This window comes from Panthera onca, chromosome D2, assembly GCF_046562875.1.
Source record: "Panthera onca isolate mPanOnc1 chromosome D2, mPanOnc1 haplotype 2, whole genome shotgun sequence".
In the NCBI taxonomy this organism is placed as follows: Eukaryota; Metazoa; Chordata; class Mammalia; order Carnivora; family Felidae; genus Panthera; species Panthera onca.
This window is the reverse complement of record NC_138349.1, coordinates 42612274-42824133: the sequence shown is the minus strand read 5'-3', so window position 1 is coordinate 42824133 and position 211860 is coordinate 42612274. Positions and strand designations below refer to the sequence as shown.

Sequence of the window (211860 nt, the reverse complement as noted above, 5' to 3'; positions counted from 1 at the left end):
GCATTACTTAAAAAGAAAGAAAATTTTCATAATTTCTTTGATTTTCTTTAGCACCTCAATCAGATTTTAAAAGAGCTGTGCAATTGCAAGTAGAAATAAAATTTTATTATAGTACTTTTTAAAGCTATAGCACTTTATTTATTTATTTATTTATTTATTTATTTATTATTTAAAGTAGCCTCCATGCTCAATATGGGGCTTAAACTCATGACCCTGGGATCAAGAGTAGGATGTTTAGCAATTTAGATGGAGGGGAAAAAAAAAAAAAAAAAGCTCACAGAGTCATAGAATGTAAAGTTGGAAGGAACCTAAGAAATCCCGTGGGCATTTTTCAGATGTGGGAACCAAGAAAGGGGCAATGGTTTCCCAGCACATGGTCAGCTGGAGAGACAGCCCAGGGCCATGGAATGAACATGGACTTTGACAAAGTGAGACCAAGGCTTAGATCAAGGCTGATCTAATACCTCCAGAGTGGCATTGGGAGAGTGTCTCTCAGCCTCCCTGTCCACCTGAAAATGAAGGTAATGACACGTGCCTCCCAGGTGTTTTGAGAGCCAAATGCAATAACTTTTGGAAGAAATTCCAACACAAATGTTAGTTACCATCATCACCAGTAGAGTGGGGTCAGAACCCAAGGCCCTCACTCTTCCTTCATTTTCTTAAATCCTTCAATGTGTCCATTCAGGAAGAAATGCTTCAGGAAAACAGCAGCAAGAATAAATATTACACAAATAGCCCAGAAATATAAACCACATGGATCAGAATGTATAATTACCTTGTACTAAAATTTCTGCCCTTTACACAGAGGACTTTCTGGACAGAACAAGAATTGTTTTTATTCATTTGCTCATTCATTCATTCTTTCCACAAATATTTATTGAGCACCTGCTGCTATATGCCAGGCACTGCTATGGACATTGAGAACACGATAGAGAATAAAACAGACAAAAACCACTATTGTCATGGAAGTTGGATTCTAGTGGTTTGAGATCAGCAAAATAAGATAACTAAATTATGTTGGATTAGTTCTGAGGAAAAATATTTGACTATTTAAAGCTGCTCTACAGGGTAACCACTGGCATTCATCTGGACTTAGGCTCATTCGTGATAAAGACATGGCATGAAGAATGGGTTCTGGATCAAATCTTAGGAAGTAACTACATATGCTATTCACCCCAGAGAGTCACAGTACACATGTGAGCTGTGTAAGTACTCAGTCTCTCAATAAAGAAACCCGCTTAATTTTATTTAAACACAGAATATGGAACTTCAGTTTGGGAAACACTGCCTAACGTTTTGGCTTAGGCTTTCCTGATTCAAGCTTTCCCAGGCCAGTCCTGATGTCAAGTAATTTTTCTCAACGTTCTACTCACACACTTAAACCATTTCAACAACTTGGGCCACGTACTTTTTTTTTTCTTAAATATGTTCCTTTTCTCAAGTTTTAGGTTCACAGCAAAATTAAGCAGAAGGGACACCAATTTCCCATATATTCCTTGCTCCAGCTCATATATAGCCTTCCCCATACCAACGTCCTCCGGCAGAGTGGTACATTTATTACAATCGCCGAACCTATACTGATGCATCATTATCACCCAGAGTCCACAGTTTACATCAGGCTTCACTCTTAGTGGGTTTGATACATTCACATTCTATGGGTTTGAACAAATGTATTAGGACATTCCAATATCATACAGAGTTGCAGTAAGAATCCTCAGTACTCCACCTATTCATCCCTCCTTCCCCCTTGGCCCCTTGACAATCACTGATCTTTTCACTGTTTCCATAGTTTTGTCTTTTCCAGAATGTCATATAGTTGGAATCATATGGCAGGTAGCCTTTTCAGATTGGCTTCTTTCACTTAGCAACATGCATTTAAGTTCCCTCCATGTCTTCTCATGGCTTGACAGCTCATTCCTTTTTAGTGCTGAATGATATTTCATCAGTGTATCATTTCATTCCACAACATTCAGAGAGTGGCTAGGCTCTGTTGTAGGGACGGGGGATGACAATTCAGACAAGGTCCCTGCTCTCACAGAGCTTACACTTTAAGGGAAGAGACAGGCAATAAGCAAGTAATACATAATCACTATAATTTGAGACAGTGAGTGCTATGGGGGAATAAAATGGCGCGTTGTGTCGGGGGTGGAGTAAGCTACTTTGGGTTGGGTCGTCAGAGAAGACCTTACTGAGGAGGAAACATCTGGGCTGAGGTCTGAATGATGAGAAGAAATCAACCATACCAAAGTATGAGGTAGAGTGTTCCGGACAGAGGGGAAAATAAACGTGGAGGCCTTAAGGGACCAATCTTGGCACATGAGGCACAGGGCTCGAGAGCACAAGTGAAGAAAGAGTAGTAGGAAAGGGGTTGAGGAGCACCAACGACCTTGTAGGCCTCATTAAGACACGCCAGATGACGCCTTCAAATGCCTGCCAGGTGAAAGGAGATAAAATAAATATTTGATTCCAGGAACTTCATTTTTGATAGAAGACTACATTTTACTTTTCCTATAATACTTTTCACTTGAAAAAAAAATTCAAAGCTGTTCGTCAAGCAGTTCTGGATGAATATGGCAAAATTGGTTCTATGCAGTTGTGTGAAGTCTGGAAGACAGTCCCGTGTAGATATGGCATGGCATTGTTTTCTGCAATCTGGGGAACAGACCCATGCTTGTACACACGCCCACACAAATTGCACACACACATTATGTTTTACTTAATTGGAATCATATTACACATACTGTTCTGAGATTTGCTTTCTTTTAAAAATAAAATATGTTTTAAGTATGAATTTCACTGATCATTAAAAAAATTTTTTTAATGTTTATTTATTTTTGAGAGAGAGAGAGAGGAAGGGGCAGAGAGAGGGGGAGACACAGAATCTAAAGCAGACTCCAGGCTCTGAGCTGTCAGCACAGAGCCTGATGTGGGGCTCGAACCCACAAACCATGATGAAATCATGACCTGAGGTGAAGTCAGACACTTAACCAACTGAGCCACCGAGGCACCCCTCAATGTTTGATCCTATTTAAACCTCTATAGGGATGCCTGGCTAGCTCAGTCAGAAGAGCCTGTGGCTCTTGATCTCACAGTTGTGAGTCTGAGCCCCAAAATGGGTATAGAAGCTATTTTAAGAAATAAATAAACTTTAAAAAATCAAATAAACCTCTATAAAGTACATATTAAGTGTTATCTGAATAATAGTGATCTCAAGTGAATCTATTTATGGAGCGTGTGGAGTAAATACTGCCATTAAATTTGTCAAGGTGATCAACTACTTTTCTGAACCATTAGACATCTACATCTTCCATGTACTGCTCTCCTCTGATCCTCCGGTTGACATATCCAGATTTTTGTTTTGTTTTATTTAATTTTATTTATTTATTTTAAGAGAGAGAGTGTGTGAGAGAGGGAGTGGTGGAGGGGCAGAGAGAGAGAGGGAGAGAGCTCATGACCCGAGCTGAAGTCAAGAGTTGGAAGCTTAACCAACGGAGCCACCCAAGTGTCCCCAGAGTGCTTATTTTTGTAAACATAGATTCGAGACCAATCCCATAGCCCTGCTGCCCTGCACCTCTTCTATGTAGGAATTCTGGACCTGCCACTGGCTGAATTTACCACCCTATCATCCAACCTGCTTCTTCTCTTGTATTCTTTCTTTCAGCGAGTGCAGGTATCAGCCAGTCATCGAAACTAGAAATCTGGGAGTCACCCTGTGTCTGTCTTCTCTTGCAACTTCTTCTTCTGACAACCAATAATTACCACAGACTTCCAAATTATTTTCTGATCTGTCTTGGATCTATTCCCTCCTCTCCATCCTCAGGACCCTTCCTACCTCCAAACGTCTCTCTTCCAGCTTCCTGACCTTGTCTCCATTTTGTCCCCCATCTACCACTAACCCATCCCTCACACCACAGGTAGAGAGATCTCTTCAAAAATAAATTTGGCCACGGAATGGTCCTGTGTAACACTCATAAATGGCTTCCCATTATCCCTCAATAGAGCCCAAACTAATCTGCATACAAGACCCTACGCCCAGCCCTGTTGATTTCTCTAGCTTCTTAACCTGTCATGGATTTACCTTCACATCCTGGCCTCTCTGTGGGCCAGCATTCCCTCCTTGGTGTTTCCACAACACTCTTGCATTTTCCCATTACTCAATAATTGACCATTTATGTATATCTTTCTCACCTGTTTACACAAGCAGTGGCTATAAGCAATGACTCTTTGGAGCACGTTTTTAGCCAAACTGAAAACTCTGAATGCTTTTCCACAGCAGTGCATGCACTGGATTATTTTTCCCCATCTATAGCTAGACAGTAAACTGGAGAGATTCCTTAGAACTTAAATGACAAAAGGATGCCAACGTTATCATTGGCTAGCTGGGAACTGAGTTCCTTTTCTCACAAACATATCCTATTGAAAAATCAGAGCATTTGGGGAGCCTGGATGGTTCAGCCAGTTAAGCATCTGACTTAGGCACAGGTCATGATCTCATGGTTCGTGAGTTCCAGCCCTGCGTTGGGCTCTGTACTGACAGCTCGGAGTCTGTAGTCTGCTTCAGATTCTGTGTCTCCCTCTCTCTTTCTCTGCCCTTCCCCTGCTCGTGCTCTCTCTCTCAAAAATAAATATATGGTAAAGAAAAAAAAGCCAGGGCATTTCATTAAGTAAATTCTTCAGGCTGCATTTCCATTTGCAAATCAGCTATCCCCTTATCTAAACCTAACTCAAAGTCTCATTGATGCATAAAAGTAGGCATATAGACGGGTGGCTCAGTTGGTTAAGCGTCAGACTCTTGATTTCAGCTCAGGTCATGATCTCAAAGTTTGTGAGATCAAGCCCTGCATCAAGCACTGGGCTGACAGCATGGAGCCTGCTTGGAATCTTGCTCTTCCTCTCTCTCTACTCCTCCCCAGCTTGCTCCCTCTCTCTCTCTCTTTCTCAAAAAATAAATAAATATTAAAGAAAAAAAGTAAGCATAAAGAGACTATTTCAAAATTGTTTTCAGATTCGGGGGAGAAGCCAGCTCATAGAGGTCTTATCTTTTACTTCTAAGGAAGCACTTCCAGCGTGAGAGGGTCCTAGCATTTGTAGAATTGGTGTAAGACATCCAACGTGTGCCTGCAGTTCAAGATAGAAAGCAAATAGTGAGGGTGATTCCGTCCTCCATGTAGTCATCACTACAGAGACCCCTGCAGAGTCTCCTTCCGTACTTGTGATGTTTTGGTGGACAGTAGGATGGGGAAGCACTGAAGAAAAAGTAGGCAAAGATTGGATAAGAACCTGTTCTAGCGTGGTATCCAGGTTTTGTGGGGCCATCTTTAAGGAAAAGAATACAATAAAATTTTAAACACCAAATTGATTATAAAACCAAGCAGTCATTTATTTATTTAAATTTTTCTTAAGTTTATTTATTTTTGAGAGATAGAGACAGAGTGTGAGCAGGGGAGGAGCAGAAAGAGAGAGGGAGACACAGAACTCAAAACAGGCTCCAGGCTCTAAGCTGTCAGCACAGAGCCCGATGCGGGGCTGGAACTCATGAACTGAGATCGTGACCTGAGCTGAAGTCGAAGGCTCAATTGACTGAGCCACCCAGGTGGCCCTCAAGCAGTCATTTAAAACAGGGAAAAAGAATCAGAAGAAATGATTGGAATCGTGGATCTCTAGGTCTCTTTCTTCTGAAATCTCTTTAGGTAAGTATCAGAAAAGTTACAAAGGAATGCTCCTGGATTGCAATCTGACTTCCCTGTCTCAATTTAGAACATTCCAGTGACTCTTAGCTTTCACAGGGGCCTGTGAAAGTGAGGGACCCTGAAGCTTAAACTTTGTTAGTTTCCTGATAAAACTGCCCTGGATTCAGGCCAATAGAATGAAGGACACAGCCATTTGGGGAGCCTGATTCCCTAGCGCAGGCTCTGTTAGGAATTGGCAACATTTGTCCAGGGCTGTCTCCAGAACCAAGACCAGGCTATGCCCCAAAGTTGTGAGAGTGAACCAGATTAGTGAGGGAGGCAAGGGTTGAAATGGACCCTGACTCTGCAGCCTAGACCTCCTAACAGGTGGCTGTGTCTCTCCACCTTCTTCTTAAATTATTCCCATCTTACAAGCCCAGGTTTCATGTGAAGGTAACTGAGACAGTAAATAAGCTGTGGGATAGTATGGTAATATTACGTTAGAGGTTTAGGAGGAAGAACCAAAGTGTTGCAGAAGAAGCCCCAGCTGCTGGCTCAGCCTGAGTCATGGATATCAGGACCTTTTGGAGTTGCTTAGAATTATTACAAAGGTAAGAATCATTTCTTAGCTTGTAGATTAATAATCAGAATATGACTTTAGAGGAAAGTTAAGTCATGCACCTTCTCTTATTTATTTGTTTTTGAGAGACAGAGAGAGAGAGAGAGAGTGAATGAGGGAGAGGGGCAGAGGGAAGAGACAGAGAATTTTGAGCAGGCTCCACACTCAGCACAGAGCCCAACGTGGGGCTCCATCCCACGACCCTGTGATCATGACCTGAGCTGAAATCAAGAGTCGGACGCTCAACCGAGCCACCCAGATGCCCCTTCATGTGCCTTCTGTGTGTCAAGCACAATGCCTGGCACTTAATAAAAAATTCTCATTGAATTTTCCCAACCCTGGCAGGTTGGGAAGCCCAAGGTCAGATATACCTTTCCCAAAAAGGACAGATAGAATTGTACTCTTTCCAGTAGGCACTCAGTGTGAAGTCCCATCAGTTATACACTTTCAAAGTTCCTGTCTTGAGTAGAAATGCTCTATTCTCCTCAAAGTACTTGGAGAAGAGAGTTGAGTTCAGGTCCACATTCATGAAGCCTCTACCTGGAGCCTGGCCTCATGCTAAGTACCTATGTATTGCGATTTCAGAGGTGAATGAGGCACAACCCCTGCCCTCACAGAGCTCACAGTCTGGTGGAAGAAACTGACAAGTTACCATGTCATTTCACTGTCATATGGCAATAAGTGTTTCTCCAACTTTTCTGCAAGGCAGATCTAAAAGCAAAGGACCATAAACACAAAAAACAACACTCTAGGGAACCCTCTGCAATTGTGAAATTTCTTTTATAACTTAATATTTTAGCTAAAAAAAAAAAAGCATGCCCTTTGCTTTAAGTCATTTATTATCTAAAGTCATTATTTATCTAATGATAAAACTGATGCCGTGGAAAAGATGCTGTATAACCTCACGAATTCCATGCCCAATGCTGGGTACTCTGGTTTGAGAAGCAGAATGCAAGGTAAATGATAGGACAGAAATAAACTTAAGGTGCCATGAGACTAATCAGGAGGGACACTAATTCAGCCTGGGAGTGGGCAGCGAAGGCTTTCTAGAGAAGGAAATTCCTGAGCTAAGGCCGGAACGAAGAACTGGAGACCAGCCCAAGCTGAAGCAGAACTTAACATGCTAATTACTGAACTGCACTGGGCTGTATTTGAAGTAAGGCTCATTAAGACTTTTACAGTTTGTTTTCTTTTCCCTTCAACATAAACACAGATGGACCAATCACTTTCTAGAAGGAAAAGGAAAGGTAACGACAATTAATTGAGTGTTGACTCTATGCCAACCGTTTTCCACATATTCTCAGTTAATTTTCACATCTGTCTCATTAGATTGGTATTATTTATCCTTATTTTATAGATGAAGAGACTGGGATTTAGAGAGGTTGACAAACTCACACAAGGTCAAAAATTAGGAAGTTCAGCCAGAATTCTGGCTGCAAAGTTGACGTTCTCCCCACCATATCGTATTGCTTAGCCTGTTTCTGAAGTGTCTCTCTACTGGGGTGGGGGGTGCAATAGCAATCAAGCAAATAGCAGACTGGCTTCAAGTTTTAAGGATAAAAGGAAAGAAAAACAGACATTTTCCATGAGCTATTCAGCCATCTCCTTTCATCATGGAAAGTTCTGGAAAGGGATTTCTGGGAGACTCCTCTGGCTGACATGGCAGCACCCTACCTCACCAAGCCAGATCTGCTGAATCTGGACTTGGAGAAGTAAGGGTTCATGGGACATCCTTTGGGCGTGTCCACTGAGGTCTGCTTTATACAGTTTATAATTTGCTGTAAACAGCTTGCTGTTCCTAATTAAACCTGTATGATCATGCCTGAACTTTTAGGAAACGAGGACTTCTTTTTATGGTTCTCTTCTCAGTGGTAAAATCAGAGCCCTCTTCAGCTCCACAAGTCTCCTTAACCTGTAGGGCCTTGATCCTAAGACTCTGCTCTACAGTCTAGAAATGCAAAGTGCTTGACAAACGCTTGGGGGAGGGGATTGCTAGTAATCACGAGCCATTTCTTCCAGAGTGATGTTCTGTGATTCCATTTAGCAGGGCTCTAGAGCACCCCAAATGCAGGTTCTTGGACACTTTTCATGCTAGGATCAGAGGGAATACAGATCTCTCAACTAAAAGCTGCTGGCTGAGAGTCATCTTTAAAGAAACAGTTGCTTAAAAGGACTACTTTTTCTGTTAGACACGGGGACTGGATAAAGCCACCTTAATTTGAAATTGGTGATAAAAGAAATGAATGGGTTTAAGGATCTTAAATGTAATTTTTTAATTAAGAAAGCAATATATACTTAATAAATTCCAAAAAACACAAATAAATAGGAGGAAGAAAAAAGTAATCATGATCCTACTACATGGAGACAACCACTATTAGTATTTTGGCCTATTTTCTACTATTTTATTTTTATTTTCTACTATTTAAAAAAAACTAGTTTACTGTGGTATGAACACTTCTTACATAACTAATTTTTATAGCTGTTGAACAGCAACCCTCTATTTCTGGGTCTTTACACGTTCACAAAAATTTCTCTAGTTGCAACCCATAAAAATGATCCCTGAAAGTAGTCTACCTTTTTTTTTTAAGTTTATTTATTTATTTTGAGAGAGACAGACACAGTATGAGTGGGGGCGAAGGTGAGAGAGAGGGAGAGAGAGAATCCCAAGCAGGCTCTGTGCTGTTAGCATGTAGCCCGATGTGGGGCTGGAACCCATGAAGCCATGAGATCATGACCTGAGCTGAAACCTAGAGTTGGACACTTAACCGACTGAGCCACCCACGCACCCCTCTACCACTTGTTCTGAATGGTGAAAAACAGAAACAGAGGAACAGAAGCAGTTCAGCAGATGGGCTCGGATACTGTTCACAAGACCTGAACTGAGCAGGTCACAGTCTATACCAACCCTGCCCTACAGAACTTTCTGTGCAGACGGAAATATCTGCGCTCTTCCAAGACAGTCACCACTAACCTCATGTGACTACTGAGCACTAGTGGGCCTAGACTGAGAAGCTGAATTTAATTCTATTTATTTTAACTAATTTAAAATTTACATAGTCATGGATGGCAAATGACTATTGTGTTGGACCGTGCAGGTCTACACAGAAGATTTATAAATGGGTTACTTGCTGGTCTTCAAAGAGTACGAGGGCCAGGGATTGAGAGTTGGCATTAAAATGCTGCATCTGTCATTTCAAATAATGACGTAGCTCAGAATATTTCTCAGCAATGAGAAAGGCGGCTCCAAGAAAAAATATGGAGACAGGCTCACAATTAGTCTCCGAAAAGGAAGTCAGTCATTAGCTACATTCTGACATCCTAGCAATTAACCAGTCTTGGGAGAAGAGCAGGTATCTCCAGAGAGGTGCCAAATAAATAGGAGATAAGAGACTATAAAAATGAAAAGCCTTTCAGTCTTTCATCACAGGATAATCCAATGCATGTGAATTAATGGCAAAAGGCTCACTAATAGCCTTTGTGAGGAAATAGAAGCAGTGTAGCAGGATATCCTTTTTCCGCACTAAAGCACCCAATTCTTTCAATTTTATATACAGCGGAAGCAATTAATTGTACTAGAAAGAAATCCACAGCTGGCTTTTCCTGATGGCCCCATAAGCAACAAGCTCTATTGTTCAGCTTCCGGGATAGATGTAAAGTCATTCTTACTGCGCTGGTGAGATTTTTCTGATTGTTTAGTTTGAGTTTTCCAAAGACGAAAACCTGTGGAACACTCACGTTTCAATTCTTCTGGTCATCATATGATTTCACTATCAGCAACTGTGAAAAAGCTAATTTTTTATTTGCAATATAATCCATGCACGTGACTCGATGCTAGTGTTTCTTCTAAACTTAGTGACTGCATCCTAAGTCATTCACTTTTGTTTGTTTAACATGTTTATATGCAGTTGAACTGTACTGTTTCTGCTTTCGTGGTTAACATTCATAGGGTGGCTATCCGAGGATTGTGCATAGCAAACAAATAAGATTATATGTCAAAAACCTAGAAACTCAACATTTCAATCCATTGGGCCTGTATGGTGTTGTTTTTCCTTTAGGATGCATTAAAACACATTGTATTTCATCAATTCTTAGATGCACAGTTGTGGACATTTTATCATCTTTGAAATGAGGATGTCTTACAATTGATAATGTGTCACAGTTTAATTGGTAGTGTTTTCCTTCCCTAGTTGTGCATGAAATAATGATGCTTCTTATAATTAATACCATGTTAGTTTTGATGAAATACGGTGTACATATGGTTAAAATTGGACTAGAGTGGTGTATTATTGTAAATATAACAGTGGAACAACATTTGTCATGAAAACATCCACCTTGATCAAATAAAATTTTTGATTAATTACACATCTTACATAGGATTAAAAAAATTTTTTTAAATGTTTATTCTTGAAGGGGGGGGAGAGTGGGGAAGGGGCAGACAGAGGCACAGAATCTGAAGCAGCCTCCAGGCTCCAAGCTGTCAGCACAGAGCCCGGTGCGGGGCTCAAATCCACGAACAGGGAGATCGTGACCTGAGCCGAAGTCTGACACTCAACCGACTGGGTCACTCAGGCACCCCCACATCTTACATGGGATTCTAATCGACTTAATTCTGACAAATACGCATCCTGCCACTTTCATTTCCCCCAAATGCCCTGAAAGTATAGATTGTTATACATGAAGTATAATATAATAATGTTATATATATAGATATATAATGCTAAACAATAAAAATGCTGGTTCTTCAAGCAAGCCAGTGACAAGGCTCCCTGCCTGCAATTGGACTGGTACTTATCTGGTGTTCAGGAGGACCAGGGGCAGGTATTACACTTCACACCTCCAGGGAGCACCTTTCACACAGAGCAGGACACAAACGGTGCCCCTATGGTCCTGCGGTGTAACCACCGTGATGCTCAGTGCAGTGACTACAGCCAACTGTGGTAAGAATCCGGGCAGGGGAGGGCAGAAAGGAGGGAGGAATGCCCTCTTTGACTTTGAGAGACAAAGCGGGACAGCAGATGCATTGAGGAGTTTGTGACACCCTCCTCCCCCCCACTCCAGGTGGACCTTGAAAACAAATGGCTAGCAGAGGCAAAGGTTTTGATAATTACAATGGTAGACCCCAGTTTGGGGCTGCTATTTTGATCCTTGTGTATTTTGATACTCCCTAAACTGTCCTTCCCTAGGCTGGGAAGCTCAGAAGCCCCTATTCACATGTAAGTGAATAAAGGTATGAAATCTTACTCAGGAGAAAGACATAGGAACTGTGAAACTATGCGAAGAAGTCAATGATATAGAGGGAAAAGCCTAAGGAATTTAGGATGGAGCAGAGACTACTTCCTGTAAGAGGTGGTATTTGGGCATTGAGGGAGGGAGAATGGCATCAAAAGAATGAATGTGGCCCATTTTGCAGGACTTAGACCAGTTGAACAGAACGTTGCCAATCATCAGTGGCTCCCAGATTTTGAACACAGTGGCGTTCCATTAAGAGAAATCTGGAAAAACTGAGCAAGATCAGTTAAAGAGGGAATGACCAATTAGAAGGATAGCTAGTCCAATTCAGGTAGACAGTGAGGAAGACATGTGTTAAAATGTGTTACTAAATGTAAAAGAATCTAGATTTTTGCCTAGGTGGCTGAGTCGGTTAAGCACACGACTTCGGCTCAGGTCACGATCTCATGGTTTGTGAGTTCAAGTCCTGTGTCAGGTTCTGTGCAGGCAGCTCAGAGACTGGAGCCTACTTCGAAGTCTGTGCTTCCCTCTCTCTCTCCGCCCCTCCCCTGCTCATGCTTTGTCTCTCTCTCTCTCAAAAATAAATAAACATTTAAAAAATAACAAAATTAAAATAATCTACATTTTTAAAAAACACTGACAGGTATTGGTTCCTAGTTGAATATATGTGATTATGCTTCCCCATGAAAGAAGGACGTTGTTTTAAAGAGCATATAGAACTCTAGAACTCAAGCATTATTTGTTGAAAACCAGTGGTCAGAATTTAAAGTCAATGATACAACCCTGCCTTTGTTGATAAAAATAAATAAGTGAAATGAAATGTCAACTATCTTAAGGGCAATACATCATGACTTGGAAACAAATATCAAATGAAGGAATTATTGGCATGTCTTATTTTCTTACTAGATTTTAAGCTTTTAGAGGACAGGAGTCCACTATACTGCCTAGTACATTCAGTCATTCATTCAATTAAGTATTTACTGACCACCCTCAGGGGTGCCTGGCAGTATGCTAGGTACCAGGGATATAATGGAGTGAAAATAAGACAGTTTCTATCCTCTAGAACTTTGTGTCGAGTACAAGGAAAGGTACCCCCAACATATGTGGTATCGGATAAACTAGTATGCCTGGTCACATTGGTGGCACCACCCCGCACCTAGAAATACATCTGGATTACCATGTAGACCATGGACAGTAGGTACAATATGACTGTTAATGACTCAGCATTCCTGATCCAGGATTGCTTTCTTCCCCAGTTATCTCAACCTGAATTTTTATCACGACACCTTGTCTTCCTTTGACTAGTCATGCACAAGGTAATCATACTTCGCTCTAGATGCGGAATTTCTGGACTACTGGTCCCAAAGGAATTCTTGAGGGGAATCAGTGTTTAGGAGTAGTTAAGTAGAATCAGGTATGGGTTTATATATATTTATACGTACACACACACACACACACACACACACACCTGTTATACTTTGATTAATCTTTAACCAGATAAAAGAAAATATACACATATATGCATAAAAATATAGTTGTTTTCTGTTTTTATCTGGTTAACAGATAATCAAAGTATAGTAAGTCACAAACCCACTGCTCTCAGGAAAGGGAAAGGCAGGGTGGTGGATTGCTATCAGATGGAGAAGGACAAGATTTACCATGGGCTGGGGTGGGGAGGCCCCAGCTCCAGGTGTTGGGTGGGAGGAACCCCAGCCCTCCAGGCAGCACCTAATAGCCAGAGCCATGAGCAAACAACAGGTGGTAGGTAGTCCAGGACTGCAGCAGGCATCAGGATGTCCAACCTGAGGCAATGGGAAAAGGAGGACTGACAGAGGGACAGAATATGGACAGAGAATCTAGAACAAAGAGCTGGAGGTCAAGTAAGTGTTGCCACTAGGGGTAACGATTAGTGCACCAGGGGTAACCATCTGTTGCAGGGCTGGGGCAGACTCTAGAGAGCAGAGTCCAGAAAATAGGCAGAGAAAATCAAGTTCCACACAGGTTAACAGGCCAGGGCTTCAAGCACAAGAAAAGGACTGTGAGTCAGTCCTTAGACAGGGGCCAAGGTTGGGGCTTCCCAAGTGAGTAGCAAAGGCAGCGGGAGGCTGGGTTCTGGCTTGGGACCGGAGCTCTGAGAATTCTTCCTGCCACAGGGCCAGGGAAGGATTAGGTTCTGTGGTAAGGGGTGTGTTGATAGCAGGGAGAGGAAGACTATAGTGACCATGGGCCATAGCACTAAGTGGTGGCTACTTTGCAGCAAGTGGCTCTGTAAATGATCTTTTAATCACAGTAAACAAGTGATATGATGCAAGAAGAAATGGAAATGGAAAAAGGAGAGACTGAGAAGCAAAAGTAGAAGTAAAAACAAAATCCATTACAAAGAAAAGAACAAATTTGGATTTTTAAACTTTATTTTGTACACTGATTTATAGATAGATCTTTTTTTTAATATTTATTTATTTTTGGGAGACAGAGAGACAGAGTGCAAGCAGGGGAAGGGCAGAGAGAGAGAGAGACACACACACACACACAGAATCTGAAGCAGGCTCCAGGCTCCGAGCTGTGAGCACAGAGCCTGACGCGGGACCCAAACCCACGAAATGCGGGACCACAATCTAGGCTGAAGTCAGACGCTTAACCGACTGAGCCACCCAGGCGCCCCTAGATAGCTCTTTTTCTTAAACACAATTTCTGTTTCGGCTTGTTTCTTCTAAACCATGACAGGGTATTATTTTTATTAGCTTTTCTTAAAGTTTATTTATTTTGAGACAGCGTGCATGTGCACAAGTGGGGGAGGGGAAAAGAGAGGGAATTTTATATATATGAGAGAATCCCAAGCAGGCTCCACACGGTCAGCGCAGAGCCCGATGTGGGGCTTGGACTCACAAACTGCGAGATCATGACCTAAACCAAAATCAAGAGTCAGATGCTTAACCACCTGAGCCACCCAGGCGCCCCCATGACAGGGTATTATTAACCAAGAGGATAATGTATTAGTGTCCATGCTGAAAAATACGGCTGTTTCCTCTACTCTTTACAATGTTTCTGTCCGTTTAACACTGAGTATTAAACTAAACTAAAGCCTGCCAAGGGAGTTCCTTCACTAGTCCCTCCTTACTGAGCTCTAACTTATCTCCCTATCCACAAGCCTTAATGCTGCCTTTGCCTCACAAAATCTTTACAACAGGAAAATGACTGTGAATGGATTAACTTGGATCTATCTAGAACAACTGCCTTCTCTAAAGATGGCATAACCCAGTTTTCCTGACCCGCTCGTATCCTTTTCAACATAGTCCATGCCACCCTCTAAAACTAGGTCTTGATGCCAAGGTTCAGAAATGCCTAGAGGAAATTCTACCCTTATCTCACTCATTCGTTCAACAGATATGAGCACTTGTGTGGCAGGAGCTAAGCATTGAGGAAAGAGCTGTAAACAAGATGGGACAAAGTCTTTGCTCTCATGGAGTTTACATTCTAGTGACGCAGAGAAACTCAGACTATAAACCAGTAACTGAACAAACAAGGTAATTTAAATTAGTAAAAAGTGGTATAAAGAAAACAAAATTGGCTAGGTTGGGTGCTAATTTAAGTCAGATGATCAGGGAAGGTCTTTGAGGATCTGAGAACCTTCCAAACTAAGGCTATGTGATTTGAGTACACAACTACCACTCTTGGGGGCCTACACCTCAAACTGTACAGAGAAAAAAAAGCTCACTTCCAGCCCATTCTATTAATCTACTTAAAGGAAAACCATCACATTATAGAGAATGTTAAATTTGGACTTTGAGGTATTGTCTGAGTTTGGGGGCCAGACAATACGTGTCCAGATGTTTCCTTGGGCTTCCTGGCTGCTCTGTTCATTTAGTGGGCAAACTGGAGAAACAGGCTGGCATGCATACACATGCCAGGAACCAAAGAGAACACCATGCCCTGCTCTGTTGTAGGTAGGTAGGTTGCCTGCTATGAAAAGGCTAAGGATTTAAGCTTGGGCACTAGGCGGGCTTTACCTAAGGGAGAGCAAAAGGATGTCAAGTAAAGTCCCAAAGACTTGAAAAGGAGATCCTTTCGTAGAGATGCAAAGAATCATGACTTAAAATGTCATTGCCTCTATTTTGCTACCATTTCTACAGTGGCATATAACAAAACCCAGGTAATGCCAAGTTGTACATTTCAGGACCTTGATGTACTAAAGTTTTAAACTGAGATTCTTGTCTATTTTATGGTCTGATTCATATGCCTAAAAATTGGACTAGGCTTCAGAGGGTATATTAACACACCTGTCATGATTTTATCTGCCATGACACATTACTCAGCATACATCATTAATTTCTTTGGTCAATGAATCTTAATCTCCTTAAGCAAAAGGTCGACCCTTGCCCCTAAAATTAAAGCCGTGTAGTATGTAGAAAACTTGAAAAAGTGGCAAGTTTTAGTTGATGTAAGGAAACTCATAGTTGATGCCAGGAAATTCATATACCATACATTCCCCCTGTAAAGCAAGATACAACCACCTGTGACTCAAATCTGAGACAGCTCAAGAGTTCATTAAAAAACTTCAGAGAATAACCAGAATTGAAAAATAATTTGGAATCACAGAAGATATATAAGGCATCAAAAGTGGTTTGCAAAAGGAGGAGAGAAAAAAACCTCTTTAAACAAGAATGTAAAAGAATTTCGACATTTAAACAAGATTATTAGGGAATACTCTGGAATCCAAACATCTCTTTAGGGAGAATGTGTATAACAACAAATGCCAGTGCCTGGCACATTCTTTTTCTTCCCTCTTTCTTTTTACCTAGTTGAAAAAGTGATTTTATGAAAGGACCTTAAAAAGAGTTATCTTTTAGAGATTCATAAATATGCACAACAAACTGAGGGTTATGGGAGGGGGTGTGGGAGGGGGGATGGGCTAAATGGGTAAGGGGAACTAAGGAATCTACTCCTGAAGTCATTGTTGCACTATATGCTAATTTGGATGTAAATTTAAAAAAATAAAAAATAAAACAAGTTAATAAAAAAAAAAAGTTATCTTTTGTAGAGACTTAACACCATACACACTGTTGCAACACTTACCAAAATGATTAAGGTCACATTTGGTTGTTAAAAGGGAGCCTACGTTCTTTCTTCACATGCAGGACACTGAATACGTTTACCAGCATTTTCCCCAAATGAAGGGAAATGGAAGAAAAGGAGTAGTGACAATTATTTGCATTTTCCAAAAGGAGGGAACGGGACTCCGGAGGGCACGCAAGGTCCTAAGAGTGAGCCAAAGTAGAGGAGGGAGCAATATTTATAGTCCGCGGACTTCAGCGGGCCCGGGGTAACGCCGCCGCTCCTCTTCTGCTTTGGGAGTTCACCGGCTCGTAGGTCACAGGGCCCGGGACAGCCGGGGCTCGGAGCTGCGGGGGTCCACGCGGAGAGGCCTCTTCCCCCAGCCGCTCCCTCGGAGCCCGCCCACCTGCGCCTGCCTACCTAGGCCTCGGCACCCTGGCAGAGAGCCCAGACCAAGAAGCCGGGGAGCGGTGGGTGGATAATGGGAGCGGTGTGGCCACATTTCCCTTTCTTTGTCGCCACGACCACTACCACGACCCGGCAATTCCCCGCCGTGGCGTGTGAGTGCTGGCGCCCACGTGGAGCATTAGAGCGTGTCGCAGAGGGGGTCCACGCGAAGGGACGCGGGAGGGCCCAGACCGCGTCCGCGGTGTCCGCGCTCCTCCACCGCGCTCCGTCATCATGTGCGTCCCGCACGCGGCGTCGGTGGGTCGCGGCTCCCGGAGACCAGCCGGCCCTGCCACGGCGGCGGTAGGGCTGCCTGGTGGGGAGGGGCCGGTGGGGCCGCGCGGAGGAGAAGTCCCCCCACCGCAGCCCGGCGCCCCCTTGCCGGCTGCGGGCCCTCTTCCCCGGCAGCGGGGCGCCGGACCTCGCGGACCCTTCGGGCGCTTCCGCCGCGCGCTCGGCTCCTTTCGTGTCCGGGGCGGGGCGGGCGTCTTCCCAGTGCGCGCGCGCGGCGCCGAGTCCCGCGGAGGCCCGCCCCTCCCCCAGGCCCCCGCGCCCGCGCCGCCCCCCCACCCCTGCGAGTGTCGGCGGCGGCGGCAGCGGCGGCGGCGGCGGCGGCTGCCGAGATTGGAATCCGCCTGCTGGCTCTCGGCGAAGGAGGAGGGAGGAGGGCGGGGAGAAAGGGCAGGAAGGCTCGGGCTCCGGCGCGTCCGTCCGCGCGAGACGAGGATCGCACGGCCGCTCGAGGGGCGACCGGGCCGGGGCCGCTGCACGCCGAGGGCGGAGGCCGAGTCGGGCCCCCGCCGCGCCCCGGCGGCTCGCCGCGCCCACCCCGCTCCGCGCCGAGGGCTGGACGATGAGTTCCCCGGGGTCCGGGTGAGTTGGCTCGTCCGAGAGTGCGTGTGTGCGCCGGGAGAGGCCGGCGGCTGCGGGGAGGCCGGCGCGGGCTCCGGGAGAAGTTTCGGGGGGAGCGGGGCGCGCGCGGGAGGCCTGAGCTGGGGGCGGCCCGGTCCGGCCGCCTCACGGGGTCCCCGCCGCCTCGGCTCTGTCAGGCCGCGGCCCGTTGGGCCCCGCCGTCCGGCGCCCCCACCCCGGGCCCGACCCCGCCGGAGACCCCGGCCCCCCGGACTCCCGACGTCGGCTCCTTGCAGCTCCCCGCTGCGGCCCCGCCGCCCGGCCCCTCTTTTGTTCCCCACCCCCTGGGTTTCAGGCCGAGTTTGGGGAGGCGATGTGGGCGAAAGCCGCCTCCAAGGACGCTTCTTGAATCCTTAAATGGGAAAGGCGCTCACCTCTCTCTCCCAGGAGCTGCGAGGTTGCTGTTCGCGTTATGTCTCTCTACGCTGCTGCGAAGGAGAAAAAAAATGTCTGTTTCGTGGGGTGGTAGAGTCGGGGGGAGTTGCAAGCCCTCCCTGAAAACTTGCCCGCGGGAAGGTGCCAGGTTTCTCGGAGGTTCACCTGTTGTCCTGCGCGGCCTCCGCTGCCATGTCTGTTGTGATTCTGCGCTTCAGTTTCTGAAAACTTTCTGCCGGAGTGAATGTAACCTTCCCCCCCCCCCCCCCCTTTCTTTCCAGACTCCTAGTGGAAAGATTTGGCAAGAAAAGAAAATAGCTTGAGTCAGGAAAGAAAAATAATGTGCTATGTGTTAGAGTCTGGCGTTTTGTGACTTGTATACTCTTTCATGCTCTCGGATGTTTTAATTTGGTCAAAGCGCTGCAGTTTTTCTCTTTCAAACGGTTAGCAAACTCTTTTGAGTACACAGTGCGAACTTGGCACATTTACCTGTGTGACGTCATTTAATCCTTGTGATAACCCTGGTTATGGTGTTCATTTTTTAGACGAGGAAACCGAGACGCAAAGAGGTTAAGTAACTTGTCTAAGTGTGCTGGGATTTGAACTCTGAATTTTCTCTGCTAATCAGGAACTGTCAAAGTGAGATGTACTAGGAGTTTGAAAACAGCAAAACCTCTTTCTGCAAACAGGTTTATGGTTAGGAGCATTTTCAATTACTCATACTTGAAATGATCGCTGTTTGTTGCTTGAGTTGAAAACAACTCCTTTATTGTATTTACTTAGGAGTTCACGTCTGAATTAAAACTGTGAATTACGATGTAACTTTAATGCTTATCACTGTTTTCAATTCTTGAAACGAAAAGTGTGTGGGCCAGAATTATTTAAATATTTAAAATTAAAGTTAAAATACTGGCAGTTCTGAGCTAGAAAGGGGTTGAATTTACAAAGGGTGATTGAAATTTAGAAGACACTTTTCAGAGAACCAGTATTCCACTCACGGTTGTTGGGTTCCCCATCCGATTCATATTATTCGTGGAACTCATTTCAAACTTTTTTCTGCTTGCTTCACTTCTTCACACCCTTTACTGAAAAGCTTGAGGCATTCAGTGGGAGGGAGCTCTTGCCAGAATGTACTGAGTTACTTCTATCATGTGCTTTCTTTCCTTCCATTTCAGTGGAACATTTTTTGTCCTTCCTACCAGTTTAACACCTTGTTTCATTTTTCTCCTCTCTCCTGCTTAATGGAATAGGAGTTACTCCCTTTTGTCTTAGAGATGTTAGAAGTACAGATGTGCTAAAGGTTTTTTTTCAGTTTACAAAAACCTTCCCTTGGGCGTGCTACTCCCTCAAGATGTCATGTTGCTGCTTTTCCTTTTCAAATCATATTAACGCTAAAAAAAAAAAAAAAAAAAAAAAAAAAAAAAACCCAAAAAATAAAAAACGTTGTTTCCTTGTAAAAGTAGTACACGTTCATTAAAAAATGGTAAATTGGAGCAAAATTGAAGTAAAATTAAAATTCATACCTTCGTAATCCCATCTCTGGAGATTGTCAAGAGTAGTTTATTTTTCCTGCATTTACTTCCTGGCCGGGCATTCAGTTCTTAACTCCTTGTTACCTGGATTTCACCCTCACAAGGTTCACCTATAAGCTAAGTGGCACATTTATTAATGTGTTCTAAATCAACTCCTTGAGCTTTCTGTGATACTTAACATCAACTTCTCATTCTTGAAATGCCTTTCCTTGGCTTTTGTTCATTTATCCATTGTATTCAACGAATACTTCCACTGCAAGGCTATAGGATGCTACAACAGACAATGCCCTTGCCTTCATGGAGCATCAAGAATATTGGAGGAAACATAGATTGAAGAATTAATTCTATAACCATAATTGTGATTACGATTAAAGTACCCAGTGTTAGAAGACCTGACCTGGTGCTGGGAGAATGGGGGAAGGCCTTAAAAATGTCACTTTGCAAAGGCCTTCGGTGACACACTGACTTTGTTCCTATTTGCCCCTTTCTTTTCTTCTTGCTTAATATGTGTTCTCCAGGTTTTACTGGTCAGTTCATTTTTCTGTATGTCACTAGTCCCTTGGCATTATTATTGTTCAGACACTTCTGTCTGAATACTTCTCAGACCTCTATTCTTTATTTCTCCTCTGCACGTGAATCCTTGTTTTTTCCCAGTTGCTTTATGCATACCTCTACCTGGTTGTTCTAGTTGAAACTAAACTCCTTTCTTACCAAACTTGTTTCCCTGGTGTTCCTTATTTCTGTTGATGTCATACCAAATCCAGACCTTTCTCCATTCTGTCACATCGTATCTGTAGCCAGCGCCTACTGCTTCTGCTTTTCATGGTATTGTCCCTCTTTATTCCTGCTGACTCAGGTACAGCTCTTGATACATGGTGGTATGAAGGTTATAATAGACTCATAAAATGAATTGGGCACCTTTCCTTTTCCTCTTTTCAGGAGTGGTTTAGACTGGAAGGATCTTTCTTGCGAGTTCTGCAGACCTCACCTATAACACCATTCAGGCTTAGATTTTCTTTTCTTTTTTCTTCTTTCTTCTTTCTTTCTTTCTTTCTTTTCTGTAGAGGACTTTGAATACCATTTCAGTTTATTTAATAACTGTTGGTCTGTTTAGGTTTTCTATTTCTTGTGTGAACTTTAGTGTTTAATATTTTCTCCAGAAATTTATTCATTGAGTTTTCAAATCTGTTATTTGGTTTTAACACAGTTCTTTTTCTTAAAAGAAAAATTTTGTTTTAATGTTTATTCATTTTAGAGAGACAGAGAACCAGTAGGGGAGGGGGCAGAGAGAGAGGGACACACAGACTCTGAAGCAGGCTCCGGGCTCTGAGCTGTCAGCACAGAGCCTGATGCGGTGCTTGAACTCATGAACCAGGAGATCAAGACCTGAGCCAAGTCGGATGCTTAACTGACTGAGCCACACAGGGGCCCCTAAATTTCTTTGATTGAATATATATTTGTATGCAGTGTTACAGATTGTGTATGTATTAGTATAGTTGATAATTTTCCTTTTTCCTTTTTTTTTTTCCTTGCCTACTGAATCAGGTTCTCATCCCACTTGGGCTAATGCTGCGCTCTTCTTCACTTCCACTGTTATATGGGTTATCTTATGCAGTTCTGCTGAAGTTAATCTTGAAGCCCAGTTTGTGTCACTTCTCTACTCACAAGTTTCCAGTGTCTTCTGTGAAATGAAGTCGTTTCATGAGGATTTACCCAGATTTCCCTCATTCTCATCTCCCATTATTTTTGTTTCCTGCACATGCGCTTTGTCCCCTTTCTGAAATCTTTCCCATTTTCTTCTGAGTGGAATCCCTTCTGAAGGAAGGGATATTTTTTTTCATTAAAAAAAAATTTTTTTTTTTTAGTGTTTGTTTATTTTTGAGAGAGAGAGAGAGAGACAGAGTGCGAGCAGGGGAAGGGCGGGGAGACACAGAATCCAAAACAGGCTCCAGGCTCTGAGCTGTCAGCACAGAGCCTGACACGGGGCTCGAACCCATGGACTGCAAGATCATGACCTGAGTGCAAGTAGGACACTTAACTGACTGAGCCACCCAGATGCTCCTGAAGGAAGGGATTTTTTAAAGGCAAAATTTTTATCTAATATTTTCTTCCTGCACTTACTGGTTTTTTCTTTTTAAAAATGTATTTATTTATTATGAGGGGGGAGGGGCAGACCGAGAGAGAGAGAGAGAGAGAGAGAGAGAGAGAGAAAGAATGAATATGATTTGCAAGCAGGCCCCGCACTCACCGCGTGGGGCTCCATGCAGGGTTCGAACCCACAGACCATGAGATCATGACCTGAGCCCAAATCGAGAGTCAGATGCTTAACTGACTGAGCCACCCAGGCACCCCTATTGATTTGTCTTTTAAAAAATTCAGCTTTTATTGGGGCGCTCAGTCAGTGGAGCATGTGGCTCTTGATCTAGGGCTCGTGAGGTCAAGCCTCATGTTGGATGTAGAGATTATTCAAAAATAAAATCTCTAAAAAAAAAATCAACTTTATTGAAGTGTCATTTATATACAGTGATATGCACGTGTTAAGTATGCAGTTCCGTGAGTCATTTGGTCTTTTATAGCGATTTGTATACAAATACTGGTTCAGCTACTAAACTGCAGACTGGGTGTGTAACTGACTTTGTTGCATATTAAAATGAATAATTGGAGGAGAAAGACCTTCTCATTTTTGGATTTTGGGAGCAGAGAGCCATGGAGAGAAAGGAAAATGGGTTTCCTCTTAGGCTAAAGTTTAAACCAGAAAGTCTTTCCTTCTTCCCTCTTCCACCTTTTATTAGTGTTTATGCTTTTAAAATGCTTTTTAAATATCTTAGGTCCAAATGACCAGGTCAGTCCAACTCTTTAATGCTTACAAGATTAAATGCTGAGTTGTATGGAGTTAGATCTTACAAGGTGCACCATACTTTTTTGAGCCGTTCATAAAGAAAATATGCTTCTAGTTAATTTTAAGAAGCCATTGATTGTAAGGTCTAATTTCAGAGATACTGAAATATGAAAAATATATGTGCCATAGAATTGAATATGGTTTTTCTCCGTTAACCAAAGCTACCATTCCTTTAGTGTAGATATTGGAAAGAAGAATTTAAGCCAGACTTATTAGTTGTGTTGTTTACTATGAAAAGTTTTCTTTAAAAGGAGGGTGTTTGTTAAACCTTTTTAAAGAGTAAAGCATTTCAGGCGGTATAGAGAAATATTTATTTTTGGATGGGGTCTCCCACAACTCGATATGCCAGTCTGATTGTGAGGCGCTTTGAGAGTTTTTATAGTTAATATTTTAAAGGCTGTCAGTTTTTAAAAAATAGAAACAAAATGATATGTCTGGAGAGCCCCAGTAGTGTTGTGGTTTTTGAAAACAGCACTAGGTTAGAGTAGGGCTTTAGATCAGATGATGGTGGGCCCAGTGGATTCCCAAGCCAAGTTCTTACAGACCTTGACTAGTTAAGGACATTATTTTTGAGTATCTTTTATTAAAAACAGGTGAATATGAGCTACTCCGATGCCATGGATGTTCTTTTTTTATACTTCTGTGTTTCTGATGAACTTTTTTTATGGTGTACATTTGTTATACCACTAATAACGTGCAACAGTGGAGCTTGGCTATTGCTCTAGTCATATGTAATTGGCTACTACTGATTTAAGGAGGATGGGGGTATGTCAGGAGTAGGGATAAAATAATCAGATTTGCAGTTTGGGGAGAGGAGTTAGTGGGGAATCATTTTGAAGGAAGGAAGACACAGGACACTGAAACTTGTAGGGGACACTGAAACCTGTTCCATCTTGGCCCGGACTAGGATGGTGGCAGATAATTAGGGTCTAGAATGGACAGGACTTGGTAGTTAGCTATGGATGAGAGAAGGAATGGGATTGGCAAGAATGACTGGCGGGTTTCTAGTTCGGAAACCTGATAGGGTAAATGTGTGTTGGTCGAGATGAAAAATGAGACCAGGTTTGTGGAGGACAGTAGTTTGGTTTTGATAATACAGAGTTCTGAAATACCAAGTAGAGATTTCCACTTAGCAGTTGCATGTATGGGGCTGGAGTTTGATAGAGGTTTGGACTGCACATAGATCTTTGGGAGCGATTGCCATGTAGGTTGTAAATTCTATCAGTGGAAATTGGGTGGCTTTCTCAAGTGACTTTTGCTTAAAAGTGACAAATTCAACTCTTAGCTTAAAGGTGAAAAGGGGTCATTACCCCCTCTCCCCCCTTCATGTTTTTAAAAAGACTGCAAATACTCATGTTTGGATAGAAGTGCTCAGATGATGTAATCAAGGGTCTGTCTGCTCTCTACTCTTTGGGCTTGATTTTCAGACAGATACTTTTCATTTGGCAGAGGATGGACAGTGTCAACTCCAGGCTTATGTGGCCCATATGGATTCAAGATGTAAAAAGGGCACCTCTTTCCCAGATGCATATATTCTGTCCCAAGGAGAGATTCTTACTGGGACCGTCTGGAGTCTGGGGTGCCGACACCTGCCAGGCCTAGCTTACATGCCCCGGAGCAGTCAGCCAGTTAAACACTGGCACTCATAACCTTCCTAGAACCATGAGAGATGCGAAAGTGGTTGTTCCCCCAAAGAAAGGATGGCTTTGGGCAGTGAACAACACAAATCCACTGTCTTTTGGTTGTTAACGTTTTTTAAGATCTTTTTTTTTTTGAGTATCTGAAGAAAAATACACAAACATAGCAATTTTGTGTATAATTTCATGGTTATGTTATGGATTTCATATCAGGAACTCTTGCTGTACACAGTAAAGAGCCTAGAAACCCTGAGAAACACCAGTTTAAGACCTAAATAGAGAAGATAGACGTTAAATAATTTCAGAAATAATTGTCTACTTGTATTTATATTAAGATCTACAGAAGGGAAGTACAGGAGCTCATAAGTGTGTAATAAGGGAATGGGTCTATTTAGGTTACAGGTGCTTGGGAAGGCTTTCCTGAAAAAATGGTCTGTAGAGTGACACTGTAGATCAGAAAGAAGAGGGAGGATGTTTCTGGAAGTATTCAGTAGTTTTTGAAGCAAACACTTTTCTGCTTTTTAAAAGTTACGAAAGGAGGGGCACCTAGGTGGCTCAGTTGGTTAGGCATCCGACTTTGGATCAGGTCATGATCTCATGGTTTGTGAGTTTGAGACCCGCATTGGGTTCTCTGCCGTCAGCATAGAGCCTGCTTCAGATCCTCTGTCCCCCCAACCCTCCCCCCCCCCGACACCTCTCTCCCTCTTGTGCGCTCTCTCTCTCTCTCTCTCAAAAATAAATATTTTTTAAAAAAGTATTTATAAAAAAAAGTTCTGAAAGGAATGCATCTAATGTGAATAACTTGAGAAATAATGAAAAATTATAAAGCAGCAGTAGAACACTTAAGTTTTGGCTTCTGAGTTTTTCTTTTTTTAGATTGTTTTAATGTTTATTTACTTTTGAGATAGAGATAGAGTGTGAGCAGGGGAGGCGCAGAGAGAAGAGAGGGAGACAGAGAATCCAAAGCAGGCTCCCCGGCTCTGCGCTGTCAGCACAGAGCCCGGCGCAGGGCTCGAACTCATGAACTGTGAGATCATGACCTGAGCTGAATGAAGTCAGACGCTCAACTGACCAAGCCACGCAGGAACCCCTGAGTTTTTATAAATTAAAATCTAGTACTGGTTTTACCACTAAGTTAGCTGTGCAGTTTTGAATACTACACTAAACCTGTCTGGATCTCTGTTTCCTTATCTTAAAAACTGAAGGGGACTTGGCGAAAAGAAAAAAGAAAATTCCATGGCTTTAATGCAGAGCAGTTAGTTGCTGAAATTGCAGGTCATGTAATGCTTTTGGTCATGATGACATCACTGGGTTTCTGACTCTTGGCTGCAGAGTCCCTCTTCCTGCCTTGGCAGTCATTGTAAGTAACGAATGGAATGGCCTGTGGCCAGTGGTGTTCTTTCATGCCCTGCTTTCTTATCTCATTTCTTGAGCATTAAATTTTTTTTTTTTCTTTAGCCTTTAGGTAGATTATCTGAAATGTTAGAGGCTCTCAGTTTTGAAGTTGAGAAATCTGGAGGAAACTTGCATGGTTGTGATACTGTTTTCTGTAAGGTAAAATTCGTGGGTAGTTTTCCTACTAGCAGTTACCATTTTTTGTGATGTAGTCCATCAGTTTAACATCTTGAGTGTCTGAATTTTGCATTTAATTAAGAATAATTTAGATTTCTAACTAAAGGGAGCTGTTGATAGGGAGTGTTAAAGTAAAGGCCATTAAACTTTGGTAAAGTTCTTACCAACGTATTTTTCAAAAAATTGTTTAAAGGTACCATGAAATAGGGGCGCCTGGGTGGCTCAGTCGGTTAAGCGTCCGACTTTGTCTCAGGTCATGATCTCACGGTTCGTGAGTTCGAGCCCCGCGTCGGGCTCTGGGCTGATGGCTCGGAGCCTGGAGCCTGCTTCTGATTCTGTGTCTCCCTCTCTCTCTGACCCTCCCCCGTTCATGCTCTGTCTCTCTCTGTCTCAAAAATAAATAAACGTTAAAAAAAATTAAAAAATAAAGGTACCATGAAATAAAAATATTTCAACAGTAGCTATTCAGAAGCATCTTAAATCAACAAAATGTAGTCGCTTGATGACAGATACTGTTTTACGTCTCCATTTTAGTACTCTTTCACAGAATAAAAGTGTTGGGGAAGAAAACTGCATGTTGAATTTATGTATGATCTGATTAAAGAAAAAGAAGTTAATCTTCCTGAAATAGTGCCTTAGTCATCATTCCTACTCGATAAATATTTTCCACTGGTTTCTTATTTGCTTACAATATAAAATTCAGATTCTCTCAGACTGGCCTCTTGCTCTGGCCTAGTCTGCCTTTTTGCCTTATTCACTTCATACTACTATTTTATTAGCTTAAGTCACTGAAATATCCAGTTCTGAGTTTCCGTTCAGAGTCCTTAGACTTCTGCTGTCCACTCCAGTAGCCAGTACCGCACGTGGCTGTTGAACATTTGAGATGTGGCTGTTCTGAATTGCGTACCACATTTTGAAGATAGTACAAAAAAAGGAATGCAAAGTATCTCATTATGCTTTTAAAATACTGATTACATATTGAAATGATACTGTTTTGAATATGTTGGGTTAAGTAATAGTAAAATTAACTTTCAAAGAAAAAGGATCAGATTTTCTCTTTTGAAAGATGGCTAGAAAAAACTTAAAATTGTACATTAAATTGTACGGTGTTGCCTTCGACTTTCCTTCCCCCTATGCTTATCAAAATGCTTCAAAATCTTACTTCTGTGAAGCCTTCCTCAGTGGTCCACACTTAAAAGAGCTCTTCTGTGTCATTATTTAAAAAAAATTTTTTTAATGTTTATTTATTTTTGAGAGAGAGACAGAGACAGAGTGTGAGCAGGGGTGGGGCAGAGACAGAGGGAGACACAGAATTGGAAGCAGGCTCCAGGCTCTGAGCTGCCAACACAGAGCCCAATGCGCGTCTCGAACTCACGAACTGTGAGATCGTGACCTGTGAGATCATGACCTGAGCCGAAGTCAGTTGCCTAACCAACTGAGCCACCCAGGCGCCCCTCTTTCATTGATTTCTACTTTTTTTTTTTATTTTTTTAAAAAAATTTTAAATGTTTATTTTTGAGAGAGAGAGAGAGAGAGAGAGAGAGGAGGGGCAGAGAGAAAGGGAGACACAGAATCTGAAGCAGGCTCTAGGCTCTGAGCTGTCAGCACAGAGCCCACAGGGGGCTCGAACTCATGAGCTATGCGATCATGACCTGAGCCAAAGTTGGACACTCAACCGACTGAGCCACCCAGGCACCCCTTCTGTGTCATTATTTGAAGGCAGTATTTTGGTGTTTCTTGTACCATCTATTAACATATTAGATTTCTTTACTACAAGCCTTCTCCGCTTTTAGTCTTGTAAAACCCCAATATAGTCTCCCTAACTGTATTGCCATAGCACCTTCCTTTGTTTCTTCTGTTTACAGAAGTTACACGTATTTGGTTGAAACTTCAGGCATAAAGTGAGTCTTCCTGCCCCCACGTCCCCCCTGGATTACAGTGTTAAGAGTATAGAGATAAATGTAATCTTTCTCTTCCACTGTCTTCATTTCTTTTTCTTTTTCTCTCCCCATTTCCAAAAAATGAGGTGATACTATGCATCCTTTTCTTTAACTCTGTCTTCACTGAATATAGAGTACTCTTTTTATGTCATTAGGTGTTGATTTACTCATTCTTTTTAGTAGCCATGTAATATTCCCTTTTATGAATATACCGTCATTTTATTTACCAGCCCCCTATCGATGATTAGATTGTTTCCAATTTGTTGCAAGGTATTTTTCTTTTTTCTTTTTCTTTTTCCTTTTTTTTGCATTGTAAACAGTGCTGTGGTGCTTGTACATATCCTCTGAGACTATTTTTATTTTATAGGATGAATTCTTAGACATGTGTTTGCTGTACATAAGAGAAGCCATGTATAATGCCTATAGTGCCAAACTGCTCTGCACAATCCTTGTAACAATTCACATTCCAGCCAACAGTGTTTGAGAGTATTTCCCCTAACCCCTCACCAACACATCATAGTATCAGTCTATTTTAATCTTTGCCAGGCTGCCAGCTGAAAAAACAGTATTGTAGTTTTAATTTGTATTTCTTTGATTGACTAAGGTTGAGGAGAATTTTATAGTTTGTTGGTTCCTTGCATTTATCTCTCCTTTGTTTTTCTAATCTTTTTTTGTTACTCATTTTGCAGAAACTCTTTTTTGGGGTATGGATATTAACTCTTGGTATAATGCATTTTTTTTTTGTCATTTGTTTTTTTATTTTTGTTCATAATATATAAAAATTCTTTTGCTGTTGTAAGAGTATTTAGAAACAAAAAAATAAAAAGTTTAAGTTGTCTCATACTCTCAATTTATTTTATAAGCTCCTTGGTGACTGAATTTTGTCTTAAAATATTTTGTTTTGCCATCAGTACTAATTCAGTGCCTTGTACACAGTAAGCGTTCAGATATTTGTGTTGGTGGTGAAGGGGTACAGAATACATCACTGTGGCATAAAAATTATTTTGCGCTGAAGGTATTTGAGAATAGGCTTTTCTGGGGAACTTCCTGATCTGCCTAAAAACAGAGACTCACAGAGAAAACTCAGTTATCACAAAGCTGCTCCCCAGAGTTTTGAAACCAGGGAAGATTGACTTTTATCACTAGAGAGCAGAGAGAAAAAGTGGCACCACATCTAAACTGACATTGTCACACACCGTATCATATATCCATTTTCCTAGGGGCCCATGTATCTTTCTTAAAAGTCATTTGTTTCCTGTAAGTGTCCTCCTCCCCTCTCCCCATATTAACACAGGAGCCCCAAATTCTAACTGCCTCTTTTAGTCACACTTGTATGTAAATGGTGGTGAATGAATAAAAATCTTTTTTTTTTTTTTTTTGCTAATCTGACTTCTGTCAGTGTAATTTGCAGGCCCCCAAATTCAGAACGTAAGAGGGTAGAAGAAAAGTTTTTCCTCCTTAGCAATGGCAGGTTGTTTCTGACTGCTGGGGCAAGGGATAATAAGCAAGTGAAGTTTCACTATCTAAAAACAAAGTTAAGTATTTTAAATATAAAGAGCATAAGTCAAATTTCTTTAAGCTACAGTTTTCAAAATGTATTCTTCAAAACTAAAAATTTGTTAAATGAGGTTGAATGTACAATTAGAGAGACATCCCCCTCTTCCTGAATATATTCCTACAATTATAATGCTATTTCTTAATCAAGTGGCATAATTACTCTAATTGTGTTGACTAAGCCTGTTCTTTCTAAAGTTATTCACTGTTTCCTGTTCTTTCTTAGCATCTTATCAATTTGCGTAGAAGATGGTTTGTGACAGGTTCCACTGGTCACAATCAGAAGAAACAACAAAAAAGGTCATTCAGTTAAGATTAAGTAAGTAAAATATACAAAGAAGCCTCTAATTTCTTAAACCGGTAAAGGGCTCTTGAGATGATTACAGTGACTTCCCGTTTACCTGTATTCCAGATAACTTGAAATGTTTATTAAACCTTGAATTATTGACATGTTATCTAGCTTCACATTTATTGTGTTCCATAACTTACTACTCTGTTTACTAGGTTCGTGACCTTGCACCAAAGTGGTTAATCTAAGCTTTATTTCCTTGTATGTCAAATGAGGGTAATAATCGTTTTCTCACAGAGTTACTGCGAAGACTGAGTGAGTGAGTGCAGTGAAGCACTAAACACTATTTTTGCCACATAGTAATGCTTAGTAAGTGTAAGCGAAGATGAATTATTTGTGTGGGGGAAGATGAGGTCAGTTCTGTCTTCAAAAGCAATTTGAATGGCTGTATATATAGGGTCCTTGAAGATGAAATCTAATCCTGATACCTTCTGAAAGTGTTATTTTGTTAGCATTATTAACACTTGAATTTGCAAAGTACTTTTGTGTACTGGCAGTACTTACTGGTAAGTTGATACTGGGAAGTTTTGTGGCTTTTCTGGTTGTATATGTTAAGAATCTGAGGCTAATGAGGGTTAATTGCCCCAACAAGGTCAGAGAGGTAAGAGTAAGAAGTAAGTAGAATCAGACTTTCCTAGTTAGCTCGGAACGGGGACTAGGTCCTTAGGGTTAAGGATAAGTCAGTGATTCTACAGTCTAAAGAAAGCCCCCAAGCATTTAGTGGCCTGAATCCTTTCTAGAGCTTATTAGGGTGTGACAGAAACCTGTCAGAGAATGGAGGGGAAGGAAATTGTTCACAGCAGTCACCTCGGTGGCTAGTTTGCCTAGGTGGGGAGCATTGTACACTTTTTGCTCCGTTCCTCTTCCCTTGGGGTGGCCTTTCCTAGAAGCTTAGTGCGGGGAGGTCTAAGAGAGCCACTCGTGAGGTTAGGAGTGCTAGCAAAAAGTAGAGCAGCACATCTCATTTCCTAGCCGGTAGTCATGATGCAGCTGATTGGTTGATCTGTGCCTCCTTGAGCAAAGGGTAAAAAAAAAGTGCAGAGAAATCTCCTTGTGGACTGAGGGTAGCAGTAGAACACCCTGTACTTGTTTCAAATTTCTGTTCACATGGGGAAAGCAGAAGGTAACTAGGCTTTAGGCATCTTGACAGGGCTGGCTCTCCTGGAGAGGGGGGCAAAAGTAGGAGAGGTTGAGCTGAAGCAGGTCTTTGGGAAGGGAAATGTGCAGTTGGGTTTGAGCCCCTCACCTCTCGGTCACCAGAGCGCTCCAGCCTGTCCCCAGAGGAGAAGCCATCATTTGGCTGCCTGTATCATGGTCCGTATTAGCCAGGTGGTGGCAGCCACCCCAGAGGACTGCAGGAGTGCTCAGATGTTGAGACGTTTATTCTGTTCTCCCTCATCCCCCTCTCCTCCCAAAACAGGTCAGACCACACCCCTTCCCCAGTTGAACTTTTCATGGACCATGGACCCAGCCTGGGTTTGGAAGGGAAAGAGATGATTGCAAGATTGAAGATTAAAGTTTTAGGGGCGCGTGGGTGGCTCAGTTGGTTAAGTGTCTGACTTCGGCTCAGGTCATGATCTCACGGTCCGTGAGTTCGAGCCCTGCGTCGGGTTCTGTGCTGACAGCTCAGAGCCTGGAGCCTGCTTTGTATTCTGTGTTTCTTCCTCTCTCTGCCCCTCCCGTGCTTATGCTCTGTCTCTCTCTGTCTCTCAATAATAAATAAATGTTAAAAAAATTTTTTTTGAAGATTAAAGTTTTAAACAGCAGTCAACTGGACTGGACATTTTTATAACTGAAAACTACTGGAAAGCTGTAGGAATTGTTCCAGATGTCATTAAGGGGAGGTGGTGTGTGAAAGGGAAATTGGACCAACCATAGTTGGAGGTGGAAGCTGGAGAAGAATAAAACCTTTTCTCATGTTTGTACCAATTTCAGATCCCTTATTAAAGTCATAGAAGTATCAGCTTAAGTTCCTACTAAAGCCCCTCTGACACCAGCCCCCATTCTTTTTTCTGTACAAAGCTTTTAGAGTTGTACATGATCCTTTGATCATCTTAATGGTTCTGTTTCCAAGTGCATTCCAGTTCTGCGCAATATAATTTTAACATTAAACATATTTTATTTAATTCTAACTAGTGCATTTCAAATTTATAAACTGTATATGTTAACCTTAATTGCAACATTAAGTAAAATATGGTATTCCTTAGTTTTTATGGAGTTGTAAGAGTTTATCAAGCCTCAGAAACGTTAAAGTAAAAAGTACTCAGTAAAAAGCATTAGTGTAATATATTTTACTCAGTATAGGAGATTTTGAATTCATGAAGTTTTAAATTAACTTTCAGCTGTTCATGTTGAAAAGGTGAGTGGGTTTTAGTTTAAATGCTGTAGAACAATAAAATAATGAGGGACTAGGTAATACCTATTTTCCTTACATTTGCCTAGCCCTATTTTAAGTGCTGTTCTATGATAGGTACGGTTATGAGAGGAGAATGAGGCCACAGAGGTGGAATAACTTGTCAAGGGTTGTGCAGCTAGTAAGTGGCAAAGCTAAGGACTCAAACCCAGGTAGTCTGACTGCAGAGACCGTGTTCTTAACCACAGAATTATGTTCATTTTCAAAGGGAGTAGGACAATTTTAAGATAAGGATGTGTACTCTACACATGCACACGTTTTACTTGATTTTCACCTGCTGCTTCTCGTGCCTGTTCACATACAGTAGATGGATTTGCCTGTTTGCTGGTGTGTTAAGTTAACTGAGGTACCTGGTAAAACGTTCTCTCCTCTCATGGTCTAAATCTACGTATTTGATGGGTTAAACTTGACTTTTGACAATTAACACCTACTTCTCTTTTTTTTAATTTTATTTTTTTTTAATGTTTTTATTTTTGAGACAGAGAGAGACAGAGCATGAACAGGGGAGGGGCAGAGAGAGAGGGAGACACAGAATCTGAAGGGGGCTCCAGGCTCCGAGCTGTCAGCACAGAGCCTGGTGCGGGGCTTAACTCACAGACTGTGAGATCATGAGCTGAAGTCCGACGCTTAGCCAACTGAGCCACTCAGGCGCCCCCCTACTTCTCTTTTTAATACTAAAATTTGTCAGAAACTTTTCATAGGTATTTTTAAATTAATTAATTAATTAGTTAATTAATTTTTTTGCTTCCCTGATGTTTTGCATCGTGGAGAAAACAGTATTCAAAGTCCAATGGAGCAGTTGCTTTTATAGCATTTATCCAGAATGCTTCCCATAAACAGTTTTTAAAAATTAGTGCTGTATCATTTATCTCATTTCTGAGATACAGACACGTTTAATTGTTAGCGATCACACAGCTAGGCCTTTTTTCACTGCTTTACCTTGACTGTTACTCGTAAAGTAGCTGAAACTGGACAGAGTTTTGCTTAACATAATCATGTTATTTGTATTGTTTCTTAGAATACATTGAAAATCTGCCCTGTGAGAGAACAGGAAGGAAAAAAGATAAAAAATAACTGCCACATCAGTTGAAAATAGAAAATGAGTAAGTCCATCTGTGGGGCCGTTTTGGGAGTCAGATAGGCTGAGGAATGAAACCTGATTTTTACCCATTAATGATGCCGATATTGTCCTCTGGAATATTATTAATTTGCTTGTGTTCCACAGAAATTATTAAAACACAATTTGTTAGACATGTAGACATTTAAAAATAATCTCTTTCCTTGCAAGTTTTTGTTCAAAAGTCTTTTTGCATCTTGATTACGAAAGTAATGCTCACTGGACAAATTTAAAACCTAGAGAAGCTCTGAGGAAAAAAAGTAAAAATCCCTCATATTCATATTATGCAAGAACACTAGTAAACCTTTTGGTATATGCAGTATCAGTTAAAACAAAAACTTTATTGCTTAACGATTCTCCCATAACTTAAAGAGTTTGAGGAAATCAGGTGAGTAAAACTGGAATTCTCTGCTTGTGTGAAAGCCAAGTGTCCGAACCTGAAATAGAAGAAACAAGGTGGCATGGAGTGGGGCTATTGAGATAGAAGTTTTGGGGTGCCTGGGTGGCTCAGTTGGTTGAGCGTCTGACTCTTGGTTTTGGCGCAGGTTTGGAAATTTGGCTGTCTTGTTTTAGTTACCTGATTATCTTTTTGTCTGTATATTCTCCCTTTCTTTTTCAGCTTTGCAACTTTTAAGCTTTAAAACAAAGTTAAGATGTTTCAAATTTGATGTGTTTTCTGTAATAATGGACTAAAATAGAATAAGATGTGGGGAGGTAGAACCCAAACTGAGGGAGGTCAGAAAACCATATGGAAATAGAACATCCAAAACCTCTAGCAGAATGAAACTAGAAAGAATGGAATCTGAACACTGAAATTATACATCTGCTAGGCAGCTGTGCATTCTTTATTCATAGGTTCCGTGCAGAAATAGCAAAGGAAACTTTGAAAGGAAAACCTATCCTCAGTGGATTGAGCATGTATTCTTATCACTAATTGTGATGTGTACATTTTTTGTTATATAATGTATATTTAATTCATCTTTAAATGAATTATTCCTTTTTTTTATGAGTTATAAAAATTCTTTTCTGGAAATAACATCACTTTTTGGGGTTAAATTTAGAGTTCCTATTTGTATCTTCAGCACCGAATCAACATTTTATTAAATTACAGATCAGGGTATTTTCAGTGGTACTGAGAGAGTGTAATGCTTTTGTAAATTTGTCATTGTTTTCCTTTTTGTCAGTGTTCAAGGATATGTGGCACTTTAATGTTCTGCCTTTCAAAAACCAACTCTTCTGAATTTGTTTAAACAAAATATTTGTGTTTTCAAAGTTAGATACTTTAAATTAGCAGCTGAAATTTAAAAGGGGAAAGACATGAAAAAGCTTTTATTTAGTCCTAGGATGCTTTGTAATTATTAACATTTATATATTACGTAGTTTACAGAGCACTTTTATATCCATTATCTCCTGTGATTTTCATGGTCTTGCTAACGTTGTCTCTTTTCACTTGAGAATTAACACAACATTGTCAGTTCAGTTAGGGACTGTAGTAGGCTCTTGTGTTCTTCACTCTAAGGGTGATACATAGTATTTAGAAGTCATGGGATAGGAGAACAAAGAGCATAAGACTCGTCAACATCTCATAATAACTGTGGATCTTATTTCATATAATTCTTTTTAGTTTCTTTTCCTGTTCTTATTTTTTACATAGTTTGCCCTGATACTGAGGATGCAATAGTTATTAAGTACTTTCAAATTCACATTGTTAAGTACTTCTGATAAAAAATTGTTCTTAACTATTTTTGGGGGCTCTGTTGCAGTAGAATCTTTCTCTACTTGAGGGAAAACATTTTATCATAGGATCATTATCTTTGTGTGTATCTATAACATATATAAAATATATATACAAAGATATATATCCATGCTCTTAACCACTCTATATGCATATATATATTAAAGCCTATATTATATATGTGTGTTTATATTGTGTGTGTGTGTATGTGTGTATATAATTTAATATTATATAATTAGTGGTTAACAGCATGGACTCCATTTGGGTTTAAATCCCAACTCTTCTTGGGTTTAAATCCCAGATCTGCTTCTTCCTAGCTGTGCAACCAGCACTTTGGGCAGATTGGTTTGACAAACATCTCTGTGTCGGTTTCCTCATCTGTAAATTGGTAATAATGCTCCTTACCTCATGGAGTGGTTTTAAGTTTATATATATATGTGCGTGTGTGTGTGTGTGTGTGTGTATGTGTGTATATGTATATATGTGTGTATATATATATATGTGTATATATATATGTGTGTGTATATATATATGACCTATACATATGTTTTATATTTTAGAGCCATACCCGACCCATAGTGAGCGGTGTATAAGTTACCTAAAATTTTAGATCAGGGCCCATAATCAATCACTGACTACTGATTTAACTAGCAGACAGAAAATTAGTAAGGAGATAGAAAGCCAGAGAACACTAAAAAAATGTAATAGAGAACACAACACCCAGTGAAGATAGAATATGATCCATTTGTTGGTCTTAAAGCAAGCCTCAACAGATATCAAAAGATTGAAATCATTCACAGTGTCCTCTGACCATAGTGGAATTAAGTTAGAAATCAATTACAAAAGATAGTGAGAAAATCTTTGAAATTAAGCAGTGCACTTCTAATTCTAAACCCGTGAGTTAAATAAAAAGTTATAGAGGAATTAGAAATCAATAGGATTCAATCATAATGAAAATACACTCATAGCAAAATTTGGGATACACTTGATTCTATACTTAGAGGAAATGTTACAGCTTAAAAAATATGTATTAGAAAAGTAGAAAGGCTAAAGATCAGTGATTTAAGTGTCCATCTCAAGAAATGAAAATGATTGGCAATTCCTCTTATTTTTGATTGGATTGAGGGAAAATTTTAGTTTTATATTTTACATCAGATTCCTTTTTTTTTTTTTAATTTAAAAAGAAAATTTTTTTATTCTTAGAGAGAGAGAGAGAGAGAGAGAGAGCATGAACAGGGGAGGGGCAGATCGAGAGAGGGACACAGAATCTGAAACAGGCTCCAGGCTCTGAGCTATCGGCACAGAGTCCGATGTGGGGGCCCGAACTCACAAGCCGTGAGATCATAACCTGAGCTGAAGTCAGACATTTAACCGACTGAGCTACCCAGGCGCCCCTCCCTTTTTTTTTCTTTTTTTTTGGAAAGAAAGGGGGAAAGATATGGTTGAAATAACTGAGCCACCAGGTGTCCCTACTTTTTTGGGGGGGGGGGCTCTATTGCAGTAGAAATTTTCTCTGCTTGAGGGAAAACATTTTATCATAGGATCATTATTTTCATGTGTATCTATAACATATACCCCTTATGAAAACCTCCCATTTTCTTGGCCCTTTCATAGAACCCTTAACTTTTCTAAGGAGAACAGGCTTTCTGAAGAAACACATAAGAACTCTGAGATGATCAGTTTTAGTCTTGGTAATTATTTCTAAGTTTTTAAGACTTGGAAAGTATACTTCAATTTGGTAAGTATATAATGAGCACCTGTGATAGACCAGAAACTGTCCAGACTTGGTTATATAATAGTGAATAAAATAGCCCTGAGTTCTGCTTTCATGGAGCTTATGTTCTAGTTGGGGAGACCAGCATCAATAAAACCACAAACCTACTCAGGTATACAATTACAGTGTGATGTTGGTGCTAGGAAAGACAAGTTTAGAGGACTAGAAGAGTGGTAATAGGAGACCTAAACTTATTTATGTTGAGAATGTGGTGAGATAATGTACAAAACTGATTAGGATAAAGTGGGGAAATAGACCCATGGAGATTCATAGGAAGTCTGTTTTTAAAAAATGAGAGAATACATCTTTTTATTTTATTTTTATTTTTTCATTTAAAAAAATTTAAAGAATTTTTAATGTTCATTTATTTTTGAGAGAGAGCAAGAGAGCACGAGGGGAGGGGAAGTGGGGAGGGGGAGTGAGCATGGGAGAGGGGCAGAGGGGGAGGGAGACACACAATCTGAAGCAGGCTCCAAGCTGTCAGCACAGAGCCCAACGTGGGGCTTGAACTCCTGAACTGTGAGATCATGACCTGAGCCGAAGTTGTATGCTTACCTGACTGAGCCACTCAGGTGCCCTGAGAGAATAAATCTTAAAGTGTGTTATGTTGACTGACTTAAATTTGGCAATCCAGAGGCCTGAGTAATTATCCTTCATCCAGTACCGACTAGTTGGATAGTCCTCAGTACATGCTTCATGTCTCTGTTCTGAATGAAAGTGGTCAGGACTAGACTAGCTGATGGCTAAAGTGTGTAGTTCCAAAGTGCTAAGTCCATTGAAACTTTCATGAGCACTTTAAAGAGTATTTTTCTTATGATTATGAAAACCATATATATTATTTTTAGAAAAAATTGTAGAGACTACAGGAGAGAAAGACCCTCTCTCCCAAATTTCATTTGTACTAGAGATGTCAATTTTATTATAAATAGGGAATATATCAGAGAACTTGACTTCCCCGCAGCTCTGGAAGGTATTGGTTAACAGGACTATATTAATCAGGATAGGTTAAATTATGCCTCATTAATGAACAAAGTCCTCAAATTTCATTGGCTGGACAGAGCAAAAAGTTTATTTATCGTCCCATGTTCAGCTCGAGGGAAGTAGGCAGTTGAGATAAAGCCTGTCAGGTTTTACCCTCTTGCAGCTGTACCTTTGGAACACATGGCTTTCTTGGTTGCTGTGGAAGGGAAGAAAACATTGGAGGGTCTTGCAACCAGCAATTATGTAACTTCTCCAGTCAAAACTAGTCATTTGGCTTACCTAACAGCAAGGGGATGGAGGAGTGGACCCCATGCTCCTGGAAGTAGAGGAGGCCTGGCTGTGGGTGAGCTTTATAAGGTCTTTACAACAATGACCTTGCTGTTCCTGGCTGTAGTTGGGTAGAGTGAGGATGGAATCCAGATCCAAGTGGGGCCAGTTGGATTGTTAGGCCTAGGAGTTTGCTTTGGGTACTGGAGACTGATGGGACTTAACACTGGAGTGCTCAGGTCATTAGACACAGATTCAGGGGTGGGATTCAAGTAGCTGAGTGATCAGAAGTTGATCTATAGAGAGAACAGTGAATCAGATGCATTGCAGAAATAAGGTATTGTGGAACTTTGGGGAGAAAGAAATAACTATTGGTATTCAGTGGGTTTACAGTTCTCAGTTCTAGATCATTAATGAAGACTGGCTGTAGTTCCTGCAGAGATTTCTTAAGAATATGTATGCTTTCTTTCCCAACACGGGGAGTCACAAAAAGTGAGCCTGTTTTGTGCTGCAAAGAAAATCAGATTTTCAGAAAGCAAAACTTAAGTAGGTTATATTTATATTTTCTGACCATAGTGCAATAGAAATTAACAGCAATAGGATGCCCCCCCCCCCATATAAAATCATACAGAACAAACAAAAACATAAATCCAAAACAAAAACATCTACCTTCTTTGGGAGCAAGGGAAGAGACATACCTTTTAAACAGCTTAAAGGGATGATCGTAACTGAAGTGACACAATTTAGACATTAATTATAGAGAGAAGCACTACATATCAATGTTGCAAATGTGAAACTTTCTGGAAAATTCATAGCAATTAAATATGAATTAATAAACAGGAAAGATTAAAGCTGAATGGACAAGATATTCAGTTTAAACTGATTAAAAACAAAATAAACCAAATGATGTAAAACAAAGCAATTAATAAATGTAAAAGTATAAGTTAATGAAAAGTAAAACAACTTTTTTTTTTTTAAGATTTGATTTTTAAGTAATCTGTACACCCACTGTGGCACTAGAGCTCATAACCCTGAGATCAAGAGTCACACTCTTCACCAACTGAGCCATCCAGGCGCCCCCAGAATAAACCCTCTCTTGACAGTAAAATCAGAGCTGGCAGACTCTTGGCAAGTCTGGTTAAGAAGAAAACAAGCTGGAGGCAGACACCACAAGCCGTGGACACCTCTATAAGTGCCGAGATGAGAGCCTCAGAAGGGGACGCTGTGCAGAACTTCATGCCAGTCAGCCTAGAAATTAATGAAACCGATTATTTCCTAGGAAAGTATAAATTACTGAAATTTTCAGAAGGAATAGAAAAGCTTGATAGTCCAGTAGCTGATGAAGAAGTAGACAGAATTGTTCAAGATACAGCCTTTAAAAGGGCCAGATATTTTTACAGGACTTTAAAGTAATCGATGATCCCTGTGTTACACAGATTTCCAGAGGAAAGAAGAGAAATGTAATAGAGAAGATGCCCTTTGAAGCTAGCATAGCACAGGAAGAGAAAACAATAGGCTATTTTCCTTTATCACATAGTTGTAAGATCCAAAATAAGATACTAGGAAACTGAATCTAACAGTGTGTTAAAACTATATAGGGAAAAACTCTCCCTGGGAATCAAGGATGATTTGACCTTAGGAAATCTTTCAGTGTCGTTTACACTATATTAGTAAATCAAAGAAGGAAAACAGTACGATCATTTCAATTGATGACAAAAGATACCAGATAAAATTCAGTAACCATTTCTGATAGACTAGGTTTAGGAAAAGAAGGCAACTTCCTTAACTTGAGAGGGGGTAAAACTACTTAAAGAATGTAGTAAACCCAACTGGTAAAAATTTTTTTATGAAAAAAAGAATAATACTAAGCTCATTAAAAAAAAAAATTTTTTTTTAACGTTTATTTGTTTTTGAGACAGAGACATAGCATGAACAGGGGAGGGTCAGAGAGAGAGGGAGACACAGAATCTGAAACAGGCTCCAGACTCTGAGCTGTCAGCACAGAGCCCGATGTGGGGCTTGAGCTCACGGAGCGCGAGATCATGACCTGAGCCACCCAGGTGCCCCTTTACTAAGCTCATTTTTAATGCTTCTGTTAAGCATTTAACTAGAGGCCCCAGCCAATGGAGTAAGAGAGGACAAAGGAAAAAAAAAAACATATAAATACTTGAAAGGGAAAGTCAAAATTTCAACTCCTTGCATATGCTCTAGAAAAACCAGGAGAATCCATTGACAAACTTGGGAACCTAATAAATGAGTTCAGTAAGATGGCATATACATGGTGAACTAAAAAATAACTGGGTTCCCTATACATCAGCAGTAGCTGTTCAACTTGAGAGAAGTACTATCATGTTTGCTACATTTGATAAGTGTCTATTAAGCATGGACTGCTTTGCAGTTTTCTGTCCCAGACATGTTTTGATCATGAAGAGAAAGCTCCAGGAGATGAAGCTTCCAATTTCCTACTTGTCTTAATACAGAAGTCAAATGTTCGAGGGCCTAACGCAAGGCAGATTGCTTCATGACAGCCCCACATAGCTAAAACTATTCTCTATGATGCCCATCTCCCCCTGGTATATAAAAAAAATCGTTTTTAGACAACATTTCTGTGAAAGAATGCATCACTGAGTTCCCTGGAGAACCCAGAGGCCTAGCCCTTAGTGTCCTGCAAGAATACAGAAGAAAAATATACTAAGGAAAAGAAGATTTCTCTACAAAGTAAGTTTAAATTTTTTTTTTAATGTTTATTTTTGAGAGAGCAAGCGAGCATGCAAGCAGGCAAGGGGCAGAGACAGAGGGAGAGACAGAATCTGAAGCAGCCTCCAGGCTCTGAGCTGTCAGCACAGAGCCCAATGTGGGGCTTGAACTCACGAACTGAGAGGTCATGACCTGGGCTGAAGTTGGATGCTTAACTGACTGAGCCACCCAGATGCCCCTTGTTTTTTTGTTTTTGTTTTTTTAATGTAATACATACTTGCAGCAAACTGTTCAAATCATACAGAAAAGCGAGCTTTCCATTTTCCTCCTCTCTTTAAAAAAAATTTTTTAAGTTTATTCATTCACTTCAAGAGAGACAGAGTGAGCGGGGGAGGGGCAGAGAGAGGAAGAGAAGGCTCCGAGCCTGATGCAGGGCTTGAATTCATGACCCGACCCAAAACCAAGAGTCAGACAAGAGTCAGACACTTAACCGACTGAGCCACCCAGGTGTCCCTCCCCATTCCTCCTCTCTTGCTGCTCTCTCCTGAGTTTTCTTCTCATTCTAAACCACGGCTGCCACTTTATATATCCTCCTCAAATTTTCCTTTACAAAAGTTTATTTCTGTTTTGTGTGTGTGTGTGTGTGTGTGTGTGTGTGTGTGTGTGTGTGTGTGTTTTATACCAATGGCTTCATGCATTCTGTGTCTCAGCTTGCCTTTTTCACAGAACATTTTCTACATCTCCCTCATTCTGTTTAACTTCACATTGAATTTATGGGGACATAAAGCTGTGTTTAATCTCTTTAGCAGACCCTTTTCTTCCACTGCCCTCCAATCCCTGGAGCCTTTCTGTTTGCCTCATTTCTGACCATTCTATTCACCTTCTTGCTCTCAGGCATTCTGAAGTTTTGGGGGCAGTCTGTCCCCCTTTTCAGACTAATGTTTGTAAATGTATAAAATAAAACACACTGGATTACTAAGGAAACCAATTATATTGAAATGTAGCTATTAAAGTAAACTTTTTTTTAGATATAGTTAATACAGATGTTCTTTTATTAACTTATTAAATAACCCAATGGCAGGTTTTAACAACTACCCTAATTTTTTTTACAACTACCCTAATTTTTAAATAATGGTGAGGCATAAATAATACTTTAAATTATTTGCAACAATGTAATTTGATCAGAATATCCCATTTCTTTTTGGTTACAAAGTTGTAGGTACTGCTAATACTACTGTGGGTTTTGCCTACTCTCCTACTTAAATAATTTAAGTTAGAGGTTAATGAAACTAAAGATGTAATTTTTTCCCATCTAGACATCAAGTTCATGGACGTCCTAAAACTTGAGTCACACTGGAAAACCCTGATTCTTTGCAGCCCACTTAAGTTGTGATTTTTCTTTGGAAAAAGAAAAATCTTTTCTCCTTTGGACCTAAACATGAATCTGTTTGCCCTTCTTCGCTACTCTAACACCACTCTCCCTCTCACTTTACTTAACATCAAACAGAAAACATGATTTTTCAGTCTCCTCATCAGATAATACTGTCTACTGCTATTGCTCCTCCCAGTTTTCCATGGAACCTGGGCTTACTCTGTCCTCTTCCCAGCCTCCTTTATTCTGTGAAGGTTTTATTTTATATGGCGCACTGTCTCCGATAGCAATTTATTTTAATTCTTGATGATCTATCTCAACATCCACGTGGCTCATTCTTCCACAACCTTCCTGGCCTCTTGTCTCTTGACCTCTGCCAGTGTCTTCCACTCTATCTCAGCCACCTCATCATACCTCAGATCTGTTATACGATAATAATGTGCTCATAATTATAGTAACTGTAACCTCCTCCATAATTTCAGTTTCAAGAACCCTACTCTCTGATCATCCATCACTTCTGATCTTTCCAGCCCATGCCTTCTAGAACAAACAATCCTTTTCCCTGAGATCTACAGAACCCATTGACCCTATTACCTTTTTAGTGTTTCTCACTACACTGCCCCTTATGTTCTCATTCTTCTCCTTTCTCAGTTTCAATTCTGTGGCCAGTCATAAATGTTCAGCTGCAAATATTCTCAACACCCTTGTCCTCGCTTGCTACATTGCTTAGTTGAGAAACTCCAGTATTGGATAAATCCAAATCTACCTATTCTGTACTTTGTAGTTTGTGGTAAGAAACTTATAATTTTACCCTCTTAATGATTTTTAAGTGTTCAGTATGGTATTGTTAATTATGTGCACATTGTCATACAACAGATCTCTAGAACTGTTTTCATCTTCCCATTTCTCTCTCTCTCTAGCCCCTGGCAGTTTGCTGCCCTTCTGCTTTCTGTTTCTGTGGATTTAATTACTTTAGGTACTGCAGGTGTAAGTGAAATCATGCAGTATATGGCTTTTTGTGATTGACTTTTTTTACTTAGCATAATGTCCTCAAGGTTCATCCATGTTTGTAGCATGACAACATTTCCTTGTTTTTTAAGGTTGAATAATACTCCATTGCATGTGTATACCACATTTTCTTTATCTGTGTATCTCTTGATGGACATTTACATTGCTTTCACTTCTCGGTTTGTGAATAATGCTGCGATGAACATAGGTGTGCAAATCTGTCTTTGAGATCCTGTTTTCAATTCTTTTGAATATATACCCAGAAATGGAATTGCTGGATTATATACTTCTATTTTTAATTTTTTAAGAGCTTCCATACTGTTTTTCCATAGTGACTGCACCATTTTATTTATTTATTTTTATTAAAAGTTTTTTTTATGTTTGTTTATTTTTGAGAGAGAGAGAGCGCGTGCACGGGTGTGCACATGAGTGGGGGAGGGGAGAGAGGGAGACACAAGAATCCACAGAATCCGAAGCAGGTTCCAGGCTCTGAGCTGTCAGCACAGAGCCTAACGCAGGGCTTGAACTCATGAACTGTGAGATCGTTACCTGAGGAAAAGTTGGACACTTAACTGACTAAGCCATCCAGGTTCCCCTATTTATTTTTAAATAGATTATACCCTTTTTCTTTTTTAAATATTTGTTTATTTTTCAGAGAGAGTGCACACTCAAGTGGGGGAGGGGCAGAGAAAGAGGGAGACACAGAATCTGAAGCAGGTTCCAGGCTCTGAGCTGTCAGTGCAGAGCCCAGTGCAGGGCTCGAACCCACAACCGTGAGATCATGATCTAAGCCAAGGTCGGATGCTCAAGTGACTGAGCCATCCAGGCGCTGCAGCTGCACCATTTTATTTTTTTTCAACCTTTTTTTTTTTTTTTTTAATTTATTTTTTATTTATTTTTGGGACAGAGAGAGACAGAGCATGAACGGGGGAGGGGCAGAGAGAGAGGGAGACACAGAATCGGAAACAGGCTCCAGGCTCCGAGCCATCAGCCCAGAGCCTGACGCGGGGCTCGAACTCACGGACCGCGAGATGGTGACCTGGCTGAAGTCGGACGCTTAACCGACTGCGCCACCCAGGTGCCCCTGGCTGCACCATTTTATACAGCCACCAGCAGTGCACAAGGATTCTAATTTCTCCACATCTTGCAACACTTGTTATTTTCTATTGTTTTGATAAGGGCCATTCCAATGGGTATTAGGTGGTATCTCATTGTGGTTTGGATTTGAATTTCACCAGTGACCAGTGATGTAAGTATCTTTCAGATGCTTGTTGGCCATTTGTGTATCTTCTTTGGAGAAGTGTCCATTCAAGTGAGTCCTTTGTCCATTTTTTAATTAGGTTACTATAATTTTTGTTACCAAATTGTAGGAATTCTTTGTATATTCTGAATATTAATAACTTATCCATTATATGGTTTGCAAATATTTCTGCCATGCTGCTGGTTGCCTTTTAATCTGGTTGATTGCTTCCTTTGCTGCAAAAGTTTTTAAGTTTTGACGCAGTCCCATTTGTCTGTTTTTGTTGTTGTTGCCTGTGCTTTTGACGTCATATTCAAGAAATCATTGTTCATTCCAGTGTCGTGAAGCTTTTTCCCTATATTTTCTTCTAAGAGTTTTATAGTTTCAGATCTTATGCTTAAGTCTTTAATCCATTTTGAATTAAGTATAATTAATTAAATGAATTATGGTGGAAGGTAAGGAAGGACCTGTCTTCATTCTGTTGTATGAGCATATCCAGTTTCCCCAGCACGACTTGTTGGAGAGACTAGCCTTCCCCCACTGTGTAGTCTTAGCACCTTTATTGAAGATAATTTGACCATATATGTGAGGGTTTATTTCTGGAGCTCTTTTCTCTTCTCTTGCTCTACATGTCTATATTTATGCCTATACCATACTTTTTGATTACTGTAGCTTTTAATATGTTTTGAAATCAGGAAGTGTGAGACCTCCGGCTTTGTTCTTCTGAATTCTTGAGATTGTTTTGGCTATTTGGGGTCCTTTGAGATTCTGTATGAATTTTAAGATAGTTTTTTCTGTTTATGCAAAATATGCCATTAGGATTTTCACAAGGATTGCATTGAATCTGTAAATAGCTTTGGGCAGTGTGGACATTGTCTTTGTGTTTATTTGTGTCATCTTTAATTTGTGTCACAGTTCATTTACTTCCTTGGTTAACTATTATTCCTAAGTATTTTCTTTCTTTCTTTTCTTAAAGATTTTATTTTTTTAAGTAGTCTCTACGAGTGTGGGGCTAGAACTCACAGCCCCAAGATCAAGAGTTGCATGCTCTACCCACTGAGCCACCCAGGAGTCCCCTTTCCTTTTTTTTTTTTTTTTTTTTTTTTTTTTAATTTATTTATTTTGAGAGAGAGCATGAGCAGGGGAGGGCAGAGAGAGAGACAGAGAGAATGCCAAGCAGGCTCCGTGCTGGGTTCAAACCCATGAACCATGACATCATGACCTGAGCCAAAATCAAGAGTCAGACACTTAACTGACTGAACCACCCAGGTGCCCCACCTTTCCAGTTTTTAAAAAAATAGGCTATTATGTTTTAATATAATCTGCTTCATGTCAATTTATTATTACAAAGCATTGAAATGATTGTAAACTGAAAACATTCTTTATATTGGTGAATTTGTAAATATACATCTTTCAAAACAAAAATTATTTCAGCATTTTTCTTTTTCTCTTCCATTTTATTTGTTTTTTAATATTTATTTTTGTATTGAAATATAGGTAACACACAAAGTTACATTAGTTTCAGGGGTATGGTATACTGATTTGGCAAGTTTTAATATATTCTGCTGTGCTCACCACAAGTGAGCATCTGTCTCCATACAGTGTTACTACAATACCACTGACTATTCCCTATGCTGTGTCTTTTATTCTTGTGATCTACTTATTCCATAACTGGAAACCTGTTTCTCCCACTCCTCTTCCCCCATTTTGCCCATCCCTCCCCCCATTGTAAACAAGGTTGTTTTCTAGCCCCCTCCCCCCCTTTTTAAATCGGGTTATTTTCTTAATTTCCTTTCTGGATTATTTATTGTTAGTATACAGAAACACCACTAGTTTTTGAATGTAGATTATATATCATATATCTTATAAGTTTGCTAAATTCATTTATTCTAACAGTTTTTTTTTTTTCTGTATTGAATCTTTATGGATTTCTACATATAATATGTCAGCTGTGAACAGGGATAATTTTATTTCTTCCTTTCTGATCTGAATGCCTTTTTTCCCCCTTTGCTTAATTGCTGTGGCTAGGGCTTTCAATACTATGTTGAATAGAAGTGGTGAGAACAATCACCCTTTTCTTGTTACTGATCTTACAGGAAAAGCTTTCAGTTTCCATCATTGAGTGTGATGTTGGGCTTTTCATACATGACCTTTGTTATGTTAAAGTAATTACTTTCTATTTCTAGTTTGTTGAGTGTTTTTTATATGGAAGGTTGTTGCATTCTGTCAAATGATTTTTCTGCACCAGTTGAGATGATCATGTGATTTTTGTTCTTCATTGTGTTAATGTGGTATATTACATTTATTGATTTTTTTTTTTTTTTTTTTTTTTTTTTTTTTTTTACACTGAACTATCCTTGCACCTCAAGGGTAAATCCCACTTGGTCATGGTGTGTAGTACTTTAAATGTGCTGTTCATCTTGGTTTGCTGGTATTTTGTTGAGGAATTTTGCATCTATATTCATCAGCGATATTGGTCTGTAGTTTTCTAATACTATCTTTGTCTGGCTCTGGTATCAGAGGTTGTAAAATGAGTTTGGAAGTATTCCTTCCTTTTTAGTTTTTTGGAAGACTTTGAAAAGGATTGACATAAATTCTTCCTTAAGTGTTATATAGAATTCTCCAGTGGAACTGCTTGGTCTTGGGCTTCTTTGTTGGAAGATTTTTGATTAGTGATTCAATTTCCATACTGGTTACAGGTCTGTTTAGGTTTTCATTTCCTTCATGATTCAGTCTTGGTGGGTTGTATGTTTCTAGGAATGTATTCATTTCTTCTAGGCAATCCAAATTGGTGATGTATAATTAATCATCATAGTCTCTTAAATCTTTCTTTATTTCTGTGACATCAGTTGTAGTGTCTCCTCTTTCATTTCTGATTTTAGTTATTTGAGCCTTCTCTCTTCTTAGGCCTCGTTAGGTTTGTCAGTTTCTTTGATCTTTTCAAAAAATAAACTCATTAATTTTTTCTATTCTTCTGTCCTCTGTTTTATTACTAGTGGAATCTTTATTGGTTGCTTCTGTACAACTTTGAGTTTAGTTTGTTTTTCTTTTTCTAGTTCTCAAAGGTATGAAGCTAGATTATTGATTTGAGACCCTCTCTTTTTTAATTGTAGGGATTTACCACCACAAACATTCGTTGTAGACCTACTTCTGCTGCATCCCATGTTTTGGTATGTTGTGTTTTTGTTTTCATTTGTCTCAATTTCCCTTAGTTCTTTAAGCCATTAGTTGTTTAAGAGTGTGTTGTTTAATTTTCACATCTTTGTGAATTTTCCAGTTTTCCTTCACTTGATTTCTAGCTTCATTCCATTGTGGTTGGAAAAGATACTTGGTATGATTTCAGTATTCTTAACTTTGTCAAGACTTGTTTTGTGGTATAACATGTGATCTATCCTAGAGAATGTTCCATGTGTGCTTAACAATGTGTGTTTGGCTGCTGTTGGGTGGAGTGTTCTGTGTATGTTCTGTGTAGGCCCAGTGGTCCAAAGTGTTGTTCAAATTCTGTTTTCTTATTGGTCTTCTGTCTGGTTCTATCCATCATTAAAAGTGGGATATTGAAATCTACTGTTGTTGTTTTACTATTTATTTCTGCCTTCGATTTTGTCATTGTTTGCTTATATTTGGGTGCTTTGATTATACACTTGCACTTTTGCTGCTGCAAGTGGCTGGAGAATTTCTTTGCTGATTGGTTTACTTCCAGTTAATGACTACTGAGGTCAGATGAGCCCTTCGTGTTGGTCAACAATTGCTCTTAGTCCTTTTACTCTCCTGGTCTGACCTAGCTGGTCATTTAAACTTCCTCCTCTTCAGACCTCTGACATTACCTTTTGTATTCTTTACTCTCCATACACAATTTTGCCCTTCATTTGACTGAGAAAATAGGTGCCTTAAGAAGATAGATACCCCGTGTATCCTGCCTTCCTTCTGTCGTAATGGAAAGAACTGACCATGCTTCTAGCAAGGGCCACAGCCTGCACTGTGCTTCATCTAATTCCATCTCCTCTCTTACGTGATGCAGGATCATTCTCATAGGCACACCAACATACTCTTCTCTCATCTTAAACAACAGTAAAACCTCTCTCTCTCTCTCTCTCTTTCTCGCTCTCTTTTTTTTAAGATTCTGTTTTTTTTTAAAGTAATCTCCATACCCAATGTGGGGTGCAAACCTACAACCCTGAAATGAAGAGTCACATGCTCTACTGACTGAGCCAGCCAGGTTCTCCGACAAAACCTCTCTTAACTCCACTTTCCCTTTTAACTGTTGCTCCCCCCTCCCACCTCTTTTTTCCAAAAGATGTGTCTGTACTTTGTTTTCAGGGTTTTTTCTCCCAATATCTTATGAGTCTGCCCCCTCTCATTAGGTTTTCCCTCCCAGCACCCTGCCTAAACCGCTCTTACAAACCTTACCCATGACTCTTCCTTTCTCATTCTCCAGTTATTTGTCCCGTTAACAGTATTTGACACAGGTGGTCACTTACTCTCTCCTCGTGAGGACACTTTCTTCACTTGGTCTTCAGGATGAGTACCCCTTCTTTGTTTCCATCTCAGTCTTTTTTTCTCAGGGAGCACCTCAAGGGGCCGGTTCTTACACCTTTCTGTACTCTTTCCCTTGATCTGATCTGACCTCAAGGCTTTGCAGCTCTCTCTGGATGATGTCCAACTTTTAATCTCCAGTTCTGAATGCCTCCTGAGTAATACGGATTTATACTTTGCTTGGATGTCTAATTGGCAACTGAAATGTCACTTTTCCTGAAAGGAACTTACCATTCTTTCCCTCAGTAACTTAATGTGTCATGCTTAGAATGGCCTCCCCTTGTTGGAGAATATTAAATAATGAGAACAAAACTATTTTCTTCTACTTTAAATATCTTTTTAATCTACAATTTACTTTTGGTTTAAGGAATGAGATAGGGCTCTTTGTTTGTTTGTTTGTTTGTTTAATTTATTTATTTTGAGCCAGACAGCCAGTTTCTCAACACACTTTATTGGATATTAAGGTTTTACTTGGTTGACATATCATCTTTATCATTCTGTGAGTGATGTCAGAGTTAAAAGTTACAAATAACAATACCACCTAATGTTTGCATTATGGATTTCACATTCTTTTAAAACATGTTGTCTCAGTTCAGACCACAACCATCTGAAGTAGAATAACTGATAATAGATTTAAAAATTGCATTAATTAAATAAATTGTATAAGAGTACAGAAACAGGTTTTAAATTTAGCACCAGGAACAACACACCTGTGGAGAAAAGGGCCAGTAATTAATGCTTGGATACTTGGATTTTAATTTGAAAAATAAGTAACTTTTGTACAGTAAAACCAATAAAATTATAGTGGAAGGCAACAGTGGGGTATGAGATATATAACCAACAGGTGGAAGCTTTTAATGCAAAATAAAATATTCAGATTTGTTGAATAAGTATTTAGGGTTAGAGGTTGGTGAACAGTTAGTGGACATGGGCAGAAATACTTAGTAAATTATCATGTGTGAAAATGCTGTCTGTGCTTAATTCCAATTAAAGGCATAGGAAATGAAATAACCGCAAAGTCACACTACAAACCTATTAAACTGTCAGAGTTACGTGATAAGAGGAAATAGATAGCCTATCTGTTTTGCCAGTGTCACAAATTGGACTGATCTCAGGGGAAAAGAATTCGACTAAACATACATTTTAGAGGAAAGGGAAGTGGTGTATCATGGGGACAAGGGTTTGACCTAAAAATTTCTATTCACCGATGCCGTACTATGTCCCTAGCCTAGGAGGATTTGTTTCAAGGGAGCCTAGGCATAAAGTGAGTAAACTAGTAGACTCAAAGTAGACTTTCTTAGTGCTTTTTTTGTTGTTATTACTCTCGCATCAATAAAATAAGATTTAAAAGAGAATTCCATTCCCTTAATGCATGCATTGAACCAAATACATTTCATGTAAAACAGGGAATAGAAGTGAACTTTTCTATTTGGCTGAGTGGTATATATAGGGTGAAACCCCTCTAGACTTCCTCTTATCACTAGATTCATCCTAAGCTCCGTCTCATTTTATTACTTACACAATTGAAATATAAAAATACTGTTCACAAATGATCCCCCACCCCCACCCCCAGAGTTGAGGCAGTAGTATAGGGCAGCATTCAAACATTGGTCTTGAACTTTGAGTGGAGACACAAACTCCTGGTGGTACACAAGCACATGGATAGTTTTAAGTGAATCAATTTCCAGACCTTAAACTTCTACATGTGCTCTTTTTTTTTTTTTGAAGTTTATTTATTTATTTATTTTGAGAGAGAGAGAGAGAGAATGCAAGCAGTGGAGGGGCAGAGAGAGAGAGAGAGAGAGAGGTGGGGGAGAGAGAGAGAATCCCAAGCATGCTCCACACTGTCAGGGCAGAGCTGGACCCAGGGCTTGAACTCACGAACTATGAGATCATGACCTGAGTCGAAATCAAGAGTTGGATGTTTAACTGACTGAGCCACCCAGGGGCCCCTACATGTGTTCTTTCTTAAAATTGATCTTTCTGTGAACTGGTCTTTCAGGCAATTCCTTCTTTCCCCTAATCCTCTCCACTGTTGTCCTTCTTCATTTTATGACATTTATGACGTAACACTTCCCCTGTTCTTACTCTTATCATGATGCATTTGCCCTCTGGTGGAAGTACTTCTGTGGAAAAAAAGGATATCAAGGTAATTCTGAGACAACAATTGCAAAAGAATGAAGTTGGATCCCTACCTCATATCATATGCAGGAGTTAACTCAAAATAAATCAAAGACCTAAACTTAAGAGCTGAACTATGAAACTCTTAGAAGAATACTTCAATGTAAATCTCTGTGGTGTTGGATTAGGCAGTTGTTTCTAAGATAGGACATCAGAAACACAAGCAATCAAAAGGAAAATGTAGATAAGTTGGACTTCTTCAAAATGAAAAACCTGCATACATCATAGGATACTATCAAGAGAGTGAGCAGACAACCCACAGAATAGGTGAAAATATTTGTAAATCATATGTCTGATAAGTGACTTGTGTCCAGAATACATAGGAACACTTAAAACAAACAAAAAAATACCCTGAATTTTATTTTATTTATTTATTTAAAAAAAAATTAAAAAAAAAAATTTTTTTTTTTAATCTTTATTTTTGAGAGAGAGACAGCATGTGAGCAGAGGAGCAGAGAGAGAGGGAGACACAATGCGAAGCAGGATCCAGGCTCCGAGCTGTCAGCACAGAGCCCGACGCGGGACTTGAACTCACTGACAGAGTCGGATGCTTAACCGACTGAGCCACCTAGGTGCCCCCAAGATACCCTGAATTTTTAAATGGGGAAAGGATTTGAATAGATGTTTTTCCAAAGAAGATGTACAAGTGGCCAGTAAGATAGATGGAAAGATGCTTAATATCATTAGTCATCAGAGTCATCAGAGAAACCACAGTGAGATACCACTTCACATCCATTAGGATGAGGAGAATAAAAAAAGATAGGTAATAACAAGTGTTGGTAAGGATGCGGATACATGGGAACCCTCATACTGTTTGTGGGGCTGTGAAATGCTGCTGCTGCTTTGGGAAATAGATCAGCTGTTTCTCAAAAGGTTAGACATAGAGTTAGTATGTGATCCAGCAGTTCCACTCCTAGGTATATGCCATAGAGAATTAGAAATATATGTTGACACAAACACTTGCATATGAAAGTTCTTGGCAGCATTATTCTTTAATAGCTAAGAAGTGGATTCAAGCCGATGTCCGTCAGCTGATAAATAGATAAAATGTGCTCTATCTATGTAATGGATGCTCACCCATGAAGGAAAATACTGTCTCATGCTACAACATGGGTTAACTTGAAAGTATTATGGTAGGTGAAAGAAGCCAGTCACACAGGACCAAATATTGTGTGTTTCCGTTTATACGAAATGTCCAGAATAGGGAAATTCATAGAGACCAAAAATGGCTTAGTGGACTAGATGGAGTGGGCGGGGGTGGGGGGGGGGGTTGTATGTGCTTGTTAATGGTTGTTAATGGTTTTTTAGGGTAATGAAAGTGTTCTGGAATTAGGTAGTGGTGATGGTTGTACAAGTTTGTGAATATGCTGATAGCCACTGAATTGAACACTTTAAAAGAGTGAATTTTATGGTATGTTAATATATTTCCAAAAACTAAACAAAACCTCAGGGACCCCTAAAAGTGGTAATTCCAAATGTTGGTGTTAGTATTGAGAAAGTAATTAGCTCTAATTTCTGGGGAATAAATCTGTTAATGGCTTCCAATTTTTTTTGCCAATGACATTGAAAGATTTCTCAATTCCAGTATTCAGAAATAATCAGCTGCTAAATCATTAAAAATATTTTTGATGGTAAATCAGTATGGGATTTTTCAACAAATAACTCAGAAGGAATTTTGAAAATTATGTGACTGCTGACAAAATACCTTTCATTCCCATCCCATTCACCTATTTATATGAACAAAATTTCTCAGTGCTTTCTTTGACAAAAATTAATAACAATATGCTGAACTGTCAGCAGATGAATGATCTAATTGAAAACAGAAAGCCCCATCCATTAACAGATACATTTCCAGTAAAATTTTTACCTTTAATGTTGTTAATTTCTTATCAAATCTGTAATATGCTTGTCATTTAAATCCATTGTGTATGCTAATAGTAATGATAATTGAGTCCCAAGTAATTTTTAAACAGAGGCTTATTGATGGTCAAAGGAAAATTTCTAAAAATTTCCATTTAAACTGCAGACATGTATGACTGAATGATTTGTAATAGACTTTATAGAAATAACATTGGGCCAGAATATCATTAGCAGCAAAACCATATCCAGTTGTGTAGTGACAGATGCCTATGTTTTTATTTCATCTATACACAGGGCAGGATTTCTGATTACACATGTGCTCACTGACCGACTGTTTTTAATATCGTAAGATTTTAAAATACAGAATAGTCTATTGTCTTAGTCTGTCCAGGCTACTAGTACAAGATACCATAAACTGAGTGGCTTATAAGAACAGAAACTTATTTCTTACCATCTGGAGGCTGAGAGGCCTACGATCAAGGTGCTGGCATTTGGTGTCTAGTGAGAACCTACTTCCTGGTTCATAGATGCCATCTTTTCTCTGTATCCATCCTCACATGGCAGGAGGAACAGGGGAGCTCTCTGGGTTCCCTTTTATAAGGACTCCAGTCCCTTCTTGAGCTCTCTACCCTTGGGACCTAATTACCTCCCAAACGCTCTGCTCCACCGGCAGATACCATCACCTTGGGCATTAGGATTTAACATGTGTTTTGGAGGATACAAACATTCAGTCTATAGCAGTCAGATAGTACAATTGGTATATTAGTTTTCTGTTGCTGCTGTAATACTTACCACAAACTTAGTGCTTTAAAGAGGACAGATTCATTATATTACAGTTGTACAGCTTAGAAGTCCAACACCGGTCTCACCAGGCTAAAATCAAGGTGTCCACAGGACTGTGTTCCTTTCCGGAGGCTCCTAGTGGGGAATCTGATTCTTTGCCCATTGCAGCTTTTCCAGCTTCTAGAGGCCGACCACAGCCCTTGGCTCACGGCCTCCTGCCTCCTCATCTTCTAAGCCAAACGATCTCATCTTTCTGACCCTTTGTCATCTCTGTTTCTCCCTAACCACAGCTGGGAAAGGTTCTCTGCTTTTAAGGACTCATGATTAGACTGAGGCCAACAGGATAATCTCTCTCAGAGTCCATGCCCTTAATCACATCTGCAGAATCACCATGATTCTACCACAGTTGGCTTTTTTGTCAGTTACATAGCATTAAACTGTTGGTTTTATATATTTATTTTCATAGGTGTAAGGACTACAGTTCATGTGTCAGCATTGTGATTTTAGGCAAGTTATTTACTTCTGACCCTGTTTCTTCTCTGGTAAAAAGGGGATAATAATACTTACTAGTATGTACTGAAATAGAAATAGTTTAGGCCTGTAGACTGGAGTCTAGAGACTTCGACCAACCTTTTTGTGACTCTCAACTAAGCAAATTTGTGATCACCTAACTCACAAGGTTTTTGTGAGGATCAGATTACATCATGAATGTAGGACTGCTTTGAAATGTATAAAAGTCATATAAAATTTTGGTGGTTTGAGAATACCTTTAAACATTTTTGACAGGGATGAGAATGTTCAGTACATCTTTGATACCTGGCTAGCAAATTTTTTTTTCAGGTTTTTATTGTTCCTTTCTAGATTTTCAGATTGACTTGTCTTCTTTATTAAATTAGGATAAATGAAAAGATAATACAAAAATTTAAAGTATTTATAACTTGCATGATTCATTTAGACATTTCAAATTTATCTAGATTATTTGTATTCTTAATTATTTTTTCTTCTGAAAACTTCTTAGGAGCTAATTACTCCCTTTTTTGTAGAAGCAAAATAAATACTAAGTCCACCTTGTATTAATAAGACCAATTATTCTTAAAACCTGAGCTGTATTTTTTAATCTTGTGTTGTGGACCTTCAAATAGCAAAAATAAAGGCTTCATTTATAATTGGCTTGTCTATATACTCAATGTTTTGACATAAAAAATATCACTATAAAGCAAGAACCATTTTTAAAAATGATTTGATTTCGTATTTTTTCCCTTATGCTGTAATAGTGAATAGATGTTTTTCCCCTAAGCAGCACAAAGATGCCATTTTGAGAGGTTAAATTACTTTCTAAATGTTGCTGTGAAGGAGGAGAGAAGGAAAAGAGATCAAGTTACACATTCTTTGTTCCAGAGCCTACCACTGCACTTCAAGTTTAGAGCCACACTGGTGAGGCTAGAATCGCTTTTGCCACAATATCTTCAACCCTGCCCCCACTTGGGGAGCAAGAGACTTCGGTATCTTCTCTGAGAGGGCTCTAGAAGAGAGTCATTTTAACTTAAATATTTGTAAAAGTCACTATTTTTTCTATTAAAGCCTATACCTTCATGTAGTTTAGGTTCCAAGTAAGCCTGAAGATTATGTCTTGGTATATTTATTCAGAGGTATTTAAAAAAAGATACTTTCTTTGAAAGGCCTGCAAGTTATATATTTTAATGTTGAAGTTAAACATAAATTCAACTTAAATTGAGTTAAAATTAGCGTATTTTAAATTGTATTTTGAGGGGAAAAATAGCTTTCTTGGCACAGAATGGCATGAATTGGACTGTTTGTGTGTTTTTTTTTTTTTTTTTTTAATTTTTTTTTTAACGTTTTTTATTTATTTTTGGGACAGAGAGAGACAGAGCATGAACAGGGGAGGGGCAGAGAGAGAGGGAGACACAGAATCGGAAACAGGCTCCAGGCTCCGAGCCATCAGCCCAGAGCCTGATGCGGGGCTCGAACTCACGGACCGCGAGATCGTGACCTGGCTGAAGTCGGAGGCTTAACCGACTGCGCCACCCAGGCGCCCCTGTTTGTGTGTTTTTGAAACGCACTTGCTGCTCTTAGATAAATGAAGACTTTAAAAAGATTTTTCACATAAAACCTCCTAAAAATCCTAGTGCCATATTCTGAATGTCAATTGGACTTATGTTGTAATTTTTCCCACTTTAGTTTTAAGTAAGAATATAAACTTTTTTTTTAACCTTTAAGGAATCATTAAAAAATGGTTATTAAAATTTAAGTATGTATGTTTCCCCTGCTGTCTGAAAGTGGATTGTTACAAACACTATGAGACCTTTCCTGGTAAAAACCAAAATGGCATGAAGTGAAGAAGCAGTTACAATAATTTATATGGAAATTTTTTTGAGCGTTCCCAGACCCCCAAAATAACTTCTCTTAGGCTTTTTTTGATACTTTAAGACACATCTTGCTAACATGCACAAAACAAGTCGAGGTACAGCACAAATGCATACGGACCCGGTTCCAAGCACGGCAGCTTGCTGCCGAGATGCTGAGTGTAGTTCCTGGAGAAGGAGCCTGGTGGCGCCACTCTAGTTGCTGGGGTGCGTACTGCTTCTAGAATGGCTCGCTGGGAAACAAACACTGAACGCTAATTTTTGCCTTTTGCCTTTTTCATAAAAGCGAAAATCCTCCTTGGATTTCTTTTGGTTAGCGAAAACAGGTGCTAATACAGGTCTTTCATAAAAGCAAAGTGGCCTAGTTTGAACTTTCAAAGAGCAGGGGATACTTACATTTCATAAATATGTTTATGTGTAACCCCGTTTCTGAGGGGTTAAGAAGCTTATATACCTCTGTTAAACATTATCAGCCCATTAAAAAGTACTGCGTTTTCCCCCTCATTTTAGGTCATTTTAAGTATTAGTAATGTTCATCAGTTTGCTTAATAGTCTTCTAAAGAAGGTCACTATAATCAGTAGTCAGATCATATTGTAGAAATACGTAGTCACATTTGTATCAGTCTTTTTGGTATTTTGAGAGTAGGTGTTGTATTTGCTAAACAGACTTGTCTTAATCCACTTTTTCTCAAAGAGAAAAGACACCTGTGGTAAAAATTTGTGATTGGGTATTGGGACTTGATGTTCTGTTTTGCCCTGTTCATATAGGTTTTACTGTCTCTAGCTCATGATTTAGTTCTAATTTATTTACTTTTTTTTTTTTTCTTACTAATAACGATACTGGATTTGGCTTTCTATGTTGTGGCCCTAATTCTGTACTCTTACGGCTGTAATTCTGTAGTCTTATCTCCGCTTCTCTGTGAATCCTTCTTCCCTTCTTGTCTGCTAAGTCCCAGACTTCTCGACAGGCAGAGCCTGTCTCTTACCTTCTCCGTGAAACTTTAATTTCAGCTGGGCTCCTGGGCAATTCTTCCTTTTCTGTGCTTCTTTGGGGCTTCTTATGCCTGTTTGTACTGTTCATTTTCTTCCTGAGTATTTGTTTCCTGTCTCTAATTTGATTTAAAATAATTATACTGGCTACCACTTGGGTACTTACAGAATGCCAAATACAGTGCCATTGTGGAGGATCTTTAAAATAGTCTGTAAAGTAGGTATTAGCTTACACACGAAGAAAGTGAAAGGCAGCCACACTATGCTGGAAGTTTGGTTATGTGTCTTTCTGTCTGGCCCCAATCACATCACATGTACTGAGTACCTTAAATGTATTAGATTTTTAATAAATATGGGATGTTAAGATGACTTCTGTTTTTTGGTTCACTTGTCCTTTTTAATTTTTTTTAATGTTTTTATTTATTTTTGAGACAGAGACAGAGCATGAGCTCGGCAGGGGCAGAGAGAAAGGGAAACACAGAATCCGAATCAGGCTCCAGGCTCCAAGCTGTCAGCACAGACCCCGATGTGGGGCTCAAACTCACAGACTGTGAGATCATGACCTGAGCTGAAGTCGGACGTTCAACCGACTGAGCCACCCAGGCGCCCCTCACTTGTCCTTTTAAAGGTGGTTTTTGGAAGGGGCAAGAAAAGCTGTGTTTGTTAGGATTTGTGAATTTTTCATTCTTTAAGTTACATGGGGCTTTGTCAGGACCACTTAGGACTTTTTTCTGAACTTCATGTGTCTAGGTATGGACCTTGTTCCAAACAGATTGACATGTGGTTCCCTATATTGTTAACAAATCTATGACTCCATGAAGCAGGGAAAATGTTTAAAAGCGACTAGTGAGAATAGAGTATGCTGATGTAGGATGTTATTTAAACCAGTAATATATAAATATATATATATATTTAAAAATTAGATGTAGTAAACCTTGGAGAAAATAGGAAAATGGAGATAAATCTCATGAGAGATCTTTATTGCATTTATGTTTATATGTTCTTATTATATTTGAACAGTTTATACATTTGTTATTTATATAAAATCACTAATTGATTTGAGACACATTTTGGACACATTTTCTGTTTTTCTTAAAAAATTTTTTTTGGTGTTTATTTTTAGGAGAGAGAGAGAGCACACACATGTGGGGGGAGGGGCAAAGAGGGAGAGGGTTAAGAAAGTCACTTAACCTGAACCACCCATGTGCCCCTTGGACACGTTTTCTTAAGCATACTTTAAAAATTTTTGTATTTATTCCTTATGTTAAGTGTCTGTTTTTTTACTCGAAGACCATGACCAGTTTTAGTGCTTTGTTGCTTTTGTACCTTCCTGACCCCTTGTTATTTTTATGTTTTTGCGAAAGCCAAGTAATTGACCCATTTATCAGTTTCCATACTTAAAAAATTAACATTAAATTTTTCTACATGGCATCAATAAAAGTTGCATTTTAACATTATTTGATAAATGTTATTGGTTTTGTTTTTTTTTGTTTTTATAAATATATAACATGCTTTAATTATTTAAATATTTGTTGAGCCTTGGACTTAAATGCTGATAAGTGTTCTGCTTTTTAAAATATTGAGGTTTGGGGAGCCTGGGTGGCTCAGTCGGTTAAGCATCTGACTTCAGCTCAGGTCATGATCTTATGTATTGTGGGTTCAAGCCGCACATTGGGCTCTGTGCTGACAGCTCAGAGCCTGGAGCCTGCTTCGGATTCTGTGTCTCCCTCTCTCTCTGCCCCTCCACCACTTGTGCTCTTTCTCTCAAAAATAAACATTAAAAAATTTAAAAAAATAAAATATTGAGGTTTATTATTTGTGTGTGTGAGTGTGTGTCTTGTAGGGAAGTGAGTAGCTTTGAAGATGTTAAAATGAAGACTTAAACTTATGCTAGGATATATAAAATATAAGTAGAATTGGTTATTTATAGAAGTTTAATGTAATCCTTGAGACTAATATTCTTAAAGGATCCACTTGACTGGAACAGAGCAGTTTGTCTTTTTTACCTCCCTGGTTAGACTGAGATTTTGCCCAGTTTTTACTTACACTTACACAGCTTTATCAAAGCTATCTATTATAGCACCCCATTTTTAATTTCATTGGTGGCACTTATTATGACTGTAATTAAATTGTAATTTGTATGAACATTTCTTTAAGATCTGTTTCCATTCCTACAAACTGTGAGGTCCACGTAAGTAGGGAATCCTCCTTGGTTGTGTGTTACTGGGCCTAACACATGGCCTCACCTCCACACTTGCCTGCTGCTGCCTTAGTGGCAGCAGCCCATGTTCTTTTTGTGGTCCTCTTTAATTAATGAAAAGCTTCGGTTTTTGTAAAATGGCCAGTGTTTTTTGAGGCCCTAGAAAAGAAACATTAACCAAAAAGAAGAGCTGACTTCAATTTTAGTTATCTTGAAAATAACTATGACTCTTTCAGTGATTGGAAGATCAACAGAACTAAGGAATTCAAGGAGTTGAAATTAAGGTTTAGCTGTTTTTTCAAAGGATATCATCCTTCAATACTTTTACTTTGCATTTTTGTTACTGTGATTTAAGACGGTTGTAATTATTCTTGATTGATGATACCTGTCAAAAAAGCAAGCCTAACCAACCACTTTGCTGGCTTCTGAGGGCAGAGAAACAAAACTGAGAACTTTGTGAACTATTGCAAGTCGTCTGTAAAATGAGTTAATAAAATCTACTTTACAAGGTAATTTAGGCTTTAATGAAATACCAAAGTGTGAAACTGCTTCGTAATGTGCCTGGCACACTGTAGGTGCTCTGTAAATGCTAATTGTCATACTTCTGTAGATATATGAAAACTTCTCAAGAACAAGTGTAAATTTAAAGGTGAATCTCATTCCCATCCCAAACCAGTTATCGACATGCAAGTAATGGTATAATACTTTCAAAGAGAGAAGTGTTTAATGGCACTTGGTAATGTTGGTAGGTCATTTAACCTCACTTTGAATCTCTGAATGAGTACCTTAAAGGCTTGTGAAATCCCTGCTTGGAAGGAAGAATTACCTAAAATCAAGAAAAAAAGTGAAAGAGAAATAGGCAGGCCCACTATGATTCCTTCCCTAGAGGTTGGAAACCAATGGCCTTTTGGCTTGATTTAGCCTGCAGGCATCTTATGTTTGGCCTATACTGTTTTTTTGTTTTTAATTAGTTGCAAACAATTAAAAATTGGGAGATTTCATAAAAAGAAAATCCAGATTTTTGGCTCATCTGGAAAAACTGGGTGACAGGGGCGCCTGGGTGGCTCAGTCAGTTAAGCATCCGATTTCAGCTCAGGTCATAATCTCACGGTCCGTGAGTTCAAGCCCCGCGTCGGGCTTTGTGCTGACAGCTCGGAGCCTGTAGCCTGCTTCGGATTCTGTGTCTCCCTCTCTCTCTGACCCTCCCCCGTTCATGCTCTGTCTCTCCCTGTCTCAAAAATAAATAAACATTAAAAAAAAAAATTAAAAAAAAAAAACCGGGTGATAGACAGCACAGGTCCTTTGTTCCCCAGTTACAACAATCAACGGAACTAAGGGTAGGATGCCGTCATCTCTGGCACTCCCCTGGTGTCTCCCTAGTACTGAACTGACAGTGCCAATGTCTCTGTCAAAAGAGAGAAACCTCAGACAGAGCTGTTTGTGTTTCAGGAAAAATAGGAGAGCGTATAATTCTTTATGGAAGATAAAGAACATTTTTACATGTTCCAAAGACCACAGGTTAGGATCTAAGAAACAAGTTTTGGTAAGAGCTGTGATTAGCGTGATATGTGGAAAAGATGTGTGATGAAAAGCTTTGCCTACAACAAGAACTCGAACATCAACGGAGATTCTTTTAAAAAAAGAAAACGAAAGAAAGTTAGTGATGCTGCTGTGAGAATAAAAGTCATATACAGATTATTTAAGTCGCTCCAGTCATTATTCTAACTGCCCCCCACCATTAATGTCTCAGAACCCATTCTTGTCGGTATCACTGATGGACTCCATGGTGCCACATTTTTTGTCCTCATCTTCCACATCTCAGTGGTGTTGGCCACAGCTGACTCCTCTGCATGAAACTCACCTGCTGTGCTAGGACTCTACAGCCTTGCACATCTTTCAGCTAAGTCCAAGTGGTGACTGAGGGACATACTGAGTTGGGGCTGAGGATGGACTCTTGCTGGTTCAAGCCCTTATACTTAGGCCTTTAAACCCTGTGTGCATTCAGTATCATCACTGAGGTTTTATGCCTTATATGCTGCATTTTGGGCTAATTTATGAAAGGACAGAAGAGGATTTGGAAAGTTAAAAATAATGACGTTAAGCCTGAACTACATTAGGAATACTTCTTGGAATACTAGGAATACTACTGCAGGCACAATGCTTGAGTGACTATGACAGAAGGGAAAGGGAATCTAAAAAAAAAAAAAAAAATGGGGTGCTTGGGTGGCTCCAGTCGGTTGAATGTCTGACCCTTGATTTTGGCTCAGGTCATGGTCTCAGGGTTGTGGGCCCCCATGTCAGACTCCACACTGAGCATGGAGCCTGCTTGGGATTCTCTTTCTCTCTTCCTCTGCCCCTCTCCCCTACTCACACTGTCTCAGAAAGGAAAGGAAGAAAAAGGGAGAAGAATCTAGGTATGTGACATGGGATATCACATTTAAATAAGGGCTTTTCTTTTCCTTTTCCTGAAGAGTAAACATTATCTTATTTTTTTTTTTAATGTTTATTCATTTTTGAGAGAGACGGAGCTTGGGTGGGGGAGGAGCAGAGAGAGGGGGAGACAGCAGGCTCCAGGCTCTGAGCTGTTAGCACAGAGCCCGACATGGGGCTCAAACCCATGGGCCATGAGATCATGACCTGAGCCAAAGGCAGACGCTCAACCGACTGAGCCACCCAGGTTCCCTGCAGACATTGGCTTATAATGCAAGTGATTTAACCCAGTCACGGTGCAAGTGACACTCGGATCCAGTGGTACTAGCTTGAGGGAGAAAAAACGTTTTTGTAGGTAATTCTTATTTCTCTACCTAAAATATTAATTTTAAAATTTGATGTTTATTCTAATAACTCAGTACCAACTTACAGGAAGTTACCTGAATTTTAGATAATTTTTCATTCCAACTGAAGATAGCAATTACAGAAATGTGGAAAAAAAGGTGTTAAAGACTTTTTATTATTCAATAACCTCCTAACCATTACAGGAAAAGCCAGTTGTCAAATCAAAGTGGAAGATTGTTCTCTATGAAATGAAGTCAAATAGGTAGAATACAGTACTCTGATCTTACTGCCCTAGTCACTACTCTGAAAACACAACATAACTGTAATAATGTTATAGGCTTATTAAGACTGATCCATAAAACAGAAAAAAATTGTATTCAGTGTTACCTTCAATAACAGTTTACATCAGCCTTTCCTTACCTCTGATGTCAAACTTAGAAATTCCTTCCTCATTGCAGTATTATTTTCAAGTTCTTTTATAGCTTCACATTTTACATTTTTAACCTTTTATTTATCTGGAATTAATTTTGTTGCGTGAGGTAAGGATCCAACTTAAGTTTTTTCCCGAATGGTTAGCAAGTTCTCTCAACACCTTTTATTGATTTGAGATGCTTTTTTATTATATTCTTCTATTTCTGGATCTACTCTTGATCTTGTCTTATTTTTTTAAAATATTTATTTGCTTAGAGAGCTAGGGCAGGGGAAGGACGGGGAGAGAGGGGGAGAGAGAGAATCCCAAGTAGGCTCCGTGCTGTCCGTGCAGAACCTGACATGGGGCTTGATCCCACGACTGAGATTGTGACCTGAACCAAAATCAAGAGTCAGGTGCTTAACCAACTGAGCCACCCAGGTGCCCCTTGATCTTCTCTTGTAATCTATCTGTCTTGTGATAGTAGGGTCACACTCTTTATATTGACGTAGGTTTCACTGTATTTTATTTATTATTTATTTATTTATTTTTGAGAGATGGAGAGACAGAGTGTGAGTAGCAAAGGGGCAGAGAAAGGGGGAGACACAGAATCCAAAGCAGGCTCCAGGCTCTGAGCTGTCAGCACAGAGCCCAATGCGGGGCTTGAACTCGCGAACTGCAAGATCATGACCTGAGCTGAAGTCTGGTGCTTAACCGACTGAGCCACCCAGGCACGCAACTTTCACTGTATTTTATTTTTTTTTTTATTTTTTTTAAATTTTTTTTTTTTTTTTCAACGTTTATTTATTTTTGGGACAGAGAGAGACAGAGCATGAACGGGGGAGGGACAGAGAGAGAGGGAGACACAGAATCGGAAACAGGCTCCAGGCTCTGAGCCATCAGCCCAGAGCCGGACGTGGGGCTCGAACTCACGGACCGTGAGATCGTGACCTGGCTGAAGTCGGACGCTTAACCGACTGCGCCACCCAGGCGCCCCCACTGTATTTTAATAATTGGTGAGGCAAATGGTGTTTTTCTAAAAAGGTAGGATATTCCAATGTTTATTTTTTCAAATGTCTTCAGACTCCTTTTGTCTGATTCCATTTAAAAGCCTGTTAACACTTATTGATAGATTTGGAGAGAACTGACATTTTTACAGTGTATGTAGTTTTCTAACTCCTAAAATGGCATAGCTTCTTTTATTAGTCTTCTTTGACATTCAGTAAAGTTTTGTAGTATTATTTTTAAGTGCCATTTTGAGATTGTTTTTCCATTATATTTTATAAACTGTTAATATACAACTTACCAATTGTGTATTTAAGCCATTCAACATATTTAACTTTTTTTTTTTTAGTTTTGATACTTTTTCCATTGATCCAAAGTGAGGATTTAAAATGTATATATAATATGATCTTTAAATAATGATAACTTTGCTAAACCAATTTTAATGTATTCTCAGTTTGGGATTTAGTTTGTGTTAAAAGTGCTTATTTTAGGGATAGTGCATTGAATTTGGTTAATCTTTTTACATCACAGTTTTATGTTGCAAGGTTGGTGTTTGATGATTTCTTCCATTTTTGGTGAACAACAGTGAATACAAATATTTGTGTTTTTAAAAATTGTAATTTGGTGAAAGTATATCTCATATATCTGTGAAAAGCATTTTATTTTAGCATAATACCCTAAAGGTAGTTTTTTTGCTAGTCTAATTCTTTTGTTTTTTGTTTTTGCTTAGAATAGCAGAAAATTATTTTCTCCCACTTCTGGAGGCTAACATCCAAAATCAAGTTGTTGCCTGGGCTGTACTGTCTCTGAAGGTGCAGGGGAAGGTTCTGTTCCAGACCTCTTACCTTCACTTCTCATAGCTTCAAGCATTCATGGGATTGTGGATGGCTGTTTGCTCTCTCTCTCTCTTTTGGACACATCTGTGTCAAATTTCCCCTTTTGACACCAATCACATTGGATTAGGACCCACTCTGATGACATCATTTTAATTTGATGACTTCTGCAAAGACATTGTCTCCAAATAAGGTCACATTCTGAGGTACTGGGGCTTAGGGCTACAACATACGAACTTAATTCATTTTTGTGTTTTTTTAAAAATTTATTTTATTATTTATTTTGAGAGAGAGAGAGAGAGAGAGTGTGTGTGTGTTTTGTGTGTGTGTTGGGGAGGGACAGAGAGGGAGAGAGAGAATCCCAAGCGCTGTCAGTGCAGAGCCCAACATGGGGCTCAATCCCACGAATGTGAGATCATGACCTGAGCTGAAATCAAGAGTCTGACGCTAAACTGACTGAGCCACCCAGGTGACCATAATTCATTTTTGGTTTTATTTTGTTTTTATTTTGTTTTATTTATATAGAAAAGATGCAAGAATTGCACAGTGAACTCCGTATATTTTTACCTACATTCAGCAGTTTTTGACAGTTTTCCACTTTTGTGTCATTCTCTGGTTCTCTCCCTCTTTCCTTCACCCACCTACACACATGCAAATTATTTTTGATGAACTGTTTGAAAGAGTAATGTTGTATATATTATGTCCTTTTACCCTTAATGTCTCAGTTTCTGTTTTCCAAGAACAAGGATATTCTCACATGTAATCCCACTTAGGTTATCAAATTCAGGGAACTTAACATTGAGACAGTACTTTAGTCTACAGTCTCTCTTCCTGTGTTGTCTCTTGTCTCAACTAAGCAGTCAAAAAAGGTTTTTGACTTTTTTCCTCCAGAGAGGATTAAGCATGGCATCACATATGATATTTAGTTCTCCTGTTTCTTTAATTTGGAGCAGGTCCTTAGTTGTTTTTTATTTTGCATGACATTAACATTTTTGAAGAATATAAGTCAGTTATTTTATGCCATATTCCACCATTTGGAGTTATCTGACATTTTCTCATTATTGGATTTAGATGATGCATCTCTGGCCAGAATTTTACATAAATGAGGATGTGTCCTTTCTTAGGGTATCGTATTCAGAGGCTTAATATGTTTGTCGTACGTTGGTAATGTGAATTGCTAATATTAATTTTGATTGCCTGGTCAAGATGTCCTCCTTTTTCTCCATCGTAGAGTTACTCCTTTCCCCTTTACAACTAATAAGCAATTTATGGGGAGATACTTGAAGACCAGGCAGATTTCTTAGTTCTCATAAAATTTCTCCATAAAATTCCATATATTCTCTTATAAAATACCCATAGGATGTCAGAATGTGACCTTTTTGGAGATAATGTCTTTGCAAACACCATCAAATTAAAATGATGCTGTTAAAGTGGGCCCTAATCCAATGTGATCTGTGTCCTTATAGAAAAGGGAAAATTGAAACACAGCCATGTGAAGAGACAGGGAGAAAGTGGTCATCTCTAGTTAACTCACTCCTAGAGTTAATGGAAACAATACATAGGAACCAGGATATAGCCATTATAGGTGTTTTTATTGGTACTGGCTGTCATTGCTTTTAGTCCCTTTCAGTGAACATATTTAGGAAATAGATGTTTTTATTATTTTTTCAAAAATAATTTTAGTTTGTACAAATACCTTCAACTGTAATCCAACCACTATATATATATGATATATATATATATGATATATATATGTGTATATATATATCATATATATACACACACACACATATATAAAGTGAAATGCACAGGGCTTATGTGTACAGTCCAGTTAGTTTCGAAAAATGCACAGATCTCTGGAACCCACATCCCTGTCATAATACTAATCTATAATTTTTTTAATGTTTATTTATTTTGAGAGAGAGGGGATGACCGAGGGAGGGGCAGAGAGTGAGGGAGAGAGAGAATCCCAAGCAGGCTCCATGCTGTTGGTGCAGAGCCCGATGTGGGGCTCGATCCCATGAACTTGTGAGGTATGACCTGAGCCGAAATTGAGTCAGATGCTTAACCAACTGAGCCACCCAGGCACCCCATGATCTATAATTTGTTAAAGAGTGTTTTCATTGTGCATAATATTTATTAACTTTTAGATATTCTTGAATGTGCTCATTCACGAATTCATGTGCACTGAAGTTGAACAGGCAGAGGCATAAGTAATTTTACTGGTATTGCTCTAGGAAAACAGACAAACAAAAAAGGGTCATATTCTGTGGCTTCATGCAGAAATAATGATTTCTCACCTGTCATTTGCATTTTATTTTGTTAGAAATGGGCTGCAGAAATGTTGACTTTTCTTTAAGGATTGTTATCACTACATTTTTCTAAATTCCAGATTGCGATGGTGAAGAAAACAAAGTGTGCATTTCCTTATGAGTGGGTGAAGTACATTGTGGTTTCTGGAGTTTTACCATGTGTTTCTTAGAACCCTCCTATCAGTTGGTGGCATTGTCCACAGAAATTTATAACTTTCAATAGCATCCTTTTTTTTTTTTTTTTTTTTAACTGGTAGAACAGGAATGGACAGAGTTGACTAATTTTCAGTGAGTTTGATTTTAAAAGGGTATTTTAGAGTGGAGAATCTGTCTGAGCTTTTAAATTAATTTTACAGCTTACTCCGTAAAGCCAGATGGGTAAGATTTTGCAGGGCTGGAGAAATGACCAGAAGTGGGTGGGGAGAAAGAATTGGCAAAAATGTAATAATTATGGTCGAAGGACCAGTAGTGAATAAAAAGCCAGCCTTTTTCCTGTAGGATTCCAAAAACAAACTATCCATTCATTAAATACTAAAAAAAATAACTTTAATAACTTTACAAATCTGATGGAATGTGTTAGAATGGATGAGTTTCCAAAGCATGCTTAGCATAAGAGATGAGGGCAGCTCTTAATGCATCTAAGGGTTGTGCATGTGATGATTCTTACATCTGAGTGACTGAGCATCTGAATGAAGAAATTCTGTTTAGGTTAGGGAGAAAAATGTAGCACCGTGAGTGATACATAAATAGAGGTGATTAATCATAGTAAGTAATACTAAAGTTGAGGATTTTGAACATATTAATCCACCGATGAATTAATTAGAAATCAGTCTGCTGCTAGTGGAAAACTCATATTTATTACATTTTACAAGGTTTGTATATGAAAAAACATTTGGCGGTTAGTACTAGCAAACTCATCTAATTCTTTCTGAAGTTAAGTTATATATTCTGGAATGTGTTTCATCAACCCTATAGCACATATATCTGTATAATCTGCAGGTATTGATAATACTGTTATTCTAACCATTAAGAAAAAAAATGATACCTTTTAAATACTATATTGATTTTAGGATGTTCCTGATTTTACACTTGTTAAAATGTGAAAAGATGTGTGTCTTAGAATTGATGAATTACATTATATTAATAAAATGTAAGAAAAATACACCATAAAGACAGACACACACAAACACACACACACACTTGAAATAGATTTTATTTTTTAGAGAAGTTTCACGTTCACAGCAAAATTGAGCAGAATGTAAAGAGATTTCCCATATACCTACTGTCTGCACCTCCATAGCCTCCCCCATTATCAACAACCCCCACCAGGGTGGTACATTTGTTATAGTTCATGAACCTACATTGACACATCATCACCCATAGTCCTTAGTTTACATTAGGGTTCACTCTTGGTGTTATACATTCTATGTATTTTGACAAATGTATAATAACATGAATCCACCCCAGTAGTATACAGAATAGCTTTTCTGCCCTAAGATTCTTCTGTGTTCTGCCTGTGCATCCCTCCCTACCAACTAACCCTGGCAACCTCTGATCTTTTTACTGACACCATAGTGTTGCCTTTTCCAGAATGCCATATAATTGGAATTATACGGTATATAGCCTTTTCAGATTTACTTAGTAATATTCGTTTAAGTTTTCTCCATGTCTTTTCATGGCTTGATAGCTCATTTCTTTCTAGTGCTCAGTAATAATCCATTGTTTGGATGTACCACAGCTTATTTATCCATTCACGTACTGAAGGACATCTTGGTTGCTTCCATGTTTCAGCAATTATGGATAAAGCTGCTATAAATATCCTTGTGTAGGTTTTTGTGTGGACGTAAGCTTTTAACTCACTTGCAGTACCAAAGAGCATGATTTCTAGATTTTTGCTACTAGTACTTTTAGTTTTGTAAGAAAGTGTCACACTATTACAATGTGGCTGTATCATTTTGCATTCCCGCCAGTAATAAATGAGAGTCCTTATTCCATATCCTTATTGGTGTTTAGTGTTGTCAGTGTTTTGTTGACTACTCTAAGTGTGTAGTGACATCTGTCTGTTGCTTTGATTTGCAAATCCTTAATGATATAAGATATTGAACATCTTTTCATATGCTTATATGCCATCTGTACATCTTTATTGGTAAAGTTCTGTTTGAGTCTTTTGCTTATTTTTACATTGGGTTGTTTCTTTTCTTACTGGTAACGGTTGTTTGTATATTTTGGAAAACAGTCCTCAGATATATCTTTTGCAAGTATTTTTTCTTAGTCTGTGGCTTGTCTTCTCATTCCCTTGGCATTGTATTTTATAGAGCAGAAGTGTTTAATTTTAATGAAGCCCAGCTTATCAGTTGTTTCTTTAATGGATTACGCCTTTGGTGTTACATCTCAGAATTCATTGCCAAACCCCAGGTCATCTAAGTTTTCTCTTACACTGTTTCCTAAGAGTCTTGCATTTTACATTTAGGTCTGTGAACCATTTTGAGTTAATTTTTGTGAAGGATGAAAAGTCTATGTTTAGGCACTCCCCCCCCTCCCCCCCCCCCCCCCCCCCCCGCCCCAGCTTTAAAAAAATGTGGATATTCAATTGTTTTAGCACCATTTACTGAAAAGACTTTGCTCCATTGTTATGGCCATTGCTCCTTTGTCAAGTGTGAGTTGAGTATATTTATGTGGGTCTATTTCTGGGCTCTGCATTCTTTTTCATTGATCTATTTGTCCGTTCTATTGCCAGTACCACCCTGTCTTGATTACTGTAGCTTTACTGTGAATCTTGAAGTTGGTACCATCAGTCCTCCAACTTTATTCGTCTCCTATGATATTGTGTTGATTAGCCTAGTTTGTGTGTGTGTGTTGTTTTTTTTTTTTTTAATCTCTGTATCAACTTTAGAATCAGTTTGTCAAGATTCACAAAATAATTTGCTGCGCTTTTGACCGGGATTTTACTGACTCTGTAGATCAGGTAGGGAAGAACTGGCATCTTGACGGTATTGAGTCTTCTTATCCGTGAACATGGGTCATCTTTCCATTTATTTAGTTCTTTGATTTTTTTTTTTTTATCAGAGTTTTGTAGTTTTCCTCATACAGATCCTGTACATATTTTGTTAGATTTGTATAAACCTAAGTATTTCATTTTGGGGGGATTCTAATATAAGTGATAGCTTTTACATTTCAGATTCCACTTGTTCATTGCTGGTATATAGGAAAGCAGTTGACTTTTATATTGTAACCCTGTATCCTGAAGCCTTGCTGGAGTCACTATTCTAGGAGTTTGTTGTTGTTGCTGTTGATTCTTCTGAATTTTCTACATAGATAGTCATGTCATCTATGAGCAAAGACAGTTGTATTTCTTCTTTTCCAATTTGTAGACCTTTTATTTCTTTTTCTTTTATTCCCTTGGTTAGGACTTACAGTGTGAAAAGGAGTGGTGAGAGAGAGTATTGTTCCCTTGTTCCTGATTTTAGTGGGAAAGCTTTGAGTGTCTCACCCTTAAGTATGATATTAAGTAGTTGTAGGTTTTTGTAAATTTTTTTTTAAATCAAATTGAGAAAGTTCCTTTCTATTCCTAGTTTTCTGAGAATTTTTATCATGAATGGATGTTGAATATTGTCAAATACTTTTTCTGCATCTAATGATAGGATCATGTGATTTTTCTTTAGTCTGTGGATATAATGGGTTGCATTAATTGATTTTTCAAATGTTGATCCAGCCTTGCATACATAGGATAAATCCCACTTGGCTATGGTATGTAACTCTTTATATATATTTTTTGGATAATATTCTGTTCAGGACTTTTGTATATATGTTTATGAGAGATGTTAATCTGTAGTTTTCTTGTAATGTGTTTGTCTTTTTGGTATTGGAGTATATAGCATGAAATAGGAGGTATTGCTTTAGCTTCTATCTTCTGGATAAGATTGTAGAGAATTGGTATAATATCTTCGTGTTTGCTAGAATTCACTAGAGAACTCATCAGAACCTGGTGCTTTCTGCCTTGGAAGCTTATTAATTATGATTCAATTTCTCTAGTAGAGACAAGCCTGTTTAGATTGTCTGTTTCTTCATTTCTTCATTTGTGTGTTTTGGCACATTGACTTTCATTTGTTTCAAATTTTTATTTAAATTCTAGGTAATATGCAGTGTAATATTGGTTTGAGAAGTAGAATTTAGTGATTCATTCACTATATATAACACCCAGTAGTCATCATAACAAGTGCCCTCCTTAATATTCATTATCCTTGTAGCTCATCCCCCACCTACCTCCCTCCTTCAACTCTGTTTGTTCTTTATAGTTAAGAGTCTTATGGTTTGCTCTTCTCCCTCTCACTCTATTATTTTTCCTTCCCATATATTCATCTGTTTTGTTTCTTAAATTTTACATATGAGTGTGAAACCATACGGTATTTGTCTTTCTCTGACTGACTTACTTTGCTTAACATAATATATTCTAGCTTCATCCACATTGTTGCAGATGTCAAGATTTCATTCTTTTTGATGGCTGCATAATATTCTGTTGTAAATATATACCACATTTTCTTTACCCACTCATCGGTCAGTGGATATTTGGGCTCTTTCCGTAGTTTGACTATTGTTGCTAATGCTGCTAAAAACATCAGGGTGTACATACCCCTTCGAATCTGTATTTTTGTATCCTTTGGGTAAATACCTGGTAGTGTAATTGCTGGGTCATGGGTCATAGGTTAGTTCTATTTTTAACTTTTCGAGGAACATCTATACTGTTTTCCGGAGTGACTGCACCAGTTTGCCTTCCTACCAATAGTGTTAAAGTGTTTCCTTTTTCCACATCCTTGTCAACATAACATCTATTGTTTCCTGTGTTTGTGATTTTGATTTGTGTTTCTCTGATGATGAATGATGTTAAGCATCTTGTCAGGCACATTGTACCTTTCAAGGAATTGGTCCATTTCATCTGTGGGCATAATGAGGTTCATGGTATACTGTGATTATTCTTGTAGTGACCGTGTGATCTGTAGTGATAATTCCCTCTTTCGTTTCTTATGCTGTTTTAGTACTTTGTATCATTTCTCTTTTTATCAATTTTATTGATCTTTTCAAAGAACCAGCTTTTGGTTTCATTGATTTTTTTTTTTTTCCTGCTTCAGTTTCATTGTTTTCTGCTCTAATTTTTATTGTTTATTTTCATTTGCTTACTTTGAATTTAATTTGCTTTTCTTGTTAGTTTTTTAGGTGACAACTTATGTTATTGATTTTAGATCTTTCTTCTTTTCTAATATATGCATTCAGTGCTCTCATTTCCCCTCTAAGCACTGCTTTCATTGCATCCTACAAACTTTGAAAAGTTGTATTTACATTTTCATTTAGTTCAAATTATTTCTAAATTTCTCTTGAGGTTTCTTCTTTGGCCTTTTTTAAAATTTAGAAATAAATTATTTAATCTCCATGTATTGGAGATTTTCCAGCTATCTTTCAGGTTTTGTTTCTACTTTAATTTCATTGTGGTCTCAGAAGAGACATTAGATGAATTTGGATCTTTTAAATTTGTTAAGGTATATATGGCCCAGAATTGTGGTCTGTATTGGTGAATGTTCCATATGAGCTTGAGAATCATATATATTCTGCCATTTTTGGATGAAGTAGTTGATAAATACAAATTATATCCAGCTTATTGATGGTGCTGTTGAGTTCAACTATAATCTTATTTTTATTTTCTGCCTGCTGTATCTGTCCCTTTCTGATAGAGGGGTGTTGAAGTCATCAATGTAATAGTGGATTCGTCTGTTTTTCCTTGCAATTCTATCAGCTTTTGTCTCTTGTATTTCGATGCCTCCTGGTTAGGTGCATATATACACATTAAGGATTGTGTCTTCAAAAAAAAAAAAAGAATAGTGTCTTGAGGTGCCTGGGTGGCTCAGTTGGTTAAGTGTCCAACTCTTGTTTCCAGATCAGGTATATCTCATGGTTCTCTGTGTTGAGAGCACAAAACCTGGTTGGGATTCTTTCCCTCTCTGCCTCTTCCATGTTCATTCCCTCTCTCTCCGTCTCAAATATAAATAAATAAACATCAAAAGAAAAAAGAATTGTCTTCTTGAAGAATTGACCCCTTTATGATTATGTAATTCTTTTGTTTATTTCTGATAACTTTCCTTGCTCTGAAGTCTACTCTGTCTGAAATTAATACAGCTACTCCCACTTTCTTTGATTAGTGTTAGTGTGGTGAATCTTTCTGCATCCATTTACTTTTATTTAATAACATGTCTTTATATTTAAAGTGGGTTTCTTACAGACCACATATATCACAGACCACTTGTTTTTTGATTTATTCGGACAATCCCTGTCTTTTTGTGTGTGTAGACTCTTGACGTTACAGTGATTATTGATGTAATTTACCATATTGCCCATGTTCTTTGTTCCCCCTTTTGTCCCACTCTTTTTCTTTATTCTTTTGTGTGTGTGTGTGTGTGTGTGTGTGTGTGTTTTAATTATTGAAGTATAGTTGGCATACAGTGTTATATTCGTTTCAGTTGTACAACATAAGAATTCTACAATTCTGTACATTCCTCATTGCTTCCCATGGTAAGTATAAACACCACTTGTCACCATACAGCATTATTATAATATTGATTATCTTCCCTATGCTGTACTTCTAATCTCCATGACTTACTTATTTTATAACTGGAAGTTTGTACCTCTTAATCCCCTTCACCTATTTTACCCGTTCCCCCTCCTCCCGACCTTCTGGAAACCATGTTTGTTCTCTGTATTTATGAGTCTCTTTCTGGTTTTTGTTTGTTTGTTTTGTTTTTAAGATTCCACATTTAAGAGAAGTCAGAGTATTTCTCTTTTTGTGACTTGTTACACTTAGCACAATACCCTCTAGATCCATGCATGTTTTCACAAATGGCAAGAACTCATTCTTTTTTATGGCTGAGTAGTATTCCATTGTATATACATATACACCACATCTTCTGTATCCATTCATCCATTGATGGACACTTGGCTTGCTTCCATCCCTTGGATGTTGTAAATAATGCTGCAATAAGCATAGGGGTGCATATATCTTTCAGTGTTATTCCTTTCTTTATTTTGATCTGTGTTTCTGAACTATATCATTTTCCTTCTCTCTAAAGAACTTCTTTTCAGTGTTATCTGCAAGGCAGGTCTACTGGCAATGGATTGCCTCAATTTTGTACACCTGGTAAAATCTCCATTTCTGCTCCACTTTTGAAGAATAATTTACAGGGTATGGAATTCAAGGTTGGTGGTTTGGTTTTGTTTTGTTTTTGAAAAGTTTTGACACTTTATTTTATTTTTTAAGTTTATTTATTTATTTTGAGAGAGAGAGAAAGTACAAGCTAAGGAGGGGCAGAGAGAGAGGTGGAAAGATCCTAAGCAGGCTTTGCATTGTCAGTGCAGAGCCTGATATGGAGCTTGAACCCAGGAACTGTGAGATCGTGATTTGAGCCAAAGTTGGATGCATAACTGACTGAGCCACCCAGGCGCCCCTATTTTGACACTTTCAGTGTTTCATTCCATTCTTTTCTTGTCTGCATGGTTTCTGAGAAATTGGATGTAATTCATATCTTTGCTCCTGTATAGGTAAAGTGGTTTTTTTGTGTGTGTTCTTCTTTCAAGTTTATTTCTTTCTAGTTATTTCTTTATCTTTGGTTTTCTGTAGTTTGAAAATGAGCTGTATAGACATAGTTTTTTTGGCCATTTACCCTGCTTGGTGTTCTCTGAACTTTCAGGATCTGTGGCTTGGTGTTTGACATTAATTTGGAAAATTTTTCAGTCATTAGTGTTTCAGATATTTTTTTTCTGTTCCTTTCTCTTTTTCTTTTCCTTTTCCTGCTGCTTTTTCTTTTGATACTCATATTATATGTGTTATACTTTTTGTAGTTGTCCCACAGTTCTTTGATGTTCTGTTCTTTTAAAAAATCTTTTTCAGTCTCTTGATTTGCTTTTAAGTTTTGGGGATTTTTTACAGTGATATCCTCAAGCTCAGAGATTCTTTCCTTAGTCATGACTAGTCTACTAATAAACCCATCAAAGACATTCTTCCATTTTTGTTATGCATTCTATCTCTCTGCTTTTGTTATGTATCTGTTCTTGCATACTGGCTACTTTGCCCAGCAGAGTCCACAGCATAGTGATTGTAGTTGTTTTAAATTCCCAGTCTGATCATTCTGTTATCTCTACCATATCAGAGTCTGGTTCTGATGCTTGCTCTGTCTCTTCAAACTGGTGTTTGCCTTTTAGTATGCCTTGTGATTTTTTTCTTGCTGGCTGTACATGATGTACAAGGTAAAAAGAAACTGCTGTAAATAGGCCTTTAGTAATGTGGTATTAAGGTACTGGGGGGAGAGGAAGTGTTCTGTAGTCTTATGATGAGGTCTCATTTTTTTGTTTTTAATTTATTTTGAGAGAGAGTGTGTGGGCGGAGGAGGGGCAGAGAGAGGGGGGGAGAGAGAGAGAATCTCAAGCAGACTCTGCACTGTCAGCTCAGAACCCAATGTGGGGCTTGAACTCAGGAACTGCAAGATCATGACCTGAACCGAAATCAAGAGTCACTCGCTTAGTGGACAGAGCCACCCAGGTGCGCTGATGAAGTCTCATTTTTTTAGTGAGCTGGTGTCTCTGGACCTTGAACTTCATAAGTGCTTCTTAGTTGTGTTCCTCCTTCCCGCACATGGACGGCTAGCCTGGGCTAGAGTTGGGTGTTTCCCTTGTCCTAGGCTTTTTAGGCTTTGGCAAATAACAAACAAAAAAACATAATTTAGGCTCTGGTAAAATAGTTTTTCTTGAAAAGGCAGGCCTTACGAATGATAGAATGCTGTGATGTATTTCAAAATGGTATTTTCCCCCCTCTTTCTGACAGAATCTCAAGGGGATTTTTCTTTGATACTCACTGTGATGACCTAGTAGAACTCCCGAAGGTTAAACTCATAAAGCGTGGGGGTCCCCCATCAGTGGGTTGGTCCCTCATAACAGTTTTTAAAATGTTAAAATGGCTCCATATCTTCTCTGAAGGTGATTGGTTTTCTTTCCTCCTTTCCTCCCTTCCTTCCACCCCACCTTCTCCTCCCCCTCCTCTATCAACCTCCCTCCTCTGCGGCTTCATCCATCGTGGATTTAAACACATTTGATGAGATTCAATCTGTTCCAATTCTTATATACTTGCTAAAGCCCAAAGCATCCCATCTTTGGCCCATTAGGAGTCTCTTCAGGTTGGTTCCTGAGTCCTTTGACATCACTCAAATAGTTGTTGGTTAGCTTCTTTACTACCTTATAAAACAAGACATTCCAAGAACATCTTGAAACAATTCTGCCTCAAACATGAAACATTTCTATGAATCCTGGTTTCTTTCATTGGCAAGTAGTATTTCAAAACCATGATCTGGACTCTCAGGATGCTCATTGCTACTGTTTTGTCTTCGTTTGTAGGTCTTTTAGGTGAATAGTACTAGGAAATAGATATTGGGAATCCTGGTTTTCAAGGATATAGGGGCAATAGAATATTCTACCCTCATTTATTTTATCGTATTATATCTCTTATAGTTTCACAATAACAGAACTAATACATCCACCACCAATATTATTGAAGAGAGTTAATACTTTTTTCATATGCTCTTTATTTCTTGGTAGTTATACCCTCTATATTATCAGGTCATATAGCCATTATGTGCTATAACTTTCCTCCTTTTCACTGTATTTAGTGAGTCTGTAAGTTGCTATTTATTTATTTATTTATATTATTTTTTTTAATCTTTATTTTTGAGAGAGAGAGAGACAGAATGTGAGCAGGGGAGGGGCAGAGAGAGAGGGAAACACAGAATCTGAAGCAGGCTCCAGGCTCTGAGCTGTCAGCACAGAGCCCGAAGAAGGGCTTGAACTCACAGACCGTGAGATCATGACCTGAGCCGAAGTCGGACGCTCAACCGACTGAGCCACCCATGCGCCCCAGTTGCTATTTAATGCTCACTTCTAGTCCTTATGTCCGTATTCCTTTAATCATATTGGCTCTCTGAAGCTTATTCTCTAGGAGATTTCTCTAGAAACACTCGTGAGAACATTATTCCCTGAATTTTTGCATGATGATAATGTGTATCATTTATACTGGAAAATTAGTTTTGCCAGCTATAAAATTGTTGGCTCTCATTTTGTTTCTTGAGTATTTTAACTTTTTTTCTGTCATAAACTGTTGCTTTTGGAAAAACCTGCCGATAATGTAATTCTCTCTTCCTTATTAGTTATTTGACATTTTGGCCTAGATGCTCACATAGGTTTTGTTTATTCTTATAAAAGTTCTGTGATTTTACTGTAATATGTTTTGGTTTTATTTTGTGTCGGTATTCTCAAGTGTATGCATTGTATGCCATAAACATGTAGTTTTAAATCTTATTTTAGGAAAATTTTCTTGAATTAGCTTTTAGTGTTTAGTTCCCTTTCTTGGGTTTTCTTCAGTGATTACTTTTTTTTTTTTTTTTTAACGTTTATTTATTTTTGAGACAGAGATAGAACATGAACGGGGTGGGTCAGAGAGAGAGGGAGACACAGAATCTGAAATAGGCTCCAGGCTCTGAGCTGTCAGCACAGAGCCTGATGTGGGGCTCGAACTCACGGACTGCGAGATCGTGACCTGAGCCGAAGTCAGACGCTTACCCTGCCACCCAGGCACCCCAGTGATTACTATTTTGAACAAAAGTTAGAACAATATTTTTCACTTTTCCTAGAATCTAGAATTCTTTTTATTTCTTCATACAAAAAAAAATTTAGTTTTAATTTTTAGGGATAGACTCCTTTTCACATTACCTGTTGTGTTTATCTACTCTTATGCTCTTTTGTTTTTAGTCTTTATATCTAAAATAAAATTTTTAAAATTCTGATTCTATTTTGAGTCATGTTCTCACATTTCTGAGGTTCTCCATCTGATGTTGTTTTTTCCATGCCTTATATAGTTTTCTTAACACTTTTAGCTTCTTAGTAGGTTACAGTTTTTATCAGTTTTGTGTTGCTGCTCTTCCGGTTTGCTTTAATTGCATAAAAGGATGTTATTTAACCTTATAGTAACTTGTATGAGATTTGATTCTGGAAACTTCTTCATGGGACATTTTGAAATTAGTTTTCCTGGGTTTTTAGAAGGAAATATAGTGATTCAGGATAGCATTTTTAACTTCACAGAATTGGGGTTTTTTTCTTTTTTTTTTGTTAAAAAAATTTTTTTTAATATTTATTTTTGAGACAGAGAGTGTGAGCGGGGAGGGGCAGAGAGAGAGAGAGACAGACAGACAGAATCTGAAGCAGGCTCCAGGCTCCGCGCTGTCAGCACAGAGCCCAATGCGGGGCTCGAACTCACAGACTACGAGATCATGACCTCAGCTGAAGTTGGACACTTAACCGACTGAGCCACCTAGGCACCCCCAGAATTGTTTTCAATTACGTTTCAGAAGTTGGCTGATCACCTTCAAGGATCCCCTGATTCTATCACTGTCCTTTACTTCTCCATGAGCTTTCTTTTTCCATTGCCTCAGCTATACCTTTTCTGTTCAATTTTGTTTTTCTTCCTAGCAGTTTATTCTCCAGTGAAAGGCTCTGTGCTGGAAGGGAGGCCTGGTTGGGTATTTTCTAAATTCAGAGGTTGGACTACTACGTCAACTTCAGACCATTTGCTATTAGGCTCTTTGACATTATCTGCAGTTAGATTCATCAACTCTTGCACCCTCCCTAGTTTTACTTATATTTTCAAAGTCACCTGCTGTTCTCTCCAGTGTGTTTAGCTTCTAGAGGTATGTGCTCACAAGCAAACTGGATTTTACCCCTGTAAGTGTCCCAGAATTGCAGGCATCAGTTTTATGGAACAGGGTTAAGAATTCAGGCTAAAAACTGGTTTAAAAATCTGTAAGAAACAGTTATACCCTGGAACCTAGGGCTTAGATCTTCGTCTCACACTTGCCACATAGCCAGGTGCATGCCTGTGCTAATGACTTCTTAGTGCTCTTTTACATCCAGTTCTTTCATTTCAAGCAAATGGGAACATTTAATCCCTTTGTTTCCTTCAGCTAAAGAGGTATCATGTGACTGATCTGGCCAGTGGGCTTTGAGGGGAAGTGCATGTTGCTTCTGGGTTGACACGGTGAAAGGTCCATGAAGATTCTTTGGTCTTTACTTAGGAAGTACCTAGCCATGTGCTTCATTTGGTACAGGAACAAGATGGTCAGCCTGGGTCTGTGGATGACTGTGAAGTGGACTCTGCCTGCCCATGTTGGACATTTTACATGAGACAGAAGTAAATTTTTCGTTATGTTGAGCCATTGACATTTTGGAGTCCTGTGTTACCCTAGCATAACTTAGACTGTACTATTTCATATGGTAGCCACTAGCCAGCCACATGTAATTGTTGAGCATTTAACATGTGGCTAGTCCTAATTGAGGTTGTGCTAAATCTCAAGTATAAATGTAAATGCAAAGTACACATCAGATTTGGAAGTCTAAGTATGTAAAAAGGGTGGAAAATGTCTTAATAATTTTTATATTTTTTGCATTGAAGTACTATTTTGGGTCTCTTGAGTTAAATAAAATACATTCAAATTAATTTCTGTTCTTTTTCTTTTTTCATGAGGGTACTAGAAAATGTAAAGTTATATGTGTGGTTGCACTTGTAGTATTATATTTATCTTGGATGGTGCTGGACCCATCCTGGTCTAATTCAGTATCCCAGCAGAAATTGGGAATTTGGCTGTCTAGAGAAACTACACCAGTGAGGCTCCAGATTTGGAGTATACAGAAAAGTACACTGTAAATGGGGATTAAGCAGAGGTCTGTACACTACACATCAGGTGATGTGTCCTTTCTGTTCTTTGTCCCTTTCTTCACCTATTTGTAGAACACTGGCAGTCAGAAGTGTATACCCTAAATCTAGGAGACTCTTTTTTTTTTTAATGTTGTATTTATTTTCAAGAGACAGAGACAAAGTGCGAGTGGGGGAGGGGCAGAGAGAGAGGGAGACACAGAATTTGAAGCAGGCTCCAGGCTCTGAGCTGTCAGCACAGAGCCCGATGAGGGGCTTGAACCCACAAACCATGAGATCATGACCTGAGCTGGAGTCGGATGCTTAACCGACTGAGCCACCCAGGTGCCCTTGGAGAACTCTTTTTTCTAAGAAACTCAGTGACTCCAGAGAAGAGAGCAACAGAACTGGACATTTGAGGGTCTCCATATCTACACCAGCAGGTGACTGCCCAGTTACCCTGTGGTGAAGCCCACTCGTTAACAAGCCCATCCTGTACCTACAGTGTTGTCCAGTCAGGGTCCCTGTCCTTATGTGAACAGCACCCTGTTGCTACTTACTTTTTTTTAGAGCTGCTTTAGAAAGGTATTCGTACTAAAAAAAAAAAAAGAAAAGTGTACTAAAAACACCATGTTTCAGAACAATCTACCTGTTTGGGGAAAACTTTTCAATTATACAAAGTTTATACATACATAAAAAATACATGCTAAGATCTTTGCAACTTGATTTTTCCTAGAAAACGATCTTCTTTTTGTCAATTTTGAAATTTATGCTTCAACTCTGGTGCTTCCTTAGATGATTCACGTCATCTCCTAAAAATGATAGCACTTTGTAACATCAGCTTCATAGACTATTATGTGGTTGTTACCCTAGGAATTACTAATAGAGTAATAGTCTTCAGGCACCCATGGATTCTCCTGTGTTTGTGTGGTGCAGCTTCATGTGCACGCTAACTGTGGGGAAGAAGCGATTTTCCCAGCTTCCTCCAGTACTTTCTGTTATGTCATGAGATCGTTAGGTGGCTACTGCTAGTTCTGGCCAATTAGTGAATCCAGTTGCTTTCCGGCATTTTTGCCACTACTCCATACCTCTCTGCCTGTGCCTAATCTCCACCCTTTCGGTTTTGGAAGATGACTTCACTTTATATTTTCTAGAAAAGTTTGAAGGTACCAGATGGAAGTTCTGGTTTTTCTCCATCTCAAAGATCTCTTTTTATGAGTTTTTTTCTTCTCTCTTCTGTTTCACAAGTAGTTTCCCTTTTTCTAAGACGGAGTTCTTATATTCTGAGACCTCCCTTTCCTTGTCTGTCTTTCCATCCTTGACAGACTATTTCCGGTTCAATTATAACCCTGATCAAATTCCCTTCAGATTAAAAACAAACCAGCAAAACCTTTCCTTGACACTGCTATTACTGAAGCTATGTGCCATTCTTATAGCCTCCAAACCTCTCAGAATGTTAGTGTGTACCTGAATAGTGCCTTACAAAATTTTTTTTTTTTAATTTTATTTTAGAGAGAGCGCATGAGTGGGGAAGAGGGGCAGAGGGAAAGGGGGAGAGAGAATCCCAAGCAGGCTCCACACTCAGTGCGGAGTCCCAAAGCAGGGCTTGATCCCATGACCCTGGGGTCATGACCTGAGCCAAAGTCAAGAGTTGGACACTCAACTGACTGAGTCATCCAGGCACCCTCCCCCCCTTTTTTACATCTTCCCTGCCATTGTCATTTATGCCTTCTACCACTTACCTTGAATTTGTCAGTGACCCATTTAGCAAATTTAGCAGCTTCTTCCATGTTTTGTTACTTGTCCTTTCTGCAGTATGTAAATTTGTCACTATCTTTTTACTTTTTTTTTTTAAAGAACTTCACTTAAAAAAAATTGCCTTGCAATATAAAATGTGGAAAATACAGAAAAGTATAAAGAAGATAATTATCCATTGTAATACTACCTCTCGGAGATACCCAATGTTAAATTTGGGGCCATGTCTGTTCCATCTGTTTTTTTAACGTGTATTAAACAAAAGCAGGCTCATACTTTATCTGTTGTTTCTCTGATCTCTGGTTTTTTTTCTATTTTAATATATTGTGAGTATATTTTCAAGCACTTACTCTTCTGCAGTATGAATTACTATTCACACAAACTAGCAGTGTTGAGACTGCCCAGGTTGGAATCCTGGCTCCAGGTACTCAGTAGCTGTGTGACCATAAGCAGGATATTCCTCTGTGTTTCTGTTTCCTCCTCTGGAAAATGAAGATAACATTCTTTTCTCACACCTAGGGTTGTTGTAATAAATAAGATAATACATAAAAAAAAATTCTTGGAGCTTAATAAACGTTAGCTATTGTTACTATAGAATATGAACTTTATTTAGATTATTTTTGTTTTGTTTTGCTATCAAGAATGTTGTAAGACCATTGATATAGCTAAATGCACATCATGATTCTTTTGATAGATTTTTATTGGTGAAATAGAAAAATCTCTCTTAGTGAATTTAAATTGCACTTGTCTTGAAGTTCACCCATTTAAAACGTATATTTCAGGGACCCCTGGGTGGCTCAATCGGTTAAGCGTCCAACACTTGATTTCATCTTAGGCCATGATCTCATGGTTCATGAGATCGAGTCTCGTATGGGGCTCTGTGCTGACAGTGCAGAACATGCTTGGGATTCTGTCTCTGCCCACCGCCCCTCCTCTGCTCGTGCTTGCTCGCTCTCTTTCTCTGAAAATAAGTAAACTTAAAAAAAAATAAAGTGTACACTTCAGTGGCTTTTTATATATTCACAAATGTGTGCAACCATCACTGCAGTCTGTTTTAGAACATTTTCATCACCTCAGAATGAAAGCTCATACCCTTTAGCTGTCACCTCCCTTTCCATAACTTGATTATTTTAATATAGTATTTTATATTTATCCTATTGTTATACATGACCAGTTGTCCAGGGTTTGTCACAGTTTTACTTTTTGTGATTTCAGTTACCTATGGTTAACTGGGGTTGGGAAGCAGATGTCCAGTCAGTAGTAGCCTAATGGTGTCACAACGCCTGCATCATCCACATCACTTCATCTCATCACATAGGCGTTTTATCATCTCACATCACCACAGGAAGGGTAAGACAGAACAAGAAGATACTTTGAGAGAGACCATATTCACGTAACTGTTTTACAGTATATTATTATTGTTCTATTTTATTATTAGTTAACTTGTGTATGTTAAACTTCATCATAGGAATACACGTCTAAGAAAAAGCATAGTATATAGTGGGTTTGATACTGCCCGTGGTTTCAGGCGTCTACTGGGGGTCTTGGAACACCTTCCCTGCAGAGAAGAAGAAAGGGACTACTGCAGGGTATAGGATTAGAAGTGCACCCTCTGGAGGATGCCTGCCCTGGGTTCAAATTCCATCTCTATTATCTATTACCCGTGTGACTTTGGATGGGTTACTTAACCACTCAGCATCAGTTTCTTATATGTAATGTGGAATTAGTAGAAGTACTTGCCTCATAAGTTTACTTTGAGGATTAAGCTAGATAATAAATGTGTAGAATTTAGCACAGTAATTGGCACCTAGAAGATGTTCAGTAAACCAGAGTTCAGTGAATTTAGAGAACGATGTATTTGTTCCAGTACTTTTGTTCTTAAGTCAACTAGCAAGTGTTTGATGCTATTAGGCGTTGTTATTGAATATTGAAAGGTGTTTCTGTCAGTGATTCAAATGTTTTGTGTACTTTGCAACGTTTTTATGCATTTTATATTATTACCCCTCATTTAAAATTCTAATTACTTTGAGAGTACATTTGATTTTTTTATTTGATAGAAAATAATAACAGTCACTTACACTTAGGAAGTACTTCTGTTTCCATGGCACTGTTCTAAGTGCCATACCTACAGTAACTCCTTCGATCGTCGTCTTTCAGATACATGCAGTCATTGTCCCTATTTTACACATTAGGTACAAATGAGGTTAAGCAACTTTGGATCAAAGTATCATAATGGATAGTGGTGGAGCCAGGATTCTAACCTTGCTACTCAGGCTGGCTGCAGAGGCCATGCTGTTAACCCTGTATTCTCTTTATCTTCTCCTTCTAGAAGAATGGTAGGTAATTTCAAACATTTTGACATCTTGGCTGTTCTGTATTTAGGAGGACTGTGAAGTCTTCAGTGCTTGATTGGAAAGAGAACTAAAATGAGCATTGATGTCTGCTACAGACATGAGCTTCAAGGGTGGTTTTGTATGTGTCATCTGGGTCAGACCATACAATGATTATCCTGCTCTACCCCTCTAGAGTCCAGGCCTCAGGTGGGACAGTGGCCAGGCACAGTGTACCCTCCCTGGGCCCCACTCCTGGCATAATGCCCATTTTAACCTACATACACTACTCCCGCCTTGAATATTGTCAAACCCTGTCAGTCTTTGGCAGACCAGTTTAAATTCAGCCCCCAGTGATCTCTCCCCCTGTGAAACAATGGTCTTTGAAACTTCTCGATAATCATCATGTATGGTGGTATGGCACTATTTGTATTATCATCTTGGTACTATTGTTTGAGTTTTAATACATTTATGGCTGACTCAAGGTGATTAAATGTTGCTTACCGGCAGGAAACTGTGTCTTAAATGTTTTAAAATACACTATCGTGTCCTCAGAAGTCTTATCAAGTGATCTTGTTTTCCTTTCTCTTTGAGTCTCTCTTGCCTGTTAACAATAGATCTATTCTCTGCAATTCAGACCTATCTAACTTCACAAACAGTCCCAAAAGTGCATGACGTGTCTTACAAGAAGGTGGTTGGTTAGTCCATAGTCCTGCTGTTGGCTTATGTGCATTATATTGGGATGGGTGCTTCTAATTGTCTGTCTGAAAGTTTTCAAAACCTGTTGTTGCTTCTGTTTGAAATCTTACTTCATTGCCTTGGTTGTTGCTCATCCTGCTTATAAGCTCCTCCCTTAGGCATGTGACTCACTGATTTAAAAGACAGTACTGTTTAGTAATTAACTACCTGCCTCTCATTACATAGAGGTGAGAACTTCAATGCAGGCTTCCCAGCTAAAACTTTCTTCCCTATGTTTTTACCCACCTACGGACATGTAGCAACACTGTCCCACGCCCAGCCTTTGGAGGAAATAGCTGTAGTCCATTTCCCCTCCTGTTGGATGTGATTCCTTTTGCATATTCCTGTACAATGATAGATTTTATATGGATGCTGTTAATCAAAAATTATTTTCTGTAATTTCTGGAATATCATTTCTTCAGTCTCCCTGATGCACACATTTGGATGAATGACAGCTGGGTATTTAATGAAGGCAGTTTTGTTTTTAATAAATAATAATTAAGTCAAATATTTTATAACAGATTATTAGATTAAAGTCTGACATAACCAGTACATCCTTGAGGTGATAAGTGTTACCTATTTTCATGAGATGTAATTAGTTGTTTTAGGAAACTACCCATGTTTTAGAGGAATTCATTCTATCCTTTTTACCTTGCTTTAGCAGCCTGAAAAATATGGTATCCATCATTAGGAAACAGATCTGTTTGGAGAAAGAAGTTTTAAAACATTCTTCTATTTGCTAAATAGAACATTTGAAAATATGTTCTAACATATCAGTGTGGCTATCTCTACTTCAGGATCAAATAAAACCTTTGTAAATTTTACATAGTACAATTGATTTGCAGTTCTTTTAAAGCCATATGCCTTCAGGCTGGTTATAGTGCTCTGTGTCAGAAGCACAGCTGTAATTTTTGACCTTTTGAACAAAATGTAATTTTTCATCCTGTTGAACAACTCATAATTTACAATTTCTAGGAAAAAGTTTTAAAATTTGTCGATGGAAGGAGGATCTTTGGGACTTCCTTATAGATCTGTCAGTATTTGATTTTAGTAACTTCTGTCGTACTGACATTGTTTACTAAAATCATGTGTGGAATTAAAACTCGTACCTAATTAAGGGGCTTCTGGGTAGTTCAGTTGGTCAAGCATCCAACTTTGGCTCAGGTCATGGTCTCTTAGTTCCTGGGGTTCTGGGCTGACAGTGTAGAGCCCACTTCAGATCTTCTGTCCCTCGCTCTCTTCCCCTCCCCTGCCAGCTCTCTCTCTCAAAAATAAACGTTAAAAAAAAAACCCTCATAACTGATAAAGTATATATTTTCCCCAATTTTTTTACTTTAAAAACTTTTAAAATAAAGTTTGAACAAATAGTAAAAACCCATTTTACCAGTTCACTTGCTAATAACCTTTTGCTTCATCTACTTTCTCTGTTTATAAAAACACATATACATTTTTTTTTTTTTTTACCATTTGAAAGTTATCTGCAAATGTCTTGAAACTTTACCCCTAAATATTTTAGCAAGTGTAAAGGAACAGGTTGTTTTCCTTAAGAGCTACATTATCATAGCTAAGAGATTTAATACCAATATAATATTGTGTAATATACTTCCCTTACTTAAATTTCTTATACTTTCTTTTCAAAAGAGTTCTTTGTAGCTATTTTTATTTATTTGTTTTTTAAGTAGGCTCCACACCAAACATGGGGCTTGAAGTCACACCCTTAGATCAAAAGTCACATGCTCAGGGCGCCTGGGTGGCTCAGTCGGTTAAGCATCCGACTTCAGCTCAGGTCACAATATTGCGGTCCGTGAGTTCGAGCCCCGCGTCGGTCTCTGGGCTGACGGCTCGGAGCCTGGAGACTGCTTCCGATTCTGTGTCTCCCTCTCTCTCTGTCCCTCCCCTGTTCATGCTCTGTCTGTCTCTGTCTCAAAAATAAACGTTAAAAAAGAAAAATTAAAAAAAGAAAAATTTGCATGCTCTACTGACTGAGCCAGGTGCCCCATTTTGATATTTGATCTAGGAACTAAATAAGGAATATATTTCTCATTTGGTTGTCATATATCTTTAGTTTTCTTTGATTGAGAGTTTCCATTATCACTATTCTACTGCCCCTTATCTCCCGCCCCCCAGTGGTCTTTTCTGAAATCTTACCTAGTTTTTTTTTAAATGATTTTTTAAAAATGTTTATTTTTTTTTGAGATACAGAGCACAATTGGGGACGGAGCAAGAGAGAGAGAGGGAGACAGAGGATCCGAAATGGGCTCCACACTGACAGCAGAGAGCCTAATGTGGGGCTGGAATCCACAAACCACGAGATCATGACATGAGCTGAGTTGGACACTTAGCCAACTAAGCCACCCAGGCGCCCCAAGGTTGTTGTTGTTGTTTTTTTTTTTAAGTAGGATATCCCACAATTTGCTGCTTGTATTTTTGTATTTCATGACTAGATTAAAGTTAAATTTTTTTGGAATGAATGCTATATAGATAGCATTGTGTATTTTCCATTGGATTATATCAGGAGAGGAAGTAAATTACTAATAGTCTGTGGTGATTTCACTATATTGTAGCGTAACGCTGTAATTGGTGTTCGTAATGTTAATTCTAAATAATGTTTATGCTTTATTGAAAAGTATAAACAATGCCCATTTTTAGAAGAATTGATGGACTCTTAGCAGTCTAAAATCAATTCCTGATGATTCCTCAGAATAGAAATTTTCCTGTTTATATAATGTAGTGAAACTATCCAGAGGAACTTGCCCCGTGGGTGCTTTTACAACTAATAAAATAAATGTTCTGTTGGTAATTTCTTATTATTTTATGGAAATAAATGGGTGATACATATTTCTTCACTGACTTAGGTTTACTTGGAAAGGGGAAGAAGATATATCAAGCAATTTAAATGCCCATGTGTACAGTGTGTATTGTGCTAATAAATTATAGAGAAAAATTAAAATGAAAACATAGAGGTGGTTTCCATGCTTCTTTGTGAGGAAGGATAAATTGGAAAAGAATATATGGATAGATCATTATTTGGGGGTTCATCCTGGGGCAGGTGGCTGCATCAAACTTCCTATGTGTGTCACTCTTAGAACAGATGGGTACCCATTGAAATAGCAGTCACTGCTTCCCAGACCCAGAATTTGTTCTAGGAACTGCTGGTTTCTTTAGACTTCTATTATGGGCACTCCTCATTTCTATAGGATACTGGAAACCACTGCAGAATTGAAGTTTTCTAGCTGATTGGAAAGAAGTAATATATCTTGAATAGTCTTTGAACAGTTATTTTGTTCAAAATCTAATTTAAAGCAGAGGTAAAACATTTTTAGGAAATAGAGTTTAAAAATGTTTAATTGCTTAGAAGTAATTCTAGATTCATAGGACATTGCAAAAATAATGAGAAGTCCCTTGTACCCTTCACCTTCCTCCAGTGGTTACTTAATACTACATGATGTACAATACCAAACCAGCAACTGACATTGGTTCATTTTATATGTATTGTGCTATGCCATTTAAGTATACATGTAGATTTATGTAACCACGTCAGCAACAAGGTACAGATTCTGTCACCACAAAGATCTCCCTTATGCCACCCACACAGCTGCCCCCATTAGTCTTTTTTCCATCTGTATAATTTTATCATTTTGAGAGTGTTTTATAAATGGAATCCTACATTATGTGACCTTTTTGCACTCAGCCTAATCCTTTGAGATTCACCCAAGTTGTTTTGTGTAACAGTAGTTTATTCCTTTTTATTGCTGCGTATAAGATTCTGTTGTATGGATGTACTATAGTTTAACCATTTACCTTTTGAAGGACATTTTATTTTCTCCAGTTTTGGGCTATTAAAAATAAAGCTGCTACTGACATTCATGTTCGTTTCTTTGTAACCAGGAGTGCATTTGGTTACATGTGAGTGTGTATTTCGTTTTTAAAGAAACTTCTAAACCATTTTCCAGAGTGGCTGTTGCATTTTACATTCTCATCAGCAATGTAGGAAGGATTCATTTTCTTCATATTCTTGCCAGAACTTGGTATTGTCCTGTTTTTTATTTTAGTTATTCCAGTGGGTGCTTAGTGATCTCAGTGTAGTCTTAATTTGCGTTTCCCTGATGGCTGTTGTTGTCCATATCTTTTCATGTGCTTATTTGCTATCCAAATATCTTCAGTGAAATCTCTCTTCATGTTCTTTGCCCAGTTTCTAGGTGAATTTTTTTTTAATGTTGAGTTTTGATATTTCTGGATATATTCTAGATATGGATCTTTTGTCACATCTATGGTTTGCAAGTATATTTTCCTATTCTGTGTCTTGTCTTTTCATCTTTTTAACAGGGTCTTTTGCAGAGCAAACAGTTTAATTTTGATGAATTCAAATTTATCCTTTTTTTTCTTATATAGATCATCCCTTTGGTGTCTTTCTCCGTTCCCACTCTCCACTCCCAATCCCACACAACCATTAATCTGTTTTCTGTCTCTGTGGAATTGCATATTTTGGGTATTTTGTATAAATGGAACCATATAACACATGGCCTTTTGTCTGGCTTCTTTCACTTAGCGTAATATTTTCAGTGTTCATATGTTGTATTGGAATTGATTCTTTTTATGGCTTAATTTATTTTTATGGATAAATAATATTTAGTTGGATGGATATACCACCCTTTGTGTATCTGTTCATGAGTTGATAGACATTTAGGTTGTTTCCACTTTTTTGCCTATATTCCGATGAGTTGGTGTGTACCTTTTCATCTCTACCTTCCTCATACATGTTGCATGTGTGTGCATACACGTACACACACACACGCACACACACTGCTGTTTGTGTGTATAGTTTTATTTTTAATAGTGGAGTGACTCTTTTTATAATTTTTATAACTGCAGGATATTTGGGATATCATTCTATATCAGCACAAATAAATGATTCTCATTCTTTTAAAGGACTGTGTAATGTTCATTGTGGCTATTTAACTGATCCCACCCTGATAAATACTTAGGTGAGATTGGATGGTTTTCTGTTTTTCTTTCTTATGTAACCAGCTTTAACCATACTTACACAAGGGTCTTTGTGGTGCAGAGCTCATTTTGCCTACTTTGGGATTTTTCTTATTCCTGTCATTTTTCATCAATCATTTATTCAAAAATACATGGATTATCTCCTTTGTGCTGGTCACTGGACTGTGCTTAAAACACAGGTAACACAAGTATTAGTAAAATGCAATTGCCGTACACAGGGGTTATCTTAATAAGTAAGACATACCTTTATTTTTTTTTTTTTTATTTTTTTTTTTTTCAACGTTTTTTTATTTATTTTTGGGACAGAGAGAGACAGAGCATGAACGGGGGAGGGGCAGAGAGAGAGGGAGACACAGAATCGGAAACAGGCTCCAGGCTCCGAGCCATCAGCCCAGAGCCTGACGTGGGGCTCGAACTCACGGACCGCAAGATCGTGACCTGGCTGAAGTCGGACGCTTAACCGACTGCGCCACCCAGGCGCCCCATGAGACATACCTTTAAATAGATCATCAGAATTCAGTGTGCTAAGCACTACAGTGTGTTATTACCAGACTCAGCAAGTTAGCAACATGTAGGGAGTGGAGAGGATTCAATGAAAGGAGGTATTTGAGATGGATCTTTGTGAGGACAAATGGAAGTTCACTTGGCAAAATATAAAGATAACATTTTGATTTTTGAATTAGAATAGCAAGTTCAAAGAAAGGGAGAAGCATTAAATAACTGGGCATATTTAGGAAATAGCAAATAGTTTAATAATGACCAGCAGGAGGCTTTTTGGCAGAGATTATAGTAGAAGATAAAGCAGGTTAAATAGATGGAAAGCAGATTATAGCAGTCTATAGATAGCCTTCTAAAGATTTTGGCCTTCATTTTATACACAAGTGGAAATTGTTGAAAAATTTTAAAGCACACTTGTATTTTTTTATTTATAGTAAAATTTTAGAGTTGTGCTGTAAATATTTTAGAATATTTCATCACTGCTCCAAATTTCCCACTTCTACCCCTTGCTTTAGGTAACCACTGCTTTGGTCTGATTGTCTAAATTTGCCTTTTCTAAATATTTCGTATGCATGGAATCACACGATACATGGTATTTTGCAACTGGCTTCATTTACTTAGCATGTGTTTGAGGTACATTCGAGTTGTAACATGTGCCAGTACTTTATTACCTGATAGTATTCCATTGTATGATTATGCCACACTTTATCCATTCACCAGTTGATGGACCTTTGGGTTGTTTTCACTTTTGGCTATTATGAATAATACTGCTGAGAACATTTGTGTATAAGTCTTTGTATAGACACACATTTTCATATCTCTTGGGTATTTCCATAGAGGGAATTTTGGATCATATAGTGAATTTATGTTTAACTTTTCAAGAAATTGCTGAACGGTTCTTCTAAGCGGTTGCATCATTTTATAGCGGTGTGTGAGAGTTCCAGTTTCTCCATGTCCTTACCAACACTTGGTATTGTCTGTCTTTTTTATTATGACCATTCTGGTGGGTATGTGGTGGTTTCTAATTATAGTTTTAATTTTTATTTTCCTGATAACTTATGGTGTTTACAATCTTTTCAAGAAGCACAGTTGTATTTTAGAAACAAAGGTACAGTGAAGGAGGTAAGAATGAAGGCAGGCTGCAGTGAAAGATGAGAGCCTGTACTAGGTGTGTATAGATATAAAGGAGACAGATTTTAAAGATATATCAGAATGGGCAGCATTTCTTAATTACCTCAATATAATAGATGAAGCAGAGGGAGATGAGATTAGTGCTTCCTAGATTTCCAACTTTGACAGTTGGGTAGGTGGTGGTGCTGCTGTTAGCCATGCAAGTGAATATGAGTGCATAAACAATTTTTGTGCTGGTAGATGATGGCTTTTATATTACTTCTGTTCTCTTAATGTGCCACTGGAATAACTATTTAATATTTAGTACTTTGGAAATTTGTATTAGTTCAAGAGAAGGATCTGGATTGAGATATAATTTATTTTTTTTTAATTTTTTTTAATGTATGTTTATTTTTGAGACAGAGAGAGACAGAGCATGAACAGGGAGAGAGAGACAGAGCATGAACAGGGGAGGGTCAGAGAGAGGGAGACACAGAGTCTGAAACAGGCTCCAGGCTCTGAGTTGTCAGCACAGAGCCCGACGCGGGGCTCGAACTCACGGACTGCGAGATCATGACCTGAGCCCAAGTCGGCCGCTTAACCAACTGAGCCACCCAGGCGCCCCAGGATTGAGATATAATTTAGATGAGTTATCATTGAATAAATAAAAGTTGAATTCATGAAAGTAAATGGCGTATTGGCTTCTAAATCACTGTATTTGCTGGGTTACTTTTGGTAATTGAAAACTGGTTAAACAATAAAAAGATTTAATATAATAAAAAGATCCAACCTAGTTAAAACATTCAAGCATTATAGCATCACCAAGGACCCAGATTCTTTCTGTCTTTTGATGCAGCCATTCTTTTTTTTTTAATAATTTATTTTTTAATTTACATCCAAGTTAGTTAGCATGTAATGCACCAATGATTTCAGGAGTAGATTCCTTAATGCTCCCTTACCTATTTAGCCCATCCGCTCTCCCACAACCCCTTCAACAACCCTCTGTTTGTTCTCTATATTTAAGAGTCTCTTATGTTTTGTCCTTCTCCCCATTTTTATATTATTTTTGCTTCCCTTCTCTTATGTTCATCTATTTTGTCTCTTAAAGTCCTCCTACGAGTGAAGTCATATGATATTTGTCTCTCTCTGGCTGTCTAATTTCACTTAGCATGATACCCTCTAGTTCCATCCACGCAGTTGGAAATGGCAAGATTTCATTCTTTTTGATTGCTGAGTAATATTCCATTGTATACATATGTCACATCTTCTTTATCCATTCATCCATTGATGGACATTTGGGCTCTTTCCATACTTTGGCTATTGTTGATAGTGCTGCTGTAAACATTGGGGTGCATGTGCCCCTTCGAAACAGCATACTTGTATCCCTTGGATAAATACCTAGTAGTGTAATTGCTGGGTGTAGGGTAGTTCTATTTTTAATTTTTTGAGGAACCTCCATAGTGTTTTCCAGAGTGGCTGCACCAGTTTGCATTCCCACCAACGATGCAAAAGAGATCCCCTTTCTCTGCATCTTTGCCAACATCTGTTGTTGCCTGAGTTGTTAATGTTAGCCATTCTGACAGATATGAGGTGGTATCTCATTATGGTTTTGATTTGTATTTCCCTGATGATTAGCGATGTTGAACATTTTTTCATGTGTTGGTTGGGCATCTGGATGTCTTCTTTGGAGAAGTGTCTATTTATGTCTTTTGCCCATTTCTTTACTGGATTATTTGTTTTTTGGGTGTTGAGTTTGATAAGTTCTTTCTAGATTTTGGATACTAACCCTTTATTTGAAATGTTGTTTGCAAATATCTTCTCCCATTCCATTTGTTGCCTTTTAGTTTTGCTGATTGTTTCCTTAGCTGTGCAGAAGCTTCATTATTTGTTGGGTTGTCTTCTTAGGCCATCTCTTTCCTTATGGTCCTAAGATAGCTGCCTCATTCTGCTTGACAAACTCAAACCCAGAGTTGCTTGGAAAAAAAGGTTGGGGGATGGAAGGGGTTTTCACCCAAGTGTCTTTTTTTCATCATCCAGAAGCTCCCCAGCAATTTAGTCTCTTGTCTTACTGGCAAGGAGAATGGAAATTGCCACAATTGGCTTAGACCAGAGCTTTCCAAGCCTGGTGTTGAGAATCTTTTTCACATATCTTTTGGAAGGAGCTTTTCTCCCCTTGCCTTTTGGTTATCTGCTATAATTAAGATAGGTAAGGTTTTCTAGACAGGCTGGTTTCATATCATTGAGTTGTTGCTATTCAGTACTTCAGATCAGCTAGTATTTGTTGAAATCCTACTCTGTGTCATCAACTGTGCTAGATTCTAGAATACAACAATGAATAAAAGCTTAGAGTTTGGTATGGAAGTATGCTTAAGCAGAAGAGTGCTACATAGAATCGTGCACTGTAGTTCATTTGTATTGTGGGTTTAATACTGCTGTTTAAATCTTTGCTTTTATGGGAAAGGCATGTTAAGTTGTAAAATCATGCTTATATTCAATTTGTAAGTGATGTTTTAGAACACAACCCGTCCATAAGTTGACCCTTCCTTTCTGTGTTATGTGGTACTAACCTGCTTTATTATAGAAGTACTTGATAGGGGCGCCTGGGTGGCTTAGTTAAGCATTCAACTCTTGATTTTGGCTCACGTCATGATCTCATGGTTGTGAAATCAAGCGCCATGGTCAGGCTCCATGCTGGGAGTGGAGACTGCTTGGGATTCTCTCCCTCTCCCTCTTCCTCTTCCTCTCCCCTGCTCTCACGATCTCTCTCTTCTCTCTCTCTCTCAAAAAAAAAAAAAAAAAAAAAAATAATAATAATGCATGATAAACCTAAATTACACTGCTCATTTGAGTTACTTATAGCTAAAACTGTATTGTATTTTTCTGAAGCATGATGTTGGAATTTTCCAGTTAGTGTACCAAAGGTTGTAATATTAATGCATTTAGTTTAAGAGCCCAGCTGGAATGTTTTGTCAAATATTATTTTGTAGTTTGGTTCTGATTTTTTAAAACGGTTATAAGAATGCAGTGATAGTGTTAACAGCAATATTTGTCCAACATTTGGGGTACTTTTTATGGTGCTTGGAGAGGAGAAATGAAGATGAGAAGGAGAGGATTTGGAGTGGTAGAAAGAAAAAATATGCTGTCAGTATTGCTGATTTTGTGAAGACTAGGAAATGACCACTTTTTGACATTTTGTACAAACTCAAAAGTAATCTTAAATTTTGTCTTATGAGTATATTTATCAAAAGCATATGTACACTATTATTTCTGTAAAGCAATTCTTACATAGGAGTGAATGGTCGATGTCCTAAAACGTCGGAGTCAAAGATGACTATAATATCCTTAGTTCGTGTTTGTCACTGATGGGTTATGTATGGTTAGTGATCTTTTAAGTACCCCAGTGGTTTATTTATTTTTTAAACATTTATCTAATTCTCTTTAGAGAGAGAGCATGCAAGAGACAGCGAGCTCGTGAGCAGGAGAGAGACAGAAGATAAGGGAGAAAGAGAGAATCCCAAACAGGCTCTGTGCTATCAGTGCAGAGTCCGACTTGGAGCTCGATCCTCCCACCGTGGGATCATGACCTGAGCTGAAATCGAGTCAGCCACTCAACCGATTCAGCCACGCAGGTGCCCAGTACCCCAGTGGTTTAAAGTTTAACAACTTTTGGGGTGCCTAGGTGGCTCAGTTGGTTAAGCGTCTGACTAGATTTCAGCTCAGGTCATGATCTCCTGGTTTCATGAGTTCAAGTCCCACATCACTTTCAGCCCTGACAGTGTAGAGCCTGCTTGGGAATCTCTTTCTCCTTCTCTTTCTGCTCCTCCCCTAATCATGCTGTCTCTGTCTCTCTCAAAATAATTTTTAAAAAAGTTTAACAACTTTAATAATTTTGAGAACCGTGAGGGATCTGTACATTTTGGTGGCAAATAAAGGTATTTTGTAAAGATAACGTGGGATTAAAATGCACTTTTCACATTTGTTTGCCCATATTTACCAACTTTGAAATTCTAACATTAGCTCAATCATAAAACATTAGAATATATCTAGAAAGGTTTGTTTTTCACTTATTCTATCATTAAGAAGCTCTGATGTGTTTTTAAAAGAATTATTTTTTCTTCAATGTGTTTTCCAGCACTAACAGGCTTGAAAATTTCAGACACAAAATTTTTGATGAAAGTATTATCATACTTGTTTAGTATTCAGTTTTGACTGGATCTTTGTGGTTGTTAAACCCAAGTTCATAGTGCTAAAAGCCTGTGGTATATTACCTTGTAAGTTAAGTGATCAAAGCTGCACATGTTTACTGATCTCTGCTTATAGGACTGTAGCACTATATTGCAAAGGTTAGGGAAATCTTTAGTTTATTCACACAGTTTTAGTTTGTAAAAAGTGATTTGCAGACCTGTACTGTGAAGCATATCCTGTCCTTTGATTAATCTTTTATTTACCTCTTAGTAGTAAGGTCACATTTACTTGGTTTTCATTAGTTGGTCTTAGATTCAATCTTTAGACAGTTATATTTTTTTGTCATTTATTTCTGCATTGAGAGGATGGAGGGAGGATAGAAAATTCAGGCAGGATCTTGGACTTTGAAGGTGGCATATTTCCAGATTCTTTAATTATGTATTTTTCTTTTTATTAACTTTAGACTTAGCCTAAAGCTTCAGTTATTTTTTTTCACACCAAGGAAATGGTGTTGTAATAAATAGTGCTGTAATAAACAATGGTGGGTAAGTGGTTCACATGTTAATTTTATTTGATCCATTGGAAATAACCTGGTAGAATTAGAATCAAGCCATGTATTTTTAAACATAGTCATTTTGATGGATTGTTTTAACCTTTAGGAGAATAGGTTAATCTGAGCTTTGCTTAATATAAGTGATTGCCTTCCCTCTTTTCTTCCACACACACCATTTGGGAAGAATGGAGTTGTTGGCAAAGAGGGGCTTTCGAGGAAAATATTTGTCATTTCTAAAATGGAAATACAATGCATTTATTTTTTGATTATATAAGGGAAATTTTTTAAGACTGTGAACATCTCAGAAAAACAAAATCCTAAACAGTGTATCTCCATTCCTGCCCTCTTTTCTCTAAGTGATATTCTAAGAGTTGTATAGTCCTGTCAGTACCCTGAAAAATGTTAGGGACCAGTTAAGTTGTAGGTAACCAGTGCATTGCGAAGACAGTAAAAGCTCTTAAATGCAGACAAAGCATTGCTAATTGCTTTCAGGGTCAGTCTGTCTTTAGTTGGACCATGAAAGATTTAGCATGGTCCTATGGCAGCCTGTCTGCTGAGTGGAGACTCTTGTCTTTAAGAAAGCCTGCTATCTGATATGCTAGACAGTTTCAGGTTGCCCAGTTTACATGAATTCAGTCATTATTGCCAAGAGTATTAAACCTCAGTGTGACACAAATGATACTTCTAAATGCACTTGAAGACAAAGGCATTTTGACCTTGCAGTGGGACATAGGTAGTGTTCATGCAGCTTAAAATTTTTCCTTTTACAATATGAAACAGAATACCTTGCTATTTGAAGTTTCAGTTAAAAGATACATTCAACAAAATTATTTGCAAGATCTCTAAGTAAACAACACACTTCTTTAAATAGATTTAAATTTTTCATTGTTTCCCTCTTCCAGATTTGTGAATTTTGTCTCTTAAGGCAGCAGGGGAACTGAATGTCAGGGGTCACATAGTTGTAACCCATCCCCTGGGCTTAGACCAAGTGATGCGATTCATTCCTGACCCCTCCAGTTCCTGATATTCTAGGGGAAAGCTTGACTGAAATGAAAACTGCTTACAGAGATTTTGTGATAAAAGTGAAAATAGGGATATTAGCTGGGTGGTCAAATATAGTTTTGCCGAAGTAGGGGTTTGAATGTTGTAGAATTATAGATTTTAGTGTTGCTTCTAGCTGCTCCTGCTTTTCCAGTTTAAGATGTGATTTTTTTTTTTTTCAAAAATCTAAGCTGATACAGAAATTTTACACGTGAGTAACTTTTTCCACAGAACTGCTATTATCTTTGCAAAGTTGAAAATATGCAAAATGGGAAACTTCTTTGGGCAGAGGTTGGGAAAATGCTAAAGCAATAGGTTAAAGTACTTTAGAATTTTCATTGACTTTACATTGAAAATGTATAGTTTTACACAGGACCTAGTTTTAGTATTGCTTCTCTATGTTTCTTTTAGTCTAAATAAGTTCTTTTTTTTTTTAACAGATTTATGAAAATATGCATCAGTTTAATACTGTCTTGGAATTCATGAGATGGAAGCATAGGTCAAAGCTGTTTGGAGAAAATTGGAAGTACAGTTTTATCTAGCCACATCTCTGAGGTAAGAAAAAGACTTTTAAGAAAATAATTAGAATTATATGAAAATTCTCATTTTCTTAACAGTTGAAAATAGTCCTTCTGTATCAACAGTAATTTCTGACTGGATGTTGGAAAGAGATGATGATGCCCATGCATTCTGTCTGGATAGTACGGATAATGTTGGGCAGCATCCATAGCAAATATAAGTAATTTTTCAAATCTAAGTTTCCTGAGTTTATTTATTTTTAAAGTTTATTTTTATTTATTTTGAGCTAGAGATAGAGAGCAAGTGGGGGAGGGTCAGAGAGAGAGGGAGACAGAATCCCAAGCAGGCTCCATGCCCTCAGCACAGAACCCCAAGTGGGGCTCAAACTCACAAACTGTGAGCTTATGACCTGAGCTGAAATCAAGAGTCAGACATTTAACTGACTGAGCCACCCAGGCACCCTAAGTTTTCTAAGCTTAAGGAAACATTAAAATTAATGTTTTATTGTCTTATTGATCTCTTCATTTTGTCATTTGTTTACATACAACAAATATTTTTGTACATCATGTTTCAAGTCTTAGCATATTGTAAGGGAGATACCACAAAAAAAGCAAAGTATTGCCTTTTTTATTCTTTTTGTTTGTTTCTTTAGAGAGACAGAGAGAGCACATGTGCATGGGATAGGGGCAGAGAATGAGAGAGAATCCCAAGCAGGCTCTATGCTCAGTGTGGAGCCTGACGAGGGGCTTGATCCCACGAACCTCAAGATCATGACTGAGCTGAAATCAAGAGTTGGATGCTCAACCGACTGAGTGACCCAGGCATCCCTATTCTTATTTTTAAAAATTAATTTTTTTAAGGTATTGCGTTTTTTAAAAGAGCAGTTTTTAAAGAAAAAAATACTGTTCTGTTCATATTACATCTTTTGCTATAGTTTTAAATGCTAAGCAAGATTTAGTAAAAAAATGTTTAAAATATTCCTTCAGGTATAATTCTGACACTGTTACTGAAGGATGTATCTTATTTTAATGGAGTTACTGCTCAGTGAATTGGGATCAATGAAGAAATTTATGAAGCAGAATTTGATGGTTTCATGTTAACAAATAACCATCAGTATGGTAATGTCCTTAGAGAAATACCTTTCAGTGAGGTAATAAGTTACCTCATAATATAAAACTAGCTAGTTTTGGTGCTTTTATTAAAGTTCTTTTCAGCTCTTAGTTGATGACTGATTTAGGACTTTGCAATATTTAGAAATATTCCAACATTTTATATTGAAAATTAAGTACTCACTGTTTTGTGATTATACATTGTGTAACTGGAAAACATTACATTATTGAGGAAGGAAAGCATTCACATTAAGAAAAGGCTTTGTGATTAAGCTCTTATCAAGTTTTCTCTTTTTAAAAAAATTTTTCGTGTTTTTTTTTTGAGAGAGAGAGATACCTGACCTGAAGTTGGTTGTTTAACTGACTGAGCCATCCAGGCACCCCTCAAGTTTTCTCTTTAACATAAATCTAGTTAAGCTCTCAAATTAATATTTTTACTATTAAAATGTATATTAAAGGTGTTTTTAATGTTTATTTATTTTTGAGCGAGAGCAAGAGCATGAGAGGGAGAGGGGCAGAGAAAGAGGAGTACAGAGGATCCCGAGCCTGCTCTGCGCTGACAGGGAGCCCAGTGCAGGGCTTGAACCCATGAACTGTGAGATCATGACCTGAGCTGAAGTCCAACTCTCAACTGACTGAGCCACCCAGGCACCCCAAAAAATATATATATTTTGAAGATCCCTCTATCATTCTTATCTCACAATAGTGACAACAGTGTTTCTCAAAGTATGGAATGTGTGCTGCCAGTACTGTTCAGAATGATTTTAGGTCTTAACACAGGTGAATTTTTAAAAATATTTTCAGGGGTGCCTGGGTAGCTCAGTCAGTTAAGCGTCCGACTTTGGCTCAGGTCATGGTCTATGCTGACAGCTCAGAGCCTGGAGCCTGCTTTGGATTGTAATGTCTCTTTCTCTGACCCTCCCATGCTCACATGCATGCCTGCACACACACTTTCTTTCTCTCTCTCAAAAATAAACATCAAAAATAAATAAGTAAATAAAAATATTTTCAGAGTTTTATATTTATTTTGATAGCTTCCGATTCATAACAAGTACTGTCGACTTTTCCATGTAATATTGTGACAGTATGTTCGGACTGTGACTGAGAAACTCAAGTTAATCATATCTTACATTTACAAGAGTAAAATTACTTTGTTCTTTATAATAAGGTCCCTCAATTGATTTATTTTATTTACTTTCTTCTTGATCTCCACTCTCCTTTTGTCTCCTCCTGCCATAGGAAAGCAGTCTCATTTGTTTGCTATATGTCTTTGAATATGTCTTTGGTGTGTGTGTATGTATGTATTTAATTGACTTAGGTTTGGCTACATATAGTCTGCCCCTTTTTTTCCAGTTTTCTTCACCACTAGAAAGTTAAAATCTCTTTGTTGCTGTGTATATGCTTGCTCACTGGTATTTACATTTAGGATCCCATAGTGTATTGCACCCTATTCTGCTGCTTTAAAGAGGCAATACGCTCTTGTTAAAGTGCAGGCTGTGGAGCCACATTGTTTTAGTTTGAGTCCTGACTGCACCACTTCTTAGTTTGGGCTCCTTTGAAAGTAGAGCCTGAGAAAAGGACTTACGACTAGGTAGTTTATTTGCGAGGTGATCCAAAGAAGCAGAAATGGGAGAAAGGGAAAGGTGAGAGAAGTTACATAAAGTGTGGTAAGGAGCTGGTTATCACTATGGGCAATCCTGGGGACCCTCGGAATGCGCCGTAGTATTGTCCCATCAAAGGACAGGGAGCTTGGACATTTATCCACTGACTTTCATCATCTTTTTTTTTTTTTTTTGAGGTTTTTGTTATTTGAGGAATCTCTACACCCAACAAGGGGCTGTAACTTATGACCCTGAGATCAAGAATCAGATGCTCTTCTGACCTAGCAAGCCCGGTGCCCCAATGACTTTTCATCTTCTGTTAGTTGAAGATTGCTCCTGGAGCTTTAACTCTAGCGTTTGTATGGCTGTGCCTGCATATTGCTGAGCCGTCTTCTTTAAGTTTGGAGAAAACCCTAAGGAGCAAAACAGCAGTGCCTTGGCTTATACTTGGTATCAGATGCTGTCAGGCAGTGCATAGAGCTGTCCACCATAGCTATAATGAGGCCGGTAGGGTAAGGGGATGTGTTGCCAGCACCACAAGTGTTTGCTATAGCCTGTTTTTATTTCTCAGATTGCCTCATGTTCCATTAAGCCCACTTTGTCTGCTTCAAATTGGAGGCTGGTTGTAATCGCTAAAAGAAATCTCCAAAACAAGAAGGTTAGTGGACCAAGCTGTAATCCCCAATCCTGTAGCTGATCCTGAGGCCATAATTGATACTCCTCATGAGGTGATCTGTAAACCTTGGGATAGTGGTGCTGGCGGGACGATATACTGTGGGCAAGGAAGACAAACGCATATCTGGAGTGTCAGTTCTATACCCACATGTGTCAGTGGCAGTGATTAGGCCACCTTCAGTAAGGAAGAACCCATGCTGTTGGGCCTGTGTAAAGCCTTCCTGTCTGTCACTGTGGCTCCTCCATTCATGACCCTGTTGGTCAAGCACTGAGGTGGCCCAGAGCAAAAGCTCACTGCAGTCAAGTGACAAGTTATTCCATCTATAGTTGGGAATGTAGTTAAATGCACCTCATTGTTAAATGCACCAAAGCATTGTTGGTGTTTTGTGGTGGGCATTAACGTAAGATATAAAGGTTGGCACTTTGGGCTCTTCTAGAACCATCAACATGCTTCTTCTCCAGGTTCCTTCTCTTTTATTTTCCACTTTTGCTCCTTCCATCACCCTACCCAATCAGCCATACCATTCACCACTCCTAAGGAGTCCATGTTTTTTCTTGTTTGGTCACTTCTCTCTTTGCCATGCCCGCTGAGAGAATTTCTGCCTCCTCATTGTCTTCAGAGTCATCCAAGTAGGGCTGTAGAGCAGTAGTCATTTTTTATCTGTCTTTGTCAGCCAGGACCCAGGTTTTTCTTTTTTGTCATTGGTTACCAGGAACCCACCATAAAGTTGTTGGTGTGAGCATAAGTAAAGACATCTGTTGTGATAAGAGTAGGTGACATGAGGTTCTGGACTTGTATTTACTAGTGCCCTCTACCACTGCCTAGGTACTATTACAAAAATACCATTTCTATCATATAATGGCTTGCTGCTTCACCTGACCTTGTGAATCATGGATGGGTAGCTCTGGTCACTAAATCCTTGATGTTCCATAGTTGGGTTCTCTACTGGGGCCCAATGGCATGCCAGGAGCTACAGTTTTCATACAGTGTTATGAAGTCATATCCTTGCCTCAGAAAATCTAGGGGTCTGTGCTCCAACTCTCCTATTGGAACTTGTCAGAGAATCTACCACAGATTATTTCTTGTACCTTTGAGTCTGAGCATCAGGGCAGCTTGTATTGGAGCTTGATCTGCTGAGAGTCTCTTCTCCTCTGCATCCTAATCAAAACTGGCAGCCTTCTATGTCACCCCAAAATTTTAAAAAAGTTTGTTAATGTACAGTCATCTTCCACTGAGCATTAATTCTCAATTAGGATATAAAAGGATTCACCAAAGATGGAGTTCCTCAAGGGAAGGTGCAGGACAAAGGTCATGATAAGGAATGCAAAGTACCCTTCTCAATGGGTCCTGTTCAGTGGCTCTTCAGTGGTTGTGGAGCTGTTCATGTTTGAGTTACTTAGGAGAAAAGCAGTAACTGATAAGCACATCAACTGCCCGCACTATAGAAACCCAGGGATGCTCCCCTTTCTTCACATTGACAGATTGTCGTCGTAATGGTGGTATCCTCTTTGAGCTGCTGTGACAGTGTCTTTGGGGCTGCAGTCCTGCATCAGTGTCCTTTTTGGCAGCTCCGGTACTTGGACATCTGTGAGTGTTCTTCTTTACTGAGAGGACAGACACCATCCTGGGGTCTCGTGTGTGCACTGTCACCCACTGTCTTCTGTTAGCTCTGCCTAAGTAGAAGCCACCTGTTCTCATTTTGAGCTTAGCCTTTCCTCTGGTTGCAGAGTTCCTTTTAAAACAAACTGCATTTTATTTTGCGCCCACTTATGGGGGTCTTGGGTTCCCTAAGCACTCATTTAGTTCTGGCTGTAGGTATCTGTTCATTGGCAAACCGGTCAGCATGGGAAGGCAGAATTGTTTCTGTCCTGTTGACTGATAACAGAGGAGTCAACAAATTGTTAGTGATTTCTTGGCACTCTGGGAGGAGTCCTCAGTGCTTCCAGGCACCGGCAGCTGGGAGATTCTTTAGCAAGGTAGCAGATCTGTTAGATCTAGCAGCTTTTTGAAACCCTGCATTGCAGAAAAGCAGTTATAGCTCCAGGCTTGGAAAAAAGATGTGCTCTGCCCTTACTGTTGGTATCTCCCTGGACACCACTGAAAATTTAGTCTTATTCCTACTCTCTGCTGTAGAGAAATCTAGAACTCATCCTGTAGATAATCTGTGGACCTTGCCCTCAGGCTCTTTGCATATTATGCTACCCACCCCCTTCAAAGGGAGGCAGAACGTTTATTCCCATTGTCTTAAATTAGGACTGCCCTCTCATAACTAAGATACCATTCTTCTTATTTTTTTTTTTTTAATGTTTATTTTTGAGAGAGAAAGAGAGTGAACAGGGAAGGGGCAGTGAGAGAGGGAGACACAGAATCTTAAGCAGGCTCCGGGCTCCAAGCTATCAGCACCGAGCTTGACACGGGGCTCGAACTCACAACTGTGAGAACGTGACCTGAGCTGAGGTCAGACGCTTAATCGACTGAGCCACCCAGGTGTTCCAAGATACCATTATTCTTAATTTAAGTTGGTGGATACACTCCTGAGTTAACTTATTTGGTCATTCTCCATTTTGGATACTTTTGGGTTTGGGTTGCTGTCTATGTTATTGCAGCTATATATGATACTGTGGGGAGAGCATGCCACAAGATTTCCAGTAGCATCTTTTCATATTCTGTAGTGACAATTCCTATCCTTACCCTCCATCTGAAATACTTGCTTCCTGCTCTCCTGTCTTATATTTTCACCTGTTTGTGAGGTATTTCCAATCTTAAGTATCTCAGAAATTCCAGTTTAACTCGAGCTCATCAGTTTCCTCCCTTTTCTCCCTTTCTTCCACCCCTTCCTTGCTCCTTCCCACCCAGTCTTTGTTTGTAAGGGACTAATAAGGAGGTCTGATAAGCTCATACTATATAAAATCTTGAACAATGTACACCAGAGCCTGAGCTCCTCCTCACTGCCTCCCACCCCACTGCCTTCTTTACCACCCTCCCCTCCATCCCATTTCCAGCCCGTTGACCACCACTTTATAGTCAGGTTATGGTGTATTTAGGTATTCTACTTCCTCTTGAGTTAATTCTAGTATTTAATACCTTTCTTTAAAAAAATCATGCTTCAGGGGCGCCTGGGTGGCGCAGTCGGTTAAGCGTCCGACTTCAGCCAGGTCACGATCTCGTGGTCCGTGAGTTCGAGCCCCGTGTCAGGCTCTGGGCTGATGGCTCGGAGCCTGGAGCCTGTTTCCGATTCTGTGTCTCCCTCTCTCTCTGCCCCTGCCCCGTTCATGCTCTGTCTCTCTCTGTCCCAAAAATAAATAAAAAAAAAAAAAAAAAAAAAATCATGCTTCATTTTCAGGTTTATTCTTATAAAATTATGCATAATGAGAATACTTGCCTCATTAGTACGACTTTTATTTTTTTATTTTTTTAATGTTTATTTTGTTTTTGAGAGAGACAGAGAGAGAGAGACAGTGCAAGTGGGGGAGGGGCAGAGAGAGGGGGAGACACAGAATCCAAAGCAGGCTCCAGGCTCTGAGCTGTCAGCACAGAACCCAATGTGGGGCTCGAACTCCCGAACCGCGAGATCATGACCTGAGCCAAAGTTGGACGTTTAACCAAGCCATCCAGACACCCCGAGAATACTTGCCTCGTAAAGTTAGTAAGAAGATTAAATGAATTAATATATGTAAAGTATGTAGAATATATTAAATTTTTTATTTCATAGTACTAAAAAAATGTATGATGGGGCACCTGGGTGGCTCATTCTATTAAGTGTCTGACTATTGATTTCGGCTCAAGTCATGATCTCACAGTTTGTGGGATCAAGCCCTGCATGAACACAGAGCCTGCTTGGGATTCTCGCTCTCCCTCTCTCTCTCTGCTCCTCCTTCACTCACACACACACACTCTGTCTCTCTCAAAATAAATAAAGATAAACTTTTTTTTTTTTTTTTTTAAAGTATGATAAGAGGGTCACCTGGGTGGCTCAGTCGGTTGAGCATCTGACTCTAGGTTTCGGCTCAGGTCGTGATCTCGCAGCTTCATGGGTTTGAGTCCTGCATCAGGACCCAGTACAGAGCCTGCTTGGAATTCTCTCTCTCTCTCTCTCTCTCTCTCTCTCATCCCCCCCACCCTCTCTGCCCCTCCCGGACTTGCGCTGTGTCTGTATCTCTCAAAATAAAGGAAAGTGTGATAAGTAAAAACTAATAAACTTAGAGCTAAGATAATTCAAAACATGAAATAAGCCCGAAATATTTTAGGAAGAGGGCTTTTGAATATATGGAGATTCCCCTATTTCATGACTTGGATCTAAATTTCTTTTCTCTGATTATCTAGAAATCACCAGAGGTGATTATGGGAGTGAAGTTCCTTAGCTAGTACTCGGATAGAGGTAAGATAGAGATTACTGGATTGGTAGTTACTGGCTATAACTGTAAGGTTTGGAGATGCATTTTTAGATGCCAGCATACTTATAAAGAATATTAAAGTATGTTATGTGGTTTTTATAGTGAATTTAACTCCTCAATTATGTTTCTCTTAAGAGATTAATATAATTTTTTATTCCTTTTATTCATTTATTGAGCATTTATTGCTTTGTTTAGTTATGTGCCAGAAAATGGAGATTACAGATGCTTCAAGATAAGTCAAAAACTCACCCGACTATATAAGTCTTTTAATGGGAGGAATCATGTCTGTTTCATTTACTGTTGTGTAATCAGCATAGAGCACATACCAAGGGATTAATAAATAGTTTTTAAATGAATGTTAGCCAAGAGCTGTGAAGCAACTATGGTCAATGTTCTGGGTGCGCTGGAAGTAGAGATGGGACCTCACTCAGCCTGCTGAGGAAGGATCGGGGATTGCCTGCCAGGATTTCTTGTGGACCAATTCTTGAAGAATAAATTAGACTCAACCTGGTGAAGCACAGAGGCTGTGCAAAGGAATGGAAGTCTGGAGGGAATGCCTATAGAGAGAGCGCTACTGTGATTTCAGTACAGTTAGAGCGTTGGAAGGGTGTGGAGGAGGAGGAGGAGGATATTCGAAAGGCTGGCAGAGGCCAGGTTATGACACTTCTTCTGGTGTCTTGCTAATTCTACCCTATTAAAATGAGAATATTCATAGATTTTTAAAGCAGAGAGCATGACAAGGTCATTTGGTTCTAGAAGTTAGCATTTTATTAAATGTGACCATTTACTAGGCTGTACAGCAAATTGTAATACATTTTAAAATATAAATAAATAGTTTTAAAACATTTTAAATAATCGTATCAACCATAGTTTTTGCCAACAAGTGCACGTAACTAAAAATGAATAGCAAACAGTATATACACACCCATGTTTGGAAATTTTAAAACAGACTTCTGTAAATCCCACAGCTCAAAAATAAAATGACAATACAAATCAGAAAACATCTAGAACTGAACAATAAAGCAAACTTGGATGTTAATACTTGTCTGACACATTGAAGCCTTAAATACTCAAATTCAAAAAATTAAAAGTATTAATAAGCTAAGTATCTAACCTAAATTAGGAAAAGAACAACAGAATAAATTCAAGAGAAGTAAACAGATGATGAAGATAAAAGCCAGCACTTGCTATTTAGCCCTTGTATTGTTCCATATGCTTTACAGGGATTATTTCATTTAATCTTTATAACCTTGTGGGGTAAGTACGGTTATTATTCCCACTTTATAGATGAGAAGACTGAGTCACAGAGAGAAGCTTATGCAAGCTTCTACGTAATAAGTGATAGAATTGGGGTTTTAAATTATATTTTAACATATATAGGAAAGGATTACAAAAGCCAAAAATTGGTTCTTGAGAAGGCTGATAAAATAAATCATTTAAATGGTCAAGAAAAACCCAGAAAACACAAATAGTATTGGGTATGTAAACAGGGGGGCACGTGACTTCAAATACAGAAGAGATTTTTTTTTATCAGAGAATACTTTATGTCAATAAATTTTATAATTTAAATAAAATGACAGTTTTCTTTTTAAAAGGTAACTTAATAGGGGCGCCTGGGTGGCTTAGTTGGTTAAGTGTCCGAGTCTTAATTTCTGCTCAGGTCATGATCTCATGATTCATGAGATCGAGCCCCACATTGGGCTCTGTACTGACAGAGCAGAGGCTGCTTAGGATTTTCTCTCTCCCTCTCTCTGCCCCTCCCCTGCTCGCTCGCGCGCTCTCTCTCTCTCTCTCTCTCCCAAGATAAATAAAATAAACATTAAAAGAAAAAAGTAACTTAATAGCGGTACCTGCGTGGCTCAGTGGGTTAAACGTCTGACTCTTGATTTCAGTTCAGGTCATGATCTCAAAGTTCATGAGACTGAGCCCCATGTCGGGCTTTGCACTGGTGGCATAGGGCCTGCTTGGGATTCCCTCTCTCTCTCTCTCTCTCTCTCTCTCTCTCTCTCTACCTGTCCCCAGCTCCGATGCTCGTTCTCACTCTCTCTTTCTCTCTCTCAAAATAAATAAATAAACTTAAAAGAAATTTAAAAGATTTTATTTGTAAGCAATCCCTACACCCAATGTGGGTCTCAAACTCAACCCCCAAATCAAAAGAGCCACATGCTATACTATCTGAGCCAGCCAGGCACCTCTTGGCCCAGATGATTTTATCTTATTTTTATTTCTTTGTTTTTATTTCTTTTGAGAGAGGAAGAGAGAAGGCAGTGAGCAGAAGAGGGCCAGAGAGAGGGAAAGAGAGAATCCCAAGCAGGTTCCATACTGTCTGCACAGAGCCAGATGCGGGGCTCAAATCCATGGACCCGTGAGATCATGGCCTGAGCCGAAATCAAGAGTTGGGAGTCTCAACTGACAGAGCCACCCAGGCGCCACATTGGCCCAGATGATTTTAAAACTGAGTTCTATCAAACTCAAACTATTCTATCAAACTATTCTAGTGGTAAATATGTCCAAATTTATACATATTGATCCAGAGAACAGCAAAATAAAGCAAGTTCCTCAACTTACTCTGTGTGGCTAGTATAACTTTTATACCAAAACCAGACATGGATAATGTGATAGGCCAGTCTTGCTTATGAATACAGATGTAAAACATAACAAAATTCTAGCAAAACAAATCCGAGAGTATATTTAAACATAATCATATCAGGGCGCCTGGGTGGCTCAGTCGGTTGAGCGTCCGACTTCAGCTCAGGTCATGATCTCACAGTCTGTGAGTTCAAGCCCCGCGTCAGGCTCTGTGCTGATAGCTCAGAGCCTGGAGCCTGCTTCGGATTCTGTGTCTCCCTCTCTCTCTGCCCCTCCCCTGCTCATGCTCTGTCTCTCTCTGTCTCAAAAATAAAATTAAAAAAAAAAAACAACATAATTATATCTACAATACTGCAGTACCATTCTGATAATACTTACCCAACGTCAGCATCAGGTATAAGGGCACAGTCCCCCAACAAGACTGCCCTCACTTGTGGGACGCCTGGGTTAAGCATCTGACTTTGGCTCAGGTCGTTATCTCGTAGTTTGAGTTCAAACCTTACATTGGGTAGTGTGCTAACAGCTAAGAGCCTGGAGCCTGTTTCAGATTCTTTGTCTCCTTCTCTTTCTGCCCCTCCCCCACTCGTGCTCACTCTCTCTCAAAAATAAAGAAACATTTAAAAAACAAACAAAAAAAAGACTGCCCTTTCTTGAGATGCCAGTAACAAGTCTGGAACTGCAAATCCCAGAGGATTCCCTGATCCCCTCAGACTTTGTTTAATGATTCACTAAAATGTCTCACAGGATTCAAGAAAGTGGTACATGTACAATGATCATTTTATTATAAAGGATACATATTGGGACCAGCCAAATGAAGAGACACATAGGATGAGGCCTGTGAGAATTCCAAAGGTGAGGCCTCCTGTCCCCCTGGAATCAGGGTATGTCATCTTCCTGGCACATTGGTGTGTTTACAGGAAACTTATCTCAGCTAGGGTGTACAGTGTTTTTATTGGCGTTTCATTGTGTAGGCATGATTGAACAATTGGCTACATGATTGAACCCAATCTTCAGCCCTGTCCCCTCCCCAGAGGTGGGGCTGATTCAGTGCCCCAATCCTCTATAATCACATGGTTGGTCTTTTTGGTGACCAGCCCCCATCCTGAGTCATAAACTCAGGTATGATCTGTGAGGCTCATACATAACAAAGACACTCCTGTTACCCAGGAAATTCCAAAAATTTACTTTAGAGGTTCCCTTCTAGGAACCAGGGACAAAGACCAATTTACTATTCAATAATGACAAAATTGAATTTATCCCAGGAATCCAAGGATGGTGTGTAAATTATTGCTGCATAACAATTTATCCCAAAACTTAGGGACTTGAAACAACAAAAACTTAAATTAACTTAAATGAATTTAAAAGTAGTGTACTGGATGGTTTGGGCTCAGAGTGTTTCAAGAGGTTGTAGTTAGGATGCCAGCAGGAGCTACCTTCACCTGAAAGCTCTCCTGGAGGAGAATCTACTTCCAAGATGGTGCACTCTTACAGCTGTTGGCAGGAGGCCTCTCAGTTCTTCACCCCAGAGTGAATGACCCAAGAAAGAGAGCAAGGAGAAAGCTGCATTGCCTCTTAAGACCTACTGTCAGCACATACTTGGTCACTTTCACTTTCATCTGTTTGTCAGTCCAGCACACACTCAAAGTAATTAGGTCCCACCTCTTGAAAAAAGGAATATGAAAGAATTTGTGGACATCTTTAAAAACTAGCACATTGGGGCACCTGGGAGGCTCAGTCAGTTGAGTGTCTGACTTCGACTCCGGTCATGATCTCACAGTTCATGGGTTCGAGCCCCGCATCAGGCTCTGTGCTGACAGCCTGGAGCCTGCTTCAGATTCTGTGTCTCCTTCTCTCTCTGCCCCTCCCCCGCTCATGCCTTGTCTCACTCTGTTTCTCAAAAATAAATAAATGTAAAAACAAAATTTTTTTTTAAACTAGCACAGATTATTTACTCTTTAAGAAAGCTTTTAATATGGATCATTCCTAATTAATTTATCCATTAACACATGGAAAGAGGAAAACACTGTGATCATATCAGTAGATGGAGAAAAAACACAATAAAATTTGACCCCGTTTATGATGAAAACTCTTAGCAAACTAAGAAGAGAATGGAACTTTAATGTGATAAAGAGTATCAGTAAATTTATAATTAATGTAGGGAAAATGAATAGTCATGATATTGAGGCTTTCTATACATAATATAATGTCTTTCCATGTGTTAACATTTATTCTGTGTCCTTTAGGAGTATTTAAACATTGTCCTTACATCAGTGTTTTGTATTTGGAAGTGCAAAATGTCACAGTCCCAGGGAAGTTACCAAAATATCTACCAGCACTACCATTGGACCCAGGGTCCTACTTCTGGGATTCTGCCTTACAGATTTATTTGCTCAAACAGCAACAGCAGAAGCAGCTATTCAAGTGCTTTGCTTACTATGCTTATGCTTATTATAAGCACTGCTTATACCAGAGTATGGAAACAACTTATATCATCAATCAACAGGAGAATGGATCAGTACAGCTGTAAGGTATTCATAGAATGAACACTCTATGTAACAATGACAGTGAATGAAAAATTCAAAAATATTGTGGAAATCACTCACAATGTTGAGTGAAAAATAAGCAAATATAAAAATATACATATAGAATGATACAGTTTTTTATACAGCTATAGAAGATTCAAAAATAGGCAAAGCAATGCTGTGTATTGTTTGGGGTATGTATTATATACGGCAAAAGCCTACGAAGCCATGGATGTTAAATACCACATTCAGAATAGCGGTTACCTCAGAGGGAGGGGATGTGAATTCATGGTTTTTGCCCTGCTTTACTCAGCACCTAGGTAATCTTTTTTTAAAGCCGTGGTGGTAAATCCAGTGCAGTTCACTTACAGTGTTCTATTAGTTGCAGGTATAGACAGTAACATCTAGGTAATTCTTAGGTTAAATCTTTGAAGTACTGTATTGAGTGGGCACAGTTCATAGACTCACAGGATTGAGATGTGGAAGACTTCATGGCATTATTTTACAAATAAGGAAACCAAGGCCCACAGAGGGAAGTGAATCGGTCAGGATCAGCTAGGCACCTAAGGCAGAATTCGAATTAACTCAGAGGCCGCCTGACCTGAAGACAGTGCTTACCTATAGTACTTTCTTTAAAATAAAAATATAAGTTGATAAGTATTTAAACTAGGTATCTCAGCTGAAAGATACTAAAGGGGGGGGGGGGGGGAGTCCATCCCACGCCACAGAACTTCTTCAGCAAACTACTCTGAACCAGCATGTTTTAACCTGAAGCAATGTTCTGACACAGAGTAACAAAAATAAAACCTAAATGTTCGTCCACAGGGTGAAGCGCTTCCTGGATTTCCAGGTGCTTCATGTTAATAAACCGGGATTTATAGTCTCGAGGGTGCTCTTTCTTAGACCCACTGGTTCACAAGGTTTAGTTTTCTGTAGTTTGTGGTTTAATACAGGGAAGAATTACGGATGATCTGATTGCAACGCCTTCTGGTTTACTCAGGGCCTTTGGTGACCTGCAGTTTACTTGTAAGTATTGCCTTTGAAACTTACTTTGTCTGCTTACTGAAGTATTGCAGTCGAGCTTGGACGGTTTGCAGTTCCCTTTGTCAGACCACATTGTACGAAAGGGCTGTGTTTTCTCTTTCTCTGTGATTATTTCCACAGTTCTTTAACTTGTTATAACTATATGGTACTGTCAGAAGTATAACCCAAGCCATTGTTTGCCTTAAGCAATATTTTAGATCCTGAGAAGTTACGTTTACTTGTACAAGACTTTCTTAAGACCTTTTAATTTATATCTCAGACTTGAGTATATGCAGTGAAAACAGTGGAAAATTTCCCCCACAGGATCTTGACACACGTCAGGGCTCAAAGTGAGTAGAAGGAAGTGGGGTGGTTTTTGTATCATTTCAGTTGTGTTGAGATAAGGAAATGGAATAGTTTATCCAGAGTACAGCCCTTTTGAGAAGGTTTCATTTGTATATGAAAGAAATTGGCATGATGTTTTCATTCTTTCTGCTATATTTGAGTCATTCCCTCAGCAAATACTGAGTACCAGCTCTTCTTGGTGCTGGCCAGACACTCTTCTTGGTGCTGGCAATACAGAGTGAAAAAATAGACTAACACCCTTGCCCATATGGGGCATGCATTCTGGAGCAGGTAGCAAGCAGTAAGCGAGATAATTCGTAAAATGTATATCAAATTAACGGGTGACAAGTGCTGAAGAGAAAAAACAGATATAAATCTGGGAAGGAGGATATGAGTGCCAGGGGTGAACACCAACACTGTCAATAAGAACGAGATATTTGAGTAAATCCTTGGAAGAGGTAAGGTATCAACTCATACAGATGTCTGGGGGTGGGGGGAACGCTCTGGGTGGAGGGACCCACGGACATCAAGGTGTCCTGCAGCAGGGCCAGGCCTGGCATGTCCTGGGACGGGGGTGGGGGGGGGGGTGCGCAGTGCAGTTGGGAGTGGAGGAGCTGGGGTCCTGTGGGCCATTGGAGACATCAGCCCATACTGTGCGTGAACAGGGGAGTGATGTGACCTAACATGCTTCCTATCACCACTCTGCTGTGTTGACAATATACTGTAGGTGGACAAGGGTTCAAGCAGGGAGACCAGTTAGGAGGCTGTCTCAGTAATCCAGGTAAACAGTGTTGGTGGCCTGGACTAGAGAGAGGTAGTGAGAAGTGCATATGTTTTGGGTATATTTTGAAGGTAGAACGAGCAGGATTTGCTGACAGATAGGATATGGAATATGAGAAAGAAGGAAAGAGTGGTGAAGAATGAGTCCCAAGATTTTAGGCCTGGGAAACTTGGAAAGTAGAGAGGCTGTTAGCCGACATGGGAAAGACTGAGGGACTAGCAGATTTGGGGAGTAAGAGTTTCTCTTTATGTAGCTGCTGGTCACGTTTTTAAGTAAATTTGTATACTGCTTGAGCTATCTTTAAAGTAACTCTTTCTCACACCAGTCTCTGTTGTTGTTTAGTTTATTCAGAATTACTGATTTTATGCTAACCCAGAATATTCAAGTGTGCCTTTCCCTTAAGCCTTCCTATCAACTAGAATGTTTTTGGTTGTAACGGAAAAACTGACTCTCTCTGACCTAAAAAAATAAAGGGAATTTATTGACTGTAAACTGACAAGTGCCTGAGTAATTGAGGCTTCAGGCAAGGTTGCTGCTCACTGACCACTCTAAGGACCTGGCTTCTTTTAGCGTCCTGGCTCTGCCTTCTGGTTCCCCTCCGAGTCCCAGCATAGCTGCCAAAAAGCCTCTTGGGCTGCTGTTTTCTTATGCATGTTCAGTCTGAAAGAGTGACTGTGTCTCTGCAGGCACAGCCACAGTCCTGAGTCCTAGTATTAGACGAGCTCTCCTTGTAGCGTGGGGGGATAGAATATGCCAAGTGGCCGAGCCTGGGACGCCTGTACTCCTGAGCTTCAGGGGAACCTGTGTGCTCTGAATTTTTTTTTAAAAAATTTGTAAGTAGAGAATAAAGTGGAGAAGAAATTTCGGTTGATTTTTCAATTGTTTTTACATTGTGTAAACACTGTGGTTAATACAGCAAGACGATGATTTTTTTTTAAAGTGGTCAAGTGAGAAGAAAAAACAGAGTAAAAGTAAAATTGCATTCAGAGGTTAGTTCAATCAAGATAATTTTTCTTCTTAGAGGTCTAATGCTGTTGCTTCTTGAACATCTAGAACCGCAGAGGAGCCTTCAGATAATAATGAAAAATGATAGGTCATTTAGTCAAGAATCCATATTTCTCAACAAGGGGAGGACTATGGACATTGGGTTGAACTGATTCTTTAAGGGATCGTCCCTGCACATTGAATTGCATTTTCTATTTTGGTCCCTTGTCACCAACCAAAAAGTCACTCGCATATTTCCAGATCTTCTTAGGAAGGGACACATTTGCAGAAACTCGTGACTGTTTTTGAAAGGGTGTTGTTTCATACTGAGGGCATGATTTGGTTTCCTGAGTGAAATATAGACGGGGGCTTTTGGTTGTTATTTTTGAAGTTCTGCTTGATTTTTTCTTTCCTTGTTCTGGAAGTTGGTTATATTCCACTTAAAGATTGATTTAGGGGCACCTGGTGGTTCAGTCGGTTAAGCATCTGAGTCTTGATTTCAGCTAAAGTCAAGAACTCACGGTTCATGGGTTGGGGCCCCACAATGGGCTCTGCACTGACAGCATGGAGCCTGCTTGGGATTCTCTTCCTCCTTATCTCTCTGCTGCTCCCCCAGCTTTTGCGCTCGCTCTCTCTTTCTCTCTCTCTCTCAAAATAAATATTTTTTTACAAAAGATTGATTTAGCATTTGAATTAATTTTTTGGCCAGAGGGATTGATTGAGTTAACTCAGGAAAGTCTTTGATTACATGTAGTGTTGCTTAAGGAAAAGAAAAATCTGTTTTGATACCAAAATTTTGGTATTCTTCAAGCATTTTGATTTGGGGTCACATAGGTTAGAATAGAAAGCCTAGCCAATCCTGAACAAATATCTAACTTCGATGGGTTATAATTATTTGTGGGAGAAAAATTGAAATGTAATGAGTCTAGAAGAATTCATTCCTAGGGTCAAAATATCTTCAATCTCTTTGAATATATATTAAAACACACTTTATAGCACTTAGGAAATATTAGCTATGTTGTTGGTTCCTCTTTGATGAAGTGAATACATAGAAAATATGTGTGTAGTGCGTGTATAGTCAGTTACTCTCTGAGATATGTCTTCTGGAAGTATTTGTATCAATCAAGGCCCAGTCAGGAGCCCTGAAACCATACTGGCTGTTTTCACAGGAAGAATTTGGTATAGGGAATTGACTACCCAGGTATTAGAGAATTGAAAAAAGCTAAAGGAACACTGGGATTAAGCAGAAATGGTCATTGTGGGAAGCAGATACCACCCCTAGGAGACTGAGGTTTCAGAACCTAGAGGAGAAAGTGTGTCCCTGTGGAGGCAGCTAAGAGCCCGGCTGCTGCTGGCACCTCAGGAGCTCAGAGCATAGGTCTTGAGGAGCTGGCACTCAGATCTTGGAGTGCAGGCACCAGTGAGTCTGAATGGGGGCCCTGGGGCTGGTTCTGGGAGTGTGGAAGGAAGCTGAAACCTGGAACCTACTTCTGCCGCCTGTGTGGAGGGTGTGAATCAAGTAGATGGTGGGAACAGCGAAGTTGGGAAGAAGGAAGTCCCTTCTCCCTCTTCCAGCTTTCTCTGTTCCCCTGGTTCCCTTGTCGGCTGAGCCTGTCAGGGAGCCAGCTGGTGAAAGACCCAGCTCAGTATCACAGAGCTGAGTACTGAGATTTTTTTTTTCTTTCTGAAAAGCAGTGGTGTGTAATAAGAGGCATACTGGTTTCTCTTTTTTTCTCATTATCTACCAGCTCCTGACTTTGCAGTAACAAGTGGAATTTGGGCTTTGTCAGCAGCAGACTTGCCTCTTACTGTTTGTGTGCACTTGGGCAAGTTTCTTAACTTTGCTGAGCTTCACCTTTTCCTTGTAGAGTTGTGAAGATGAAATAAAATCTCACGTGGCTCAATAAAAAATAACTTCCTGTTCGTACTTACTCATGTACCAACTGGATGAAACACAGCCTTTGGTGTTCGAAGACCCAGGTTTTAGTTGTTCCTTCAAGTTGCCAGCTATTTGAAATTCAGCAAGTTGCTTTAGCTCTCTGAGCCTGTCTTTTCTCTGTCAAAGTAGGAATAATTTTACTCACTGTTAGGGTCATACAGATGGTATAATGCAGGTAAAACTAATTTGCAAATTATAAAGATGATGATATGGTAACATAAAGTTACCATTAAATAGTATTTGAGTTTCTCTCATTTAATCTGCACAGAAGACCTAGATCTGTCTCATGCGAGACCCTGAACTCTTCACTGCCACATTATACTGATTTTGTCCGTGTAAAAATACTGTGCGGAAAACACAGACAGTATTGCTCACCATTACCTCTAATGCACCTGCGGGGTGACCAAATGCTGTCCCTCCTGGGCATCTCTGTAACCACTAATTCACTTCGGGTTTTTTTTGTTTTGTTTTGTTTTGTTTTGTTTTGTTTGTCATTTGTGTTTATTCCAGAGGAGAGACAGAACAACACCCAGACCATTTCAATTACCACCCCTAGGAGACTGAGGTGGCAGTAAGAATGTCTTCTGAGTGCGGATGTGCCAAAGATTGGTGTATAGCATGATCTAGTTCTAATTATTTGTGAGCTTTTTCATTTAATAAAATGAAACCAACAGAAAAACTAGAGTCATTAAGTTAGGGGATTTGTAGTATAAAGTTGAATGGTTGAAAACAGAGTATCTCCTGTTTTGGAAAATACTTCATAAACCAAGAAGCATTTATTGTGCATCTACTGTAGAGGCCCTGGTGAGGGTGTAAGGCATATAAATGCATCACCAATGTATAATACCATCCTAGTTTGAATTGCCTTTCTGTTCCTGGAAGAATTCATACTTGTGTTGGGGAGAATGGTCTGTTGGCACAGAAGGAAAGTGAAAGGTTTTGAATAAAGAGGAGATGATTAAGCAGGAATACAAAGGTTAAAAGTGTTAAATTTGCTTTGAATAAGTAATTGAGCTTTGGGGAAAAGTTAAGTCTAGTTAGGAAGTAATTTCAGTGGCGATGATGAAATTAGTGACCTCAAGGTGTTGGAAGACATGGCAGTTAGAAATGTCTTTGTAAAGTGGAACTTCTCTATCCCGACTGTAGCTTGGAATTTAGTAAGACTTTCCAAAAGACCTTATTATGAATGTCTCACTCATCACAAATTCTCACAGCATAGCCTCCAAGGCAGGCTTTTTGGTGAGATTCCTGTGTATTACCACAGATACACTTACATAACTATTTATTTAAGCATGTTATTTTCTTAAGGGTTTATGTTTAGATTTGGGTGAGATTGTTTTTTACACTGATATAAAAATAACCGTGAATGGTGATACTACGGTTGCATGTGTATATATTAGCTTAGGGATTGTTGGGGGTAGAGGTTAGAAATGGGGAAGGAATGGATGGGTTGCTCGTTAAGAGAAAAGACAATATTCTTATGCTAATCCAAGCTCTGGATAAGGAGCACAGCAGCCATGCAAACAATGGCTGTGGAGCCAGAAAGTCTGCAGTGAGTCTAGTCCTTCTCAGAAAGCTTGTCAGACCAGGCGCCTGGAGCTGCCTTAGGGGGAGGGACCCCTGGAAGGGGGAGTTTTCTCCTCACTACTTTATGGAATTGGCAGCTGGCCAGCTTGTTGAAAATTCCCAAACCTCACTACTAGAAAGTAAAAATTAAGGGTGGGGGGCTTAACGGGAAGAGGAAAGAATGACTTTAGTCTGTTTTTTCAGCTGACTTCAGCCTTTTCCTGTTTTGTTTTGTCTTTTTTTTTTAATTCTGATTGAACTGTTGGTTCTTCCTGTTTGCAAAGCTTTATAACTTTTTATTTAAAAAGAAATTATTTATATTTTATTGAATAATTTGCCTTAGTTTTATTTTCCTGAAGAAGAAACGGCACCAGTCTGTGTGTATAGCAAAGGAGAGTAAATGTATCTAGATGCCTATTTGGACTAAATATTTTAAGATAACTGTTAAACACCAGCATCATTTAAAAATTTTGATCACGTCACATTTCAAATATCTGCATTTCCTTATATCCTTAGCTTGGCAAGATTAGATATTTTAAATTTTAATATAAAAATTCCAGCAAATTGTTCTAGGAATTTAAAAAATATATTATTTTCAGATGTTCGAATTATAAAATACCCTGTTTCAAGAATGGTTGCAAACTATGGTTACTGTTTTGTTATATCGTGATTACAGAAACAGTTAATATGGTGGGACAAATAAAGGGAAGGTCATCAGTATTTATATTATGAATAATAGTAATTACAACAATAAAACAGACATTTGTTATTTATCAAATGGTTAATACTGAGACACGTTGCTAACTTGTTTGGGTTAGTAATATCATTCCCATTTTGTGGCTAAGGAAAAGAGCACGTGTTTAGCAGTATATAGAGTAGAACCAGGGACTGTTTTCTCCCCACGAAAATGAACCTTACTTGTTGAGATAATTTTAAAACAAAGAACATACTTTTGATTACTCCTTTTGAAAGAAAGATGGATGTTACTTACATTAACCAGTTCTTTGGGCATTGTAACTATCTTATACTTTCGTTGTTATGCTCTGATTTGACTATGCTTTCCAGATTTTTCTGCTTTTTGTTTGGCTGCACAATAACTTACAGTGATTAGGCTTTTTATTATTTCAGCAAATTTCTCATAATGATTGTGTTATATAGCAGTGAGTGTTTTCTGTTGCTGCTCAACAAATTACGCCAAAACCTAGCAGCTTCAAACAACCATTTATCATCTCCTACATTTTCTGAGGGTCTGGAATCCACCAGGGGCTTAGCCGGCTGGGTCTAGTGTAGGGTCTCATGAATTGTACCTGTGAAGCTGCCAGGTCCACGTGCAAGGTAGCTCACTCACATGCTGTCAGCAGGAGGCCTTGGCTCCTTGCTGCGGGGCCTTCTCTGTAAGGCTGCTTGAGTTGAGTGTCCTTATGACATGGCAGCTAGCTTCCTCAAAGTGGGTGTTTTAAGAAAGAACAAGGAGGAATCTGAAATGCCTTTTATGATCCAGCCTCAGAAGTCATACCCTGTTGTTTCCATCTCATTTTATTTGTTAACAGTGACTCATTAAGACCAGTGGGAATTCTAGGCATGGAATTAGGCTCCACCTATTGAAGGTACTGTCAGAGCATTTGTAGACTTATTTTAGATCACCACAATGGTTTTTTGGTAGATTTTTTTTTTTTGACCTGTGAAAACATACCACTTGTGAATAGTAGTTTATATTCCAGCTGTGCTAATCTACACTATGTTAATATTGCACAGGATAGATCCTGGACCATGAACTTATTTTATCACTGAATGACAAATAAATGTATATGGTTTTAATGCTTTTATTTATTTATTTATTTATTTATTTATTTTTAATTTTTTTTTTTCCAACGTTTTTTATTTATTTTTGGGACAGAGAGAGACAGAGCATGAACGGGGGAGGGGCAGAGAGAGAGAGGGAGACACAGAATCGGAAACAGGCTCCAGGCTCCGAGCCATCAGCCCAGCGCCTGACGCGGGGCTCAGAGCCTGACGCGGGGCTCGAACTCACGGACCGTGAGATCGTGACCTGGCTGAAGTCGGCCGCTTAACCGACTGCGCCACCCAGGCGCCCCTATTTATTTATTTATTTATTTTAATGTATATTTATTTTTGAGACAGAGACAGAATATGAGCAGGGGAGGGGCAGAGAGAGAGGGAGACACAGAATCCAAAGCAGGCCCTAGGCTCTGAGCTGTCAGTACAGAGCCGACGCAGGGCTCAAACCCATGAATCTTGAGATCATGACCAGAGCCAAAGTCGGACACTGAACCGACTGAGCCATCAGGCGCCCCTGTGGTTTTAATGCATTTATTAATCCAGTTTTTAAACAAACATTGGTGTTCTGGGACCCTCTTCTCTTTTCATTCTTAGAAGGCCATCTCATACAGAGCCATAGCTTCAAATACCTCTGTGCTATTGACGTAATAGATTTATATCTTCAATACCAAGTGTGTCCTTTAAGCTTCAGGACCAAGTGCCCATTAGACATTTCCCTTTGGGTAATCCCCAGTGTCTAAAATTGAACCCTTGATCTCTTCCCCTCATTCCTTTCAAAATCCACTTGTCCTCATCTCAGTAATTGCTCATGCCGGAAATGTAGAGATCTTCTTTGACCCCTCACTCTCCCTTATCCCCACATCTAATTCATTACTAAGCCCTTCCAAGTCTGTTGGTGAAGTATCTACCCACTGTACTACCACCACCCAAATCTTAACCACCATTGTCTTTCTCCTGACTACTACACTGTCCTTACTGTTCTGTTAGCTTCTGCTTTTGTCCCCTCCAGTTCATTACATAGAAACCAGGTAATTGCCTTCCCATCCCACTTGGATTTAAAGCCCAAATCCTTCATCTGCCCTTGCCTGATCTAGTCCTTGTCTCTCTTGTTTCTTCAGACCCCCATGCTACCAACTATCCCTTATTTTCACCATTTCAGAAATATCATTGTTCCATTGCTCCTTTCTGCCTCAAGATCTTTGCACAGGCTCTTCCTTATGCCTAGAATTCACCCCCATTTCTTTATCTGGCTTTTATTCTCTAGATCTCACCTTGAATGTCACTTTTGAGCATGGCTTCCCTTAGTCTCTCCAGATGAGAATAAGTCCCTGCCCCATTCCTCTCTAGGACCTGGCACTTTTCTTTCCTCACACTTACCACAAGTTATGATTACATATGCTTTGTACTGTCTTGTTCAGTGCCTGTCTTCATTGTCTTGTTTAATGACTATGAACTCCATGAAGACTGGGTCCATTTTGCCCTCATCAGTATATTCTCAGTGTCTAATACAGAATCATGTATGTAATAGGTACTTAATAAATATTTAGGAAATAAGTTAATAGTCAGTGACAAGAACACCATTCCTGTGAGACTTCAGAGTTAGAAGGAACCCGATGAATCACTTACTTGGTGCAGTCTCCTTTCCAGCTTGTCTGTCCTTGACAGGGGTGCATTCACACTTTGTTCCTTTGATATTCTGTGAGCAAAGACCACCCCCCCCCCACCCCCGCCTTCTTTGAGTTGTATCTCAAGTGTAGTTATTTCCCTATCCTTTGCATTCCTGTCATTCTTCTCTAAAGTGTTGAAGGGGCCTGATCAGGTGGAATAAAGTAAGGTGGTGACCCTCTTTGATTACAGCAGTGTGCTTCTAGCCCTGCTTGATAATATTGTCTTTATGTCTTAGCAGTTGTCATAAGTGCTGATGCATATTGAGCTGGTAGTCAGCTAAAACCCATTATTTTACTTTTAAAGATTAAGGCTTCCGATTGTTGGATTACAGCTGAGGCAATTGAAGCCATTTTACCTTTAGCCTTCCCTTGGCTGTTGGCTGTTCTCCATACAAGTTATTGCAGGGTTTTAGGCTATCAGAATTTCTTGAAGTTGGGAGTGGCATAGATCATACCTGTTACTTCCTGTGCCATGTATAAACCTGTATGAGGGGAGGAAACTTATTGAGCACCTCTTCCATACCAGGCTTCATGATGTATAATTTACGTTGTATAATGCACATAAAATATCCAGCAGGGCAGTCTAGGGTAGTAGGTAACACATGGACTCTGGAATCAGATCTCCTTGATTAGAATTGGAGCCCTGCCACTTACCAATTGTATGATCTTTGATAAATTTCTTAAACTCTGCTTGCCTCAGTTTCCTCAGCTGTGAAATTAAAATAATACTTGCACCTACCTGATAAGGTGGTTGTGATGATTTGATAAATTAATATTAGTATATTCAAAGCATTTATAATGGTACTGGTACATAATTAGAGGTGACTGTGTGTTAGCTATTACCTCATTTAGTTCTTAAAATAATTATGAGTTAATAATGTAATTTTAGTTTTACAGATAAAGAAACTCACCCAGAGAGGTTAGGTTACTTATTTTCGGCAGATCAGGATCCGAACTTGTGCCCACAGATAACAGTCACGGGTCTCATATTTATTTTCTATATTTGAAATCACACATAATCCCCTGCCTATGAAAGGGACTGAAAGTGGCAGGTGCTTAGAGCCTCACCGGCTGCTTTGCAAGGTGCCTTGGTTGTCCCTATAGTAAGGCTAGACCACATACTATCTTTAAATAAATTGATGAGGAAAAACAGTAGCACTGAAATATGGAACCAGTCACAGCAGTCAGTGTCCTGTCCAAGACTGTGAGCTCCTTGAAGCAGAGATGGTCGTATTCGTATTTGTATTCTAGTACCTTGCACTTGTCATATGCACTCAGAAAGTGCTGTTGGTGGGTGGGTAGGTGAGGGAGTGAGTGAATAAGTGAGTGAAAATATGGAGGCAGGAGAGCTAGTGCGAGAGGCAGAAGTGATGTCAGGGCTTTTGGCCTGGGTGACTGAAGAGATGGCGCCACCCTCTGTGATAACAAGTGGAGGAGGAGGAGGCAGGCCTAGAGGGTTGGAAGCAAAGTTAATACATTTGATTTAGACGCGTGGTGTGTAATCCTAGCAGAGACACTTAATAGGCAAATGGAAGTATGGAGAGAGATCACGGTTGGAGTTACACTGCAAACGTCTTTTGACTTTGAAACCTGAAACAAGCATCCCTAGAATCACAATTGTATAATTTCAAGAAGGGAGTTTTCCCAAGAAATGCAATTAAGTCACAGTGTAGATGTTGTTCTGTAATTATTTTACACTTTACACCCTACACTCTCAGCACTTCTGAAGATGGGAAGCAGTTTAATTTCATAGTAGAGAAGTGAGAAATGGCAGAGATTTTGGAAGTAAGCCATATGTAAAATACACAATATAATTGATACTCTGTAAACCTTACTTCCTCAATCCTGTCAGTGTCTTTGGAGAGCCAATTAAAGTGGAAAATTCTTAGGTTGATAAAATAGAAAGTTCAGGTTATTTGTGGTAGAAATCACGCCAGGAGTAATTGCATCATAAATAAAATATTTTTCATTCAGGAATAGTTTAGGCTGAAATCAGTAAAATCAAATTGCTGGAACCAATAGGATGGGAGGAAAAACAGAATTATATTCATCTATAAACAAACTAGTGTGGCTTTTTTTATTACCTATTTAACTATTTTATAATAACCAAACCTTAACTGGGGAGGTTATGTTTCACATCATCCATCCTAAAAACTCAATTTTATACTAGTGAAGTCAGATTTGCAATATTTTAGGAAAATAATTTTAAGGTATATTTCTGTTTTAATGATGACACACACTGCATATTTTAATATGTATGATTATCTTGGTAGGCTTTTTTTCTATAGAATGAATTATTATAAAGATTTGAGGTGTTTTTGTCACATCTACTAGGATTTGAAAGATTATGATGAATAGCTTCGTGTTTTAAAGTTTTTATTTATTTTTATTTGAGAGAGAGAGAGGGAGGGAGGGGGAGGGAGAGGGAGAGGGAGAGGGAAGGAGCATGTGTGCACAAGCACTTGTGCACAAGCCCACAAGCCGGGTAGGGGCGGGGGGGGGGGGGGGGTGGACAGGATCTGAAGCGGGCTCTGCATGCACAGCAGAGAGCCCGATGTGTGGTGCTCAAACTCACGAACTGAACTGTGAGATCATGACTTAAGCCAAAGGCAGATGCTTAACCGACTAAGCCACCCAGGTGCCCCAATAGCTTCATATTTTAAAATTAAATTTTCCTGCTTTATTCTTAGTATATTTAGAAATGTTCTTGTTAATAGTAAAACAATTACTTTAGAGCAGCCAGAAAAGACTATTGGGATTATTTAGTGTATTTATTTTACCTGTGGTTAATCTAAGATCAGGAATGGTGGCAACCTATTACTGAATTATTTTAAGTTTCTGAACTACAGTGCCTTTTTACTGTTGTTGTTGTAAATAAAGATAGCTTTAATCTTTAAAAATGTATTTCATCATTTAAAGGTATGTTTGAGCATTTGTTTTTCTTAGTTTTGAAACTTTCCAGAATTCAGTTATATTCATTACCTTTTTTTAATTTTTATCTTTCAGGAGTCAAGAGAAAGCAGTGGAAGTTGGAGTCATTGTCAAGTGATTGAGACCTTTTACAAGAAAATCTCTTTGAATAAGAGTAATTAAAATTAGCGACATAACAAGACCAGTTATTAGAGGTCACAGTATACAGGAAACATTAAAACTGAACAATGACTCAGCTGTATATTTACATCAGATTATTGGGAGCCTATCTGTTCATCACTTCTTATGTTCAAGGTAAATCAGTGTTTTTTTAAGTAATCTTATATTTTTTAGTAATTTATTTCTATATTTGAAACACTCATTCTTGCAATTGATCTTTCAACTTATGTCCCTTTTTGAACAGTTAGGCTAATATGCCAGCATAGCTTTTAAATAAAGAGGCAAAGAGTGAGGCACAGAACAAATACATGCCAGGTAATTTTGAACTTGACTGTGATAGAAACATTTTCAAGTATTTGTAAAATCTTAGCTTCTCAGAACCTATTCTCTTATCCGTAACATAGGTATTATGATGTGCAATATTAAGTCTTGTGAGGATTAAATGAGATAAAGTATAAAATAAAGTATCTGACCTAGTAAGACTAAGACACAGGTAGTAGAAACTGAATACTTAATTTTTCAAATTCCTGTCCTCTTTAAAATACAATAAGGGATAAATGTAAATAATTTAAAAAATCATTTTGTCATTAAAAATCTTCAGAATGGTAAGTTGCACTTGCGTGTGCTAATACTAAAATTTTTTCATAGAATACTCAAAGTTTTACTTACTAACAACATTGTAATTTTGTGTTCACTGCTTGTAACTCCCAAACAGGAAATTATTGTCATGACTCTGCAGGTCATATGGGCTATATTTGCACGTGGGCTTTTTCCTGTATGGTTTAATTAGGACATTATTCCATACTGAAGAGATAGTACTACTTTGCAAAAGGATTTTAGAGTAAAGTTATTAGGCATCTTCATTTAAGTTTATGTCTTCACAGATCGTTTTTTCATAATGTTTCTTCATTCACAGCAACAAAGGTTAATATCTACCAACAAGAGATACTATTAAGAGCACAATTTTTTTTTAACATTTTCGTTTTAAAGAGTGAACATAAAAATAAAATATAGAGCTTCTCCATATTTTGTCATAGGTGTAATTAATATCTTTATTATTTTCTTGCTCAGAACACAGCCCACTTCCAAAAGCCACTTTTTTGTGTGTGAAATACCAAATTATTTAATAAAACACCTTTATTTTAACAGCTCTTGTTGTATGTCTTGTTGATCAGCATTAACCAAAGTGTCATAGTTTTGAAGATGAGTTAAATTAATAATAACATTTCCTACCTTACCCCCAGGTAATCAGTATTTGATGTTAAATTTTCTAAAAATCTATATAGATCACACAGGCAATATGATACAAAATTCTTTCCCTACCCTAATTCAAGTTGCTCTATAATAAACTTTCGTTAGATGAAATAAATTGATATTTAGTTATCAGGCATAAATTAAAAAATCTCAATAGGAATTATATTTCTGTGATGAAGAGCAAAATTTGTTACATTTCCTTTCAAAAAGATTAGTTTGATAGTTGGTTCCAATGATAAGATAAAGGGATGCCTGGGTGGCTCGGTCATTTAAGCATGGGGCTCTTGATTTCAGCTCAGGTCTCCATCTCACGGTTTGTGAAATCAAGCCTTGTGTTGGGCTCTGTGCTGACAGTGCGGAGCCTGCTTGGGATTCTCTGTCTCCCTCTCACTCTCCTTCTTTCTCTGTCTCAAAATGAATAAATAAACATTAAAAAAAATTGTTCAATAAATTTCAGTATAAAAAAATGATAAGATAAAAATATTTAGTCTTGGGGCGCCTGGTGGTGCAGTTGGTTAAGAGTCGGACTTCAGCTCAGGTAGTGATCTCGTGGTTCATAAGTCCAAGCCCCGCATCGACAGCATGACAGCATCTCTGCTCCTCCCCGACTCACATTTTTTCTCTCTCTCTCAAAAATAAACATAAAAAAACTTTAGTCTTAAAAGAACTAAACCAACATAGAAGAAAATGTTATTTCTTAGAGGATTATTTCTAATGCTATTTCTAAGAAGGATTGCAGAGTGGTTATTAGTGGAAATTACTTTTGACTTGGGCATCAGTTGTGTTTTAGGAAAGTAAATTTCTCCATATGTTGGTTTTCTTGTTATAAAATAGAACCAATAACACATATCCTAGATGTAAACAGGAATATTTTGAACATTAAATGTTATGATTAAGATTAAAGTGCTTTACATTGCGATTGTTACTCAAGTTGGAACAGAAGAATGAGTCACTTGATATTAACATCTAATAGCTATTTAGTCCTTGTTTTTGGCTTGGTCACACATTTTAGAAATGGATTTTAGCTTTAAGTAACTGATTACTCCACAAACAGTGACTTGAACAGATAATTTTTGATGTAGATGGTAGGTATTTCCTGGTGTTCATTCAGTAGTTCAGTGGTGTCAAGTTTGACATCTATAATTTTCTTGGCTTCTCCTTAATGGTTACAAAATGGCTTCTGTACCTACACTGGAGGAAGGAAAAATGGGGAAAGGTTCAGCGCTGACCTCAACTGGACATTACTTCAGGAAAGCAAACTGTCCCCAGAAACTAACCTTCTGCTGGCAGATTTTATCTTGTTTTGTTGGATAAACTGAGACAGTTGCTAAGGCTACTAGAAAACTGAGAGACAGGACTGACTGTCATAGTCAGCTCAGATTCATCTCAGTCCATTGCCTCCCAAGACCAGAGTTTGGTCAGCTGAGAAGACAGGGAAAATAGATATCCTTTGGACAACTAAAAGAGTCTGGGACAGATTTTATCTCTTCTGTCATTTAAGATGTTTTCAGTCTTAGGTTACAAACAAAACAATTCAAAATAGCTTAAACAATAAGGAAAATGTTGTATCACAAAACGAGAAGTCTGAAGGTAGGGCAACTTCGGTAAGTTAATTCTGTGGCTCATCACATTCTTTCTCTATTTCAACAGTGTTGTACTCCACCTATTAATTTAGTCCTGCGTTAACTTACTTCATGGCCACAGGTGGCTACTGTGGAGCCAGATGTCACATGCAGATGTGGCAAATTTGGGTTGACAACATTAAGTAGAAGAGGAGTGGATGTCTCTCATGGCTCTTTTGTTGTTGTTGTTGAAGTTTATTTATTTATTTTGAGAGAGCAAGCGAGCGTGAGCAGGGAAGGAGCAAAAAGAGAGAAAGAGAGAATCCCAAGCAGACTCCACACTGTCAGTGCACAGTACAATGCGGGGCTTGATCTCATGAACCGTGAGATCATGACCTGAGCCGAAATCAAGAGTTGGACACTTAACCAACTGAGCCACCCAGGCACCCTCCTCGTGGCTCTTTTTAATTGGTAAAGAAATCTTTCCTCAGACACCTCTCCCCTTCCCCTCCCTTCCCCTCCCCAGCAGACTTCTTTCTAACCTTATTGGCCAGAATTAATTTATGCTTTTGTATAAACAGTGGCAAGGGGAAGGGAACTGAAATTGTTGGATTAGACAAAATAATTGTCTCTACTGAGGGTAGGTCTGTGCTTCTCTGAATCACAGGAGGAGGAGCCAATACTTAAAAAGGGGTGTGGGGTGTGGGGTGTGTGTGTGTGTGTGTGTGTGTTGCCAGCAAGGTAGAGGGGAGAAAACAACTAACGGCATCTGTTGCAGGGTACCACATTTGTCTACCTAACATCATACATACCCTTCTTACATGCATATATATACTAAAAGTGCTGGTGTTGGTAGAAATACTCAATTCGTGCTCAGAGGGGTATATACATATAACCCAGAGGTTTATCCACATGTTGCACTCAGCCACTCATATAGTGTGTATGTAGTATATAGCCTTGTCCATCAGATTCATATATGCCTCTTCACGGTCCAGCAGTGTGTGGCTAAGGGAGAAATTGTCGGTGCCCGACACACCCAGTATTTAGTGATGAAGAAGAAATAGGATGAGTGCTGTATAAACTCCCATTCAGAAGGACGACTTGAAAGCAGCCTTCAGTACTCATGCGCCGTAGCACATAGATTAAGGAGAACTGTTACTGATTACTTCATACATGCAATGCATTGATGTCCCATTGGTCTCTGCAGCCCTCCTGCCTTTTGCTTTCTAATTATTCCTATTCTAGACATTCTGCTTTAAGGACAGGGGAGGAGTTTCTGTGCTTTGTACAAAGGAAACCCATAGATTACTGGGAAAGTGAGAAAAATTATTTAGCCGGGAATAAAAATGCAGTAAAATCAGGGGCGCCTGGGTGGCTAACTTGGTTAACTGTCTGAATTCGACTCAGGTCATAATCTTGCCTTTCATGGGTTCAAGCCCTGCATCGGGCTCTGTGCTAACAGCTCAAAGCCTGAAGCCTGCTTCAAATTCTGTGTCTGCTTCTCTCTCTGCCCCTCCCCTACTCATGCTCTGTCTCTTTCTCTCACAAAATGAATAAACATTTTAAAAAATGTAGTAAAATCATTGATGCCAAAAATTACCATTAATGACAAAGGAACATGGTGTAAATGTGCCTATAGGTAGTTACTTGTATCTTTTAGCTATTGGTCTCCATATTCGTATATATTTGTGTGTTTTTTTTCCTGAGCTGTTACACTAGAGCGTGCAAACTTTAAATATTTTTTGCGTGTGTTTGTTTTGAGATACATCCTAGAGCTTCAGCCCAGCCCAGACCCCATAATTTTATGCCATTGTAAATGCAGGACTTGAAAGAGATTGGCAAATTCTAGGAGTTGACGGAAGACCCGCGTGCCTTGAGCATGGTGGAGGACAGGTGCTATAAGTTGATGTTGGAGCGGTACAGAGGTTCCAAATCCTGCTGGCAGTAGGCATGGTGAAGGAGGTTGGAGTTTATTCCGAAGGCATATGGAGCCATTAATTGGTTTTAAGCAGGGGAGTGAACAGGATCAGATTTATGTTTATAAGATAACTCTGGCTCCTGTATGGGAAATAGATTGGAGGGGCCAAGAACAGAAGTAGGGAGGTCAGTGTGGAGATTCCTATCTCAGAAGTAACATGCCATGATGGGCCCAGGTAATAGCAGGTGAGCTGGAGAAAAATGGGAAAAACTTGAGATCTATTTTGGAGAGTGAGCCAAAAGACTTGGGGAGACAGGTTTGAGGAGAAAAGTCAAGAGTTCCATTTTGGACAAGCTAATTTTGAGATTACTTACAAGCAGCTCAAAGCTAGAGGGGTAAATCTAGGAACCATAAACAGATTTGCTTAAACTGTGGGAATGGGCGCTGTCACCTAGGGAGGTGGTGCAGAGAAGCTGTTGCTACCTATTTTTCTTTGCATCTAGGCCTCTATTTTGGGAAAGTTTATAACTTTAAGATACAGCTTAGTTTTTCTTGCCTTTGACACCCAGGCTGAGTTTGTGTTACAGGCTCCTTCCTTTGTTTACCTTTGTATTGTATCCCTGTTCACACTGTGTTTATCTGCGTGCTTACCGCCCCTCCCCTTCACTGCCCTCCCAAGTTTCCCAAGGACTCCATCAGTTTCCAGCATTCAGTAACTTGCCTGCACATAGCTGGCCTCTAGTTAGTGTTTTGTTAAATAAATATCTGAGGTAATATAAATCCCAAATGCAAATTATTATAATTAGGATTTTTTATTTCCTAAATTCAGATAGTGTTTGGGAAATTGTGTGTATTAACCATCATAGAACTTTGCATAGTCTAGGTATCCGTGATCTTTAAGTACAGTACAATCTTTGTAAATAAATATTTCCATTTGTACCTTATTTTATATTTAATTAAGCCCTTTACTGTCTATTCATTTCTTCTGTATATAACCTCTTGGTGTGAATTGGGAAGGAATTATTATTACTGTTTTATAGAGCTAGAGAATGAGATTCAGAGAGTACCACCTGTGGACATATTTGGGAGTTGAACCCTTAACTTCTCACTGTTATTTCAGTGTCATTTCTACAACACTACCACTTCCTCTGTGTATCATTAGATTTTTGGAAAATTAATTGCATGTGGTATATTATTTGACGATTTTTCTCCATAGTTAAACGGATGCTTCCTTCTGTTATTGTGATGGGTTTGAAAGCTGGTTAAGAGACTTCAGGTGTCCTCTAGTCCTGGAGTCTTATTCGCTAAATGAGGCCTGGAGAAGTGGTGGCTTCTCCGTGATCACCCAGTGAACTAAACTGGGGTACGACCACAGTAGGAGAATAGTAGACCACAATCCAGGTCTCCTTGTTTTTAGCCTAGTGGATTTCTTCCTTTCCTGGCCACTACCCTCCCTTTTTTTATTTTTGCAGTTGACATTGCTAGCATAAATGAGGTCTTTAAGTTTTGTTATCAGTTTAAAGGATTAAATGAAGATTATTAAAATTCAAGGCATGGAGGGGCACCTGGGTGGCTCATTCGGTAAGTGATTCTTGATTTTGTCTCAGGTCATAATCTCAAGACTTCTTTGGATCGAGCCCCACCATCCTGCTTGAGGTTCTCTTTCCCCTCCTCTCTCTGCCCCTTTCCCTGTCCACTCTCGCTCTCTCTCAAGATAAATAAGTAAACATTAAAAAAAAAATTCCAGGCATGGAATCGCTAAAACTTAATTAGCAGCACATTCTCTTCCTGTTATCAAATGTGTGCGTATGTGTTACTTTTTCTCTTTTCATCTCACCAGTATGGCTACATTTTAAGTCAAGTCTACATTATGCTTGAACGTTATAATGAAATGTTGCTTATACGCAGTTCTCTTAATATTTTATACCTGTTTGGCTCTACATTTTATTTCTTGGAGGTCAATCCTCCAAGGAATAAGCTAGCCAATTTCAGCTGATTCAGAGGGAGGGAAGAATTACTCACACATTTTAAGAAGTCCTGTTCTGCTTTCAGCCTGAAAGATTCAGTACCAAATGTGACAGTATCTGTCATTTGAGGCTACTTGACTCTAATGCAAAAACACAGTTCTGTTTTCATAAGCTGACTACTGCCCTACAGTAACCTTCAGTTTCTGGCAGCATAGTCTGGATTCGAACCAGTGACCTTCAGATAAAGGGCACCAGATAATATGATTAGTCCCCATGCTCTCACAATACCCTTACTTAAGCAATTAAAGTCCAAAGCGAGATGCTTAGTAACTCCACTTCCGCATAGAGGCACAAATAGAGGACTTATTGTTTTTAAGCTAGTCCCAAGTTTTGAGACAAAGAGCTTAAGAACCATAATTTGTATATATATATTTTTAAGTTTATTTAGTTATTCTGAGAGAGAAAGCATGCGAGTAGGGGAGGCACAGAAAGGCACAGGGAGAATCCCAAGCAGACTCCTCTCTGCTAGTGCAGAGCCCAACACAGGGCTCAGTCTCACAAACCCTGAGATCATGACCTGAGCTGAAATTAAGAGTCAGATGCTTAACCAGCTGAGCCACCCAGGTGCCCCATAATTTGTGTATTTTTTAATAATTGTAAATAATCTCAGCCTTCCCTGAAACCATTTCCCATTTTGTACCTTTCTTGTAGGTTATGACCATATTGTATGTCTGCCACTCTTGTCTTCCACTGGTGCAAAACTTGTGACATAATCTTCTCCATATGTCCATCAATACCTGGGGCAGTACTCTGTGCATCATAGGTTATTAACAAATGTTAAATGTATGAATGAAATGTATTTTTTTTAATGTTTATTTATTTTTGAAAGACAGAGACAGCGGGAGCGGGGGAGGGCAGAGAGCGAGGGAGACAGAGTCTGAAACAGGCTCCAGGCTCCAAGTTGTCAGCACAGAGCCCGATGCAGGGCTCAAACCCACAGACGGCGCGTTCATGACCTGAGCCGAAGCTGGACGCTCAACCGACTGAGCCACCCAGGCATCCCTGAATGAAATGTATTTTTAATTAAACACATTAGCTGCCATTACATAAGAAAGCTGCCATTACATAATAATTACACACTAAGAAAGCTTAAAAATTTTCATTGAAAATTGAAATGGAAGAATTAGCTTTTCGGAAATGATGTTTTCACAAATTTCATACTTGAATACAGGGCAGAATCTGGACAGTATGCTCCATGGTACTGGGATGAAATCAGACTCTGACCAGAAAAAATCAGAAAATGGAGTAACCTTAGCACCAGAGGATACTTTGCCTTTTTTAAAGTGCTATTGCTCAGGACACTGCCCGGATGATGCTATTAATAACACATGCATGTAAGTACTTTATGTAGTCCTTAAAGTTATGAGAATAGGATTGCATTTAGTGCTATTTTAAGAATTGTTTACATTGTCTTTGTTGTTTTTTTTTTTCTTTAATTTTATATGATATCTTTTACAAAGAGCCAAAAAACTTCTTGTTCTTTGTAATGGGAACATTTAGTACTATTAAATGATTGATGTTTCATTTCTCAGAGTTAACGTTGTAATACAGCTTTTTAAAGGAGATAGAAGGATTTGAATCTGGTATTTGTCTAACGTTTTGAGTTTATTTAATGATCTTTTTATCATAAAGTTTACTGATACTTACTGTAGAAAATTTAGAGATTACCAAAAAAAACAAACAAACAAACTCACTCAAAATCTTGTAATTCTAAACTGGTCGAAATATTTTACAGAAAGATAGGCGTGATATTGTGATATTTAATTAATTTTATATTATTTTGATACAAGTGAGCTCCCAGTCCAATTCTGATTTATATAACCATTTTAATTTTCCTACTTTATTTTATGTTAACTATTCAACACATTTATATATGATCATGTAATTCTGTTCCATATTGTTTGGGGACATTGAAGAATGGGCTTACTAGCCAAAAAAATTCCCTGAACAACTGAGTGTCATCAGTTAATTGTCTCCCTGTTATGAAAGTGATAATGTCCTGTTTTTGTACTTTACTAATAACTGTATGCTCTTTGAATATCACCAAATAGAAAGCAAAAACGTATATATGTAAAATACTGAAATTATATGATAGTTCATCATGTCTTCAATGTGAAGTTATATTTTTGGTCTTTCAGAACGAATGGGCACTGCTTTGCCATCATAGAAGAAGATGACCAAGGAGAAACCACATTAGCTTCAGGGTGTATGAAATATGAAGGATCTGACTTTCAGTGCAAGGTAAGATCTGATTTGGGGCCTGTGAAATAAAGAAGGGAGGGATCACGTGAAAAGTATTCATTTCCCCAGGAGAAGTGTGCCTGATCTGCATGTCACTCTATGTTCTTATAAACCAAGTATATTGGAGGAAGCTTAGCTCTTACTTCAGGTAATATGATTGTGGTAATTGAAGTTCCAGATTATTTTACTTTATTTTTTTTTAATTTTTTTTAATTTTTTTTATGTTTGTTTATTTTTGACAGAGAGAGAGAGAGCGCGCGCGCGCGCGCGCGCGCGCGCATGAGTGGGGGAGGGGCAGAGAGAGAAGGAGAGACAGAATCCGAAGCAGGCTCCAGGCTCTGAGCTGTCAGCACAGAGCCTGATGCGGGGCTTGAACTCACAGACTGAGAGATCATGACCTGAGCTGAAGTCGAACACTCAACCAACTAAGCCACCCAGGCGCCCCTATTTTACTTTAAAAAAACGTTTTAAATCATATCCTATTTCTAAATTGTCATGACTGCAAAAAAAAAATGTTACAGTATCACCTGTGGATTATCAAATTGACTGGAAAGACTTCAAGGTGATTAACCTTTGTATCACTCTGAGACAATGCAGAAACATTAAGTCCTTGTAAGGAAATCTCAGTGGAGTTGTTTTAACAGCAGCAGCAAAGGCATCCAAGGGCTGGTAATGAAGAGTTTATGAATATCCTCATGGCTCTTGGTTATAAACCTAATCTCTTCAAAATCCTGTATAGTAATTTTGCCCCAGGGATTCTTCCAGCTTTAGATAGAACCGTTTGTACACAAATTTAAGCTTCAACTATTTTAGGAAATGATTCACATTATTAAGAAACTCTCAGGATTGATATATGTTCCAATCTCTGCTAAAAGTTTGGGATCCATGTGCCCCCTCTGCACATCTCCCTTCCCCCCCACACACAGAGAGAGAGAGCACACAGAGGAGGGGCAGAAAGAGGGAGACAGAGGATCCCAAGCAGACTCTGCACTGACATCAGAGAGCCTGATGCGGGACTTGAACTCACGAACCGTGAGATCATGACCTGAGCTGCAGTCAGATGCTTAACCGACTGAGCCAATCAGGCACCCGCCGCCCCCCCCCCCCCCCCCCCCGCCAATTTATTTTCTTCTTCCCCTCCCCCTCCTCCTCCTCCGAGAGAGAAAGAGATAGAGTGACTATCTTAAGCAGGCTCCATGGCCAGCCCGATGTGGGACTTGATCTTAAGACCACCCCAACCCCAGGGCTCTATTTCATAACCAACCGTGAGATCATGACTTGAGCTGAAATCAAGAGTTGGATGCTTAACCAACTGAGCCACCCAGGCACCCCTCATCCCATCTATTTTCTAGGTGTGACACCTCTAGTGACAAGGGCTCATTACCTCCCAAGACCATCTATTTCATCTGTACTAATGACCTGACATGATCTTTACAAAGCTTTTCCTCCTAATGACTACAAATCTCTCCCTGCCCCTTTGGATCAAATCTAAAGCCTCTTTCATATGACAGCCTTTTACTGTGTGAAGGAAGTTTTTTGGTCTGTTTGTGTGGTCCTGTGTTCCTCCCCATTCCTATAGTCTTTGCCTGGTGAAAATGATAGCTCACAGTCCCCTCCACTGCTCCATGTCTGATCAGCTTCAGAGTTACACTGATTTCTCAGCGTAATATGCAGAATTGAGTGTGGTCCGACCTGGGGTGGGAGGGGGGAAAGCAGAGAATAAGTAACTCCTTTCCTTTTCCTAAATACAGCCAGAGCTCATGTTGGATGTTGGATGTTGGATTGTTACACCACACTTTGAAACATACTGAGCTTCCTGTCAGCTAAAATCCCCGTCTTTCACTTGTGCTACTGCTGAACCATATCTCTTAGATTCTATATTGATTCTTTGGTTTCTTGCCACAAATAAGAGGATGGAAATGGAATGAGTTTTTGAAAATAGTTGTTACATACCTGTCTATGTTAAATTTTATCATATTAGAATTAGCCCTTTGGGGGTGCTTGGGTGGCTCAGTCGGTTGAGCATCTGACTTCAGCTCAGGTCATGATTTCAGTTTGTGGGTTTGAGCCCCGCGTCGGGCTCTGCACTGACAGCTCGGAGCCTGGAGCCTGCTTCGGATTCTAGGTCTCCTTCTCTCTCTGCCCATCCCCTGCTTGTGCTCTGTCTCTGTCTCTCAAAAATAAATAAGTAAATAAATGTAAAACAAAAAACAAAAAAAGAGTTAACCCTTTGCTGTGATTTGGCAGGATTTTTGGGGGGGGGATAATAATTTAATTATTTTTGCAGTTTTATGCCATTTGCATGTTTATCAACCACATATTCTATACATTTTTTTTAATCACTAAAAATATTGAAGGAAGAACTATGGTTAGAGCAGTGAGCTCAGCAGTAATAACCCGTATCTTGCATGCCCCTAAACGAGGCATATCACAAATTGACTTCACTAATATAAATTAGTTGTTAAACTTCACAGTCTGTGTTCTTTTAACATAAGAAAGAGTCTAACATTTAGCTCTTCAGTTTCCAACACTTGTCCTTTCTAAATTCTTCCTGTCACACCTGCCTTCCAGCCCTCTCAAAGTGTTCTCTTACCAGGGCGTGATCATGAGGGCAGCCACTCACCAAGAATACAGAAGCCCTGGAGGGTCTCTTCCGGCATCTGGGAAAGCAGCTGCCATGTAACAGTGCTTTTTCCTTGTCCTCCATCACCTCCTGGTTTTCAGCAACACATCCATTGCTTGGCGGTCTTCTAGCATTGCTAGAGAAACCCCTTCTTGGTTGTTCTTTACATTTTGTCTTCTGCAGGGCTAAGCTCATTTTGAACATTAGCCTTCCTGCAACTGTTTGTAGATGCTTCGTAGTCCTTTTATTCACCTTCAGTTAATATACTCTCCATTCCCTCCTTCATGTAAATGTTCTCGATCTGGGGTTATTTCAGAGTCACTTGTGTAACTCCTAACATCTCTCTCTTTTCTTTCTCTTTATGGTCATTTAAAAGTAAAACCGTTTGGAGGCATGTGGGTGGCCCAGTCAGTTGAGCGTCTGACTTCAGCTCAGGTCATGATCTCGTGTTTGTGGGTTCAAGCCCTGCGTCGGGCTCTGTGCAGACAGCTCAGAGCCTGGAGTCTGCTTCAGATTCTGTGTCTCCTCTGTCTGCCCCTCCCTCCCCTGGTCACCGTCCGTCTCTGTCTCTCAAAAAATAAAACATTAAAAAAATAACTTTTTTTTTTTTTTAAGTAAAACTTTTTTAACATTAAAAATTTAGTTAAAATGGAAAACTTGTGCTTTTGGAAGTTTCCCAATACTCTCAACCCATCTTTCCTGGTAGGATCAAGTCGTGGACTCCTATTCATTCACCTTTTTAAAGTAATACTTGATTATACTGAGGTTTTTCTGTTTTAGCCATCTGATACTTAAGAATAACATGGTCAGTTTCTGCTTATGTTCCTGCTACTTTTATAATGACAAGCAATTCCTTTCTGTTGCTATTTTGGTCCAGAATGGCAGTTTTCCCAGGCAGTGCTGAAATGTCAGCATTCAAGTTAATAACTTGTCAAGTACTGTACCAATCACGTAAAACTTCACACATAATTGTTGATGTTTGCTCTCTTGACTGAAGTCTTTTCCTGTGCTCATTTTCTGATCTGTCAGGGACACATCTCCTCTCTGGTCGGTGGTCTCTAAGAAACTCTCAGGAGTATGGTTTCTGCATTTTGCCTTTGTCCTCACCACATCTGCTTTAACTTGCTTCTGCATTGGGTTCCTTAGTCTCAACATAGTTGTTCTGTGCAGACTCTGCAGTATCTTCTACCTCCTCGACTACTTTTCGTCACGTCTCCTTTCTTTAGACTATAACGCCCTCCACTTAAGTCGTCTCGGTGCTGCTGTGAGATCCTGTGTACCCTACTAGTTCATCACTGCAATAAAGTGTATTACCCATGTTTTTTAGGAAAAGATCTCATGATTTAGATTTTTACTACTACAAACAGGTGAATAGTAATACATTAAGATATGCCAAAGTTTTGGTGAAAAATACTTGTGAACTTTTGTTTATAATTTAGTTATAGTCCAGTGTTCCAACACATCATCCACATACATATGTTCTTAAGAAATACCATTTTACAATCCTTACAACACTATTTCAACACAAATAATTTTTTGATAATCTTTTCTTAACACGTAAAACTTGCAGGTCCTTTTCACTCAACAGAGCTAGAAATCGTGTTCATGAATATTAAAAAAAAACCCTCATTCTCACCTGAAAATATCAAGCCATTTTTAATTTTGTCCTTACTCTTCCTCTAGGATTCACCAAAAGCACAGCTACGGCGGACGATAGAATGTTGTCGGACCAATTTATGTAACCAGTATTTACAACCTACACTGCCCCCTGTTGTCATAGGTAGGTTCGCCTAGAAGAGGGTGATTGTGATTTTCAGTAAAATATTTTCTGATTTTGACACTTAAGCAAGCTTTCTAGAATTTAACACTCCCAAGTTATTTTTCTCCTTTCGTATGTGATGAAGAGATCAGATGTGTGCTTTGTTGTTCACTTCCCTTGTCAGGTCCATTTTTTGATGGCAGCATTCGCTGGCTGGTTGTGCTCATTTCAATGGCTGTCTGCATAGTTGCTATGATCATCTTCTCCAGCTGCTTTTGTTACAAGTAAGATCATTATTTTTATATAAAATATGTTGTTGAATATTGGATGTAAGTAGTTCTTTAAAAGGCAATGGGCATAAGTTATTGACCACTGAATGCAGTTCAAACACCATTAACTTGTATTCTCTGGGTCTGTCTTCTTTAACTAACCAGATTATATTTTTCTTAAGGAAAAAGAGGACCTTACTATTAATCAGTTAATTGAACCCAGCTTTATACTTCTTGTTCATGAGTACTTAGGATTTTTCTTGTTTATGGAATATTGAACTTCTTATATCTGAATGTTTAAAATCTGTCCCAAGAAGACAACTGCGTTACCGTTCTTTAGTTACTTGGGGCTTCAGAATTGTTTGTAGTTAGTCATGATTTCAGAAGACAGATGCCAAAAGAGAAGAGGAATGAGAGGAGGGGATAAACTTCAGTAATAAAGCATTATCTTATTGGCATATGAATAGACTGAGAGATCAGTGGAACAGGTTCCTAGACCCATAAATAGACCCCAGTATATAAGTAAATTTAGTATATGGTAAAGGTAACATTCCAGATCACTGGGGAAAACATGGAATTTTTGACAAATGGATTTAGTAGTAGGTGGCTATATAGAAAAACATGAGGGGTGTATAGTTAGCTCGTTTAGTTGAGAGTTGGTTGACTCTTGATTTTGGCTCAGGTCATGATCTCACAGTTGTGGGATCGAGCCCCCCATCAGGCTCCATGCTGGGTGTGTAGCCTGCTTAATTTTCTTTCTCTGTCTCTGTCTCTGTCTCTCTCTCTCTCTCTTTCTCTCTCTCCCTCTCTCCCTCCACCCCCTCTTTAAAAAAAAAGAAAAAGATGAAGTTCAGTCAGTAACCTACATCGTAATAAGTTTTACCCATCTTGGATCTAAATACGTAACATTAACTGATTAAAGCACTGGAACAGACCGTAGAAGAATTTAAAAAAATAATCTCAGTGTGGAAGACCTGTGATTGACGTAAAACCAAGAAGCAAAGAAAAACACCCCATACACAGAAAATAAAACCTTAAAAAAGAAAAACTTGCGTCAAGTACATAAAAATAAGACTTTACTATGTGGCAGAAACCACCATAAACAGAAGACAAAGAGTGAAAAATATTGGTATCTCATATTACAAAGAGCTGATTTCTCAAATATAGAGAGCTTTTATAAATCAAAAACAAAAAACTTAGCAGTTCAATGGGAAAACATTCCCCCCAAACTGAACTCACATTTATCTAAAAGGAAATACTTACAGCTCTGAAAAGAAAAATAAAAAGATGACTCAAGAATATTCACAATATGAAAAATAGAAATTAAAATCATACTGAGATACTGTTTTCCACCTGTAATACTGGCAGAAATTCTTAGATAAAGAGACAGATTGAGCATCTCCCTTTTGCTGTCTCCAGTAAAAAAGCAATAGTTTTTACCTTCTTTGTCCAGCTAGGACAAGGAGAATGGGATACCAGATAACAGCAAACAACAACAACAAAAAACCTTTGGAACTTGGGAAACTTTTGGATGACTAGTAAGTGACTTTGCGGACCTACAAAATCAGACTCCTAGGCTAGAATTTGAGAAAGTAAAGGTGCAACCAGTTTATACTATAGAATTCCCCAAGAAGCTCGAAAATTGGCAGCACCAGTTACCTCTGGGAGTAAAGCTGAGAGTGGCAGTAAAACCAAGAGGATTGCTTGAAAGTCTATTTTTAGAAAGTCAGATGCTGTGTTATGCAATACTGCATTAGGAAATCACTCCCAACCATAGTGGCTTAAAACAGCAATTATTATCTCTCACTGTGGGTCAGAAATTCAGGAGTGACTGACTGCACGTCAGAATCTTTGATAAGGTCCAGTCAGATGTCAGCAGGAGCTGTGCTCACCTAAAGGCTTGACTAGAGCTGGTAGATCACTTTCCAAGGTAGCTCACTTCTGATGCTCACAGGTTGAGAGGGGAGCTTAGTTTCTCTGATGTGAGCCTCTTAACAGAGCCGTGTGAGTATCCTTGCAGCATGAAGACTGGCTTCTTCCTCCTAGGGTGAGTGATTCAAGAGATCAAGGTGGAAGCTGCAATGCTGTTTACGATCTAGACTCCAAAGTTACACCATCACTTCTGCCACATTGTGTTGGTCACACAGGTCAGCCCTACAACATTATGGAAGGGAAACAGGGACTTACATACCGGGAGGTGAGAATGTTGTGGCCCATCTTGGATGACAAGTCCCACAGATGTTGAGACCCCTACTCTTGTTCAGAACAGTCACCCTTACTATCTCCCTGACAGAAAGCTAGAAGTTTCTCTGTAAAGAACAAAGAGGGACTCCTGGGTGGCTCAGTCGGTTAAGCGTCTGACTTCAGCTCAGGTCATGATCTCGAGGTTCCTGAGTTCGAGCCCTGCATCAGGCCCTGTGCTGACAGCTCAGAGCCTGGAGCCTGCTTCGGATCCTGTGTCTCCCTCTCTCTCTGTCCATCCCCCACTCATGCTCTGTCTATCTCTGTCTCTCAAAAATAAATAAAAATCTTTAAAAAAAAAAAAAAAAAAGAACAAAGATAAGATTCTTAGTTGTGGCATCCCATTATTGAGGGTGAGATATTATAGTGAAAACATGGAGGTAAAGTGAACATTTATATACTTATTGGTGGGCCCCTCAACCCTCCCAGAACTCTGTTAGGCAGACTTATTCAAACAAGAAATAGGAAGAATCTTCTTGGGGAAATCCATCCAGCCCAAGAGAAAAAAACCTAAATATACTCACCTCCATGGGCCCAGTGAAATGTCCCAGGCAGTTATCTCACAGTGAAGTCTGTAATCAGTAAGCTCCACTCATGTATCAGTGCTTGCCAATGAGGCAGTGAGGGCACTAATCCCTGAAAAACAGGAGACAAATGAAGTAAGCCTTATGATTGCCCACCATACTGCCTAGAGAGAGTTTCTAGCTGTAGGACATAGGAGGAACCCAGCTGTAGCCCATCAGGCTCTGGCTCAAGGATATGTAGCTGAGTCTGGGGTATGAATAACAGAGTACTAAAGAGGAGAGAACTTCACAGGGAAAGAACTCTGGACATCTGCAGAAGGTTCTTATCAAATATTCAGCTGAATCTTTATCAGCATGTACAAGTGAGGAAACTGCCCAAGACTGGGTAAGAATGCCTGAAAAGATCGAAGGAAACAGTGTTCAGTGCTCACACAAGTCTGGGAATAGTGTCTGTTTCCATCACCTGGGAGACTTGAAAACCTCATAACCCCCAGGGCTTTGGTTAGAGTACTCAGAAGGGTCTTGCTTCAGTATTGGGGAATAATTAGCTCTAAACTAAACATGACATTGGTCCCACCTCAAAAGGAGTATACTGTTTCCAAATAGCTGCATCCTAGAGCAAAGTTCAAGGATATTTAGAGGGGCGCCTCGGTAGTTCAGTCAGTTGACTGACTGACTCTTCTGACTCTTGATTTTGGTTCAGGTCATGATCCCAGGGTCATTGGATCAAGGCCAGTGTTGGGGTCCTTGTTGAGTGTGGAGACTGCTTGAGATTCTGTCTTAGTCTTCCTCTGTCTCTCTTCCCCATTCATGCTCTCTGTCTCTTTCTTTAAAATAATAAATAATAAATAAGAATATTTAGAAGAATATAAAAACACCCAGCACCAACAAGGTAAAATTCACAGTATCTGCCATCTAGTCAACAATTACCAGGTATACAACTAATACAGCCAATAATGAGGAATCAAAACACCAACCGAAAACTGATCGAAGTTTTAGAATTAGTGGATAGGGGCATTAAAATAGTTATTATAACTGTATTTTATACGTTCAAAAAGTGAAATAGAGACTTGGAAGATCTAAAAGAGACCCATATCAGACTTTAGAAAATGAAATCTATAATACCTGAGATGAAATATACACTGGATGAGATTAATGACAGATTAGGTACTGTAGAAGAAAATATGAGTAGGCATGAAGACACTGCAAGAGAAACTAAACAGACTAAACCATCAATACATATTTTAAAAATAAATTGATAGGACACCTGGGCAGCTCAGTCGGTTGGGTGTCTGACTCTTGGTTTTGCTTGAGTCATGATCCCAGGTTCATGGGATTAAGCCCTGCATCAGGCTGAGCTTGGCCTGCTTAAGGTTTTTTCTCTCTCTCTCCCTCTGTCCATCTTCCTCACATGTCCTCTCTCTCTCTCTCTAAAATTAAAAAAAAAAAAAAAAAAACTAAAATGAAAAAAAAAATGAGCACCAGTGAACTGTGGGACTTCATGCAACCTAATGTATATACAGTTGACAGTTGAATAGTGCAGAGGTTTGGGGAACCAACCCCTGTGCAGTCAAAATCTGTGTATAACTGACTCCCCCAAAACTTAACTACTAATAGCCTACTGTTGACTGGAAGCCTTTTCAATAACATAAACACTTGATTAACACATATTTTTTAGGTTGTGTGTATTATATGTTGTATTCTTAGAGTAAGCTAAAGAAAAGAAAATGTGTCAAGAAAATCATGAGGAAAAGAAAACACATGTATATGTAGTACTGTGCTGTATTGAAAAAAAATCTACACTTAAATGGATCCATGCAATTCAAACCCATGTTTTTTTCAGTGGTCAACTGTATATATAATTGGACTTCCCAAAAGAGGGGAGAGAGCAAATTTTTTAAAAAAATAATGACCAAATTTTTTTCAAATTTAATTAGAACTGTAAACCCATAGAGCCAGAGTACAAGCAACAAAAAGAAATCTACACCTAGGCACATCATTATCAAATAGCTCAAAACCAGCGATAAAGGAAAAAAATCTTAATTGCAGCCAGAGAAAAGGCAGATTAGGTACAGAGGAAGATGGGTAAGGATGGTAGCCAACTTTTCAGGGGAAACAGTGTGCATAGAGCAGAATCTGTAAAGTACTCAAGGGGTAAAAAGTCATAAACCTAGAATTCCGTATGCAGAGAAAATACTTTCAAAAATGAAGGTAAACTGGGATACCTGGGTGGCTCAGTCAGTTAAGCATCTAACTCTTGGTTTCAGCTCCAGTCATGATGTCAAGGTTCATGAGATCGAGCCCTGTGTGGGACTCTGTGCTGACAGTGCAGAGCCTGCTTGGGATTCTGTCTCTGTCTCTAAATAAATAAGCAACAAAAAAATGAAGGTGAACTAAAGACACACATACAAAAGCTTGAAAGAATTCATATCCAGCAGATTTGGACCACAAAATATGTTAAAGGATGTTCTTTAAGTAGAAAAAAAATTGCATTTTAACATATATATAGAATTCTACTTCACAGGCTCCATTTCTGGATATTATTTTAACAGAGAATATATTATCCTGTAAGACTAATTTGGATGTGATCCTATCTAAAGGAAAGATGGTGTCGACAACCTCAACATTTTTCTTAACCCTAGAATTTTATAGTTTTAGAATTTTAATGTAGCTTATTTTCTGCTTTTTCAAAAGACATTATTGCAAGAGCATCTCAAGCAGACGTCGTTACAATCGTGATTTGGAACAAGATGAAGCATTTATTCCGGTTGGAGAATCATTAAAAGACCTTATTGACCAGTCACAGAGTTCTGGTAGTGGATCTGGACTACCCTTATTGGTAAGATAAAATGTCATACAAACACAAAGCGTTTATCGATACAGAATTTGTCCTCATATGATCATACACAGCATATTTGTTACAGAGTAGGGAACATTACTAAACACACATTTTTTTCCCTTCTTATTTAGAAAGATAGCTACCATAATGCAAGGAGAAATCAGTTAAAAACAAGAAGTATGAAACAAGAAAAATAGAACAGGCAATTAAGATAGAGTCTCAAACAAAATTAGGGGGAAAAACGTGATCATGAGGCACTATATAAATGCTAGAGTTAACTCTCAAGTTTTGCTTTTAACTTGTAGAGGAATCAGATATAAATTCTTTGCATCTAAGGTTAAACTCATTGGCTGGGAGAAGTATAACTATGTCAAATTAATAAGTACTAGATATCCAGATATATTTTTAATTTAATTGCATTTGTTTAAATACATTGATCTCTGATTTTTAAATTTATTGAATTCTGTAATTGAATTGGAAAGGTAAAAGTAAAACTATCTTCATATGCAGACCACATGATATCTACATAGAAAATCTCAAGGATGGTACCATAAAGTGAGTTTATCAGGGTTGCAGAATATATGGTCACTGTACAGAAATCATTGAATTTAGGTACACTGGCCACGAGTGGTTAGGAATTAATGTTTTATTTTTAAAAATGTATTTTAATGTTTATTTTTGAGAGAGAGAGCGTGCAAGCAGGGGAGGGGCAGAGAGAGAGGAAGACACAGAATCCATAGCCAGCTCCAGGCTCCGAGCGTCAGCCCAGAGCCCAACACTGGGCTCAAATTCACGAATTGTGAGATCATGACCTGAGCTGAAGTCAGGCACTCAACCAACTGAGCTGCCTGGCACCTCAGGAATTAAAAATTTTAAAGCAGTATCATTTAAAATAGCTTTAAAAGACATCATATATTTTAGAATAAGCTTAACAAAATGTATATAAGACCTGTGCACTGAAAATTAGAAAACATTGCCAAAAAATTAGCAAAACCCTAAATAAAGGGAGATGTCTATCCTGTCTGTGAATCAGTAGATGCAGTATTAAAATTTCAATGATCCTAAATTGATTTATAGTTTGCATTCAATATGAAATCAGAGCAAACTTTTTAGAAATTGATAAGCTGATTCTAACATTTATACGGAAATGCAAAGGACCTCGTAGAAGAGTCAAAGCAATTTGGAAAAAGAATAAAGATTCACTACCTGATTTCTGTACTTACTATAAAGCTACAATAATCAGCACAGTGTGATCCTTACATATAAGTATGTATATCAGTGGAAGAGAATGGAGAGTATAGAAATGGATACAAATATCACTTGAATTGGGTGCCAGAGTAATTCAGGGGGGAGAAGACAGTCTGTTCAACAAACAGTGCAGGGAAGATTGGGTATACGTTTGCCAAAAAGTATATCTCAACCCTTATCTCCAAATACAAAATTACTTTGAAATGGTTCATAGACCTAAATGTAAAAGTTGAAGTATAAAACCCTTCAAAGAGAATGTTTTAGAAAATCATTGTGACCTTGGGTTAAGCAAGGGTTTCTTAGCACACAAAAGGCATGAATCATTTTTTTAAATGATACATTGGACTTTTTTTTTTTAAGTTTATTTATTTTGAGAGAGACCGAGACAGTGCAAGTGGGGGAGAGGCAGAGAGAGAGGGGAGGAGAGGGAATCCCAAGCAGACTCTGTGCTGCCAGTGCAGAGCCCAACGTGGGGCTTGAACTCACGAAACTGTGAGATCCTGACCTGAGCCAAAACCAAGAGTTGGATGCTTAACCTACTGAGCCACCCAGGCACCCCGGTGAATTGGGCTTTCTCAAAATTTAAAACTTTTCCTATTCAGAAGACACTTAAACAAAGGAAAAAATAAGTCACAAACTGACAATGCAGATCTGAAAGAATTTCTATTGCAGAATGTATAAAGAACATTTATAATTCAGTAATAAGGCTACCCAGTTTTTAAAAATGGACAAAATTTTGAACAGATACTTCCCAAAAGAAGATAAAAGAATGGCAAAGAAGCACATGAAAAGGTGCTCAGCAGCATCAGGCAAATGCAAATTAAACATTAAAGCAAGACACTGTACATCCACTAGTGTGACTAAGGCTGAGAACATTAAGTGCTGAAAAGAATATAGATCAGCTAGATACCTCATACATTGCTGATGGGAATGAAAATATTTCAGCCACTTTGGGAAACAGGTTGACAGTTGACTGAAAAGTTAAGTTTATACTTTCTATACAGTGAAAGTTCTTCCACTAAGTATTTACCAAAGAGATATGCAGACATGCCCACACAAAGACCTGAATGTGAATGTTCACAGCAGCTTTGTTTGTAAGACATAGGGTTATAAACAGCCCCCAAATCCATCAGCTGGTAAATGGACAAATCATAGTATATTCATACAGTGGAATACCACTCTTCCATAAAAAGAAACTAGTGATACAGGCAGCAACAATACAGATGGATTTCAAAGTGTTTTATGCTAAGTGAAAAAAGCCAGACAAAAGACTACATATTGTGTGTTTTCATTTATGTGATATTCTAGAAAAGGCAAAACTGTAGGGAAAGAAAACAGATCAGTGATACCAGCGCCGGGGGGGGGGGGGGGGGGGTTGACTTTAAAGAGCCAGGAGGGAACTTTCTTGGGTCCTGGGAACGTTCTATATCTTAATTGGGGTGTTGGTGGTTGCATTACTGTATACATTTGTCAAAACACAGTCCTCAAAAAGAGTAGATTTTGTTGTATGTAAATTATGCCTCAATAATCCTGACTTTCTTTAAAAACTATAAAAGGATTCTGTAATAAATGATACATAAAGTTAAGTCAGTTTAGGTATGCACAAAATCAAGTCCATTTTAACTGCATTTCCAACATGGACCTTAGGGTTCTTATTAATTTAGAATGGCCACTAGTGCTTCTGAAAATGAAGGGTAGCAATCAGTGTGCATCTTTGATTCAATGAAAATTAATGAAGATACTTGTACTTTAGGTATTGCCCTAAACAAATCCCTATATTCTGTGAGTAGAAGGGAATAGAGTTCAAACAAATACATGTATACATAATAATAAAATTATAATTGTGAGAAGTGTAGCAGCTGCGAGGTATACGTGTGCTATGAAGGTGTTCCACAGAGAAATAACACCCTTAAGTGAATTCTGAAAGCTGAAATAAGAGGAATAAGAGGGGTGGTGGGTGGGTGATTATAGCAGATGATGAGGCTGGAGAGTCAGGTGGGAGCCAGATCACATAGGGTCTTCCAGACTTGAGTGGAAGATTGGTAACTGTCATTTGGATTTTGCTGCATGATAAAGCACCCCGAGCTTAGTGGCTTGAGCAATAAATATTTATTATCCCTCATGATTCTGTGGGTCTGCTGGACAGTTCCTTCTCTAGAGTTGCCCGGCTGGAGCTGGATGCTCCCAGACATGGCCAGGGCTTCCCGTGGTATCGTTCATCAGTCACAGAGTTCCCCAGCTCAGCAAGAAAGGGCGAGCCCCAGAGCACAGACACTTTTCAGGTCTCCACTTGTATCACGTTGTTCTGTTGCTAAGAGCAAGTCACATGGCCATGCCCAGAGTCTGTGGAGGAGACTACCCAAGGGGGTGTGGACTAGGAGTGGAATTATTTTGACCATTTTTGCAGACGGTCTGCCACATTGACATCAATCCGTTAGTGTGTGATTTCACAAAATATGTTGTGCATTGTTTCATCTACTTTTAAATATGTTATAAATTCTAACAGGGCTATTGACTGGTCGTACATCCCATCCTTTTTGTTGGGATGGGCCATCAGACCACTTTCTCAGTCTTAGCAGGTTCTTTTCATCAGGAACTCCACAAACATTTTACCTTTTTCTATGAAGGTGCAGCGAACTATTGCCAAACAGATTCAGATGGTCCGGCAAGTCGGTAAAGGCCGATATGGAGAAGTATGGATGGGTAAATGGCGTGGTGAAAAAGTGGCAGTCAAAGTATTTTTCACCACTGAAGAAGCTAGCTGGTTTCGAGAAACGGAAATCTATCAGACAGTGCTGATGCGCCATGAAAACATACTTGGTGGGTACACATTCGGTTTCAGTCGATTCTATACTCTGACACGGTTAGTGGGGTGCAGATAGAACCCTGCCACATGGGCTTTGAAAACATACATGAATTCGCTTATGTGTGTTTGGCTGAAGGAGACCCAGGAGAATACAACAGTTTAAATACAAACCAATCCTGAATGCCCACCAACCACTTTATTTACTGTCCAACTAAGAAAACAAGAGTGAGTTTCAAATTGGAAGTAGTGTTAGTTTATTGGACTTACTCATACAGTAACAAAACCCAAGTTTTTGAAAGGTAATTTAAGCAGTTTTCTAGTATAACTTTAACGGTATGTACCTTTTTGCCTTTTGTAAATTAAACTACCCCCCACCTTCATTTACAAAGTAGAAAAATAATTTAGGTATGATCTGATCAGTAGGGTACATAGACTCCTTTAGCTTTCCTGACTTTTCAGCTACTATTTCCCTACCCTTTAATTTCGAGAGTGCATAGCACATTGCCACAAGTATTCCAGACACTTAACTATTAGTTTCCTAGTGCTGTCATAACAAATTACCACAAACTGGGTGGCTTAAAACAACAGAAATTTATTTCCCAGAGTTATGGAAGCCAGAAGTTTAAAGCGAGGGTGTCAGCAGAGCCATGTTCTTTGAAGGCTCCGGGAGAGGCCCCTTCCTTGTCTCTTCCCAGCTTCTGGTGATTGCCAGCAATTTTTGGCATTTCTTGGCTTGGAGACCACACTCTTGCTGTTTGTTGTCATATGGCCTTCTCCCCTGTGTGTCTTTGTCCAAATTTCCCTCTTCTTGTAAGGATGCTGGTCATTAAGTTAGGGTGCATCCTGATGTCATATGACCGCATCTGAATTTGATTACAGCTACAAAGATCGTATTCCAAATAAGGTCACATTTACAGGTACCAAGTGGACATGAGTTGAAGTGGGGGGGAGGGGAATGCTGTTCAACCCAGCACTCACTGACCTTTTTCTGAAGGGAAAGAGGACAAGAAAAAAGAAGGAAAGGAGCCTAGTATCATGGACCTGCTTGTCAGTGAGCCAGACGGAAAGGCAGATGCGATGAGGCTTGATGGACAATTGGGAGTTGGTTTAATTAGGAGCAGACTCTTAGTTGAACATTTTAACTTTATTATTGTAATGTGTCCACTTTTCAATTTCAGAGCTTTTCCACATTCCTTCTTCTTGTAGTTCTTCATGCTTAGAGAATCATGTATATGGATAACATCCCCCCAGGTTATTTTCTGATATGTGATCTTTTTCTTAGTGATATAATTGTCGTTTTCATGATTATCATTAAGATTATTTTAAAAGTATTACAGAATTGTAGAGGTGTGTGTATAAATGGCAGGAAAAAATTGGTAACACATTCAAGAGATTTTGTTAGGCAAATTAAATTTTTATCTGTACATGATGCCTAGGTTATTCTCTGTATCCTGAATGAACATTCATTATTCTTCCTACACACCTCCGATAACTAACCTTTTAAACTCATCAATTGAACAGGTTTTATAGCAGCAGACATTAAAGGTACAGGCTCCTGGACTCAGCTCTATTTGATTACTGATTACCATGAAAACGGATCTCTCTATGATTTCCTGAAATGTGCCACACTAGACACCAGAGCCCTGCTCAAGTTGGCTTATTCAGCTGCCTGTGGTCTGTGCCACCTCCACACAGAAATTTATGGCACCCAAGGAAAGCCTGCAATTGCTCATCGAGACCTAAAAAGCAAAAACATCCTCATTAAGAAAAATGGAAGTTGCTGTATTGCTGACCTGGGCCTTGCTGTTAAATTCAATAGGTAAGTGGTTCTTTGCCTGCTGCTTTGAAGTCATTTTAATCTCCAAAAGATATTTGCCTGTTTGGATTCAGGATAGTGGAATTCCAAACACGTATTTGTACTTACTCCTCTAAAGAAATAGTGGGGATTTTTTGGTCTTGGTGTTTTGTTTTTCTGTTGTTTTTTTACAAAAATTTCATCCTACCGTACATAATTCTTGATTTCCTGCTTTTTATTGTTTTAGACATCATTCTATTTCAGTTTATGTAGCTCTGCTTCATTTTTTTTAAGTTTATTTATTTATTTTGAGAGAGGGCATGCACACACTTGTGGAGGAAGGACAGGGGGCTGGAGAGAGAATTCAAAGCAGGCTCCACACGGTCAGCGTAGAACGAGTGTGGGACTCTAACTCATGAACTGTGAGATCATGACCTGAGCTGAAACCAAGAGTTGGATGCTTAACCAACTGAACCGTCCAGGCAGGCACCCCTGCTTCATTCTTTTTCACAGTGCTGATACAAAGTTTTCCGTTATATAGATGTATAGTATAGTTTATTTCATCTATGACCTAACTGATGGGCATCAAAGTTGTCTGTATTTTATTATTTTTTAAAAAATACTTTAATAAACATTGTATTTTACCCATTTATAATATCCTCAAACACTTGTACAAGTATTTGTTTGTGGTGGATTCCTGGAGAGGAGGCTAAACAAAGAGTAGGTGCCTATCAAAGGATAGTGTGATTGCAGGCTGCCCCTTCAGGGGCCATGCGTTGCTTTACACTCCCACATCAGTATACCATTCTCCATCACCATTTGAAATTGTCAGTATTTTTTAAATAGAATTACCAAATTTTTAGGAAACCATTGAAACTATTTTCATATTGTTATAACTCTAGGAAACAGGCAATTTACATTTCAGAATTCCTTTCAGGTTATAAAATAAAAGTACTCCATCTGTCCGTCTGTAATAAATTAATATTAAAATTGAAATCTTCTTCCCTAGTGGTTACAGTCTTCTGATCCTGTTGTTGTTCTTTGCCATTGTAGTGTTCATTGGCTCAACTATTCATCAGGTGCTGTTTAAGAAAACCTAAAATAGGGGCTCATGGGTGGCTCAGTCCGGTTATGGTTTGTGAGTTTCAGCCCCGCATCGGGCTCTGTGCCAACAGCTCGGAGCCTGGAGCTTGCTTTGGATTCTCTCAAAAATAAATAAATGTAAAAAAAAAGAAAAAAGAAAAAAAGAAAACCTAAAATACATTATATTAATCTCAGCTTCAGAGTAGTTTCCAGAACCTGCCAGAATTGGGTGCCTGAGCAACAAAGCATTCATGGCTTCCAGCTCTAAAATGTAGTCCAAGATTTGAAAAACCAATAAACATCATTTATTACTGATTGTCAATATGATTATGTAAACATTACTCACAACAGAACTAAGTGGATTGGATCCATAAAGAAGAAGAAAATGTAATCCTGCGTCACAAAGACTGAGTTTATCATGTGGGAATGGTAAAAACAAATGATTCCTCTCAGTTTAGTTTCATATTCACTTGTTCTGGGATATAATTATCTACCACTTTTTCTTATATTCAGTACTGTCATTTTTCTTGAAGAGGCACTAAACTTGTTTGGTGACAAAACTTGACTTGATATGTAACATATTTAAGGGGTATGTTACTGTTCTAAAATCTGGAAAATGCTAACTTTTAAAGTCTATCTGGCCCCAAAGAATTCTGTTAAGGGAATGTGGAGATATTAAGTAGGTAGGTAGATAGGTTTTGTTTTAATTTTATTTTTTATATATTTATGTATGGGGTGTGTGTGTGTGTGTGTGTGTGTACACATGTAGATAAACTGTTTTGTTCCTGACCCTCAACCTGAACATTGTCTCTGTTTCAGCGACACAAATGAAGTTGACGTGCCCTTGAATACCAGGGTGGGCACCAAACGCTACATGGCTCCGGAAGTGCTGGATGAAAGCTTGAATAAAAACCATTTCCAACCCTACATAATGGCCGACATCTATAGCTTTGGCCTGATCATTTGGGAAATGGCTCGTCGTTGTATCACAGGAGGTAAGACTAGTTAGTGTGTTTCCAGTTATGTTTATATCCTCATTATTGAAAAAGCAACAGCTCCATTTATATAACTTAGATGTCATATATGTTGGGGATCAAGTCCACTGCCACATTTTGTGATTTCACTACAAGGACTCACAGGACTCAGCATATAGTTGTCCTCACAGCTAAGATTTATTACAGTGAAAGAATACAGATAAAGTCAGCCAAGGGAAAAGTGCACGGAGCAAAGTTCAGAGGAAATCGGGCACAAGCCTCCAGAAGCCCTCTCCCAGTGGAGTCACACAGGATGTGCTTAATCCCTCCAGCAGTGAGTTAGGACACTTGTGAAATATTGTCATCTAGGAAACTTCATGAGAGACCTAGTACCCAAAGATATTTTTAGAGCCAGGTTACATGGGCACCCTCCACCTAGCAAGGACCAGAATTCCAAACTCCTAGAACGAGAACAGGTGTTCAGCATAAACCATATTTGCACAAACCGTCTAGGCACAGTGAGCGACCTTATCACTTAGGAGAAGTTTTATATGCGTGTAGGGGACTGTTTACCTGGCAAGTTCCCAGACACTGGCCCAGCGCCAGCCCTCTACACAGGCCTTTTCAGGACAGCAGTCTCAGGCCTGCCATGTTCACTATTCCCCACAAATCATGTTGTCTTTCTGCTGTAGAACAAAAAATAAAAACTGTATTCATTAGTAAGAACAAATATGTTTGTAAATAATTAGACTAAAAAGGTAAATGAGCATTTACCTTACTTTTTTTAAGGGATATACATAGCTAAGTCCATAAGTTTCATAGGACCCTACCCTGATGGAGGTAGAGAAAATAATTAGGCATGAAAAAGAGAAGAACATACATTTACTGTTAAAAGTGAATCAGTTACTCTAATTCTTTTCTTCTTTGTGTAGGAATCTGTTTTAACTCCCATAGTTGAGTAAGAGGTGCTGAGTAGGTTGACATTTTTTGTGCCCACTGTGTTTTCTCACTCCCTACAGGGATAGTAGAAGAGTACCAGTTGCCTTATTACAATATGGTACCCAATGATCCATCATACGAAGATATGCGTGAGGTTGTGTGTGTCAAACGTTTGCGGCCAATTGTGTCCAATCGATGGAACAGTGATGAAGTAAGCAGAGCTCCGTCCCCTGAAGTGGTTGGTAAGTGTCGTCAAAGATCTTCATGTGCTCACCACATTCTCTTTACTTTTCAGTGTCTACGAGCAGTTTTGAAGCTCATGTCAGAATGCTGGGCCCATAATCCAGCCTCCAGACTTACAGCTCTGAGAATCAAGAAGACACTTGCCAAGATGGTTGAATCCCAGGATGTAAAGATTTGATAAACAGTCCTGAGGAGAAATTCTAGACTGCAGGAACTGTTTTCACCCAAGGAATGGGTGGAATTAGAGTAGAATAAGGATGCTAACTTGGTTCTCAGACTCTTTCCTCACTACACCTTCACTGGCTGCTAATATTAAACCTTTCAGTACTCTGTAGAATACAAGCTGGGAACTTCTAAACACTTTGTTCTTTATATATGGACGGCTTTATTTTAAATGTGGTTTTTGATGCCTTTTTTTTAATTGGGTTTTTATGAACTACGTCAAGACTTCAATCCTGATTAATAAGTCTCCAGACTCTGGGTACTGAATTCCCTGTTCATAAAATGGTGCTTTCTGTGAAAGCCTTAAGAAGACAAATGAATTCAGCGGAGATGGAGAAATACACACTTTGCCTTCTACCTGAGGAAGTTTAATCTGTTTGTATCCCACCTTTGTAAACAGCCTATGGATTATGATCTGTTGGGGATACTCCTTAGTTTATGATAGTTTGTCATGCTTTGATGGTGGTGTGTACACACGTGCACGCGCGCGCACACACACACACACACACACACCAGGATTCTTCTGCTGCCATTCGAATTAGAAGAAAAGAATTTATGGATGCACAGGAAGATATTGATGGCTGTTGGTTTTGTGCTTTAAAAATGCATTATCTGACCAAGATTCTCCAATCACATAAAAGCCATTTATTTACCTTGCAAGTGAGCAAGCTTCTCTGCCAACTTTATTTTTTAACATGAAAGTTGATACAAAGGCCAAAAGAAGTTTAAAGTGTCTGTAAATTTGGTCTGTTTTCCTTTCATTACCATCTTTTTCTTCCTCCCTCCCTCCCCACCTGCTTCCTCTCCCCTCCCCTCCTCTCCCTCCCTTCTTTCCATCTCTTTCTTTTCTTTTTTTCTTTTTGGTAATTCTTACTTTTGTCCTGAGAATCATCTTATCCAAAGTTGGAACTTCCAATGCCATGAACCTTCTGAAGAAAAACACTTCTTATTGAAGTGAACTACTAATTACTGCATTTGATAGCAATGTAAGTGCCTATAACCATGTTCTATATTCTTTATTCTCAGTAACTTTTAAAAGGGAAGTTATTTATATTTTGTGTGTAATATGCTTTATTTGCAAAACACCTCCTTTACAACCATATTTTATATATGTACATACATGTATACTGTAGAAACCAGCTCCTGTGTACCTCATATCCCATTCTTAAGGGAAAAAAATTAAGAGATCATCAGAAAAAAAAAGAAGTTATAAAGTAGAACTACATATAAATTTTCAGAATTAATGCATTCAAAAGCATATATCAAATCTAGGACTTTGTTATTTCAGGCATAGACTTTCAATAAGATGCTGTCATCTCATGTTTTCTTTGTGAAGGGATCCTCCAATTAGAAGTTTCTATTTCAGGGCTGATAGAAACTTACCAACAACTATTTTGGGCATTTAAATCATTTGAGACTTTTGGTTTTATGATTTCTGTTCCATAACTTGTGATGACAATGAAGAGTCAGGCAAAAAAAGCTCAGTATCTAGTGATATGACTATAGACTATGAAATGTCTGTAGCCATTACCTGTGTCTATTCCATAGAACTATTATTCCGTACAATGCGACATATTTTATGCATGCCTTGTTATCCCAAGGAATAATCCTGATTTACTTAAACTTACACTTCTGTAATGCCTTTTTCCTGTTAATATCTTATCCTGAACAAACAGCTCACGGGTGCATAAAGTGAATAGTTTTTTTTTGAATGTAACATAAAATAAATGTGATTATATCACAACATAGTTAAAAACCTTTAAAGGGGAGGAATCAGAGCACGTATCCATCCATTACTAAAAATCTGGCTGGCGTTTAAGGATGAAACTCTTACTTATTTATACATGAAACTTCCCAAGTTTGAGATTTTCTTGAATAGTTTTGACTAAGCTTAGTAGTTTTCATCTAACATAATTAAAGCTTGAAGTGTTCATCAAAATCAGTAAATGTATATATTGATAGTTTACAATAACGTGCTCTTTCAGAATGTTCTCCCTGTGTCTGTACTGACAGATTCTAATCCATGCTGCCATGTGATTTAAGAACAATTCTGAGCTCTGATCGTAATCTAAGGTTGCTTTATTTTTTATTGGATAAACTATAGATCTTGGAAATTATTTGTCATCTTAATAACAAAGTATGTAAAGAAAGGCAAACTCTATTCTTAGTAATGTTAAAATAGTGTGTGAGAGCAGACAATTACAGATAGTATATAAGTAGAAGACCACTATAATGATTTTTTTTTAATAAATAGATCTATGAAAAGTGGTATCAAGAATTAACTGCAGCGGCTTGTTCAGTTAAAATATTTTCTAAGATAGCATGTTCTTTAGAAAGCAAATGATGCCATATTTGAAATACTAAAGTCCAAAAAATATGCATGAAACTTATTTTCTTCTCTCCTTCCTACTCTCACTGTTAAATTTCTAAGTTCATCCAGTAAGTGAAATATTTAAAGACTAAGAGGAAGTATTACATAGTACTATATAGTTAATAATTTGTAAAACCCCAGGAGCCATTATTTGGCCCCGCTTACAATTTAGCTTGAATCTAGTTTCTCTGGAAATGTCTTCACAAAAGATATTTCGGTCAACATTAGAAGTGTCCCTAAACTTAGAGAATGGCCTATAGCTTTTGAAAATTATGTTTTACAAAACGTGCCAGATTTTTTATTTATGCAGTCTAAAAATACTCAGTACCTTTTTCTTTCATGCGTTTTACTTCTATTTAGGACAAAAATGTAATACAACTTTTAAAAAATCATGTATCTCTTAAACTGGCCCAAGATCAAATTCGATATTGAATTATTTATTCCAGGCAAGATGTTATAAATTAAATCACTTATGTTTCTTTTCATACACGTTGTTTGGAAATGTTCCAAATACCTAAATTAACCTCAACAGGAGAAATACTAATTGATTTTCTAAAAAAGATTGTTGTAGCTCTTGTACTGTCGAAAGGGGTGGTATTTATTACTTGCTTGGGTCAGGTGTTAAAATAGGGTAGCAGTTCATCGTATTGCCTCAGTGCTGTTATGAGAGTTACAGTGGAAAACCCCACAGAGCTGACTTGTGCATAAACACCAAATTAAATCTCCGGCTGGCAGCACGTGAAGCCACGTGTGATGATCATCCCGTAAGGAAAGTATGTGAATACTGCTTTTGCAAAGGAGTAAATCTATTACTGTAATTTTAGCTTGTGCTCTGTACTATGCTTTCAGTGGAATTATTTAAGCTCTTTTAGTGACCATTGTCCTTGCCCATTTAAAAACTAAAATGTAGTATATATATTGTATAAATGAAAATATCATTATAGCTTAATTAGGGAAGTTGTACATAGACATCAAAAGAAGGGTTAAAAACAAGCAGTTTTATTATGCAATTGTAAAACACCAAAAATATAGATTCATCTTTGATATGTAACACACTAAATGTATTTTGTACAGCATCTGGTTTAAAAGGTGCCTTATTAAGTTTACCATTAATTGCTTTGTTCTATATATAGATTACATCCAATGTATCATTTTTAAGTAAATAACCTTATTTTAGTATACTTTAGTGATGTGTTTTGTGATACTCTGCTCGGACGGTATTGTGTGTCAAAAGTCACATGTCTGGTGAGATTTTATAGCAAGTTAGTGTATGTACACATGTCTCTGAGATGTGCATTTCAGCTACCGGAAATCCAGTGTGGGACACACAGCGGGTAAGTGACCACACACTCTTTCCTTCATGTAGATAGAGAAGTTACAAACCTATTACAATGAAGGGTTGTTTCCCTCTAAAAAAACTTTTTTTCTAATTCTAAAACTATGCACTCATTGCAGAAACTTTGGAAAACATAGAAAAGCATAAAGAAGCAAATAAAATCACTCGCAATTCTGCCACATGTTACCCCTATTCACTTTTGGATGTTGCCTTTCACTCTTTTCTACTGCATACTTTCTACAAAATTAAGACCATAGTATGTCATTAATATCCATCGAAACAACTTAAAAAAAAGTTGAATACATAATATTCCAACAAGTAGATGGAATAATTTATTTTTGTAATTCCCTGTTGAATATTTGGGTTATTTCCATTGTTTTCAAAAATATAACGAATGTATTGCACATCCGTATACCTAAATCTTTTAAATCATGAATTTATTCTCTTAGATTACATTCCTAAAAGTGAGACTAGTGAATATGAACTTTTAAAGGAATATTTAAGATGAAAAAAATCAAAGGTTCTTGGTTAAATGTTGCCATATTTCTGCCCGGAGGGTTTCTCGTGGACACTCATACTAGTCATGTCAAGAGAGGGTTCATCTTGCTACGTTGCTTCCAATTTCCATCTCTCTCTGCTACCATAGTGCCTGGTTTGTTGCCATTTAACTCATTTCTTTCTTTTTTTTTTTTTTTTTTTAGCGTTTATTCACTTTTTGAGAGACCGAAACAGAGTGCGAGCAGGGCAGGGGCAGAGAGAGAGGGAGACACGGAATCCGAAGCAGGCTCCAGGCTCTGAGCTATCAGCACAGAGCCCAATGTGGGGCTTGAACTCACAAACCATGAGATCATGACCTGAGCCTAAGTCAGACACTTAACCGACTGAGCCACCTAGGTGGCCCCAGTAACTCATTTCTTTATTGAGAGTAATGGAATCCATTTATCTGGCTTTACAGTGTTCTTGCTTGCAGCAAATAAGCTGGAAATGCAAGGAGGGACAATAGCTCTCCTTCTGTTTTGCAGCAGTTTCATTTACTCTCCTGCGTATATTCCCAACACCAATCAGAGCTGTGGGCAGTTGTGTGTAAATTCAATGTACCTTATGATGCCTTAGGCAGTTGAACATGTTAAATCATCATAAAAGGTTTGGGACTGGTCAATGGTCTCCTTGCCAAAAAAGATGCATGGTTGGAGATAGCCTATTCTAGATTCCTTACAGGAACCCCCATTTCATTTCACTGTAAGATGCTTTCTTGATACAATAGCACACACTCTCCTGCAGCCTGGGAAAGAAGAATCAGGCATTTCTTGGGCCTATCAAATACTTGCTAGCTTTCCTTCCATCTGTTAAAAGCTGACTCAAAACCCGGATCAGTATATTCATTTTTCCTTCCCAGCATAATCTGTTACTCTCACTGATTAGTTGGAATAGTGACTATTTCCAAGGTTTCTTTAATAGTAGTAGTAGGACTATTAGAGTAAACATTAAGGGATGAGGACACTATTCTTTCAGAATAATCTAATCCTTGTAGGTAGTTTCAAGCAGACGCTAATTCAGTCATTAAATCTTCGCTCACTTGGAGAAATATTTATCTGCCTGTTGCTAGCACAAGGACCATTTCTGGCACTTTAGACTGTATGAAGTTAGACGCGTGTTCCTGCAAAGCCTTGCTTCAGCCCTTGGAGCAGTCCAGCCGTGACTAAGCAGACACGGTGCACCGAAGGTAGCCAGCCAGCAGTGTAAGGCAGAGGCCACCCAGTGGCAGCGGCACTGCACTGGTCTTGGAGTTCAGTCCTGTGAGCTCAGGTTAAGAGCAGAAGAGCAGGTTAAGAGCAGAAGAGCAGGTTAAGAGCTGTCCCCCTAAAGCTGGAAAGCAAGAGGAGGCTTAGTTCAAGTGCAAAGGTACACCCAAAAAATATTCCAGATCGAAGCCAAGGCTGGGGCTGAAAGGTTAATCCCTAATTGCCCTTTGAGGTAGAGATTGTTACTCTCCTGTTTAGATGGAATATGTGTGGCCTGCCTGTTACTCCTCTAAACCGGATAGTCCTGGCCTTTGTCCAGTTAGTTTTACTGAGTGTCCACCTGTCTGCTCGGAACGAAGTTCAAGGTGATTCCAGCTTCCCCAGTGCTTCCTACCTCCACCTCAGTGCTCTAAATATCCCTTCTACAGGGAACCTGAAATGTTACCGTTATTTGAAAGTCAAAGGTCAGTATGAAATACTCAAAATATTTTCAAGCTAGAGGAAGAAAGAACTAAGGCCTTCGTCGTTGAGAGGGGAGCCGTTTTTAAAGCAAAGTGAAAATTGGCTGATGACTGAGGTTGGTGATGGGCACCTGCTGCTCTGCTCGCTGCTACTTGCTGCATGACTAAAATCCGAGTAAGCGTTGAAAACTATTAAAAAGACGATCGAAAGGCCGTGGCAAAATAAAAGACCAACACTGTTATGGAAGACATTTCAATCAAACACTCAAAAATCAAAGCTTATTGTTTGGTTCTGTCTTCCTTCTTGGCTAGGACTTTGGCTGGAGATAGAATCTAACTGAAGATACTTCCAGCATCCCTATTGCCAGTAAGAAGTCTGATGTGTCTAATTCAGTCCACTGTAATTTAATTTATTTCATTCAAGAAACAGGATTTTTTTGTTTTTTGATGTTTTGAAGTTTAAACTTGCCATGTCTGGATACATTTCTTTGTGTTAGTACTAACTGCATGTTTTTAACCTTTCCTTAAACCTGAGAACTTCCACTATTTCCTCCCTTTCCTTCTTTTACTTTTCTTTCTAGAACTCCCATTAGGCAAATATTAGGTGTCCTGGATGTTTCTTCCATATTTCTTAGTCTGTCTCTTTGTTCCCTCCTACCTTCTTCTTTTCAGCCCATCTACTAAGTTGTTTTATTAAACCAAAGTTTTTTTTTAAATGTCTATTTTGAGAGAGAGAGAAGGAGAGAGATCCCAAGCAGGCTCCACTCTGTCGGTGCAGAGCCCAACACGAGGCTTGATCTAATGAACTGTGAGATCGTGACCTGAGCAGAAATCAGGAGTCAGATGTTTTACCCACTGAGCCACTCAGGTGCCCCTCCACCAAATTTGATTTTAGCTTTTTTTGAAATAACTTCAAAATTCCAGAAAAGTTGTAAAAATAGTATAAAGAATGCCATTTACGCTTCACCCAGATTCATAAACTACTACTACGTTTTGCCACAATTGCCTTATCAGTCTGTGTGTGTGTGTGTACAGGCATAAAGGCTTGTCTTAGAATGTTTGTGCACACGTGCGTGCATACATACATACATACACCTTTTCTGAACTATTTGGATTAAATTACAGAGCTCATGTTTCTTTCAGTATTTCAGGGATATTCTATTACATAACCATTAGGTACAGTTTTCAAAATAAAGAAAGTTGACATTGACACTATAATCATCAGCAATACTGTAACCTGCAGACCTTTGCCAGTTTATTCTAATAAAGTCCTCGAGAGCACACTTTCAGGGCCCAGAATCTGTCGCATTGCATTTAGTTGTCATGTCTCCTTACTCTTCAGTCTGAAACAGTTCTCCAGTTTCTGTCTTCTGTGATACATTTTCTAGAGTAAAAAGGCCAGAGGATTTGTGGACATATTTGTGTCCCATTGGGAAGCCATTATCGATAATGTCATTGTTGATCCCTTACTCGAGGCGATGCCTACTGTCTTCACTGCACAGTTGGTTCTTTTCCCTTTGTAATTACTATGCTATGGAGATAATTTGAGACTGTTCCAGCCATTGGTAATGCCAGTGTGAATCAGTGGTTACAAAATAGTGACTTTTGCTTGCATTATTACATTTATGTTTATTAATTGGCATTCTGTAAGGAAGAGGTCTAGCTTCCCTTGTTTATTTTTTATTATCAGTAGAAACTCATGGATTCTTATTTTATACAATGAGTTATAGTCTATGAGGTCATTATTTGTTTTGATGCTCAAGTTGATTCAGACTTGACCCCTGGAAATTCAAGTTGGCTCTTGAGGCTTTTTCCACATGCCCATCTTTTTTTGAGCACTTCTTACCTTTTGGGGGGCTGAAAAGATGTTCCAGGGTCATCTGGTACTGTACCTGCCCCAGCCATGGGGTCAGCCATGCTCCCAGGCACTCTGATTCCTTTTAGAGAGGATGGTATTTAGAAACCAGAATCTGAGTGGCAAATAAGATTTTCAGTTTTGTATTCTCTTGTTCATGATGTTAGTTTTCCACAAATATTTAGCACTTTGGTGTAGTTGCTAATCTTTGTGTTACTGAACCCCTACTCACGTCAGTTCAGTGTTCCTCAGCTTCCTGTTTTTATCAGGAAGTGATGGGGTAATAGTTGTTTGTTAGAGCAAAAATTGAGAAATGATCCTTTCTGAGGCACCTGAGGATCCTTTCTGAGTCGGTTGAGTGTCTGACTCTTGATTTCAGATCAGGTCATGATCTCACGGTTCATGGGTTTCAGCCCCGCATCCGGCTCTACACTGACAGCGAGGAGCCTGCTTGGGATTCTCTCTCTCCACACCCCCCCCCCCGCCCTTCCCCCACTCATGCTCTCTCTTTCTCTCTCTCTGTCCCTCCTCCCCTCAAAATAAAATTTAAAAAAAGAAGTGATACTTTCTTTTCGCCTACTCAGGAGCATTCAGGCTTTTCCCACTCCACATTTAGCTCGCCCCCCACCCCCACTGCCCCTCAGCAAGTTTTGTCACTGTTAGGCCAGGTTTGGGGGAGCTTTCTTGATGGAGGATGGAGAAACGCTGCTCAGACCAGAGCTGATGATGTTTGGTATTTTCAAAAGAAACCTAGGATGCCAGCGTTGCTGCAGAGTGGCAGAGGAAAGGAGAGCTTTAAGAAGCATCTTTTACAGGGGCTCCTGGGTGGCTCAGTCGATTAAACGCCAACTTCAGCTCAGGTCGTGATCTCACAGTTTGTGAATTCGAGCCCCACATCAGGCTCTCTGCTGTTGGCAAAGCACCCGCTTTGAATCTTCTGTCCTGGTCTCTCTGTTTCTCCCCGACTTGTGATCGCACTCTCTCAGAAACAAACATTAAGGAAAAAAAAAAAAAGAACAGTCAGATCAGCCCCCGACTTCGGCTCAGGTCATGATCTCACAGTTGGTGGGTTCGAGCCCCATGTCAGGCTCTGTGCTGACAGCTTGGAGCCTGGAGCCTGCTTCAGATTCTGTCTCCCTGTCTCTCTGCCCCTCCCCCACTCTCTCCCTCTCTCTCTCTCTCTCTCAAAAATAAACATTAAAAAAAAATTTTAAAGGAACATCTTTTACAGACCATATATCCTCTCCACAGAGTTTCTGAAATAAAAAAGTTGTTTCTGAAATAAAAGTAAAGGTCAGGCGTTACTTTGACAGTATGTTGTGGTCTGGGAACATGCGTCTGGACTGCTGCGGGTAAGGTTATTCATGTCTTCTGGGAGCTTCCTGCCTCCACGGGCAGTAGCCAGCCTGCAGTTGGAGGCCCAGGATCGCCCCGCACTGCCTAGGTCGGGGCAGAGGCCACCGCCGCCAGCCGCTTCGCACAGGCAGGGGACGGCTGGGACCCCGGGCCTGCTGCCCCTCGGCTGCGTCGCCTCCGCTCATCCCCCCAACTGTCTTAGGAGCTGAGTTTCAGTTTGGGGTTCCCTCGAAATCACTCCCATCTCCAACAGTCTCAAAGGTTTTGGGTTATGATTTCCTACTCCTATTTCATTTCATACTTGATCCCTTCTACTTCCCATTTTTCAGGAACTAGGAAAATTTTCTGATCTGCTTATGGTACACTTTCTTGTTTTTCAATATTGTTTTTGAATATATTTATGGTTTTTTTCTCCCCATCAAATTTGAGGAGGTAGGATACCACCATTGCCTTGTTCTGGATGCCACAGTGAAGTATGTTTTAACCCCTGGGGAACGCTATGGCTGGTGGGCAATGGAAAAAGAGTCTGTACCCAAAGATATTAGATGCCATAGTGGAGATCAGAAATCTGTCCAATGAACTCTAGAATTCTTGCTAATCTGGTGTCTTCATTATAGAAGTACTTAAACATAATATTAAGGTTTTGTGAAATCGGTTTTGTTGACTGGAAAGCATCCTATTTAAAAGAACCACTGTTGGGGTGCCTGGGTGGCTCAGTTGGTTGAGCGTTGGGCTCTGCACTGAGCGTGGAGCCTGCTTAAGGTGCTCTCCCTCTTCCCTTCCCCCACTTTCTCCTCTCTCTCAAAATCAAAATAAAATTTAAAAATAAATAAATAAAAGAACCATTGTTTTCTCCAGTTCTCATCCCAGAAACTTCTGGAGCGATTCATCCATGCTGCTGGCAGAATTTACCAATTAGCACTTGCATTTACAACCTTCCTGTTGAAGAGCACCATGCCACGTGAGGGTTAGAGGACGTATGTCCGTTATGGAGATCAGTTCACTCTGTTTATCTGTAATACATTCCAAATGAACATCTTAAATGGTAAGACCACGCTACCCTAACATTTCCACTTAGTACGGCTTGACCAACAGTAGCCAGATTGAGCAGAAAGAAGACACAGTGAGGTCTTTCTAGCAGCAAGGGGGACCAATCTTTGGTCGGGAATGGCCAAAATGCATCATGCCTTGGGTTGGGATTAGTCTTGGCAACTGAGAGCCACATTGGGCAAGAGGCCCTGGCCAGAGCGAAGGGCAGGAAGGCCAGAGTCAGCCCTGCGGTCGAGATAATAAAACACCAAGATACTTAATGAAAGCTATTAGCCTAGCCACCTCATACTACCAATGGAAAAAGTTCAAGAGAGGTGGTGGTTTACTCCAGGGTCAAGCTGTCAGTGGCAGAACGGCCTGGCACACTTCTTTGAACGTTAATGTTTGAGCACACTGAGCACACAGAGCTTAGTGGTAAATAAATTCTGAGGGACAACTGTTTGAATTAATGACCCTTAGGAAACAAGGAGAAGGGCTGAGAACCTCGTTAACCCTGACAACCAACTCCCGTCCTTGTTCACTACCCAGTCCAATCCAATTTGCTTATGGGGAAGTGTGTTCAACAAGTTTTGAGGGGCTCCTGGGTGGTTCAGTCGGTTAAGTGTCTGACTCCTGATTTTGGCTCAGGTCGTGATCCCAGGGTTGTGGCATCAAACCCCAGCGTCAGGCTGTGCGCTAAGCACGGAGCCTGCTTAGGATTCTCTTTCTCTCTCTCCCCCCTCCCTCTGGCCCTCTCCCCTGCTTGCGTGCACTCTCTCTCTAAAATTAAAAAAAAAAAAATTTTTTTAATTAAAAAACCCCAAATATTGAACACCTACAAATATTTCCTGACAATTCGATGACGGCTTTCCCAAGCCAGTTTGCTCCAGGCTCTGTAATGTTTTGAAAACCATATATCGATATTGCGGAAATAGGGGCAACTCTGGGCTGTGCTGTCTCCTCCCAAGATTCACATCACCGCCTACCGTGGAGGACTCTTGCGTGTTTTATGTGGAACTTAACTGAAGTCGTGAAGTCAAACACGGCCCGGAATGATGAGAGTCCCATTTATCCCAAAGTTTCATTTCCTCCATTTCTACTTTACCAAATCTTTCTGCTCTCCACAAGTAAACCAGGCAGAGATTTGAAGGGCATTGCTTTATTCCAGAGCTGATCATTATTGAGGAAGATTTTGACCATCTTCCTTCACTTCCTCCCTCAGCCTCCTTCCTGGTGAGAGATGTTAATAAGAATGAGGGCGCTCATTAGCTAATGGAGGAAGTGGGGGAAAAAAAAGGTAAAGGCTGTACACATTTTAGTTCACGTTGGCATGCTTGGCCTTTATCTTCTGGCGGCAAGGAGAAAAAGAAGTGAAATTAAGGCTACAGGTAAGTTCAAAGAAGGGCTAAAACTGAAGAGAAGATAATAATTTTGTTCCTTTGGTCACTCAATGAGGCCTTTGTCCCCATTGCTAGTAAAGGCCAAACAGGTTGGTTTTCTCCTACTGCCCTGTAGTGGGGTAGAGACTGGTTTCCAACATTGTCTAAAATGTCACCTCCGTGTGGAACGTTCCTTCCGGGAAAGAACGCTTTTCTGGCATAAGGTCAGGGAGAAGAAGCGGGAGAAAGGTTTCAAGTTTCCAACCCCAGGAGGAGCAGCACACCAAAGATGCCGTAAAACACAGGGTGTGGCAGAGAGCCGGAGTCCAAGCCATGCCGCCTCAGAAGGCGCGCCAAGCTAACGTTCACCCGTCCCGGGCCGGGTTCTGCCCAGAGAGGAGTATTCCGGTGCTTCTCGTCAGTAAGAAATAGCGAAACCCAGCGCATCTAGAGGGAGGCCACATATACCACATTGTCTTTGCAGAAGTTTTCCAGGAAGAACTGGACCGGCTGGATGGTCTCCAGACCACCCCTGGCCAGGGCTCCAGGCCAAGGAGAGCTGGGCGAGTCCGCAACGTCTGGTCGGGGCCGTGTCCAGTGTTCAGGTCTTGAACATAAGGAATCCCCCGAATGTCGTGCCTGGCGGGTGTCTCTTTACTACGGATCCCTGGGTTAACTCAAACCACACTCTCTCGCCTTTTTGCAGCTCGGCCATGGCAAAGGTTGTTGCCGTGCTTCCGCCCTTCCGCTCCTCAGTGGAACCGACAGGGGTCTGATGGTGACCTCCAAACACCAGCTGCCCCGTACCTGGCCCTGGGCCAAATTCAATGCTCACTGCAAACAGGTAGACCCCACGCTCTGGGGCTCGGAAGTAGCCATGTTCGGGGAAGTAGCTGCTGCCAATGTTGACGTAGGTAGTGTTGAACTTCACCGTCTGCAGGGCAGTCGTCCCTTCTGAAAAGCTGGCGTAGAAGGCCACAGGGGAGCCTGGAATGCAGGACGAAAGCGCTCAGTGACTCAATCCCTCACTCCCTTAGACGGCAAATTAAACCCTGAGACCTGCCTTTCTCACCTTGTTAACAGTAGGAATAAGCCACTATTTCTAGATACCCTACGTGTTCTCAATAGCAACCTCAGAGAGTGGGAGCCAACGGGCCAGCACTCACCATGTCACTGAGAGAAAGGAAAATACAAGTCTGTTGTCTCTCCTGGTGTACGTTTTTAAAAAGCACTTCCTCCTTTGCTCCCTTTTCCTTCCAGCATCCTGAGAGGTAAGTACCCTTCTTTGAGGAAACTTTGAGTCTTGAGTGCTTACCCGGTTGTCCAAAGCTACGTGGCTTGCCAATGGCAAGCTGGGACAGGACCCGGGTCTCCGACTCCCAGACTACTGCCACCTACTGGGGATCTTGAGATCTCTCCAAAAGAAAATAACCCCTATCCTCAAGGTAATAATGCTAACGCTGGTGAGAGGATGAAAGAACCCTGAAGGGTCCTTCCTCCTTGTTTGGCACAAGACCTTAGAGACAGGACAGCAGGTAGGGCTGGGCAAGAAAACTCTCCGAGCTGGTCATCTTAACGTTTTCCAACCGTTGCACAGAGCTCCGGGATTACAGATGGGGACACGGGCCCAGAGAGGGAGCCCTTGCTCCAGGTGACACAGATCATAAATTACCACCCTGGCAGCTGTCTTTGGATCTCCTGATCTCTGGTGCTCTTCCCATTGCAAGAAGCATTTTAGGGGCACCTGGGTGGCTCAGTCGGTTGAGCATCCGACTTCGGCTCAGGGCATGATCTCACTGTTTGTGAGCGTGAGCCCTGCGTCGGGCTCTGTGCTGACAGCTCACAGCCTGGAGCCTACTTCGGATGCTGTGTCTCCTTCTCTCTCTGTCCCTCCCCCACCTGTGCTCTGTCTCTATCAAAAATAAATAAATGTAAAAAAAAATTTTTAAGAAAAAAAAAAGAAAGAAGCATTTTAGCCAGCCATAGGAGGACAAGCGAGACGAAGAGAACATAGGCGTGAGGCCTGCCAGGGCCACGTGCAGGCTTGAAGGCAGAAGGAGCCACTCTGCGTAGGGAGGTGAGCGTACAGTGAGGAAGGAGCCAACCTGGCTGCCTGGCCAAGACTCTCAGGCAGGGGAGGACAGGGCCAGGAGACGGGAAGGGTGAGTCCCACTGGGGTTCTGGCCATGACACTGGCCTTGGCACCAATGAGGTGATGTTCCTCACGTGCTCCCTCAACTCTCTATCTCTCTGTATCTCTCTCTCTGTCTCTCAGATGAGACCAAACTTTCCCATTTCGTAGGGGATAAAACCAAAGCCTAAAGGAGGGGCAAGCGGCATAGTGGTTAGTGACTTGATCCCACCTACAGCCCCAGCTCTTTGGCTCCCGGTCCAGCAATAGTTTTGTGAATGTCAAATTTCTGCTCTTCTTTAGTTCTGGAAGATTTTCTGAGAATTAGGAAGTTTGGAATAGCCTTCCCATTTGTGGAAGATCACAGGCCCGCTGCTGGCTCTGCAGTTCCCCCAGCGTCCAGGAGGTGGGGCGCTCGGCCAGCAGAAGGAATGCCCGCCCGGCGCGCCCTCTGCCGGTACTCGGCACTCTCTCCACATGTTGCAGCCGGCCTGCCGCCCCGAGTTCAGCCTTACCGACCCCCAGGGCCCAGCCTGCCTCGCAGGAGGCTGAAAGGCTGTGCTTCACTGATTTGCTAGCTGGAAAACTGACAGTGGGCTTCCCTGCAGGGCACAAAGTGATTCTCCCATTTTACAGAGGGAGAAACTGAGACAAGGAAGTGGTGCTAGAGGCGGTCCACTGCCCCCAGGCACACAAAGGCCTCCAGGGCCGTGATGGAGAATGACAGGAGCAGGAAGAGCTTGGGATGGGATCCTCAGACTTCCCACATGCCAGGCTACACCAGCATACAGACAGCCCAGATAGCAGCCCTGTACTCAGTCCTGTGTCTGGATGAGGATGTGGCCATAGCCCCAGGGCCAGCCTCTCTGGCAGGGGGGAGTCACTTGAGGCACGGAGTCTAGTGGTCTCCTTCCCCAGGCCACATTCAGGGAGGGGCCAGGATGGCTGGCTGCACATCACATCAGCCTCAGAGCCAGCTTCCCAGGCCCAGGGTCCCGGGGCCCTGCAGGGACCCGTCGTCAAGGGCCTTTCACAGGAGAAGAACCAGCATCCTAGAGACAGCTGGACAGGGTTCAGGGCTCCCTGTGCCACTTACTAGCTGTACGAACTAGCAGGACACTTGCCCTGACCGAGCCTCAGTTTCAGGTAAGATGGCAGTGATGACGGACTGTTGAGCTGTTATGATGACTCCGCGTGGCAAAGCCCACGGAAGGCCTGGCGCAGAGCAGCAACATGGGTCTACTATGTTAGCAGGACAAGCTCCTTTCAGGGCCCAAGGCCTTCCCCTGTATTCTCCTCTTGCCGAGTGCTGCCCATGGCCGGTGACACCAGTCCCTAGTCACATATTTGTATACAGGGGAGCTGATTAAAGACACGGGGTGAAGCAGGGTGGAGGGGAAGAGCTGGGACGGAGAGATTTGAGGCTGTGGCCTGCGGGGAAGGGAGGCATCCCCCTCCTCGCTCGAGTGGCTGAGTGGCAGACAGCTCCGTGGTGTATATATGGGCCTCAAACGTTTACATGGAGGGCCTCTGCCTGCTCATTGATGGTTGGTTCTGGTGACTTCTACCTGCTTACACTTCCGGTAGCTTAAGAGGCCCCTGGCCGTCAATGAAAGGGGGATCTGGGCAAAGCGGGCCCTGAGTACCCCTGAAGGATGCTCACCCTGTTCTCTTTCATCCCGTCTTCTCCGAGGCAAAAGAGCTGCCAGCAGCCAGCCCTGTCCTCCCTGACTTACCCAGCCGCACCCCTCCCCCTCTCAGGAACTCACCTGCTTCCCAAAGCACGGGCCCTTTGATATGTGCATCCGCCCTGGGCTCTGCTTCCTTCCTGTCCCTCCTCCGGGAAGCTTCCAGACCTTTCTGCCGCTTCTTCCCTTTCTTGCTCAGCATGGCCTGCAGCTTCCCCAGGTCCAGGCTGACGTTGACTGCCAAAAGCCCTTGGAAGTTTCCGAAGAGGCTGTGGAAGAGGCGCTGGTGCTGCTCCAAGTCGTGCTCGGTGGCGGACAGCGCCTCCTGCAGGCCCTCCAGGGAGCTGTTGAGGGAGGAGACCCCGGAGGCCTCGCAGCAACGGCCCACCCTCTGGAGGTCGGCGTCCAGGCGCTCCAGCTCCTGCGCCAGCCCGGCGGGGACCCGCCCGCCGGCCTCCCCCGGCGACGCATCGCGGCCCCCCGCCGCCTCCGCCGCCGCCTCCAGGGCCGCCACGCGGGCGGCCAGCGCGTCCCAGGCGAGCGCCTGCTCCTGCAGCCCGCTGGCGGCGTCCTGCAGGCCGACGCGGATCTGCTCGTAGCGCAGCGGCAGCGGGCCGGGCACCTGCTCGGACATCTCCTCCATCACCTCCTCTCCGAAAAGGGCGGCCAGCACGGCCTCGTGCCGCAGCGCGTCGTCCAGCAGGGCCTTGAAGTAGCCGTGCAGCTGGCCGAGTTCGCGCCGCATCTCCCCGTGCGCCGCCCGCAGCGCGCTCGCCTCGCCGTCCAGCGCCCGCAGCTGGCTCCGCAGCCGCGCCCCGTCAGCCCGCGCCCGCTCGCCCTCCGCCCGCCGCTCGTCCACCGCCCGCGACAGGGCGGCCACGGCGTCGCTCAGGGCCTGCAGGGACGAGCCCTCGAGCCGGCGCCGCTCGTCCGGGCCCACCTGCGCCTCCTCCAGGGCCCGCGTGGCGTTCAGGTCCAAGTAGAGCTTCTGGCAGTCGCAGTCCTTGACGTACTTGATGAGGTCGGCGTTGGTGCCGTGCAGGTGCTGGATGGTGAGGTTGAGCTCCAGGAGCTGCCGCTCTATCTCCTCCTTGTTCTCCTCCATGATCAGCGACTTCTCCATCAGGATCACCCGCAGCTCTCGCAGCGCCGTGTGGTTCACCTGCAGCTCCAACAGCTTGTGCTCCACCTGGCTGATCTGATCGAAGGTCTCATCGGATTCCGAGTACAGCTCCTTGATCTCTTCCACGTGCTGCGCCAGGGTGGCCTGCATGTCCGCCAGGATGCCCCGCAACTCCTCTTCCCTGCGGCCGGCGGCCGCGTGCAGCGCTGAGAGGTTCCTCTGCAGCTGGCCCAGCCTGGCCTGCAGGCTCTCGGGCTCTGGCCTTGCCGCTGCCCCCGCCGCCACGGGGACCAGGCTGCCGTTGGCCCCCACGGGCCCTTGGGCCTTAAGGAACCTCTTCAACTTGGCGTCCACATCCGCGTGGACCTCGGAGAGGGACTGCTGCAGGGAGAGGTGCTGGGCGTGCATGCGCTCCTCCACGTCCTGCCGCAGCTTTCCCACTCTCTGGGCGTTGTCCTGCACCTTGGTCTCAAATTTGGCACCAAGCTCCTGGAAGTCAGCTCTGGCCACCGTGCTCTCCTGGACCCCCCGGATGGCCTGCTGGTTGGCCTCCACGTCAAGAGAGAGGTTTCTTACGGCCTGGGAGAGGCTGTGCAGGCTTTCGTTGAAGCTGCTCCAAATGGGGCTGAAATGCACTCGCAGGAGGGCGTCCATGTGGGGCAGTAGCACCTGCTCCAGGGATCTGCCAGGAAGCACTGCAACAGAGACACATTTGTACACAAGCCCTGCAAGGACCAGACACCCCTCCCCAGGCAGGGACCAGAGGGGGCTCCTCTGAGATCTGGGCCTTCCTGCCCCGCCTTCCTCTCTCCCCTCAGATGTGAACAGGCTGTTCCTCCACCCCTGGAGCCTGCCACTCACCAGGCTCTGTCTGATTTGCCTCCATGGTCGCAGCTGTGACGTTGCTTTCCAGCGCCTTCCACAGGCCTGGGAGGCTGTCTGCCACCTGGTGAATGTCGTTCTGGAGATCCTCCTGTGGCACCATGGTGTCGCTGATCTCTGCAGCCAGGTGGCCTGAAGACACACAAGGGATAAGTGTCGAGGTCTCACTCCCCAGACCTGGGCAGATCGTGAGGTACGGAGAAAGAAATTTCCAGGGTCGGATAGAAATATCAGGGAGCTGCATGCTGACGTCCTGTGAACAGGAGCTCAGAAGCCTTTAGCTCCAGAGGGGGATGCTTGGCGCTTGAGCCCTCACCCTCACTGGGCACCCACAGCAGACACGCCTGATCAATCATGGCACACTTTTGTCCTCAGCTGTGTGGACATGGCCTCTCAACAATCATCCTAGGCAGCCCTTGTCTAAAGGTAGGAGTTCACCGCACGATGAAATTTGTTTGCCACGTCGGCCGTGGTCCAGCCTTGAAAGGCCTCACAATTGGTGCCTCTTGGTGGTTCTGTGCTGACTATACACCAAGGCCAGCACGACTTCCTGTCCCTGGTTAGGAGACATGGGGGAAAGCTTCTTCCAGGCCATGGGATCTTGTCCCATTCAAGGGGCAAGGCAGGTGCCGGATGAAGCTATCCTTCCCAGAAAATGCAGTCAAGGGAAAGGGTGTGTGTGCTTAGCCAACAGGCAGTGACCGAGGGCCCTGCGGCTCTGCCCTCGGTGTGGGGGGTAGGGTGATACAGGGCCACAGAGGGACCCCTGCTGATTCTGGGCACAGAGTTTTCCTGAAATGGCCTGGGCATGTGGGTTCTTTCTGCCTGCTTGCCCCTCCTGTACCTTCTAGGAAAGCAGCATACCTGGTTCAAAGCCGACTGGCCCATCCCAAGACTCCTGGAGGCCATCCCCTGGATCCTCGGGCTCAAGGATTGCCGTGGGATCTGCAGAGAGGAGGCGACAGATGTTGACACCACAGGTCAGAGGAGCTGCCTGACCTCTGGGTCAGAGGTTGGAGGGGAGGGAGCCACAGGGAGCCCTACCGTAGTGTCGGCAGTCAGAGCCTGAAAAGCCTGGGCAGCACTTCCAGGCCACGGAAGCCAGAACCTTCTGCTTGACCTTGTACATCGGCTTGTGTATCATGCGGTACCTGGGGAAAGATGGCCAGCTCAGTGACTCCAGAGTGAGCCAGTGTAGGACTTGGGTGGGTGGCGCCCCTTGCCCCATCCTGCCCCCACTCACATGACTTTGACTTTCTGGCAGTCCGGAGTCTCCTGTGGACATGGCTGCTGCGAGTGGACAAGGAATTTCTCTGTTTTGCAAGCAGCTACAAAGGTGACCAGCCTAGACTTCTGGTAAGGGCACCAGTTACTGGAAAAACAAGCCAGAGGAGAGGGCTGCTGAGCCACACCAGGGTCCCACATGACCCTTCCTAGATGCCAACAGCGGTGCCAGTGCCCCACTCCTGCCTCCCTGCCCCACCCAATGCCTGGGATTCTAGAATCCATTATCCTGAGAAGGGAGCACTCTGCATTATTTATCCCTCGGCCCCCGGACAAAGGCTCCACAAACCCTGCCTGCAAGGGCACCTGCTCCACTGGCTTCCAGGGGCCAGCACAGAGAGGTTGACAAGCACCCCCAAAATCACACAGAGCCAGGAAGGCCTCTCGCTGTCTCTGTTGGTGCCAGGGAAGCAGCATCATGCCGCTGGGGCTGGAGAGTCCTGGGTTCAAGTCCTTCGCACTCTGACTTTGAGTGAAGCACTTAGGGAGTTTCCACTCTCCCATTTATCAGATAGAGATCATAATACCCTCCTCCAAGTGGGCGGATGGGTACCAAGTGCCGGGATCCTGACAAGTGCTCGGCGATCACTGCCGCCCTGCCCTGTTATGCTCACATCTGTCTTCACCACAGACCAGGCTTCAGGGAGGACACCTGCTCCCTGGCCATTCCCCATTATGGCCATTATGGAAATGGACTTTCAAACAACTGTGGGAGATGGCAGCTGAGTGGAGCAGCCCCTTCTCTGGGAAAGAGCCTACAGGGTAGTTTGGGGGTCACATTCAGCACCCTGAATGCCTGAGAGGTAGCCTCTCCATCTACATCCTTTACGAGTGCATGTTGTTGCAAGTCCCAGGAGCAGGGGGTGCTCATGGCTGACACAGCCCCAGCTCACTGACCCGTTGGCAGGTTTGATGGGGTCAGTAGAATAGATCAGAGGGTCCTTCCCCCAGCAATCAGCTCCCAGAACGGAGCTCTCCAGTGCTGCAAGCGGCAATGACCTCCAGGGCTCAGTTCAGCTCAGCACCCCTTGGGTATTGGGTGCCGGGCTCAAGCTGAACAGGATTCAGTGCCAATATGGAGTAACAGACCTTTCCTTCCAGGGTCCCCAGGGAGAGCAGGCCATCTCAGATGGTGTGGAAGGTGCCAGGACCCAGGGAGACTTTCAGAAGGAGATGATAACTTGGCACCAGGAACTGTGCCAGAGATGTGTGGCCCACTGAGATGCAGAGGGTTGGGGCAGGGAAGGGGCTGCTGAGGTAAGGAGAAGCCAGAACGTGGAGGCCTTGAGCTCCTACGGAGGAGCTGGACTGTGTCCTGAAGGGACAGAAAGTTGTGGAGGGGTTTGAGCAGAGACGTCACACATGAAAGGGCCACCTTGGTTCCTGGGTACAGAAAGGCCAGGGAGAGGCGAGGTATAGGTGGCTGTGTCAGGGATCTAGGTGGGAGATTCTGGCAGGTTCCATGGGTGATGGTGGTGGATGTGGAGAGAAATGCCACACTTGTCAGATATTAGGAGGCAGTGTTCGAGGGCCTTGGAGATGGAGTGGCCGTCAGGTTAGGATTTTATTCTCTGGACCTGGTCTCTTTCCTGGGACCACCAGGCACCACCACACCGGGATTCTGCTGAGGAGGGCAGGGGGTAGGATTGAGGGGAATTGAGTGGCCATATCTGTCTTGAGGGCTGAGACCCCCAGCCTGACTTCCTGCTTGGCTCCCAAAAGCCTGGCAGCCAGCCTTTACCCTCTTGGTAGCAAACTGAAAAAGCCCATCGGGAAAATGACCCCACTCAAGAGGAAAGACCTAAAAACAATGACATCAGGGGCTCCCCCAGTGAAATAGCCCAGCAGAGCACATTATGACAAAAGAGGTTAGAAAGACCCATCCACACATCCAGCTTCCAGTGGGCTTCTTTGTCTGCTCTCAAGTGGGCAGATGTCCAAGATGACTCCTGAGAAAAATCTCTAGTACAAAAGAGGGAGATCAAAAACAAACAACTGGGAAAAAAATCAACTTGGAGAAAACCAACACTGTGCAGAGAAGTCCCCCAAATTTGTATTCACAGCTCCAGATCTATAAGAGAAGTTACTGCATCCAAGAAACAAGAACAGGAAACTACTAAAAAATAGGATGAACATATAGGGATGCCATACAGCGTGGCTCAGTTGGCTCAGTGTCTGACTTCAGCTCAGTTCGTGAGCTTGTGGTTCGTGGGTTTAAGCCCCACATCAGGCTCTGTGCTGACAGCTCAGAGCCTGGAGCCTGCTTTAGCTTCTGTGGCTCCCTCTCTCTCTGCCCCTCCCCCACTCACACTCTGTCTCTCTCAAAAACAAACATTAAAAAAATTTTTTTAATGGAAGCACATACAGAGAATGAAAAATACAACAGTTGGAAATTTAAAATATAACAGTACAAATACAAAAGAAAATTAATGAAAATGTTAGAGGGTAAAGTTCAAAAAATTTCCCCAAAAGAAGAGCAAAGGGAAAAAGAAAACAGGAGAGGAAAGCTCAGGAAAACTGAAGACCAGTGTTGGAAATCTGTGGGGAATAAGATTAGGAATTCCCAGAGCTTGCACCAACGGGTTAACAAGGCATAAAGAAATAGAAAGCCACAGGATGAAAGCATCCAAGATTAGGTAAACAAGATTAGGTAAACATGGCAAAGCGCCCCCAGTATAGAACAAAGGTATAGAAATAGGAAACCTCAGGATGAAAGCATCCAAGAATAGTAAACAAGATTAGGTATTCAGGGAGGAAACGCTCCCCAACTTAGTACAATAGCAGAAAGCTGCTTTCACAGGAAGGAAGGACCAAAATAGGTAAACAGTAAACAGGACTATAGACTGCAGCAGGCAGGGCAGCAGGGCAAAGTTGCCCAGAGTGGAGCTAATTAGCAAAAGAAAGGTGCTTTGTTGACCCTGAGGTAGCAAGCTCTGTCTGTCTTGTCCCCTAAGCTAGCTAAGATAAACAGACATGGTGCATCATGCCTGCTGTAAACAACCATCCGCCTGGCACCAGGACTTTGTTTCGTATTGACCCAAACCCCTAACAACACATATCTTCAAAACCCCCTTTCCCTCATGCCTGTGAATTAATGTTCACGGTTTCATTGTCTCTTTGTGCACATCCATCATGCTTGTAAGCCTTCTGATCCTAATAAAAACAGAGCAAGGACCCTTACTCGGGGCTTTTGTCTCCTCCCAGACATTAGCCTCTCTTGCATTTTAAACCTGTGTCTGCTCTCTTGCTGGACAAGACAGAACTCCAGACCCAGGGTCTACACCAGAAATCCAACATCTGAATAACAGGAGTTCCAGAAAGAGAACAGAAGGAGGAAATCATTTATTAAAAAAATCAAATATTACAGAAGTGAAGGACTTGAATTTTCAGATGCAAAGGGCCCACTAATTACCCACAATGTGATGAAAATAAACTCACATCATCATGAAATTTTAGAACTCTGGGAATGAAGGTAATTTTATACTTTCTAGAGAGAAAAATCAACACACACACACACACACACACACACACACACACCAGCAATTAGAATGGCCTTGAGCCTCTCAACAGCAATACTGGAAACTAGAACACAGTGGAGAACTGCCTTCAAAATACGGAAGGAAAAATATTTCCAATTTAGAATCCTATACCCAACCTAACTATCAGTCAAAGCAAAGAGAGCAAGAATAAAAACATTTTCAACACACCAGTTTTCAAAACATTGCCTACCCAGGACCCCACATCAGGGAGCTACCAGAGCAGTGGTTTGCAATCTTGCCATCAAATCTTCACATCAAAACGGTTGTGTGGCCCTTTCAAAAGAAGAGCCTCTGGGCTCCACTCCAAGTCAATGAAGCAAGATTCTCTGGGATTGTAGCCTGGGCATCAACATTTTAAAGCTCTCTGTGGCATTCTAAGTCACAGCCCAGGACAGGGTACCACTGTGCCAGAAGTGCCCCACCGACACAAGCCAGGGTACCAAGAAAGAGGAAAGCAGGGCATCAGGAGACAGGAATTCCATCAGAGAATTGAGGGGAAGGGAGTCCCCAGGAAGACGGTGCAGGCGAGCCCAGGTCAACAATGGGCAGTGGGTGCAGGGCCAGCGTCCAGAGCTAGAGCTCTGAGACCAGCAATCACCAAGAACACACAGGTAGTCAAACACCTGACGTGATTGAAAGGGGAGAGCAGGTGTGGACAAACTGGCCAAGAGTTTGGGATCGAACAGTGACAGAAACGCAGGAAACTAAGCAAAAGAAGCAAAAAAATGGAAACCGTTGTTTGCTCCAGGGAAGATCAAAAGTATGAAGTGTCTCCACTCTGAATAGCATACATAGTCACATGAATGTAATCACTCAAAATGACAATGTGGGAGGATGATGGATAGGGTGTGTGTGTGTGTGTGTGTGCACGTGCATATGCACATGGGTGTGCTCTTGCATGCTTGCTATGCGTGCATGTTGGGGTTAGGGTATGGAGTGGGAATGAGAACTTCCCAAAGAAGCAGCAATATAAACATGTTAGTTAGAGACATAGAGACGGATGCCAAAGGAATCACCTAAATAGTTGAAAATTATTGCCTGTGGGGACCAGTGAGGGCAGGGGCTTCTGGTCATGTCAACAAACTTTGTAGAAGGTTTGACTCTAACCCAAAGGGTCATGCAGTTTTTCTGCAAAGGAACAGATAGTAGATATTTCACACAAAGCTAACTGCATAATCTGTAGTGTCCAGTGCAAAATAAAAATACGGTACAACAATAAAGATTAAACCAAGTGTGGGGCCCTACTGTAGGGGCACCCTGTGTGACTGCTCAAGTCACGTGCCCGTGGACTTGGCCCTGATTTTAAGCAAAGACTGTTCACTCAACACGGGGAGAGAGAGAGAGAGAGAGAGACCGTGAAATTGCTGGGTCCAGAGTTCAAGGACCACGGGTGAGATGGCCACCTTCATGGACTGTTCCAGGACCAGAAACTCCAGTCCCCACCCCACCCCCACCCTGGGCTCCCTGGAAATTCTGCAACTTGGGCTCAGGCCTGGGGAAAATTGTTTCTCTAAACCAGTGGTTCTCAGCAGGGGGTGAAGTGATTTTGCCGCTAGGTGTATTTGTCAACCTCTGGAGACCTTTACAGTCATCACCACCAGGAGTGGGGAGGAGTGCCTGGCATCTAGTGTGTGGAGACCAAGGATACTGCTAAACACCCCGCAATGTGGGCAGCACAGCCCGGCACCCCCACAACCAAGAATTAGCCAGTCCCAAATGCCAGGCGTGCCAAGGTTGAGAAACGCCCACTCAAAGCACAGTTCCATTCGTTGCTCCAAACTGCTGCTGAGGGTCCAGAAGGCCTGTGCCCCGGCGCACTGGGTTTGGTCCAGCCTGCCAGGGAGTGACTGGGACTTTCCATCTGGAGCTCCTGGAACCGGAAGCAGTGCCGCCCACCCTTCCTGCCCAGGAACTTTCTCTCCTGACCTGCCCAAACCTCAGGCTCCAGCTATTCTCCCTGCCCACACTCCCCCTCCCTTGGCGGCCCAACCCCCTTGGCACAGTGCAGGCCCTGGCCCAGAAGCCCTGGGAACATTCCTGACCTTTGCTTTGGTTTCCTCCAGCTCCTGGCAGCTTCACGCTGGCCCTCTGCGCCCGAGCCCCCAGCCCGGCTTGCTGAGGCACCCATTGTTCTCGCTGCCTCCTGGTCTCAGGCCTGGGCGCTCTTTGCACCCTCGTCTCCTGGGGCCAGCTGGGTTTGAGCTACCCTGAGCCTCTGACACGGCCCCCACCTGACCCCTTGCCCCAGTCAGGAAAGCGTCTGCTGACCCCTTTGGAGCTTTTAATGGGAGATGAGAAGCCTGGGCCCTCCTCCCCTCCCCCTTCCCGGACTCAGGTTGACTTTGAGCAAGGCCCTTCCCCCAGTCCTGGAAATGTGGAGAAGATTCCCACTTCCGGCCCCTCCCTGGGGGCAAAGGGAGGGGCTACGTGGGAGGCTGAGGAGCCTCTAGCTGGGAAAGGGCTGTTAGCTGGGGCCTTCTGAATTATGGATGTGCTGCTGCTATTGTCCAGTGGGACACTTAAATGCCAGTAAACCTCACCTCTGACTGCCCCTTAAGTCCTTAAGGCTTTCTGGGGAAGGAGGGTGTGTTCTCGGTATCCTTGCTTTCTGAGACCCTGAAGGCAGCCATGAATATGACCACTCCAGGGGAGAATTTTGCAGGGCTTTGTCTCTGAAAGGGGCTTTGGCAGAGGAGCCTGAAGCCCACTCAGTGTCCAGAGTGGGAGTTCCCTGAGTGTGCCCAGGGCCCTGTGCTTCTGACAACAGGAACAGGTGCAGGAGATACAGCCATGGCAGTGGCTGGCGGCCTGGGCTCCACCCTGCTCCTGTGTGACCTCCAGCCGTATGCTTGACTCCTCTGGGCTACGAGCTCTCAGTTGCAAAAAAATCACAAAGGCTACCTACTTGTACATGGGTCAAGAGAAGCTGATGCTGGTGGCCAGGGCCAGCTGGGCTGCTGGGAGCAGCCTCCCTACATTACCACCATCCCGGGGGAGACAGGACAGAAGACACCTGGAGTTTGCAGCCCGGTGGTTGCAGGCCCCTGCTCTGATCAGTCACTTAGCTGTGGCGTCCAGGGTGGCATCCCCATCCCTCTGAGCCTCACAGCACGGAAAGTGGAGAGAGCAGAGCTCTCATGACAGGTAGAGATGGGGCACCTTGCCCAGGGCTCAGCTTGGTCCTCAACGCAGGCTCAATCCTGCAGGGGGAGCAAGTGCAGGCTCTGAGAAGCCTACCTCCTAACTGCCGCTCTGTCCCACTCCTACCAAAGCCAGGGGGCATCCAAAGAGCCTTCTCCCCACGGAGTCCAAATACATGGGTGACTAGGGCACCCAGGGACAGGGGGAGCATTCAACCACGTCCTGCCTCCACCCTGGGACCAGGCATCCGGTACCCAACTGTTCTGTTCAAACTTCTCTTTGCAAAGGGTCTAATCTGGGCCCATATCCAAGGCCTGCCATAGCCCTGGAGCTCCAGAAAGAGGTGTGGGGGGCCAAGGCCCAGCAGTCTTGTCGATGATGGTGCAGGGGCCCCGCCTCCCCTTCCCCTGCTGCAGGAGGGAGACTGGAGCAGCATTTCCGCCTGTCCCTTTACAGAGCACGGGAAGCAATCAGCCCGAGGAAGCTGAGCAGGATTTCCTTCCTTTCACACCAGCCCCTCTGGAGGCCTTGACAACCTAGGCTGGGCCTGTGGGGACTGCCGCTTCTGGGTTGTGGGAAGGAGACCTAGCAGGTCTGCTGGGACCCCCCGGGTTCCCCTGGGAACCCGGGTGTTCCTGGGCTGGGGATCCCTTCTACGTACATCTGCACATGCTGTGCACACACTGGGACCACCCAGGGAGTGGATGAGCGCAGCCCACAAGCCTCTCCCCACAGCCAATGGGGTAGGGAGAAAGAGGGGTGTCTCCTACCTCTTTTTGATCCACCTGGGACCTTGAGCCTCCCTTTTATCAAAAGGAAGCAGGTCACTGAAGAAAGGAGCTTTGGGGCAGGGAGGCTTGGTTCTTACACCTGAAATCAGAGTTCGGTGGCTGGAGCCCCCCACCAAGAATCACCTGCTCCACCCAGCCCTGAGCCGACCTGGTGGTGGGGCAGAGATGGGCCCCCTCCTCCCCACTTGGCCAGCCCCTCCCTCCCTGAGAATCAGTGTGCACTTGCTTATTACTCTTTCCTCTCCATGGCCAAATCCACTTTCAGGAAAGTGTCCAACAAACACATTCACCTTGAAGTGTCAGAGCTTATAGGACAACTGTCCCAGGCAGATTCATTCCATAAGCTAATGTGATAGTGAATCTCAGGGAGCCAGGTGGAAGGCTCTGGGTGGGTGTAAACTGACCCCTTTCACCTTCCAAACCCATATAAACACCCTCACCAAGTCTGGTGTGTGTGTGTCTGTGGTCGGGGGTGTGGTAGGCATATAAAGTGCGTCTAGGGGGTGGGGCTGCCTCTGAGTGCTCGGGAACCAGATCATGAGCTCTGAAGTCAGACCTAGATCCTGGTTCTAGATCCCCTTAGCTGTATGATCGTGGGTCAGGTGTTTAGTCTCTCTGAGCCGTGGGTTCCTCCCCTGTAACCCCGGCTGTTGGCAGGATTAACCAAGCTAACACCCGGCAAAGTGCCTAGCCCCAAGGGGGACCCCATGAGGGCACCTGCTGTTGTGACTGTGGAGCACCCCGAGGAGGAACCCACAGGTCCAGCACCTTATCAGCAGGGGCACCTGAGTCTGGACAAATAAAAGACTGGGAAATGGTGTCCTGGATCAGTCACAAGACCATTCCACTCATTTCCAGGGGGGCACTGAAGCAGAACTCACTGGATGCCGTGGCTTCCTCTTTGTCTGGAAATAGGGCAGAGTACCCTGTCTGCTCACTGCTTGTCTCTCAGGGCTAGGCTGAAGACCCACACCAGTCCTCCTGGGCACTCAGATAAAAATCCAGTCCCCAGGAGTGTCTCTCTTCCATGACTTATGCCAGGCCAGCCTCACGGAGGCTCAAATGTCAGTTGACTTACTTCAAAGAAGGGGAGACACTGCCAGGCCAGCTGGAAACTTCTGGAACTACTGCCCCTCATCACCCCTTGCTAAGTGGTTGATGGCAAGAAATGCTCTTGCCCGACCTCCAGGTTGCTCCCTGTCATGGGCCAGGTGAGGAACTTCCTGTGGTCCTTAGGCTGGGCCCTGGGGTGCCCAGTCTGGGCTTGGAGGGGTGGTGGCCTCCTGAAGGGAGTCTGACACCAGGCATCTCATTCAGCCTCACAGCCGGCCCCAGCAGGTACATAATATTAGGTCATTTCACAGGTGGGTAACTGAGGTTCCAAGAGACTCTGTTCTGGCTGAGCTGGGACTCAGATCCTGTACCATGACCTCCCCCCCAAGGTGGAGGTCCTCCTTACCGTCTGACGGGGTCCCCGCCGATATCCTCAGCCTCTGCCCTCCAGACCGCAGGCGGCCTTGGGCTATGTGGATCAGAGAACCTGCTACCTGAAGCCTTGGCGCAGGCCCCCAGCAGCCCCCAGCCTAGGGGCCCCCCAAGACCGAGCAGCAGCGTCAGGATCATCTTGGCCGTGGGACGGGCTCAGCCGCAGCAAGTGACTCCACACACTGCTGGTGATGTTGACGTCGTCTTCAAGTTAAGCCTCAGAAGGAAAAGAAAGCACAGGGACAACAAAGAGAGGAAGTGGCCTGGGCCGGCCCACCCGGTGAGCCTCGTCCGGCACCCCCCTCACCCCCCCTAGCTACCTCCACCATCCCCTGCAGAGGCAGCCAACAACTCAGACCGGTTCCTGTGCCTCTCTAAGAGGACTCAGGTCAGGGACACTGGAGGTGTGGAACACACGGGGGGTGGCCCCACCAACACGTCCCCATAGGAGTCAGGAGAAGAGCACAAGCCTCGAGGTGGGTCTGCAGGAAGCGGTCGGCTCAGTCTCAGGGAACCTGCTGCCCATCCATGCTGGTGGCCAGGAAGCGAGGGGCACTTCGTGCTTACTCAGCGCCTTTCACCACTGGGCTGTGGGTGGGAGCCAGCAGGTGGGCGGAGATTCAGAGGGAGAAAGCTGTCCTAGGGTCACACAGTGTTAGCCAGAGGCCAGGACACTGGGAGGCCCTTTGTGTGCTCCTCTGCCCCATCTCCCCCACTGCCCTTGATGCCCTTGATGGAGCCCTGGGACGTGGGGGCATCCACGGTGCTAGTGAGTAGCCAGGCAGGCCGGGCCGGTCTGGGAAGTTGGCCACTGTTGTTTAACCCCTGGCCTACATGGCCCTGCCCCCCTGCCCTACCTGAGAAGCTGGTAGCAAAGGTGCCTCCCCTGCCTGACCACCTCTGTCCCAGATGTATACAGACGCAACAGCCCCAGGCCTGAGAGCACTCAGCCAGGCTGTGGGTGGGCAGGGCAGCGAATGAATGAGGGACAGTGATGGATTAGGATGTGTCCAGCCCCCTGCGCCACTCCCTGGAGGGCAGGGGGCAGGAGGGAAGGGCTGGGCAGCAGGGGCCAGGGGAGCCGGACCCCACTGCCCAACCCCCGGAGAAGGTGAGGGCAGGCCTCCTCCCCCGCCCTCCCTGGCCTGCTGGCTGAGCTCCCACCAGCCAGCCGCCGCCGCATCATCAATATTTCATGGGCGTCAATAAGAGGCAGCGGCAGCAGCGGGGACAGCGGCTGCAGCAGCGTTCTTGCCAGCTCTAGCCATAGCTCACTGGAAGAGTCAGGCTCCTGGTACTGCCCACCACCATGGACGTCTTCAAGAAGGGCTTCTCCATCGCCAAAGAGGGTGTGGTGGGCGCTGTGGAGAAGACCAAGCAAGGGGTGACGGAAGCAGCTGAGAAGACCAAGGAGGGGGTCATGTATGTGGGTGAGTCTGGGTGAAGCAGGGCGTGGCAGGGTGCAGCGGCCGGGAGGCCAGAGGCGGGGGTGCCCGGTTACCCTAGGCCAACCTTCTCCCCCAGCCCCAGGGGGGCATTTTGGGTGGGGATGAGGCCCTGGCCATTGGGTCAGGGTCTCCACGCCCTGGAGCACCCCATCCCCCTGCATACCATCCCCCACACCCCACAGTGTCTGCTCTGACCTCCTCAGGGCTCCAGGGTCTCTGAAGCAGAACAGCAAGAGGGGCACTCGGCCTTCAGACACGCTTGTTTGCACACACACACACACACACACACACACACACACGAGTGCACAGATGCAGACCAGTGTCCCCCACGCCAGCATCCCCTCCAGGCCCTTGTGCTCAGATAAGAAGCCAGCTTGAGCCTAGAGCAGGAAGGTGCTCAGAAGCAGAGCCCCAGGTCCCCACCCTATTCAGAGGGAAGGGTAAGCAGGGGAGAGGAGCCTGAGCCCCAGTGTCCTGTGCAACCCCACCCCCTTCAGCCCCTCGGAAGCTGGTGACTCAGCTCCGTCCTGCTGCTGCTTCCGAGGCCCAGACCACACCCAGGTGGGCCTGGACCCTACCTCAGGCCTGGTCTCTCTCATCCCCCTGTCCTGTCCTATCCACTTCCCATCCATCCCCTTCCTCCAGACACAGCAGGAAGCAGCCTTTGAAGGGACTGCCGGCCCCCAGACACCACCTCACCCCCCTACTAACCCCACAGCTTGTTCAGCTGTTCTGTGTGTTTGCCCTGACCACCCTGCTCCCAACACCAGGAGGAGTAGGCTGACGCCTCCATTTCCTCCCCAGGAGCCAAGACCAAGGAGAATGTTGTGCAGAGTGTGACCTCAGGTAAGGGGCCCAGGACCAGGGGATATGGGGGTTGGGACCTCCAGGGACTGCAACCTGGTACTGAAGGCTCAAGCCCAGGGTCCTCCTACCCTCCAACTAGAAGCCTAAGCTGTACATGTACATGAGGTTAGATAGACCCAGGGTGCCCCTCCTGCATCAGGGCTCCCCCGGAGTCAGAGAAAGGCGCAGTCCAGGGCCTCCAGTAGAGGCAGAGTTTTGAGCGCCCTGAGAAAGGGGTTGCTCAGCCTGACTTGGGCAGGCCAGGCCCGGACAAGGAGGGGTCAGGACCACGGCCAGCCAGAGTCCTCTTGCAGTGGCTGAGAAGACCAAGGAGCAGGCCAATGCTGTGAGTGAGGCCGTGGTCACCAGCGTCAACACAGTGGCCATCAAGACGGTGGAGGAGGCGGAGAACATCGCCATCACCTCCGGAGTGATTCGAAAGGTGAGATCCAGTCCTGACCCTGGCTCTCGGGCCAGTCTCATCCTTTCTCCTGGGCCCCAGAGAGGCTAGCTGAGGAGAAAGCAGTATTGCCTCATGACATATAGGGAAGCAGAGATTGAGGGGGCCCATGGTCTGTGCTTGGTGTTTCTCACACCCATTAACACCTAGAACCCTCATAATTCCTCTTGTGAGGGGGGCAGTTTGGGGCCCACCTGGAAAGTGAGGCTCAAAACCACGTCCTCTTGAGGCTCCGCATTTGGGAGGTACCACATTTCACTAGTGAAAGCAGGGTGCTGTGGGCCTCACGCAGTGACAGGTGGCCTCCGGGGCAGAAGACACCAGGCTGGAGCTGCCAAAGTCACCGCCCACCGGCCTGCTGTCCAGCCTCCCTCCAGGGCCTGGTGGGAGGAGCAGGGAAGCAGCGCCCCCTCGTGACAAAGCAGCGAGGGTCCTGACCCCGCCTTCCACTTTTGTGCACGGGCGAGGGCGTGTGCCCCCGTGGGCTGCCAGGTGCAGAGGGCGCAGGCACAGTTGGGCGCCCCCAGGAGGTGGAGGCCCGCTAGGCGAGCTATTCCCGCACCCACCACAGAGCAGGCTCTGCTTGAAGCATTTTACACGTATTAACTCATTCAATCGGCACAGAATCTGCGGAGACCGGGTGTGGAAATGAGGCCCAGAGAGGTTACGTTATGTGCTCAAGGTCCCAGGGGCTAGTCCCGCAAGCCTGGGGTTCCCAGGGCAGCCTGGCTGCAGGGCCTGTGCTGGGAGAGATTCTGCATGAGTGTGAGGCCGTGGTGGGAGCCCGGTTTATATGGGGGCCAGGCATGGGCCGCTCTGAGGCACCCAGCAATGAGGACCCCTGCTTCAGGGAGCAGATGGGAGGAAGGGGAGGGGGCCCCCCTGCCAGGAGGCAGCGCCTAGGCGTCCACTTTGGGGGCCAGCACAGGTTCTCCACGTCTTTGGAGCTGGCAACCGGTCTGCTCATTCCCAGCTCTGCCCCTTGCCAGCTATATGACCTTGGGAAGCTACTTAACCCCTTGGCACCTCCATTACCTCACCTGTAACAAGGGAGGGGGTGACCGTCCCCGTTTCATTATGACATTGTGTGATCGTGCAGGGAAATGGCCCCCACGAAACTGTTACACCTGGGTCATGGTGAGCACCCAACAGAGGCAGGAGACTATACCATCATCATCTGTGCCTCCGGGCAGGACCCATAGGTGCTCGGGAGAGCAAAGGAGGCACTGGGGGGGGGGGGTCAGGCTGCCACTGAGCCTCTGAGAGGGAGCCTGGGCACTCCTCTCTGGCCTTGAAGGAGGGCTGGTAAGCCCATGGAGCCACCCCAGGGCCTGGAGTGGGGGTAGCTGCCCCAAGGGAGACATTTCCTGGTGACACCCAGAAACCAGTCACAACTCTTCCTCCAGTGAACCATAGAAGGATGCAGCACTGCCTGTCTGACAGCCCTTTCATTCCACTGGCCTCATGCATCTGCCTTGGGTGGCAGGGCTTGGCCTGTGGCCACCTACCCTTTGCCTGGAAAGCTGCCCCTACTGTGACTGACAGAGTTCAGTGCCCATTTAAGCCCCAATCCACCAAGGATGTCCCAGAAGTAGCATGGAGATGGCAGAATCCTCCAGAGGTTGGTGCTAAGACCAGGATCCAGGCTGATCACCCAGTCTGGCCCTGCCCACAGCTGTCACTCGACCACCTCCCGGGCAGGTCACCTTAGGCAAGTGTCTGAGCGGGGGTAAGGTGGTAGGAGACAGGAAGTGGGGAGGATTGTATAATGCCTGCTGGCCCCAACTGGACCAGCTTGAGCCCGGAGCCCATCCAGGAGGCAGGGAGAGAGAAAGCTGCTACTAGGGATAGGGATGGGCCTGGAGCAAGCCGAACCTGATCTCTACCAGCCCCATTGCTTTGAACTGTGAGGCTTTTAGCTGGATACGTGGCCTCCCTGGCCTCAGTATGAACAGTAAAAACACCCCTCTTCCTAGGGCTATTTGGGGGCTCAGTAGGACAAGAATGTGTGATCATATGATGCAGGGACACTGAGGGTGGGGTCAGGGCCATGGCCCACCCCCACCTCACTCCACCCCACCCCACCAGTCCTCCTCCATAAGAAGGCCCAACCACAGACTGCCCAGAGACTCCACATTAGTTCAGGGGTGTGTGAAGCTGGGCTCCAAGATACATGGTGCCCCCATAAGACCTCGGCATCATCAGAGCCCCTGCTGTGGGTCCTCACGTGAGGCTCTGTCGCTCCTCTGGTTAGTCTGGTGATGACACACCACATACAGCAAGGTGATAAGGGCCTCTGCTCCTCTTTGAGGCCAGGTGGATGAGCCGTGGGTGCAGAGAAGCTGGGGCCTCTGCACCCTCCACCCTGTCCCACATCCCCTTTTCTCCCTCACAGGAGGACCTGGAGCAACCAGCTCCCTCGCAGGAGGACAAGGCAGCCAAAGCGGAAGAGGAAGTGGCTGAGGAGGTAGGTGCTGGGCTCCCAGAGACCAGAGGGTACCCGGGCAATCCTGCTTCCCTCCCAGGGTCCCCCGAACCCTCAGGGAAGCCTTGTGACCTTCTGCAGCCCCCTCAGCCTGAATGTGAGGTCCCTTCATGAAAGGCTCCTCAGGGCGGAGGGGCAGAGATGACTCCCAGCCCCACCCCACTCAGGGTGGCCACTGAGGGTGGGAGCCTGGAGCTGTGTGTGAAGGTCACTCTCTCTCCCAGGCCAAGAGTGGAGGAGACTAGAGGGATGCAAGTCAGCCATGGAGGAGGAAGAGCCCTCTGCCTTGGACCCCACCGGGCATGAGGACTGCCCAGCCCTGGAGCATGACCTGGGTTGCCCATGTTCCCACACCTGACCACCCACAGGGCCTGTCCTCCTACACTGCCTTCACCTCCCTCACCTCCCTTAATCAGTCGCTTTGCCCCCTGGTCCTTCTGACCCCACAGATGCTGCTGTGAATTTTTGTTTTTAATGATTCCAAATAAAACTCAAGTCCTCATTCCTGACCATAACATGCCCATGCTTCCTTACTGTGCTGCCTCATTCATGAAGAAATCTCCTACCCCCCACCCCCCCTCAACCGCCCCCCCAACACCCTCCCCCCCACCCTGCCCCGAGGAACAGGAGCCAGGCCAGCCTGCTGGTGGGTCTGGGAAGCAGGTCTGGAGCCAGGTACCCTCCAGGCATGCCCTGGGCATTTCGGGAACCTTCTGACACAGGCACTGCCTTCAGGGCCCCTGCACCAGTTGCCTTTTATAATAGAGGAAGCTGCCCTGCTTTTGGCTCCCCCAGACAACCTAACACCCCTCCTGGAACAGATGGTAACTTTCAAAGATGTAAAGTGCAAACCCATAGCAAGACCTGTCTGAGTCCTCCTCAGCACAGAAGGTTGTGACCCCACGGCTCCTCCTGCCTGGCCCCACCCAGCCTCAAGCTCCCACTGCTTGGAGCTGGGCTTTCCTGTCCTTCGGCACGAAGTCCTGTCAAGTATCATTAGAAAAAAGGACAGCTGAGATGCAGGAGAGTGAGCCTCCGCCTCGAAAGTAGTAAAAGTGAGCTCCTCCCAGCCTCGAGCTCTTTACCTAATTTAATCCTCAGAACAAACCCGGGGTGTGACCCCAGTGTTCCTGAGAATGAACTGAGGAACAGAGAGGTTAAATACCTTGCTCAAGGGCACAGAGCCTAGGAGGTGCGGAGACCGGGCAGAAGGCAAGGTGGCCTGGCTCCAGAGCCACCCAGTTAAGTCCCATGCTCTGCTCCGGCCACCCTGACCGGGTGGGCTCAGGTGCTTATGGCAGTTGTTTCAAAACCACCTGGGGATCCGGCTGGTAGGTGTCCTACACGAAGGGCTATTGGCATCATGCCCTGGGGGGCTCGCTCATAGGCAGTGGGGGGATTGCATCCCCTTTGATGCCCAGATGGTTTGGGCTCAGAGCATCTAAGTGACTTGCCCCATGCCTCCAGCCCTGGATGCCAGAGCCAGAGCTTCAGTCCACATCCTGATGCAAACACTCCCGAGACCACAGCACTTTCCCATACTGCCTCAGGTGTGGGGAGCAGGGGTCCCAGGCAGCCCTGGGGGCTGGGAACCCAGCTGAGCCCAGCCGAGCAGGAGTGTATCCCAGTCTGCTGGCCATGGGCACCCACTGCTGTGGAGGCTGAGAGGAGCAGGAGGCTGCGGGTCCCCCAGACCCCCAAACCTACCATGGGAGGAGTGAAGGGTCTGGAGGAGGTTCAGGGCAGTCAGGGGTTTCCCTGCTTCCAGACCCAGATGCAGGCACACAAGCAGTCCTGTGCATGCCCAGGAGGAGTCTGTCTGGGGCCTGGGTGTGCCTGAGAGCTCTTTGGACTGTAAGGGAAAGAGAGAAGCCAGCCCGATAAGGTATAAGGGGGAAGGGGACACCTAGACCCAGCCCCTGGGGACAGTGCATCACCAGGCTCCCAGTGTCCTCTGCCTCAGCTGAAGGAACCTGGGAGGGTCCCTGCTGCTTGACTTCCACCCTAGACACATATTCAGGGCTTGTTCCTGGGGTCATATGCCAAACATCTAGGTTCACCCTGTCCAGGAAGCCTGTTCCCTGCCCCACGGCACCTGCAGTGCTCTTAGCCTTTAAACCCATGTTATGCGCTTTCTGCTCTTGCAGCTGCACGTGACTTCGCTAGAGGAACAACTGATCTCTCCCTACCCCTCTCCTCACCTGAGAAGCCCCAGGTGAACTGTGGGGTGCTGGGCTGAGTGTTGGACATCCTTCAGTCCATTTAAATGATCACAATAGCATTTGAGGAGATTCTGTTATAGTCTTCCCCCTCCCCATCAAGGATGGGGACACTGAGGCTCAGAGAGATGGGCTTGCCCTAAGGGGTATTTGAACCCTAGAGGTATGACTGCAGTGCCTGCTGCTTTAGAACCACCAGCTGTCTCTATTGTCACCTGCTTGGGCCAGACTGTGCCTCCCTGTCTTGTTCTTGCCCACTGGGACCAGCACCGGCATTGAATAACTTTAATAGTCACTGCTATTTTCACTGCTGCAGTGAAAAGACCCTTCTGGCCAAAGAGACTGGTGCTACTGGTGGGAATTCAGGAGGGCAGGGGCTAGGCTGGTCTCCGGGGAGTCCCCCAGGCAGCAGTCTGGCTCCTGCAGTGCCTTTGGGCTCTGGGCTTGGCCCTGCCAGAGGCCAGGAAGAGCGGGGGAGTGGCAGGGCTGGATTCTTCAGGGCGTGGTGTCCCCTCCCCCCTTCTGATCTCAGTGCCTGCCCCTTCTACTTGACCAGGGTTGCCCTTATCTCCATTAATCCTTCTCATTGTGTGTGCACGCGTGCCTCCAGACTTCCCACACCGCAGCTGCTGCTCCCAGGTTTATCCCGGGCCTCTCCTTGCCGCCTCCCCCCACCCTCTCCCCGCCACCAACTGTTAGAGGCAGGGCATGCCCTAGCGGAGTGGACCTGGATAGGGGAGGCCTCCCCAGAGCTCCAGAATAGCAGAAGCTTCCACAGAGACGCAGAGACAGGCCCGGAGAGGAAGAATCAGAGGGCAGGCATTAAAGGGAGGGTTAAGATGCAGCACCCACAGCAGAAAGGGTATGCGGTGGAGGCCTCCAGGCTGCGCAGGCGGGCTCCAGGGTGGGAGAATGCAGGGTGGAGTGGAGGCCCTACGTGCACACTTGAGCTCCAGGGGGTCACGGCTCTTGGGTCATTTTGCTGTCCTCGGGATCTCTGGCTCCCCTGCTGACGCCCAGGTCTCTAACCCCTCTCCCAGCGCCCCCGCGTGGCCACCACGTCTGTCCTGCGTGCGCTCCATCCAGGGAAAGGCTAACTGAGCGGTCTGAGGCTTGGCCATCCGCTTCTTCGCTGTGTGGACCGGGGTACGTCCCTGCCCTCTCTGAGCCTCGCCTCCTGCCTAACTCGTTGGGCTTTGGTGACCTTAGATTGCGCCCTGGGCTGGGCGCACCTGCAGCTCCTTCCGTTGTTCCCCCTCCACTTTGGGCTATTTCCTCCCCCAGGAGCGCTTGCCAGTGACTGGCTCTCTGTGAGAGGGAGTTACTCGACCCTCTCTGTCCTGAGCCTGCCTGGTCCCAGTGGCGGCAGGACAGACGGCCATTCTACAGTGTCCAGGCTGAGTGTGTGAGGACAGCTGGGTTGCCTGTTGTCAGGGCCCTAGGGTTTACAGCCCACCCACGTGGATTCGAGTCCCTGCCAGGTGAGTTCATGAACTCATTTCACCAAGTTGTTACAAAGATTATACAAGAGGCTGAAAAGCCTGAGGGCAGAGCCTGGCACAAGGTAAATGCTCAATAAAAGGCAGCTGCTATTATTAATGTCAATTCCAGCCTTGAGATTCTGACCTGGCGCTCACCCAGCGCCCACCGGATCCTCAGGGTTAGGGACAAGGGGTCGGGCCGATGTGGAGGCTGTTGGTGTGTGCACCCCCTTCCACTCCTGCCCCTCTGTGGACCCCTGATCCAACCCCCACCCCCTGCAGCCCCGTGCCCCTCTTCAGACCCCGCACCGCCTTCCCACCACGGCCGGCCTGAGGCCAGGATGTGTTCTCAGTCCAGGGAGGCTGGAGCAAGGCCCAGTCAGTCCCCGGGGAGGTCTGCTGGGAAACGCCCCGCGCCCCCTCTTCCCCGCCCCGCGCGGGGCGGGACAGCCCTGGGGCGCCTTAAAAACCAGAGCTGGAGCTTCGGTCGCAGCCAAGGTGAACAGGATCCAACTTCGCTGCAGCTATCCTTGACGACCTCGCAGACCCCCGGCAGTCATGGCCAGCAAGAGCTTGCAGGACCTGAAGCAGCAAGTGCAGGGGGTGGCCCAGGAAGCAGGTGAGGACAGTGCTGCGACCCGGGGCACTTGCAGGGACTCACGGAGGCAGAAGTCCTGGGTTACTCATCCCGAAAGTCGGTGGGCCACTCCGGGTCCTGAGGGCCCTCCCTTGAGATGCAGGGATCCGGCAGGACGCCCACCCCGCCCAGCCCAAGGGATGATGCCTTGAGGGAGGTGGGGAAACATTGGTGCACCAGGAGTTCGGGGCGATGTGGGCATTGCCAGAAGCCAATATAAAGAGACTGCGCGGGCGGGGAGCGGCCACACCCCGATCGTGAGGAGCCCCACCTCGGTCCTTAGGGGAGGGTGAAGGTCCACGGAGAGAGCGCAGTTCACACCCCATGCACCGAGAGATCCATCTCTGTTCGCTGGGGTCTCAGAGGCGCACTAGACCGGATGGGATGGCAGAAGGGGCTCCTCCTGCCACCACCCGGCTTTGAGTTCCCCTACCTCCCCCGTCCTACCGAAAAAAATCATTTCCTTCTAAGTCCTCACCCAGAGGGCCTTCTCACCCCTCACCTCAGAAGGTAGGTCCCCAGCCTTGTTTCTCCACCTCCAGCTCTTTCCTCCTGGGACCTGAGATTACACAGCTGGGGTGGCATAGGGTGGACTGGGATTAGGGAATGTGTGGAGACCCCTGCCCTAAGGCCCACCAGCTGTGGCTTTTCCAGCCCAGCTCGGCCTCCCCTGGGACTCCAGCTCCCAATTTGTGCTGCACATATCCCAACGAACAGACAACACCCAAACTAACCCCCTCCTTCATCAGTACCCCAGGGAATGCCCACAGTTGCTCCCCTGAAACTAAAATGCTACCAGGAAGCCTGTCTACAAGACCCTTTCTTCTGGGCCACACTTTCCCGATCTGTAAATTGGGTGCAAAAGCTCCTTCTCTGTGGCCCCTACTGGTTCTGTCATATAAGGACCCACAGGAGCCTCTGTGAGCCACAGACCCCGGGCCTGCCTGACCCCCCTACACCTCCCTGACCCAGGGTCTGAGTAAAAGCAGCTTCTTTCTGGTTCAGCTGCAAGGATGAGTCAGGTCTCTGGAGGCTGGAGCCACTTGTCTGCTCCCCTAGCAGGTGGGACCCACTTGAGCCCCTGGAAGCCCTGTTCACCACAGGCACAAACTCTGGTCCAGGGGAGATGGCCTGACTTTGGAAGTGTCACCTCCTTTCTGGACTTCATTTCCTAATGCCTTAAGTTGCATGCCCACAGAGGCACCAGCATCATTGTTTGTGTGCCTTCTGGGGAGAGGCATGGGAGAGAAGCAGTGGTGAAAGGGCCTTGCAAGGGTGGGGCCCCTGTGCACTGGAGGTGGGAATTCAGGCATCTGGGCCAGGCTTCTGGGGGAGAAATTGTGAAAGAGGGACAGGGTTCTTCCCGGGCGGTGCCCAGGAGCAGCCACAACCCAGATGCCAGCTACAGCCTCTGTTGGGATGTTTTCTCTGCAATCCTGGAGATGAAGAGAGAAGCAGGCCAGAGGGGAGGAGCCTAGAGTTATAAATAAAGAAGAATACCCCAGAGGCATGGAAAGGGCCCCTATGCCTCACTGGCACAGGACTTTTTAGTCAGAGGACTTTACTTTGATGGCATCCATCCCTTGGGCCTGTAGGACACACTACTCTAGAGAACAGATAGAGGTGGCAATGGTGGGGCCCCTGTGGTCGGCAGTGTCTCAATAAGGGCTAAGGGCCACATCTCTCTGTTCCAGTGACTGCGGCAGGATCATCGGCCCAGCAAGTGGTGGACCAAGCCACAGAAGCAGGGCAGAAAGGTCTGGTGGGGCTGGTGGGCAGGAGGGCGGGCAGCCCCAGAACACTCCCCACCCTATTCAGCTCTCAGCCAGACATACCCTCCACTCTGAAGCCCCTCTGCCCACATTGCTTCCTGGGGATGGAGACCCAGGCCAGGCTAACCCTAGAGGACTCTGGTTCCCAGGGCCTGGCCCTCACCTGCTTTCTCCTTTCCTTCCCCAGCCATGGACCAGGTGGCCAAGGCCACCCAGGAAACCATCGACAAGACTGCTAACCAGGCCTCTGAGACTTTCTCAGGTTTTGGGAAAAAAGTAGGCCTCATATAACGACAGAAGGGAGACATGGGTGACTGCCCTCCAGCCCCTGGGCTTTGGCAGGCCCTTGGCCTGCTGCCTTATTAAAGCACATGTTCCTACCTCCTGTCCACTTCATTCCTCCCCACAAGCCGGGCCCAGCCCTCTCTCGCCCCTGCCCTGCACAGTGTGCAGAAGCCCAGCCCCGACATCCAGAGTTCTGGCATTCCAAATTCGGAAACCCAGACGAACTGTCCAAGAATTCTTTTCCCATGGTCTCAACCGCAAATCCAGATGCTCCCTTATCCGAAGTTCAATGAAGTATGTGTGCCTCCCGTTCTGTTCAGGAGCCACCCGGTCCCCGTTCCCAAATCGCTCCCTCAGCTCCAGGAACCCCGCGCCTCCTAGGAGGGGATACTTGGTCCCTAGATACTCGAGGGGCTCAGCTCAGGGCAGGGGAATAGGGGCCCCAAGGGCTGGGGCTTCGGGAACTTCTCCCCGCTAGCTGCGCCTGGAGGCTGCGAGCACCGGGGCTCCCTCGCTGGGATCCTGTGAGGACCTCAGGTGGCGGGATCTCTGGGGACGACGCAGAGTCGCAGGAGCAGCACTTAAAGCCCTCGCCGCACCCCGGTCCCCGCCCGCGGGGTGTTTGTGTGCCGGCCCCACCCGGCGGTGAGTCACCGGGCAGGACCGAGAAGGCTAGGACAAGCCAGGAGCCGCCGCACCCCGCGGCTGGACTGGAGCTGGTTCGGAGCTGCAGCCGAGAGTAGCCCCGCCCACGACACGCCCCCTGGGGGAGGAACAGCGGCGCGGGGGGTGGTGCACGTGGGCTTGCAGTGGGGTAGTGGGGTACAGGGCGGTGTACGTGCGCGCGCGACCCCCTCCCGTGAGCACCCCTTCCGGCTCGGAAGTACCAGGACTTTCTGTTCCAGGATGGAGGCCGGCCCTTTCGTGCCACAGGGTCCCTAGAGGGACTAGACTTCCCGCAAACTTAGCCCCCCCCCCCCCCCCCCAGCACGTGTCCACGCACGCGACACCAGCTCCGGTACGCCTCGCTGCAGGATGACTCACAGTTGCCACAGGATAAGGCCCAGCCCTGGCGCCTGGCGCTGGCGGCCCCCTCCATCCGGACCCCCTGCCACACCGCGTTCCCCTTACCCACCTCCGAGCCTTTGCTCACGTTATTCCCTCCACCCGTGAGGATCTTATTCTCTCTGGACGAGCACGTACGTAGCCAAGCCGTTTCCATTCAAAGATACTAATGACACGTCCCAATTCTGGGCAGATAAGAGAGAAAAGAGTAGTCTCCCCTCACTCGTGGACACAAGGCCGGCTTCATGGGAGGCCTCGCACGGCCGCCAGCAGGGAGCAGTGTCGTCGTGTGGCGCCCCGCCCAGGCCCAGGTGTACCTGTGGGTGCAGCTCTGCTCCAGCGACCTTTCTCTTCTCCAACCTGAGAACCCTCCCAGGCCGGCCACAGATCTTCTCCCGCTCCCGGTCAGGTCAGCGTCTCCCATCCTCACCCGGGGGCCAAACCAGCTTCCATTCTTGTTTCCTTATTACTGACTGTACCGGAAAGAAGGCCTCGCTTGATCTGCAAAATGGGCCAAGGCTGCTCCCTCTGGTCCAAAGAGAAGGTCCTCAAAGAGACACCTGGGTAGTGTGAGGGCACTTCCAGCATCTCCAGGGGCCCCTGCCTCCAAGGAGTGAATGCCAGGGTCAGGAGAGACCACCTGGGGAGGGGGGTGCACAGCTTGGGGGAGACCCCATGGGCTGGGGTGGCAGAGCCCACACATATTTTCTGGTGTGAGTCCTTCCCCTGGTGACTCAGAGAGAAATCCTCGTGGGTCCAGCAATCCCTTTTCATCCTGCACTCCCCAGGAGATTGCCTTAGGGATGGGTGTGGGGCCCAGCTCTGGCCAAGGAGAAGGGAGGTCACATCTGAGGGCCTGGGAGCTTCTAGGAAATATTCTCCATCCTCAGAAAAAGACAGACAAGGGAAGAAACAGTCCCCCCTCTTCCACCGGACATTTTTGTGGCTGGAAATGATGCTTAGAACTGTGCCAGCCACATGTAACCACAGGAGAAACAAGCCTAAGGAAAACACAACTTTATTCAGTCCCTAAACTAACCAGTCTTTCAGCCTGCCATGCTAGCAAGAGGATGCAGTTTCCCTCATTGTTTGAGCCACTGTGAATCAGGTTTTGTCTTACAAACAAAAGCTTCAATCCCCATGTTACCTGGATGCCAGCCAGCATCCTGCACTGGCCGGCCTCACCCGCCTCCCCAGCCTCCTCTCTCAACACCCTGGCCCTCTCTGCCTCAACCACATTGGCCCTTTTCCATTTCCCTTGACATCATGTTGCTGCTCACCACAGGGTCTTTGCATGTGCTATTTTTACTGCCTGGACCACTCTCTGTCCTCCTCCATTAACCATTCTTGTCTAGAGCTCCTACTTTTTCATTCTTCAGATCTCAGTTCCCTTGTCCATCCTCCAACACGCACACACACTCAGGATGGGTCCAGCAACCGCTGATACGGTCTCATACCTTGTCCTCCTTTTCCACAGTTATTCTAACGAGACCCTTCCAGTATGCTTCTCTGATGGTTGTCCATGGGGCTGCAACCAAGTTCCTTCTACTGATGAGTGCACGCCAGTGCCTAGAATGGTGCTCTGGCAACATCTGCTAAATGAACACAAGCCTGACCTCCTTTGGTTCTCCTACCAGATAACAATGAGTTTGCATATTGTCAGATGAACCCTGGGTGCCGTCTCTTTGGTGCAGCCCCTTCCACATTCCTGATGCCCCATGTACCATGCAAATGCCTGTTTCTATGTGCCTCTGTTCTTCCCAACATTGCAAACCGTGGGAATGGGGGGAAGGCCAGTTTGAACTTGGTTTTGCTACACGTCTGGGACACAGTGGGTGCAACACCAGGGGAGCCCATGGGAGCCTATAGGAGCCCAGGCCTGTCTCCATGAGGGTCATGAGGCTAGTTGAGCCCAGACCGTGGCCACTCTACCTTTGGGTCCTGGTCAAGGATCCAAAGAGCAATTCTTCCATTAGCAGTTCCTCCAAACGATTCTTGATTCTCCAGGTTCTACTTCCTCAACTAGCTAAACGCAAGGTCACTAAAAAGAGAGACAAGGGCAGGTTCCATTTTGGTTCCACTTGACTTCTCAGCTCTGATTCCTGTCGAATTGCAAATTTTATGAGAGACAAGGAGCAGAGTTTTCTATTTTCTGCTTTCAACCCCCTTCTCTCTTTTTCTCTTTCTTTCTCCTTTTTGGTTGTTATTTGTCTCATTCTAGTTTCTACTTTTTGTAAATTTTTTTTTTTTTTGGTGTTTATTTATTATTGACAGAGAGAGAGAGAGACAGAGCATGAGCAGAAGAGACGCAGAGAGAGAGGGAGACACAGAATCTGAAGCAGGCTCCAGGCTCTGAGCTTGTCAGCACAGAGCCTGATGTGGGGCTCGAACTCACGGACAGCAAGATCATGACCTGAGCCGAAGTCGGGCGCTCAACCAACTGAGCCACCTAGGTGCCCCTCTAGTTTCTACTTTTTGAAAGCATTTACATTCCATTCCTCTACCCTGAGCCACACCTTTGTTTTCTCTTAGATCTGCAACTGAAAATATTATAAGCTCTCTGCTATTCCTGTTGCTAAAATATGTTTTGCTATCTGTTACTTGGTTGGAATTAGTCTGCTAGAAGGTTCCTCATGGCGACTGGGTGGCTCAGTTGGTTAAGCGCCTGACTTCGATTCAGGTCATGATCTCACGGCTCATGAGTTTGAGTCCTGTGTCGGGCTATGTGCTGACAGCTCAGATCTTGGAGCCTGCTTCAGATTCTGTGTCTCCCTCTCTCTCTGCTTCTCCCCCACTCATTCTCTCTCTCTCTCTCAAAAATAAATAAACATTAAAAAAAATAGAAGGTTCCTCAAGAATAAAATATTTACAGATGGACTAGGAAGACTTGGGGTCTGAGCTCATAATTGTTATAGCTAGGCCTCTTGGGTTATTGCAATGTATCCATGAAGATTCATTGTGTTCTATTTTTGTGTGTGGCATTTAATATTTAAAAAAATTTTTTTACTGTTTATTTTATTTTTGAGAGAGAGAGAGAGAGCCTGAGGGGGGAGGGACAGAGAGAAAGGGAGACACAGAATCTGAAGCAGGCTCCAGGGTCCGAGCTGTCAGCACAGAGCCTGATGCGGGACTCAAACACATGAACCACGAGATCATGACCTGAGCTGAAGTCAGACGCTCAACCGACTGAGCCACTCAGGCGCCCTGGCATTTTCTGTTTTAAAAATGTTAAAAAGTTAAAATAAAAACTTTTTTTATTATTATTGAAATAATTTTAATTTATTTAGTTAAAATTGACTAAATTTAGATTTTAATTTAGCTAAATATGCTAATGTTAATTCCCGGCTTCTGATCGTTGTATTGTGGTTGTGTAAGATGTGAACACCCCCGTCAGGGGAGTCTGGGTGAGGAAGACAGGAAAACTATATTACTTTTGTAACTCAATTAACACTGAGTTGGAAGACAGAAACTACCCTATTAATCGTAAAACCCTTGTATTCCTGATGCTGGAGGCTGTCAGGAATCTGAAGTTCAAATCTGAAGTGGCATTTCCCAGATGGCAGTGGGAGTCTGGGTTGGGGGTAGGGGCAGGGGATTCACCCAGACTCCTCTGCTCAGGAGCCTGCCCCTTTTTCATGTAAGTGCTGGACTCACCTGTGTAGCCGCGACCCCTCCACCCCTCTGTCTCTTAGAACCAAACTGACTTTTAGAAGATTCTACGGGCAGCCTTCTCTTTTCCCAGTTGCAGCCTCCAGGGGTTTGTTTAGCCCTTGTTTCTTCAAAGGCTCTCTTCACTCTTGGAAGGTGGTGGTCTTATGTCTGACACCTCTGGAGATCCTTGGGCATCTTCTGCTTCCTCCTTCACCTGCTCAGGTTCTTAGTTCTGTCTCGAAGAGTTCTCATTCAACACCTGAGACCACCCACCCCCTCCCCGGGTCTCTCCCACTCTTCTGCACTTGCCTGCCTTCCCACATTGGTTCTGGTCTCACCTGCTCCTGGATTTGCATGGTTTCCCAGCTTCTCTGAAGAGAAATTTGATGTGTGTGTGTGTTGATGATGGGCTGCCTTCCTCCTCCTCCTCCTCCTCCTCCTCCTCCCCCCCCCCTCCTCCTTCATATGGTTTCAAGAAGGAGAAATGGGACTATTTAGAATTAAGCTGCTGCCCTGTTGCCTCCAGACCTGGCAGTCTGGCAGGCTGAGCTGGTATTCTGTTTACAGAGAATCCATATCCACTCTCTGCCTGCTCCTCCCTGCCCTCGCCCCAGGAACCTGTCCTCCTGAACTGCATTACCAGGGCTCTCTCGCCCTCAGTCCCAGTTGGGTTCAGCCAATGGGCGACACATGGCTAGGTCACAGAGGGAGAGGAGAGGTATTTGTTCCCCATGTACCCTCCTTGCGTGACGTGGTTTGGGAGGGGCTGGGTTCCTCTGCTGCTGCTCCTGTCGAATGACCTTCTTGTAAAGCCACAGCTCTCCTTGGCATCTGTATGGCCTTGCTCCTTACCCTTACCCCTCCAGGCCCAGGGTGGTGACAACTGTCACCATGACTGGTCCCCGGGCACCTTGCCATCCTTTATTGGTTCTCTTAAGTCTCCCCACAGCTTTGTGAACAGTCCCTTCCTTAGGAACCCCTTTGATGTGCCCTGATTTCCAACAGAATCCTGACTGACATCCATGGATGTGTGATGTTGACATGCCGAGGGGCCACAAAACATCTCCAGGAGTCAGGATTTGGTTCCCTGTGGCTGGGAGGGGTCGGTGTGTGCAGGGTATGTGGGCTCAGTATACACTGTGAGCTCAAATCCCTGAAGCAGAAGGAGGAGAAAGCGGAAGGAGGATAGGCAACCATAGTTCAGATCACACAAGAAGTTATCACTTTAGACGTAAGACAGCCCTGAGTATTTGAACACTTAAAATAAGCATTTTTTATTTTTATTTTTCAGAACTGGTAATTGACAAGTTGGCAAATTGTCATAGGAGAAATTGGCTCACCGTGACTTGATGATGCAGCCAGTTGATCCTTTGCCAAACTGGGTTGTTGCACAAATTCCGCTTGGAGGATTAGTTGGCTCCTCTGAAGGCCTGATGGTCCTGCCCCAGGGGCTGGACTTGATCTTCTGTCTCAGGACAGGTGCCTGTGTTCAAGGGCTGCTCTGCTGGGGTGCAGGGTGAGCCAGGCCTCTTCTAAGATGGGATGGTTCCCACCTGAGTCATCTTCAACTCATCCAGGCAGTAATGTTCCCTGCGGGAGTCACTGGAGCCCAGCCCCTCACATCTGGATCCATCCCTGGTTAGGAGGGTCTTGGGCTGTCTTGGGTTTCTTTGCCTGGAAAGAAGACCACCCTCAGTGATCCACAGGCGGGGCTGAGAGAACAGGAAGCTGGTCACAGCAGGAGCTGGAAGGCCAAAGGGAATGGCCCTGGGCCAGAGCACCAAGGTCAGGGGTCCCCCCGTCTGGTCCCAGGCAGCTTGGCGAGGCCCCTCGCTTTCCCCTTGCTGGGCATTTGGGATCTTTGTCTGGACCCGGTCTTGCCCGGAGATCTGGGGCCACAATATGTTGTCACTGGAGCCAGGGTGCTCCTCCCAGGGCAGTGCATTACAGAGGAGCAGGGGCTCACGGGCAGGGAGGGTGATGTGGTAAGGGCAACAGTAGCCAACAGTGGAAGAAAAGCATATCCAGAGGCTGTACTGGGCGGGGCTCTGGACTAGCCCTGGGACCAGAGTCCTGCGGAGGGACTGAGTCTTAGCAAGGACCTACTGAGGAGCTAGTGAGCTCCAGAGGAGAGGGAGAACAGTATCCCAGGATGGGAACTGGTGTGGAGGGGTCTGTGGGGTCTGGAATCTGTCCCAGAAACACTGGATGACACCACCATCCTGTCAGGGGAACAAGCACGGCGAGGGACCCTGTGGGCTGGGGGACACACACCACCTCAGAGGAAACAGGGAAGGAGCTTTGCTGGGTCCAGGGAGATCCCTGTGGGTCTCTAAGCCCAACTCCCCCCAACTGTGTCCCCAAAGTCCCCCACCCTTGGCAGCACTGCCCTGAGCAGAAGACTCTGGAATTCGCCTGTGCTGAGGGGAGAACAGTCTTCTGGACCTGCTTAAGCTCCAGAGCCCCTCACTTCACAGCCTCTTCTGAGTCCACAGGGGCACACACAGCCATCTGTAATAGTTGCAAGAGTAGTATTATTGTGTTCTTTCTCTCAAAGATGGCTTAATACCCGACCACTCCTGCCAGTGGAGAATGGTGTGTGTGGCCCTGTGACCCAGAGTTTCTGCTGCCACAGCACCCACTGCCTGCCCCCCCGCCCCCCGCCATGGGGGCCGGCCACAGCTTGGGGCTTCCTAATACCAATCAGGAATGTGGGAGGGCCTCAGCCCCGTAGGACCCAGGCGGTGAGGGCCCGGAGTCGGGTAAACACTAATTAGGGTTCACCACACCCTCCTGGGCATCTGTACAGGCTGAGAGAACAGGCATGGGGGCAGGCAGCCTCAGACTCCTGCCCCTGGCCTGGATGGCATGAACAAGGACTTGGGAGGACTTCTTTCATGACTCCTTGCCGCTGGGGTCATAGTCCCCGGCCCTCTGCCCCCGCTACTGGTCGGTCAGGGCTCACTCCTGAACAGCCCCTCTCTAGCACAATCAGTGACAAGAGGGAGGGAGCGGAAATTTACCAAGAACTTGCACACATGATCCCTCTATCAGTGACATGGCCAGGAAGGTGTGGCTGTCCCCATTTTATAGATGAGGAAACTGAGGCTCAAGTTTGGGCTGGTGAGTAAGGGAAGCGGCATGTGACATGTGGCTTGAGGCATCACTCTTCAACCTGAGTAACTAGGGAGGCAGCCTGGCCCCTTAAGCATGTGATGTATCAGGGGCCTGTAGAGTGGCTTTCTGGGAATTCTGGCCAGGGCCAGATGTACCTCCCCTACTGGTGCCGGGGTCCTCCATCTATTCCTGTAGGACCTCCTGGGGGACACTGCTGGCCTCACAGGACCTCTCCGAGAAGCCAGGCCCTGAGGTGCAGGGGTGCTGGGCTCTCTCCTGTGCTGCCTGCCCCTGAATGGGGCTGCGCAGGGGTTCAGGTGCTCCTGTGAGCGAGAAGCAGCTGACTGCAAGCCAGGATGACTGGGTTTCCGGTTAATGCTATGTCCTCCTCAGCTGTAGGCAAGGTACCACCATGAAGCCCCCTTCCCCCGCCCCTCAAATTTCCAATGAAAGCTGCAGAGACACTGCAGAGCTGAAGTCCTTGGGAATGGGGAGGTCAGTGGTGCCCATTCCACTTGTGCCCCTGGCCTGAGGGACCGTCCAGGTCCCCAGGCCCACAGACCCCCAAGCCCCTGACTAGGGCACCCTGAGGATCCTGGATAGCAGGCTGCAAGTCCTAGGCCTTGTCTGGATACACAGCAGTGCTGAGACTATGGGGAGCTTGAAGCCCAGGGGACTGGAAGGGCTGCTGTCCCCAAGTGCCTGTCATCTCCCAGGGCAGTCAGGCCTCCTTTCCAGTCTCAGCCCTGCTCCTGTCCCTGCCCCTCAGAGGGTCCCCAAGTACTGGGTGTCAGGGTCTCATACTGCCAGAGGGGCAGGGCTGCAGTCATGGCACTGGGGCAGCCCCACCCAGCCTCGTCTTCCTGCCGCCGCCTGTGCTGACTCACCACCTGATCTCCTACCTGGCTGGGGCGGGGGCTCCTGCCCCAGAGCCCAGGCAGGCATCAGAGGCATCTATAAAAGCACGCTGATCCAGACCGCAGCATCCTGCTTGGTTTGCCACCTGTCACCGCACAATGCTGGGAGGTCTGGGGAAACTTGCTGCTGAGGGCCTGGCCCACCGCACTGAGAAGGCCACCGAGGAAGCTGGTAAGGACCCAGAGGCTCCTTTCCACCTGGCCCTTCTCCCTAGGCTGGGGGGGGGGGTGGTGGTGGTGGGGACAGACTCGGGGCCTGTTGGAAGCTGATCCCAGCAGATTGGGGGCAGGCCTTGGCCCCTTGAGGAACCCATCAATCCCACAAGGACAGAAAGGAAGTGAGGGGTGTGGAAGCTGAAGAGGGCAGCTTGGGTGGAGTCATGAGGGGTCTATTGCCCCCAAACAGGCCTCCCTCAGTCGGACCCATTTCTGGGGTCTGTGAGGCAGGAGGGACACAGCTCAGAGGAGACCCCTGGGAGCAAAAAGGGAGCCCAGGTGCTGGGTGAGCCTCCAGTGGCTAGAATCCTCCCCTCTGGAAACCCGGGAGTCCTTCCATATCAAAGCAGCCTGTTTTGAATGTCCTATACAGAAACAAGAAAATGGGTTTTTATTTTTAGCATCACTTGAATGCCTCAAAGATTTCTTTACTAAGAAACCACCAAGTCTGATTCTGTTCAAAGTCAGCCCCCTGGGTTTATACAAAGGACGTTTTCAATTTCTTCAAAGTCCCCAGAAACCCTTTTCTTAAATAAAGATTTTATTTTATATATTTTAAATGTTTATTTATTTTGAGAGAAAGAGAGAGTGCAGGGGAGGGGCAGAGAGAGAGGGAGACAGAGAATCCCAAGCAGGCTCTGCACTGTCAGCCCAGAACCCAACATGGAGCTCGAACTCGTGAACCTGTGACGAAATCAAGAGTCAGATGCTTAAACGACTGAGCCTGCCCAGTCACCCCTGAAGACTTTATTTTTAAGTAACCTCTACACCCAGCATGGGGCTCGAACTCATGACTCCAAGATCAAGAGTCACATGCTCTTCTGACTGAGCCAGCCAGGTGCCCCAAAACCCTTTTGGTGTGTATGCAGCAGCAACTCTGTGCGGGAGGCTAGTCCTGCCATTTTGTGACAAACAACTGGTGTCCGCGTTGACTGTTCGGGTTCTGCATGGCCGCAAACATGTCTGTATTTCGTATGTTAGCTCTGCAGCTGGGGTTGACCTCTCTCTTGCATATCTCGCTGGCCCCGAGTTCGGCATCATCCCCATTCCACAGATAAGGGAACCAAGTGTGCAGAGTGGAGGTAAAATCAGAAGCAGTTCTTCTGACTCCAAAATCTTCCAGTTCTAGCAACTGCCGCACGAACTTTAGACAACTCCGAGGTGGTGGGAGAGTTCCTCCTGTTGGAGGAATTGCTCTGGGGGCTCGGGTTTGGCTGGAGGAGACTTCGGGATCTGGCATCCCCAGTGGAGCTGTGGTGGGACAGCAGCTCACCTGAGAGGTGCGGTGACCTGGGAGACAAGCTCCGCCTTGGCCTCAGGGGCCCCGTTGGCACGAGGGCCTGCTCATCTGCATTCCAGGCCTTGCCAGGCCAAGGGGCACGGAGGGCCCTGTGCTCTCGTCTGACTGCCTAGGTTTGTCTTCTGGCAGCCAGGCCCGCTGGAGTCTCTGAATTAAGGCAGCTGAGGGTCCTGCTCGTGAGGCTGCCTGGTCTCACTGGGAGGTGGGGCAGAGGTGGGGCAGGGGCGGCATCCAGGACATCCAGACGTCCTGGGCTCTGCCTTGAGGAGAAGCTGGCTTGCACTGCGCTCACTCTGGGCTTCTCATCTTTTTAGTTCATGCCGTTGAGGAGGTGGTGAAGGAGGTGGTGGAACACGCCAAGGAGGCCGGAGAGAAAGGTATCATTGAGGCTGGGGCCAGGAGAGGAGGGAAGGAGGGAAGCTAGATGCTGGGAGCAACCCGTTCTTTGCCTAACCCGGTCAAACCCTGACCTTGATGTTGCATCCTTTCAGTTGGTATGCAATTATCTACGCTCATCTGCGGCCACAGACTGTACTTTGCTAATAAGCAAGATCCATCCAGACAGTCCTTTCCGTGGGATGTTAAGGAGACGGGGTCACAAAAGACTATGTGGCAGCACGCTCTGACAAAACATTTCAGACAGGAGATTGTCTGTGTATTTACATGTATATTTGCATAAATGTTTATGTGTGTGTGCTGTAGTGTAACTAAAAGTGCCTCATTCCTTACAACATGATAGGTTCCAGATAGATCCAGGGCTCACGTATTAGGTACATGAAATCGTTAAACTGTTAGAAGAGAAGGTGGTGGATTGGGGATAATATGGGAGAGGAGAGGATCTTTTTAACTGTGACGGAAAACCCGACAGCCACATAGGAAATATTAGATAGACCTGGCAATATAAAACTTGCAACTTTTCCATAATAAAAAAAAATGCGATAAGCCAAGCCAGGAGAAAGACCACAAAGGGAGGAAAAACATTTGTAAATAAAAACGATGGACCAATATAAAAACGACAGAAGACACAAGCAGGCAGTTGACAGAGAAAAGAGGTCTGAGTAGGCAGCGCGCCCTTGGGAGGAGCAGGTGCCGCCTCACTCAGAATTGGAGAAACGCGAGTTGTGGAGGGAACAAAAACCACGTTTGAATGCGTTCCTCCGGGAGCCCCGCTGCCCTCTGTCCCATCGGGGCAGAATCCAGCAAGGCCAGGCCACTGTCCAGTAAGACCGCCACATCCCTGCAGGCCACTCCAGCTGACGCGGGCCCTGCTAGCTGGAAATGTTTACTTTGCTCACCGGACGTTATTCCTCTTTCTTCCTGACAGCCATTGGCGAAGCCTTAAAGAAGGCCCATGAGGCAGGGGACAAAGCGGTGAAGGAAGTCACTGAGACGGTGACCAACACAGTCACAAGCGCTGTCACCCATGCAGCGGAAGGCCTGGGCAAGCTGGGACAGTGAGCACACCCGCCTCCAGCGGACTCTTCCTGAATCTCAATAAAAAGCTGTGAAATGTGTACACTGAGCCCTGGGTTTATTCCTGTTTGGACGGCAACGCTGCCTGTGTCCCGAGTGTCTGCAGGGGCAGGGGGCCGGCATGTGCACCTTCTGGGGGGCAGTAGGTCCCCATGATTGATCAGCTGTGCTGCTCTCACACTGAGATTTCTCACATCAGCAAGGAGCTCTTGAAGAATTGTTAGGGTCTGTGCTACATTTCTTCAGGGATCATTTCCCCAGACACTATATATAGCTTTCAGACACCTCAGCGCGTGTCCTCACCTTCAGGACATCCCAAGGGAGGAATAGAATTCAGCTCACACGTGCTTTGGGTTTTCCCAAAGAAATCCTTAGAGGATTCAGGGAAGACAATAGACTAACCTGATTGCGAGTTTAGCCGGGCAGGTTCAGACATTTTGAGATGCTTCACGTTCTGAAAGAGACTATGGAGATGTGTTTCTGCCGGACAGTCACAGAATCAGGTCAAGTAGTAACTGAGTCCTCCGCTTATTGGCTGCTGAAGCCACTGTTTGGATCTTTCCCCGGAGACCGGTCGGGCCTGAATAGTGGCAGCGACCAAGAATGCTGACCTGGGCTTCTTCCTGCCATGAGTGGTCAGCACCCTAAAGGTTAAACGTGTGTGTAAGCAGCATTTAGCTTCACATTTGGGATTTAAGAAAGGAAATGATTTGTAAAGAAAAGGCATTGCTGATTTGTCTTGCCAGAAGTTACTCGTTCTTAGCAGAAATGAGGAGAAAAGGTGTTTTAAGGAGGATATCACTGGCTCGCCACATTTCTGGCTTTCTTTTGAGAATTGGCTTTACAAGTCTCTGAACAGCCCAGGAATATCCAATGTCCTGCCACTGTTCAGTTAGATCTGGATTCTATATCTTGGTTTGGTTCCTGAAGACTTTTTAATTCCCCCAGTCTAAACCCAAGCTCAAATCAATGGAAGCACTGTGGGTGGCAGTGTCAGCTGGGACAGTCTTCGGACAGCAGTTCCTCTTACCAGACCTTAGTCTTCAGGTGTGCACAGGTGCATACCGATGCCTAGAGGGTGTACACACAGCTTCTTTGCAGCCTGTATGTAATAGTAAGAGCTGGAAACACCCTAACATGCCAGTCGGAAATCACTTAGATGGCTGGGACATCTGGGTGGCTCCGCTGGTTAAGCATCTGACTTCGGCTCAGGCCATGATCTCTCGGTCTGTGAATTCGAGACCCTGTGCTATCAGCTCAGAGCCTGGAGCCTGCTTCGGATTCTGTGTCTGCCTCTCTCTCTGCCCCTCCCCCACTCGTACGCTGTCCTCTGTCTCTCTCTCTCTCTCTCAAAAATAAACATTAAAAAAAATTTTAAAAATCACTTGGATGGCAAGTTTTGCTCTGCTTATTAGGTGCAATGCATAATATAGAGTTGACACCTCTTACTTCTAGTGGACTGTAATGCCTTAGCTTGAAAATGGTACCTGGGCCTGGATGGCCACCAATAGGGCCTGGTTAACAATTATTGCATGTATATATGAAATGGAATACCCTATAACTGTCAAGAATGAGGAAAATGTGCATGTACCATATAGGAACATGTCCAAATAAGTTATAAGTTGTAAAATACATATGTAGAAAGAGTTCGTTTTTGTAAAGCAAACACATACTTGTGTAAGAATGGGGGGAAAAAACTGGTAGTTTATATATAGCAAACATATTAACAGTGCTCATCTCTGTGTCCTTGGGAATATGAGGAATCTGCATTTTCTGCATTACAGTTCCGTGATGCTTGAATTTAAGAGAAAAACCAACACAGATAGACTTTTAAATGTTGTCGAGGAGGCCTCGTACTAGCTTATTCAAGATCGTTTGCAGGTTAAGTGCTACTCAAAGTTTACTGGTTTGCAAACCTTGTTATTCCCACATGGTGACAAGATAAGTGAAAAAACAGAGCATTCAGAAACTTTCCTAACAATTTGACATTGCCTGGACCTCCAGGAGTGTGATCAGCAGACAATTCTTGTTGAACAGGGTAGAGACCGGCTCTGGTTGTTGAACTTGCAAGGCAAGCTGTATGTGAACTAGTCACATGAAGTAGGACAACATACAACGATGAATTAGATTAATAAACAAATTTGTCCTTCACTACAGAGTTGGAGAAGCGCTCCCTATGTTCCCTTAACTTCACCTTGCAGTGTGCTGTTCTGGAATAAGTCCTTCCATCCTTCACTTTCTCTTTACTGTGTGTGTTGTGCAATGAGGGTATGACATCAGCCTCAGACAAACTTTAAGTGTGCTATAAAAAGCAACAGTGGGGGCGCCTGGGTGGCTCAGTCGGTTGGGCGTCTGACTTCAGCTCAGGTCACGATCTCACGGTCCGTGAGTTTGAGCCCCACGTCGGGCTCTGGGCTGATGGCTCGGAGCCTGGAGCCTGCTTCTGATTCTGTGTCTCCCTCTCTCTCTGCCCCTCCCCTGTTCATGCTCTGTCTCTCTCTGTCTCAAAAATAAACGTTAAAAAAAAAAAAAAATTAAAAAAAAAAAGCAACAGTGACATCTGAGAAACTGGTGGAGCAGGGACCTCCAAAAATTCCCTCCTCCATAAAAATAATGAGAAAACTGGCAAAAATATAGTCAGAATCTTTTTCAGAATTCTTTTATTTTTTAAAAATTTACACCCATATTAGTTTGCATATAGGGCAACAATGATTTCAGAAGTAGATTCCTTAGTGCCTCTTACCCATTTAGCCCATCCCCCCTCCAGTAACCTCTGTTCTCCATATTTATGAGTCTCTTCTGTTTTGTCCCCTCCTGTTTTTATTTTTGTTTCCCTTCCCTTATGTTCATCTGTTTTGTCTATTAAAGTCCTCATATAAGTGAAGTCATATGATTTTTGTCTGTCTCTAATTTCACTTAGCATAATACCCTCCAGTTCCATCCACGTAGTTGCAAATGGCAAGATTTCATTCTTTTTGATTGCCAAGTAATACTCCATTGTACATATACATCACATCTTCTTTATGAATTCATCCATCGATGGACATTTGGGCTCTTTCCATACTTTGGCTATTGTTGATAGTGCCATGCTATAAACATGCTATAAACATGGGGGTGCATGTGCCCGTTCGAAACAGCACACCTGTATCCTGTGGATAAATACCTAGTAGTGCAATTGCTGGATCATAGGGTAGTTCTATTTTTAATTTTTTGAGGAACCTCCATACTATTTTCCAGAGTGGCTGCACCAGCTTGCATTCCCATTGACTTTTTCAGAATTCTTAACCAAAGGCTTACAGCCATCCAGGGATCATTTATGTAGAACAAATTCAATAAACAAAATCTTGTTAAGAATGGCAAGCTTTGTGATGTTTTTAGCTTACCCTATTCTGTGCCACCCATGCCCCACCCCCACCTTTTCCAGCTCCATGGTAGCCTTGAAAACCAACAGCCTGGCAGTTACTGGAAAGCACTGAACAGAGTTGGAGTTCCTTCAAAGCCTCATTCCCAGGGAACTGTGATTATTTCACTTGACTGGTGGTTCCTAGGAAGACCCAACTGCAAGGCTGCCTCTATTTGTCCAGAGTAGGAGCTCACTTAATGTAAGCTGCTTTTTCCCTCGGGCTTTGTCATAAAACAGAGTCAATTTTGTAAGTTGGTGGGTGCTAAAGGTGGTAGATAACAGTTTGGGAAAATAGGCTAAGCAAAAAGCTTAAAAGGAAAACCTGGCGAAAGAGATATCCATAGGGAGTTTGAAAATTCCAGCACGTTCCTGGGAATCTAGAAGTCCATGCACATGTGTAGGGCTGTGCGCGTGCTCAGTAAAGACCGGAGAAGGCTCGAAGCTCTCACCTCTAAACAATCTTGAGGCTCTGTGCAAGCAGGTAGTGAAACCAAGGCAGAGATTTATAAACCGCCGAACTGAGTGTTGGAGGTGAGGCCCAACCTGCGCGAGTTCCCTGGCAAAGGAGGCAGACCTGTTGGTTCTAGGTAAAGAATCTGATCATTAGCTGACCACTAAGCTGAGTAGAAACTTCAAGGGCAAAAAACAAAAACAAAAACAGACTATAGAATTAATTCAGAAAAGTTTACTACACAAACGGTCAACAACAAAAAGCAACAAGCAATCTAGGGGGAAGGGCGTGGAATCCAACTTCAGAGTGGCCACAGTGTATTATTTAATACGTCTAGTTTTCTGGAAAAAAAAAAAAAAAGATTCGCAAGGAAGGACATTATGACCCATTTAAAGGGGGGAAAAATGGAAACTGTGCCTGAGTAAGCCCAAATATTGGACTTACCAAAGACTTTATTTTTTAAAGTTTATTTATTTATATAATTTTTAAAACAAGTTGATTTACTTATTTTGAGAGAGTGAGACCTGAGGAGGGGCAGAGAGACAGGGAGAGAGAGAGAATCCCATGTAGGCTCTGTGCAGCCATCACAGAGCCCAGTGTGGGGTTTGAACCCACAAACTGTGCTATCATGACCTGAGCCGAAATCAAGAGTCAGATGCTTAACCAACCAAGCCACCCAGGCGCCCCATTACCAAAGACTTTAAATCAATTATTCTAAACATGTTCAAAGAGCTAAAGGAAACCACATTTACAGAATTAAAGTGTAAGATCAACACCAGATAGAGAATACAAACAAAGGGATAGAAATTATCGAAAATAACAGAATAGAGATTCTAGAGTTGAAAGCACAACTGAAAGAAAACATTCATTCGAGGGCCCAATATCAGATGTGAACAGACATATGATAGATTCCGCGAACTTGAAGATACCTTAAGTGAGATTATCCAACCTTAAGAACAGAAAGCAAAACAAATGAACCAAAAAAAATGAAGAGACTCAGAGACGTGGGTCACTGTCAAGAATGCTCCCTTATGCACAATGGGAGTACCAGAGGGAGAGGAAAGGCAGGAAGAGTATTTGAAGAGATAATGGTGGAAAACAAATTTGATGAAAATTTAACTAACCTAGACTTCCAAGGAGGAAGACTCAAATAGATATCACCTAGGCATATCCTAATCAAACTGTTCAAATCCAGAGACAAAGAGAGACTCTTGAAACAGAAAAAGAAGTCATCACAGAAAAGGGAGGTTCAATGAGATTAACAGGTGACTTCTCATCAAAAACCAGGGGTCAGAGGCAATAGGGTAACCTATTTGAAGCGCTGAGAGACATCAACCAGGAGTTCTAATATCCAGCAACCACAGCCTTTTCACCTCACATTGGCACAGTCCCCTTAACCCATAGGACCACCACTCCATGCTGCTGACCCTGCTGTCATCAGGGGAGACCTGGCAGACCCAGGCCTCGACCTGTCCCCCAGCTTCAAAAGGTCCACACAGCCCCGGGTTCCTGCAACTTCCTGAGCACAGCGGTCTGTGCTCACACTTGGTACTCCAGGCTTCCCAGGGGAGGGTGTGCTTAGAGCAGGACCCACTGCCGCTCCCCCCAACAGGATACTTGCTGTGAACATGTGTCCTCAGAAACTTTGGCCAACTTGCAACTAGACTCCCTGGATGCTTCCTGAGGTTCAATGCTGAGTGGGGGTTTTTTTTTTTTTGGTAGTCCTTCACTAATTTTTAAGTGAATTTTATATAATGCACAATTAAATGTTTTAGAGTATAGTCCAGTGGCATTTAGCACATTCACAATGTTATACAACTATCACTCTTAAGGTCTTTTTTTTAAATTTATTTACTTAAAAAAAATTTTTTTTTAATGTTTATTTTTGAGAGACAGAGAGAGAGAGCAGAGGAGGGGCAGAGAGAGAGGGAGATATAGAATCTGAAGTAGGATCCAGGCTCTGAGCTATCAGCACAGAGCCTGACGTGGGGCTCGAGATCACAGACAGTGAGATCATGACCTGAGCCGAAGTCGGATGCTTAACCGACTGAGCCACCCAGGCGCCCCTTAAGTTTATTTGAGAGAGACAGAGAGTGCCAGAGAGAGCAAGCACAAGTGGAGGAGGGGCAGAGAGGGAGAGAGAAAACCCCAAGCAGGCTCTGTGCTGTGCTGAGCCCGACGTGGGGCTCAATCCCACAACCACAAGATGGTGACCTGAGCTGAAATCAAGAGTTGAAGGTTAACCGACTCTGCCACCCAGGTGCCCCGTCACTCCTGGTTTTAAAACTTTGTTATCACCTCAGAAAAACAACCTCTACCCATTAAGTAATCACTCCTGACCATCCCCGTCCATCCCCCCAGGCCCTGGCAATCACAAATCTGCTTTCCGTATCTACGGATTTCTCTATTCTGGATATGGCACATAACTGGACTTATATAGCATGTGACCTTCTGCATCTGGCTTCATTCATATTCCACTGCATGTAGATACCACTTTGGTTTTCACCAGCATGATGGGAGCTGTGGGTTTTTGCAAATGCCTGTGTCATGTTTAGAAGTTCCTTCTGTTCCTAGCTGGTTGTTTTCTTACGAGGTCTTGAATCCTGCACGAGGTCAAATGCTTTTCCCGCATCTATTGAGATGACTAGGTGTTTTTTCTTTCCGTTTATTCTTTTAATGGAGCGTAATGTGACGGTGATGGATCTTCTTATGTTGCACCACCCTTGCATTCCTGAGAAGTCCTACCTGGTCATGATGTGTAACACACCTGTAATGAACTGTTGGATTCAGTTTGTTAGTATTTTGCTGAGTATTTTTGTGTCCGCATTCATAAGGGATACTGGTGTGGTTTTCTTTTTCCTGTGATGTCTTTGTCCGGCTTTGGTATCAGAATAATGCTGGCCTCCTAGGAGGTGTTGGGAGGTGTTTCTTCATCTTCTATTTCTTTGGAAGAGTTTGAAAAGGATTTGTGTTAATTCTTCAAACATTTGTTATTATTCACTAGACCTGTGTAACCTTGGATTGGGCAATGGTGTCTTAGCTGTAACATCTAAAGCATAGCAACCAAAGAAAAAATAAAATGGGACTCTGTCAAAAAAACACAAAACAGCGACACCTGTGTTGCTTGGTCAGTTGAGCATCTGACTCTGGATTTCAGCTCAGGTTGTGATCCTAGGATATTGGGATCAAGCCCCGCATCAGGCTCCATGATGAGTGTGGAGCCTGCTTGAGTTTCTCTCTCTTTGCTCCTCTCCCCAGTTTGCTCTCTGCTCTCTAAATTCCCCCCCACCACCAAAAAAAACACAAAAACTTTTGTGTTAAAGGGTACCGTCAAAAAATTGAAAAGACACACCAACAGAATAAAATATTTACAAATCATATATCTGATAAGGGTCACATATCCAGAAAATATAAAGAACTCTTACAAACCAACAACAAAAATATAATTATATAAAAATGATATAATATATATTATATAATAAATTATATTATAAAAATATAATTAGGGGCGCTTGGGTGGCTCAGTTGTTTAAGTGTCTGACTTGGCTCAGATCATGATGTCACAGTTCGTGAGTTTGAGCCCCGCATTGGGCTCTGTGCTGACATTTCAGAGCCTGGAGCCTGCTTCAGATTCTGTCTCCCTCTCTCTCCCTGCTCCTCCCCCAATCACACTCTGTCTCTCTCTAAGATAAATAAACATTAAAAAAAAATAACCCAATTAAAAAATGAGCAAAGGATTTAAATATAATGAAAATGAAACATTTAAAGTTGCTGAAAGTGGTTGCCTGTGGGGCATAGAGAATGGTGAGGTGGGGTGTACAGATGGGAGGGATAAGCTGTTGTTCACGGTAAGACTTGTAGAACTGCTTGGCTCTCTATACCGGTAATTCTCACCGGGCACCCCTCAGGGGACATTTGGCAATGTGAATACATTTTTGATTGTCCCATCTGAGAGATGCTATTGGCATCTAATGGGCAGAGGCCAGGGGAGCTGCCAAGCACCCTACAAAGCACAGGGCAGCCCCCAAAACAAAGAACTACCTGGCCCCGAACGTTAATAGTGTTGAGGTTAAGAAACTGTCTAAACCACTGTGGAAGCTTTGATTAAAAAACAAAGAAGCCAATAAAAGTTATTTGTGAAAAAAAAACCAAATCAGAACGCCCATATTACAAAGAAAAAAAATTAAAGAAAATTCTTTTGCAGGGGTCTCTGTGCCAGCTTCACAGATGTAGTTTTCTTCACGTGCCATGTTTTGACTGTTTTAATGTGTAGCATGGCTAAGAAGGTCTACCAGAGATGTTTAGGGATTGATGAATTTACCTAAAGCCTGCGAGTTAAGATGCTAAGGTTTTTTGTTTTTTTTTTAAAGTAAATCACCAGTTCTAGTAATTGAGCTGCCAGAAGCACTGCTTAAAACAACAGCAACAACAACAACAACAACAACACCCCCCAAAAGCCAAGCTTTTGTGTCTCATTTCCCTATCAGGGTAATTAAACACATTCTGGGGCAGAGGTTCGTGAGGCAGCATTCTTCAAGTGTAACACAGGCTGTCGATGGCTCTTTCAGAGGCAATTTAACTTTAGAGTATTATATGTTTTTAAAAGAATTATAAACGTAAATAAACTAGAAAATTTCAGTGAAGCTGAAAGACTAATTGACCAGAATTTCCAAACTCAAATCCCCAGAAACCAAGGCTGACACCAGCACTGTGTTGTCTTTATATAGCCAGCAAGCACAATACCGGTTTTCTCACCCGAATCTCGGTAACACATCGATGTGTATCTAATCTTTAAAAAACCACTTATAAATCAGTCCTAATGTTAGCCACAGGCCACAGCGAAGACTTAACTTGTCATCCCTCTTGCACATGACCTGATTTGACTGCCCCGCCCGGTTCCAAATATGCTGGGACTTGTTTGCCTATCGCTCTGCAACCCCACATGTTAGAGCTCCACCCAGAGTGCAAGTAGACAGACCAGCTGGGGAAGGGCTCACTGTGTCCACGGTGCCAGGGGGCTTGTTCATCCACTGCTCGACTCAGAACTGCAGAGATGTTCTGGGCAGAATCAGGACAAAACAGAGTCCAGCTGCAAGTTTCAGATTTGGCAGCTAAGTTACTGGCAGAGTCGGGTCTAGGATCCAGTTCTGCTGACCACGGTTAGTATTCAGTCTTAAGTTGTTACATTCTGTGGCTAAATTATTAAAAACAAAAACCCCAATCGATGAAAA

The 211860-nt window shown here is 42.5% G+C and overlaps 5 protein-coding genes across 6 annotated transcripts; 4 read left to right on the top strand and 1 right to left on the bottom strand.

Moving 5' to 3' along the window:
- The first annotated feature begins 16625 nt into the window (after window positions 1-16625).
- BMPR1A (bone morphogenetic protein receptor type 1A) lies at window positions 16626-155362 on the top strand. 2 transcript variants are annotated; one of them, XM_060642288.3, is made up of 14 exons: window positions 16626-17889; window positions 29664-29756; window positions 97079-97193; window positions 123160-123378; window positions 131176-131338; window positions 132143-132245; window positions 136552-136648; window positions 136812-136911; window positions 142356-142500; window positions 146376-146568; window positions 148076-148373; window positions 150252-150427; window positions 151426-151556; window positions 151641-155362. In XM_060642288.3, exons 4-14 carry the CDS (start codon window positions 123312-123314, stop codon window positions 151764-151766), a joined length of 1599 nt encoding a protein of 532 aa, XP_060498271.1. In that variant the 5' UTR covers window positions 16626-17889; window positions 29664-29756; window positions 97079-97193; window positions 123160-123311; the 3' UTR covers window positions 151767-155362. The 2 variants fall into 2 exon arrangements, with proteins under 2 accessions (XP_060498271.1, XP_060498270.1); XM_060642287.3 differs by lacking the exon at window positions 29664-29756.
- Window positions 155363-163101: 7739 nt separating this feature from the next.
- On the bottom strand, window positions 163102-179628 carry MMRN2 (multimerin 2). The gene is made up of 7 exons (XM_060642275.3): window positions 179378-179628; window positions 170407-170535; window positions 170208-170314; window positions 170028-170108; window positions 169143-169295; window positions 167240-168976; window positions 163102-164326 (listed from the first exon to the last, which is right to left on the bottom strand). Exons 1-7 carry the CDS (start codon window positions 179539-179541, stop codon window positions 163941-163943), a joined length of 2757 nt encoding a protein of 918 aa, XP_060498258.3. The 5' UTR covers window positions 179542-179628; the 3' UTR covers window positions 163102-163940.
- Window positions 179629-180364: 736 nt separating this feature from the next.
- SNCG (synuclein gamma) lies at window positions 180365-185161 on the top strand. Its single transcript, XM_060642289.3, has 5 exons — window positions 180365-180833; window positions 181656-181697; window positions 182012-182139; window positions 184553-184624; window positions 184867-185161. Exons 1-5 carry the CDS (start codon window positions 180713-180715, stop codon window positions 184885-184887), a joined length of 384 nt encoding a protein of 127 aa, XP_060498272.1. The 5' UTR covers window positions 180365-180712; the 3' UTR covers window positions 184888-185161.
- Window positions 185162-188812: 3651 nt separating this feature from the next.
- Window positions 188813-191131, top strand: ADIRF (adipogenesis regulatory factor). The gene is made up of 3 exons (XM_060642274.3): window positions 188813-188961; window positions 190674-190736; window positions 190939-191131. Exons 1-3 carry the CDS (start codon window positions 188901-188903, stop codon window positions 191040-191042), a joined length of 228 nt encoding a protein of 75 aa, XP_060498257.2. The 5' UTR covers window positions 188813-188900; the 3' UTR covers window positions 191043-191131.
- A 3936-nt stretch (window positions 191132-195067) lies between these two features.
- Window positions 195068-202816, top strand: FAM25A (family with sequence similarity 25 member A). Its single transcript, XM_060642273.3, has 3 exons — window positions 195068-199958; window positions 201617-201679; window positions 202627-202816. The coding sequence occupies exons 1-3, from the start codon at window positions 199886-199888 to the stop codon at window positions 202758-202760; spliced, it is 270 nt and encodes an 89-aa protein (XP_060498256.1). The 5' UTR covers window positions 195068-199885; the 3' UTR covers window positions 202761-202816.
- The last annotated feature ends 9044 nt before the right edge of the window (window positions 202817-211860 follow it).

Bases quoted from the DNA above. Each gene is read 5' to 3' on its own strand.
- ADIRF (XM_060642274.3), top strand. From the start codon at position 188,901: ATGGCCAGCAAGAGCTTGCAGGACCTGAAGCAGCAAGTGCAGGGGGTG. The intron at 188,962-190,673 runs GTGAGGACAGTG...TCTCTGTTCCAG, and splicing joins GGGGGTGGCCCAGGAAGCAG to TGACTGCGGCAGGATCATCG. The intron at 190,737-190,938 runs GTCTGGTGGGGC...TTCCTTCCCCAG, and splicing joins CACAGAAGCAGGGCAGAAAG to CCATGGACCAGGTGGCCAAG.
- SNCG (XM_060642289.3), top strand. From the start codon at position 180,713: ATGGACGTCTTCAAGAAGGGCTTCTCCATCGCCAAAGAGGGTGTGGTG. The intron at 180,834-181,655 runs GTGAGTCTGGGT...TTTCCTCCCCAG, and splicing joins GGAGGGGGTCATGTATGTGG to GAGCCAAGACCAAGGAGAAT. The intron at 181,698-182,011 runs GTAAGGGGCCCA...GTCCTCTTGCAG, and splicing joins TGTGCAGAGTGTGACCTCAG to TGGCTGAGAAGACCAAGGAG.
- MMRN2 (XM_060642275.3), bottom strand. From the start codon at position 179,541: ATGATCCTGACGCTGCTGCTCGGTCTTGGGGGGCCCCTAGGCTGGGGG. The intron at 170,315-170,406 runs GTGAGTGGGGGC...ATCTTTCCCCAG, and splicing joins TGCCAGAAAGTCAAAGTCAT to GTACCGCATGATACACAAGC. The intron at 169,296-170,027 runs GTATGCTGCTTT...GTGTGTCTTCAG, and splicing joins GCCAGTCGGCTTTGAACCAG to GCCACCTGGCTGCAGAGATC.
- FAM25A (XM_060642273.3), top strand. From the start codon at position 199,886: ATGCTGGGAGGTCTGGGGAAACTTGCTGCTGAGGGCCTGGCCCACCGC. The intron at 199,959-201,616 runs GTAAGGACCCAG...TCATCTTTTTAG, and splicing joins GAAGGCCACCGAGGAAGCTG to TTCATGCCGTTGAGGAGGTG. The intron at 201,680-202,626 runs GTATCATTGAGG...TCTTCCTGACAG, and splicing joins CAAGGAGGCCGGAGAGAAAG to CCATTGGCGAAGCCTTAAAG.
- BMPR1A (XM_060642287.3), top strand. From the start codon at position 123,312: ATGACTCAGCTGTATATTTACATCAGATTATTGGGAGCCTATCTGTTC. The intron at 148,374-150,251 runs GTAAGTGGTTCT...TCTCTGTTTCAG, and splicing joins CTTGCTGTTAAATTCAATAG to CGACACAAATGAAGTTGACG. The intron at 150,428-151,425 runs GTAAGACTAGTT...CACTCCCTACAG, and splicing joins TCGTCGTTGTATCACAGGAG to GGATAGTAGAAGAGTACCAG.